The 287,411-nt window shown below is 40.0% G+C and overlaps 1 protein-coding gene across 5 annotated transcripts; it reads right to left on the reverse strand.

The window, feature by feature from the left end:
* Window positions 1-58,716: 58,716 nt before the first annotated feature.
* On the reverse strand, window positions 58,717-221,279 carry LOC149225604 (uncharacterized). 5 transcript variants are annotated; one of them, XM_089377194.1, is made up of 7 exons: window positions 220,916-221,277; window positions 220,045-220,828; window positions 217,747-218,408; window positions 178,060-178,256; window positions 122,353-122,419; window positions 121,978-122,104; window positions 58,717-59,149 (listed from the first exon to the last, which is right to left on the reverse strand). In XM_089377194.1, the coding sequence occupies exons 1-6, from the start codon at window positions 220,937-220,939 to the stop codon at window positions 122,045-122,047; spliced, it is 1,794 nt and encodes a 597-aa protein (XP_089233320.1). In that variant the 5' UTR covers window positions 220,940-221,277; the 3' UTR covers window positions 58,717-59,149; window positions 121,978-122,044. The 5 variants fall into 5 exon arrangements, with proteins under 5 accessions (XP_089233320.1, XP_089233322.1, XP_089233321.1 ...); XM_089377196.1 differs by having other exon boundaries at window positions 220,087-221,279; XM_089377195.1 differs by having other exon boundaries at window positions 217,747-218,390; window positions 220,045-221,278.
* Between the last annotated feature and the right edge of the window lie 66,132 nt (window positions 221,280-287,411).

The following is a 287,411-nucleotide window of genomic DNA, read 5'->3' on the forward strand; positions in this document are numbered from 1 at the left end:
AAGGATAAGATCATCAACATAAAGAACAAGAATGATAAGAGACTTGCCCACTTTCTTGGTGTAGACAGCATTGCCAGAATGACACCTAGAAAATCCAGTTTCTAAACGAAAGCTATACATCTTGGCATACCAAGTTCGAGGGGCTTGCTTCAGACCATAAAGGGATTTTTTAAGCCGACATACAAGGCTAGAGTCTGTTTGTATAAAGCCAGTAGGTTGTTCCATATAGTTTTCTTCATACAAGTCCCCTTGCAAGAAGGCATATTTAACATCCATATGATGGACTTCCCATTTGAAAGAGGCAACAAGGGAAAGAACAAGGTGGATAGAGTTCATTTTGGCAACAGGGGAGAAGGTTTCAGTATAGTCAATGCCTTCAACTTGTGAAAAACCCTTAGCAACAAGACGAGCTTTATGTTTCTCAACTTTTCCATCTGGTCCATACTTGGTTCTGTAAACCCATTTGCATCTAACAAGTTTTCGTCCCTTGGAAGGGGAATAAGATCCCATGTATCATTTTCCAATAATGAACGATATTCTTCATTCATAGCTGTGTCCCAATCTGGATGGCCTGAAGCTTTTGCAAAGGTGTCAGGATCATAATTAGCTGAAGCTTGAGCTAGTAAAGAAGAGGCTCTATCGAACTGAGAACGTGTACGTCACTGATTTGTAGGATCACCAGCAAGAGCACCTGCTGCATCCCGAGTAGCACGGACCCATTTTGGAAGCTGAGGAGCTGAAGGAGGATCCTGAGAAGGTGGGGAGGATTGTCATCCTCGCTGTCATCATCTGAAGAAGAAATATTTTCAGAAGTAGAAAGGATAGAGAGAGGTGGCACATCCACCAAACTAGGCTCATAGGCCGATATATTTTCTGCAAACTTTACATCTCTTCTAATGATAACATTTTTGGACTTAAGTGGAATAAATATTTATCCTTTGACATCTTCAGAATATCCAAAAAAAAAACATTTTTCACTCTTAGGTTCTAAAGCTTTATGTTTCTCATCTGGAATATGGGCCCATGCTTCACTTCCAAAAACATGAAAGTGACTTACATCTGGTTTAATTGAGCTCCATGCTTCTTCTGGAGTGATATTCTTTAAAACCTTAGTAGGAGTGCGATTTATTATGTAATTTGCATAGTTAATTGCTTCTGCCCAAAAATGAAGACTAAGTCCTTTATATTGAAGCATACAATTAGCCATTTCCTTTAAGGTGCGATTCTTCCTTTCAGCTACACCATTTTGTTGTGGAGTATATGGAACAATATGTTGCATTTGAATTCCATTCTCAGTGCAAAAGTTGATGAACTTGTTGTTAACATATTCTCCACCATTATCAGATCTTAGCTTAAGAATTTAATGTCAAGATTGTTTTTCAACAAAGGCCGTAAAGGCCAAGAACATGTTAAATACTTCACTCTTGAGTTTTAAGAAGTATACCCAAGTGCGTCTAGAGAAATCATCAATGAAAGTTAAGAAATACTTGTAGCCAGAGAATGAAACAACTGGACGTGGACCACATAAATTACTATGTACACGCTGTAAAGGGGCTGAGGCGTGCCAAGAGGCACATTTTTCAAAACTATCCCGATGATGTTTTTCGAGTACACATCCGGAACAAACACCATCTTTGCGAGATACCATTAGAAGACCTGTCACCATATTTTCTTTACATAGATTCTGAATGGAGCAATAGTTTAAGTGACCAAATCGCTCATGCCAAAGTTTTCTCACTTCATCATTATGAGCAACAAATACTGACGGAAGATTTGATGACCCAAAGTTGTTAAACTTATACAACCTTGTAGAATCATCAGGAATGCCAGTAGCTAAAATCTATCTAGGATCTCTTAGGTCCTTAATTACAACATCGTGAGGTGAAAATTCAACGATTTTACCTTCACCTGAATGAGTTATTTGATACACAGATAGAAGGTTGCAGGATAAGGTTAGAACACATAATACATCATTAAATTGACCATTGTCTATATGAACAGTTCCAGTCCCTACAACACTAAGAGATCTATCATCACCAACATATATATTTTTGGTGTTACAATCATTTAAAGAAGAAAACATGGCTTTGTTTTTTGCCATGTGATAAGAAGCTCCAAAATAAATGAGCCACTTATGAGAATGAGAAGAAGAAGATACATTTAGTGCATATCCAGATTGAGATGCTTGACAACCACATGCAGAAAGTGTTATCCCTAAAGATGAAGTTGAAGTTGTTGAGTGCTCCAAATGGATGTTATGCTTCTTCATTGCTGCTTCCAAGGCTTCCATCTTCTTAAAGCATTTGGATTCTAAGTGGCCATCTCGATTACAAAAGTGGCAATGTCTATCAGTCTTCTTCCCTTTGTTTTTATTTGCCTTATCATTTTGTTGAAATGCTTTTTCATTTTGATACTGAAATGGCTTAGGACCCTTGTTTGGTTTAGGACCATTCTTTTTAGGATACCGCTTCTTAGGATTCTTTGAATTTGGTTGCTACTGGGCGGCTAAGGCTTTCTTAGAAGAGTTTCCAAGATTAAGAAGACCAAGATGTAAGATATTTTCTTGTTTTCTTATTAAAGAATCACAAAAGGCATCAAAGGAAGGGGACTTGTAGTCTTGTCTTTGAGAAATGAAGGCTTCTATTGTAGAATGGAAGGTGGAAACAAACACAGAGTAGGCTAGTCCCAACTTAGTATGAATGGAATAGATAAGGTTACTTAACCTTAACACCTTCCAAGAGAAGTCTAAGGGTCTTGAACTTGGACAAAAAATCTTCAATGGAAGAAAAATTATTGGGGTCCAATGTAAGCAACTCATTTTCGAGTTGATGCGCTCTAAGTTCATTTTTAATTCCAAAAACTTTAGTGATCTGTTTCATTGCTTCATTAGGAGTCTCAAGTTCTACAGTATGGAATCTAAGGTCTGGAGAAATAGACATCTCTATCAACCCATGTGCTTGATCTTGCCTATTTTCCCATTTGGCTGCCTTATCTTCATCTTTCGGTTTGGTTTCTTGGCCTGAAGCTATTCTATAAAGATCTTTATTTCTAAGTAAATCCACAATGTAGGACCACCATTGGAAGCAGTTGGTGCTATCAAGAATAACTTGGCATGGAATTTTCATTTTAACAGAAACTGAAGCCATAGATGTTGAAACTAAGTGTTCCAATGGAAAGATCTTGAAAAATTAGGCTAATTCAAAAAAAGGTTTTGAAAATGGCTTATGGATGAAGAAATTATGGATTTTTGAAGAAAAGTTGTTGAAGATGCCGACGAAGTGCGGGAATGTGCGAAAATGAATGATAATGTTATATTTAAAAAAAAAATCTGCCCCTCTTTCCAAACTTAATCTAATTAGCTCAACAAAAGAAAGGCTTGAACTCAAGACCTCTATTCTCATAAAGTAGCTTTGGACCAAGTGAGCTCTATTAAAAGGTTAGTAATTTTTGGAAAAGAGGAAGGTTTTTTTTTTAGCCACTGAAGCTTTGGGGTGCGTGCTTACTTGAGAAATTCTTTTTTTTCCTATAAAACAAAAAACACAAAACCCAACACAGACATAGAAAAAAAACAAACCTTACTGCTTGAAGTTAGCTTTAGCTAGAAACTAAATATTTTCCTCAATGTTTCTGATTTTCCGAGATCACATTAAGGCGCGGCGGAAAAGAGCATACGCATGAGAAAAATCCTTCCTTTCTGTTTCTGATTTGCTTAGATCGCACAGAGTCACGGGGCAAAGAGCATGCGCAGAAATGAAAGGTATAGATCCGGTAATAAAAAAACAAAGAGCTAAATAAGCCGAAATAAACAGAGAGAAAATAACTAAAAACTGCAAATAAACACTGTATACCTCCAGATCTTAAAAATGATGTAGTTATGGCTACCAGAAACCTTTTCGCGTCAAACGAAAGGGTTTCCTCACTGGAACAGATGCTCCTAACACAATAGAGCAATCCTCTCAGCCCGAAAGTAGTCAGTAACAGTAGATCTAGGAAACGACAGTCGGATGCAGTTCCACCGACTTCAGATTTGGATCACCAACGGATGCGGCCCTCAAATATCTCTGATACCATGTAGGAATTTACAGGGTAAGTTCCTCAGACAGAACACCAAAGGACACCGCTCACAAACAGATCACAAATCAATACACCAACATTGTTGACGTGGTTAAAATCCTCAAAGAGGGAAACAGTCCACGGCCTGAGCCAACGTGGCCACTTCAGGCAATTTATTAATAAAAGAATGAAAATTTACATAAGCTTCTCTCATGAACGGTTACCCTACAAATGAACCTCCATTCTATTTAAATAGAGATCATGGACTAATCGGGTGTTAAGCCACGGATCAAGTGTCGGTAATCCCGAGGAGAGAATGAACCGTCGGATCACTACATATCGCGATCGTCAGATTGTAAGTTACAAAAGTACATAGTAAAGAAACACACTTTACCTAACTCTACACTAGACCAAGTTATACTTAACTATTTCCTGTGTGTCGAAATATCCTAAAAAGTCCGCAGAGGTGAGCATTTTGTTCTTATATACCATAACCATTCGTGCAGGTGAAACAGTCGAATGCTTCCTTCAAGCACTCCAATTCATCTCTGCTGCGAATTTTTTCCTTGGTTTCTTGTTAGAGATTCATCCGCAAGATTTTCCCTTTTTCAATTACCAACTCCTTTGTGCGTTCATTCAATATCGCAGCTACCAATCCATGCATTCTTTAAATCTCTGTACTTCCTTATCAGAGTGATTCCATATCGCAACAATTCTATATGGTGCAATGTTCTGAAATCCTAATTCTTTGATTTCCGAGCTCCTTCTACTTAGCCCTATGAGCATTTACTGTCTCATATGACCGGGCCCATGACCTGTCGCTTAGTTTTATGGTGCTAAGCCTTCACACTCCTGTCGGGGTCCATTCTCCCTTTGTTAACATCTTTGCACCCTTGGTTCGTTGAGCTCTAGCGACCATGTGCCCGCCCCATTTTGGAAGCCCTCCATATCAGAACTTTTCAAAACTTCAACTGCATTAGAGTTTCAATATCTCACCCTCTGATTGCCGATCTCCGCTATGATGTCATCACCTCCATGTGGTGACTCCTTAGAGGTGACACATGTCACCTATTTTTGGCCCATTAGTCTACCCAATATGGTTAAATATGCCTACCACGTGTCCTACCATACCGCCACATCATGCTGACGTTAGCTACCACTGCAGCTTATCAAAGCCAATCATATGATGCCATGTGTCCATTCGTACTACCACATCATGCTGACGTCATCTACCACTGTAACTTATCAGAGCTGATAATATGATGCCATGTGTTTGACTAGAGGACAGAGAAGAGGACCCATCAACCTTGGTTTCAAACAGAAATCCTTTGTTATTCTACTTTTGGAATTTCTCGACGTTCTTAAAGGCTTATCAACACTTACCAATATTGCAACTTTATGTGCTGCACTCACTTGAAGAAGTTATAATTCTATGATCTTCGGGGTTCTGATTTCCTCCAACCTTTGATACAACCGTCTCCGATGTACTGCACATTTGATTTTCGATGTCGCTGATGTGTCGATATTCAATCACTGATACACCGATGTACCAATATCCGATTGCTGACCGATATGCCAATCTCTCATCATCGATATGCTTCCTTCCTAAGGCTTCAAATCCCTAAAGTTCCACAGGCCATAACTTTTGATCATGGTGTCCATTTTTGGACTTCCACATATCCTTGGAAAGCTTGTTCAGAGAAATTTCCAATGGAGAGGGTACGATGTAGGCTTTGAGTCCTTCTATTGCGTAAGAAATGGCCACAAAATCTCTTCCACTCTTTACTCCTTGACACTTCTTCTTGTGTCTGGAATCCTGGACTTCCAGTCACCATAGTCATCATTTTATGGCTTCTCCAGTAAGCCTGCTACTATGATGATTATCTACATGAAACCTGCAGTTACCATGGGATTCAATCCTGACCAACACAATAGTCATCATTTTATGGCTTCTCCGGTAAGCTTGCTACTATGATGATTCTCGACAGAGCACTGTAGCAACCATGGGTTTTTCCTAAACACCCAATCATCCATGATGATCATTTTATGGCTTCTTCAGTAAGCCTGCTACTGTGATGATTTTCTACAAGAAGCCTGTAGCTACCATGGAAAACACCCAATCATCATGCTAACCCTTATTTGACATCACCTTAGTTCTATGAAATTAAAAATAGTAAATATTAATGATAATTAATTTTAATCAAATTAATATACAACAATTTTAATTAACTTTTATACCAACCTAGTATTTAATTTATTATTCCTAACCGATTATTATTATTTTAATTAAGCTTTATAAATATATAAGTTTTATTAAAAAACTAACCGTTAATTCATATTTACTTGGTTATAAATAATAATAATATTATTAAAATAATGAAATAATTTAACCTGGGTTCTAGAGTCAGAAATTAACCGTTAATCCTTTGTAGCTGTTGGAGTCTCTGCTTGGACTATTTAACTTGCTGGACTGGATCTGTTTCTTCAACTTGTCTTGACGATGAACCACACTAGTTGGTTCGAAACGCGTCGACAAATGAGTTTCCATGTGATTTTCGCCGAAGAATCTTCTCTAAAACCGATATGGATCACAGAAGCCTTAACTCTATCAACGACAATACTTACACATCCACCCCTACACCATCAAATGTCCAACAATCTCCCCCTTTGTCGTTGCTCGCAACACTACAAGCTCCCCCTTAGGCTAGGCATGGTCTACTCTAATGCCGATCTTCTCCCCCTTTGACATCAGTGGCAAATAAAACTTCTTGAGCACTCCCCCTGAACCTTTTAAGTCTACTCTCCCATGAGTTTCACATGCTGAGTAGCTGCCACCACCTTCCAAAATGAAGTCATTTGGAGGGGGGAGTCAAAATTCCTATATGTTGCATAAGATATTCAAATGGTTCCCTTGCTAGTGGCTTGGTAAAGATATCCGCCAGTTGCTCCTTAGTGGGCACATATTCAAGTCTGACAGTGTGGGTGGTAACATGTTCCCTCAAGAAATGATACTTGATAGGAATATGCTTAGTCTTTGAATACATGACTGGATTTTTGGAGATGTTGATGGCACTTGTGTTGTCACACGTTATTGGAATAGGATCAATCATCTCTACCTGTATATATTTCAAGTTCTTATTCATCCATAGAATACGTGTACAACAAGTAGAAGCAATGATATACTCTTCTTCAATAGTCAACAGAGAGATAGAGCCCTATTTCTTGTTGACACGCGACACCAAGCATTTACCCATGAAGAAAGTTGCAAGATAAGTACTATTCTTGTCATCGAGACTTCCAGCCCAATCTGCATCTATGTAGGCTTTCAGCTTGAAATATTCACTCTTAGCAAACCATAATCCATATTATGTTGTACCATGAAGATATTTGAAGATCCTATTGACAACAACAACGTGACTTTCACATGGAAAAGCCTGAAATCTGTCCACAATCCCCACTGCTTGCATGATGTTTGGCCTTGAAGCTATCAAACACAGTAAGCATTGACCTGAAATCAGTTCGATTTACCGGTGGTGTTCCAACTTCTTTGCATAATTTGTAGCTTGTAGTCATGGGTGTGCTGACAGGTTTGCAATCTTCCATTCCAAATTTCTACAAGTTTTCCTCGAGATATTTGGATTGGGAAATAAACACTCCCTGTGGAGACTGAGTAATTTACATACCCATAAAGAAGGACAGTTCTCCAATCATGGACATTTCAAATTATGTTTGCATACATTTTGCAAATCGCTGTCAAATATTATATCATCCACATACATAACTACTATCAGTAGATGGTCGCCTTCAGATTTTACATAAAGGTTATTGTCAACTGTGACTTTCTTAAACCCTTGTTGCTGAAGATACATGTCTAGCCTTTCATACCAAGCTTTGTGGGCCTGTTTTAATCCCTATAGGGCCTTCTTTAGTTTGCATATGAACCTTTCATCAGAGGAGAGTAGAAATCCTTCTAGCTACTCAATGTAAACCTCCTCTTCTAAATCTCCATTGAGAAAGGCAGACTTCACATCCATATGATATACCTTGATATTCTTATGGATGGCAAGAGCAAGAAATATTATTATAGCTTCCAGTCGAGCTACTGGTGCAAATGTTTCTTCGAAATCTACCCCTTCTATTTGGGCATACCCTTTGCAAACCAATCAAGATTTGTTTCTAATTTCTTGACCTTCTTCATTCAGTTCGTTTTTGAAAACTCATTTGGTTCCAATAACATTTTTCTCTCTTGGCCTTGGAACAAGCTCCCATGTATCATTATTTTCAATCTAGTCTAGTTCTTCATTCATGGATTTCACCTAGAACTTATCTTCACTTGCTTGACAGAGGTTCTTGGGTTCTATCTATGATAGTAGAGCCAAATTTACACATCTTTTACTCCCCACAAGTTTCCTTCTAGTCTGGACACCCTGTCTTTGATCTCCAAGAATCTAACTCTCAGGATGTTCCTTCTGTACATACCTGGAGGGTGTCTTTGGCCTTGAAGACGTGCATGCTTCCTCACCTTCACCGTCTGAATCTGTTTCATTCAGATTGGCAGACCTAAATTCTGATCATTCTTCATCATTTGAGTTCATATCACTTTTAGAGGATTCAGGTTGTGAATGTACTTCATCTACTAGTACATCAATTCAGTCCTCAATCTTCCTTGTCCACTTGTTGTAACACGTGTATCCTTTTCTTCCAATACAGTATCTGAGCAATATTCCTTCGTTAGCGTGTGAGTCAAACTTCCCAAGGTTATTTTCATTCCTTTTAATGAAGCACAACTCCCAAACACCTTGAGGTGTTTAACTGATGCATGTCTTCCTTTCCATAACTCATAGGGAGTTCTATCACTATTAGGCCCGAGTTGAGTTATGTTTGACATATATACTGCCGCCTAGGCTGCTTCTCCCTAGAATTTGTGAGACACTCCTGCTTCATCTAACATTGCTCTGGACATTTCTTGGATTTTTTTGTTCTTCCTCTCTACTACTATATTTCGTTGAGGAGTTCTATCCACTGAGTGCTACCTCCTAATGTTGTGCTCTTCACAGAATTCCTCAAAATCTCTTGAGGTGTACTCTCCTGCTTTGTCTGATCTTAAGCATTTTATCTTTAAATCTTTCTCATTTTCTATTTGAGCTTTAAACTTCTTGAAATGCTTCAAGGCTTCCGATTTTTCTTTTAAGAGTACAATCTAGGTAGCCCTGGTGAAATCATCAATGAGAAACAGGAAATACCTTTCTCCTTTTGAGGTTTTTTTCTCTAGTTGGACCACAAATATGTGTGAATGAGCTCCAAAGGTTTGGATGAGGAGAACTCTTTTGATTTGAAATGAGTACTAGTCTACTTGCCAAACTGACACGAATTGCAGATTGTGTTATCAGGGTTTGACAGTCTTAGTAATCCTCTCATTGCTCCCATATTGCTTATCTTTATCAACTGCCCAAATTCATGTGCCCAAGCCTCTTGTGCCACAATTGTGCTTCACTCTGTTTGCTCAAATAGCAGTTGACCCTGGAATCCTCAAACATGTATACATTATTGTGGGTTCTGATTGCTTTTCCCACTAGTTTCCCATCCTTTATGTTGCGGATCTTACAGTATTCAGATCGAAAGGTCACATCATAGCCATTATCACACATCTGCCTAACACTGAGCAGATTGTGCTTGAGACCTTCTACATATAACAAATTCCGTGCTTCTGTTTTTTATCAAGACTGACTACTCCTTTTCCCTTGATTCGTGCTGGAGCATTGTTTCCAAAAGTGACATTTCTTCCTCTGCCCTTTTCCTTTAGCAAAAAATATTTTCTTTTGTCCCCAGTCATATGTTTGGAACAACAACTATCCACATACCATTTGTTTTCTTGATTATGAACTGATAAGGCAAGTCCACATTGCATGATCTTTTTGGTCTTTAGTTTCTAGCTTTCTTTATCCTTTTGGATAGGTGTCTGTCTGACATTTTGGGACTTAGACAGGTATTCAAACCTGCTTCTACACTCACTGGCTTTGTGCCCAAAATTATTACATTTGAAGCATTCTACTTCACTTAGCAAGGGAGAGAAGACATTCCGATTTTGGAGAGAAACGTTTTGAGACTTAGAAATCTGATCCGTATTATATCTGGGCTTTTCATCTCTTTCTACTTTGGTCCTTCTACAATCAATGGCTTTATGTCCAAAGATATGACACTTATAACAGTGACCATAAAACAAATAGGCATGCCTATTGTTGGAAGCATTATGAGATTGTGCATGAAAATTCCTTGGTTGTCTGGTTGATTGGTTTGTTCTATGTTGACGATTTCCTCTTTGCACCACTGATCTTTTGTCTTCATTAGCTCTTTCATGATGCTTCTTCTCATGGTTCTGTGATTCTTCAGCTCTTGCAGACCTGAAGTTTATCTTCCCAATAGAATATTCTTGTGCCTTATAGTATCTCAGACCGGGTTTGATTCTTGAGGGCCATTGACTATTCAAGATCTGATCTAGTCTCCTTGTCCCTTCAACAAATTTTTCATTTAGGCCCTTCCCGGTCTTTTTTTTCAAGATCGGTTCTCAGAGAGAACCTCTGCTTCAAGAATCTAACAATTTTCATCCCATACTTGAATCAGGTCTTGAAGAACCTCTTCTTTTCATTTGGCCTCCTCTAGCTCAACTTTTAAAGACAAAATATCATCTTTGCATATATGTGAGATCGTTTCCCTTTTTAACTTGAGAAGCTCATGTTTCAACTACTTGTTGTCCTCTTCCAGTCTCTCACAATTTCCTTGTTTTTCTTTCAGTATAAGGGCTATACTATTCTTTCTCTTGATAGCTTCTTCAAGATTTTCCTTTTGATAGGCAAACTCCTCATTATCAAAGTTATACATGCCTTCCTTTGCATGTTGTAACTGTTCCTTCAACTGCTTATTTTTCCTCCTTGCTTTCTTCAACTCGTCGAGGGCACTGATGAGTTCCCCTTCAAGGTCTACTACACATTTTTCTTCATCCTCTTTAGAGTCCATCATACCCTATTTTTTGGAGTCTGTCTCAAAGGCCATAAGAAGATACTTATTTTCGAATTGAGGCTTCTGTGATCCATATCAATTTATGAGAGATTCTTCAACGTAAATAACATAGAATATCATTTGTCGACGCGTTTCGAACCAACTAGTGTGGTTCATCGTCAGGACAAGTTGAAGAAAAAGATCTAGCTATGCAATTTAAATAGTATGAGCAGAGATCCCCAACGACTATCTTCTCCAACGGCTAATTTTGACTATGGGACGAGAGTTAAAAAGTCAAAATAATATAATTCGATGACCATTCTTTTAAAATATATAAAATATTTCTATATAAATAAAATAATTAAATAGGTGTTAATGTTATTAGTTAGTCAAATGTTTAATAAAAATATAAGTTATAAGAAATATTATAATACAACATACATAGGGTATAGAATATTAGTTAGTGAGAATAAAATAAAAAGGAAAAAATAATAGAAATATAAATGAACCAAGCTAGTAAGGGTAAAAGTTAGTTGAAAAGACAAATTAATAATAAATCAAAATAAAAGAGGAAAAACAAATACATCAAAAATAAAAATAAAAACAATAAAATAAAGCTAATAAAGGTACAAGTTAATTTAAAAATTAAAAATAAATAAATAAATACATAAATAAAACTAAAACTTAGGAAAAACTAGGTTAGTCAAGGTTAAAAAAATAAAAATAAATAATAATAATAATAATAATAATAATAATAAATAAATAAAAATAATAATAATAAAAAAGAATAAAATAAAAAAAAAAAAAAAAAATAAAAAAAATCAAAATATATAAAAGAGAACAGAACTAACGTAAAAGATAGTTGAAAAAGGAATAAAAATAATAAATAGATCATTATACTGGAAAAAAAATAAAATAAAATAAATTAATTAATTAATTAAAATAAAATAAATAAATTAAAATAAAATAAATTAAAAATAAAATCAAATAAAAATAAAATAAATAAATAAATAAAATAAAAATAAAATAAATAAATAAATTAATTAATTAAAATAAAGTAAATTAAAAAATAAAGTAAAATAAAAATAAAATAAATAAGCTAATTAATTAAGAATAAATAAATAAATAAATAATATTAATATTAATAATAATAAGTATATATAAATAAGGCATATGAATAAGAAATAAAAATAAAACAGAGAGAACGACAAAAAATAAAAAGGGGGAGGGACAGAGCAAAATGGTTCAACCCTAGGAGGAAGGAAGGCTTCAGGGGGAACACAGAAAGTGAGCACAAAGCTATAAGGTGGGGAAAGGAGAAAGACTAAGACGACAGGGCAGGGATCCAACAACTACTGATTTTCCAGCCGTCATCTCTATTGAGATTATTAGGCCTTCTTTCAATCTCAATAGCTTCCCTGAAGGGTAAGCGAACATGCAGCTGACCTAAGACATGGGAGAACCAAGTCTTCAGCATTAGCAGAGCATGTGGAAAAGACCAAGCATCATGTTTGTATTGAGGAGGCCAAGGTTGTTGCTAAGGTTGCTCATTTCCATCATCGTAAATTCAGGGAAGCTATTGAGATTGAAAGAAGGCCTAATAATCTCAATAGAGATGACGGCTGGAAAATCAGTAGCTGTTGGATCCCTGCCCTGTCGTCTTAGTCTTTCTCCTTCCCCCACCTTATAGCTTTGTGCTCGCTTTCTGTGTTCCCCCTGAAGCCTTCCTTCCTCCTAGGATTGATCCGTTTTGATCTGTCCCTCCCCCTTTTTATTTTTTGTCGTTCTCTCTGTTTTATTTTTATTTCTTATTCATATGCCTTATTTATATATACTTATTATTAATTTTTTTTTTTTTGTAAATTTGACTACTGCTATTATATTATATAAAAATTGTTACAAAGGAGTACATCCGCCATGCTAAGATGGCCGCCACTGAACATTTGAGCGCGCTATGACTGAACATAAACCTGAAAACTGTGGAGCTAAGGAGTTGTCCACTGACTCTAGACCCGGACACATGACAAACTAGTTACACGCAGATAACAAACTAGTTACACGCAGATTGCTTTCTGTCCCTGCCAAAACGACACGGAACTTCCCAACGATCCAAAGACAAGACACGTAACAGACATTGAGCTATGCTACCCGCTCCCATTACAGACTCAGAGCTACCATTCATACCCGTCCCAAGACACTTGACCGACATTACATACGATGATAAGTATCGTGCAAAAACCATGGAGCCGCCATTCTGGAATTGAAAGCGCAGCCAAGCAGAGGACTTACTCATCCATGGAGGTGGACGGTTGTTCCTCCACCACTCGGCAGGCGTAGGGATCAGAGGCGCTCGTATCCGTGTGGGGAGGTTCATTGCGTGCAGGCTCGCTTGTTCCAGCCGTTGCTCCCGCAGCCGCACCCGAGGCCTCCGTAGGTTGCAGTCGAGAGCTTTGAACAGGCGAGGGTGGTCGTGGCTGCTGGAGCTGCTGGTAGGTCGGTGTGCTCGCATTTCTCGAGCCGAACAGTAACATAAAAGGTGGCGTTATCCAGAACACAGGGGAACCGGAACCGCGTGGAAGGGTGAGAGCCGAGCGAGCACATCGCTGTGCCACCCCGCCCTCGTCCTCTGCCGCGGCCCCTCCGAGCACCTGGAGAGTTAATTTCTTCGGAAGGAGAACCGAGTGAGGCTGAGGACCGCGGAGGAGAAGCTCGTCCACGAGCGCCACCTCTTGAGCCTCCCCGTCGGCAAGGTTGCCGCATTCGTTCTCGCGGCATTCTGGTATCGTGCTGCCTGGTGTACAAAGGAGCCTTTCGCCACACAAAAGCCGACCAGGTGAGGAAATATCAATTGAAATGACAGACAGGGAAAAACCAGAGCTTACCACCCCCGAATGCTGACCGGAGTGAACCAGGGCGACGCTGAGAGTATGGCACAGAACCCAGAAACTTTGGAGCCAACGAGACCGCACAGGTGCCAAATTCTTTTGAAGCAGATAAACCAGAGAGCCAGAGCGAGCCAGGATGAAGACCAAGGCCTTCTGCACAGAGGGCCGAGGTCTAAAGCCTGGCACACTCGGCCAAAACAATCTCATCCACAACCTGAGCAAGTTGCAGGCTAAACCCCGAGACCAGTAACAGACCATACCCACCATTACCACCCTTGCATAATGCATCGTCGAGCCGATGGAGCCGAATGAAATAGAATGCCGCGTGACCATTCTCCCATGCGGAGTAATGGCTGCATTTAACTGAGCCGGACGAAGGAGGTGGTTTCGAGACGCTTCCGTCCACACGTCTGGAGCGGGCTGCCACTTGCCTTTTAATGAGGCGGCCCGTTCATTTATGGGCAGACTAATCACCCGCAGCCGGGGTATATACTTATTATTATTATTATTAATATTATTATTTATTTATTTATTCTTAATTAATTAGTTTATTTATTTTATTTTTATTTTACTTTATTTTTTAATTTACTTTATTTTAATTAATTAATTAGTTTATTTATTTATTTATTTTATTTTTATTTGATTTGATTTTTTAATTTATTTTATTTTAATTAATTAATTTTATTTTAATTAATTAATTAATTATTTATTATTATTATTTTTTCTTCAGTATAATGATCTATTTATTATTTTTATTCCTTTTTCAACTATATTTTACCTTAGTTCTGTTCTCTTTTATATATTTTGATTTTTATTATTATTATTTTTATTTATTTATTTTATTATTATTATTATTTTTATTTTTTTAACCTTGACTAACCTCCTTCTGAGTTTTTCCTAAGTTTTAATTTTATTTATGTATTTATTTATTTATTTTTAATTTTTAAATTAACTTGTACCTTTATTAGCTTTATTTTATTGTTTTTATTTTTATTTTTGATGTATTTGTTTTTCCTCTTTTATTTTGATTTATTATTAATTTGTCTTTTCAACTAACTTTTACCCTTACTAGCTTGGTTCATTTATATTTCTATTATTTTTTCCTTTTTATTTTATTCTCACTAACTATTATTCTATACCCTATGTATGTTGTATTATAATATTTCTTATAACTTATATTTTTATTAAACTTTTGACTAACTAATAACATTAACACCTATTTAATTATTTTATTTATATAAAAATATTTTATATATTTTAAAAGAATGGTCATCGAATTATATTGTTTTGACTTTTTAACTCTGGTCCCATAGTCAAAATTAGCCGTTGGAGAAGATAGCCGTTGGGGGTCTCTGCTCATACTATTTAAATTGCATAGCTAGATCTTTTTCTTCAACTTGTCCTGACGATGAACCACACTAGTTGGTTCGAAACGCGTCGACAAATGATATTCTATGTGATTTACGTTGAAGAATCTCTCATAAAAAAGATACTTATTTTGAATCATTTTCCGATGAGTCTTCACATCCTGACTCTGGTGCTGAGCTATCCTCTTTGGAGTAGAACCCCTTCTTCTTATAGGGAATTTTCTTTTGATGTGTCTGAGACTTGTTTCCAAATTTCAAATCCTCTTCCCTTTCAACATTTCTCTTCCTCTTTGGAAGAGAAATGTCCCACTCTTCCACAATCAAAAAGTTTAAAGGGAAACTTCCCTTTATATTTTCCCGAGCCACGCTTCAGTTTCCCGGTTAGTTGAGCCACCTCCTGATCAGATTCACAACTGGAGTTGTCCTGATGATATTTGTGCTCCTTACCCTTTCTGGATACTTTGAATGCCACTTACTTTGGTTCAGATTTCTCTATTCGTACTCTAATTACATAGGCTGTGAGAGTACCATGCATCTGATCCATTTTGAGATGCTTTAAGTTATCTATTTCCTCAATAGCTGATATTTTGGCATTGAATCTCATGGGTACAGATCTTAATATTTTTTGAACAATCATCTCTTCCTTGACTTCTTCACCAAGTCCTCTAATCATATTAATAGCTTCATCAACTTTGAGGAAGTATTCTGCTATGCTTTCATTTTCATTCGTTCTCATGCTTTCAAACCTCATTCTAAAAGTCTGAAGTTTTGCTTGCTTAAATTTGTCATCTCCTTCATGACTCTGGTTAAGCTTCACCCACACTTCCTTAGCAGATTTACAATGAATAACTTTTACAAGTTTTGATTGACTAAGACCAAAGAGAATCACATTCTTGGCTTTAGCATTGTTCCCATATAATTTTTTACGATCCTTATCAGTGGGGGGAATATCAGGGACATTCTAGTCTACTAGTATTGAATTCCAAACATCTACTCCCAGGGTGATAAGATATGTGTCCATTTTCACTTTCCAAAAATCATAGTTGGACCCATCAAAGACTGGTATTCTACTTGAGTAAGCTTCTTCACTCTCTTGTCTAAAAATAATTCCTTATATATCTACCTTCCATTGTTTAAATTGTTGCTTAAGGAACTTGTCTTTGATACCAATTGTTGGAATAAGGAATTGTTGGGGGGGTGGGAGCGGGGGGGGGGGGGGGGGGGGGAAGGGGTTGAATCAGTAATTGAGAAACTCTTTTCGTTTTATTATTATGCTTTTAGTCCCTTCTTATATTATTTAACTTTTGAGAGCATTCATTCACAAATACAGTGAGTCAACAATATTTTAGACACACATGTTCAAACAACAATCACAAGAGCAACACACATTTGACACAATGTTTTTCATGTGGAAACCCAGAGTGAAAAAACTACAAATTTTGTTGTTTGTTTATGATGTAAATTAAGCACCCACTCACAGGAGGCACCGGCCCCCTTTGCTTAGCAAGCACCAACTTTCCTAGAGGCACCAACCTCTTTAGTATGCAGGCACCAACCTGCCCTTGCCACTGTTCTACTATTTCATACAATTTTCAAACTGAAAACGAAGGCATACAATAATACAAGTAAAATACCAACAATGGATACTTGTATATTTGACTTCCGCACTCTGCCTTTTGTGCTCTCTTGCAACAAATCTCCTCTTTCTTCCCACAACAACACTTTCTTTGTGCTCTTCCTTCACTGTCAAGGGTCCTTCATTGACTTCTCCTCAACACTACCCTTGCAACTCTCCACCCAATCCTAACATTGCTCTTTCTGTTCTATTATACTATGTCTTCTTTGGTGCTTCAGCCTCTTCGCTACGATGCACACTCTCACAACACTACACACTCACACATATTGTCACTTCCCCATCTTTTCCATTGTTGGTGATGGTTTTGTTCCACTAAGCCACACTGCACATGGGAGTCTCTCTGCATTGTCATGTATCCTCCAATCTGTACTTAGGCATGGTTTCGCTTGCTCCTCTTGTGTCTCCTGATAGTTTCTTGTCACAACGCCCAAAAACAAAGATGGTCCTCTCAGTTCTCCGTAGTCTTCCTGCACAAAGTTCTGTACTGAGAAAAAAATTCTCAGATGACCTGCACACTCCTCCAAGAGTCCCATGCTTATTTATCATTTCACAGATCTTGACAGTCTGCAAAGGTGACCATTTTGTTCTTATCTACCATAACCATTCGTGCACCCGAAGCAATGGATTGCTTCCTTCAAGCAATCCAATTCATCTCTTCTACTAATTTTGTCCTTGGTTTCTTGTTACAGAGTCATCCGCAAGATTTTCCCCTTTTCAATTACCAACTCCTTTGTGCCTTCATTCAATATTGCAGCTACCAACCCATGCATTCTTTAAATATTTGTACTTCCTTATCAGAGTGATTCCATATCGCAACAATTCTATATCGCTATCTTAACAATGGTGCAGTGTTCCAAAATCCTAATTCTTCGATTGTCGAGCTCCTTTTGCTTAGCTCTTTGAGCATTTACTGTCTCATATGACCGAGCCCATGACCTGCCACTTAGTTTTATGGTGCTAAGCCTTCACACTCCTGCTAGGGGCCATTCTCCCTTTGTTAACTGCTTTGCGCCCTTGCTTCGTTGAGCTCTATTGACCATGTGCTAGCCCCATATCGGAAGCCCTCCATATCAGAACTTTTCAAAACTTCAACTGCACTACAGTTCTGATATCTCAATACTCCAATTTTCAATCTCCGATATGACGTCATCACCTCCATGTGGCAACTCCTTAGAGGTGACACATGTCACCTGGTTCTCGCCCATTAGTCTACCCAATATGGTTAAATATCCCTACCACGTGTCCTGTCATACTACCACATCATGCTGACATAAACTGCCACTGCAGCTTATCGGAGCCAATCATATGTTGCCATGTGTCTAGTCGAACTGCCACATCACGCTGACGTCAACTGTCACTATAACTTTATTGGAGTTGATCATATGCTACCATGTGTCCGATTAGAGGAGAGAGAAGATGACCCATCAACCTTGGTTTCGCACATAAATCCTTTGTTATTCTACTTTTTGTGTTTCTGGTGCTCTTAAAGGCTTATCGACACTTACCGATATCGCAATTTTATGCCCTGCACTCACTTGAAGAAGTTTCGATTTTCCGATCTCTAGGGTTCCGATTTCCTCCAACCTTCGATACAACCCTCTCCGATGTACCGCACCTTTGATTTCCGATATCGTCGATGTGTCAATCTCCAATCATCGATACGTTGATGTGCCAATCTCTGATCGTCGATACACTGATATGTCGATCTCTGATCGCTGATACACTGATATCGTTGGACTTCCGCATATCGTTGGAAAGTTTGTTCAGAGAACTTCCCAATGGAGAGAGTCTTATGTAGGCTTTGAGTCCTTATGTTGTGTATAAAACGACCACAAAATCTCTGCCACTCTTTTCTCCTTGACACTTCTTCTTGTGTCTGGAATCCTGAACTTCTAATCACCATAGTCATCATTTTATGGCTTCTCCAATAAACCTGCGACTATTATGATTCTCTACATGAAACCTGTCGTTACCATGGGATTCAATCCTGACCAACACAATACTCATCATTTTATGGCTTCTTCGGTAAGCCTGCTACTATGATGATTCTTGATAGAGCACTGTAGCAACTATGGGTTTTGTCCCAAACACCCAATCATCCATGATGATCATTTTATGGCTTCTTCAATAAGCCTGCTACTATGATGATTTTCTACAAAAATCCTATAGCTACCATGGAAAACACCCAATCATCATGCTGACCATTGTTTGATATCAATGCCAATACTTACACAGCCACCCACACACCATCAAATGTCCAACATTGGTCTCTAGTCTAGTTTTGAGTCAAGTGTTTCCAAGTTATTATAGTGTCACCAATATATTCAAGAGAAGTTCAACCTCAGCTAAAACTATTTTACAGTCTTTAAAGTCTTTTATTATGTCGGCCATCCTTGAGTAAATCTTCAATCACTGTTCTATTTTTCTTCAAATCTTGATACTTACCATAGGCCCTCCTGCAACGGATAGCATCCTATTGACTTCAGCACATCATCTAGGAAGTTGATCTAGAAACCATTTTTTGTACATTGGAGATTGCATGCCTCAATGGCAGGTTTCCTCTCTTTCGACGAAAAGTTTTCATCATTGGTCTTCAATTGAATGATTATATTGGTGTTCGATTTCAGATCATTTATACACGCCCCATAGATTATATTAGAGTACCTTGAGGGCCATTGTCATCACTGGTGGTTTCTCTCACATATATTAACGATTTTCATCATTAACTGTTAATCGATGGTTTTTGACATGTTCGACTTCAAGACATTTATTCACATGGTTACATTCGTACCACAGATAGATAGAGATGAAGACCCTGGATTTTGTATGATACATCCATGTTTCTTGGAGTTTTGAGTATTCATGATTGTGACATAGTTTGACAATGTATTTATGGTGGCTATGTTCATACTGAGCTTTTTGAGCATGGATCCATGATGTATATCTGATGGCCATGAATTCATTTTATTGACATGGACCTTTCTACATTTCCATACTTATGCTTAGATTTATTTGTATTATGAGTATGGGAATTCCTACCTCATAGATGATCATACGATGATATTGTATTGTAATCTCTTAATTTTTGACTTGCAAGTTTCCAACTTGTTATGCAACCAACTCACAAAAAGGAAGAAAATATAGATCAACAACATAAAAATTATCTTCTTCAAGGGGGAAACCTCCTTTACATTACATAAATGAACAATTATTGGATGATTCAAATGATAAGAACTCCTTGGTATAAATAGGAATCTAAGGGGTCACAATATAATGAAAGACTAAATTACAGTAATAATGTAAGGGCACAACAATAACAATAGTGGGCTTTTATGCGGCACAACAATAACAACATGGGGGATACATGGGCACAATAATAATAACAGGGGGCTACACTAACAATAAAAATAAGGGAGATACACTAGTATTATTATAGGAGCCTAACATGCCCCTCTCCTTCAAAAAAGTGTTCTCCTCAATGCTTGAGTAGTTCTGGATGCTTCTATATAAAATTCCCATCCTCCCATGTGGAATCTTCAACAGGTAAGTTCATCCACTTAATGAGATACTCTGAAATTAATTGATTATGTAGTTGTTGAGTTCTTGTTTCCATGACAGCTTCAGGCTCAAATATGGTTTTGCCTTCTTTGTCAAGTTCAGGAAGCACTGTTTGAACAAGGAGCTTGTCATCGATAACCTTATTTAAGCACAAAACATGGAAAGTTGGGTGTACTCGGGAAGATGCAGGAAGCTCCAATTTGTATGTCATAATACCAATATTTTGCAACACCTTGTAAGGACCATAATAATTTGGTGATAATTTATTATCCTTCTTAGCTTGCTTGAGAGACATTTGTTTGTAAGGTTGTAGTCGTGAAAATACCCAGTGGCCTACATCAAAACTTCTTTCACTGTGATACTGATATGCTTGTTGTTTCATTCGATTCTACACTAGAGTGAGGTTATCCTTTAAGAGTTGGAGAACTTATTGTTGATGCTCGATGTGATCTTCCACTGCTTGAACCTTAGAATTTTCTCTTAAAAATGATGTGATAGATGGTGGATTCTATTCATAAAGTGCCATAAATGGGGTCATTTTTGTTGTAGTATGGAAGGAAGTGTTATACCACCATTCAGATAGTGGTAACCACTTAACCCATTGTGATTGTTTATCAGATACAAAGCAAAAAATATATCCTTCCAAACATTTGTTCACTATCTCAGTTTGCCCTTCAAATTGAGGATGATAAGATGAACTATGAACTAATTGAGTACCAAGGCAAGAAAATAATTCTGTCCAAAAATTTCCAGTGAAAATGGGATCTCTGTCACTTACAATAATCTTTGAGTTTTCATGTAGCTTTTGAATTGTTTCCATAAATTCAGTAGCACCTGTATTGGCTTTAAAAGGATGAGATAATGCACAATAGTGTGCATACATGGTAATTCTATCAACTACCACCATCATGACACTCTTTCCTTCAGACTTGGGTAAACCTGTGATAAAATCCATTGAGACCTCCTCCCAATGTTGACTTGGAAGGGCTAAATGTTGTAACATACCCGACGTCTTAATTGTCTCAACTTTATTTTGTTGGCAAACTAAACATTATGCCACAAACTTTTGAACATAAAATTTAAGGCCATCCCAAAAAAATCCTTCTTGACCCTGTGGTAAATTTTTAAAAATTCTGAGTGCCCTCCTAAGGGGTAGGTGTGTAATTCCAAAAGAATCATAATGAATCATTTGTAACATAATTAATCATTTTTCCAGCTAAATGTATCAGATGTACTGGGATCTTCTTGCAACTTTTGAATGAGTGTCCACACCTCTTCGTCATTTTTCCATTCATCTTTTGCTTCAGTTATCCAATCAGGTTGAATAATAGAAATGGCACAAAGCAATGATTCCACATCCTAATCCTTTCTTGAGAGTGCATCTGCAACAACATTTTCCTTCCCTCTTTTGTAGATGATTTCAAAGTCATAACCCAACATCTTTGTGACCCATTATAGTCGCTCTCATATGCGAAATAATGCATGTCAATATATTGTTGTTCTCATATGTGAAAAGACACATCCTTTTAGTGATCCGACTTGACATCCAGGAGAGCCGACTTGGCTTCTTGAGGTGAATTGACCAAAATTACATTTCTAAAAATTATTTTTCTTTTTTCTTACAAGAAGACCAAATAGGACTTTGATTTAATGAATCCTAGAAGCATGAAGAACATGCTTGACTAATGAATAATAATAATAATAATAATAATAATATAGCTTTTATTTTTCTTATTTTTCTTTTACATAAAATAAAAATTGATACATCTACAAAAATAATTATGAAATTGAACCTAGTTACACTTTTCAACATTAGTTACATTAGAAACACAGATCGACGCTATGAAATCACCTTTCATGCTAGAGAATAATATCATACCAAAGTCATATATCATTTTCATACATCATTGACAAATGATATAGTTGAGTTATCTCTTCATAATATGTTGTAAAATGGGCAAGGTTGCCACCATCCATAAATTCCAAAGTGTGATTTATAAATTAAAAATCATAGAAAACACAGATTTCAAGGAAAAGTTGTTGGAAACACTAAGAGGGGTTGAATCTGTATTTCTTTTCAATTGTTATTATTTACCAGTTAGATCACTTATAATTAGAACACAAAGAATGAACAATAAGAATAAATACTTTTATTAAGCAATGATGAGGACTCCAATCCTCTTTACAATAAATTCAATACAATAATGTGTAGGGCTCCAACCCTATATGAAGACTCCAATCTTCAATCTCGCAAGCTCCAACTTGTATTTTGCCAAGCTCCGACTTGGACTTTCCAAGGCTTCAACCATGTCAATTTTGAGGCTCCAACCTCTAGGGCTTCAACACTATCTCTGGTACAAGCTCTGACTTGATCTTTTGAGGACTTCGATCCTCTAGTGCTCCAACCCTCTCTTCGGTGTAGGCTCCAACCTGATATATTGAGGACTCCTATCCTCTAGGGCTTCAACCCTCTATTTGGTGCAGGCTCCAACATGACATAATGAGGACCCCTATCCTCTATCTGGTGCATGCTCCAATCTGATATAATGAGGACTCTTATCCTCTGCCTTCCAAGGCAACAAACTTGTCAATATGAGGCTCCAACCTCCTGCGTCAATTTGTCAAGATGGGTTTAGTAATAGTTAACATCTCCCAATATCTTCTTCAACGAGCCATGTCAATCTTCAACAATGCCTCCACTTAATCTCCACGTTAATTCATTAATGACAACCTTGTCTTCACATGAAGGAGTCTACACAACTCTTCATATTACCCAAACAGAGACTACAAAGTTATCTCATGATGATTTCAACAATGCATCATGGTCTCCAATGATGAATCCAAGATCTGCTGAAGCTTTTCAACAAGATATCTTCAATATGATGCGCTAAGCCTCAATGTCTACACCATACAATTCTTTGTTTCGAGCCTCTGTTCACAACGCCAAGATAACTGCTTCATGAGTGACTGCTTCAAGAGTTTGGGCTATTCTTACTTCCAAGGAAGACTCACAAAACACTTCAATGTTGGTGTCGTCTTCTCCTTCCTTCAAACGGTGACAAATGAAACCTTACAGATCCGAGGTCATATTGATTTGAGAATTAATCTTTCCACAAATCCAAGACAGAGGTACATAACTGAACTGAGCTGCTAAGCGAACCTTCACAGAAGTGTTGTTCAAGTTGCGGTCTGTACTTCTTTTATAGATTAATTCATCACAGGTCCGAGCCTTTCAAAGATTAACCCAATCAAAGAATTTCCTCCCTGCTCGACCTTTGGCTTCCTTTCCTCTGTTCCTTTAAGTTCACGAGTTGTGAAATGTCTCACCTTCTCTATGATGGATGATTGATATAGATACTTGAGGTGAAGCATTTGACTTGTATTTATACGAGTTTCACCAATAACTGAAAAGACACGTTCATTGGAAGAGAGGTCGACTTGTGCATGAGGTGGCACATTAAAAAATATATCGGAGGGGCCTTTTGTTAATAGTCAACCAATTATAACACAGACTTGTTATTTATGGAAACCACATGGTAACATAGGAGTGGCTATACTCACATTGGAGGTCCCACATGCCACGGCATTGCTTTAATCCCGCAATCGCAAATTCATGAAAATAGGAGGTTTTTCAACTAGTGTACATGCTCTATCTTCCGATATCAACATTGTCGATATTCACATATCACCCCTACTTCCAACGTAGCAGATGCGATATTCAATAAACTATTTTTGATAAATCAATTAGGTCCACAACTCTATCGCAATCAGAGGTTTTAACGTGATATCCATTCAAAGCTTGCGATACGAAGGTTCTAATACGACATATGCGATATTATATTAGGGCGTGTTATATTGGAGTGATCGGGTCTGCACCTTATATCGTAATCATAGATTTTAATGTGACAAGCCTTCAAAACTTGCGACGCAACGGATGCGATATTTCATTGAGGCGTGTTATAATGGAACAATCGGGTCCATAACCCATATCGCAATCGGAGATTTTAATGTGACAAGGCTTTAAACTTGCGATGCAACGGATGCAATATTTCATTAGAGCCATTGTAATAAAATCAATCAGGTATGCATATCGAAGGTCCCATTCAAATCGGAGATTGGAAATTAGAAGTTTTGAGCGGTGACACATAATAAAAGATGTCGATATTATATACCGCCGATTTGATTTCTCTGATTTGGTTTTATTACATGCCTTGTGGACTTTTGTTAAAGGTTTCCACGATTTAATACTCCGATTGGGTTCTTTTGTTGGATATTTTGTCAATATCACTGTTGGGTTCTTTGCACCTCTGATATCATTGTTTTCTTCCTTTGGCTCTTTCTCTTTAACACATGAAGTTCTTCTCTTAGATCTGCTCCTCTTTGGCTTGTCGCTCATGTGGCTTCTCGCTCCTGTGATTTCCGATATCTTTTCCTTTGTCTCCTGATGACTTCTAATGAATTTCCGATGGCTTCCGATGGCTTTCCTCCTTGGGACTACTCCTTGGGTCCACTACTTCTATTATGTGTGTGTGTATATATATATATATATATATATTCAATCCATATGTTGTATTCAATCCTTATGGTCCTCCATCTCACCATATCGTCATATATCATCTTCTTGATATGGCATCATAAGAACTTTCATCACTATGGGCATTATGATCAATGGGAAACATCACATACCACAAGAATTTTCCATCACAAATAATTCCATATTGACATCAATGACAACTTTGACTAATAGTCTCCCCCTTTGTCATTCATGGAAATATTCTTGCCCTCCCAAGATTCTCTCCCCCTTTGACATCAATGGAAAATGGGGTGCCCAAGTACTCCACCTATCATGTTGCTTCTTGTCATGTTGCTTCTTTTGTTGTTGCTTGTACAACTCCCCTAAACCTGTGCTCCTTTTTATGCCATCATCATGCTGCTCAGTCACCTCTGCCATTATGTTCTATAGTTCTTCAATGCTACTACACTGAGTTGGGTCTGTTTTACTTCATCCCTTAATTATTATAACCTTTGGTTGTATATTCTGTTAGTGTCGGTCTTGAAAGCCCTCCATCAGTGATCAAAAAGCTCTTTGCATTTGCATTAGTAGGTGTCTCATCAGTGTCAAATCTTGCATTCCGTTAGGCATGCCATAAACCTGATGGAGGAGTTGGTCCATTATACCCCTCTTGGCTTTGCTGGATCAGGTCATATCAATTGTTAAGTTTTTTCAAGCTTGTCTTGTTTTGTCTTAAGGTCAAAGGTCCTAGGTCTAGGGTTTTGGTCATTTATCCTTGCAAGGTCATGTCTTTGAAAGTCCTTGAGTGCCCAGCAAGCCAGAGGGAGGATTGTAAACATGTTTCTTTGATATTTTCATCATGTACAATTCATTTTTAACCTTGGATTTAAAAACTCTGTTTTTAAAGCCAAGGTCATGTTAAATTTGTGTAAAAAGAATGAAATTCCAAAAAGTCTTCAAAAAGACAGCAGTAACCCTGGTCCCCTTGCCAAAGTCCCTCAGATGATCTACCTGCAAAAAGAATCAAGTCAAAGCACTCAATGAGTCGAAATCAGGATAAAGGAAACCAAAAATCAGTGTTATAAAGTGTCAAAAGAAAAAACATTAGAAAGTGGGTTTGTAAATGAAATTTTTTCAAATGAGACTTATAAAAGCCCAAATTCCCTCCTTTCACTCTCATTGTGCATTTTAGAGCTTGCAAGAGAGAATGAGAGAGTGATTGGAGAAAGGAGCAAAATTACAGTGATTTCGGGCAGCAGAGTGGTGCGCGACCCGTCAAAGGAGGTGCGCAACCTGTTGGGCGGTGCGCGACTCGTCCAGAACTCCTCCGCAGTTCAGAATTACTACGGGCGCGACCCGTTGGGAGGCCTGCGCGACCCGTTGAACCGCTTGCCTGCAAACTTCAACAAAATTCCTCAATCTCCCTTCAAATCATCTAAATTGGTCGAGGTAGGCTCTTTACACATGGTTTTTGGAGGATGGTGATGAATATAAGGCTTTATACTATGATTTTAATCTCAAATCATGCAAATGGAAAGACTTATATGGCTGCAATATTCATGTGCAAACTGTGCTAGGGTTTATGGTGTTTCAAGCTGTTTTTCCTTTGGTTTGTTTCCCTCCCTTCCCTCTTGCTCACATTCATATGTACATTTCATTTTCCATGTCATTTTATAAATGAAATGAAAATCTTTCCCCATCCCTAATCACTAAAAATAAAAAGAATGAAAACCCTACCCCTTTCCCAAAGCATCAAAAACAAAAAACGAAAACCCTGATTCCCCTCTACCATATGCATGTGCAAAATAACAAAAACTGTTGGTAAAATGTCAGCATGTTTTGTGCATGGTTTCCCTTTTTCCCTTATTGAACATGAATACATATATTCCCATGTTTACTTTCATGCATGTTTTTCCCATATGCAATAATCTTTGCAAATGATTTCCCTATTACAAATATGTGTTCCTATATGCATATGATTTGCAAAATTTCCCTTTAAATTCCCTGTAATATTTATATATTCCCATTCCTTGTTAAAAGATCCCTCCCCTAACATTTCCCTCATGTTTTGTTCCCCTTGAAACAACATAGATTTCAGCACTTTTTGCAGGCAGAGACAACAATTTTATTTGTCCACTTTGCTCGTAAACCATGTCAGAAACCGAAACTTATGAGCAAAGTGATGACCATTCATCATCTACAGAGGTTGAGGAATAGAGGAGGCCTCGTAAGGGTGGTAAGGGTGGACATCATAAGCGAGAGGAGCCCACCTCTCTGGCAGAATTACAGGCTTGCCCCATGGCAGTGAGTTGTTTTCAGTATATGTCTTGTTATGATTTCTGTGAGAGAATTTCTCAGATTCAGCATCATCGAGAGTTGGCCCGCTTGTTTGTCTTGCACCTCCGTGATGGGATCTCACAGGCTACAGGGATACCAAATGTGGGTGAGGTGTGGCCTAAGCGCAGATTGCTAGATTTTGTTCACTTTGAGCCCTATGTCCGGCCACCATTCGTGAGACTTTTGACAGGTGTTTTTCCATTCAGATTTCTCCGGAGCGAGTATGCTCCCATCATGAGGCTTATTATGCATTATTTTACCTGTGAGGGCAGATTTTCACAGGTGTACTCATATCACATTCGCCTTTTGATGCATTTCACCCGAGTGAGGATGATGAACATCCCGGTCTTCTTGTTTCATAACATTCAGAGGATGGTGCCCATGTTGCAGAAGAAGACCCCGGCCCAACAGTACAGGAGCTTATGCCATTATGGTTTGATTCAGCTCATAGTCTCACATCAGTTGACTCAGTAGGGCATCTCATGGGAGGAGTTCATCTCCCGTGAGTTTTTCACAGTGCCACCTCAGCCACATCAGGAGGTCATTCATGAGGAGGGAGGACCATCTCAGCAGCCTGATGCTCCCGTCACCCGACATGTTAGCTCCACTCCTTTGGTCACTTATCAGAAAGGCCCAAGGGCCTTATTTGCAGCAGCTAGGCGAGTACTATCTCCACAGCAGGTGGAAGGGGTCTCGCCTTCATCTTCAGCTCAGCGAGTGTTATCTCCACATCAGGTGGAAGGGGCCTCGCTTTCTTCACCAGCACAGGTACTACAGAGGGGCAAAGAGCCCATGATTCATGAGGATCCGGTGATTGATCTTGAGGCCAGTTCTCCTAGCCAAGAGGCGAAGGAGATCATTCAGCATCTCAGGGCTGAAAATGATGTTTTACAGAGGAGATTTGAGGGTGCCCAATGGACTATTACTTACCTGGAGCAGCGGAACAAACAATTGGAGGAGGAGAAAGCACTTGATGAGCTATGGAGGATTCGTAGCGACCGAGTCTTGAACCGTAGAAGACCCGGTGATCCGTTGCCTGCTGACCGAGAGTCAATGCTCATTCAGGAGAATGCCCACTTGGAGAGGCTGTTGGCTAAGGCCAACCAAGAGAAACAGCTGCTGAGAAACATGAAGAATCACTATTGGGCAAGGATGCATGTATGCAAGGCCAAAATGAAAATGTTCCAAAGGAGGTTGTCCGAGGCTCTTAGGCGGAGGAAGAAAACCAATCCACTCCGTATCTTGGCTGAGGCATCCCTCAAAGATCATGGCACTCACTAGCATCAGCTACAGCACAAATCCCAATTTTTTTTGAGAATTTTGGGTAATTTTGGAATTTTTTGGAAATTTACAGGTTTTGGCTCCTCAACGAGTCTCACCCCCGGTGAGACCCTTTGTCATCGTAGCTCCGTTTTGCAAAAACTCAGCATTTTTAGATTTGTTATGCAAAATTACATATGCCCATGGGTGGACTTGAGTTTTTATGGGGTTTTGGGCCTCCAAAAGGTCAAAATACATGCAAAATTTGACTTTCTGCCCATTTTTTGAGTTGCAGAAGCAATCTTGGGAGAATTGAGTTTTGACTGGGCAAATGAACTCCAAATTCAAAAATTCCAGTTGGGTTGGAAAGTAGACTCGCAGACCTTCCCAACGAGCTATCCTGCACCCAATTCTGACACTGAGAAGTGCCCCAAACAGAGCTCCAAAGTGTGCGACCCGTTGAGAAAAGGGGCGCGACCCGTTGAGGAAATTTTGCCAGATTTGACCAGTTCAGCCCAGAAATTGCAGATTTGACCCTTTTCGACTCTCTGAGGTTAATGATGATCTTCATGGATGTAATTGTGACACTTTTTGGATACTTTTACTCTTGTTTAACATTTCTAGAAGATTTATGCATGTAAAGGGTAAAAATTGAATGTATGAACTGGTTTCCAAGTTTATAGAGGCAAGTTGTTTTGACTGCCTATTTTGTAGTGCTTAGTTTAGAAGTGGTTCAAATAGCTCCTAGGATAGTGAGCTCGACCCATGGAGGCAGGGAAAGAGGTTAGATAATCTATATTATGTACTTTCTTTCTCATTTTCATGGTTGGACTCTTGAGGGAGAAGCTATCATTGTATATTTTCACTGTATCTCTGCAATTTTTGGCTAAGGAAGACCAGGGTTTTGCAGTCATCTTTGGGATTCTTGTGGACTCATGTGTTGATGGTGTGTTTTCTCAATGTTCTTGTAAGCTTTGTTATGTGATTCATTTCCTTTATTTACTGTTGCACATTAAACAAATGAAGTGTTAAAGTATGAATTCATGCTAGCCATGCTCTGCTTTTAAATTTGTTTAATTTCAATGTTTTCTTCTGTCTAAAGAGAATTCAAAGTGATTGTTTGCTCTCTTTAGCTCCTCATCTTTCATTCCTAACCATTCATTTCAGTTAAAGGCATCAACGCTGTCTCCTACCTCGCCCTAAGGAACCCCCTGCAGAAACTGTGTCCAATCCCCGCACCCAAAATTGCAATTCCTCAATTTGCCACCAAAAACCCCAAAAACCCCAAATCAACCTTTTAAATCAGTTTACTAGCCTAATATCAGTGTTACCTTGTTGGTCATCTCATCCCATTGAAGATCTGCTGAGATTGACCGGAGAGAGCCTTCTCCTGCCCCGTAGGGCTAGCTACGAGGCTAAATGGTTTGATGTAGCCTTGAGGTTTACCTTTCTCAGCCTGAGGTGAAATTTCAAGCGCTAACATATTCTTTTTTGCAGAGACTCAAAGACTAGTTCGAATATTATGTAGTTTTTTGTATGTCCTTCTGATTCAACTGCATTCTGCTTCTATAAATGTCACTTCCAGACTTCAGCTTTGTTCAATAGCTTCATTTTTCTGTCTTTACCAAGCATTCACTGCCTTCTGCTATCAGTCTGATCTCAGCAACATTAATTTTTCAACGCTAGAGACTGTCTACAATTTAATTGTAGATGATTAATCAGCTCCCCCTATCTGCATAAACTCCTCTAGCTCTTATGTTTGCTTTAGACAAGAAAGATTGCTACAAGTGATAAATGGATGATTTTCTTCAATGGAATTACTTCCAGGAGATATGCCTCATAGCACGATTATCCATAGGTAGCTCATCAAGTGTCTTGTAGGGTTTTTCACAGTTGGTTATTGCAAGTTCAAAAACACAAGCTCCTCCTAACAGTATGGATGATCTCTTCTTGGCCGAATCACATCATCAAAATATGTCAAAGATGTATTCATCAGATCAACAACATTTGTTGTTGGCTTGAGTGTTCTAAAGGATTTCTGATCCAATCTTCTTCTTGCTCCAGGGTTGTGTGAATTTCTTTTCTGGCTAGGCAGTGGTTCTTTGAGATTTTTTAGGAACCCAAGATAAGTTACAATCACGAGCCATATGTCCAATGTTATGACATTTGAAGCATTTAGTCATAAACATGAAAGATGTGACATAGTTTCTTCCTGAAAATCCTTTTCTGGAGAATTGATAGGAATCTTCATATGCTTTGCAGTCCTTACCCATGTGTCCAAAATTTGAGCAGGAATAGCAGTGAACATGAAATAAATTTTGGTACTTGGGAAATGATGATTGCCTTGATGTACTTCTAAAATTATTTTGCTTCGGAATTCTTTTATGATATCCATATCATCTTGTATCCTTGACACTTTCTACATAGTTTTGTCTAGATGTACTTTAAAATTATTCTGTCTTAGAAGCCTTTGATTAGATTTATCACCTCTTGAAGTATTGACCCCATCCTCGCAACTTCTTATGGCAGGGTTTCTTCGAATGTCATCTTGAGTCTTCTCTTTTCCTTTGTTCAAACTGAGTACATCAATGTTTCTTCCAGGTTTCTCCCCATCTCTGTTGTTTGAAGCAATATGAGTTACTTCACTTACATTTGAGGATTCCCCTGTATAACTGAGACTTGTCTTATCAAATGGAGATCTCTGATGGTTGAGAAAGTTATCTAAGTCTTGATAACTTTTCAAGATTTTGTTCAACTTCTTTCCTTAGTGAAACAATATCTTCTTCCAATTTTCCATAGTCATCATTTTTCTTAGCTAGTTGTTTCTCAATTTCTTCCTTGACTCGTGTTGCTTCATTAGGAGTCTACTTTAAGGGAGATGATATCTAATTTCATCCTAAAGATTTCTTCATTCTCCTTTGCTAAACTATTCTCTATTTCTTCCTTCATCCTTGTTGCTTCACATGTTTCGGCCTTGAGCAAGTTGATATCTAATTTCAGTTTGAAGATCTCTTCATCTTTTTCTTCTAGTTGGCATATCATGGTGTTTCTTTCCTTTTCTGCATCATCAACTTGTCCTTCTATGAGAGCCAAATGTTCCATCACCTTCTTATCTCCTTGTGCTTGTCTCTTTGTTTCTTCTAGTTGAGATCTAAGGGAGGAGACCTCTTCCTTGTATTGACCAATTTCTGCTTCAAGTTTATTCAAGATCTCGTGTCTTTGTTCAAGGTGGCTGGACAAAGTTTCTTCTCTTTTCTTTTCCTTATCCAATTTATTTTTCATGGATATGACTTCTTCATTATGCTTCCTCTTGTTTTGATGAAATTCCTCCTTAAGCTTGGTGAGATCCTCATCTCTTTCTTGAACTCAAAGCTTGAATAGGTTAACTTCCTTACTTGTCTTATCAAGATCATGGTCATTATCTTGTGATTGCTTCTTGAGCTCCTCATTCTCCTTTTTCAAGTTTCTTATCTCTTCAAAGTCATCTTTACTCTCTTCATCTTCTAGGTCTTCCTTGGCCTTGAAGTCTTCACTCATGTTTTCAACTTCCTTAATGGATTCTGGATTTCCTTCTTGCATCCATCATCTTCTTGACTAACTATCATGGTCAATGCTTCTTTTGAGTGAAGATCACGAAGTTTGTCCCACATACCTTTTGTTGATGAACATTTCTCCACTTTGATCTTTATAGCATCTAGTAGCCCATTCAAGATTGCCTTCATCGCTTTTGTATTATATTCCTTGGATTCTTATTTCATCATGCTATCGATAATCACTCATCCCCATACTTCAACGCCTTGAGCCATTAAGAAATTTCTCATTCTTACCTTCCATACATCAAAGTTCCATTGAATAATGGAACTTTCCCAATATGATTATCTTCGGTTTTCATAGTTCAGGTAGAGACATTTGTAGAAGGATTGGAGGTTTTCTTCCTTTTCCATTTGTGTTCTAAATATCAACCTTCAAGTTGTTAGGCTTTGAAAGAAGGTATTGGCTCTGATTCCAATTGTTGGAAACACTGAGAGGGGGGTGAATTGATATTTCTTTTCAATTGTTATTATTTACCAGTTAGATCACTTATAATTACAACACAAAGAATGAACAATAAGAATAAATAATTTTATTAATCAATGATGAGGACTCCAATCCTATTTACAATAAATTCAATACAATAATGTGTAGGGCTCCAACCCTAGATTAAGAATCAAATCTTCAATCTCCCAGGCTCCAACCTGTATTTTGCCAAGCTCCGACTTGGATTTTCCAAGGCTTCCAATTTTGAGGCTCCAACCTCTAGGGTTTCAACCCTATCTCTAGTACAAGCTCCAACCTGATCTTTTGAGGACTTCGATCCTATAGGGCTCCAACCCTCTCTTCGATGTAGGCTCCAACCTGATATATTGAGGACTTCTATCCTCTAGGGCTCCAACCTGATATAACAAGGACTCCTATCTTCTGTCTGGTGTAGGCTCCAACCTCATATAATGAAGACTCCTATCCTCTGTCTTCCAAGGCACCAACCATGTCAGTATCATGCTCCAACCACCTGCGTCAATTTGTCAGGATGGGTTTAGTAATAGTTCACAACTCCCAATATCTTCTTCAACAATTCCTCCACTTAATCTCCACGTTACTCATCAATGAAAGCCTTGTCTTCACATGAAGGAGTCTCCACAACTCTTCATATTACCCAAAGAGAGTCTACAAAGTCACCTCATATGATTTCAACAATGCATCATGGTCTCCAATGATGACTCCAAGATCTGTTGAGGCTTTTCAACAAGATATCTTCAATAGGTTGTGCTAAGCCTCAATGTCTGCACCATACAATTCTCTGTTTCGACCCTCTATTCACAATGTCAAGATAATTGCTTCCTGAGTTTGGGATATTCTTACTTCCAAGGAAGACTCACAAAACACTTCAATGTTGGTGTCTTCTTTTGCTTCCTTCAAACGATGATAGATGAAACCTTACAGATCTGAGGTCATATCGATCTAAGAATTAATCTTTCCACAAATCTGAGACGGAGGTACAAAACCGAACTGAGCTGCTAAGCGAACCTTCATAAAATTGTTCTTTAGGTTGAGTCTGTAGTTATTTTATAGATTAATTCATCACAGGTTCGAGCCTTTCAAAGATTAACCCAATCAAAGAATTTCTTTCCTGCTCGACCTTCGATGTCCTTTCCTCTGTTCCTTTAAGTTCATGAGTTGTGAATTGTCTCACCTTCTCTACGATGGATGATCGAGATAGATACTTGAGGTGATGCATTTGACTTGTATTTATACGAGTTTCACCAATAACTGAAAAGAAACGTTCATTAGAGAAGAGGTCGACTTGTGCATGAGGTGGCTCATTAAAAAATATATCGGAGGGGCCTTTTGTTATTATTCAACCTGTTAGCGCTTGAAATTTCACCTCAGGCTGAGAAAGGTAAACCTCAAGGCTACATCAAACCATTTAGCCTCGTAGCTAGCCATACGGGGCAGGAGAAGGCTCTCTCCGGTCAATCTCGGCAGATCTTCAATGGGATGAGATGACCAACAAGGTAACACTGATTTTAGGCTAGTAAACTGATTTAAAAGGTTGATTTGGGGTTTTTCGGGTTTTTGGTGGCAAATTGAGAAGAGGGCAATTTTGGGTGCGGGGATTGGACACAGTTTTTGCAGGGGGTTCTTTGGGGCGAGGTAGGAGACAGTATTGATGCCTTAAACTGATGTGAATGGATGAGAAAGACAGGTGAGGAGCTAAGGAGGAAAACAATAACTTTGAATCCTCCTTAAACAGTAGAAAACATTGAAATTAAACAAACTTAAAAGCAGAGCATGGCAAACATGAATTCTTACTTTAACACTTCATTTGTTTAATATGCAGAAGTAAAGAAAGGAAATGAATCACATAACAAAGCTTACAAGAACATTGAGAAACACACCATCAACACATGAGTCCACAAGAATCCCAAAGAGGACTGCAAAACCCTGGTCTTCCTTAGCCAAAAATTGCAGAGATACAAGTGAAATAATACAATGATAGCTTCTCCCTCAAGAGTCCAACCATGAAAATGAGCAAGAAAGTACATAATATAGATGATCTAACCTCTTTCCCTGCCTCCATGGGTCGAGCTCACTATCCTAGGAGCTGTTTCAACCACTTCTAAACTAAGCACTACAAACTAGGCAGTCAAAACAACTTGCCTCTATAAACTTGGAAACCAATTCATTCATTTAATATTTACCCTTTTCATAAATGAATCTTCTAGAAGTGTTAAACAAGAGTAAAAGTGTCTTAGAGTTACAAAAATTACATCAAAGATAATCATCTTCAACCCCAAAAAGTCAAACTGAGTCAAATCTGCGTTTTCTGGGCTGTACAGTGCAATCTGGCAAAAAACTGCCTGACAGGTCGCGCCCCCCTGCCTGACGGGTCGCGCCCCTTTGGAGCTTTGTTTGGGGTACTTGCAGGTGGCCAAATTGAGCAAAAGTGGGCTTGTTGGAAAGGTCTGTGAGTCTACTTTCCAACCCAACTGGAATTTTTGAATTTGTAGTTCATTTGCCCTATCAAAAACCAATTCTCCCAAGACAGCTTTCTGCAGTTCAAAAAAGTGGCAGAAAGTCAAAATTTTCATGTATTTTGACCTTCTGGAGGCCCAAAACTCCATAAAAACTCAAGTCCATCCATGGGCATATGTAACTTTGCATAACAAATCAGGAAATGCTGAGTTTTTGTGAAAAGGAGTTGCCATGACAAAGGGTCTCATCGGGGGTGAGACCCGTTAAAGAGCCAAAACCTGTAAATTACCAAAAAATGCCAAAATTACCCAAAATTCTCAAATTTTTTTGGGATTTGAGCAAAGTGGGCAAAATTCTAACATGTTTGAGGAGCAGAGTGGGCAAAATGTACTGCTGTTTCTGCTTGTAAAAGTGCTGAACTCTATGCTGTTTCAAGGGGACAATGACATGAGGGAAATGTTAGGGGAGGGACCTCTTGCACAAGGAATTGGGAATATATGAATAACAGGGAATTTAGGGAATACATTGCAAACAAATATTTGCATACATACAGGCATACATGTACATAACAAGGATATAGGGAATCATTTACAAAATCACTGCATATAGGAATACATGTATAAACAGTGAACATAAGGGAATACATGTATGTAACAAGGGGACATTTAGAAACTTATTTACAAAACCTTTCACATATTCGCCAATTTTTTTTTATGTTTATAGCATGCATATGGTGAAGCAAGAGTAGGGTTTGAGTTTTTGATACTTTGGGAGGGGGAAAGGGTTTGCAATTATTTACAACATAGCATGGGGAAAATAGATATGAATGCAAATATGAGTAAAAAGGGAAGGAGGGAAACAATTTACCAAGGGGAATACCTTGAAACAACACAAACCCTAGCACATTTACACATTAACAATGCAGCCATATAGTGTCTTTTCACTTGCATGATTTGAGGTTAAAACACATTCATAACCAACCACCAAAATGATGTGTAGAGAGCCTACCTTGAACAAATTTAACAACTTGTGGTTCCTTGGTAGCTCACTGGCAAATTTCTGTGGAGAAATCCCCAACGGGTCGCGCGCCCCTGACGGGTCGCGCCAGTGTAATTTTTGCACTGGCAGAGGGTGCCTGACGGGTCGCGCGCCTTTCAGGAGGCTTTTGGAGGCCTTCCCAGTGTCAGAATCAGGTGCAGGATAGCTCGTTGGAAAGGTCTTTGAGTCTACTTTCCAACCCAACTGGAATTTTTCAATTTGGAGTTGATTTGACCTATCAAAAATCAAATCTCCCAAGACTGGTCAAAAAGTGCCAAATGAGGCTGCCTGAAGGAAGAGTGCTGTTGCAGTCAACTTTTGAATGCCTTCCTCAACCCCAAATTGAGCTCATGATAGCTCATTGGAAAGCTCTTTGTGTCTAGTTATCATTTTACCCATCAAGAAAATCATTTGGCCAACCAAGCTAGGAGAAAACTTGATTTTCCCAAGGTCACTTCAGAGGTGTCTTTGATTCTCCTGAGGCAACGATATTCTTGACATTTCTCTCAAACCATGACACCTGTGTAAAAAGTGAAGGAGGTTTTTCTTCCTTGGCATGTTTTGAGCAAAAACCTCTCTCAGTTTTGCAAAATTCATCTCTGATTGCTCTGAAACATTGTTTGAGTGAAACTTATCCCGATGTGTGGAACAAGGAATTTTGTCGAAATGGAGCGAAATGAAGGGGATAGGGGGCTTCTAAATTCTTGGGGAAATTTTTGGGAGTGGGGAGGGATGTTAGGAAGCAGGGGAAAGTGGAATCTCAGAGATTGAGCGAGGGGAAGGGGTCCAAAAGGGCAAAACACAGGCCAAACCTAGAAAATTGCCAGGTTGTAGCTAGAAACTAGGGTTTGTGCAAAAATGAGGATTTTAGCGGATCTAAGGGATGGGAAGTGTTTTATAAGGTACTTTAAGGATAGGGGAAGGTGTATGAACATCAGGAAACAAGTTTTGCCGGTGATTTGGCCGCCCAAGAGAAATTACCTCCAAAACCCTAGGAGAGGGAAATGACCCTACCTAGGCGCAACTGAAGCATGAACAAGGTGTAAAATGACTCATTAGACACTGAGATGATAATGAAAACCCTATGAATGATGATAGACTCAGCTGAATGATGACATGGACCGCCATTTGGACAACTTTGAGAAGAGTGAAAGCAAACCCTAGACCTAATGCCTAGTGACCAAATTTTGCTTGAAAATTCTTTGAAATGACAAAATTTGACCTTGACACTTCAAAATCACTTTATAAGAGCATATTTGATCACGGGAGGAAGGCTGGAAAGACTAACACTAACACAACCAAATATACTTTTTTATTTATAGAAACCACATGGTAACATATGAGAGGCTATACCCACATTGGAGGTCCCACATGCCACGCCATTTCTTTAATCCCGCAATCGCAACTTCATGAGAATCAGAGGTTTTCAAGTTTTGCACATGCTTTGTCTCTGATATCAACATCGCCGATATTCACATATCGCCCTTAGTTCCAACGTAGTGGATGCGATATTCAATACACTGTTTTTGATAAATCAATCGGGTCTACAACTCTATCACAATCGCAGGTTTTAACGTGACATCCCTTCAAGACTTGCGATAGGAAAGTTCCGATACGACGGATGTGATATTATATTAGGTGTGTTATATTGGAGTGATCAGGTCTGCACCTTATATCACAATCAGAGTTTTTAATGTGACAAGCCTTCATTGAAACTTGCGACGCAACGGATTCGATATTGCATTGAGGCGTGTTATAATGGAACAATCGGGCTTGCAACCCATATCACAATTAGAGATTTTAATGTGACAAGGCTTTAGAACTTGCAATGCAGTGGATGTGATATCACATTAGAGTCGTTATAATAAAATCAATTGGGTCCGCATATTGGAGGTCCAATTGAAATCGAAGATTAGAGATCGGGTTGCACATAATATCACATATCAGAGGTTTTAAGCAGTGACACATAATAAAAAGTGTCAATGTTATATACTGCCGATATGATTTCTCCGATTTGGTTTTGTTACATGCATTGTGAACTTTTGTTAAGGGTTTCCATGGTTTATTACTCCGATTGGGTTCTTTTGCTAGATATTCCGTCGATATCACTATTGGGTTCTTTGCTCCTCTGATATCACTATTTTCTTCATTTGGCTCTTTCTCTTGAGCATATGCGGTTCTTCTCTTGGATCTTCTCCTCTTTGGCTTATCACTCCTGTGGCTTCTCACTCCTGTGATTTCCGATATCCTTTCCTTTGGCTCCCAATGACTTCAGATGACTTTCCGATGGATTTCCTCCTTGGGTCCACTACTTCTATTCTGTCTGTCTATATATATATATATATATTCAATCCATATGCTGTATTCAATCTTTATCGACCTCAATCTCACCATATCATCATATATCATCTTCTTATCATCTTCTTGATATGGCATCATAAGAACTTTCATCACTATGAGCATTATGATCAAGTGACATCTTTATAAACATTATGATCAATGGGAAACATCACGTACCACAAGAATTTGCCATCACAAACAATGTCGTATTGACATCAATGACAACCTTGACTAACAAAAGTCATTCGAGAATTCCTAAAACCACTTAATGCTAAATCTTGTATGCCTTTGCTAAATGAAAATACATTTAAAACCAATCCAACAATGATAATATACAAGATCAAATCATATCTACATTTGAAATTATCATTAGACAACAAAATACTTTTTTGACCATATATATGTTGTATTTTATTGTAGTTTTTATATTTTATATAACATAAAAGAAAACTTGTTGGAATTTTAGGGTTTTTTTAATTGGTTGCTAGAAGTAAGCTTAATGTCTTATCTCCATTTAGGACTTGTGGGATTTGAAATTATCATTAACTTGTATGACTAGGTGTTGAATCACCCTAAAGTTTCATCATATATTTGTTATAGTTTTCATATTTTATTTATTTTTACCATATATTTGTTATAGTTTCCATATTTTATATAACATAAAAGAAAACGATTTGATTTTTAGGGTTTTTTAGTTGGTTGTTAGAAGTTAGCTTAATGTAACGAACAAGGTTCATATAAGCAGTGAAATATTTAGAATATCTAGAACATGTAAATATCCATAATATGACAACTATCATATTTATATTGTTAGAAAATTATATATTACAAAGCAATGGAACACATAAAATATTGCAGAAATATAAACACAGAAAACACATAAAACAAGAGAGACATAGATATACGTGGTTCACCCAATTTGGGCTACGTCCACGGAGAAACAACCATTTCATCTTTTTATATTATCTAGCGAAATGAAGAGATACAACCTACAATAGATTTGCTATAATTTCCTCTTCGCTCTCACACAATCTCTTCTCTCTTTCTCGCTCAAAATACACATCTACAAAGCTGCAATACAATTCCTTCATATATAGCGAGGGGTTGCCTTCTACGGCAAAAAAACCTAAATTCTATCGTTAGATTTCTGCTTAATGGACAACCCAGATTGACTACGAAATTACAACATTTTACAAGGCAATTTTACATGTATTTTTAGCTTCGGGGGTGCTGCCCCTGATCCCCCTCCAGGGGGGCTCTAAAGAATTGTTGTCGCCCCCCCCCGGACCCCCCTGGCGGCGCACAAAAACAGGCGACACATTATGAAATGGGGTCCAATGCCACGATACCTCTGAATCAAGAAGATATTCAGGCTCCACACCCAACATATATAAGAGTATTGAATATACAAGAGATATGATATTATTACAAATGAGGGCCCTTCTTATATATACTAGGCAAGGTGCCCCTTCACTGATAATCATGTCCTTTAGGACATGTCCCTTCAATAACACTTTATTATTTATTAATTATATATTATGTTCATAACAAAACCTGAAATCAATCCACAATATGTTAAATAAAGCGTTCAAACACAAATCTATAGGGTCATTTTTCCCAATTAGAGTTACAAATCAACTATTTACAATAAACCATTAGACAAAAATATCTAAATATATTTATTATCATCCTTTAACTTTGCACTAGACAACAAAATAGTTTTTTGACCATATATCTATTATATTTTGTGGTAGTTTTTATATTTCATATAACATAAAAGAAAACTATTTGAATTTTAGGGTTTTTTTAATTGGTTGTTGGGAGTAACCTTAATGTTTTATCTCCATTTAGGAATTGTGGGATCAAATAAGATGTGTCTCTGAGATTTGGTTATTCTATGTAAGAGTTATTATGTTTATGGATTAGAATTAGAGATTGGAGCCTACAAACCAAATAATACCTTGTCTAATCAAGACAAGTCATGAAAACCAAGATCCTACAAAGAGTTCCCTCAAAGGAATAGCCTTCATCAACAAAATCAATAATGGAATGAAAAAAAATAATTAAAATTGGTATCAATGTGCATAAAACTAAATAAAAGAAAAGACTAAGCACTTACCACACCAAGGAGAATATGGGAGAAACAAACCCTAGATATCTTCTTTCCAAGTGACAAAAGTTTGCCCTTCGATGGATTGATCTTGCTAGCTAATAGAAGTCCTAAATCATTCACAACAATATAATCAATGAACCAAATAAAATAACCAAACAAGAGAGAGCCCAAGAAGAGAATAAGCACTTACCACACCAAGGAGAATATGGGAGAAATAAACCCTAGATATCTTCTTTCCAAGTGACAAAATTTTGCCCTCCGATGGATTGATCTTGCAAGCTAATAAAAGTCCTAAATCATTCACAACAATATATTCATGAACCAAGTAAAATAACTAAACAAGAGAGAGCCCAAAAGAGTTGACACCAAAACACCAAGAAAATATCTTCTATTCATGGCTTAAACAAATGTTCCCAACAATTCTCAAAGATTTGAAATGAAAGGATGGCCTTTATTTATAGATGAGAGTCACAACTCATTCTTTATTCCTCAATTTTAGTCTAAGGTATCACACATAAATTACTTGTCATCCACACATCTTGGAAACAAAGTCAAAATACAATTAAAAATTGCTTTTGCATGCTTAAAACCCTCTCAAAGAGGTGACGTCAACCATAAGAGGACCGATTTGTCTTAGAAGCACAACATTTCATCTAAAATGCATTTGGGGGGCTTCAAAACATGGCAATGAATGATTCTTACCCAATTAATCTCCAACATCTCGCTTGAACAAGTACAACAACCCCTCAAAGAACCAAATAGAAGCCCCTTCAAGTGGACGACACGTTTCTTTGGGCTATAGTCTTCAAATTATGATTATAAGTCATCTCCACATCATCCAAAATGCCTCAAGTGAGTGTGATGTGATATACTTAAGCTAACACATCATTTAAGTGACATCCACATAATCAATACAAGCTCCAAATAACCACCCATTGTCATAAAAGGGACACACGTGGGTCAACCTTTTAGAGAATACAAATTAGCTCAAAAATGCCAAGAAAAAAAGAGAGGGCTCTAACATTTTCAGCGTGGCATGTGTAGATGCTATCCATGTGGATGCAAATAGCCCATTTGTACCTCGAAGAAAGTGTCAATGCCTCAATATATGTGATATGCCTTGAACAACTATGAAACTACCTTGAGAATCGTTAAACTAAATAAACATGAGTGGAATCACCTCTAAAGGCTCATGGCCAAAGTGCAATACAGATATAATCAAAAGAGGATCCATGTGGGGCAAAATTGGTGTGTTACTTAGAGAGCACAATCACCTTTACATGGAAAACATAATAGGTGAGTAGTTAAGGCTCCCATATGTGTCCTAGTATATTCATCTCAAGATGTTCAAATGCCCTACTTTATGATGGGAGTTACCACCATTAAGTGATAGTCGCCCTACTTTATGATGGGAGTTACCACCATTGAGTGATAGTCAACCAAAGAATAAAGACTAAACAACATGAAAATGGGGACTAAAAGGACCAACGATAATCATCCACCTAAGAGAGTTTGTCTTACCAACCAACATATGCATGTCAATCATCCCATTATAACCACATACAACAAAATCATTATACTTTTGATTCATCATAAAGAATGCATCTTGTAATAAAAATTTTGGACTGTAGTGCACGCTCTCCCTGTAAGCCCCTCCCTAGTGCACCCTGAGGGCCTCCCCAGTCTTGAGTATCGACCTGATCAGAGCAACCTCCTGCTGCGATCATGTAACCACCGGATCCATCGGAGGATGGAGATCCTCCTCCAGAAAAACTGATCTTTGAGCAAGATGAAAATGCAGATGCCTTTGCATCTTTGATCTATGCCATTGGCCCCCCAAGAAACAAACCTTCGATATCCAAGTTTGTGAGGAAACTCAAAGACATCCGTGAGATCTCTCTACCTCCATCTCTATCAGAAAGGGGCTTGGTCGGCCAGTTTACAGGACTCTTGCCTTCACCTCATTCGGTTCAAAAATGGGTTGAAAGGAACTGGTCCTCTTCAATAAACGAGAAAATCTCCATAAGGTTTTGTGGAAGAGTGTATTACACCTTTCATTTCGAACCAAAGGAAGAACGAGACTTAATCTTTAGAAATGACCCATACTTCATGGACACGCGAGGCCTGTACTTAAACAAATGGACCCCCGACTTCGACCCTGAAATGGATGTACCTAGCGCAGCGCTGGTTTGGGTAAGACTCCCTCATCTCCCTCTATACTGTTGGGGTGATGAATCTGTTAGGGCCATCGGGAATGCAATAAGGAAGTATATTGATAGATGTGAACCAAAAGAGAATATGCATGCTTGTGTGAGGATGTGTCGAAGTGGATTAGGGAGGGCTTACCGGAGGCAGTAAAGATCAAAGTAGATCAATGGACGCACATACAACAACTGGACTATGAGCAAATACCGTTTAAATGCAAGGTATGTCATGAATATGGTCATTTTGCAAATAGATGTCCAAAAAAACAAGAAAGTGAAAATTTAGAAGAGTTTGAAGCAAAATGGGAACAAGTTAAAAATAAAAAACGACAAACAAACAACTCCTCTCCTCCTCAAGCCAACACCAGGCTCCCCACCCCCCTCTCTGATCCTTCTCCCCCAAACCAATCCTCCCCTAATCTCCTCATCTTTCATCAATCCCAACCCCTTTGGACCTCTTGATGATCCTTCCATCCCTTCCACATCCCACCCCTCCTCCCCTCATCTCTCTCCTTCCCATATCCTCACCCCCTCTGTTCTTATTATCCCTTGCAGCCCTCCTCCCCCCTCAGTTGATAGAATTTTGACAAGAAACCAATCAAAGGAATCACTTCAAACCTTAGATCACCAAAAGAAAATAGGAAGAAAATCTAACAAAGAACTTAGAGATGAAGTGACAACAAAAGAAATGCTTTTGGAACGCAGCAGTGCATCGACTCCTTTTTTGGGGAAATATTTGGGAATAATGAGAAAAACCAAAATCACCAGAGAGGGAAAGGACCCTCTGCGCATCAACTAAATAAATAATGATTGTAGTCTCCTGGAACTGACATGGTTTGTGGACGCCTTTTAAAGTAAATAAGCTATAGGGAATCTAGTAAAGAAAATCCCAGATATTCCAATGCTTCAGGACACCAAAACTAGTTGCCAAGACTCGGAAAAAATGATCAAAAATCTAAAAAATTACGCGGGAACAACTCAACAAGCTATAGGGGCCTCAAGGGGAATATGCATCTTATGGAGGAAAGGAAAATGGGAGTTGCTTCAGCAAAAAAGGGAACAACACTGGATTAGAACAGACCTAAAAGAGACAACCACCAATGAGCAATTTTGCATTGTCAACATATATGCTCCCAATCACTTCAGAGAAAAAGAACAATGCTGGAATACGGTTCAAGAGACCTTAAATGATAAAACAGAAAAATAATTTTGGGAGGGGACCTCAATCTTGTCCTTAATGCGGAGGAGAAATTTGGGGAATTTGGGGGGGTTTACCATTTAGACTCTTCAAGGGATGCCATCGAAAACATAATGGAAAAAAACAATCTAATAAACATTCCTCCCAACAATGGTAAGCATACGTGGAGCAACAAAAGGGTAGGAAGCAACAATATAAAGGAAATATTAGATTGCATTTTGGTTCAGGACAACATCATCTCCAACTACAACTCAACAAGATCAAGAATCATTCATACAACAACATCAGATCACAAGCCATTGGTAATTTCTATGGGGCTGATGGAAAATCAAGGCCCAATACCTTTCAGATACTGCCCAACATGGAACAACAATGAAGATTTCAAAAATCTAATTGCGGATTTGTAGTCTCAAAAATTCACGGGGTCCCCCTATTATGTGTGGGAAACCAAGTTAAAAAACTTGAGAAAAGAACTAAAAAAGTGGGCCATAGAAAACGGAAAACAAACAAATAAAAGAAAGGTTGAGTTATTAAAAAAAATGGAGAAACTTGAAAAGAGGCAAAAGAAAACGAGGAGGAGACCAAAGATGACCATCTTCAGGAAAATGCCCTCTTTTGGAAAATATACAGAGAAAACCGGAAAGAAGTGGAAGTGGTAAGAATAAAGTCAAGAAGCCTATGGTTAAAAGCAAGGGATAAAAACACAAATGAAAATCAAAAGGGCCATAAATCATATCGACAAAATCCAAATAGAGGGACAGAAAATTAGAGGAGCTATTGAATTGAAAAAAGAAGCACATAAACATTTAAGAAACCTCCTAAAAGCAAATGGAGAAAGAGTAGAATTCGAAACCTTTTTGCAGCATGTGCCAAACATGATAAGTGTTGTTCAAAATTTAGAAATTACGCAAGAAATCGGAGAAGAAGAAATCGAGGTAGCTGTTTGGGGCCTCCATCCGGATAAAGCACTGGGTTCGGACAAATTCACAATTGCTTTTATAGCCAGCATTGGCATATAATAAAAAAAGGATTTAATAAGAATGATAAGGAATGTGTTTATTAAAAAAAAAAGGGAGGTTTTACTAAATCCTCCTATCTGGCTTTAATTCCAAAGGATACAAGGCCTTCAACATTTAGTAGATTTTGGCCTAATTCATTGTGCAACTCTTCTTACAAAATAATAACAAAGATCATAGCCAATCGAATTAAGAAAGTTCTCCCTGAGATTATCTCGGAAAACCAAGGAGGCTTTGTTCCAAATAGACAGATTATTGACAATGTTCTGGTTGTCTAGGAAGCTCTACACTCAAGCATGCTGAAAAAAGAACATGGAATCATCATAAAACTGGATATGGCCAATGCCTTTGACCGTGTAAGTCTTCCTTACCTCACTGCTGTCTTAAAGAAATTTGGTTTCTCAAACAACATCATTGAGGTAATCAGCGCCTGCATTATGGGACCATGGATAGCCCTGTTGATAAACAGAAGACAGAGTGATTTCTTTCAAAGTTCTAGAGGGTTGGGGAAGCGCTGTCCTCTTTAACCTTTCTTATATATAATAATGGCAGATTCGTTAAGTAGAGCTTTGGAAAAAACTAGGAGAGAAAGAACACTAACTGGTTTGCACATTTCATATGGTGTAAGAAGCATTAATCACTCCTTGTTCGCAGATGACACATTGTTGATGGGTGGAGCCTCATGCATTATTGCCCAAAGATTCATAAAAGTTCTAGATAAATTCATGAAGGTTTCAGGTGGTCTCCTAAACAACGCAAAATGTAGAATATACAGTTGGAATGCTTCCCCCCGCACCATGCAAAGAATATCACAGATCCTTGAGATTCCCATATAGGCAAATTGGAATCACTTCTTCTACCTAGGACTACCCATATCAAAAGAAAACCAAAAGGCTGAGTTGAAAAGATGAAGAAAAAAACCAAAGTTGGGGCACGCTGTGGTTGAACATAGCAGGCAGGGTGACCCTAATCAAAGCCATGCTCACTGCGCTGCCAATTTACCAATATGCCACTATTCTGGCTTCGGCCAGCATCCACAAACAAATGGAATTAATAATCAGGGGTTTTCTATGGCAGGTAAGAAAAAACGAGACTAAAATGTTTAGCTTGGTAAAATGGGAACAAATAATTTTGCCTTATGAGAAGGGAGGTTTATCCATAAGGCTGCCAGGAATTATGAATGCTGCCCTAGGGACCAAAATTATATGGAGAATGATAACCAGAAATGACCACTGGTGGAAACAAACTTTGGCTTTAAAATATATTAATCATCAAAGAACTCACTTACTAGATGAAAATGTCCCAATAAGGCCATGCTCGCAAGTATGGAAGCTAGTCAAAAAAATGTTACCTACTATCACCAAGTACACTTCGAAGATGCCCGGAAATGGAAAAAGTATCAAGGTATGGGGAGACAGAATCATGGGGAAAGAGCCTTTATCATCCTACCCAGGTTTCAATAAGAGAAGAGAATGGATGCAAGATAAGGGGCTAACTTCCTTGCACTCTATATCTCGATGGAAAAACAGAAATTGGTATGACTGATACATTCCAAATCTGACTCAAAATTTAAAAAGCCAATGGGATCTCTTAGTCTTCCATCTCAAAGGATCAACCCCAACAAATATGAAAGATGAAGACACAGTTATCTGGGATCCTAGTGGGGTGCTTACTCAGTTAAGTCCGGATATATCACTCTCCAGGCATAACAAGATGAACAAGATTAGGCCCAATGGAACTCTGTATGGAAGACAGAAAGCCTCCCCAAAGTTAAGATTTTCAGTTGGACTCTCCTAAAAGGCAGAATTCTTACAATTGATAACCTTAAAAGAAAGGGATTCTCCGACCCGTCAAGGTGCTCAATGTGCCTAAATGAAGAAGAATCCATCCAACACCTCTTCTTGGATTTCCCCTTTACTAGAGAGTGTTGGAAGCAGCTTACTAGTCCTTTGGAAATGGAGCTCAACTTCTCCATAACCTTTAATGACTTCTTCACTGAATGGAAAAAAATTACCCTTATTCATTGAAGAACAAGCAAACCATCAAAAGGTTCTGGGAAAGTCTCCCGTCATTTCTTTGTTGGCAAATTTGGCTCTCAAGAAATCAAAGCATCTTCAAAGACCAAACCCCAAAGATTGTAAGTGTTCTATCAAAAACTTGGGGACTCACTTCAGAATTTCTAAACATGAAAGATTTAAAAGCAATAAACAGTAGCAACCTCCAGCGAGAAGAAAGGAATTGGATCAACCAAGCAACTATCAGAAGTAACTGGAATATCGGTCACAATGTTAGATCTCCAACTCAAAACTGGAATTAAAGCATCTTCAAAGACCAAACCCCAAAGATTGGAAGAGTTCTGTCAAAAACTTGGGGACTCACTTCAGAATTTCTAAACATGAAAGGTTTAAAAGCAATAGACAATAGCAACCTCTCGCAAGAAGAAAGGAATTGGAACAGCCAAGCAACTATTAGAAGTAACTGGAATATCAGTCCCAATGTTAGACCTCAACTCAAAACTGGAAAATTAGATTAAATAAGGAAGAATTTTCAACATGGAAAGGAAATTTGAACAGGCATTGTCTTTTCTTTGACTGTGCCTCCAAAAACAATCCGGGGAGAGCTGGAGCAAGAGGGATCCTCCTCGAACCAGGGGTAAATAATCTAGTCACTTATGAGTGGGGGTTGAGGGAAGCCTCTAACAATAGGGCAGAGGCTTATGGCCTGCTAATGGGCACCAAGATACTAAAAAAAGGGAATCAAAGATCCTATTATAATGGGAGATTCAACAATCATCATTGAAGCCATGATCAGTAGAAAAAACCCTCCAAATGTTTCCATGCACCAAATCCTCAAGGCAAAATATGGAAGACCTGGGAAATGTCACTTTTAAACATATCTTGTGGGAAAATAACAGCTTCGCTGACCACCATGCAAATTTGGCAGTAGCCAGGTCTGAAGGGGAAACAAGAGTAGCTTAGGATGTGTTCCTCACACCTATTCCTTAGTCCTATCATCCCTATAGGAAAACCATGTCAAAAATCTCTTCCATCGATTATATTTTGTGTTTCAATGCAAATGTGATCTGTTGTACCCATACTTATCCCCGCAGTGAATCCTTTTCAGTTGACAGAGCATGGAGGTCTCGTGACTCCACACGCATCACACTGCGCAATTTCTGCCATTCTATCCGCTCTAAGATATGCAATATGTCTCTAATCGAGCTCTCCCAGGTCATCATTTCTTCCCAGCTGATTTGGCCTACTTCCGCTCCCCCCTCTCCTTTAAATTTTAGGCCTCCCTCTCTTCTCTTCACTCCCCGATCATCCTTTGTTCTTCATGTTGATCTCTCTCCCCAACGAGCTCCCTGTTTCTCTACTGTCCCCTCCTTTCTTCTCAGCCCACGTTCCATCCTTCTTCGCCTTCCCTCGACCCTTCTCACTCCCCCTCTCTACGATCCCAAGCCTCCTGCAAGATCACTGCCTTTGGATTGCTGCTCCCCTCATGCTCGCAATCCTTTCGTGAGCTTCTTTCTATCATCGCTCTGCTCTCCCTTTGGCTTTTCACCCAATTTTGCTCTCATCTCTGGCATCTATCTTATCTTCCCCATTTTCGCTTTCTTTGCTGTAAAGCTTGATCCCTTTTGCTTCCTGTTTCAAATCAAGCTAGCAGACTAATGCATTAATCAAGGGAAGTTGGATTTTCGTCCATCCAGCAAGAAGGAACATAGGCATCACTCTATCAAGCTCAAGGGATCAACAACAGGGCCTTCACCTAGCAGAGACACCAGGAAGAACCAACACACCACAGAGGATCATATCTTAGATCACAAGACAACAGAAGACCGCTCAACAATGGACTTAAATCCAGTAGACCGAGCTTCACAAATTGAGAAATGCACTACATGACGAGCTAACAAAGTCATGATCGTCAAGATAAGAGAGACAATCCAAGACTTGAAGATTCAAATGAGGGTAAGTAAACTCATATTTTAAGAGACAATTGGAGAGTCAGAAAGTTGAAATAAACTCTCTCACCAACAAGTGCACTCACCTTGAGGACATAGTCAGCTACCTAGAAAACATTACTCTGAATCAGGAGGGAGAAAACTCCAACTATCAGAGTAGTAAACAGAGATCTCAACGAAATCAATCTGTAAACAAATATTAAAAAGCCTCATAAGTGTTTTGAAGTTTCTTAGTTTCTGAAAGTTATGTTATGTAAATGTATTTTCTTGCTTTCTCAATTTGTACGACAACATGTGAGAAATGTAGTTTAAATCTCTGGAATTTTTGGATTCATGTCTAAAGGAACCCATGATTGCGTTCCCGATATACTCCTTCAGCACAACTCTTTTCAACCCCATATGTATCAGGAGCTTGCTCCTCTCTCTTTATTGGAATATATAAAACCATAACTGATCTTGTAAAAAAATAAATAAAGAACACATCTTGTGAAAAAATGTAAAGCAAAATACTAGATTTACCAACAGCTCTAATGGTTGTCTCTACAAATTGGCAGTTCTCAAGCATAATAATAATAATACTTGTTGTTTTCTGACTTGCCATTCTATCCTTCTTCTATTATCTTGTTGTCTTCTTCATCTTATTGGCATGAAACCAACCCCACACAATTCTATCGTGTCATGTAAATTGCTTTGTAGACCTCAAACTAATGTCAATTTCAATTTTATTTGCAATCTCTAATTCACCTCCCTTTTATGTATTTTTGAAGGTGGTTAGCCTAACTTTCCTTTTCGCCAAAACTGAACAAATTTCAACCTTTTTTTTCCTAAAACCCCCAAAAGACCATTAAAATGTTATGTGGGCACATACACTTGATTCAAAATTTCAGACAAGCATTATCTGCTTACACAAGATGATCATACTGTTACTTATTTTATCTTAAAAGATATTGTTACACAAAGGAAATTAGGATCTGTAATATGATAGACGTAAAGTGTAATGGAATTCATCACCATTAAATAAGATGCAAAAACAAAATTCGGAAATAAAATGCAGAAAAAAAGTTCGGAAGCTGACTTACCAAGAAATATCACCCCACATGTAATCCCATAGCCAATACAAAGTTTTTGAAATTTTAGAGACACAGATACAACAAGAAGACGACCAGATACTAAAAGAAATCACAAAAGCTAAGCGGAGGATTGAAAGAGAGAACAAGTTGTTAAAAGAACAGGTAAGAAGCCTACAAAACAAAATGGAGAAAGGGCAACAAGAGCTAATCAACTTAAAGCAAGAAATGGAACAGACAAAAGCAACAGAAAAAATCAATTAGAGCCAATGGGAGCGGCTAGCACAAATCAGATGGAAAAGTTCCAGTTAGTAATTGTAGATATAGAAATAAGATAAAACAAGCTAATGGAGCAAATTAAAGACGCTAAATCCTGGGCCCAGGTGGTAAAAGAACCAACAAGTAAACAAAAGGAAATTATAGAAAAACAAATCAAGAGACAAATGAGAGAAGAAAGGGACAGAGAAGAAAAAGCGACAAATATCATCATCAAAGGTTTGAAAGACTCTAGGGAAAAAGAGAGAACAAATATTGTACCAAGGGATTTTCTCAAGAAGACGCTGCATTGGACATGTGGGATTCAACAGGCAAACAGAATATGAAAGATTATGGGAGTAGGAAGGGACAAACACGTGAGAGTTACTTTGAGATGCATGGAGGACAAGGTGAGGATCTTAAAAAATAGAGGGTTTCTTAAAGGCACTTGTATCTACTTAGATGAAGACTTAACACTCGTCCAACAAGAAGAAAGGAGGAAAGAATGGGAGAAAGTAAAATCAGCAAGAGAGGCAAGAAAGTGGGCATGGTTGAAAAATGGGAAAGCCCAAGTCATTGATAGAGTAACACACAAGAAATAGGGATTCGGGGCCCCACGGGAGTACCTAAACATGGTAAGTTGGAATTGTAGAGGCTATCCATGGAGAAGGGGACTGGGGATGGGGCCCATAGTTGAGGGTAAAGACATTATTTGCCTTATGGAAACACATGAACACAATGGATGTAGAATTCCAGACTTCGAAGGATACACTAAAATATTTGTTTGGAATGAAGAAACAAAATCAGGTAAAGGGCATGGAGGAATAACAATCCTAATAAAAGAAATATGGACCAGGATTATAAAACTGGAGAAAGAAGACCCAAATAAACAATTTATATGGCTGAAAATAACAGATATGGATGCAACAATATGGCTGGCTGCTTGCTATTTTGCCCCAAAAAGCTCAAAATTCTCCAAAGAAAGGAACCTAGATAGCAAAGATCCATATACAACATTAAAAAAAAATATTTCAAGCTTTAGTACTAAGGGAGAAATATTCCTAATTGGTGATTTTAATTCGAGAACAACAAACAATCAATCTATTCAGTTGGGCAACGGTATGGGAGAGGATAACAATCTATTATGGCCTAGAGAAAATGAAGAGCACCCCTGGAGGAGGATATCGCAAAATGGGAAAGGGAAGGTTTCGCACTTTGGACCAAAACTATTAGGCCTTTGTAGCCTAAATGACATGGTTATATGTAATGGCATGAACAAATGGTCTAAGTCCAATAGTGTTACTTGTAAAACATACAATGGGAAAAGCACAATAGACTATGTTATATGCTCTCAAAGGTCTATTTCCAAGTTGTTGAACTTTCATATTGAGTTTTGCCCTATAGAGCTAGACTCTGACCATTTGCCTCTTCTTATTAAGCTTGGTATAAGTACAAAAGATCGAAAGGGGGAACCCCCCATCATTCGCCCAAGAAAGTTTCAGAGCATGGGAAAATTATCTTAAACCAAGAAAATCAGGAGCTCTTTAGCGCTGCTTTTAAAGAACACCTCCAGTTGGCAAAACACAACAAAAGGGTTGCAAGAATAGCAGAAGACATAAAAGTTATGTTTGCAGTAGTATGTCGATCCCCTTAATACACAAAGCTTTAAAGGCATGTAAGAGATCTAGGCCTATGAAGAGGATCACAAATACCATCCCAGCCAATACCTGGTATGATAAAGAATGCAAGGATGCGAAAAGATTTCTCAAAGATAAGTCAAGCAAAGAAAACAAAATTATATATAAACAATTGATAAAATCAAAGAAAGAAAGTTATGTGATTTCAAGAAGGAATTAATTTCTTTGGGAAAACATAATCCCAAAGGTTTATGGAAGGAACTACATTAAAAGAAAAAGCAAATAGAAAACACTATCACAGAGGCTCAATGGTTAGACTATGCAAAACTTCTTTATGAGTAGACAAATGAGAAAAGTAAGCCTCACATTATTGTATCCTCAACAGAGCTATTTTTGGTCGCTGATATTGAACAAGGTATAAAGAAATTGGCAAATGGCAAAGCGCAGGACCTTGACAGTTTGCAGGCAAAATTTTTAAAATGGGGAATGAAGCTTCTAGCCCCACACATCAAGGAGATATTTAAAAAAGCCTTCGATAGCGTTCCTTGAGATAAACTATGGCACAAAATGGAAGAACTAAAGGTCCCAAAGGAATATAGGGCAGTTGTTCACAAGCTTTATGAGAGGGTTAGAACCTGAATTAGAACAAATGAAGGCATGTCTAAATGCTTTGACAACGACATAGGAGTCAAACAGGGGTGTCCTCTTTCTCCCACATTATTTGGTTTAATATTGATAAGCCTGAAGAGCGGGTAAACAACACCAAAGGAGAAGGCATCCAGCTGGCAAGATATGTGGTGAAACTAATTTTATATGCAGATGACCTTATTCTTATCGCTAAATCGACGCAAGGTTTAAGATAACACTTGAAATCTTTAGAACTCTTTTGTCAAGAGGTGGGAATGCAAGTAAATCCTAGCAAAACTAAAGTCATGATTTTTTCTTTGAAAAGAAAGAAACATCAGGGGACTTTTCTCTTTGAGGGCAGCGCCTTGGAGGTGGTAGATGAGTACAAGTATTTAGGAATTGACTTTCACTATAGGCTTAGCTGGGAGACATGTAGATCAAAGAGAATCCAAGGAGGGTGGAAAGCTTCTTACCTCCTTTAGAATAGGTGTAGACAGATAGAACTATGGGATTGGAAGACTAAGAAAACCCTCTTTGGTATTATGTAAGAATTTCTGAATCTACATATCAGAAATCCTACTGCAATCACTGGTTTGCATCTCCTACTTTTTCTTTACATTCAACAAGTTATTTAATTATTTAAACAACAATGAAAACACTCTTGCAGAATACACATACATATAGATCATGAACTGAAATAAACTGAGACAATCACACAAGGGACACCATTATTTTTGGACAATCATCCGTGGAAAAACCCAATTTAGGAAAACCGGTGTAGCATATAGAGGGTTTGTATTATTAAGCAGATTTCTGAATACAACTAGGGTGCCAAATCTGGCTTACCCAACAAAGAATAAACCTGGTAGAAATACCTCCATTCGGAGAAAGATATTCGGCAATTCCAGCAACTGGATGATCAAACCCCACAGATGACAATGTTGTTCCCAATGTTGGGCGGCGATGTCTACTCCAAGCTCTGTGTTGGAATTGCGTCACCTCCTCTAGGAGCTGCGTCACCCTTCCAGTGAGCCTCCCTTGCTCAGAATTTGATATGTTGAACTGCTGTTCTCTCTGCCCCGCAGAAAAACCCTAGCGTTGCCTCTAAGGGATTGTGTCAACCCCTCTATCTTCTGCGTCACCCTCTTTGGAGCTGCGCTGTCTCTCTTGTTGCTGCTCTGCCTCTCTGCTATGTATTCTTGGCCTTGGATTGAAGTCCCTCTGCCGAACTGCCCCTCTCTCACTCCAACTCAGATCACTCAGCTCGACTTTCTCAACAAACCATGCCCCAGAAAAATCAAACTCTTTGATCTCTTGGTGTATCTCCAACTGACCCTCAAGCCTCCTCTTATACTTCTCCTGTTGATGAATCAACGACTGTGATCTAATCTCTAATCAACGGCTAAGATTAAAACAGACTTGATCCTCGTAATTAGAAGCTTCTCACCAATATTCTTATTAATACCCATTAATATTTTTATTTTCCCAAGTTTAGACTTAGGAACTCATTAAAAATATTAATTATTTTAATAACTCCTCATTTGGGTGTAATTTCTCCAAACGATTTCTGGGTTCTGGAGATCTCATGTGTTCTAGCCGCTCCACAAAATTTCGGAGCTAGAGCACATTAGATGGTACCCAAAATCAACACTCACTCTTAGCGAGGAATGTGCTCTAGTAATACTTCTCAACAGAAGTACTACATTGGTCTATAGCATCAGTCCTCTGTGCTACTGATGCTTAGCTTGCTACCCTTTATCCAATGCACCACAACTTCTTGTACTGTTGCCCATGACTCTGCCACTGCCATTGCCACTGCTGCATCTGTACTACAGCTCCCTCACAAAACGCTGCCTCATGTTGCCATAGCGCTGCCACTGCTAACTGCTACACTGCAACTCAGTTGCTGATAAGTAAGCAACTGAAACTTCACCCAAACACTTACATGTTGGTCAGTATGGATGCCTCGTGATGCTGAAGCTACCTTTGCTGCTGATCTGTCTTGACCCTTTGCTGCCACTGCGTTGCTGCAACCTACTCTGTGCCTCTCGCACTGCTACAACATCCACTGCGCTGCCTTAGACTTTGGGACTCTAGCTCAGCCACTGTCGTTCCATCACACCTTGCTCCAACCGACACCCGTCATTTTGCTACTTTCGTTAAGCACTCCTGTAGCCGTATGTGATCCAAGAGTTTGGGCACCTCAAGGATCCTACCCTTCATGTAGTTCTCCCGACTACAACTCCATGTCACCCCACCTCTTCTCCAGAGGCGCATGAGCACTCATGGCCCAATCGTCATCCTCGCCCTCCTTGTTAGCGTTCGCTGGAGCAACCTTTGAATCAGAAGCCTCCCCCTTACCCTTCATCCGGAGGCACTAAGTGTCATAATGTCCTAGTTCCCCACAGTTGAAGCATCTGACCTTGGTTATGTCCTTTCTCTTCTGCTTCCCTTCTTGTTCTGACGATGCAAGAGTTGCATCCTCCTCTTCCTTCTTGACCTGGACTCCCTTGCCGCTACTCCTTGTCTTTGTCATCCTCCTGAGCTCTTTTTGTCGAAGAGCTGCCCACATCTCCTCCCAACTGAAGAGAGTCGCTCTACCTAAGATTCTTTGGACAAAAGTCTCCCAGTGATCGATGATTGCATTTAGGGCAGTCCTGACCATGAACTCAGGATCTAGTGTAGACCCCACGATAGTCAACTAGTCGTGAATCCCTTGCAACTTGAGAAGGAAGGGATCAATCTCTTCTCCCTTCTACATTTGGTAATGTCTCAACTGATTTTCTACTAGCATCTTCCATTGAACAGAAGATCCCTGATACAAGGTGATCAGCACCTCTCACATCTCCCTTCTGTTCTTCTCAACAATGTGTGGTACTACATGATCTTTGACCCTGTCTAGGATCATGCACTTGGCCTTAGCCTGGGCCTCCTCGTACTTCTTTAACGGATCAACGTCGACCGACTCAACAACTACCTTCAAGGCATAGTCCTTGATGCGATGTTTGTCTAGGATTGCCAGGATCCTGGCCTTCCAGATGACAAAATTGGATGCTCCATCCAATCTGTCCTGATCCCTCAACCCATTCATTGCCATCTCTGCTAAAAAATAGGATTGGTTCTCTTCTCCCTCTCCTGCTGTCAATCTAGCAAGACTTGGATCTGGATTTCTTTGGCGCTAGAAATCCTCTAAGGAGCAAGATCCTCTAGACTTCCTCTGAATCCTGATTTCCTTCACGAAAATCGTCCTAGAAACTGTCGAATCATTTCCTCTCCAATCCTCTTCCTGCTGCAACTCGGATCTAGATTTCTTTGGCTAGAAATTTCTCAAGGCAGTGACGCCCTCTACCTCGACTCTGTCTCCACAGACACTGTTATGCACCAACAGAAACAGCGTCCCTCGAGCTCCTCAAATTGAATCTACACTGCTTCTCTAGCCCCGACAACTAGCTGATTCGAACCTTTCAGGCTCTGCGCTGGCCCAAAGAGCTAATGCAGTTATTGCGTGGGATCCTCTCTGGCTCTGCATCACCCTTTGTAGGCTCGAAATGATGACGGAGGCACTGTGTGAGCCTCTGCGTCACTCCTCTAGCTCTGCGTAACTCCTGCAGCTGCTCCTCTGCCTCTGAAACAACGCTGTCACTCAAGACAGCTGCTTTTTTGCAGCAAATTCTCTGGATCTCTCGACTAGTGTCTTCATTCCCCTATGATCTGCAATGCTCTGATACAATGTGAGAATTTCTGAATCTACACATCAGAAATCCTACTGCAATCACTGGTTTTCCATCTCCTACTTGTTCTTTACATTCAACAAGTTATTTAATTATTTAAACAATGATGAAAACACTCTTGCAGACTACACATACATACAAATCATGAAAAATAAATCGAGACAATCACACAAGGGACATCGTTGTTTTTGGACAATCATCCCCGGAAAAACCCAATTCGGGAAGACCAATGCAACATATAGAGGGTTTGTATTATTAAGCAGATTTCTAAATACAACTAGGGTGCCAAATTCGGCTCACCCAACAAAGAATAAACCTGGCAGAAATACCTCTATTCGGAGACGACAGATATTTGGCAATTCCAGCAACTGGACGATCAAACCCCACAGATGACAATGTTGTTCCCAGTGTTGGGCAACAATGGTTGCTCCAAGCTCTGCGCTAGAACTGCGTCACCTCCTCTAGGAGCTGCGTCACCCTTCCAGTTAGCCTCCCTTGCTCAGAAGTCGCTATGTTGAACTATTGCTCTCTCTGCCCCTCAGAAAAATCGCAGCGCTGCCTCTAAGTGACTGCGTCAACCCCTCTATCTTCTGCGTCAACCTCTCTGGAGTTGTGTTGTCTCTCCTGTTGCTTCTTTGCCTCTCTGCTATGTATTCTCGGCCTTGGATTGAATTCCCTCTGCCGAACTGCCCCTTTCACTGCAACTCAAATCACTCAGCTCGACTTTCTCAGCAAACCATGCCCCAGGAAAATCGAACTCTTTAATCTCTTGGTGTATCTCCAACTGACCCTCAAGCCTTCTCTTATACTTTATCTGTTAATGAATCAACAATTGTGATCTAATCTCTAATCAATGGCTAAGATTAAAACAGACCTGATCCTCGTCACTTAGAACTTTCTCACCCATATTCTTATTAATACCCATTAATATTTTTATTTTCCTAAGTTTAGACTTGGGAACTCATTAAAAATATTAATTATTTTAATAACTCCTCATCCGGGTGGAATTTCTCCAAACAATTTCTGGGTTTTGGAGATCTTACGTGTTCTAGCCCCTCCACAAAATTCGGGATCTAGAGCACATCCGATGCTACCCAAAATCAACATATTAGTGGTGTCAGTTATCCTCTATGGTTGCAAAATATGGGGGAGCAACATGTCAAGCCACAAATGGCGACAAATAGAAAGAATTCAAAAGCACCTGATCACAAGTAGCCTCAAAGTTAAATCAACGATCCCATATGATATCCTTTTAGCTGAGGCTGGTATGTTTCCAATTGAGGCATCAGCGATCATTCATTTGCTAAGTTACCTAAAGAAGGTTGAAAATATGGATAAGCACCAGTGGCCCAAATTGGTTGTTGAAGAAGAGCTAAACTGCCGGAAAAAGACATGGATGAAACAAAACAAAAAGTGGTTAGGCAAATGGGACATAAATCTGCATGATTTCCCTCACGCTAAGGAGGAGATAAAAAGGTGGGTGTTAGAAAAATTTAGGACTGCCATGTGGACAAAGCAGGTAGGCAAAAAGAAAGCATATTATGTCAAAGAATTTAACCCAACATGGAAGCATGATGATAAAGAGTATTTGAGTTCCTCAATCAAGGGAACAGCTAAAATTTTAATTGCTCGGCTGAGGACTAGCTCACATCATTTAAGATGTGAAACTGGTAGATGGGCGGTCCCTAAAGAAGATTGGGAAGAACAAACTTGCATTTTTTGCAACAAAGGGGTGGTAGAAACAGAATGGCATTTTATCAAAGAGTGTGCAGCGTATGAAGTTATCTGTCATCAGTTTGTTAGCAGCCTAAAGGTGAACAGTCTTAGTGAGCTTTTTGAGGAGACAAGACTTCACAAAACAGCAAATTTCTTACTCAAGATCCATAACAGCATAATCAGCCTAGAAAAAGATCTGAATATGGTTTAAGCAATAGTGGATGGTCCCTGAGACTGAGAGGTCTCGTGGACATCGTTAAAACCATTTCATTTCATTTCAATACTTCATCAAACCCAAGGTTAGAGCAACACACTAACTACATATTTCAATAATTAATCAAACACCATGACTGAAGTCCTCCCCATGAAATTATCACTCCACCTATAAAAATACAGTAGTTAATACAAAGTTTTCAATACATTGTCAAAACCGAGATTAGAGCATGTGACAATGAACATATTTCAATACCGAATCAAATACCCCAATTCAATCGCACATAACAAAAAAATATGCTGTTAAATTCCCTTATACAGGTAAAGGTTTTGTGTAGAATATATGGGAATTTCTTAAATTATTCAAATTATCAAAACAACATACTAAGGTTTACAGAAGAAATTAATTAATCACTCAAACAAAATTGTACCTCAGTATCGGCATTTCACTATTACATATTTGACAAAAATTGTGTCTATACTACCTATACAGTTTTCACATGTGCAATAAACTGTACACTCCCCTTTGCAGCACCACCTCTATAAATGGTGGGTAATTAAACAGTAGTTACTCGCTATACCTTAGAGACTTTGTCCAAGAGCAACACTAACATTTGAGTCATCTACTGCAGTTTTTGAGGGAAACACATTGAAAACAAGCTTTTGATGGGGCAGTTGACCATTAGCAAATGCAGTCATTTCTGTATCCACAAGAACCGTATCCTCTTCCTTGACATCACCCCTGAGGATTTCCTTCGCTAGTTCATTTTCTACATTCTGCTGAATTACTCTTTTCACTGGCCTTGCACCATAATTTGGATCATAACCCATACTACCAAATAGTTCCACTCAACAATCAGTCACTTTAAGGGTCATTTTCCTGTCTCTTAACCTTTGTTGAACACGATCCAGCTGCAATTTATGCAATATGCATGCAAGTTAGAAAAAGAAGAAATGCAAACGACAAATGCAAAAATCTGAAAGGAATTAAACTGCAGCAGTACTAAAAACATACACAAATCACATCCATGCAATTAGATGATATTATTCTAAAGTCTCAAAAAAAAGAGAAATTATTCTGAAACTTGTTACTTGTCTTTAAGAGAGACAGACAAAACTAAACATCATTTACATGTGCACAAAAAAGTAAACAAAATGATCTCAACCTCGCCAGAAAATAAGTTTATTTAACACATACTTCAAATACCAAATACCAACCACTCCAAAATGTTATTTTGAACTTTCTAATGCAAAGTATATATCAATAAAACATCATTTATTATATCCCAACCCCAGCGCCTTTCAAAAATATAATAAGAGAAAGAAGTAGACCAGACAATCCAACCTGAAAAAATGCTTTTAGTGTATTGACTCTCGCTCTCTGTTGTGTCCAACTATTACCCAAAATTGTTTTGGAGCCACCTTTGACAATTATGGATTTGGTTTTATTTACTTTATAGTGGCATATCGACAAAGATGAAATCTAACCCATGCATGGACTGAAAGGATATTATAATTTATGGTCTACTGATAAATGCAGCCTTACAATCGAGAGCAGCAAGCTATTCAACAAACTGTTGACAGGAGGTTCCTAAAAGAGCATGCTCTGTGTACGAGGCAAGGGAGACATTGTTAAACATAAGTGTGTTTACTAACCCTTGTATATCGTAGCAACCCCAAGGGAATGCATATTTTAGCACCCCTGAGGGAATGGCTAAGGGAACGCTGGTTAGTAGGTTTGTGCTAAAATTTTGGTGCTCTGAGAACTCAATGGCTCCAATCTCAGTGGGTAAACCATTCAGACCAGGAAGACAAATGTTCAATCCATGTGCGTCATTCAAATGATATACATGACAATCTCAGGGGCTGCCCATGAAGTTTTGGAATAGTCCACCTTGGTTATATATATATATATATATCGAAAAATGTATATGATCGAACCTCATACAAACTTCATAGAAAACTTAGAATTTGAATCGAACTTAATGGTTGTCAAACTTGAATTTGAACACGAACCATGTGACATAGGGTAAAACTGAGATAGAATTTCTCAGTTCCACGATAGCAAAAGGACACAATTCTTCAGGACCACATGCTAAAATATTTTGAAGATTTCCCTGAAGTGCTGTCTGATAAAACACAGTTGCAGTGGTTCTTAGGCAGATAGTACATGTTTGACCTAATCTCCCTACACACTCACCCATCCCTCACAAACCACATACTTCAGATAAAGCCATATTTCAGTTCATACTTCAGAATGCTACATGACATCTAGGATGAAAAAAAGACACAGGAGGAAGAGAGAAGAAAATAGAATCAAAAAGGATTTGAAGAAACTTTTCAATCTAACAGAGCATAGAGCACAGGTCCACTTCCCAAATAACTGAATTCAAGTTTGTAAATATCCTGTGTTTCCCCGTTTCCATCCAAACATGAATCCCATCATCATCAAACGTGTTATGCAAAACATGTTTGATGTGAAAATTCCTAAACCGGAATCCCTACTGCAGCAACTGATGGTATTTCTCCTACTTGTTAGATTTACATGAACAAGTTATTTGCAGTTTCCTACAGAAAATATTGAAATACATACACTGCAGCCTTCACTTAATTAATTTATATGCGAAAACAAAGACACTGAGCAAGAAAGAAAATACAACACAATAACACCGTTATTTTTGGACAAACGTCCCCAGAAAAACCCAATGCGGGAAAACCGGTGCAGCAGATCTGAGGATTTATCGCAAATTCTGAATACATCTTTGAATACCTCAAGGGTGATTAGGTTACAGAGTGAGAAACACTGGCAGAAAGATTTGTGAGATTACCTCACACAATCACTGAGAAAAATCCCGACTGATCCGGTCACTGGATGAGGTGCCTCTGGCAGGCCCAGCGATGCCTCTACACAGTCCTCATGAAGTCCCTGCGTCAGCCCCCCTAGACACTGCGTCACCAAGCCAGCCAATCGATTTGTTGCCTAGAGTCATTGCTCTTAGCCTCCCGGTCTCACACCTCGTCTCCCGGCTTCTGAAACTGACTTTGCTACAAAATTTCGGACTCTCTCTCACACTCTGCGTGAGAGGTGTTGGATCACTCTCTGCTGATGATTCTTCGGCTGAGAAAATCTCTCTATCCGGATGCTATCTATGCCCCTCAACTGCAAGAAATCTACTCGATCATAATTTCCTCTTGAGAACTTCTCACTTCAGAAATTCGATCTTTTGATCTCTTGGTGTGTCCTCCAAATGACCCTCAAGCTTCCTTAAATAATCTTCTCGTTGACATTCAACGACCCAGATTAAAAGCTAATCAATGGCTAAGATCATTTTAGCTTGATTGTCATCTTCTTCTAGAAGTTACACCCACAATTAGATTAATACCCATTAATAATTTTAATTTCCTAAGTTTAGACTTAGCGGCCCATTAAAAAATATTAATCATTTTAATAAAATTGTTTCTAGGTGGAATTTCCCAAAACGCTTTCTGGGTTCTTTGGAATACATGTGCCCAAGCCTCCTTGCAAAATTTGAGGCCTAGAGCACATCCAATGCTACCCAAATCAATACTCCCTCTTAGCGAGTAATGTGCTCTAGCAATATACGCTGTTGCGAATTGCTTTGACTTTGAAGCATCGTCCTATGCGTTGCTGATGTCTGACACGCTGTCCACCAACTACTGCGTTGCTGCTGACACTGCCACTGTCAACACTGCATTTGTACTACAACTCCCTCTCAAGTGTTGCATCTGTGTTGTTGCTAGTACTGCCACTGCCAATGCACTGCAAACTGTTGCTGCTACTCAATCAACAATGGAAATACATCCAAAATTATTGAACTAACTGTGTTCAGTATGATACCACGTGAATGTTGGAGCTTGACTGTTGCTAGTCTCTGCACAGACCCTCTGAATCTACTGCGCTACAACTGACCTCTATTCTGTACCATCTGCACTACGCTACTCAGTCTTTGGCGCTCCTAGCCACTGCAACTGTCATCCCGACACTCCTCGATACCATCCGACACTAGTCCATCTTGCTACTTCTGATCTGGGCTCCAGTAGCAAGGAAATGATCCTAGAGGTGGGCTCCTCAAGGATCATGCCCATTTATAGCTCTTTCGAACTACAGTTCCAAATAGCCCACCCCCCTCCTGGAGGTATCTCGGTTGTTATGGCGAACTTCTCCTCTTCGATCTTTGTAGGCGCAACCTTCGGATCGTGCTTCTCATCCTTGTCCTTCTTTTTGAGAGAACACTGAGTAGCGTAGTGACCCATTTTACCACACCTGAAACACTTGATCTTCGAGATGTCCTTCTTACGTCTCTGGTGCTCCTGTTGTCCCTTCGATGCAAGAGCTACATCATCCTCCTCCTTGGGCTTCGACCCACTGTTGTTGCGTCCGTCAAGTTTAACCTTGACTAAGTCTCTCCTCAGTTCCTCTTGTTTTAGAGCTACCCACATCTCATCCCAATTCGATAAGGCTACTTTGCCCGGGATACTCTGGACAAAGACTTGCCACTCATCTGAGACAAAATTGAGGGTCGGTCTAACCAACTCTAAATCTTAAGGTGTAGGCCGCACAGCAAATAATTCATCACGGGTCTCCTAAAGCTTCGTGAGAAATGGATCCACACGCTCCCCCTTCTGCATATGAGCAGATCTTAGCTTATGTTCAAGGTACATCTTCCGTTGCTCGGAAGCTCCCTGATACAATGTAGATAAAGTGTCCCACATCTCCTTAGCAGTCCCTCTGCTAGCGATGTGACAGCCCACATGATCCTTCACTTCGTCTAGGATCATTCTTTTCGCCTTCGCCGTCTCGATGTATGTCTTGAGGGCATGCTCATCTAGAAGGAACAACATTCTTGCCTTCCAGATTACGTAGCTAGATGCCCCATCCAACCTGTCATGATCCCTCAAGCCACTGGTTTCCATTTCTGCCACAAATGTCGAAAATCTCCTCTTCCCTTTGATATTGTTTACTCCTATTCTAAAATTCAAAAATAATGCAAAAGGGGCAGAATAGACCACTATAAAGATCAAAATGCATAGTATATGCAGGTGGAAGGTCAAAACAAAACCCATTGGACGAAAATCTATACTATATGCAATTGGGCCTCAACCTCGCCTCTAGAGGTATCTCAGTGATCATGCCAAACTCTTCCTCCAATCTGGAGGACAGCGTGTCGATCTTTGCAGATGCAGCCTGCTGATCTTGCTTCTCCTCTTTGTCCTTTCTAAAAGCACATTGAGTTGTAGTGGCCAAGCTCACCACATCTGAAGCACCTGATTTTGGAAACGTCCTTCCTTCGACATTGCTCCTGCTGCCCCTGTGATGTGAGGGCCTCATTCTCCTCTTCCTTAACTTGGTTCGACCCACTGCTGCTGCCGCTACCACTGATGGTGCTCTTCACCAAGTCTCGCCTCATCTCCTCCTATTGCAGATCAGGCCACATATGATCCCAATATGGCAGTTTTTCTCTGCCCATGATACTCTGGACGAAAACTTGCCATTCTTCGGAAACGTTATTCAGAGCTCACTGCACCAATTTTGTGGGTTGAGGCATTGACCCTACTGTAGACGGCTGGTCCTGGACATCTTGAAGCCTAGTAAGGAAGGGGTCTATATGCTCCCCTTTCTGCATCCTCGTGCATTTGGGCTTCTCCTCAAGATACATCTTTCGTTGCTTAGAAAATCCTTGGTACAACGTAGCTAGTGCTTTCCATATCTGTTGTGCAGTATCCTTGCCAGCTATGTGAGATACCACATGATCTCGAACTCCATCGAGGATCAACCTCTTAGCTTTCGCCATCTCCCTCTTGTATTTTTTAAGTGGATCTACATTTGCAGGTTTAGCTACCACACTATTGTAGTAAGTCTTGAGTTCATGTTCATCCAGAAGGCAGGAAATTTTGGCCTTCCAGACCACATAATTGGAGGCTCCCTCCAACCGATCTTGATCTCTCAACCTAGCGGATGCCATCTCTCTAAAAATGTCGAACTCCTCTTCTCCTTTGCGTAGTTTTTGCCCAGTTATTCGCACTACCTTATGGAGTGAGAAATTATGCACACAACTACTGCTGCTCTGGTAGAAAAATTCGAACTTCTTGGCCAAAAGTCCCCCGAGGAAAGAAATTCCTCAGTGTGTGCTCTTCCTTCCTCCTGGCGCTATTTGCAGTAGCAAACTGCGGCAAAATTTGCGTCCTAGCTAAAGATCTGCTCTGCAAGAAAAATATTGTTGCTCCCTTCTGCCTCTGGTATGCTTTGATCTAGAAAATTTAATTTCTCTGTCGACTCACTCAGAGAAATAGATCTTTCCTCAAAACTCAATCCTCTTGGCACAAGGACTGCGCTGCCTCTGGGGTTTCTAATTGCTACCTACACAGAAATTCGAACCTCTTTCTCCTCTTCTACGTTGAGCTCTACCTACGCTCTAATACCATGTGAAAATTTGGTGACCTAAATCCCTACTATAGCAAATGATTAAATTTCTCCTACTTGTTAATTTCTAAATCAAGTTATTTACAGTGTTACATAGTAAAGATCGAAATAAAATCTACTGCGGCCTTCACAACATAAAACACTGCGTGTAGGAAACAAGTAAACACACACAAGTACACCATTATTTTTGGACAAATGTCCTTGGAAAAGCCCAATGTGGGAAAACCGGTGCAACAGCCGAGGGTTTGATTATTATGCAGTAGTAAATTTGAGTACAAATCTTTGGATGCCCAAACTGGCTATCCGATACAAAGAATAAATTGGCAAAGAGGCAGTGAGAAAATATCTCACACTGTCACTAGAGATCCGACACTGATTCGGGCTTTGGGTGAGTTTCCCTACGCTATCATTGCACAGTCTCTGTGTGGGCTCACGCTGTCACTGCGTCAGAGCTCAAGGGACTGCATCACCTCCTCCTTCTGATCTTCTGCTTCTGGAAACTCGACGATCTAGCACTCCAGACTCGCAACATAGCTTCTGGCACTGGATCTCGACTGCTCCTAAGCAAAATTGCGGATTCCCTCTGAAGGACTGCGTTGCCTCTTTGGACCTCTCAATGCCTTCTCTGCCTTGCACTCACCGGAACTGGAAAAATCCCCTCGGTTTACTATCCCTGCCCCTCACTGCAAGAATATCACTCGATCTCTCTCCGGCAACTCATCACTGCTTCTCTTGAGAATTCGATATCTAGATCTCAATATCTCGTTGTGTTCTCGAAGTGCCCATCAAGCTCCTTCTTATAGTCTCTTGTTGGAGCGCCAACGACCAAGATTAAAACATAATCAAAGGCTAAGATTAACTGGGAGTTGATCCTTGTCTTTATCTAGAAGATTCACACCAGATTTAATTAATACCCTTTAATTAATCACATTTCCTAATTTAGACTTAGGAATACATTAAAAATGATTAATTATTTAATTAAACCATCTCTAGGTGGAATTTTCCCAAACGATTTATGGGTTTTGGAGAACACGTCTTAGCTTCTCTGCAAAATCTCAAGGCTAGAGCACATCTGATGCTACAGAAATCAACAGATTATACATCTATATCACAATTCATTATTAGAACTTTATGGAGCAATCGTGGTGAAATAATTCTGGGTTCACCCTGGATGAAAACATTGGAGTCCTTCATCCTAAATATGAAGAAGTTTTTGAATTTTTCCCATAACAAGAAAAAAATAACACTACAACAGGTTATATTGGAGCTAGATTTAATGACACCAAAATACATTAAAGATATCTCAAGGTAATCCTTCAAGAATATCAATATGTGGAAAGAAGTTGGCAAAATTGTCACATACAAGAATGGAGAAATTTTTCACCTCAAGAATCATGATGAAAAATTACTTATGCAAATTAAGAAGCTCAAGAATAATAAAGAGTTGTTGGATAACAAAGTAAAACAATTAATTGAAAGGGAAGCATCAAAATCTTCAAATGTGAAAATTCAAGTTGAAGAAAAGGGAACAAATACAGATCCCATTAATCTCACAGCTCAGAAAAGTCTCAATTCAATTGAAGTGAAGAGATAGTAGGATGTCGTAGTACAAAAGACAAAAAAACCAAGTGAAGATCCAGTGTGTGAAGAAAATCATTTACCTAAACTAAGCCAAAAAAATATTACAAACAGGGTAAGGGAAAATCATATTACAAGAACTCCTTATCAACATCCACATCATAAGAGCAACTACATTAAACAATCAATATATCAACCCATCTTCAGAGGAATATTAACCCATCTGTAGAAGAATGTTAATAGTCAAAGGAAACAATTAACCCATCTTCAGAAGAATATTGACACCAGTAACATCAAGTCTCATGATAATAATTCATCTTGGAAATGCTATAAGTGCAATGTTCCACAAAAGATCGAATTGGAATGGTTAAATCATTTCTCAAATCAACAAATGTGTTCATCATTCAGAGGTTCATATCATTTTGTATCATCAAAGATGACAACCCCAAGAATTTGGAAAGATGCAAAGAGATTACAAAACAAAGAAAATATATCACACCTTTTTATAAATATGCTTTGAGAACAAAGCATTTCTAAGGGGAAGGCAATGTTATGAACATAAATATATATAAAATAAATATCAACAATAATGATAATAATAATTAATACAATATTCCCCAACGGGGGTGACGAACATCGAGGCATCCCAGACGCATGTGCAATGAATGTCTACATTCGGAGGATGGGAAGGAGGACAGATAACATGTTCTCCCATTGTGTAAGGTGTAAGGTGAGTTTAACGATGTTGCATGCGAAATCTCATTCACTCTTTACAGGAATGTGCGCTGGAATGGTAAGTTGGTTTATGGTGATCGTCGGGGTTTTGAATTGTCATATATAGTTGCAGCGATATGATGGCTGGCGGCTTGTGGTCTGAGGAATGGTAATTTGTTTCGTTTCTTTGGCCCTTGGGTAGTCTGGGAGTGGTGGAGAAAACGTTGTTGTCGCCTCATACACTGTCAACGGTTAGCAAAAGCGATGACTCTCTCTCCCATTGTCTGGTTCCTCACTTATGTCAGTAGTTTGAGGGAATTCTGCATGGTAATTTGGTCAGCCTTTGTGTCTATTTCTGCTTTGCTTGCTAGCTTTTTCCCTGAGTGTTATCAATGTTTGGGGTGGGGTCTGTGTCTTCTCTTCGTCGACTATTGTTTGGGTCTTCTACTCGCGGTGTTCTTACCCTAGAATCTTGAGACACTCCGCTGGGTGAGCAACAATTGGGTTCGGTGGTGGAAGGGAGGTTTGGAGGTGATTGTGGTGATTGGCAATTGGTTTGGGTTCATTTCTCATGTCTTTGTGCTTTGGTGTCTAATCCTTCTGTCGGTGTCTTTGTGCCTAGGTGCTTCCCCTGTTAGTAGAGAAGAAGAGGCTTCAGTCTAGCTGGGGCGTTTATTACCTATAGGATTGCTTGCAACTCTCTTCACTGGTGTGTGGTGGTTGATAGCTCTGAGGAGTAGGCTTCTGCTGGATAATTTGGGGCTAGCTTTTGGCCCTCCTTGGCTCAAGTTCTATGTGGAGGTGTTGCAAATTGGTCTTTGTCCTGTTTTGGGGGCGTCTCCCTGGGCAATCACCATGCATCCTGTGTCGCGTAATTCTTGCTCCCAACCCCACCAAAGGGGAGCTTTGACCAGTCAAGGTGGTCCCAACATCGAGATGAAAGTGGCGCAGGAGGTATGGGCTGCTGAGCGTCCAAAGCGAGGTGGCCGTGCTACTGGTGGTGTGATCCGATCGGCGTCGAGACCCTGTGGCGGTAGAGGTAGTGTGGCGGGGATCATGTGGCGGTAGAGGTAGTGAGGGGGGGATCATGTAGCTAGTGGTGTCAAGAGAGGTAGTGTGGCGCATGGGGGTCGAGCAGGTGTGCAGGGTCAGAGTCGTTGGAAGGGGTGTGCAAGAGGTGTTGGTCGGCAGCTACGCTCTGATGCCTGTCGTGACTTGCTCCAGACTATTCTAGATCGCCTAGAACTTTGCGATAGGACCAAGAAGGAAGACCATTAGGTTGTCATCGCCATGCTAAATCAATTGCATTACTTTCAATGCCATGTCAGAGAAAGGATTGTGGTGGTTTGGCGCGGACAAATTTGCTAGTTGAAAAGGTTGAGAAGTTGGAAATGTGGATGGCTCACTTCGAGCAACATGTTCAGTGTTCATATCGTCCCCCTCCCCCTCTAGGGACCGGGCCAGACAATCCAGCATCCATTACTTCTGATGATTAAGCATGGTCTCAGGTGTTCTTCTGGTTCTATTTCTCTTTTGGTGTTTTTGACCTGTTAAGCGTTGGACTTCTCTCTTAGTTTTGCTGTTGTTTCTTTGTTATATGGTGATAGCTGTAGTCAACAAACTCGGTCGGGGTGAGACTACTTGCATTTTGATAACTATGTACTTTCCTTTTGATGAATGAATAGAACTTCGATTTGCAAAAAAAATTAATACAATATAATTAATAATTATGAAAGGAATTTTCCCAAAGGACATGATTATTAATGAAAGTGCACTCTGTTGCAGTATATATACGGGTCCTATTATACTATCAAATTCATCATATTTCCTACTATCAAATTCTTATATACATTTTATATATTGTCCACATGGATTTCTTTATATTCCAAACATTTTGAGTACTTTGTTCAGTGTTGCAGGAACCGTCCCCCCCCCGCCCCCTCACCCAAGGATCCGGAGGCAGATCCACGTCCTGTACGGATCCGTCACTGTTAAATTCTTAAAGTAAAAGTGACATTCTCCTTTATCTTTCATTTCCATCCTTTTACTTGAATTTTTAACATTACCATGAAATGACTCAAGATGTTTGAGAGTGGTTCCAACCAGTGTTGCACTAATTGCGAAAATATCGCGATTTAAAAAAAAAACGATAAAATCGCACGATAAAAACAATTTTTATTTTTTTTGCCGATTTTTATGAAAAAATCATGGCTATGTTGGGTAGCGCAATTTATAACTAGAAAAACACGATTTTTTTTCATTTGGACAGCAAACAGGTGCGCAACGGGGGTTTGGAGTCTTGGAGTGAGCTCTTGGTAATTTTGGAGCTGAATCCGCTAACTAGAGGAGAAAAACGAAGTGTGAGCTAAGGAGGAGACGAATTTTCTCCATAAAACCGGTATGGGCACCAACACTTTGTGTTTTGTAACTTTGTTTTGGTTTTTTCTATGTTTTTGGTTGGGTTTGGAATGGGGTTTCTTAAATTGTATGTAATTTTTTTTAGTTTTTGTACAATGTAAATTGTAAGTTTGTAACTTGTAAATTGTAATCCTTATTTTGCCATAGGTTCACCGAATCACCATTCAAGTTTTCAACTTCAAAGTTCAAAGTCAAACATGCCAAGGAAATTGGAACCTCTATGGGAATTTGGTGAACCTGATAGAGGGAATGATAGAATAAACTTGTCTTGCAAGTTGTGTGGGCACCATATGTTCGAGGGGGTGTAGAGATTGAAGTATCACCTTGCACAAATCCCTGGATTTGATGTAGGGCCTTGCACAAATACAAATCCTGAAATCATCCGAAAAGCCATGAGATCATTGGAAAATTTAGACCACACTAGAGAGGCCAAAGCAGAAATGAAGAGGCAACTAACAAAGTCAGCTGAACAAGGAAGTGGCAGTGGTTCTACTGCAGCATCAACCAACCCGGTAGCTGCCTCATCATTTTTTGTTCCTCGAACTACACCTGGTTCACAACCATCTATCACTTCAATGCTAAAAAAAACTGACAAAGAATAAGCTGACAAGTCGCTGGCCAAATTTCTCCTTTGGAGTGATATTCCTTTCAGCATTGTAATGTATAATCCATTTTTCCAGCTTGCTGTTGATGCTATTGCAACTATTGCCCAGGGTACAAAATCCCTTCTTATCATGACATTAGAGGCTGGATTCTTCAAAATGAAAAGCTTGACTGCACCAAAAGATTGGAGGATTTAAGGGAATCATGGGCACAAACAAGATACACTGTGATCTCAGATGGTTGGACTGACCAAAAGGGGAGAACCCATATAAACTTCATGGTTAATCTGCACAAATCAAAGATGCAAAAACTTTATGTGATTTGTTGGATGTGTTTATTTTGGAGGTGGGTGCAGAAAATGTTGTCCAAGTCATAACGGAAAATGCTGCAAATTATGTTATTGCTGGCAGGATGCTTATGGACAGGCATCCTACTTTATTTTGGACACCTTGTGCTGCACATTGTATTGATTTGATGTTGGAGGACATAGGGAAAATTTCCTTTGTCAAAGATATTGTTGAGTCATCCAAAAGCATTACAAAATTTATATATAATCATACATCTGTGCTTAGCTTGATGACAAAATTCACCAACAACAAAAAGTTGGCGCGCCCCGCCATTACACGGTTTGCCACCAGTTTCATATCTCTTCAATCCCTCTTGAATTCTACGTGGGATGTGAAGAGAATGTTTCTTTCAGAGGAGTGGCGTGCTTTGACAATGAGTCGCAGAACAGAGGGAGAGGCCATATGCAGACTAGTTTCATACCAGGAAGACTTCTGGGTGGGAGTGCAGGAGGTGTGCTCTGTTACTGAACCTTTGGTAAAGGTTCTTCGATTAGTTGAGAGTGAGAAGCCCGCAATGGGCTATTTGTATGAGACCATGGACAGGGCGAAAGAATCCATTCAGGCCTACTATGATGATAAGGGAGATGAGGGGTTTCAAAGACAACTCCTCCTATGGGGAGTGATTGATGAACGATGGAACAACACACTCCATCGTCCCATTCACACTGCAGGGATCTATCTGAACCCCGCATTTTCTTACGCATGTGGGTTAGTATTTGATGCTGAGATCATGGATGGATTCTTAACCTGTGTCCAGAGGATGGTGTGATCTCCAGCAGAATGTACAGAAATCTCTAAAGAAATTGAGACATATAGGATGGCAGGTGGCACATTTGGCTTTGATATGGCTGTGATTGATAGGACGATTAAAATGTTTATCCTTCAAATTCCATTTTTTTCTTATGTTTATTTAAAATTTTATTTGTAATTTTGTTGTAGATGCATGGTGGAGAATGTATGGTGCCAAGGTACCCCTTCTGCAAAAGCTTGCCATTCGAATCCTCAGCCAAACGTGTAGCTCCTCAGGTGTGAGCGCAACTGGAGTGTATTTGAAAAAATACACAACAAGAAGCGTAACAGGTTAAAACTTAAAAATTTAAAATATTGCAAATTTCCAAATAATTTTTTGAATTCATTAAACAATATTTTTTTTATAATTATTATTTCATGATCTTTGTACAGGTTGGAATCCCAGCGACTTAATGATATGGTCTACGTCTACTACAATCTTCAATTGTGGGTGAGGCAACTTGAGAGGACACCTGATATGGAGACCATCTCATTGGATGGGATTGACACCACTGCTGCATGGAAGGTTGGGGCCGAGAGGCCTCTCATGGAGTCCGCTGATGATTGGTTAGTGCAGGATGTAGTGGAGGGGGAGGAGGAGGAGGAGGAGGAGCGGGAGGAGGAGGACGGGGAGGAGGAGGTGACACCACCTGCTCGGGCTACCTCTGCCACCAGTGGAGGACGTGGTCTACCTCCTATAGCTCCTACTCCTAGTTCTTCAGCTTCTAGAGCACAACAGAGTCCACTGCCAACTCCACCAACATCTACATCTAGAGGGAAAGGGAAAGCTATGGCATTTTCTCGCAAGAGGGGCAGAGGAAATCAATAGTATTAGACTTTAGTTATTTTGTTCATTTCATTGTATATGACATTATGACTCATGAGATACATTATTATATTTTTTGTTGATATTTTGAGGCTGAGTTGGGACTCAGGAGTCAGGACTTACTATTCAGGACATGATTCACTATTATGTGTGATGTAGCACTAGAAATGATATTAAACATCTTATATATTAGTTCTTTTATCATATTTATGTGTCAATGTATTTATTTTATGTTGTAGATGGTTTAAATATTAAAAAAATTGAAAAAAATGAATATTTTTGTATGTTACGATTTTTTCTCAATTATTAACAATTTTTTCCCGATTTCTATGATTTTTTCCAATTTTTTCCTCGCGCTGAAATTATCCCAATAACGATTAGTGCAACATTGGTTCCAACCGCATCAGACTTCATATGGAGAAAATAGAATTTCATATCCCATTCAAAATTCAACAGACTTAATAGCTTTCGGGATCAATGGGATTGTGGTGTTGTTGGAAATAATACTGAGAGGGGGGGTGAATCAGTATTATTAAACTCTTTTTCAATTTATACAAAGATTTGCAGATCTGACTAATGAAACTTGCGTATACCTCCCAGACTTATAATTTAATTTATTCTGCAGATGTTGATCATTAATATGTGTGTCAGAATCATATAACAGTAAGCAGGAACAGAAAAGTAGAGCAGACAGTCACACAAAAGAACTCAAGATGTAAGATGGAAACCCAATATGGGTGAAAACCACCTGCTGCAATATGTCTCTATCTTCTTTCAATTAGAAACTTCTTTTTACAATGATTCTGTACTGGTGCAGTCTTATACTAATACGCAGGCTTCAACTTGCAGAAGGCTACAACCTTCTCTCGTTCTCCAGATTCTTCTGGAAGGGAGCTACAACCCCCTTAGCTCTTGTACTAGCTGAGGTACTAGTACGTAGGTGCCAACCTACAAAAGACTTCTCTTTTCTTCCAGGGACCACGTTTCATAAATTTTCAAACTGGATCCATGAATATCAATCAAACATCAAATAGATCTGTAATCAACCAACTTCCTTGTACAAATACTAAATCAATAACTTCTCAGAACACAGTACCAGTAACCAGACGCCAATTCAGAACCCTGAACACTGCAGTAATAGACAAAAACAGCTAAAACATATTTCAAGAAAAAGTCCACAACTTCACCAATAGAAACCTGTGTATGTCCACAGTATTCACTTCTTTAACTTGCGGGCATCCACACCTCCGCTGTGTCGAACCTGCGGGTATCCGCACCTGCGCTCTATAAAAACTGCGGGTATCCGCGCCTGCGTTGTGTGAAGCCTGCGGGTATACGCGCCTGCGCTGTGTCGAGCCTGAGAGTATCCGCGCCCGCGCTGTGTCGAACCTGCGGGTATCCGCGCCCGCGCTGTGTCGAGCCTGCGGGTATCCGCGCCCGCACTGTGTCGAGCCTGCGAGTATTCGCGCTTGCGCTGTGTCAAACCTGCGGGTATAGATAATTTATCAGACTTCAATTATACCCCAGATTATCAGATTTACAGATCTAATCATGCGCCAAAGATATCTCGACCCATCACTAGATCCGTCTTGTAATGCTCAGGTTTCTCCTTGATTCAGGTCCAGCTATAACCATAGTTTTAAAAACCGCTCAGAAAAACCGGTAACTGGTCAAACCGGCCGGTTAGCTAGCTGGCCGGTCCGAACCGGCCTAAAAACCCGGTCAGACCCTTCATTTGCCCGATTTTTGGCCCTAACCGGTGAAAACCGGCCGGTTTATGGCATGCCCACCGAATCTTGGAAAAAGGCGTTGGTGGTTTGTGGTTTAGGGGTTTTGGGGGGAGGTAAAGGTATTTTCCCTCCAAAAACACCCTCTCCAAGCTATAAGAGACCCCTCTCACTCTCATTTGTCTCACACAACTGATTTGGAGTGTTTGTGAGTTTGTTTGTGAGCTTGGAGAGTGTGGAGTTTTTGCTGAAGTAGTCATCTTGGAGTTGGAGTTGGAGCTATTTTGGAGATAGTGTGTAGCTGTCAGTGGAGTTGCCATCTTCAAGAGGAGGCTAAGGGAGCTAGTTTGCATTTCCAGGTAAGGATTTGCACTTGATAATTCCTCATTTGAGTCTGCTGTCCATGAATTTTTTTTTAATGTGTTATACTTATAAACTTCTCACTTCTATGATCTATCATGTATGCTATAAACTCTCTAGCTCTATGCTATCAAATTTTGTAGCTTGAGCCTTGCATGTGCATTTGTTTTCCTACATTTATCTTTGGTTTTCCATTTTGCTTAGCTGCAATTTTTTTTTTAAATGGCAGATTTCTTTGCAAATTGTTATTATTTCAAGCAAACATGGCTCCAAAAGGAAAGGACAGTGCATGGGCTCATTGTGATGTAATTGATGGAAAAATGATATGCAAATTATGCCATAAATCTATTGGAGGTGGGGGTATTCTTAGGTTGAAACAACACTTGGCTGGGATAAGAGGCCAAGTAAAGCCATGTGATGCACCAAATGCTCTGTTAGGTCCTATTAGGGCAAAATACATTGCCAAGCTTGAAAAATTTTATGAGGATAAGGCTAGGGAGAAGGCCATCCAAGATGAAATTGCAAGGAAGAGGGAATTATTAGAAGCCATGAAAGAGAGTGGGTATGATGATTATGAGATTCAAGACTCCACTTCTATCCCTTCCACCAATGACCCCTTTCACTATGTTCATCCTTCTGTTGGACTTGGCCAACCATCAAAAGGAACAAAGAGAGCAAACATCCAAAGTTATTTCTCATCTTCTGCCAACATTGCCTCTTCTAAATCTAATCCCACTTCCTCCTAGCCAAGTTCTCAACCCACTTTGGATCAACATTGGAAAAAACAATGCAAAGAAACTTCTCACCAATACATTGCTAGATGGTGGTATGATTCAGATATCCCATTTAATGCTACTCGCTCACCTTATTACCAAGCTATGTGGGACTCTGTTATAGCTGCAGGAAAGGGCTTCAAAGGCCCTAGTATGCATGACTTGAGGGGAGCTCTTTTGCAAAAAGAGATATCTTCCATTGATGAGTATTTGGTTGAGTTTAAAGAGTCATGGCTCAAAACAGGTTGTTCCATTATGTCAGATGGATGGACCGATGGAAAGAACCGCACTATCATTAATTTCCTTGTTTCTTGCCCTCAAGGAACCATGTTTTTGAAATCAGTTGATGCATCTGATAAGGTAAAGGATGCAATCCTTCTATTTGAGCTTTTGGATAACGTTATTCAGGAAGTTGGGGAGCAGCGTGTTGTGCAGGTCATCACTGATAATGCCTCAAACTATGTTCTTGCTGGAAAGATGCTTGAGGCCAAATATAAGACCATATTTTGGACTCCATGTGCTGCACATTGCATAGACCTCATGCTTGAGGATATAGGCAAAGTGGAGTGGGTAAAAAACACTGTAGAGCATGCCAACTGCATTACAAAATACATTTACAACCACTCATGGGTATTGAACCTAATGAGGAAACACACTGGAGGCAAAGAGCTTGTTAGCCTGCAATTACGAGATTTGCAACTCACTTCCTCACGTTGCAATGTCTCAATGGTCAACATAAAAACTTGCAGAAAATGTTTTCCTCTGAAGAATGGTCTGAATCTCGGTGGGCTCGTAGACCAGATGGAAAAGACACCAAAAAGAAAGTGTTAGACACTTATTTTTGGAAAAGGTCTGTAGAGCTTGTGAAAATTACCGAGCCCCTTGTTAAGGTGCTAAGGTTGGTGGATGGGGAAAGATTGGCCATGGGCTACATTTATGAAGCTATGGATCAGGCAAAGGAGCAGATACGGGCAGCTTACAAGGACAGGTTAGCTAAATATGGCCGTATATGGGAGATCATTGATAACAGATGGAACAATCAACTCCATCGTCCTATACATGCAGCCGGGTATTTTTTGAACCCAAGGTATCACTATAAAAATCGGCTAGGAGATCAGCATGATGGGGAGGTTAGAGCTGGATTGATTGATTGCTTGGAGCGCATGGTCCCTAACCATGTAGACCAGTTGGAAATACATAGACAGCTTACTATTTTCAATATGGCAAGTGGTACTTTTGGCAAAAACTTGGCAAAGATGGCAAGAGATGTGGACCAACCAGGTAAGCAATTCCAATTTCCATTTTGTTTTTCATTTCAAGTTAAAATTGTTTACGTTCTTTACAATTCAAATTATAAACTAAGTTACTAATTATTGTCTTTTTCTTTGCAGCACATTGGTGGGAGTCATTTGGTGGCTAGTGTCCTCAATTGCAAAGGTTTGCAATTAGAGTCCTCAGTCAAACTTGCAGTGCTTCAGGTTGTGAGCGCAATTGGTCTGTTTTTGAGCGCATACACACGAAGAAGAGAAACCGTTTGGAACAAAAACGGTTAAATGATCTTGTTTTTGTGCAATACAAACTTCGACTGAGGAGGAACCAAATGATGAGCAAATCACCTGATCTAGATCCCATTGTGTTGGACGATCTTGATCCAACATCAGAATGGGTGGAGGAGACTGAAGATCCTGTGTTTGAGGCTGATTTTGATATCGACATGGCTTTAGCGGGGGATGAGGCAGATTATGTGGCGGCATCAGAACCAGGATCAGTAGCGGCATCAAGGAAAGGCAAGGAACCAATGGAAGGCACTAGTCGTGCAGGTTGACAAACTCGTGCTTCCATTAGGTCCACTTCTATTGTCATTGGTGGCATTGATACTGATGTTGCAGATCAGGCTGAGGCATCCTCAGACTCTGAACCAGATGATGTCTATGTAGCTCCTGATGATGATCCTGTGTCTAGTAGTGGTGATGGACTTGATGATTGATCATGTGTACACTGTAGACTTGTAGTAGGCCAATGGCCTCATAGCTTGCAACATTGTTTTTGGACTTTATAGGCCATTTAGAGCCTCATTTCTTATGTATTTTGCTATTTTGTCGATGATATGTATTGCACTCGGTGCCATTTTGATATATTCACCTTTGCATGGTATATAAATGAGCAAACTTTGCATATTTTGTCTCTATTGGCTTGGAATCATGGTTTTACATCTTAAAAATAGTTTTGTTTCATTAAAAATTAATTATTTAATGTATTTTTTTAAAATCGGTTCGTTTAGACCAAACCAGTCCCGGTTAGACCAGTTCCGGTCGATAAACCGGTTCATTAGGTGGACCGGTCCGGTCACCAGTTCCGGTTTTAAAAACATTGGCTATAACTCACCAACCAATCACCAGTATTTCAGATCTTGTTCATCTCAAGATATTCAACACATTAGTTGCTCAGCCAAATGATCTCCTCTCCTTTTTATAGTCTAGGCCTTACTCAAACCATGGTCCAAAACCATAGAGATCCAATACTAGGGACCCAAAACCTGGGTTCAATACTTTAGATGCAAAACCACGGACCAAAACCATAGGATCAAAAATGTCGGACTAAATACCATGGACCAACCATAAGATTTCCCACATGCGCGCTTTTCTCTGCATGAAAGTGCGTGTACTTTACGTCCGCACTTTTTGTTCGGAGAACCTGCGTACATGTCCGCAGCTTTTGTTCGGCACACCTGCGTATGTCCGCGGCTTTGTGAACAGGAACCTGCGGGTATCTCATTTTCTACTATTTTGAGAGCCTGAACTTGTGATCTGCACTTTGAGTGAGTTGCCATCAAGAACAACACTTATCTCATCGAGCCAAACCTGTGTCATAATGCCAACAATCTCCCGCTATGGACTTGATGGCAACCCAAAGTCACTCAAAGTCTTTACTCCCCCTTTGACATCAAGGGCAAAGGGTTATGCTCCCCCTGAGTACACGCTGAAATCTCTGCTCTGCTGTGCTGTCCAAGCTCCCCCTGACATATAGGCAAGATCTGCAAAAAGATGTTCTACAAAAGAAATGACTTTATACATCATAACTGACCTTCCTATCACCAAAGACTCATACATACGACTCCCAACCAAGTGGGGATACATGATAGAATAAGTATATTACATTATCCATCCCAGGCATAGTGGGGCAACCAAGATAGGCCGTTACATGACCTTGAAAAAAGAAATATAGAGACAAAATATTAGCAACATTTGTCAATTATTATTCAGATTAGTATCCATGTTCTCCTTCTGCACTTGCTTCTCCTGATAATGCCAACAATTCATTATTGGAAGAATATATGCTCCCCCTGAACCTGTGCCAGATGGTCTCTGACAAACCCATATCGGACTCTTCTCATCCTTGCTTTTCTTCAAGTCGACTGCACCCACATAAACCAGCGTATGTATGCGTATACCCCATATGAAACTCGCGTACAGCCAACAATCTCTGAAACGGACAAGATTCAACAACAGGATGGTGCATCAACTACCCCCAGCTTTTGTCTGAGGTATTCAAATGTCTCCCTGGGCAGTGGTTTGGTGAGAATATTAGCGACTTGTTCCTTAGAGGGAACATACTCCAATTTGACCTTTTGTTCAAGCACTTGTTCTCGGAGAAAGTGATACTTGATCGGTATGTGCTTAGTCTTTGAATGCATGACAAGATTCTTTGAAATACTGATTGCACTTATATTGTCACAGAAGATGGAGATAGGTGGAGTACAAGTGATTTGAAGATCTTGCAAAGTTTGCATCGTCCAAAGGAGTTGTGTGCAGCAAGATGCAATAGCTACATATTCTGCTTCAGCTGTAGATAATGCAATAGAGCTTTGTTTCTTGCTGAACCACGATACTAATCTAGGACCCATGAAGAATGCACCACCACTAGTGCTTTTCCTGTCATCCACGCTTCCTGCCTAATCCACATTAGTGTATGCATGAAGTGTGAGATCTGTACCTCTAGGATACCATAAACCATAGTTTTGAGTTCCTTGAAGATACTTGAAGATTCTCTTAACTGCCTGTAGATGAGTTTCCTTTGGATTTGCCTGAAACCTTCCAACTATTCCCATTGCATGCATAATGTCTGGTCGGGTACCTGTTAGATAGAGCAGACTACCAATCATGGATCTATAGGTTGGTTGATGTACAGCGGCCGATTCATCATTTGCGCTAAGGCTGCATCCTGTCACCATAGGGGTACATACCAGTTTCGAATCCTCCATCCCATATTTCTTCAAGATTTGCTTGAGATATTTGGTTTGTGATAGAAAAATGCCATCTTTGTTTTGTTGGACTTGTAAACCAAGAAAATATGTGAGCTCACCAAGCATGGACATTTCAAACTCTTGCTGCATCACCAAGGCAAATGCTTGGACATTTCAAACTCTTGCTGCATCACCAAGGCAAAATTTTGACTCATGTCTTCTTCATTGCTACCAAAGATGATATCATCAACATACAAAACAAGTATCAGCAACTTATCATTGTCAATTTTTATATATAGATTGCTATCAGTTGATCCTTTTATAAAACCTTGTTGATGGAGGTACTTATCCAACTGATAATACCACGCCCTTGGAGACTGTTTAAGGCCATAGAGAGCCTTTTTGAGTCTGCATACAAGTTTTCGATCATTTACAAGAATAAACCCATTTGGTTGTTCAATATATACTTCTTCATTTAAGTCTCCATTCAGAAAGATAGAATTTACGTCCATCTGAAATACTTTGAACTTCTGAAAGCTAGAGAGAGCAAGGAACATTCTTATGGCATCAAGTCTGGCAACTGGAGCAAAAGTTTCTTCAAAGTCTATTCTTTCTTGTTGCGCATATCCTTTACAAACAAGTCTTGCCTTGTTTCTAACCACATCCCCATTTTCATTCAGCTTATTTTTGAAAATCCATTTTGTCCCTATCACATTCTTATCTTTTGGTCTAGGAACCAACTCCCAAGTGTTATTCTTTTCAATCTGCTCGAGTTCTTCTTCCATTGCCTTGACCCAACATTCATCTTTGCAAGCCTCTCTTACATTTTGTGGTTCAGTGGAGGAGAGCAATGCTAGATAGCTTGAAGCTTCTGAAATGGTTCTTCTTGTTTGTACACTTGCCTCTTTCTGCCCCAAAATTTGAGATTCTGGATGATTCTTCTGAACGTATCTGGATGGAGTCTTTTCTTCTATCCTTATCTGTTCTTCTGGTGCCTCATGGGTTTCTTCTTCATCATGAATCTCACTTGATGTTGACGGATAGTCTTCGCCATCTTCGAGATCTTTAGATTTTACGTGCCTAGGAGTGTTTCCTTCTTCATCAACCACTACATCAAGTCTTTTATTGTAACATTTGTAAGCTTTGCTGTGGGAGAGTAGCCAAGTAAAATGCCTTCATCTGCTCTAGGTTCAAACTTGCCAAGATTTTCATCAGTCCTTTTAATGTAGCATTTGCTTCCAAAAATTTTGAAGTATTTTACCGTGGGAGTCTTACCGTACCAAAGTTCATGAGGAGTCTGAGTGCTGTTTACCCGGACGTTTGTCTTGTTGAGAATAGTAACAACAGCAAATGCGGCTTCACCCCAGAAAGTTGCGGGAGTTCTAGACTCATCAAGCATAGCACGAGCCATTTGTTGAACCGTTCTGTTCATCCTTTCCACTACTCCATTTTGCTGAGGAGTCCTTGCAGTAGAAAATTCCCTTCTTATTCCATGTTCTTCACAAAAATCAAAAAATTCATCTGAGGTAAATTCCCCTCCTCGATCAGATCTGAGGCATTTGATTCTGCGATCTGATTCATTTTCAACCAAGGCTTTGAATGACTTGAACTTTTCGAAAGCTTCATCTTTATACTTCATGAGTCCTATCCAACACATCCTTGAAAAGTCGTCAATGAACAATATGAAATACTCTTCTCCTCGAGGTGACCTCTTCCTAGTTGGACCACATATATCGGTGTGAACAAGTTCAAGTGGCCTGCTAGCTGATCCTTCCTTCTCAGGGAAATTAGTTCTGGTTTGCTTACCAAATTGACATGATTTGCATATTGTATTGTCTGGAATTCTGATGTCAGGAAGATCACGAACTGCCTGATATTTGCATGCTTTCCTTATCCGAGAGAAGCTATGATGCCCCAGTGTTCTGTGCCATAGCCAGTGTTCATCATTCTTGCTTAAATAGCATTATTGTTGTTCTCCCTTGAGTACGTATAAGTTATTTGGATTTCTTATGCCTCTGATCATTGTCTTTTCGATATCAAGCTCACGAACAATACATCCATTTGATCGAAATATTACCTCAGTGCCTTGATCACACATCTGACTGACACTTAATAGATTATGCTTTAAGCCATCAACATACATAACATTACCAGCCTTGACCTTTTCTTTCAAACGAACAGAGCCTTTACCTTTTATGAATGCAGGGGTGTCATTTCCAAATGAGACCTTTTCCTTTTCTAAGGCACTATATGACTGAAGTTTTTCTTTATTACCTGTCATATGTTTCGAGCATCCACTGTCGATGTACCATTGATTTTCATGTCCTTCCACATATAAGGCTATCCCACATCTTTCCAGTTGCGTTTCTTTCTTTTTCCATGTTTTGGAACTCAATGAAGCTTGCTCCTTCTGAGTTGTTTGCCGAAACCTGCTTCTGCATTCAGAATCCTCATGACCGAAGTTGTTACAGATAGAACATTCTATTTCATTTTCAAGAGTAGAGAAGTTATTGTAGGTTCTTTTCATGATTCCTGTCATACTCCTTTGTTTTCGAGCTTCCCTAGTCATAATGGTCTTGTAGGCAACACATTGAGCAGCGTTATGACCAAAGTTATGACAAGAGAAACATTGGCCACTGAAGAAATTCCTGTGATTATCAAATCTACCAACCATATGATTGTAGTTTCCATCCATTCTTGAGCCAAATTGAGAATGATTTACCTGTGGTCGGTTGAGGCTTCTGTTCATCCTTGACGTAGATTGCCCCCGATTTACTTGATAATCTTCGATCATTCTTGAAGCAAATTGTCCCTGATTTACTTGGTGATCTTCATTATGCTTTCGCTGTCGATTGTCAATTTGTTCACTACTCCTTGCTGCATCAAGATAACTTTTGGAGCTGGATGGCTTCTGCGCTTGCTTCTGAGCTTGAGATGCTTCTTCGGAATATCCGAGATCAGTCTTGATTAGAGAAGAACGTTGCACTTTGATAATCTCATCTAGAGTTTCAGATCCTTTAGCAAATCTAAGATTAAGGGCTTTTGTTTTCTCAATTTCTTTTCTAAGTCCCACAATTTCACATTCTAACTCTTCATTGTGTTTATCCTTTTCAGCATTGCTTCTAAGCTTGAGATGCTTCTTCGGAATATCCGAGATCAGTCTTGATTAGAGAAGAACGTTGCACTTTGATAATCTCATCTAGAGTTTCAGATCCTTTAGCAAATCTAAGATTAAGGGCTTTTGTTTTCTCAATTTCTTTTCTAAGTCCCACAATTTCACATTCTAACTCTTCATTGTGTTTATCCTTTTCAGCAAGTTGGAATGTTAGAGTATCTATAATCATATTCTTTTCCTCTAAACAAATTTTAAGTTTAGAAATTTCTTCATAAAGACCTTCTTCATTTATAGCATCCAAGAAATCATCATCTTCAAAAGCCATCAAAAGTCTATCATCATTACCTTGTTCATCCCCATCACTATTTGATAGTCCATCACTGTCTTCATGCGTGTAATAGCTCTTCTTATTTACATTCTGTTTTCTGTTCCATCTAACAGGTTCCTTACCTTTGTCTAGTTTATCTTTATGAGGACATTTTGCAACATAATGACTGACTTTTCCACAAACAAAGCATTTGAAAGGCAGCTTACCTCTGAATCTTCCAGTTCCCCTTTGAAGGTTCTTGACAAAATTTGATTCTTCATCTACTTCTGACATAAGTCCTGACTCATAGTAATCTCCTTTTCCTGAAGCCTTGAATGCAGCTTCTCTCCTGTCTGATGGTCCTCCTTTTCTCATTTCGTAAGCAGTTAGAATTCCGTGCAGCTGTGACATGGTAAGGCTCTGTAGATTCTGCTTTTCTTCTATGGCAGAAACTTTTGAATCAAACTTAGGAGACAAAGATCTTAGAACCTTTTCAACCAAAACAACTTCTTTTATTTCTTCACCCAAGTTTTTCATACAATTTACGATCTCATCTATACGTAGGAAATAGCTAGCCACACTTTCATCATTATGCATTCTGAGACTTTCATATTGAATTCTAAGAGTTTGTAATTTTGCTCGTTTTACTTGTTCATCTCCTTCATAGCTCAGAATGATCTTGTCCCATATTTCTTTTGTGCTTTTGAGTTGCATAACCTTGACGAATTCTGATTGAGATAGACTTCCTAATATAGTATTGACAACTTTTGCATTTGTTTCATACTGCTTCTTACCAGCTGCATCTGTAGGAGTTGCTGATGGAAATGTGTATCCTGTTTCCACAATATCCCAAACTTCTGTACCAAGAGATTGAAGATAGGCAGTGATTCTTACCTTCCAATAGACGAAGTTGCTCCCATAAAAAATTGGTGGCCTGATAGATGCTTCCTTTTTGTAGTTGCTCATGATGATAGATCTTCCTTCAAGCGATCAAGCTTTTCCTAAAGGACCCGCTCTGATACTAATTGTTGGAAATAATACTGAGAGGGGGGGTGAATCAGTATTATTAAACTCTTTTTCAATTTATACAAAGATTTGCAGATCTGACTAATGAAACTTGCGTATACCTCCTAGACTTATAATTTAATTTATTCTTCAGATGTTGATCATTAATCTGTGTGTCAGAATCATATAACAGTAAGCAGGAACAGAAAAGTAGAGCAGACAGTCACACAAAAGAACTCAAGATGTAAGGTGGAAACCCAATGTGGGTGAAAACCACCTGCTGCAATATGTCTCTATCTTCTTTCAATTAGAAACTTCCTTTTACAATGATTCTGTACTGGTGCAGTCTTATACTAGTACGCAGGGTTCAACTTGCAGAAGGCTACAAGTTCTCTCGTTCTCCAGATTCTTCTGGAAGGGAGCTACAACCCCCTTAGCTCTTGTACTAGCTGAGGTACTAGTACGTAGGTGCCGACCTACAGAAGACTTCTCTTTTCTTCCAGGGACCACATTTCATAAATTTTCAAACTGGATCCATGAATATCAATCAAACATCAAATAGATCTACAATCAACCAACTTCCTTGTACAAATACTGAATCAATAACTTCTCAGAACACAGTACCAGTAACCAGACACTAATTCAAACCCTGAACACTGCAGTAATAGACAAAAACAGCTAAAACATATTTCAAGAAAAAGTCCGCAACTTCACCAATAGAAATCTACGTACGTCTGTAGTATTCACTTCTTTAACTTGCGGGCATCCGCACCTTCGCTGTGTCGAACCTGCGGGTATCCACACCTGCGCTCTGTCAAAACTGCGGGTATCCGCACCTGCGTTGTGTCAAGCCTGCGGGTATACGCGCCTGCACTGTGTTGAGCCTGCGGGTATCCACGCCTGCGCTGTGTTGAGCCTGCGGGTATCCGCGCCTGCGCTGTGTCAAACATGCGGGTATAGATAATTTATCAGACTTCAATTATACCCCAGATTATCATATTTACAATCTGATCATGCGCCAAAGGGATTTCGACCCATCAGTAGATTTGTCTTGTAATGCTCAGGTTTCTCCTTGATTCAGGTCCAGCCATAACTCACCAACCGATCACCAGTATTTCAGATCTTGTTCATCTCAAGATATTCAACACATTAGTTGCTCAGCCAAATGATCTCCTTTCCTTTTTATAGTCTAGGCCTTACTCAAACCATGGTCCAAAACCATAGAGATCCAATATTAGGGACCCAAAACCTGGGTTCAATACTTTAGATGCAAAACCACGGACCAAAACCATAGGATCAAAAATGTCGGACTAAATACCATGGACCAACCATAAGATTTCCCACGTGCGCGCTTTTCTCTGCATGAAAGTGCGTGTACTTTATGTCCGCACTTTTTGTTCGGAGAATCTGCATACATGTCCGCAACTTTTGTTCAGCGCACCTGCATATGTCCACGACTTTGTGAACAGGAACCTGCGAGTATCTCATTTTCTACTATTTTGAGAGCCTGAACTTGTGATCTGCACTTTCAGTGAGTTGCCATCAAGAACAACACTTATGTCATCGAGCCAAACCTGTGTCATAATGCCAACAGGTGTTTCATTGGATTATATCATGTGTGAGGCTAAGTCACCGGATTCGTCCAAAACCCTCTGCGAATCCCGAATCCGGCGAATCCGACACGATTCGGTCCGGATTCGTGTCCAAATCACGGGACACGTCGTGTCCGAGGGCGTGTCTCGATTTTCAGGGGCGTGTCACGATTTTAGGACACGTGTCCGGTTTCCAGGACACGCTAAGCTCAGCGCCGGAATAAAAAAAGGTCTGTTTGTTCATAAAAATTGTCATTTGGGAAATGATTTGTGCTGTTGGCGACTTGGCAAGTGATTTGCGCTGTTGGAGAAAGGAGTAAAGGCTTAAAGCATTCAGCAAGCTGCAAGGAGAATCGACCAGGTAAGTTGAAAGTTCTATCTCACTGTTTGTTTATGGTATTGGTTCATTGGTTTACGTTTAGCAGATGGACCCTAGGTCCCTATCACACTATGTAAAGAGGCAAAAAGGGGAGCGCTGCGTGGTCCTTCTCTCAGACAGTGTTTAAACTTTAACCAACCATGACGTTGCTAGAGCCTTGATGTGGAAAAGCCCCGTGAAGGTTCTCTGTTCCCCTCCCGTAGGAGGCCAACCACAAAAAACAGTACGCCAATGGCTACAACGAGCCACTGTAAGAAATTGAGGCACTGGTTATCTTGCTTGCCCGATAACCATATTCCTGTACCGATTATGGGGATTGACAATAGCAGCGCAATGCCATTTATAGCTCCAGTTACCTTGTCTTTCACCATTTTCTCAACTTTTCACTCTACAACCGTCATAGACATGGGACACCTCACTGATTTTACACAGTATTCCAGAAACTCTCAACATCAACCTTCATAAACATCGGACACCTCACTAATTCACACTGCACAGATAACATTTCCCTTGGCTAAGATATTTTAATTTATGTTGTTGCTCGACGGCTCGTCCTTAAGATTATGAAAGAATATTCAACTGAAGCTGAAATCGTGACCAACCCATACCTTGATCTCACCTGTAAAATACACCTACCATCTCACCTGTAAAATACAGCTACCAGTACCATCTCATATTGATATAAATTATAAATTTATAATGATAATTTACAGTGCTGTTCAGTGTTGGATTGATGGAACATTGGAAACCTTGCATTGTAAACATTTTGATCACAGCGCTGAGAGAATCGATGTTTCAAATGAATCAAATCTTGAATGTTGTGAGCCTGTGGCCGTGACACTTAAAAATTTAAAATTGATTAATGCACAGTCAGTGACCAGATTAACATTCTGTTAGGTGGTGTAATGTCCTGACTCCTGAGGGGATTTTTTTTCCTTAAGGTTTAAGAAAATAAGAGAATATTACACCAAAATTCCAGCACTTTTTCAACTATCTTTAATGACCATAAAGATACAGTAATAGGCAGATAAATAACATCAACAGTCCCTTTATTTACAAATTTACAAATAGGCAGATTTTCATTTTTTATTTACAAATTTGTGCATACTTTGTAATTGTAAGTTTGTTCATTTTTTTTACAGGTCTGAGGTAACAGTGTTCATGGCTGAATCAAAGGCAGCAGCAGTTAGGGGGCAAAGGAAGGGCAAGAATGTCATGGGTAGAGATGCCCTTCCTCCCCCAATATCATCAGAGTCTGCTGCAAGTAATGTTCAGGGAAGAGAACTTAAAGACAATGATAAATATCCATTGTGGAAATATGTCACAAGAGAGGATGGGCCAGACAGCAAGGGAAAGGGAGGAGGGAATGTGCAATGGAAATGCAATTTTTGTAACATTTCTTTCAAAAGCACATATTACCGTGTGAAAGCACATTTGTTGGCTTTACCTGGTTGTGGGATTGGATTTTGTAAAGCTATTAATTCACAAAAGAGAAAAGAATTGCAAAAGGAGGCCAATGTTGGTATGGAACATGTGGCACTGGCTTCAAAATCAAAAATAGCCAAGAATGAAGACCCCCTTCCATTTTTGAGGAAAGCCAACACCAAATTTCCATTTGAGAGTTCTACTTCTACTGGGGGACAAGCATCAAAAAGAAGATCACTTGGTCCAATGGACAAGATTTTCCAAAAAGAGAGACGAGAAGAGCTTGATCTCACCATTGCCTTCTTCTTATATCAAAACTTCATATCATTTAATGTTGCACGTTCACCTTTATTTGTTGAGATGTGCCGAGCTCTAACTCAAGGGGCTCCAGCAGGGTATGTGCCTCCTGGGTCAGAGAAGCTGAGAACCACATTGTTGATGAAGGCAAAAAAACAGGTGCAAAAAATGCTTGAGCCTATTGTGGCAACATGGCCAAAATCTGGGGTTAGCATTGTTTCTAATGGATGGACAGATCCAGCACGACACCCAATCATCAACTTCATGGTGTCTTCCTTGAATGGTCGAGTTTTCATGAAAGCAGTGGATACACTTGGCGAATACAAGGATGCACAATTTATGGGTGAGTTATTTATTAAAGTTGTTGAAGATGTAGGTGTTGAATCTTGTGTGAAAATCATTACAGATAATGCACCTGTTTGCAAGGTTGTTGGCATGATTGTGGAAGCTAAATATCCACAAGTGTTTTGGACACCTTGCATTGTCCATTCATTGAACTTAGCATTGAAATCCATTGCTTCTGATGTGCTTTGGATTGGAAGCATTATTGAGGATGCAAGACATATCCGTAACTTTGTGCAAAATCATACAAATGCCCTCACTATCTACAAGGAGTACAACAATCTATCATTGTTGAAGATTGCTGATACACGGTTTGCATCTTCATTCATGATGTTGAAGAGGTTGAGGGGGGTCAAGACCGCTCTTGGGTCCATGGTTATTTCTGAGTTTTGGTCTTTTTGGAGAAAGACAGATCAGGCAGCCTCTAAAAGAGTGAAGGACACAGTGCTAGATGATGCTTGGTGGGAGAGGGTAGATCTAATTATTCGGATCATGGACCCTATCATTTCTTTGCTTCGAGTTGCAGATACAGACAAACCCATCCTAGGAGAGGTTTATGAGGGATGGGATTCCATGATTGAGTCTGTGAGGAGCATTATTCTACAGAGTGAGTGCCCCGAGTATGAGACATCAGCCTCTGCCTTCTGTGATACCATACAGGATATTCTTGTCAGCAGATGGGACAAGAATTGTACACCTTTACATTGTTTGGCTCACTCATTGAACCCCAAATACTACAGCCATGAGTGGTTGAATGGTGGACCTTCCCGCAGATTCCCTCCTCACATGGATGGTGAAATCTCACAGGGGAGGAAAGAGGCATTCAGGCGGATTTATCAGGATAGTGCATTGCTTGCTGAGGTGGAGGATGCCTTTGCAGAGTTTTCCACTGGCAGTGGTCGATTTGGAGGTTATGATGTGATTAGAGACAGGGGGCTTAAGAAGCCCTATTCTTGGTGGGCAAATCATGGGGCAACAAGCCCTCCTCTTCAGCAGTTAGCCATGAGGCTCCTCTCTCAGGTGACTTCATCCTCTTGTTGCGAGAGGAATTGGAGCACATATGGGAATTTGCATAATGTGAAGAAGAGCAGGCTTGAGCAGTCTAGGGCAGAGACAATGGTGTATGTGCACACCAACCTTCGTCTTATTTACAGGTAGAGGGAAGAGTGGTTGAGGGGAAAGACAAAGATGTGGGATGTCTTTCCTGATGATATGGGTTTGGACACCACTATTGAGTTGGCATTGGCCAACATGGATCTCAGTGATCCAACGCTAGACCCTGTTAGTTTTGATGACTTAGAGGGGTCAACCTCCATACCAGCAGATGCAGAGGCGACTATGGATACAGGGGAGGAGGAGGATGCACAGGAGAGCAGTGGGGACCATGATGATGGGGACAGTGATGCTGATTCTGATACTATTGCTGATTGATGCCTTGAGGCTTGTATACCTGTAGTTGTTTTATATTTTCTATTTCTATTTGCCATTGGCATTGCACCAACACTACCTATGTAACACATTTTGATTTGATGACTTAATGAGAAAACTACAGTTGTCAGTGTGTTTATCTTACTATCTTGTAGTTGTAAGTTGTCTTTCGGTTATGAATTATGAATCATGATTTAAATTTTTAATAGATTTATCATTTATGTGATCAGTACCACTGACATTTATTTGAATTTTGTATGTACTATGCATGCTAATAGCTATAGATGAAGATCTATGTTTGAAATCAATAAATTTGTATCATTAACTAAAATTTGTGTAAGAAACATGATAATATCTAATTTTTAATATATATATATATATATATATATATTTAATAAAATAATATATAACGTGTCTTGTTCCGGGGGTCAGCATGTCCGAATCCGACACCACGAATCCTGAATCCTACGTGTCCTGAATCCCCGTGTCAGGTGACTTAGGTGTGAGGGCATGTGATTGCCATTTAATCAAGAGCACCAAGCCCTATATGTACCTCAATGTTGGTGTTATTGATTGTTGAATCTCTTTGTCATGGCCTTAGCAATTACGTACCCTCCACTCAAGTCAAAATCATTGATCAGGCATGTTAAGCTTTTTCTACCATATTATAAGGCTTGGATTAAGTTGTTTGATCAAAATTAGGCAATGTTGACTAAAATCCCTATTGAATTGAAGTAGAGGCAAAGACTAGACAAGAGAAGAGTAATCTAGATTGCAGATGGTTGATGCTGGAATAATTAATCATTGATGTACAATGGATGCCATATCTATCTTGATTTATGTAAAAATATGCATGTTTTCCTGTCTTCTACAACTAATTTGGTATTTTTGATGTTTTTTTAATATAAATGCAAAAAAATATAAAATATATATATATAGTAGACGCTTCGCTTCCTAGATTTTTGGAAAATGACGCTTCAGCGTCCCCGCTTCGTCCCTGCTTTGTGCAACGTTGATTTTGTTTGAGAATGAAATTTGTTCTCTCAAACTCCTCCTTCACCAAGAATGTAATCGTATTCAAAATAGTTTTGATACCACGTATAAATTCCCATATATGTTTTCTATTGCAAATTCAGAAATTTCACCTCTTGTGAGAGATTTCTTGCATCTAATCCTTGAGAATTTTTAGACTTAGGGTTGATCTGAAATATATAATTACCCCATCGAATAGCAACAAATATTTCACTTCACCCGATCAGGGTGCAGACCGGTGATTGGGACAGCCTAGGTATGGTAATGATATGTACCTTTGAGTGCATGCAAGGGTGGTGGGAAAGGTGGCAGGGCAAGAGGCGAGGTAAGGCGTAAAGGTAAGCACGGCAGGCAAGACAGCTGCAGACGAACGGGAAGTCGACGACTCTTTCAACCCCAAGGTTGGAGACGACCTGCAACTATATTAGGGTATGTTTTTTGGGGTTTTGCTGGTGGGAGAGGGGGGAAATAAGGAAGATTACCTGGGGGGTTGAGAATCGCTGGTGGCAATGGGCTAGGCAATTAGTGGCAATTACCTCGTTTTGCGTCTATATCTTGTGCCAGTCGGGTATTGCCTATGGCTGCTATTGGGATGACCATATGTTGTCTGGTTTGGGGAACCCTAGTTCTGTAAACCGAGTTTGGTGTGGCGCTGACTGTAGAAGGAAAATGGGTGAGGGTAATGAGATGGAAGATGGGGGAAGTGGGGAGCAATCAACGGAGTGCATAGGAGGCAAACCTTACAGTCGCAGCCAAAACAATTACCAGACTAACGGGAATTCCCACTGGGGCTTTGGCAATGCAAGGGACCGAGAATGGAAAGCTGATACAAGAAAGCGAGTGGCAACGCTAAAACTTCCTGGGCAGAGGGGGAAGGGTTTCCAACTTCTGCTTGGAATTATGCTAGGATGAGGGATGCTTACCCAACTGTGACTAGAAGGTGTTGGGTATGGAGGAGGGGAGTGACAGTGGGAGGCTGGAGTCAGACCCAATTTGGGGACCGGTCTTCCGACCATCCTAGCTCTGGGTCCGATAGTGTAAGGGTCGAGGAGAAGCATGGTGTGGCTCACTTCGCCGGCAATACAATATAGGAAAGGAACCAAATTACAGTGATTTGTTTTGGATTAACAAATTGTTGTTGTCAACAGGTCTCAGGAAATTCTGATATGGCTTGGCCTGCGAGAGGACGTGGACGAGGAAGGCGTGGACAGGCCCCTAGGAAGGATAAAGAGCCAAGTACGTTGGAGCCCCGCAGGGGAAGAAAGTTAGTAGAACACCTTATCACCGAAGCTGTTGAGGCTTACCGTGAGGGGACTAATGAAGGAATCCAGAAACTGTTAGAAGAGTGGGAGGAGGAAATAAAACAGGGCAGTGAGACAAAGGAGGATATGGACAACTAGAGGACCTTAGTCCCAAAACTAGGCAACACCAGAGGAAGAATTACGCAGTTCAAACAGACCCTATACCTCTATTGGTTGATGAAGAGTCTGTTGGGCAAAGCAATGGAACAAATCTCGATAGGAATGGTAGTGACACTCCAAGGTATGCCGAGCTACAAGCAAGACTTGCAGAAAATTCAATTCCAGCTTCATAAGCAAGACATCAGGTTGGACATAATTGATCATCACATTCCATGCAACCTCGAACTGGATGAGATGCCTAGATCAATAGCTAAGGCCCCGGCACCCGTGGAATCAGCCTCGGAGCAGTAGAAGGGCTAGTCACTTCCCCATGTTTACTTTTGTTTTATGCGGATAGCTTTTAATTTTCGTCATGCAAGTAGAAGTTTACATAGATATCTAGTATATGGACATGAAACAGAGACATATATAACTTAGCTAGAGAGATTAAGACTCTATTGTTTTTAGATGGCTTACAATGCGGATAGGTGGCCAACAAACTTGGTTTCCCTCGGGGGCAAGTTGAGGCCACCTAGCCAATCTATGTGGTGTAAATTTGCCTTTGATTAATAGAAAATTAAATGGTCTTGCCAAGCTTAACAAAAAAAATAATATTTCACTTCAATCCAAAACACTAAGCAACTCGAGAAAAGACACAAAATAAGTGTACAACAATTAAAACAAGTTACAACCCTTAGTGCATACTTTTCTATGCATATAACATATCTAAAATTAACTTTATTACAATAGAGTTTACAGAAGCATCTTCAAGATATAGGTTAAATCACATAACAATCTCAACTATATGTGATGTCAAATGAACATAAACATGTGCTAGAATTTATTCCTTCAAAAAGGTAACATAAGTTGAAAATCAAATATATGGAAGTCTACAATAATTAGATAGTTGAAACACTTCATTAATATATAAAATCCTAACTCTAGAAAAACCCTTGAACTTCTCAAACCTAGTCCTCCAAGACAAAGAGTGGTAATACAATGCAGAGAATATGGGAGAGAAACTATTGCACTACACTCCTCACATCACTAATACAATTTAGTGATGAATGAATCCACAAGTATATAAAAATGACCCTCTCTGTAATGCCCTCTTCTAATTAAATTGTGTAAGGGAGGACGAATTAGCCTATCCAACCCTGTAGGCTATAGTCATTTGTAAATGGGGAAACCCATTATTTGATGTTATTGGGGTAATATTGGATAATTTGAGATAATTGGAGAAAAATTTGTGATAAAAGCCAAATTTGGGATAAAACGGAGGGTCCCCTAAAATTAAAAGTAGGAGACCCCAAAGGGAATCTATAAATAGGTGAGTGGAGATTCATTTTAATCATCATAGATTGTGGATCTTTCTGATTTTTGAGTTGAGGCTCTTGGAGGGTTTTAAGGCCCCTTTTCTCTGATTAGTTTTGGTGGTGAAATATTCCACCCTAAACAATCCTTTCTCTTGAATTTCTTTAGCATAATTTATGTGTTTAGAACTCAATAGGGCAATGAATATGTTAATTCTCTTAACTTGATAACTGTTTGTGTTACCTTTTACTTATTTGCTTTGTTCATTGCTATTCCAATGTGCAATACATCAAACAACTACCAAAACAACAAGAACAGTGACACAGTATATATGTTGCAAACCAGGGCCAAAATTCCTCCTCTTGAGGGGAAAACCCGTAAATCTATTCTTATCTTTCAGAGCTTTCAATTGACGAATACCATGACCTAGACTCAAACAAAAACCCTCCAAGATCAAGTTTCCCACGAGATTCTTCTACAATATCTTCGACCTCCCAGTGTATCTGAAATTCTGCTCCCCAGTAACCGCTGCAATTGTTGTCGTTGTTCTGGGAGACTTCGATCTCCCTCTAATAGCCTTGCTCTTGCCTTCGCTTGCCTTGACTTGAGTCTTAGGGCTAGTAAGATGCCCTAAGAGACCTTCGCTTGCCTTCCTCTCTTCTGCTTCCAAAATCGAACCCCAGAAGATTCCAACGCAAAAACCCTAACTTTGATCTTCCCAGAAGAATAGATAATACCCAAACACTTCGACTTCCACTTCTTCGCACTTCCTTCTTCGACTTCTCCTTCTTCTACTTCTTCACATAAGAGATGAGAGAGTGAGTGATCCAAATGGAGGACCAGTTCCACTTATATATAGGCTTCCTCAAGGGTGGGCGTGGCTCTTCATGTAGGCTAACTTGACAAATCCTTAGGCCGACTTGATTTTGGAGGTATTTTGACACTTTCAAGACAAAATAAATTTTCTTTTACAATTTACAATGTGCCCATAGGGTCTTCCATATATGACAATGACTCTTATACGTAGCTCAAACCATAAAATCACTATATGGGTGCTTGACCTATAAAATAAAAGAACTTGAGCATGAAACCCGTGCTCCAATAATAATAATAATTTCTTTTCCATTTTATATTTACAAGAATACATTTCATACTTATGAAGACCGAACCTAGTTACCAATTTTCACCACTCCCTCTTAACTAGGGAGGTATTCATAAGAGCTACATGGTTATTCTCAATCCGAAGAGATATCATAAGAAGAGTCAAATTGGTAACCCATCCGTCTAGCATCATATTAACCAACATTGTCACATATCAAGGCCTTGACTAACAATAGGGCAATGAATATGTTAATTATCTTAACTTGATAACTGTTTGTGTTACCTTTTACTTATTAGCTTTGTTCGTTATTATTCCAATGTGCAATACATCAAACAACTACCAAAAAGATAGGAATAGTGACACACTATATAGGTTGCAAGCCAGGGCCAAAACCCCTCCTCTTGAGGGGAAAACCCGTAAATCTCTTCTTATCTTTCAGATTTATCAATTGACGAATACCATGACCTAGAATCAGAAAAATAACCTCCAAGATCAAGTTTCCCGCGATCTTCTACTGCAATATATTCAACCTCCCAGTAGATCCGAAATTTTGCTCCCCAGTAACTGTTGTTGTTGTTCTAGGAGACTTCGATCTCCCTCTAATAGCCTTTCTCTTGCATTTGCTTTCCTTAACTTGAGTCCTAGGGTTAGTAAGATGCCCTAAGAGACCTTTGCTTGCCTTCCTTTCTCTTTTGCTTCCAAAATCCAACCCCAAGAGATTCCGGCACAGAAACCATAACTTCGATCTTCCCAGAAGAATAGATAATACCCAAACACTTTGAATTCCTCTTCTTCGCACTTCCTTTTCGACTTCTCCTTCTTTTACTTCTTCGCATAAGAGATGAGAGAGTGAGTTATCCAAATGGAGGACGAGTTCCTCTTATATATAGGCTTCCTCAAGGGTGGACATGGCTCTTCATGTAGGTCGACTTGACAGCTCCTTAGGTCGACTTGATCTTGGACGTATTTTGACACTTTCAACACTTTTTTTTTTACAATTTACAATGTGCCCATAGGCTCTTCCATATATGACAATGACTCTTATACCTAGGACAAACCCTAGAAGCACTCAATGGGTGCTTGACCTATAAAATAAAAGAACTTGAGCATGAAACCCATGCTCCAATAATAATAATAATTTCTTTTTCATTTTATATTTACAACAATACATTTCATACTTATGAAGATCGAACCTAGTTACACGTTTTTCAACATTATGAGGCTACATTCAACTATTATGTAACAATAAGGGTTTCTGAGAGAGTAACTAAGACAGGGCTTAGAGGGCAGAGTTTTGTGGCAGCATGGACATTTGAGCCCTTTTTGTGGGCAGCAATGGTCTTTGAGGCCACTCTTCTAGAAAATGAGGGTTTGAGAAAATCATCATGTGGTTGTGGGCCACTCCTGAAGGCCTCTTTAGGGCAACAACTCCTCTTTAAGGTTATATCTGGGGAAGCAAAGTGAATTTGGGCAACAGAGGCTTATGATAGCGTAGGTCTGTGGCAGCAAGGTTTTCTGGCATGTTGAAATATGAAACTAGGTTCGGTCTTCATAATGACATGTAATCATGATTTCATATATTTGATGTAATGAGAAAAAATAAATTATTATTCATCTTAAGGAATGGGTTTCATGCTCAAGAAAATTTATTTTTATAGATTAAGCTGCCATTGTGAGCTTCTAGGACTTGTCATTGAGTCTACAAGTCCAGGGAGTCATTGTCATGTATAAAAGACCCATTTGGGCGTGTTACATATTGTAAGAAGAATTTATTTGAGTCAAAGTCTAGTCAAAGAACTTTCCAAGACCCATCATAAATGCAAAGTACAAGTCGTCCTTCTCAAACATCAACTCGGCCTAAAATCATCGACGAGGAAGTCTATATATAGGAGGATTCTAGCCTCATTCTAGGAATATCAATGAACATCACAAAAGTTTGTTCATCAAGGCAAGAAAGGGTCTCACATCAAGCAAAGAAGAAGAGGATTAAAGTAGGGATAAAATCGTCGTCTTACAGATCTGTTTCGGGCTCATTTCCTCACACATGTGGACTGTAACTAGGGCACAATCTCAGCTACATAAAGACGAAATTACAGTGAATCCAAATAGATGAATCAAGGGTGAAAGAATTCTAAAATAGTAAGCTAAATAGTCAAAGAAAGGAAGCCTACCCAAGCAAATGAAGAATGAAGTCTCTAACATCCTCAATCTGCCACACATGCAAAAAAGTACAGTATATTACAGGATGTCGAGAGTTGCTATCAAGGAGGCCGAGAATTTCATAAAAGTATTGTAGGGTTGAAGATTGAAGTTGTAAGAAGAGATTGCAATCGAATCAAGAAGAGGTTGTCTTTGACTTAAGGCAAGTTTGACTTAGTCTTGGAGACGTTCATTGTCAAGTGTCTAGGTCTTGGAATTCATCAATTGAAGATTCTATAAGAAGCAGAATTTGTGTGGGTTTTCCTAGAGTTGCAGTAAGGGAGGTCGAGAATTCCAGACAAGTATTGTAGGGTTGAAGATTGAAGTTGAAGAAGATCTTGAAGTGTGGAAATTTCTAAATTTTCCATCGAAAATCCCTACTGCATTATCTGGTTTATTATCTCCTACAGGTTCCTTCCATTAACAAGTTATTTATTAATATAAATACCGAAATAAACACAAATGCAACCTTCACACATATACAGATTAGAAATTGAAATAACTGAGACAATCACACAAGGGACACCGTTATTTTTGGGCAATCGTCCACGGAAAAACCGAATGCGGGAAAATCGGTGCAGCAAATATGAGGGCTTTATTATTATGGAGTTTTTGAATACAACTAGGGTGCCAAAAATGGCTCACTCTTCAGAGAGTTTCCTTGGCAGAAATACCTCTCCTCGGAGACAAATATTCTGAATGATCAGCAACTGGATGATTGATCCCACAACAACTTCGACAATTCCTCAGTTGGACAACGAAAGCCGATCCAAGCTTCTCTCTCGAACTGTGTCACCCTTTTCTGCTCTGCATCTGCCTCTCAGCGCCCAGTCTGCCCCACGAAAATCCCTCAGCGTTGCCTCTTCAACCCAGTGTCAGCTCTGATATGTATTCTTGGCGTTCTGCCGAACTGCCCCTCGCTGCAATAGATCACTAACTCGATTTCTCAGCCAACCCTGCCCCAGAAAATCGAATTGTTGATCAACTTGGTGCATCTCCAACTGACCCTCAAGCCTCTTATACTTTTCCTATTGACGATTCAACGGTCGAGATTAAGTCCCTAATCAACGGCTAAGATTAGATTTGGCTTGATCCTCGTCATTTCAAATTTTCTCGCCCATTTTATATTAATACACATTAATGTTTTAATTTTCCCAAGTTTAGACTTAGGAACCCCATTAAAAATATTAATTATTTTAATCTCTCTCCATTCAGGTGGAACTTCCCCAATTGATTTCTAGGTTTTGGAGATCTTATGTGCCTTGGCCTCTCCACCAATTTTCATGGCTACAACAGATTCGATGCTACCACAAATCAACACTCCCTCTTAGCGAAGAATGTGCTCTAATAATGCTCCACCACTAAAACATCACACTGATCCTTTGCAGCGGTACTTGTGCTGATGCTTGGCCTGCTGCCTCACATCCTCTGCACTGTTGCCCATGACACTTCCACCGCCACTGCTACATCTATACTGCAGCTCCCTCTCAATATGCTTCCCATGTTGCCCCTAGCCCTGCCACTACTAACTGTTGCACTACAACTTAGTTATCGAGAAGTAGGTAACAAACTTCCCCAAACACTGACATCCCAGTCAGTCTGGAAGCTTTGTGATGTTGAAATTGCCTTTGCAGCTAACCCATGCTCCCTTTGTCGCCACTACGTTGCTACAAACACCTTTGTGCCTCTCACACTACTGCAACCTCTGTTGTGTTGCTACAGACTTCTACACTCTAGCCTTGCCTTGTTGCTCCATCACACTTTGCTCCACCTGACATCTGTCATCATGCTAATGTCGTTAAGGGCTCCCGTAGCCGGATGTGATCCAAGAGTTTGCGCACCTCAAGGATCCTGCCCCTTGTATGTAGTCCTCCTTACTACAACTCGATGTCACCCCACCTCTTCTCTAGAGGTGCATGAGCACTCATGGCACAATCGTCATCAGGCTCGACCTCTCTCTCTACCTTAGTTGGAGCTGCCTTTGAATCAAAAGCTCTCCCTTGTTTTTCTTCCTGGGACACTGGGATGCATAATGTCCCAGCTCCCCACAATGGAAGCACTTAACCTTGGAGATGTTCTTCTTCTTCCTTTTCCCTTCCTGTCCCGCAGATGTTAGAGCTGCATACTCCTCCTCTTTCTTGATTCGACCTCCCTTGCAACTACTCCCCGCCTTGGTCATCCTCCTGATCTCTTCCTGGCGAAGAGCTGCCCACATCACCTCCCAACTAGGAAGAGTAGCCCCGCCAAAAATACTTTGGACAAATGTCTCCCATTCCTTGGGGACTTCATTCAGGGCAGTCCTGACCATAAATTCTGGATCCGGTGTAGACCCCATGGAAGTATGTTGGTCGTGAATCTCCTGTAACCTGAGAAGTAATGGATCTATTTGCTCTCCCTTTTGCATCTGATATGACCGCCGCTGATTCTCCAATAGCTTCTTCCGCTACACGGAAGAGCCACGGTATAAGGTGGTCAAGGTGTCCCACATCTCCTTTGATGTGTTCCTCTCAGCGATGTGGTATGACATGATCTTTGACCCCGTCTAGGATCATGCACTTCGCCCTTGCCATTGCATCCTCATACTTCTCGTTCTCAACTGGGTCAACTGGGATAGCCAAGGTTTTCAAAGCAAAGTCCTTGATGCAATGTCGATCTAGGACTGCCAGGATCCTGGCCTTCCAGACGACAAGGTTGGAAGCCCTGTCCAACCTATCCTGATCCCTTAGTCCGTTCACTGCTATTTTAGCTCCTCTTATGCACTGCCTCTGAGTCTCGACTCTGTTGAATTTTCTAAGTCTAGCCATTACAAAATTAATCTATATTCTGCTAGTTTATTTCTTCTACTTGTGCCTCTGAGTCTCGACTCTGTTGAATTTTCTAAGTCTAGCCATTAAAAAATTAATCTATATTCTGCTAGTTTATTTCTTCTACATGTTTAAATTCAAACAAGTTATTTAATACATTTAAATACCGAAATAAACACGATATAGTCACAACATCTACAAATCATCAATTGAAAGAAAACAAGCACACAAGTGACATCGTTATTTTTGGACTAATGTCCCTGGAAAAACCCAATGCGGGTAAACCGATGCAGCTATTCAGCGGGTTAAATTATTATGCAGTCTATCTGAGTACAACCGGGTGCCTAACTGGCTCACTGACAGAGAAAAATGCACGGCAACAATACCTCTATATCCGGAAACAAGTATTCAGAAAACCTGTCCCATGAAACCCTCTCCGGCACAACTGAAGCTCAACGCTGGCCCTTCTGGCCTCTGCGTCAACCTCCTGCAAACCTGTGTCAGCACCAACACCCTCTGTGTCAGCCCTCTGAGGCACTGCGTAGCCTCAGGGACCCTCTGCTTCACTCCAGCAACCTCTGCGTGGATGACACAGTCCCTCTGGCCTCTACACTGTCTTTGTTGGGCTTTGTGTAGCCTAGACTTGTTGTCGCTCTCGCTCTCTTTGCTTCTGCGCTGGTCTCTCATTATTGTCTCTGCCCCTGGTCTCTCAGTATTGTCTCTGCCCCTCTACCTCGTACTCACTTCCCCTCGCTGTTGATCACTGATTCAACTTTGCTTAGCAACACCGCTCTAGCAAAATGAATGACTGATCACTCTGGTGTGTTCTCCAACTGACCCTCAAGCCTCTTCTTATACTTTTCTCGTTGGTCCTCAATGACCAAGATTAAATCTCTAATCAATGGTTAAGATTAGATTTGGCTTGATCCATGACTTTTGGAACCTTCTAACCCAGTTTTATATTAATACCCATTAATATTTTATTTTTCTTAAGTTTAGACTTAGGAACTCCATTAAAAATATTAATTATTTTAATATCTCCCAAAATGGGTACAATCTGTCCAAATCATTTCTCGGTCTTGGAGATCTCATGTGTTTAGCCTCTCCACCAATTTTCATGGCTAGAGCACATCCGATGCTACCCAAATCAACACTCCCTCTTAGCGAGTATTGTGCTCTAGTAATACTCCACATTGAGCATCACACTAATTATTCGGCACCGGTACCTGTGCTGATGATATGCCTCCCCACCCAACATCCTCTACACTGCTGCATCCTGTACTGCTGCCCATGGCTCTACCACTGCCACTGCTGCCTTCGTACGACAGTGCCCTCTACATCTGTGCTGCTGCTACCACTACACTGCATACTACCACTACACAGCAACTCAATTACTGAGAAGTAAGTAATTGATCCACCCAACTTTTGACATCCCTGTCAGGCTAAAAACACTCCCAATGTTGAAGCTCCCTTTGCTGCTCACAAGTGCTCCCTCCACTAACCTCTACGTTGTTGCAACAACTCCCTGCATCTCGCATCGTTGCACAACTCTCTATGCCATCCTGCACTGGTACAACACTCTCGTGCCTCTCGCACTGTTGCAGCCTGCTAGCCTCGCGCTGCCTGGGGGCTCCTGCACTGTAGCACTCTCTGCCGCTTCATCCCCATCCGTTTCTACCTACATCTGTCAGTCCTGCTACTCCTCTTTGGGGCTCTTGTAGCAAGGTATAATCCAAGAGGTTGGGTACCTCAAGGATCCTTCCCCTCATCGCCTATAGTCCTTCTGACTACAGCTCGATGTCTCCCCACTTCTTCTCAAGTGGCACATGAGCACTCATGGCACAATCGTCATCCTCCTCGACTTCTTTCTCTGCCCTCGCTGGCGCTGCCTTTGAGTCAGAAGCCTCTCCCTTACTCTTCTTCCTCGGACACTGCTTCGCATGGTGACCCAGTTCCCCACAATGGAACCACTTGACCTTGGAGATGTGCTTCTTCTTCCTCTTCTCCTGCTTTCCTGCAAGATGCTAGAATCGCATCCTCTTCCTCTTCCTTCTTGATCCTGATCCCTTTGCCACTAGTTCCCGCCTTGGTCAGCCGTCTTATCTCTTCTTGACAAAGAGCCGCCCACAGTTCTTCCCAATCCGGAAGACTCGTCCTGCCCACTATGCTCTAAACAAATGTCTCCCAATCCTCGGAGACTGCATTGAGTGTGGTCCTTACCATCAACTTCTGGTCCGGCGTGGGCCTATGGAAGTCAGTTGGTCATGGATATCCTTCAACTGATAGAGGAAGACATCGATCCGCTCTCCCTACCGCATCTGGTATGATCTCTGATTCTCCAGGAGCATCTTCCTCTGCACGGAAGTATGCTAGTACAATGTCTTCAAAGTGTCCCACATCTCCTTTGTCGTTTCCTTCTCGACAATGTGTGGGACCACATGATCCTTGACCCCATCAAGAGTGATACACTTTGCCTTAGCCATTGCCTCCTCATACCTTTCATTAGCTACCGGGTCAACGGAGATGGCCATCACTCTCAAGGCGAAGCCCTTGATACGATGTCTATCTAGAATGGACAAGATCCTGGCCTTCCAAACTACAAAGTTAGACACTCCGTCCAGCCCGTCCTGATCTCTCAACCCATTCACGACCATCTTGTTGCTCTTCTCTGTTGACTCCTCCGAGTCTCTCTACTTCCCGCCTAGAAGTTCTTGGTTCGACTCCTGCTAAGTCTCTCTACTGCCCGTCTGGAAGTTCTCGGTTCGACTCCTGCTGAGTCTCTCTACTTCCCGTCTGGAAGTTCTCGGTTCAACTCCTCCGAGTCTCTCTACTTCTCGTCTAGAAGTTCTCTTCTGCACTCCCTCTGAGTCCCGATTCCCTCCTGGAAATCCTTTTGCCAACCGTCAAGTTGCCCCTCTCCCATCGTCTGTGCAACTGTAACACTGATCCGTATTCCTTGGCTAGAAATCCGCCTCAGCAACAACTCCCTCTACCTTGGTCTTGCCCTGTTAGGTATTGTTCTAACCACAAAGTACCCCACTAGCTTCACTCCCGCAAAGTACCCACAACTTCCTTCACCCCAACAACTGAAGGCTTGAGCCACTTGGCTCTACGCAATCCCTACACTAACAAAGCAGCTCTCTCAACCAACTGCGTCAGCCCTCCTGACCTCTGCGTGAGCCTTTTTCTGCCCTCCTCAGCGTCTGTGTTGCCTCTCTAGCCCAAACTGATGACGCAGCCCCTCTGCGTCAACCCTTCCTCTGCCGCTTCTGCAAGGATCAACTATTGTCACTCGGGATAGTTGATTCTGCTACAAATGCTCTGCTCAGCTAATCCTTCAGTTTTCTTATGATTTGCAACCACGCTCTGAAGACTGATACCATGTTGAATTTTCTAAGTCTAGACGTTAGAAAATTAATCTGTATTCTGCTGGTTTATTTCTTCTACTTGTTTAAATTCAAACAAGTTATTTAATACATTTAAATACCGAAATAAACACAATACAGTCACAAAATCTATAGATCATCAACTGAAAGAAAACAAGCACACAAGTGACACCGTTATTTTTGGACAAATGTACCTAAAAAAACCCAATGCGGGAAAATCGGTGCAACTATTCAGAGGGTTATATTATTATGCAATCTATCTGAGTACAACTGCATGCCTAACCGGCTCACCGGACAGAGAAAAATACACGACACCAATACCTCTATATTCGGAAACAAGTATTCAGAAAACTTGTCCCACGAAACCCTCTTCGACACAATTGAAGCTCAGCATTGGCCCTTCTGGCGTTTGCATCAGCCCCAGGACCCTCTACGTCAACTCTTTGAGGCACTGCGTAGCCTCTAGGACCCCCTGCATCATTCCAACAACCTCTACGTGGATGATAGAGTCCCTCTGGCCTCTGTGCTCTCTGTTGGGCTCCGTGTACCCTGGATTCGTTGCTGCTCTCACTCTCTCTGCTTCTGCGCTGGTCTCTCAATAATATCTCTGCCTCTCTCCCTCGTACTCACTGCCCCTCGTTGTTGATCACTGATTCAACTTTGCGTAGCAACGCTGCTCTAGCAAAATGAATGACTGATCACTTTGGTGTGTTCTCCAACTGACCCTCAAGCCTCTTCTTATACTTTTATAATTGGTCCTTCAACGGCCGATGTTAAATCTCTAATCAACGACTAAAATTAGATTTGGCTTGATCCATGACTTTTGGAACCCTCTAACTGAATTTTATATTAATACCCATTAATATATTAATGAAGATATCAAAAGAAGAAGGAATAGCCGGATACTTTATGAGGGTGTTGTTGATTTCTGATGTACCTTGGACAAGTGGTTTCCCATGGGTTAGTCTCTACCCAGGGAAAAGTGTCCAGAATAATTATTTTCTTAAGTGTGACTTTATAAAGTGAAAGTGACTTTATAAGTGGTGAAGTTAATGTTAAATTATAAAGTGAAAAGTGACTTTAGACAAAGTACAATGTGGGTACTTTATTTAATGGGTGAGATAAAAAATAGAAAGTAATAATTAAATGAGCATTTATTCTCATCCCTTGATCAAAATGAATCTGAGCCATTAGATCTTAGGGTTGCCCAAAAGTCATTTAGGGAAACAAAAGGGGGAAATGAAAAGAGAGATTGAATTCATTCTTCATGAGCAAATTGGAGAAAAGAGGTTGCCAGCTAGAGAAAAGTTCTAAAGGAGAAATTTGTTGCAACAAGCTAAAGGAGTGATTTCTGTGCAAAGTTGGGCACGAAAATCGAGGCATAGAAGACAACAGGATGACAAAGGCTGAAAAAGTAGTTCATTATCTTGGCAGGGTCAAACAGGTACGTGATGATTTCACTGCTATTGGTGAGGCAGTTGCACCCACAGAGTTAGTCAAGATAGTTGCAGCGAGACTTACTAAGCCTTGGGAGGTCTTTCGAGATGTTGTTACCTCTAGGGAGAATCTTCCCAATTGGGACAGATTTTAGGATGATTGTGTGCAGCATGAGATACGAAACACTGGCAGTGGTGGAGCGAAGATAGCACATGAGGAGGATGTAGCCTTGACAGCGAGGGGGAAGAACAAAGGGAAGGCCACGAAAGGGGCCTCATTAGATGGGGCTAACAGAAAGGAGAAGAAGAAGAAGAAAGATACGAATATGTCCAAAGTCAAATGTTGGGCATGTCAGAAGATGGGACACTATGTTGCTACGTGTCCTGAGAGGAAGAAAAAGGGGAAGAAGGGTATAGCATCTTCAGCAGAGGTGGAGCAATTTGCTTCATAGTTTGACCAAGACTTTGCATTTATTACTTCTACATCTAGTAGGAGTACATCATCTAATCTGTGGTACATACACAGCGGGGCTTCCTGCCATATGACAGGTGCACAGGAGTTCTTTTCAAAGCTTGCAGAGAGGGCACTTGATATTGAGATTGTACTAGGAGATGACCACACTGTGAGAGTTGTTGGTGTGGGGAATGTGACCTTTGAGAGGGAGTCTTTGCCTCCTTTGAAGGCCATGAATGTTTTGTATGTTTCGGGGATGAAGAAGAACTTGATTTCAATGTCTGCTATGGCGGAGAAGGGGTTTGACATCACATTCTCAGGAGGGCAGGTATTGATGCAGCCCAGAGGAGCTTCCACCACTTCAGCGAAAGTGATTGGAGTCCACTCTAGGAAACTATACAGGTTTAGTTTTCAGTGGGCATCTAGAAGCACTCACACTAGTACCACTAGCAGTAGAGACTTGTGCGAGTTATGGCACTGGAGGATGGCGCATATGCATCATGAAGCTTTGAGAGTATTGAAGGAGATCACTACTGGAGTTCCTGATTTCAGTGTCGAGCATTATGAGGTCTACAGAGGGTGGGCTTTGGCCAAGTACACCAAGTTACCATTCCCAGCGAGCGACAGTAGATCTACAGGTATACTAGACTTGCTTCATACTGATGTTAGTGGTCGTATGTCTCATGTGTCTTTGGGTGGTTATGAGTATTATGTTATATTCATTGATGACTACTCTAAGAGGACTTGGATATATTTCCTGAAGACCAAGGGTGAGCTCTTTAGTCGCTTTAAAGAGTTCAAAGCTCTTGTGGAAAAACAGACAGGTAGGAAGATTCGGGTCTTGAGGTCAGACAATGGTGGTGAGTACACCGATGGTGGGTTTTCCGACTTCCGTGCACAGGAAGGCATTAGAAGGGAGTTCACGGTTCCTTACAACCCCCATCAGAATGGGGTGTCTGAAAGGAAGAACAGAGCTATTGTTGGGGCTGCTAGAGCGATGATTCATGATCAGGGGTTGCCTTTGTTTTTGTGGGTTGAGGCCTGCAATACTGTTGTTTATCTTCAGAATAGGAGTCCTCACAGAGTATTGGGGAATATGACTCCGGAGGAGGCTTTCACTGGAGAGAAGCCTCATGTGGGACATCTTTGTATCTTTGGATGTCTCACATATTCTTATATCCCCAAGGAGTAGAGGACGAAGTTGGAACCCATGGCAGAGAAGGGTATCTTTATGGGTTACAGCGAGACTTCGAAGGCCTATCGAATCTTCATTCCTTCTAAACGGAGAGTGGTGATTAGGAGGGATGTGAAGTTCGAGGAGGAGAGGGCCTATCAGAGATCACAGGAGTATGATGAGAGAGAGTCACAGACTTCTCCTCAGCAGGGAGGTCAGGTACAAGGAGCAGGACCTCAGGGTTCTAGATCGACTGGTACAGAAGGTACTTTAGTGTCAGTGACATCTGGGGCACCAATGGCGAGTTCACATAGCACTTCTTTAGGGAGTCCACTGGTACAGAGTTCACTTGGCACTTCAGATGACACAGGTATAGGTGCTAGTACAGGTTCTTCAAGGAGAGGTGCTAGTACAGGCACACTAGGGTCAGTTGGCAGATCTTCAGGGTCACTAGATTGGGGCGCAGAGGATGAGGTTCCCTATGGGCAAGCTTCTTCAAGGAAGAGGAGAGCCAAGTGGCTTCAAGACACCTTGAAGGAAGCAGAGTTCGTTGGTCCCCCGAAGAGGGTGAACAGGGAGAGTATGCCACTTGAGCGATTTTGCAGTTATGTAGCCAAGGCTACCAGCATTGTTGACTCTGGGCCTACTAGCTATGAGGAGGTTGCCAGCCAGGGGGTATGGAGAGAGGCTATGGTGGAGGAGTATGCCTCTATCATTAAGAACAATGTCTGGTAAGTGATGCCTAGGCCTGAGAGCAAATCAATTGTGATTTCCAAGTGGCTCTACAAGATCAAGCATGTTGCGGATGGCAGCATTGAGAAGTTCAAGGCGAGGTTTGTGGCTAGAGGGTTCTCACACATAAAGGGAGCTGACTATCATGAGACCTTTGCACCCTTAGCTCGGTACACTTCTATCCGGTCCCTTATTTCTATTGCTGCAAAATGGGTTGGCAAATCCATCAGATGGATGTGAAGACAACATTTTTGAACAAAGTCATAGAGGAGGAGGTGTATGTTGAGCAGCCACATGGCTTTGAGGTACTTGGGCGGGAGACCCATGTATGTCGGTTGAAGCGAGCACTCTACGGACTTAAGCAAGCTCTGAGAGCTTGGTATTGGAGGATTGATACTTACTTGCAGCATATGGGTTTCACGAAGAGTGATACAGATCCGAACCTAAACTACATTGTTGTAGGGGATGATCTGCTCATTCTTGCGTTGTATGTTGATGACTTGTTCATTACTAGGGAAAAGAGACTAATTAGTGGTTGCAAGGAGGATCTTGCTATGGTGTTCGAGATGAAGGACATTGGGTTGATACATTACTTTTTGGGGCTTGAGGTGTGGCAGTAGGAGAGGCATATCTTTCTGGGGCAGAGACAGTATGTTGTGGATCTGTTGAGCAGATTTCACATGGCAAACTGTAGACCCATGTCTACACCTATGATCACCAACTCGAAGAAGCTTCATGTTTCAGATTCTAGTTTGGTGGATCCCACATTGTATAGGCAGCTTGTTGGGTCCTTGATGTATCTGGTCAACACTAGGTCAGATATATGCTTTGCAGTGAACATACTTAGCCACTTCATGGTTGAGCCCAGGAGGGTGCACTGGGTAGCTGCAAAGCACATTCTTCGCTACGTGCAGGGGACTGTTGATTATGCTCTGGACTATAGGCGGGGAGATGGAGTGAGGTTGGCATGTTACACATATGCAAATTGGGCAGGTTGTGCTTCTAACAAGAAAAGCACTTCAGGGTGTTGCTTCGGATTGGGTTTGGCAATTGTGTCGTGGTTCAGTAGAAAGCAAAAGTCAATTGCTTTGAGCTCTTCTGAGGTTGAGTATATGGTTGCTAGCCAGGCTAGTTGTGAGGCCATTTGGCTTCGCAAGTTGTTGTATGTCCTATTTGAGCAAGAATGGAGACCGATGGTAATTCACTGTGATAATCAAAGTTGCATTAAACTCACGGAGAATCCAGTGTTTCATGACAGGTCAAAACACATTGACATCAGATATCATTTCATCAGGGACTATGTTCAGAAGGGGGCAATAAAGTTGGAGTATATATCAACAGATGAGCAGGTGGCCGATGTTCTCACGAAGTTCTTGCCAAGAGGCAAGCATGTCCATTTCAGGGACAAGATGGGTGTGGTGAGAAACACTTTCCTCGGTAAGAGGGAATGCTGATTTTTAAAGTACCTCGGACAAGCGATTTCCCATGGGTTAGTCTCTACCTAGGGAAAAGTGTCCAATATAATTCTTTTCCTAAGTGTGACTTTATAAAGTGAAACTGACTTTAAACATAAAGTACAATGTGGGTACTTTGTTTAATGGGTGAGTTAAAAAATAGAAAGTGAGAATTAAATGCACATTTATTCTCATCCCTTGATCTAAATAAATATGAGCCATTAGATCTTAGGGTTGCCCAAAAGTCATTTAGGGAAACAAAAGGGGGAAAAGAAAAGAGAGACTGAATTCATTCTTCATCAGCAGATTGGAGAAAGGAGGTTGAGAGCTAAAGATAAGTTATGAAGGAGAAATTTGTTGCAGCAAGCTGAAGGAGTGATTTCTTCGCAAAGCTGGGCATGGAAATCAAGGCATAGAAGACAGAAAAAGGTACAGTACGAACATTTAATGTTGTGAGTTGCACGTTGTTCGGGAGAAGTTTTTGAGAAAAAGATTGAAAAAAATATGTACAGTATAGTCGATTCGGTCCGTATCCATACAATACATATTTTCAGCTTCAAGTGGGCACGAAAATCGAGGCAAAGTGGGCACGATTTTCAAGGAGTTTTGGCCTGAAGAGATAAGTTGTATTTTGTTGTTATGATTTTGTCTGCAAATGTATTTTTCCTGAACTGAAAGATAAATATATTTGAAGAGCTCTCTAACATGTTTTCCCCGAAGAAGATTGAAGGGGTTTTGCCTCGGTCCAAGTTGACCAAAAATTTGAGTATTTTTATGTGTGTTGCTAGCTTGTTTATGTCCATATTTATTTTCAGCATGTGTTGACAGTTCCATGTGTTTTAATCTGAAAATTTCATTTCCAGAATTCTATATGTTGAATGTATGTTTGTGGGAAAGGGCATTTAATTGAATGGGAGTGACAAGGTGAAATTAAAATCGGGCTAGGAATGTAGGAAACTTTTTAGTCATCAAATTTCAACAAGTGTTAGAGATAAGAGACCAACTACAAGAATCGGGAGAGATAGTGTCTGATAAGGAAATGACCACCATAGTGCTCAATGCACTATCAGAGGAATGGGGCAACCTCACATCAAGCATCTACGGGAAGAAGGAAGCTACTCCATTCAATGAACTGTGGTTATTAAGCAAAATCGAGGAAACCAGGCTACAAGCAAAAATTGATGTAGGATCAAACGAGCAAGCTCAAGCATTTGCTGCCATGGCTGAGAGAAAAGGGAAGTTTGGTCCTTTAAAAAAGAAGAAGAATATGTCGAAGATCTAATGCTATGGTTGTCATGAATATGGGCACTACAAGAGAGATTGTCCTAAACTCAAGAAGGACAACAACAAAAGAGGAAGGGAAGACGCCCATATCACTGAAGAAGTGGAAGACATTGAAAACAAGAAATACAAGGAGTAAGTAAAATATCTCTACTATGATTAAGATAATCTTCTTCACCTAGTCCATTTCAAGTCTTTGTTTCAAATTTTTGTGAAGTATAGCTATCATGGTAGAAAAACATTAGAAGCATGATAGGATGCATCATGTTAGGGGATGGCATCATAAAAGCATACCTTTGAAACAAGAGCTTGTGACATTATCATAAGAAACTTGAATGATAACTGAATCAGAAGTCTATGGCAGTCATCAATAGAAGGAAGTAGCTCTTGGTAACCTCATTAGAAGCGTAAGTAGTACTTATGGATAGAAGAAAGTTATATGGTATAACTCATCATACCTCATTTAAAAGGAGCATTTGCAAGATGAGGATGCTCAAGATCATTCGTTGAAAACTTCATTGGAAGATTCACCTATTGGAAGAAGCAAGTGTCTCACAGAGAATTCCACCTTGTATGGGATTCATAGGATGATGGTATGATGAAAAGGAAGTAAAGTCGGTCAAGATGATCGATGAACTTTCAATCAAGGAAGTTGTCGAAGGAAGTCTAGATGACCAAAAAGAAGAAATGAGGTATGTATGCATGTATTGATAAAATTGTGTCATGTCATATAGTTGCAGATAGCATGGATAAATGTCCATGATCAAAAGAAAGGGATTTCTTCCTTTGGAAGGATGCATGAAGGCATGCTTCACATATTGACTAGATGAAATCAACATAACATGTCCTCATATGGAACATGAGGTGGTTGACAAACTGAAGGAACTATGGATGGAAGTTCTTGAGGAGCAATATGTGAAGAAAGTAAGGAGAGATGGTGAAAGATGTAACTATGGTCACATGGAGAAGGAAATCAATATCTGATAACTAGAAGAATTGACCATGACATCTCCATGGAAAAGGTATGAAGACTCTGATGGAGTCTAGAAAAGAAGGAGACCCTTGACATTGTATATCTTAGAGATGTGTAAATATGTATGCAGGATGTTGATGTTGCAACAAGAAGATGTCATGGTGTAAGGCCATCACAAAGGTAATGTTAATTTGACGTTCATTTTTAATTTTTGAACAATATCTGGATGGGCTAATATAGGGCTTCTGAAGGAAGAGCTGTGGATCTCACCTACAACTAGTAATCATGCGTTGGGATGAAAGGTCCTGAAGGAAACATGATGTGGAGAAGGTAGTTGAATGAAGAAAAGCCAGATATGGACAAATGGATCACTTTCCAATGAAGGAAAGGATGACATAATTGACATGATTCATGAATGAAAGTGATGGATGGTCAAAGCCTTAAAAAGAAGTCCCAAAAGATGAAGGCTCCATATCAAAGAAGATGAAATTCATGACATCGAAAGAGGGAGCCCTACAAGCAGTTGAATGTCCCATGATCTCCACCTAGAGAGCTACTAGAAGCAAGTCCCTAGTTAAGAGGGAGCTTGGACAAGTCCCTGGTTAAGAGGGAGCTTGGGTACATTCCTTTTATGGAATGAGTTGGTCATCCCTACTTAAGAGGGAGTGACAGATATGGTTCTCAACCTCATGTGTCATGCACTAGACCAAGAATAACAGTTGTAAGTCTTAGTGAAGGCCATGAGGAGAGATGAACACATCATTCTTGTCTTCACTTTGGAAGAAAGAATGGAGCATTGGGTAAACATATTGCATCTAATACTCTTTGAAGATGTGGTAGAGCATCCAAGATAAGAGTAGTCGTAGAGGAATGATATTCTTTGAGGACTGGGAATCCAAGAAAATAATAGTCCTGGAAGGACATATCCTGAGAGAACCCAGGTAGGGTATGTTCCTTGAGAGACAATGATGATGATATCTATAAATCATTCGTCTCGCCAGCATTGTGCTCTGATCTTGTGGAGAGATAGAGTTGTTAGTCAAGGCCTTGCTTTGTGACAATGCTGGATGATATGATGATAAACAGATGGGTTACCAATCCAACTCTTCTTATGAGAATTCTTCAGATTGAGAATGTCCAAGTACCCTGTATGGGTTATGAATACATCTCTAGTTAAGAGGGAGTGTTTAAATGTGTAACTAGGTTCGGTTTTTATAATGACATATGTAATCATGATTTCATATATTTGATGAAATGAGAAAAAAAATAAATTATTATTGATCTTGAGGCAAGGGTTTCATGCTCAAAAGAATTTATTTTTATAGATTAAGCTCCCATTGTGAACTTCTAGGGTTTGCCATTGAGTCTACAAGTCTAGGGAGTCATTGTCATGTATAAAAGACCCATCTAGGCATGTTACATATTGTAAGAAGTATTTATTTGAGTCAAAATCTTTACAAAGAACTCTCCAAGACCGAGTCATACATGCAAAGTAGAAGTCAGCCTTCTCAAACATCAAGTCGACCTAGAGACAGCTTCAAGTCGGCAACCTAAAATCATGGATGAGGAAGTCTATATATAGGAGGACTCAGCCTCATTCTAGTCTTCAATGAACATCACAGAAGTTCGTTCATCAAGGCAAGAAAGGATCTCACATCACGTGAAGAAGAAGAGGATTAAAATAGGGATAAAATTGCTGTCTTTCAGATCTGTTTGGGCTCATTTCCTCACACGTGTGGACTGTAACTAGGGTACATTCTCAGCTACAGAAAGACAAAATTACAGTCAGTCCAAATAGATGAATCAAGGGTGAAAGAAGTCTGAAATAGCAAACCGAATAGTCAAAGAAAGGAGTCCTGCCCAAGAGAAGGAAAGAAGAAGTCTCTAACATCCTCAATCTCTCACACATGCGAAAAGTACAGTCCATTACAGGAGGACGAGAGTTGCAGTCAAGGAGGCCGAGAGTTTCAGACAAGTATTGCAGGGTCGAAATTGAAGTTGAAGAATAGGTTGCAGTTGAATCAAGAAGAGGTTATCTTTGACTTGAGGCAAGTTTGACTTGGTCTTGGAGAGGTTCATTGTCAAGGGTCTAGGTCTTGGAGTTCGTCAATTGAATATTATATAAGAAGAAGAATTCGTGTGGGTTTTCCTCTCAGAGTTTGGAGAGGTTTCGGCCCTAGCTGATAGCCTATATCTTGTGTCCTTTGTCTTATAGTTCTTTATGGTTTGGTAGCTGTTTGATGAAGACGAACACTAATAATAAATCAAGAAGCTAATGAAGTAAAGTAAAAAACACATCACAAAAAGTTATCAAGTAAGAGAAATCACCTACACTTGCTGCCCCTAGATTTCTCAACATGGCATACCTGGGCAGTGAAGGATGGCATAGGTCTGTTACAAGACCTGAAACTGTGGCATCAAAATTCTAAGGCATTTCTGTGCAGTGGATCGCCTCTGTGCCATTAATAGAGGTATATTGAGGCAGCAGATATTTTCTGAGGGTCAATTGTGGCAGCAAAAATCCTTTATGAAGCTTGTCTTGAGCAGTGAGGCCTATTAGGGCTTCTCTAGGCAGCAGCGAAGGTTTCTTCAGCCAATCTGAGAGGTGTAATTTTAGCAGAAAGAAGGATTGAGTTTCCTGAGGCAGCAAGGAAACTGATGAACTTGTAAGTAGGTTGTATGTGTGTTAAATCAGCCCAATATCCAGTACTGCTGATAGGACTAACTAATGTTGTGTATATTGCTGGTACATTCAATAAAAGTTTTGCTACTGTTTTATAAATTGGTAAGTACTGTACAGCAAGATTTGCTGGTATAACAGCACTATGAGTGAGATTGAGAAATTGTAACCTGCTATATACTGTTGGTATTTTTGGTAAAATCAACTACTTGTTTAGACTGTTGTGCATTCAATATTATCTCTGTTTGAAATTAGAAGAAATACTATGATACTGGTGCAATTTGTCATGTGCTTTTTTCAACCCTAAGGGCAATTTCCCCCAAGGGATATTACACTATCCCCCATTTATATAGAAGGTGAGGGAGGCTAACAATACATAAAGGACCTAGCCCATTGCAAGCAACCTATCTATGAGATGATAGGCTGACGTAGTACTCCAAATACATGTGACACAATTCAAGCTCGAAAATGAAGATGTTCAACAAGCAAGGCTCTAAAGCATGAACGCTCAAGAATGTACAATGCTCCACATCCACAAGCCTCTAAAGCTCCAACACTGCCATGTGCTTCTTTGGGTCCACCCCATCAACCTAATCAATCCCTCAATTCAAGTGTTCTCAGGTCAAGAACAAGACTCCATGTAAGCAACCAAAGTGTGCTCCTCCAATGCAACCATCCTCCCAAGAAAGCAACCTCCATGTGGCCATCACGAAGAACTCATCAAGCTCCATTGCATCTCCAAAATAAGTACCCAGATGAGGTCTAGCAATCAATGAGGAAGCAACCTCATAGGTGTATGTACATCATGGCACATCCAAGGTTCATACATACACCATGCACCTCACATCACATGAAGCACCCATAACAATGATGTCAACACTCTTGAAGTAACCCCAAAAGCTAACAGTTTCTTCTAAACAATTTAGTTTGAATATTTTTAATCCTATTATAAACTTAGTTTGTAAGGCAGTATTCCTGTGCCTATGCAAGAAAAAGAAAGTCAACAAGAAAGAAACTGTTAAATTTGGCAACTAGGGCCAAACTCCACCTTGGACAGCTCATATGATGCAGTTGATATTTTTATTGGATTCCTCTTTCTGAGAGGTGTAGGATTCATCTAAAGATCATCTCATTTTGACATGACATGTATAGATGGAATTATGAATTTATTTCTTCTATGGACAAATTATCAAGGTCGGCCAGCAATCTAATGTAGGCTCAGAAGCCCAAAAAACACGTCTCTTCACCCTCAACGTTGCATATAAATAGAAGGAGCATCTAATTCATTTGGACATCATTCATCACACACATTTCTCTCTCTCTCCTCATCTGATTGGGTGTATGGATTTCTGGGCAGCCTCTCTCCTCCACACATGCGAAGGACAAGTTTGTAATTTTCTGTTTTCTAGGTTGACCAAATTGTACCAGCGTTGACCGGGCAGCAGTTGACATTGTTTGACTGCGTTTTTCCTCAGAAATTCTGTTTGGGCAGGCCACATTTCGGGGCACAGAAATCAAGGCAACCTGAGCTGTTTGACCAGCATTGACCATAGAAAAGTTGACTGTGGGTTTGACCCGCAGGTTTGACTCTGCATTGACCAGGTTTGACTGATATTTTCAGGACTATTTTGGGCTGATTTGGACTGCTGTTGGAGACCAATTTGACTGGGTTTGACTGAGCTGATTTGGAGGTGTAATTCTGTTGATTTGACCAGCGTTGACTTTCTGGTTAGGGCATCCTGTTGACTGCAGTTTGATTGGACATATTTGACTGTGATTGGGCAAGTGAATTTTGTATATTGTACTCTCTCTCTCTGCTGAACTTTTGAAGAATCATAAGAAGAATTGATCAAAGGGTTTCCCCACATTGGGGTTTGTCCCCGGCATGCACCACATCTTGTGTCCTCTTGTCTTGGCTTGCCTTCTACTGTTTTTATTTATGTTCTATCTGCATTTACTGTCATCTTAATGTGATTGCTAATCTGGAAATTGATATTGGGGTAATAAGAAAATTGAAGTAAATTGCTCTTAAGCATAAAACATACCATTGTTATCTAAAATTAACATGGTATCAGAGTTGAGGTGAAGACAAAGCCCAAGCAAGAGTGAAAAGAGCAACCAATGATCTGTTGGACAAGGACAAGAATCAATGGCCTCCGCATCTTACTTCAAACCTGATGACAAGCTCAATGATAGGTCTGATTATCATGCATGGAAGATGTCTCTTGATTTGACTTTGGAAGAGCAGGATGTTATGGATTATGTGCACGGAAAGATCATTGAACCTCCTTCAAATGCACCGGCTGCCGCTAAGACAAAGTACAACAAAGGTGAAGTTAAAGCTAAGAAGATCATCATGGATTCTAGTAACAAGCATTTGGTTGCATACATCTCTTATTTGAACACATCCAAGGAGATGTATGACAGGTTGGTTGGCATGTTCAAAGTTAGCAATGCAAACCAAGTTCTCTTCCTCAAGAACAACTTGAAGGACATTAAAAAGGGAAGAGGTGAAGATATCCAATCCTACTTCATGAGGATTACCGAGATCAAAAATGATCTTCTTTCAATTGGAGAAGTTATTACTGATAGGGAGCTCACACTCATTGCCCTTGGAGGTCTCCCTCATGAATGGCATGAGTTCAGCACTACTATCCTCAACAATGACAGGATTCCAAGTTTTGATGAATTGTTGACTAGATGTACTCAAGAAGAAACAAGGATGGTGGAGAGAGACATGCCTTCAAATAGGAATGAACCTACTACATTGTCCGCTCATGCTAAAAAGAAGAACAATGCAAGTTCACAAAAGCAATGTCAAGTAAGACCGGGATTCAAAGATGGAAGGAAGGGAAGATGCCGCATTCGTAATAGGTTTGGCCACTCTGCTAGGGAGTGTCCTAATAAAAGGGATACAACTTAGGATGATGACAACAACAACCACAACAATTTCAGGGGCAACAACAATCAAAGGAATGGTAGATTCAACAACAAAGGAAAAAGGAATGCTCCCGCTACTCAACATGGAAATGGTCGACCTCCCAAAAGATTAAAAAACTCCAACTATGATAAATCTAATGTTGTAGATAACAAGTACAAAGAATTTTATCTTATATCTACCCTCTACTGCCTCTCCACCGGATACCTTGGGAAATTGCTTGATTGATAGTGGTGCCTCAAGGCACTTTACTGGGTATAAGGAAGCTCTTTCAAATCCGTAGAAAATGATATAAATTTGGACATATTCTTGGAGACAATGCCACCTATCCCGTGAAGGGAGTTGGGAATGTTACTCTTCAATCGAATCAAGGTAACACCATTCATCTACAAGAAGTACTATATGTACCTGATCTAAAGAAGAACCTGGTATCTATTTCGGCAATGGAAGACAAAGGATTCAAGGTGGCATTCATTGATGGAAAGGTACGTGTTTGGAATAGAAAGTTCAAAGAAGCATTTACTCTTAGATTCAGGGTCGATAGCCTATATCAAGTTAAAGGAAACCCATTGGGAGTTATGTCTTGCGACACATCACTTCAATCCGAATTATGTTGTCCGTGACATCATTGGGAGGATATTTATATTATGCTATCTTTGTGGATGATTTCTCTCGCAAAACTTGGATATATTTCTTGAAGAAGAACGAAGTATTCTCATGGTTCCGTTCTTTCAAAGCTTTGGTCGAAAATCAAATAGGGAAGAAGATCAAAATATTGAGGACCGATAATGGAATCGAATGTGAATCAAATGAGTTCAATGACTATTATAGAGAAGTTGACATTAAGAGGGAGACTACCACTGCATATACTCCTGAACAAAATGGTGTTGCTGAAAGGAAGAATTGTTCTATTATAGAAGCCACTCGTGCCATGCTTCATGATCAAAGCCTTATGAAGTTCTTATGGGCGGAAGTTGCCAACGCTGTCGTGTATGTTCAAAATAGATGCCATCCTCAAGCGTTGGACTCCAAAACTCTCGAAGAAGTTTTCACCGGTAAGAAACCTGATGTTTCTCACTTTAGAATTTTTGGTAGCCCCGTATATTTTCATGTTCCGTAAGAAAAGAGTAGCAAATTGCATGCATCTGCGAAGAAAGGAACATTTGTGGGCTACAGTGAAACTTCTAAGGCATATAGAATCTATGTGCCTAATCAAAGAGAAGCAGAGATAAGTCATGATGTCACCTTCAATGAAGATGTTGCCCTTGGGAAGATTAGCAACCTTTATATTCCAAGGAAGATCAAAGAAGCGGATACAGGAAATCAGGGAGAACCGCAGGATGAGTCGATGCCTGATGTTGAGGGACCAATGGATCCCATTGATCCACCTCCTCATGAGCCCTCCTCCTCAAAAAGGAGACCCTCATGGCTTAGGGAAACTCTCGAAGATGCCGAGACACATATTGCACCAAGGGGGACATTTCGTGAAAGAAGGAAGCCGAATACGTACCAAGGGTACTTAGCTGCCATGAGCACCATTTTTCAAATTGAGCCTTGCACATTCGAAGTTGTGAAGCACCAAGTTTGGAAGGATGCTATGAACGAAGAGTATGAGTCAATTATGAAGAATGATGTCTGGGATGTTGTCCCTAGACCCAAGGACAAATCCGTTGTCAGCTTGAAATGGATCTACAAGATCAAGCATGGAGCTAATGGAAGTGTTGGAAAGTTCAAGGCCAGGTTTGTTGCTCGAGGCTTCTCCCAAAAGGAAGGTGTGGAGTACGATGAGATATTTGCACCAATTGCCCGATATAGCACCATTCATTCGATTATAGCCCTTGTTGCCTCGTAAGAATGGAACCTACACCAGAGGGATGCCAAAATCGCCTTCTTGCATGGTTCAATTAAGGAGGAAGTCTATGTAGAACAACCCTAGGGGTTTGAAGTTCAAGATCGTCAGACACATGTATGCAGGTTAAAGAAATCCCTCTATGGGTTGAAGCAAGCTCCCCTAGCTTGTTATGAGAGGATCGACAGCTATCTAATGAAGTTGGGTTTTACAAGAAGTGACGCTAATCTGAACCTTCACTTTAAGGTTGAAAATGACAGACCTCTCATCTTGGTACTTTATGTGGACGATCTCTTTCTGACAGGCGCAGACCCTCTTATTCATCAATGTCAAAGGGATTTGGCTTCAAAGTTTGAAATGAAGGACCTAGGAATGATGCATTATTTACTAGGGTTGGAGGTTTAGCAAAATCCAGGTGAAATTTTCCTTTCTCAAGTAAAATACATTGTAAACTACTTGAAAGATTTGGGATGGTGGATTGCAAGTCCGTGAGTACTCCGATAGAACTTAACTTCAAAAAGTTATGCGGAAGTGTTGTTGGGCCCGATTTGGGAAATCCTTTTGAGTATCGTCAACTCGTGGGGACCCTGATGTTCTTGGTGAACTCCCGGCCAAAAATATGTTTTGCAGTGAATACATTGAGTCAGTTTATGGTTGAGCCTCATCATATTCATTGGATTTCTACCAAGAATCTCTTGAGATATCTTCAAGCCACAATCACCTATGGACTGAGATACACTGCCGAGAATGTGAGGGTCCATGGTTATTCTGATGTTGAATGCGATGGGAGTGTGGTGGATCGTAAAAGCACATTGGGATGTTGCTTCTCTCTAGGTTCTGCTTTGATATCCTGGATGAGCAGGAAGGAGAAGTTGGTTGCTTTGAGCACCACTGAGACTCAATATATTGTTGCTAGTATGGCCTCCTCCTGTGAAGATATTTGGTTGAGGAAGCTCTTTAGTGAGCTGTTCGGACATGTGTTGGATACCACCGTGATCTATTGCGACAACCAAAGTAGGACTCGTCTTTCTGAGAATCCCGTGTTTCATGATCGCTCCAAGCATATTGATATCAGGCACCACTTTATCGGGATATTGTACGATGGGGAGCAATAAGCCTCCATCACATCGGGACTGATGATCAAGTCACAGATATTCTTACGAAGCCCCCTGGGGAAGGTCAAATTTTTAACCTTACATGAACGACTTGGAGTCGTGGAGAGGCCCTCTTATGAGGGTCCCGTTTGATTTGGATATTAAGTTCTGAGAGCTCTGGGGACTTGGGGTACTTCTTGGATTGATGAGCGACCATAGGGTGAGTGGTTCACCTTCCCCTAGTGGTGTGCGATGTACAGGATGAGTGGTTCACCTTCCCCTATGATACCCCATGATGGTTGAGATATGCATAGGATGAGTGGTTCACCTTCTCCTATGGCATATGAGAAGGATTAGTGGTTCACCTTCTCCTGTCGATACATCCTACCCATGTAGTCCAGGACTCATGGGAAGTACCTCTCATCTGGCCAATGAGTAGAGAAATGAGGATAGGGACCATGGTACTACCGATGGACGCATCATGTACTATTGTACTCCCTATGCTAAAATGTTTGATATTGATTTGGGATCAATGGACACTGACTTCGGGCCAGTGGAAAGTAATATGATACACTCTTGATTATTGGACACTGACTTCGGGCCAGTGGAGAATGGTATGACACGTTCTCGATCATTTCTTCTTCATTATTTCTTCTTGGTTCAGTAGAGCAAAGCACAATAAAAGTTAAAACAGAGCAGGGATGTCAGAGATGGTACAGATATTCAGATGGTTTGGCAGGTGGATTTCTCCCTAGTTGAGAGGGAGTGTTAAATTTGGCAACTAGGGCCAAACTCCACCTTGGACAGCTCATATGATGCAGCTGATATTATTATTGGATTCCTCTTTCTGAGAGGTGTAGGATTCATCTAAAGATCATCTCATTTTGACATGTATAAATGGAATTATGAATTTATTTCTTCTATGAACAAATTGTCAAGGTTGGCCAGCAATCTAATCTAGGCTCAGAAGCCCAAAATACACGTCTCTTCACCCTCAACGTTGCATATAAATAGAAGGAGCATCTAACTCATTTGGACATCATTCATCACACACATTTCTCTCTCTCTCCTCATCTGATTGGGTGTATGGATTTCTGGCAGCCTCTCTCCTCCACACGTGCGAACAAGTCTGTAAAATTCTGTTTTCTGGGTTGACCAAATTGTACCAGCGTTGACATTGTTTAACTGTGTTTTTCCTTGGAGAAATTCTGTTTGGCCAGGCTGCATTTCTGGGCACAAAAATCGAGGCAATCTGAGCTGTTTGACTCACATTGACCGCAGGTTTGACTCTGCGTTGACAAAATTTGACTGATATTTTCGGGACTATTTTGCACTGATTTGGACTACTGTTGGAGACCGATTTGACTGGGTTTGACCAAGCTTATTTGGAGGTGTAATTCTGTTGATTTGAGCAGCGTTGACTTTCTGGTTAGAGCATCCTGTTGACTGCAGTTTGACTGGACAGATTTGACTGTGATTGGACAAGTGAATTTTTTATATTGTACTCTCTCTCTCTGCTGAACTTTTGAAGAATAATAAGAAGAATTGATCAAAGGGTTTCCCCACATTGGGGTTGGTCCCTGGCATGCGCCACATCTTGTGTCCTCTTGTCTTGGCTTGTCTTCTACTGTTTTTATTTATGTTCTATCTGCATTTACTGTCATGTTAATGTGATTGTTAATCTGGAAATTGATATTGGGCTGATGAGAAAAATAGAAGTAAATTGCTCTTAAGCATAGAACATACCATTGTTATCTAAAATTAACAGAAACACTACAAGAGGCTAGTCCTTCCCAATATATTTATAGTCCTCAATGGAAAAATCAACGTAACCATTTTTATAAAAAAAATGTCATTTCATGCTGTAGCAAATGTTGTTAGACACCCATAAAACTCTTATTATTTCTCAGTATGCCGGCCATGATTTCCAGGATTAAGATTCCTTTCTGCTATAATTAAATGAATGTTATCTCATTAGAAGGTATCATTAGACAATTGTCTCTCTTATCTTTCAACGATTTTTAGGCTTAAGGTATTGGTATCTAGTTTGGGCGGCAAACAGCCCCTTTAGACAGTGTGCAATCCATCACTTTGAAAGCAACGTGGTTTCTTTTATGTTTTCTATCTTCGTGATAATTCATCATATTTGGGTCATCTTTTGAGCATGGTTTTAAAACTTGGACTCGGAAATGAACTCAGTCACCTATCAACTCGGGCTTCAACTCAAACTCAGATCGAGTCAGATTCAATTACTCAATTTTCAACTCATAAGACTCAGACTTGAGCTGGTTTCGTACCAAAACAGCCCCTTGTACCGAGTTGAATCAATGGCCTATCAACTCGGCCAGTTTTACTGGTTCCATGTCAAACAAGTCCGAGTTTTAAAACTATGCTCTTCAGTATTAATATTGCAAATATTTTCTGAATATTTCATGACATTTCTGTTGTAATCTCGATTTTTGGTGAACTTAGAGCAAATAAAGTGATATTAAAGCCACAACTGATTTTTGTTATCTCAGGGTTTATTCTACTATATTCTTTAAACTCAGTCAACTATCAACTCGGGCTTCAACTCAAACTCAGATCGAGTCAGATTCAATGACTCAATTTTCATCCCATAAAACTCAGACTTGAGCTGGTTTCATACCAAAACGGCCCCCTGTACTGAGTTGACTCGATGGCCTATCAACTCGGCCAGTTTTACTGGTTCCAAGTCAAACCAGTCCGAGTTTTAAAACTATGCTCTTCAGTATTAGTATTGCAAATATTTTCTGAATATTTCATGACACTTCTGTTGTAATCTCAATTTTTGTTGAACTTAGAGCAAATAAAGTGATACTAAAACCACAGCAGATTTTTGTTATCTCGGGGTTTATTCTACTATATTCTTTACTTTTGTTTAATTTTGGGCACTGCAGTTATTGCAACCATTTTATAATGGTTATCCTTAGAAGGCAATTATCTTTGTCAAACTCAACTTTCTAGCGTTGTTTTGCAACCAAGCTTACTAAAGCAGGTTCTTCTTCAATCCTGTGACACAAAACATCATGATTTCTTTGATTCCAAGTCATGATCAACTCCGCTTGTGTGGCTCCAGTTCTTGGCCTGCCAGCAAATTCTAATGTGAGGCTCAGCCCGTGGCTCACTCCTGCTCACATAGACTCCAAGATGGATATCAATCTTTTAAAACCAAAACTCCTATCCCAAAAGCAACCTTATATAATAGATGGATTCATTATAATTTCAAGGTGCATTTTTCTTCTTTAGAACAAATTTTTATTAGCTTCTTTTATGATAGACTTTATCTATTTTATGCCTCTGCTTTTCTCCTCAAAGACAGCACTGAACTATATATATTATAAAGGAATCATGTCAAGTTTAACTAATTCGTGCCCCACCATGATTTCAATAAAGTCTGGCTCCTAATAGGATCAGCTCAAATATCAACCTTATCCAGCAGCAAATAAATGATTATGGCCTTGTAAACAACATATGATAAAATATTTCATATTCAGAAGACAATTTACTGATAAAAAATAAGCTACTAAACAAAGATTTACTACTTGTGGAAAACAACATAATAAATCATATCAAAGTGAAAAAATTTCACACCTTTCATTGGATCATAAACTAGACGTTTTACTGACACAAAATGAGCTACTAAACAAAGGTTAACTAGTTGTGGAAAACAACATAATAAATCATGTCAAAGTGAAAAAAATTCACACCTTTCATTGGATTAGACACTAGAACAGGAAAATTTTAAAATTGGACGCAGCATCAGAACGAATTACTTTAAGCAGCATGGAGTCCTTCACGCCTTGCAATATTTCGCCACTTGTCCTTCAGATCCACCTTGAAAGACATATGGTATCATGTTACGGAATAATTATACCTAAAACATGAGTTACTATAGCTGTCTACAAAAGCCTAGCCATAGCCTTATCTAAGAAGAATCAAATCACTTCAAATCTTTTCCAACACTGCTCTTACTGTTTCTGTTCCACGTTCAGTTTTATAATTTCCATCTATCTGGGCTGAAATATGTACTATGACAACCAGCTAAGAAATATTTTTACAAACAAATTGCCTTTTCTTTTTACCTCAGTTCTCTCTTCAAAAATATCACGGTTTTTCTCAAGAATGAATTTCCAATGCCCTTTACCATACCTGCAGAGATAATACAAATCTCAGAAAAGCTAAAAACCTTCTTGACCTTAAAATCATATCCATCTTGATTTAGTCTGAGAACTCCAAATAATTTTCTACCATAATGTGCTTTATTGCACAGCAGACAATTCTTATGTTACTTGTCATTTAATTCATGAACAACATTTGCAGCTTTCAATAGTACTACAAATATGTTCCATGGATGTCCCCGCATGAATAGTCCTGCAGGCATTTACAAATATATAGCCCTACAGGCTTTGACTCAAAACATGTAAAACACACTTACCAAATAGTCACATCTCCAATATCGAAAAGAAACCTTCCATGAATCACAGATACCATGTCCAATAAATATCGAACCTCTTAGCCTGTGTGATTCAGGAAACCCATTTATTCATGCAATCTCATCTCATTCAGAGGCCAGCATGGGTTTTATAAAACTAGTATTAATGAACAATAGCCCAGGAAATTGTTGAAATGTGTAATTAGGTTTGGTCTTCATAAAACTTTATGTACTATCGATTTTTAAGTATTTGATGTCAAAAAATGGAAAAATTATTAGTCATTTTATAAAGCATGGGATTTCATGCTCTAAGTTAAATTGTTCTAGGTCAAAGCACACATTGTATGCTTCTTGCTGAAATATATAACTAGGTTCAGTCTTCATATGTACTCTTGATTCTCGTATATTGTAAAAAGAAAAGAAAATTATTATTATTATTTCTATATAGCATGGGTTTCATGCTCAAGGTCGATTTATTTTAGGTCAAGCACCCATTGTATGCTTCTAGGGCTTGTCATAGAGTCAAGAAGTCAATGGAGTCATTGTCATATGTAAAATACCTCATTGAGCATCTGGTAACATGTCAAAAGAATTATTTTGGAGTTAAACGTGTAAAATTACTCTTCCAAGACCAAGTCGGCCTGGCAGTGAAAAAGTTGGGCTAATTAGCGCAATTCGTCCTCCTACAAAGGCTATATATAGAAGAGACCATTCGACCTCATTTGGAGCATCACTCACTCATTCATCAAGGAAGCAAGAACAAGAAGCAAAAAGGCAAGCGAAGGACTAGAAGGAAGAAGGAAGTCGGAATTTCTGATTTTTACACTCTCTCTCTCTCTCATGTGTGACGAAAGGCTAGGGTTTCTGCAGCGTTAAGGCGCAAAGTTTCAAGTCATCCAGGATGGGTCAAAATTGGAAGAGAAGAAGCTGATTTGGTCACCCAGAAGCCTTTGAACAGGAAGCAGCCCAAGCGAAAGGAGGAGGAAGCTTTAGGAGCCCTAATTCACCCACACGTGTGAAGTTGCAGCTAGTTGAAGGGGGACAAACATTTCAGACCTGCACTAAGAGGGGAAATCTGCAGCTAAGGGTCGAAGTTCTGCGATTAGAAGAGATTTGATTTGGTAAGAAGCTCATCCTCCAGAAGGTTTGACTTGGTCTTGGTCTAGAGGTCTTGTTATTCGGCATTTGAAGAATCTATAAGAGGATATTTTTGTGGGTTTTCCTCTCTAGGAGAGGTTTTGGCCCTGGTTAGCAGCCTACATCTTGTGTCTTGACTCCTTGTGTACTATTGATCTTCATGTTTTGGTAGTTCTTTGATGATAAGAACAACATAATAATAAGAGAAGAAGAAGCTAATAATCAAGAAAAGTAAAAGATCACAAGCAGTTATAAAGTCTAAGAGAAATCACTTCAATTGTAGCTCTATTGATTTCTCAACATGGAATCAGAGCTAAGGTTGACAAAGGGCATGATGAAGATCACTACATCCTTGAACAAGTTCTCATTAAAGCAGTTCTCCATGATGACAACACATCTCAAGCAAGGCATCAAAGCATTTTCGAATCTCTTATTTGTGAAAATTCCTTAAACCCGAGAATCCCTACTGTAGCAACTGATGGTATTTCTCCTACTTGGTAGATTTTACATGAACAAGTTATTTGCAGCTTCCTACAGAAAACATCGAAATACATACACTGCAGCCTACATCAATTAAATAATATGTCGAAACAAGAAAATGAACAATAGAGAAAGATACAACACAAATGACACAGTTGTTTTTGGACAAATGTCCCCAGAAAAAAGCCAATGCTGCAAAACCGGTGCAACAGATCTGAGGGTTTTTATTGTTAAGCTGAAGTATTTCTTAATACAACTTTTGGATACCTTCCCGGCAATCCAGTTACAGAGATGTCACTCAGAAGGAAAAATTAGTGAGATTACCTCACTCTACATTGCAAGTCTCGGCTGATCTGACAGGTGAACCAACGAGTTCCCCGACTACTTCTACGTTGCCCCCGCGTCGGCCTCTAAGGCACTGTGTCACCTCTGTTGGGAATTGATTTTCCCTTTGGAGCTGATTCTAGCCCTCCCGGCTCAGAATATCCAGCACCCCAACAAATTTCGGACTTCTGCGTATGAGGCTCCGCATTACTCTGCATGGGCCCTGTGTGAGCCCTTCCTGGCTCTGTGTCACCCTCTCTGGCCTCTGCGTTGCCTCCTCTGTGTGTCTCTCTGCCTTTCTACTAAGTATCCTTAGCTCCGGAGAAGACCCTCCAGCCAAAACTCCCTCTGCTTCTCACTGCATGATCACTACAAATCACGGTGCTGCCTCTAGCTTCAGCGATTCGATCTGATTGATCAACTATCTATGTGTCTTCCAAATGACCCTCAAGCCTCTCCTTAAATAATCTCCTCGTTAACATTCAACGGCCCAGAATAGACGTTAATCAATGGCTAAGATCATTTCTGCTTGATCCTCGTCTTCTTCTAGGAGTTACACCCACAGTTAGATTAATACCCATTAATTATTTTAATTTGCTAAGTTTAGACTTAGGGTCCCATTAAAAATAATTAATTTTTTTAATAAAACTGTCTCTGTGTGGAATTTCCCAAAACGCTTTCTGGGTTCTTTGGAATACATGTGCCCAAGCCTCCCTACAAAATTTGAGACTTAGAGCACATCCGATGCTACCAGAAATCAACACTCCCTCTTAGCGAGGAATGTGCTCTAGCAATTCCTCCCACTGAAGCATCACACTGACTTCATAGCATCGTCCTCTGCGTTGTTGATGTTTGGCATGTTGTCCACCAACTACTGCGTTCCTGCTGCAACTATACTGTCGCTGACACTGCCACTGCCACTGTCAACACTGCATCCGTACTACAACTCCCTCTGAATTTTTGCATCTGTGTTGTTGTTGGCACTGCACTGTCTGTTGATTTTGGGTAGCATTGAATGTGCTCTAGCTTCGAAATTTTGTGGAGGGGCTAGAACACATGAAATCTCCAAAACCCAGAAATCGTTTGGAGAAATTCCACTCGAATGAGGAGTTATTAAAATAATTAATATTTTTAATAAGTTCCTAAGTCTAAACTTAGGAAAACAAAAATATTAATGGGTATTAATAAAAATATGGGTGAGAAACTTCTAAGTGACATGGATCAAGTTTGTTTTAACTCTTAGTCGTTGATTAGAGATTATACCACGGCCGTTGATTCATCAACAGGAAAAGTATAAGAGCAGTCTTGAGGGCCAATTGGAGATACACCAACAGATAAAAGAGTTTGATTTTTATGCGGCGTGGTTTGCTGAAAAATTCAAGCTGAGTGATCTAAGTTGCAGTGAGAGAGGAGCAGCTCGGCAGAAGGAATACATAGCAGAGAGGCAAAGCAGCAGCAAGAGAGACAATGCAGCTCCAAAGAGGGTGACACAAAAGCTAGAGGGGCTGATGCAGTCCCTTAGAGACAACATTGGGGTTTTTTTGTGGGGCAGAGAAACCAGTCATTTAGCATATCGAATAGTGAGCAAGGGAGGCTCACTAGAAGGGTGACGTAGCTCCTAGAGGAGGTGACAAAGTTCCAGCGCAGAGCTTGGGGCACCCATCGCTGCCTAGCACTAGGAACAACATTGTCATCTGTGGGGTTTGATCATCCAGTGGTTGGAATTGCCAAATATCTGTCTACGAATAGAGGTACTTCTGCCAGGTTTATTCTCTGTTGGGTGAGTCGGATTTGGAACCCTAGGTGTATTCAGAAATCTGCTTAATAATACAAACCCTTTATATGTTGCACCGGTTTTCCTGAAGTGGGTTTTTCCGGGGACGATTGTCCAAAAATAACAGTGTCCCTTGTGTGATTGTCTCAGTTTATTTCAGTTCATGATCTGTATGTATGTGTCAGTGTTACTTGGGAGCAAGAGCGAAAGCGAGGTGCGGGAGCGACATTTTCAAAAGCTCCCGATTTGGGAGCGAATCCTGGAAATATTTTTATATAATATATATATTTTTTATATTTTGATACATATATGTCAACAAAAACATGTAGAATGATGAATTAGATATAAAAAACATAAAAAAACATAGATTGATCATTGAACCATATAACATTAATCATCTAGAAATTATAATCTTCATCAACCACATCCACAAGTTAGTAACATACAACATATTAAGTCTCGTGAATCACGATTCATCAATCTTAAAGTTTCAACTTCAAGCTTTCAAAATTGAAAATTCAATATATAACATTTATCATCATTGATCACCAAAGTTGTACTTGTAAGCTAAGTTTAACCATTACAAGAAATAATATCTAACATGAAATGAAATGTTATAATTCATAAAATGAATTATGAAATGAAATGAAACAACTTTCACGAAGCATCATATTCATAATTCAAAATCATTACCAATGAGTTATAATTGCCAACTTCAAACATCTAACTTAAATTGTCATATATTGTTTACAAAAAATATCATAATAAATCAGTTATGAAAACTAATAGAAAGTAGAAACGACAAGTAAACTGTAAATCTATTATCTACTACTTCATGTGGCCCTTGCCACGAGAAGTGTCTAATGTATGAGCAGGTCGTGGTGTTCTTCTAAGAATCTCCTCCCGCACAGACCGACGACCAGAACTAGAAGGCACACACCCTCCACGTGAAGGTGTAGATGGAGGCGGCGACAACAAAGGAACAAGACTCAGAACTCGAGCACTACTACTGGATGGTGGAGGTGGCATGGTTTTTGCTTCATCTTCCTCTCTCATAAGTTCTACTTCCAGTTCTTCAAGATGTATAGTGCCATCCTCCAAATTATCATCCTTTGGGTGGTTGTCCCAAATCTTATATGTTGGATCCTCATAAGCCCGATCACAGTAATGACTCAACAACCTCAAGTTGTAGTGCACATAAACCAAGCTTTCTGCCTGGTTTTCATTGAGTTTGTTTCTTTTCACATTATGTATGAAGTTGTAGGTGCTCCAACACCTCCCTGCAGAAGAAGTATTTACAACCTATGAGAGAACTTGTTTTGCCAATTTTGGCAGAAGTCCCTAGCCGCCATATGATTCCCACCATGTGAGAGCATCAAATCTGTCTCTATCTTCCATTGCATGAAAGGTTCCCAACAAACCAGTGCAACTGAAGTATCTACCTAATTCAAGACGCACACTAGCACATTCCTCGCTGTCAGGTATCAACTTTTCTAATGCTTGCAAATATCCTGTAGATACCTCTTCATCTATATGGAGTTTGACCCTAACCCAAACCCCTGGTGCAGGTCGGCCCAACCAAGATGCAGAGTAGTATTTTGGCGCAAGGAGATATGCCAAGCAATGTAGTGGAACATTAAGTTTATCCCACCATATTCACACACAATCGTGAATCAGTTTATACAAGTTGGGATCATTTTTATGAACAATATCTTTTATTTGCCCCAACATGGTATCCATCTGCTCATACACCTCGCCAATCACTGGTTTATCTGTATCTGCAAACCAAATCATGTGATAAATGAGCTTGATGAAATCCAATACTTGCCTCACACATGCCCAAAACATACCATCAAAAGCGATCTCCTCCACTTGTTCAAAACGTTGCATGTTAGTTGCATTTGTAGCCCTTTCCTTTAATACCTCCCAGTGTGGACTCCATACCATGCTAGCCAATGACTCTCTTACCTTAAAAAGGCGCCTGAAGGTGAGGTAATAGCTAACAAATCTAGTCCTTGCAATCTTCAACAACTCCAATCTTGAGTGACTGCGGAAAAGGCCATGGGTATTGCTATGATTTGTAATAAATTTTATCATTTCTTTGCCTCTCTTGTACAAATCACCAATCCATTTGTATTGTTTGTTTTTGTTCTTAACGATATCATGCATCAAAAGGTTCATTGTGTGAATCAAACACCCAGACCAAAATATGTTGGGGTATTTATCCTCAATAATTGTTCCCGCTGCCTTACAATTAGGAGCATTATCAGTGATGACTTGGATGACATTGTATGGCCCAATACGCTCAATTGTTTCAAGTAATGGTTCTGCAACGTTGATGCCGGTCTTGAACTTGTCTGAGTAATCATATGCTGAAAGAAAGATGGCACCACTAACAGACACAACAAGAACACTTATCAATGGCTTGCCTTTTACATTTGTCCATCCATCAAATACAATGGACACCCCGTGGTCAGTCCAAGAACTTGTCATTCTATTCAAAGAATGTGATAATTTTTGCTTTTTCATGATCAGGTCCAACGGTTCTAGCCTTGTCATACCCAGGGCACTTGTATCCTTTAGGGGCATCATTTATGGCAGAAACCATTTCGTGCCAATAAGGTGAGCGAAGAACATTGAATGGTATCCCACATGCATAGAGAAACCTGTAAACTTTTGAATCCACATCATTCCTACACCCTTCATCAAGGAAATCTGATATGCTTCTACGCCTTAAACTTGGTGACCTTGTGCCTCCATATCCACTGCCTTGGGAGGATGCTGAAGGAGTTCTTTGTGCATGTGATTGTGAGCTTGGTTCAAAGAAACCATTTGATTTTTTAGATTTGTATTGGGCTTCCTCCTCTTCCCTTCTATATTTGGCTCTATTTGCTGCTAACACACCTGGACAAGTTTTGATTCCTATTTGTTTATCTCCATCCCATGGCCTTTTCCCACAGAGGTCCTTTCTGGCACGAGTGTATGAACCTATGTAATTATTGTTGCAATGGGGGCAATGAAATTTAGTGGTTCCACCCCCTTTCCCTGCTTCAGACCTATTAACATATTTCCACAATGGAGATTGGTCTTGTTTATTTTTTTGAGACTCATGTTCACTCTCCTCCAGCTCCTCCTCTCTGGGGTTTTCATCAAATCCACTATGACCCACTTCTTCATCCCCTTCTTCATTTTCAACCCTCCTTTTTCTACTCTCCAACACCATAATAACCAAGAAAGGAACCAAGAAGAAGAAAATGCCAAGAAATATAACCATGATGTTTGAAATTTGAAATTTTGAATATGCAAAAAACTGGAATGGGAATAGGAATGGGAATGGGTCCATGGGAGAAAAAAACTTATTTATTTATTTAGTAATGAACATTAAAAATAAATTGCTAGAATAGAGCCTACCTCTTTGGCCTCCAATCTCTCCTTGCCCCTTGCTCCTTGGCACTTGCTCTCTCCTTGCTCTTGCTCTCACTCTCACTTGCCCCTCACTCTCTCTTGCTCCTCACTCTCTCTTACTCTCTCTTGCTCTCACTCTCACTCTCACTCAATTTCTAAAATAATGAATTCATTGGAGGGAGGGTTTATTTATATTCCCTCCCTCCCTCCCTTCCCTCCCTTTCTTTTTCCCAAAGGCCGCTTTTTTTTCCAGGCGAATTATTTTTTTCCCGCTCGTTTTTTTTCTGCCTATTTTTTTGGCCGCCAGGAGCGTTTTTTATAGGTTGGGAGCGATCACTCCCCGACAGCTCCCGGGCTATAAAAATTGCTCCGGGAGCGACGCTCCCGATTTCGATCCGCAAAATGGCAGGGAGCGAAAAAAAATTATGGGATTGCGCTCCCGAGTCGCTCCCGCTCGAAGCGCAGATTGGGAGCGGGATCGGGGGGGCGCTCCCAAGTAACACTGGTATGTGTAGTCTACAATAGTGTTTTCATCGTTGTTTAAAGAATTAAATAACTTGTTGAATGTAAAGAACAAGTAGGAGGTGACAAACTAGTGATTGCAGTAGGATTTCTGGTGTGTAGATTCATAAATTCTCACACTGCCCATTGCCCCTGCACTGTCGCTGCCACTGCATCAGCAACGGAAAAACATCCAAAATTACTAAACAAGTGTTCAGCATAGATGCATCTCGATGCTGCAGGTCTTACTGCTGCTAGTCTCTACGTCGACCATCTGAAGCTTCTGCGCTATTGTAGACGTCTACTCTATGTCATCTACATTGCTGCCATCTCTGCTCTGCACTACTCTGGCGCTACTAGCCACTGCAACTCACTCCAGCACTCCTCTGCACTATCTGACACTGAGTCTGTCATGCTACTACTGATTTGGGCTCCTGTAGCAAGGAATTGATCCGAGAGGTGGGCTCATCAAGGATCTTGCCCATCTGTAGCTCTTTTGAACTACAGCGCTAAATTAGCCCACCTCCCTCCTGGAGATATCTCAGCTGTCATGTCGAACTCTTCATCCTCGATCTTCGCGAGTGTAACCTTCGTATCGTGCTTCTCATATTGTCCTTCTTCCTGAGAGGACACTATGTTGCGTAGTGAGCCATTTCACCACACCTGAAGCATTTTATCTTCGAGAGGTCCTTCTTCTACCTCCGTTGCTCCTGTTGCCCCTTGGATGCAAGGGTTGCACTCTCATCCTCCTCCTTGGGCTTCAACCCACTGTTGTTGCTTCCGTCAAGCTTACACTTGACCAAGTCTCTCCTCGAGTCATCTTGCTTAAGAGTTGCCCACATCTCATCCCAATTTGGCAAAGTCACCCTGCCCAAGATACTCTGGACAAAGACTTGCCACTCATCTGAGACTAAATTGAGGGCTAGTCTAACCAACTTGGACCCTTAAGGTGTAGACCCCACAGCTGCTAACTCATCTTGGGTCTGTTGAAGCTCCGTGAGGAACGAATCTATGCACTCCCCCTTCTGCATCTATGCAGATCTCAGTTTCTTCTCTAAGTACATCTTTCATTGCTCGGAAGATCCTTGATACAGTGTTGCCAAGGCATCCCACATCTCCTTAGCAATCCCCCTGCTAGCGATGTGACAAACCACATGATCCTTTACTCCATCCAGGATCATCCTCTTGGCCTTTGTCAATTTGCTCTATACTTCTTCAGCGGATCTTGATCTGCAACACAGCCACCACGCTGTCGAAATAGGTCTTGAGAGAATGCTCATCTAGAAGGAATGACATTCTTGCCTTCCAGATGACATAGTTGGATGCCCCATCCAACCTGTCCTGATCTCTCAGCCCACTAGATGAAATCTCTACCACGAAAATCTCGAACTGCTCCTCTCTGCTTCTTATTGTTGTTGCAATAAGAAGACGAATTTCTTGGCGGGAAGTCTACTAAGGAAAAATTCCCTCACTATGCTTCTCTTCTCTCTTCTGACATCTTTCTGCCGAGCAAAACGACTTGTAGAAAAACTGTGTCCCACCAGCTCTCCCTCACGCTAAGGCTTAGCATTGCTTCCTCTGCCACGGCAAAATTTCGATCTGGAAGCCCTTCCTCTCTGTCGACTCACTCAGAGAGAGACTACCTCGGAAATTCAGCCCTCCTGGCTTGGACTACGCAAACCCCTCTGGAAATTTGAACTGTTGCCTCCTACAGTTATTTCGATCTACTTTTCTGCTCAGCATTGGGTTCTCTGGCACTGTTTTTCTTGCTTCACCTGCACTGCTCTGATACCATGTGAAAATTCCTTAAACTCGGGAATCCCTACTGCAGCAACTGACGGTATTTCTCCTAATTGGTAGATTTACATGAACAAGTTATTTGCAGTTTCCTACAACAAACATCAAAATACATACACTGCAGGCTACACCAATTAAATAATATGTTGAAACAAGAAAATGAACAATAGAGAAAGATACAACACAAATGACACAGTTGTTTTTGGACAAATGTGCCCGAAAAAACCCAATGTGGGAAAACCGGTGCAGCAAATCTGAGGGTTTTTATTATTAAGTTGAACTATTTCTAAATACAATCTCTGGATGCCTTCCCGAAAATCCAGTTACAGAGAATGTCACTCGGCAGATGAAATTAGTGAGATTACCTCACTCTACACTGGAGGTCCCAACTAATCCAACAGTTAAACCAACGAGTTCCTCGTCTACTTCTGCCCTACCCCTGCGTCAGCGTCTAAGGCACTGCATCACCTCTGTTGGGAATCGATTTGCCCTCTGGATCTGATTCCAATGCTCCTGGCTCAGAATATCCAACTCCCCAGCAAATTTCGAACTGCGTAGGAGGCTCTGCGTGAGCCCTTCTTGGCTCTATGTCACCCTCTCTAGCCTCTATGCTGCCTCCTCTATGTGTCTCTCTGCCTCTCTGCTGAGTATCCTTGGCTCCGGGGGTTTTTATTATTAAGTTGAACTATTTCTAAATACAATCTCTGGATGCCTTCCCGAAAATCCAGTTACAGAGAATGTCACTCGGCAGATGAAATTAGTGAGATTACCTCACTCTACACTGGAGGTCCCAACTAATCCAACAGCTAAACCAACGAGTTCCTCGTCTACTTCTGCCCTGCCCCTGCGTCAGCGTCTAAGGCACTGCATCACCTCTGTTGGGAATCGATTTGCCCTCTGGATCTGATTCCAATGCTCCTGGCTCAGAATATCCAACTCCCCAGCAAATTTCGAACTGCGTAGGAGGCTCTGCGTTGCTCTGCGTGAGCCCTTCTTGGCTCTATGTCACCCTCTCTAGCCTCTATGCTGCCTCCTCTATGTGTCTCTCTGCCTCTCTGCTGAGTATCCTTGGCTCCGGAAAAGATCCTCTAGCCAAAACTCCCTCTACCCCTCACTACGTGATCACTACAAATCAATGCACTGCCTCTAGCTTCAGCAATTCGATTTGACTGATCAACTCTTTGTGTGTCTTCCAAATGACCCTCAAGCCTCCTTAAATAATCTCCCCATTGACATTCAACGGCCCAAATTAGAAGCTAATCAATGGCTAAGATCGTTTCTGCTTGATCCTCATCTTCTTCTACAAATTACACCCACGGTTAGATTAATACCCATTAATTATTTTAATTTCCTAAATTTAGATTTAGGGTCCCACTAAAAATAATGAATTATTTTAATAAAACCGTCTTTGGGTGGAATTTCCCAAAACGCTTGTTGGTTTCTTTAGAATACATGTGGTCAAGCCTCCCTGCAAAATTTGAGACTTAGAGCACATCTGATACTACCAAAAATCAACATTATTATCTATCAAGAATTACATGACCAAGACCTCCTTTATAAAGAACAAAGGATTATTCTCAACACTTGCAGGTACTTTTGAAGATGACAACATATGGGTAATTAACAGTGGAGCTTATAGACATATGACAGAGGAACATGGACAACTAAAAAGACTATCAAAACGAATATCTTCTGATTTAGTCGACCTTGGAGACAAGAAGAACTATGCAGTCAAAGCAATTGGATCAACCACGTTGCAGCTAGACGATGGAGGAAACATACATCTCAACAACATATCATATGTCCTCGGTTTGAAGAAAAATTTACTTTCAATTTCTTGTTTAGAAGATAAAGGGGATAGAATTGTTTTTGTAGATGGAAAAGTTATGGTATGGAGTAAGGGTTCTAGCATTGATAATGCAAAAATCATTGGGATTTGTGAGGGAAGGCTTTATAGATTACTTACACCTCTCTCTCAAGCCTTGGCTCACCTTGAAATCAATCCATGTGAACTTTGGCATAGAAGGTTTGGACACCTTCATTACAAATTCTTACCATCCTTGAACTCTATGGTAAATGGCATTCCTGAACTTAAGGAAGAGCATGAAGGAATTGGTAAGGGATGTGCACTAGGTAAAAAAGTAAAGAAACCCTTTGGAAGCAGTGCTTCGAGATCTAAGGAAATCTTGGATCTCATTCACTTTGATGTTTGTCGTCCTATGGCCACAAAATCTCTTGGAGTTCATCTATACTATTTGACTTTCATTGATAACCACTCAAGAAAGACTTGGATTTATTTACTTAAGTCCAAGGATGAAGAACTTGATAAAGAATTCAAAGCAGAATTGGAGAATCTTACGAAAAGGGAGATAAAAGTGCTAAGATCTGACATTAGAGGGGAAGACACATAAAAAACTCGTAGTTTTTTGTAAGGAGGTTGGAATTAAGAGGAAGTTGATAGTTCCATATAATCCAGAACAAAATGGAGTAGCAGAAAGCAAGAATTGTACAATTGTTGACTTTCATTGATAACCACTCAAGAAAGACTTGGATTTATTTACTTAAGTCCAAGGATGAAGAACTTGATAAAGAATTCAAAGCAGAATTGGAGAATCTTACGGAAAGGGAGATAAAAGTGCTAAGATCTGACATTAGAGGGGAAGACACATAAAAAACTCGTAGTTTTTTGTAAGGAGTTTGGAATTAAGAGGAAGTTGATAGTTCCATATAATCCAGAACAAAATGGAGTAGCAGAAAGCAAGAATTGTACAATTGAAGAATGCATTAGAGCTATGTTACATGATCAAGACTTACCTCAATTCCTGTGGGGTGAAGCATCCAAAACAACAGTCTATATTCAAAATCGAAGTACTCATAAGATACTTGACAACATGACTCATGAAGAAGTGTTTACCGGAAGAAAACCGAGCGTAGATCATCTTCGAATATTTGGTTGACCTGTCTACATACACATTCTAAAAGATAAAAGAAAGAAATTGAATCCTACAAGCATGAAGGGCACATTTTTTTGGCTATAGTACCTCGTCTAAGGCATATAGGATCTACAACAAGGAAGTTCATCAAATTGAAGTAAGCAAAGATGTGAATTTTGATGAAAACATTGCCTAGAAGAAGTCTAAAGATCTCCCAATTGATTCTGATGATGAAGAGCTACTTATATTTGAAGAATGTCCAAGGGAAGAAGAAGATACTATACCTAATCATGAAGAAGAAGGTCGCAATGAAAATGTGCAACAAGTCATAATCCCTGAAACTCGTAAGAGACCCACTTGGTTAACATTAACTCTTCAAGAAGCAGAAGGACATGCTACGGCTAAAGTAACATTCACAGAAAGCAAAAAGCCTAAAAGATATTCAAAGTATGCAGCCTATATAACAAAATTGATTGAAACGGAACCATCCTCTTTTGAAGAAATTGTCAAACATCAAGAATGGAAAGATGCCATTAAAGAAGAATATCAGTCTATAATGAAAAATGGAGTTTGGGAAATTGTTCCTAATGGCAAATCTGTTGTGACTTCCAAAATGCTTTACAAGATTAAGTATGCAGCAGATGGAAGCATTGACAAGTACAAAGCAAGGTTTGTGGCTAGGGGTTTCTCTCAACAAGAAGGCATCAATTATGAAGAAACATTTGCACCTATAGCTAGATACACAACTATAAGATCGTTGGTCTCCTTGGCAACAACTATGGGATGGAACATCCATCAAATGGATGTGAAGACAACTTTCTTGAATGGCACCATTGATGAAGAAGTATATATTGAACAACCCTTGGGATTTGAAGTACATAATAGAGAAACTCATGTTTGCAGGCTAAAGAAGGCACTTTATGGCCTTAAGCAAGCCCCAAGGGCTTGGTATGCTAGGATGGATACATATCTACAAAGAATGGGTTTTTCAAAGAGTTTTGCAAATCGAAATCTTTATATCAAAGTAGTGAAGGGTGAACCAGTGATCATTCTTCTATATGTGGATGACCTTCTCATAACAAGTGTGGAAAGTCGTATACAAGAATGCAAGAAACAATTGGCAGCAGAATTCGATATGAAGGATCTAGGGCTTATGCACTATTACTTGGGGTTGGAAGTTTGGCAAAAACCTGGTGAAGTATATCTAGGTCAAGGAAAGTATGTAATTAAGATGCTACAAAAGTTTGGCATGATGGATAACAAACCGATGACAACTCCCATGGTCACAAATTTGAAGAGGTTGAGAAGTTCAGAATCAAGCCTTGTGGATCCTACAAGTTATAGACAATTGGTTGGCTCTCTGATGTATCTTGTGAACACACATCCAAATATTTGTTTTGCAGTGAATATTCTCAGTCAATTTCAGATGGAGCCTAGACATGACCACTGGATAGCAACCAAGCATATATTGAGATATCTACAAGGGACAATACATTACTGCTTGAAGTATGATGGAAAGAACAATATCCAACTAATGGGATATGTTGATTTAGATTGGGGAGGCAGTGAATCAGATGGAAGAAGCACTACCAGAGGATGTTTTGACCACTGGATAGCAGCCAAGCATATATTGAGATATCTATGAGGGACAATACATTACTGCTTGAAGTATGATGGAAAGAAAAATATCCAACTAATGGGATATGTTGATTTAGATTGGGGAGGCAGTGAATCAGATGTTAGAAGCACTACCAGAGGATGTTTTAGCTTGGGATCCTCTATGATCTCATGGATGAGCAGAAAAAAAGAATCGATTGCATTAAGTACTGTTGAAACTAAATACATTGCAGCATGTGAAGTTAGTAGAGAGGTTGTCTGGTTAAGGAAGTTGTTATCCGATTTGTTTGAAGGACCGATGGACCCTACAGTTATACATTGTGACAACACCAATTGCATAAGTTTTTCTCAAGATCCCATATTCCATGCAAAGACGAAGCACATAAACAACAAGTATCATTTCATACGAAAATTGGTGCAAGATGGGGTGGTGCAGCTATAGTATATCTCCATCGATGAGCAGGTAGTTGATATTTTGACAAAATCTCTTCCTAATAAGAAGCTTTTGTATCTGAGAAACAACCTTGCACTGGTTGGTGTCTCCTCCCTAGTTGAGGAGAGATAGACACATCATTCTTGTCTTCACATTATGAAAAATGAATCAAGGATTGGGTATACATCTACATTCTGAAACCCTTTGAGAATGAGGTAGGGCATCCAATAGGTAAGAGTAATCGAAGAGGAAATTCCTTAAGGATGTGTTAATCCAAGACAGGAATGGTCCTAAAAGGAGATACCCTGTGAACAATCGGATGAGGTATGTGCCTTGAGAGATAGTGATGATGGTGTCTATAGGTCATTGTCTCCCCAACGTTGTGTTATAATCTTGTGGTGAGATAGAGTTGTTAGTCAAGGCCTCACTATATGACAATGCTAGTAGATATGATGAGATGCATTGATACAAGATGCAAAGATAGCTTATGAGATGGCTTACCAATCTGACTCTTCTTATGAGATCTCTTCAATATGAGAATGTTTGTGTATCATTATGAATACCTCCCTAATTAAGAGGGAGTGTTGAAATATGTAACTAGGTTCAGTGTTCATATGTACTCTTGATTTTTGTATATTATAAAAAGAAAAGAAAATTATTATTATTATTTTTTATATTGCATTAGTTCCACGCTCAAGGTCAATTTATTTTAGGTCAAGCACCCATTGTGTGCTTCTAGGGTTTGTCATAGAGTCAAAAAGTCAATAGTGTACTTGTCATATGTAAAAGACCCCACTGGGCATCTTGTAACATGTCAAAAGATTTACTTTTGAGTCAAATGTGTCAAATTATGCCTCCAACACCAAGTTGGCCTGGGAGTGGAGAAGTTGGCCTAATTAGGGTAATTTGTCATGTTGCACTCATTTTTGTCAAAGTTCAAAGGAAGGAGATGAACCAATTTTTTCAAAGGATCGAGATCATCAGCGTTCAGCGTACTGTGTCATTGTAAACCCATTCTGCAAGTTTGTAATGTAAAAGATGCTTGTACGAAAATTTAAGTATGTAACAACCTAAGTAAGCCTGTTATTTTGGCGAAAATTTCATCCTAGAAGATTTTTCGTCTCACTAACTCATCTATGTTTCTAAACAAGGATGGTCGGTAGAGTTTTTCCCTCCGACCACACCCCAAAGCTATGGTGGAATTTGTCGTCAAAGTCTTAGGTGAGTCCTAGTGTTTTACTCGAGTCTTATGTAAAGTGATTTGGGAATAATTTAAGCTAATTGGCTAAATCATTTTATTACAAAGCACACGGTCTATTAGATCATGTTGTGTCACAAAATTGGGTGTGTGATTTGAGAGTCTATACCGAACAAGTGTTCCCCCTTTAAGGGTTAAAATGTAATCATCTTATGTAAAACATATTTCACTGTATGGTCCCTCATACTTAGACACCATGGCTAAAATATTAGAGGGTGGAAAAAATATTTAATCCCCTCAAGTGTCAATTAATTAATTTTTCTGGCAAAACTTAAATTAATGCGATGCCAGAAAATTAATTAATTAGAGTCAAATTTAGAGTCTTAGAAAATTAAATTCTAAGTGGGAAAACTCGTGGGTATCAAAGAAATTAATTTTTGGAGGTCCCCCACCAAAGGAATATTGGAAATTTCAAGAAAAATTACACCCATGGGCCTTGGTGGTTAAGTCAAAGTCAAAGTCAATTTTTTGAGGAAATTAGCTCAAAATAATTAATTTTGAACTAATAAAAAATGGGTTAAATGAGAAATTCGAAAATTCCTCAAAAATAAATATTTTTAACGGTGGACATTAAAAAATGATCAAATATTTTTCGATGCTGAGATAATTTTGGCTGAGAACAAGCGAATTAGCCATTATTTTTCCACTTGGAAGATTTATGTATAAATTGAGTCATTTGTGTCCCAAGCCATCTAGTTTTGGCTTATGTTACTCTGAAAAGATGATGTAAATTATTGTCCTGCTGGAAATGTTGGAACAATCATAATAAAGACTTTGGGGTGCAGTTCATGGTGTCTCTGTTTTGATGATTTGTGGTACGTGTTGGGTACAACCATTCCTATACTGCGCTTTATAAATATTTTAATCATTATTTAATTGTAGGTGATAGGAACATTCTATTGGTAAGTTGATGGCTTATCTTAGGTGATCTGATTCACTAGGTGCTCTAACAATCTGTTCTTCAGAAATATATTGTGTTTGGAGGTTCCCCAACCCTTCGACTCCAAGTTCACGAACTTTGGATAGAGGCTGACTATGTTTGGACTTTAATTATTTTTATGGTGTTCTAACTTCGCTAAGGTTGTGAATTATTATTTATCTTTCGAAATACATTTAGCCACAACTAAAGATTTAAAAAATTTCAAAAAAATTCAAGCATTTTAGACACATATTTTGTATATATAATTTGTATAGTACACTTGTCAATTATTTTATTTTTCTAATCTTGGTTTTGCAACTGGGGGTTTTGGGGTTTGAATTAATTTTGAATTATTGTATATATTGGGGCTTTGGGTATTTTTATTTTCATTTGTGCAAGGTGAGATCGAGCGAGAAGAGCTATCCATCATCCCTGAGAAGAGCCTTGGTCTAGATCTTGCAATTTGTCATTTGAAGAATCTATAAGAAGAGGAGATTTTTGTGGGTTTTCCTCTCTAAGAGAGGTTTTGTCCCTGGCTAGCAGCGTACATGTTGTGTCCTTGTGTGTTATTGATCTTCATGTTTTGGTAGTTGTTTGATGATAAGAACATAATAATAAGAGAAGAAAAGGCAAATGAAAATTATACTCAAGATGTCTTCAATAGATTTCTTAGATTTCTCCAGTATGGTCAGAGAAAGGCTTGACATTCAGAAGGCAACAAATTTGTCATCTAGATTGGAGGACGAATTTGCTCAGATAGCTTGCCTGTCTAGCTCAACTTCACAGGGAGTCTGGTATATAGACAGTGGAGTGTGAGCTCATATGATAGGAGTTAGAGAGTACTTCTCCAACTACGAAGAGCAAATGGACTTCCACATTCAGATGGGAAACAAGAGTAAATGTAATCCAGTTGGAGTTGGTACCATCGAGATTCAGAGGGAGTCAGGAGCAAGCACCAATGTAACAGATGTGTTGCATGTGCCTGGCTATGTATGAACCTTATTTCAGTATCTCAGCTACATGATAAGAGATATGATGTCCACTTTGTAGGGAAGAAAGTGTTCATTAAACACCATAGTTGGAAGATGGGGAGGCAAATTAGAGTTCGTAGCAACAAATTGTACAAGTTGAAGCTTGATTCTCCAAAGGCACTAATCAGTAGCAACAGCAGTGACTATAGTAGCAGAGGGAGGGACTTGAACAGATTATGGCATAGGAGAATGGGGCATCTACACCATGGAGCACTTAGGACGCTCAGGGAGACAGTGATACACGGAACATAGTGAAGTGTGCAAGGGGTGTGTACTTGGGAAGAATGCTAAGGTAGTCTTCCCCAGAAGTGATGGTAAATCAGATGGTGTGTTACAACTTATACATTCAGACATTTGTGGCCCTATGTCCACTAGATCTCTCGAAGGGTACGAGTACTTTGTCACTTTCATCGATGACCATTCTAGGAAAACCTGGATATATTTCTTGAAGACCAAGGATGAGATCTTCAGTCGCTTCAAGGAGTTTAAGGCTCTCGTAGAGAATGCGACAAGGAAGAAGATCAAGGTGCTTTACTCGGATAACATAGGTGAGTACACAGATAGTGACTTGACGAGTTTTTGCTCGAAGGAAGGCATCAAGAGGGAGTGGAGCAGAAGAATAGGTATATAGTTGGGGTCCAAAGGTTATGTTATATGAACAGGATTTGCCCAAGTTTCTACGGGCAGAGGCATGCAATACGACTATGTATATAAAAAACAGGGTTCCTCACAGGGCATTGGAGAAGATAACACCAGAAGACGTCTTCTCAAGGAAAAAGCCAAGAGTTATCACTTCAACATCTTTGGCAACATAGCTTATTGCCATGTGCCATATGAGAAGCGCACTAAGTTGGATCAAACTGTAGAGAGGGGGTACTTCGTTGGGTATAGCCAAACCTCAAAGGCATACAAGATCTACATTCCTACCAGTACGAAGATTATTGTGAGACGAGACTATTACCAACCACTAGTGGGTGACCCCTATAGGAGGAATTTTTCTCCTAGATTTGTCTTCAACAGGTAGCTAGCAACCCCTTGCACCCACCAGATAGCTCAATGTGCCACCATTCTCCACCACCTGAGCGAGCCATTATGGGCGCTTGCTCATCTGTTATGATCGTATGTTTGAAGGTGGGCATTCCGAGCCCGAACGTATGGCTTTTCATTATGTAAATGTGTATTTTTGCTTGCTTTCCTTAGACATCTTTGGACATGTATTAGAGGGGGGATTTGACGAAAACAATGGGCTTACTCTGTACTCTTATCCCCTTGTCCCAACTTGGTGGTTAGTCCTGTATCTAGTCCCGTGGGATCTCCTCTACTGCCTCCTAGCTTCAGGACTGGCACTACATGGGAAACCTCGATTTTGGTTACGTGGTCTCGCTTTCTGACACCATATACATCACTCCCTTCCGCTCATTATAACCCTCTTCCACACTTTTCCCATCCGAGTCCACATCTATCCATTGGATCCACAAGGACTTAGCCTCCCCTTGCCCATGTCCACACTTTGGGTCGGGCCTAGAACGATGCCCCGGAGGTTGATTTGACGGAAACAATGGGCTTACTCTGTACTCTTATCCCCTTGTCCCAACTTGGTGGCTAGTCCTGTATCTAGTCCCGTGGGATCTCCTCTATTGCTTCCTAGCTTCAGGACTGGCCTACATGGGAAACCTCGATTTTGGTTACGTAGTCTCGCTTTCTGACACCATATACATCACTCCCTTCCGCTCATTATAACCCCCTTCCACACTTTTCCCATCCGAGTCCACATCTATCCATTGGATCCACAAGGACTTAGCCTCCCCTTGCCCTTGTCCACACTTTGGGTCGGGCCTAGAACGATGCCTCGGAGGTTGATGCAGCTAAAAAGAAAGTTAAAAGCATAATTTGGCCACTTAAAAGTGGAAATGTACCATGAAATGCAAAAGATGGTCGAGACATAAAAATTTAGCGCGTGGGCAAAGGCCATACATGAGCTCTACCCCCTATCATTATGACCATCAACGTGGTTCTTAGGGACCGTATGTGAGCCCCATGCATCATTAAGGAACCCATGATTGTCCCAACCCCTGGTGGGCGATAAACTGCCAAACCTTAAAGGGGTAGTCACTATTAGATCTTACGCATCATGCTCTCATTCCCTGAAGCCCCGAGCAATTAAAAGAAAGAAAAACAATAAAAAGTGAAAGTCATATGAAGAAGGATGGAAGAACAAAGGCCAAAGTAACTCATGTACCACGATTGCTCCCTCCTACATCTATACACCCATGTGTGGGCTTCCCTCATTATAGCTACCCTTGTACCATGGCATGTGGCTCAGAGCCTTCCTGCCCCACTCGGTTCCATCATTATTTCACATGACACCTACCATTCATGGAGCTGTCAATCCCTTAGAGGTTGAAACCACCTAATAGGGTCCTTCATTAACCTCCCTCTTGAGCTTGGGGACACTTGTACATTCTAAAGCCCACATGGAAGGTCATGCCACTATGAAGTGTCCACTTTTTCCACTGGTTTGCAAGCTTATTTACTCAATTACGCTAATGAATTGTTGTATTGGAAGGTGAGGAGACACATGGATCTTATACAAGATTGCAAGTGGATCTTCATCTTGGCTTAGCCTCCCTATACGGGATCCAAGCCCTCCAGAGGGTCATGATAGCACTTGTATTATGAGCGTTGAGAGCCATGGGCATCCACCACAACAAAGCAATGATTAACCACGCAATGGCCTTCTTTAGCACCACATATTACTTCTTCATGCCCCAGCTATACAGATATGAGGATGCACTTGGACCACGTTGCCCAATTGGCCACATACCTGCACCATACACTTGCCAGTTGATCAAGAGCCCAGACAAGGTTTTGTCTCACCCAAGGAGACATGGGAGGGCTTGCATCATCATTCTAGCCCTTATTGATGGAGCATCGACTTGTTTCATCGAGTTGGAGACACATGAGACAATTCATTGTGCCCCTCAACCACTTGGGAGCAGCACAAATGTTTTATTTGGAAACCAAGGGGCCAACCCCTTGGTCATCACTATGTGAACCCTCCTATACATCTTGGCACATGGAGGACTTATCTAGGCCTTACAACGGCCCTTTTGCACTATTATTCTACCATTTCGGCCTCATTAGGAAGGCTTGTTGAGTACTTTTGAGCTATTTGGTGGGTTTGTCACCAATTAGATTGTCATTTTGAACATTAAAGTAGTTTTTAGGGGCTTATTAGGCTAATTAGACTAAATCGAACCCCTTGAGGCTCATATAAATAAAGGTAAGCCTCATTTGTAATCATCATCACGTAGATTACTCATTGACAAGTTGACAACAATGAATGAATGTTCCTAGAGGTCTATTTGCATATTGCATTGCCTTGAAACTCCATCAATCATTGATAGCGAAGTGTAAATATCTATAGTAGCTATGTAGCTGCCTCATTAGGGCTAGCGAAGTTGCTTAGGTCTCCTTGGTAGAGAAAAAATTCTTGAATCAAAGTAACTCTAGACTCCATTTCTCTGGAATACTTGGTGGTCATTCTCTTATTGAAAATCATTATTTCTCACCTTTCTTTCCCTTCTAATTTCTTCGTCCCTTCAAGAATAGGTAGCCCCTCTATGGCTTGGTGCAAAATTCTGTAACAGTAAGATCTCGCAAAACTAATCCGATATTCTTCTGCATTGGTGTTTCTTCTAGGTATCCTCTAGTTTTGGGGTCATTCTCACAGTTGAAATTCAAGATATTTGATGCCCTAGCCTTCGTACCAACTGGGAAGGTTTGGGGATTTCTTAAAGGTTTATGCTTAACTACTTGTTGAAGTCATACAAAACATTTTCTCTTAATTACCCTGACTTTGGATGAACCCATACCTTGGCATATAATCAACCCTAGGTCTCGCGTAATTATCGATTACAAGGGGTTTTTCATGGAAAGCCTTTCTAGCTTCTCCCAAAGCTTGCATCTTTATTGAGCCTTTCCATTGAATGAGCCATCTTGCCTCACTTCAAGCTTATCCTAGGAATATCTATCACAAGTGAGGGATATTAGGACTCCTCCCATCACTGAAAATCTGAGAAGAGAAGGGGGCATGAGTTGTGGTGACAATGGGCCTTTGTCCCAAATTTTTGTTGTGCCCTAGTAGTTGTCCCTTTAGGTTTCCCTTTAGGGCCCCTGCTAGTTTGTGTTGTAACAGGGACGTAAAGTTTATGGAGGACAGAGCCTTCAAGAAATCTCGTGAGTTGCCAGCAGTTGATCAGAATGGACCAGCAAAAGCTCCATTAGTCCAGCAGCAAGGGCAACCACGGTGACAGCCGCAAGGAGAGTCACGAGGTTCTAGTACAAATACGAGTACCAACACATCCCCAGATACACGAGATCCAGTGAATTCGCAGTAGACGGAGCAGCAAAGGTAGGATGAGGAGTTGGATGACCCTCCCACCACTAGCGATTGAACCAACAGGGAAGTTCGTAAGACATTGAGGAATGCAAAGGAGTTCATAGAACGAACAAGAGAGAACAAAGACAGCCATACAGGTAACAAGCATTGGTGGCGTAGGTTGTTGAACCTTCCAACTATCAGGACGTTGCACTACATCAGGTGTGGATAGATGCCATGGTAGAAGAGTACAACTCCATCATGACAAAGGATGTCTGGGAGGTAGTGTCGAGGCTTGTGGACAAGTCAATTGTGGGCTTTCGGTGGATTTATAAGATCAAGGCTCATAAAGCACTGCAAGGGGAACCTAGCAGCAAAGTTTGACATGAATGATTTGAAGTTGATGCATTACTTCCTAGGCTTATAAGTATGGGAAAAGGACGGGGAGATATTCCTTGGGCAAGGGAGATATGCTACAAAGATTCTGAAGGGATTCAGAATGCAGGACTATAGACCTATGTCTACGCCAATGATTACGAATGGAGGAAGATCGATGCATCGAAGGATCAAGAAGTTGACCCAACCTTGTATAGACAACTTATTGGTTCCCTCATGTATCTCATCAACATCAGGCCAGATATTTGCTTCACGGTCAACACTTGCAGCCAATTCATGGTGGGACTGAAGAGAGTGCATTTGACAACAGCGAGGCACATTCTGAGGTATTTGCACGGCACTGTCAAGTATGAATTGAGGTATACTCAAGGTGATGGTGTCAGACTATGTGGATTCACAGACGCAAATTGCGCAAGCTGTTCATTGTACAAAAAGAGCACATCAGGGCGTCGCTTCAGCATTGGATTAGGGGTTGTATGTTGGTGCAGTAGGAAACAGAAGTCAGTAGCGCTGAGGTTTGCAGAAGCAAAGTATATGGCAACAAGCACAGCCACGTGCGAAGCTATATGGCTTCAAAAGCTGCTAGTGACTTTGTTTGGTGAGAAGTTGGAGGTGACTAGTATCTACTGTGATAATCATATTTGCATCAGGGTCTCTGAAAATCCAGTGTTTCATGATAGGCCGAAACACATAGACATTCGATACCACTTCATCAGAGATTGGGTGCAGAGTGGAGCAATCCAACTACAACATGTTCCCAAAGAAGAGCCAGTTGCAAATATACTCACAAAAGCTTTAGGGAGAGTTAAGTTCGTCTATTTCAGAGAAGATGTGGGTATAGTAGAGAACCCTTTTTCAGTAGCAGGAGGATCACTGTCAGAAGGCACAGTCAATTCTTGAGAGACAATTGCAGAGACTAGTTGCAATTAGTTATCGAGGGGAGCGGAAACCAGTTAGGGCGTAGACAGCGCAAATGCTAGTTGCAGCCAGAGATTCAAGAGAATTGCAAAGCCAGTATGGGGACACAGTAGAACCGTAAATCATTTCTTAGTTACAGGAGCAGCAACAGCAGCATGAGACTAGATGCAGCGTAGAGCAGAGTTGGGAGTAATGCAGGGTAGCATAGTGTAGCGTCAACAGCAGCGTAGATGCAGAGTGGTTCAGCTACGGGTTTAGTAGATGACTCAAAGTATGCATAGTGGCTTGATAGACAGTGACAGGTTGTTACAGATTTCAAACATTAGCAGCATGAGGGAAGATGTTATGGGAGAAGACAAAACACCTTCCTCGCTAAGAGGGAGTGTTAGCTTTCATAGCATCAGACAGGTTTTCTAGTCTCTAAGAGACTAAGGAATGCGAGATTTTCAAAACCCAGAAAATGTTTCACAATATAATCTTGTGAAATGCCTTAATTAAATTAATTAGCCATCATTTCAAATTTTCCTAAGTCCAACATAGGAAAACTAGTTAATTAATAGCAATTAATTAAGGAAAGGTGAGAAAGCTCTAGAAACTCACATGAACTAAGTTTGAGATGATCTTAGTTGTTGATGAGGATGTAATCATGGTCATTGGTGAGCCAACAAGAGATTATAAGATCAAGTTGATGGGGATGAAGAGAACACACTTGAGCAGTAGCAATGAGACATAGGGAGAGCGAAATTCCTTGGCGGGTCGAGCTATCCAGTTGCAGAGTTCGAGCCAAAAGGAAGCAGAAGCAAGAGGAAGCAGAACCAGTGATTTCCAGTGAAGTTTCAATGCCAAAGAGTCAGCAGCATGAGGGCTACATTATTCCTCAGTGAGGTTGTCGAGGACTTGGGCAGAAGGCTTCAGAGGACAGTTCGATTTAGCTAGAGTGGAGGTTGATTCAGGTGCTAGTGGTCGGAAGAGGTTCGAAAAGGCCAAGCGAGTCATCTCCAGTGGCTAAGTTGGGCAGAACAACAGGATCAAAGCAGCTCTATAGGCAGTGCGAGTAGAGCCTGTGCAGAGGTGTTGAAATATGTAACTAGCTTGGGTCTTTATAATGACATATGTAATCATGATTTTATGTAATTTATGAAAATACAAAATTAAATGTATTATTGTTGTTTTTGAGGCATGGGTTTCATGCTCAAGAGAAATTTGTTTTTAGGTCAAGCACCCATTGAGTGTTTCTAGGGCTTATTATTTAGTCTACAAGTCAATTGAGTCATTGTCATGTATTGAAGACCCATTTGGGCATGTTAGAGATTGTGAAAAGAATTTATTTGAATCATGATGCAAAGATCACGTCGGCCTACATGAAGGGACAAGTCGACCTAAAGATAGCAATTTGTACTCGTCACAAGCCTATAAATAAGAAGGAACTCGACCTCATTTGGAGAATCAATGAAGCAAGATCGATCTTCTCAAGATAGAAACTAGAAAAGGACAAAAAAGAACTAGATCGAAGTTTTTGGGCCTCTCTCTCTCTTGTATTAGGGTTTCTACATTTGTTGGGCAGAAGAAATTGTTGGACAAAACAATTTACTAGGTGGGTTGAAGTTGCAGAAGAATTTGCTGGGCAGGTCGAAGTTCCAGAAAAATCTGCTAGGTAAGTTGAAATTGCATAATTTGTTAGGAGCAAGGTTTGACTTGGTCTTGGAGGGTCATGGTCAAGGTTTGACTTAGTTCATTGAACGAGGTAGCAACTTTACATCAAGCATCTATGGAAAGAAGGAGGCTACCTCGTTCAATGAACTATGGTCATTGTACAAAATTGAAGAAACCAGGCTAAAGGAAAAAAGTGATGTAGGATCAAATGAGCAAGCGCAAGCGTTTGTTGCCATGGCGAAGAGAAAAAGGAAAGTTTGGAAAATATGGTCCTCGGAAAATGAAGAAGAATATGGTTAATGTTCAATGCTGTGGATGTCAAGAATATGGGCACTACAAGAAAGATGGTACCAAATTCAAGAAGGGCAACAACAAAAGAGAAAGGGAAGAAGCCCATATCACTGAAGAAGTGGAAGAAGTTGAAAAGAAGAAATCAAAGGAGGAGGAAGTAAAAGATCTCTACTATGATTGAGATAATCTTCTTCACCTAGTTCTTTTCAAGTTTTGTAAAGTATAGCTTTCATAGTAGAAAGCATTAGAAGCATGATAGGATGCATTGTTTTAGGAGATGGCATCATAGCATACGAAGGAAGCAAGAGATTATGACATCAAAAGAAGCTTGAAAGATCGTTGAAGGAGAAGACTATGGCAGTCATCATTAGAAGGGAGTAGCTCTTAGTAACCTCACTAGAAGCATAAGTAGTACTTATGGATAAAGTCATCTAGTATAGAACTCATTATACATCATTGGAAAGGAGAATTTGCAGGATGAAGGATAATCAAGATCCTCTGCTGGAAATTTCATTAGAATGTTCATCTCTTGGAAGAAGCAAGTGGATCACTAAGAATACCACCATGGATGGGATTCACTATTTAGAAGAATGATGGTATGATGACAAAGGAATGTAGCATGTCGAGATGGTTGAAATACTCTCAATCAAGGAAAGGAAGTTGTTGAAGGAAGTCTAGATGACCAAAAGAAGAAAAAAGTTAACTCATGTCATCATATAGTCGTAGATAACTAGGATCGATACTCTACCTCATGAGTATGATCAAAAGAAAGGGTTATCTTCTGTTGGAAAGATGCATTGAAGGCATGGTTCACATATTGACTAGATGAAATCAACATAATATGTCCTCATATGAAATATGAGGTGGTTGACAAAGATAAAGGAACTATGATTGGAAGTTCCTGAGAAGCAATATGTGAATAAAGAAAAGAAGAGATCGTGAAAGATGCAATTATGGTCACCTAGAAAAAGGCAATCAACATCCAATGACTAGAAGAATTGGCCATGATATCTCCATGGAAAATATATGAGGAAATTGGGAAAGTCTGAAAAGAAAGAAGACCCTTGACAATTAAATTTCTTGGAGATGTGTCAATATTTATGCAAGATTGTTGATGTTGCAACAAGCAGATGTCATGATCAAGGGCCATCACAAAAGATAGTTTCTAATGTTCATTTTTTATTTTGAACAATATCTGGATGGGCTAATTCAGAGCTACCGAAAGAGGGTTGTCGACGTCACCTACAACTAGGCACTCATGTGGTTGCATGAAAGATCCAAAAGGAAACATGACTTGGAAGAAGTAGCAGTATGAAGAAAAGCCAAATGCGGACTAGAATATCACCTTCCGATGAAGAGACGGATGACAAGATAAAGACAAAATTCATGATATCGAATGGAGAAGCTATACAAGCAGCTGAAGGTCCCATGATCTCCACCGAAAAAAAGATATTTGTTGCTGGAAACAGGTCCCTAGGTAAGAGGGAGCCTCGAAGCAAGTTTCTGGTTAAGAAGGAACTTGAAAGAAAGTCCCTAGCTAAGGAGCTTGAACAAGTCCCTCGTTGAGAGGGAGCTTGGGTACATTCCTTCATAGGAATGGGTATATCCTGCCTCGTTGAGAGGGAGAGATAGGCACATCATTCTTGTCTTCACTTGGGAAGAAAGAATGGAGGATTAGGTAAGCATCTAGCATCTAATACTCTTTGAGGATGTGGTAGGGCATCCAAGATAAGAGTAGTCATAGAGGACCGATATTCATTTAAGGTTGAGAATCCAAGATAAGAATAGTCCTGGAAGGACATACCCTGTGAGCACCTGGGTGTGTATGCTCCTTCAGAGAAAATGATGATGGTATCTATAAATTAATGGTCTCACCAGCATTGTGCTTTGATCTTGTGGACAAATAGAGTTGTTAGTCGAGGCCTTGCTATGTGACAATGCTGGATGTTATGATGTTATACAGATGGGTTACCAATCCGACTCTTCTTATGAGAATTCTTCAAATTGAAAATGCCCAAGTACCTTGTATAGATTATGAATACCTCCCTAGTTAAGAGGGAGTGCTGAAATATGTAACGATGTTCGGTCTTCATAATGACATATGTAATCATGATTTTATGTATTTAATGAAAAGAGAAAAATAGTTTTATTATTGTTGTTCTTTAGGCATGGGTTTCATGCTCAAGAGAAATTTATTTTTAGGTCAAACACCCATTGAGTGCTCCTAGGGCTTGTTATTTAGTCTACAAGTCAATTGAGTCATTGTCATGTATTGAAGACCCATTTGGGCATGTTACATACTATAAAAAGAATTTATTTGAGTCAAAAGACCCTCCAAGACATCGTTGTGATGCAAAGATCAAGTCGGCCTACGTGAAGGGACAAGTCGGCCTAAAGATAGCAATTTGTACCCCTCAAAAACCTATAAATCAAGGTTGTAGGCATAGTTTTAAAACTCTGACTCTGACTCCGACTTGGCCGGCTCAATTTCAATGACTCGGTCGTTGTAAAAAATACATTAAATATTTATTTTTTATAAAAACACATAATTTTAAAGATTTTCATTCATGTTTCCAAACACACAGCATTAGAATATAGATAGAAGACAACATGTGATCAAAGTAGGCTCATGAATATATCCATTATATCAAAATGGCACCCAGTGCATTGTCCAATACATACACGATGATGATATAGAGATCAAAACAAAAACACATAACCAAGGAGGCTATAAATGGCCTCTACAACAAAAGTCTGTGACCAGTACTACTGGCTAGTGGCTACTGCTAGAGTTGCCAACATCATTTGGCTCAATGTTACTTGGGAGCAGGAGCGAAAGTGGGGAGCGAGAGCGAAAACGGGAGCGGGAGCGACATTTTCAGAAGCTCCTGGTTTGGGAGCGAATCCTAGTGGAGTTCGACAACCAATGTCACTAACATCAAGGTACATAGAGGGATTGGTGCTCTTGATTAAATACGAGTTCCACACCCTAATACATGACAAAATTCAATGGAAACATTGCAATCCTCCAATTCTGAAATCCTGAAAAACTGATAAGTCTGTTGGATTTTGAATGAAATCTAAAATTCTACTTTCTCCATATGAAATCCAATGAGGCCGAAACCACTCTTAAACACCCTGAGTCATTTCATGGTAATGTTAAAAATTTAAGTAAAAGGATGAAAATTAAAGATAAAGGAGAATGTCACTTTTACTTTAAGAATTTAACATTACCATGACATGCATAACAACACTAGGCCAAATTCGTGTTTCTAATCTTCATAGCTCTCTCTATCACTCTTAAATTCGCAGGGAGTGATTTCTTTCCAGGGAGTGTGCTCCTGGGGTCACTCTTGATGCATCTCGCTAGAGCGTGCTTTAGGAGCAGGGTCCGAGGGGGGGGTGCTCCCCTGCAACCAGAGTTTTAAAATTCGGCCGTTTCAAAACCGAAACGACCGAGTTGATCCGTTTCGTTGCCCTTAGGAGTGACCCGGTAGAAGAAACGACTCGTTTGGCTGAGTCAGCCATGACTCGACCGAGTCATTGAATGACTCGGCCGAGTCATGGCTGACTCGGCCAACTCCCCCTCCCAAACCCTATTTAACACACTCAAATGCTCTGTACTATTGATATGCTATTCAAATTTCATGGTAATGTTTAATCTTCATTTTCATCCTTTTACTTAAATTTTTAACATTACCATGAAATGACTCAGGATGTTTGAGAGTAGTTCCGACCTCATTGGATTTCATATGCAGAAAGTAGAATTTTAGATCTCACTCAAAATACAGAAGATTTGCCATTTTTTCAGGATTTCGAGATTGGGAGATTGCAATGTCTCCATTGGATTTTGTCATGTACTAGGGTATAGAACTTGTATTTAATCAAGAACACCAAGCCCTCTATGTGGAGGAGAGTCTAAATAATCAAGAGCACCTAGTGTACTAGAGTATGGAATTTGTCGTTAATTAGGAGCACCAAGGTCGTTCAACTATGCAACAGGAGACTCTCAATAAAGCATGAGACAAGAAATTAGAAATTTCTCGTGGCAAGAGAGTCAAGCAATAGATAATATATTTACATGTCTTTTCTAATTTCTAGTATTTTTTATAACTATCGACTCTTTCATATTTATTATGGTATTTTCTATAAACAATATATGGCAATTTAAGTTTGAAGTTTGAAGTTGGAATTTACAACTCATTTGTAATGAATTATGAATATGATGCTTCGTGAAAGTTGAAAGTTGAAACATTTCATTTCATGTTAGATATTCTTTGTTATAGTTTGGTTACTTGGTAATGGTAATGGTTACAAGTACAAGTTACAACTTTCGTGATCAATGATGATAAATGTTATATATCAAATTTTGAAAGCTTGAAACTTTGAGATTGATGAATCATGAGACTCGATATGTTGTATGTTACTAACTTGTGGACGTGGTTGATGAAGAATGATTGATGTTATATGTTTCAATCCATGTTTTTATGCTTTTTATATCTAATTCACCATTCTATGTGCTTTTGTTGACATATATGCATCAAAATATATAAAAATATATATTATATAAAAATTTGCTCCCAATTCGCTCCCAAACCGGGAGCTTTTGAAAATGTCGCTCCCTGCATCTGGTCCCAAGAAACCTTACTATAAATAAGAAGGAACTCAACCTCATTTGGAGAATCAATCAAGCAAGTTTGATCTTCTCAAGATAGAAGCTGGAAAAGGGCAAAAAAAGGAGAAGCACTAGATCAAAGTTTTTGGGCCTCTCTGTCTCTCTCGTGTTAGGGTTTCTACATTTGCTGGGCAGAAGAATTTGTTGGGCAGGTCGAAGTTGTAGAAGAATTTGTTGGGCAGGTCAAGGTTGCAAAAGAATTTGTTGGGCAATTCGAAGTTGCATAAGAGTTTGTTGGGCAAGTCGAAGTTGCAGAAGAATTTGTTGGGTAGGACGAAGTTCCAGAAGAATCTGTTGGGTAAGTTGAAATTGCAAAAGTTGTTGGAAGCAAGGTTTGACTTCGTCTTGGAGGGTCTTGGTCAAGGGTCATAGGCTTTGGAATTCGTCAATCGAAGTTCTATAAAAAGAGAAGAAATTTTGTGGGTTTTCATCTCAGTTGGAGAGGTTTTGGCCCTGGTTGATCGCCTACATCTTGTGTCCTCTTGTCTCACTGATTTTATTGTTTGATAGTTGTTTGATGATAAAGAACACTAATTATAATCAAATGTAAGAAGAAGTTAATCAAGTTAAGTTAAAATACATCACAAGCAGTTGCCCCTAGAATTCTCAACAAGAGGCAACGCACAGGCTGATGCAAGGGTTTCGAGTAGCCCTGACAGAGCCAATTTCGAAGTTGACATCAGTTGTCTCACTAATATTTTGGCCAGATTATTTTGTTGGGGATTACCAGTTTGGGCATCCAGATATTGTAATCAGATTTTGCTATTGCATATAATAAAATAAACCCTCATCTGTTGCACTGGTTTTCCCAGTTGTGTTTTTCCGAGACCTTTTGTCCAAAAATATGTGTTATTTTTATTATGTGTGCATCCATTTTCTCTGTTCCAGTGTATCTTCCGCAGCATAATTTCATTGCAAAGAATTGCAGTGTGATTTATTCATTGTTTGTCGTAGCAAATAAATTACATAAATTAATCAGTTAGAAGAATAAATTTCTAGTTGCTGCATTTCAAGGAATTTTCACATGGTATTAGAGTAGTTTTGAAGATCAGATCAGGCGGTCAGTAGCGAAGAGAAAAATTTCTAGTTTCAGAGGGAGTTACGAGTAAAATTTCTCAGATTAGTGCAAGCCACCAAGAACTGTGAATTGCAGAGGTAGGGGATTGATATTTAGTTTGCATACGGCAAGAAAATTCGATCAGCCTCAGTAGCAAAGATTTCCAGGTGTGGACTTTTTGGATATAAGGTTCCAGTAAGCAGATCAATGAATTCATCAAGCATATTTGGGCGCAGTTGATTTGCAGCAAGTTTTGCCGCAGCAGATTAGTGTTGGGTGGAAGAGAAAAGGCACATGAGAACTATACTTAGGATGTCTTCAGTAGATTTTTCAGATTTCTCCAGTATGGTCAGAGAAAGGCTTGACATTTAGGAGGCAACAGATTTGTCTTCTAGATTGGAGAATGAATTTGCTCAAATAGCCTACCTCTCTAGCTCAACTTCACAGGGAGACTAGTATATAGACAGTGGAGTGTTAGCTCATAGGACAAGAGTTATAGAGTACTTATCTAACTACAAGGAGGAGCATATGGGCTTCCAAATTCAGAGGGGAAACAATGGTAAGTGTACTCTAGTTGGAGTAGGTAACATCGAGATTCAGAGGGAGTCAGGAGCAAGCACCAATGTTATAGATGTGTTGCATGTACCCAGCTTAGGTATGAACCTTATTTCAGTATCTTAGCTACAGGATAAGGGATACGATGTCCACTTTATAATGAAGAAACTATTTATTAAACACCATAATTGGATGAAGGTGGGGCAAATTGGAGTTCGTAGCAACAGATTGTACAAGTTGCAGCTCGATTCTCCAAAGGCACTAGTCAACAGCAACAGCGGTGATTGCAATAGCAGTGAGGGGGACCTGAACGAATTATGGCATAGGAGAATGGGACATCTACAACATGGAGCACTGAGGATGCTCAAGGAAGCAGTGATTGGTGTTCTAGAATAAGGCACAAAACACGAGGACATGTGCAAAGGGTGCGTACTTGGGAAGTATGCTAAGTCAACTTTTCCAACAAGTGACAAGAAATCAGATGGTGTTACAGCTTATACACTCGGACATTTGTGGCCCTATGTCCACTAGATCTCTCGGAGGGTACAAGTACTTCGTCACTTTCATCGATGACCATTCCAAGAAAACTTAGATCAATTTCTTGAAGATGAAGGATGAGATCTTCAATCAGCTCAAGGAGTTTAAGGCTCTCGTAGATCAAGGTGCTTCGCTCGGATAACAGAGGTGAGTACATAGATAGCGACTTCACAAGTTTTTGTGTGAAAGAAGGCATCAGGAGGGAGTGGACAATTCCATATAATCCACAACAATTTGGGGTAGCAGAGCAAAAGAACAGGTCTATAATTGGGGTTGCAAAGGCAATGTTATATGACTAGGATTTGCCCAAGTTTCTATGGGCAGAGGCATGTAACACAGTTGTGTATATACAAAACAAGGTTCCTCACAGGGCATTAGGGAAGATAACACCAAAAGAAGTCTTCTCAGGGAAGAAGCCAAGAGTCAGTCACTTCAGGATCTTTGGCAGCATAACTCATTGCCATGTACCAAATGAGAAGCGCACTAAGTTGGATCAAACTACAGAGAGGGGGTTATTCATTGAGTATAGCGAAACCTCGAAGGCATACAAGATCTACATTCCTAGCAATAGGAATATTATCGTGAGGCGAGACATAAAGTTTATGGAGGACAAAGCCTTGAAGAAATCTCGCTAGTTGCTAGCAAGTCATCAGAATGGGCCAGCAAAAGCTCCATTAGTCTAGTAGCAAGGGCAGTCGCAAGGACAATCACAGGGTTCTACTACAATTACAAGTACTAGCACATCCTTGGGTGCACGAGACGGAGCAACAGAGGAAGGATGAGAAGTTGGACAACCCTACCACCACTAGTGGTTGGGCCGACAGGGAAGTTTGTCAGACATTGAGGGATGCGGAGGAGTCCGTTGAAGCTCCTAGGACGAACAAGAGAGAGTGCAGACAGTCAAACAAGTACCAAGCATTGTTGGCGCTGGTTGTTGAACCTTCTAGCAATTAGGAAGTCGCACAGCATCAAGTGCGGATAGATGCCATGGTAAAAGAGTATAGCTCTATCATGACATATGATCTCTGGGAGGTAGTATCAAGACTTGTGGACAGGTGAATTGTGGGCTCTCGGTGAGAAGTACAATGCTAGGTTCGTGGCAAAGGGGTATGCGCAAAAGGAAGGCATGGATTATGAGGAGACCTTCACTCCAGTTGCCAAATATACTTCTATCTGGTCGAATGTATCTCTAGCAACACGAATGGGTTGGTAGATTCACCAGACGGATGTCAATACAACATTCTTGAACCGGGTGATAGAGGAGGAGGTATACATCAAACAACCAGAGGTCTTCGAGACACATGAGAGGGTCACACGTGTGCAGACTGAAGAAATCTCTCTACGACCTCAAACAGGCTCCCTCGACGTGCTATGGTTGGATTGACAGCTACTTGCAATAGATGGGATTTGTCAAGACTGATACAGATCCCAACCTTCACTAACTCATTGTATAGGGTGAGCCACTCATCCTAGTATTGTATGTGGATGAGCTCTTTCTAACTGGGTCATCACGGCTCATAAAGGATAACAAGAGGAACCTGGCAGCTGAGTTTGACATGAAGGATTTAGGGTTGATGCATTACTTCCTAGGCTTGGAAGTATGGCAAAAGGACGAGGAGATATTCCTTGGGCACAGGATATATGCTACAGAGATTCTGAAGAGATTCGAAATGCAGGACTATCAACCTATGTCTATGCCTATGATTACAAACTTAAGGAATATCGATGCATCAGAGGATGAGGCAGTTGACCCAACCTTGTATAGCCAGTGTATCGATTCTCTCATGTATCTGGTCAACACCAGGCCAGATATCTGCTTCGTGGTCAACACTCTCTGTCAATTCATGGTGGGACCGAAGAGAGTGCATTGGACAGCGATGAGGCACATTCTAAGCTATTTGAGCGGCATTGCCGAGTATGGATTGAGGTATACTTGAGGTGATAGTGTCTAATTATGTGGGTTCACAGATGCAGATTGGGTATGCAGTTCAGTGGACAAAAAGAGCACATCAAGGTGTTGCTTCAGCATTGGATCAAGATTGTATCTTGGTGCAACAAGAAACAGAAGTCAATAGCACTGAGCTCTGCAGAAGTAGAGTTTATGGCAGCCAGTACAACCGCATGCAAAGCTATATGGCTTCGAAAGTTGCTAGGGAGCTTGTTCAATCATAAGTTTCACGCGACCAGTATTTACTGTGATAATCAGAGTTGCATCAAGCTCTCTGAAAATCCAATGTTTCATGATAGGTCAAAACACAGACATTTGATACCACTTCATCAGAGATTGTCTGCAACGTGGAGCAGTCCAGCTACAACATGTTCCCACAGAAGAGTAGGCTGCAAATATACTCACAAAAGCTCTAGGAAGAGAGCTAAGTTCATCTATTTCAGAGAACATATGGGTATTGTGGAGAAACCTTTTTAGTAGAAGGAGGATCAATGTCAGAAAGCGTAGTCAGTTCTTGAGAGACAGTTGCAAAGACTTGTTGCAATCAGTTACTAAGGGACGCAGAAATCAGTCAGGGCAAAAACAGTTACTCAGTACACAGTGCAGATGCTAGTTGCAGTCAGAGACTCAGGAGACAGTTGTAGAGCCAATATGGGGGTAGATCCATAGATTATTTCTCAGTTTCAGGAGTTGCAGCAGTCGCAACATGAGATCAAATGCAGCGCAGAGCAGAGTTGGCAATAGTGCAATGTAGTATAGTGCACTGTCAACAGCAGTGCATATGCAGAGTGGTTCAGCTACAAGATTAGCAAATGAATCAGAGTATGTGCAGTGGCTTGATGGACAGTGATAGGATGTTACAGATGTCAGACATCAGCAACGTGAGGGAAGATGTTATGGGAGAACACAAAACACCTTTCTCGCTAAAAGGGAGTGTTAGTTTTTGTAGCACTGAACGATTGTTCTAGTCTCGATTTGTGTCTAAGAGACTAAGGAACACAAAATCTTCAAATCCCATAAAAAGTTTCACGAGATAAGCTTGTGAAACGCCTTAATTAAATTAATTAGTCATCATTTAAATTTTTCCTAAGTTTAACTTAGGAAAACTAGTTAATTAATAGCAATTAATTAAGGAAAGGTGAGAAAGCTCTAGAAACTCACACGGATTGAGTTTGAGATGATCTTAGCTATTGACGAGGATTTAATCATGGTTGTTGCTGAACCAACAAGAGATATAAGAGCAAGTTGATGGGAACGAAGAGAACACACTTGAGCAGTAGCAGTGAGACACAGGGAGAGCGAAATTCCTTGTCAGATCAAGCTATTAAGTCGAAGAGTTCTAGCCAGAAGGAAGCAAAAGCAAGGAGCATAAGCAGTTATTTCCGGTGACGTTTCAATGTCGTAGACTCAGCAACAGGAGGACCGCATTATTCGTCAGTGAGGTTGCGCAAGGCCTACACAGAAGGATTCAGAGGGCAATTCGATTTAACTAGAGTGGAGGTCGATTCATGTGCTAGTGGTCGGAAGAGGTTCCGAGAGACCAAGTGCTTCATCTCCAGTGGTTGAGTTGGGCAAAACGATAGGATCAAAGCAGCTCCACAGGTAGTGGGAGTAGAGGCTAACGTCTGGGTTTCAAGTAGCCCAAACAGAGCCAGTTTTAGAGCTAAGATCAGTTGTCCAGTGAGACAAATTGTCTCGTCAATATTATTTTGGCTAGATTATTTTGTTTGGGATTACCAGTTTGGGCATCCAAATATTGTACTTAGATTTTGTTGTTGCATATAATAAAATGAACTCTCATCTATTGTATCGGTTTTCCGATATGGGTTTTTCCAGCGGCTTTTGTAAAAAATACATGTCATTTGTATTGTGTGTGTGCATCCATTTTCTTTGTTCCAATTTATTTTCTGCAGCGTAATTTTATTGTGAAGAATTGCAGTGTGATTTATTTGTTGCTTGTCGTAGCAAATAAATTGCATAAATTAATCAGTTAGAAGAATAAATTTCTATTTGTTGCATTTCAAGGAATTTTCACATGTAGCAGATGGTTTTCGAGAAGAGTGATATAGATCCGAACCTATATTTCATCATGGTCGGTGACGATCCACTCATTTTGGCTTTGTGTGTGGATGACTTGTTTATTACAGGAGAGGAGAGACTCATCTAGCATTGCAAAAGGGACCTTGTTTCTAAGTTTAACATGACCAATATGGGACTCATGCATTACCTTTTGGGGTTGGAGGTTTGGCAGGAGGATGGGCATATCTTTAGGGTCCAGAGTAAATATGACAAATATAGACTGAGGAGATTTCGTATGGACGATTGCAAGCTTATGGCTACTCCTATGATCACCAACTAGAAGAAGTTGCATGCTTTAGATTCTGAGTTAGTGAACCCCAATTTGTATTGTCAGTTGATTGGTTCGATGATCTATTTGATCAACACTAGACCAGATATATATTTCGCAATCAACACATTAGGTCAATTTAGGATGGATCCTAGAACAATGCACTAGGTGGCTGCAAAACATGTGTTGCAATATCTACAAGGCACAGTGGACGTTTGAACTAAATCCAGGGAGATGGAGTCAGGGTGATAGGTTGTATAGACTCAGATTGGGCAAGCAATGCTAATGACTAGAAGAGTGCTTCCAAACATTGTTTCATGTTGGGTTTTGTAGTTGTGGCGTGGTTCAGTATGAAGCAGAGATCAATGGCACTGAGCTCAATAAATGCTAAGTATATTGGAGCTAGTCAGGCCAAGTACGAGGCTATTTAGCTTCGCAAGATGATATGTAGCTTATTTGGTCAAAAATTGAGACCAACTATAATATATTGTGATATAATCAGAGTTGCATTAAACTCGCAGAGAATCCAGTATTTCATGACCGGTCAAAGCACATAGAGATCAAATACCACTTCATCGAGGATTGGGTTCAAAGAGGAGCAGTGAAGCTTCAGTATATATCCATTGATGAACAAGATGCAGATATTTTCACGAAGTCATTGCCCAAGGGAAAGCATGTGTATTTCAGAGACAGGATGGGAGTGGTGATAAACACCTTCCTCAGTAAGAATGAGTGTTGAAGAAAGGGGTATCAAGGAGGTGTTTCCTAGTGCATTTTCTTTTTTTCCTAAGAAAACACTCTATAAAACCTTTTTAGCATGTGACTATATGAGTATATTAAAGTCATGAAAAGTCACTTTATAAAGTACTATGTACTTTCTAATATTAAAGTCACTTTATAATTTTAAGTTGACTTTATGTGGAGAAAAAGTACAAGGTACAAATATAAAGTTATAAAGTGACTAGGAGTCATTAATGAGGGGGACCACATGAAAAAGGGGTCAAGTGAGAGAATGATCTCCACAATTGATCTAGAGGGTTGAGATCTAATCTCAGCCCTTGATCAAAAGGGTTAGGGTTCTCTTAACTTAATGAAGCTAAAGAAGGAGAAAAACGTAGAAGTTATCTCATTCTCATGTGCATTTTTTAGGAGGAAGAGATGAGAGCTGGAGAGGAGAACGATTTTGCAGGAGGAAATCGACCTACAACAAGAGGAAATGGCATGAATTCTAAGGTCTTGTAGGTTAGCTGGCACGAAAACCAGGGAAACGCAGCCACCATTAGCATAGGTTTCGAGAAGTGCACAAATTTTGAGGGGTTCTGACTAATTCAGCAAAAATCTAACCAATCGCATTTTGAGGCTAAGAAATAGGGTTAGAGCCACAGAAAACAAGGCAGCTTCAACATATAAAATGAGGCTACTACAACAGGCTGTCAAACATACAATTCGAGGCTGGGAAGAGTAGACGGTGATATTTATGATTGGGAATTACTGGGGGGTGAATCAGTAATTCAAATTCTTATTTTTGCTCAAGTTAATTTTCTTCTTATGCAGCTAATGGTTCATGTTTGTGCTCAATCATTATTGAATTCCTTTTGCAGGTGCCAAAGAGAAAAATTTGCATATTTGCTTATCAAGAATTCAAAACATTCACACAACATTCAAGAATAAACACATGAAGACACCAAATATAAGTAGAAACCCCGAAGGGAGAAAACCACGAATTTTAGACTGAAAGTGATGTGAAGGCAAGTTGCTATTCTTTTTCAAGCTGCAACATAGAAAAGGAAAAAAATTTCTCAATCACAACATCAAGTCACAAATGCTGGTTACCTCATATACAATTCTGCTATCAAATTTTCTGCTTAACTGCTTCTTCTTTTACTCTTTTTCTTTTCTGCTACTTCTCATCACCTCTCTGATGTAGACTCCTTCCACTCAAAAAGAAGATCATTTTTTCATTCCACATTGTGTATTTTATAAGCAAGACATCTTGGTTGTTTGTATTCTTTGCAGGAATATGAGATGAAGCATAGTCTCTTGGACTTCCAAAAACTACTCACAAGCTTGTATTTTCACTTTCAGTTCTTTTGGGAAGAATTCTAGGCGAGTGGCATGTTATTCAAGGAATTTATTGCTGAACTTGTGGCTCGGTTTTCAAGGAGTTGAGCAGAAACTAAAATGGAGGTACCATCTACGAACTAATTTGTTGTGTATTAAATTTCGTTAGAAAGCAAATAAAATCTCCTTGGTACTAGTTTTCCCCTTGTGGGTTTTTTCCGGGCTCAAGTTAGACCAAAAATACTATGTAAAAATCTGTGTATTCTTGTGTCTTCATTTTCTTATCTGGAAAAGTAAAACTAGTAGAGTGGTCCTATAATGTTTCTATAAATTGGCATCAAAGTTTTACATATCAGCTAACATCTAGAGGGTTGTGGGCATTAAACGAAATGCAAAACCATTGAAACAAGGGAGGGTTACAGATCTGAAAATTTCTACATCAAGCATCATGTGAAAGCCTTCAAATAGAGCAAAGCTTTGCTTTGGGTAGCAACACTGCAACATCAAAGTAAATCTCTTTCTCTTTGTACTGGATAGTATGGCTTCTACCGCTCTACTAAGGAGGTGATGCAATCACCTCAAGAAGCCTCTGCAGCTGTGATGTGCACCTCCTGACAAAACCTTCTCAAGATCAAGCGTAAATCAATCAACCATTAGGTAACCTAAACCATAGATGCATCACAATTGAATTTACTTAAAGTTAGGGGCACAACCAACACTTCACACAAAGAACACCATCGACCAAGTCTCGTATAGGTGTTCCCTCTCTTATGTTAAGGATGGCTAGAAGAATAATCCTATTAGGTGTTTCTAACCTCCAAGGGAAAGTGACAGGTCCTAGGTCAACCCATCAATCCATAAGTGCGAGTGTCAATGGTGGTAATGGAGTTGACAAGACTTTAGGGTCAAGTACCATAGCCAAGTGACCAGCTAATGGTGGTCCAACATTGTGGGTGTGGAGATGTGTGGAGGGAGCAATCGTGGAGGTCCCCATCCAGGGTGTATAAACATATGGAGGAGCAATAATGGAGGTATGAGTTACCCTTTTCCTCGACCTACTTTTTCCACCCCTCTAGTGCGCCTTTTACTTCTTTATGATAATCCTTTGATATGGATGCATAACTCAAGGCACCAAGCTTGCATTTGAGAGATTTAGCATTTATTACCCCTTAAGATTAGGTGTTTTATTGCTCATTAGGTTTGGGACAATACAATGGTTCATTTTTATGTGTGGAGCATCATGTATTCTAGGAATCGAGTGATGACTAATGAGGGAGCTAGAGCTCATGCTAGGCTTTTGCCCATGCGCTAATTTTTGCCCCAACCATCTTTTGCATTTTTCCTTTTTCTTTCAATGGGGCTTTCTTTGCTTTTATCTTTCTTTTAGTTGCATCAACATCCAGAGCATTGTTTTTTGGCCAAGACCATAGAATGGGGATGAAAAACTGCCAATTCCAAAGACCAAAGAATGGATATGGAATAAAGAGCCTCCACAGTATTGTCCTATAACCCTAAGGCCTTAGAGGAGGTCCCACTAGACTAGGATCAAAGACTAGCCACCCAAGTGAAGTGAGGGAACATGAATACAGTCAAGATCGGTCAATCATCAGGATCACTCCTTGATTCAAATTTCATATTAATATGCCCCAAAACAATAAGTAAAAGCACATGATTGCAAAATGGTAAAATTACATGTCGATGGTTGACCTAGCTTCCTTTAAGGAGGAATGTTAGAAGGGAGAAAGAAATTTGATCTAAGCATATGGAGGGTCCATGGCATCATCTCAAGTGTTGATTGATAGGTCATGTTGGCTAGTTGGTTTTCCAAGGAGGAAAAAAAATTCTCATATAGGCCACCCACTTTTTGGTGGGTAATAGTCCCCAAGGCCGCCAAAACAATGGGAGGAGGTGGGGTCATCATTATGCATAAGTATGGGTCCTCCTCCATTGTGTGATGACTCATCAACATGCACATTGATGGTTCATCGAAGCTCAACTAACAACAACGTACATTCCTTCCCACAAATGGCAAGCAAGACAATTGGGAATTTATCACCATGTGGGGGAAGGCTTATCATCTTGCCTCTGTTGTGGTTAGATGTATCATCTATATTAGTGGTTTCTATTGTTGGATTTGAAGGTTACCAGTGGTGGCAAATCATGATTTCACGTGTCTGTGAGATGGCAAGATCAATAGAAATAAAAGAGTGACACTCATATATACAAGTGTCCAATCAATTTGTGTTCGAGGAATTGAAATTGACAGAATGGATAATCAATAGTCGACATGACTCAATCAACTAGTTGATGTACGCTCATTGTTGGTAATTCAACTATTAACCATGTGATAATTATTCCATACATAAATACATGGCACAATCCAAGTAGGGGGTAGAAAAAGAAAGAAAGAAAGAAATGATATTATTGTCCTTGTACAAAATTAGGTCAATGGGACTCCAAATTACATTCAATCAAATAGAGATGGACTATGGCAAGGAAAATCCTAGGGACTAAAACAAGAATAGCCAAACCAAATATACTAAAATGCTAAAGCAATGTGTATAAAATGAACATGGTAAACATGGTGAAATGGGATTCAAAAATGGGTAAAGCTAATATGACGTATGTACATGTACAAGATGCCTTAAGGAAATATGAAGACCATAGTTCGAAACCAAGTCAAGAGATCGATGTTGTTACATGTTTGTGTCAAAGCTTTGAATTGATGCAAAGGAAAGGAGTGTGTCATCATCCACCAATCTAGAATCTAATAATATCCATGGAATAATGCTCAAAGGTGGTGGGGTCAGGTTGGTCAAGTAAATCCTCAAAGGTGGGAGGGTGCCTCCCCTAGAAACATTGCTAACATCCAAAGATAGTGAACCTTTTATCAGTAAAAAGGAACCTAGTAATGCATGTGTTTATCTGTATCCTGAGCAATAGATATATATTATCTTTCCACAGTTTTAATATTAATTATTTTTCTTTCAGGCACACCGTAACTCCTAATGAACACGACTTCTTTTCCAGCAATTGTCCTTGCAGTGCAATACTTGTTATTTGTGCAAATTAGACCATTTGACCCGAATCACATATTTTGATTTAATCACTACTTTTCTTTGTTTTCAAGATGCTTGTGTTGTGAACAACTTTTTCCCTCTCAATACAATAATGATTAATAAGGCAATAGATCAATTTCACCTAATGTTTCAACGTTTCCATAAGCACAAACTGATGGGCCATAGCTATTGTGGTCAACCACAACGGTTGCAATTAATATAATATATATATATAGATATATATTGGGTATTGATCTAGCGGTAACTTTCATATATAGATTCTATAGTGCTTTGATCTACTAGCAATTTTCTGTCGTGATCACTGTTGCCTCAAAATCTAGCAGATCTCGTGAGAGGCCTCACAATACAAAAGCCGGACTAAGAAACAACAATGAGGCGGATGCTACGTCAGCTCATCACTCCACCTCCTGCACTTTAGTGAAATTTCACCACATGGGAGGCTTTCCAATATAGGTCACCCGAATAGTATTCTAGGTCAAAGGATCAAAGGTGGCACTTTCATAGGAGCAAGGAGCAAGCCTTGATTCTTTGTGATTAAGAATAACGCACCTATGAAGAGGCCTATAAGGTGAGACTTGTAGCTTGGGGTTTTCAAGATAAGATCCAAAAATAGCACAATTAGGCATACAAGACAAAGGAAAAGGTTTGCTTGAAAAGTAAGATCAACAAATAGAACAACAAACTTTCAAATGACACTAAGTTGAAGCCTCAACGCAAAAGTAGGACTTTTCAAACCTGGAAGTGCCTAAGGTTGATGGTGTCAACCAATGTTATTAGAACCGAACCAGTGATCGAACTGATAAACCCCCCAAACCGAGAACCAGTAAAAAAAAATTGTCAAACAAAAACACATGAAATATTCAAATTTTAAAGAAAAACATATATATTCACCTACATCCACATGAACCCAAACCAATTATACAAAAATAAGCAAAATTTCTCATTTATATAGCATGTAAGGATGCAGATAACCAAAATAACATTCAATGCAATCCATCTCCGAACTGAATATACATGAAAAAACAAGCCCTAGATGGCCTCCAGCATCCAAAAAAAACATGCTATAACTAAGAAACAACAATGAGATGGATGTTATTGTCAGCTCAGCACTCCACCTCCTACTCTTTAGTGGAATTTCACCACATGGGAGGCTTTCTAGTATAGGTCACCTGAATGGTATTCTAAGTCAAAGGATCAAAGGTGACACTTTCATAGGCTTGATCAAGGTACTCAAACTAGGAGCGAGGCTCGATTCTTTGTGATAAAGAATAACGCACCTATGAAGAGGCCTATAAGGTGAGACTTGTAGCCTAGGGTTTTCAAGATATGATCCAAAAATAGCACAATTAGGCATACAAGAGGAAGGAAAAGGTTTGCTTAAAAAGTATGATCAACAAATAGAACAACAAACCTTCACATGACACTAAGTTGAAGCCTCAATGCAGAAGTAGGGTTTTTCAACCTTGGAAGTGCCTAGGGTTGATGGCATCAACCAATGTTATCAGAACCAGACTGGTTAACGAACCGAATAACCCCCCAAAACCGAGAACTGGTAAAAAAACGGTCAACCAAAAACACATGAAATATTCAAATTTTAAAGAAAAACATATATATTCGCGTACGTCCACATGAATCCAAACCAATTATACACAAATAAGCAAAATTTCTCATTTATATAGCATGTAAGGATGCACATAACCAAAATAATATTGAATACAATCCATCTTTGAACTGAAAATACATCAAAAAAACAAGCCTTAGACGGCCTCTAGAATCCAAAAAAAATCATGATATAACAAATACTACATATCATCAAAATCTTCGCCTATATTGGTATCTTCGTCATCAAGTTCACTCTCTAAAGCATTAAAATAAGATGGAAAATGCTTCAACATGTCAATTCAAGATTTTGTTTGAGTGATGTGTACATTTTTAGTAGGATCGTGATAGAGGAGTTTGATAACCAATGTCACTAACATCAAGGTACATAGAGGACTTAGTGTTCTCGATTAAATACTAGTTCCATACCCTCATACATGACAAAATCTAATAGAAATGTTGCAATCCCTGCAATCCTGAAACCCCAAAAATATGTGAAGTCTGATGGATTTTGAGTGGGATCTCAAATTCCACATTCTCTATATGAAATCCAATGCATTTGGTTATGATATCTTTGGCATCACCCCTAGAGAAGCACTTTCAACCATGTAAATTGCTAGATTTTGAAGTTTTGAGGCTCAACAAGGAGAAAAAATATTCAAATTAGCTCAACATTCAAGTCCTAGTTGAATTAGGCCAAAAACCCTAACCGTAGCAGCTTTCCTTGAAGGGCCAAAATTTTAAGAGAGAGAGAAAAAGATAAAATGTTATGATTTATGATATGGATGTAAGTGCCTTCTATCTACTTGGGTGATGGAGTCTTAGGGATTTTGACCATGGAAATATCAAACCCTTGAAGGGAGTAAGGGGGAAAACCCTAAGTTTTCACTTGCTAACCCTAACTATCACTTTATGAAGGGATAAATTTACTAGAGAAAAGCTCTCTAGGAGGTTCTCTAGGGAGTCCAAGGATACAAAATTAAAGCATGCAAAGTTTACCAAGCATTTCATATAAATATAAGCATTTAGACATGGAACATAGAAACCGTAACAATATTCATTACATGCAATAATCATGAAAGATATTCAACAAAAAATACTCACAAGATATCTAAGAACAAGCCTTTTTTATCCCAAAATGACATCTCCACAACAAGCACTAGTCTCCAATATCCAAAAATCCACAAAAGATGACATCTACACAAACTAGCGGAGTACAAATCGCAAGGAAGAGTTCTCTAAGGGAGTTTGAGTTCTCAACAAATGATGATGAACAAAATGTAAGGGGTGATTCTTTGTTTATATGAGGTCTACTTCTTCTAATTTCTAACTAAAAGTCCCTACAGAAGTTTGATTTTTGAGTGGACAAAAAGTAAAATTGGCTTACAAACCAATGTAGAAATTAATGTGTAGATTCGAAATTGCTCGGGAAATTTACTAAATCATGAGACTCGAAGCTACTCTACTGATCTGCGAAAGTTAATTCACCATCTAGAACACAAATCATAGACATGCAAAAGGAGACATCACACGTGCACAAAAATTCATCTAGGGGAAAGTAACTACTCAAAACCCCTTACTATTTGTGTTGCATTAATCCGAGAATAGAGAAGAAATACAATGCTTGCTCAAGCCTGAGCACACCCTACAACTGTATAGACTATCACTTTGCCTGACTGACTGAACCTGGCCCAACACTTTGCCAATTTCAAGCCTTCCCAAGCTCCTATTTCCTTGTGTTATTCCCTTGGGAAATTGCCCCTATTATTTAGGAATTTCACAACAAGGAATTGCGAAATTACCATAGGCCAATGCTCTAGCTACATGCACCACCTATACAACTTGGAATAATTTACAACTGATAATACATTGCCCTTGAACTCCAATCTCAACTGGGTAATTCGAATTTTCTGAATGCAACAATATTTTGCATTGATTGATTAGCTAACTAGTTGATCACTCAGTGTGGTTGAAGTTACACATCCACAACTTGACCTTCACTAGTTCTTCTGATAGTTAGAACTAGTTAAACTGATAATGACTCAAATTAACTGAAATAGACTACTACAAATTAGCAACCAATCATGTAGAACTGAACTCAAGTGTCTCCAACTTGAATTTATTGAGTTAACTGAGTGACAAGAGCCATGTAACTTCAGTTAACGACCTCCAAGTATTCTACTGAAATTGAAATTCGAATTTTAATCTAGTTTGACTAAGGAAAAGTCGAAACTATATTTTTTTGCTACATTTTGAACAACCAACCCACTAGCTTTACAACAAAATATGCCAAGATAAGCCCACACGTGTGAACAGTAGACCTAAAAAGGTGATGACATCACGCTCTTTAGAGCTCCAATTGCTCCATCAAGGCAAAGTCAAGGCTAAAAATGTCTCCAAGCATTACGATCATCCTCCATTTGAGGAAAATCACAAAAAATTGCATCAAAGCAACTCCAAGGGTCCAAAATCCAACGGTGGGTGCCACACATCATCTCCATGGTTGTCAAGTGAGCAACGTGGTGCCTCCTTTGTCTAGTATTATGGCTTCATTAGGTGCAACAAACCCTCCTTGATCATCCTAAGGATAACCATCCTCATCTGGGCCCTATATCATAGCATGGCCATCAAGTAGTGTCAAGGGAAGCCTAGGTGCATGTTTGGTCCACTAGTACATCATCAAGAATCGTCCATGCTAGGTACCAAACGTTCTAGCTTCTAAGGGTGCTCTAGGATTTATATCAACTACTCAAGTCATCAAAAGACCCAATGCTCTGCCAAAAGTGGGCAACGTCACATCTACTAAGTCATTATGCTCTCTAGAACATAGTGTATGGCTAAGGCATCAAGTGGAATGGAGTGCCCTCAAGGCCTCTAGACCACCTGGCAAAACCAACTCAAACTCAAGTGAAAGCAACCATTCATTACAGACTAAGATCATAAATGCATCTAAGTGGACCATACTTAAGTATTAAGGGCATATGAATACTTCAAACCAGGATGACCTCCAAATATCTAACTAGACCAAGTCTCGTAAAGGTGTTCCCTAACTTTGTATGAGTGTCTAAGAACTCAACCCCATTAGTTGCTTTCAACCCCCAAGGGAGGTGGCATTTCCAAGGTCAACTCTTCAACCAATAGGTGTTGGTGTAAATGGAAATGGAAGAAAGTAACTTCACAACCAAGTGCCATGATCAGGGGGACAGCTAATGGGAGTCCACATCCCGAGTGTGTAGAGGTAATGGAGTGAGCAATTGTGGATTCATGAGTTACCTTGCTTGGCCTACCATTTGCAGCCTTTAGTGCACCTTTTACTTATTTTTTATAATGCTTTGTATTTTGGTGCATAGCTCAAGGATCAAAGCTTGCTCTTTATGATATAGCATTTAATTTACCTTCTAAGATGAGAAAGTTTATCGCTCATCAACATTAGGAGATGCACGGGTTCCTTTTTATGAGATGGATCATCAAGGGCTCAAGAACTAGGTGATGGCTAATGAGGAGGGCAGAGCTCATGCTAGGATTTTGTTCATGCGCTAACTTATGTCCCGACCATCTTTTGCATTTTTTCTTTTTCTTTCATTGTGGCCATGTTATGCTATTCCATTCTTTTACTTACATCAACCTCTAGGGCAATGTTTTCCGGACCTACTCAAGCATGTGGATAAGAGAATGCCAAACCCCAATGAACCAATGACAGTTCAAAACTGAAAAATGGAGATTTTATCAAGGGCTAATAATGTGATATGGAAAGTGTTAAGTATGGTAAAGGGAGAATGAACACGCTATTTCAATCCAGGTCTTTCAAGTAGTGCCCCTCCTATAACCCTAAGGCCTTTAGGAGGTCCGACTAGACTAGGGCTAAAGATTAATCCCGCTAGTAAGGTGAGAGAACAAATTCAAGGTCAAGATGAGTCAATCATCCAAATAGCCCCTTTATCCATACTAAATTCCCAAAACATTAAGTAAAAGCTCCCTATGGCAAAATGATCAAAATACCTAATGAGTGGTAGCCCACCTTCATTCAAGAGGAATGTCGAATGGTGAGAGGTGTAATGATTAGTGAAGATGGTGGAGAAGCTTGCATATCATCATCATCAAGCCAATGTGTAGGGTTGTTGGCCAGCTGGCTATCCAAAATAGGAGAATAAATTTCTCCTCTCTGGTTACCCATTTTTGTGGGTAACAACGATAGTGTTCAAACTAGTCGGTTCGAATCGGAAACCGGTCAAACTAGCCCGTTCATTAGCTGGTGAGGATGAACCGGTTGAAAATCCATGTTAAGTCTCTTGGCAGGCTAGGGTTTTCTATAGACCGGCCATAAACTGCCTGGTTCCATCATAAATTGGTCGATTCATTACTAGTTTGGTCGCAGACCCCTTGCAACTTGTTTTTTGGCGTTCATGAGTGGTTTTGAGGGAAACTAGGGGTTGTTTCCCTCCAAAAACAGCCCCTCCAAGCCTTTAAAAGCCTGCCTCCCCTCTCATTGCCTCACACATTTCAAGTTTCAACCTTAGCAATATTGGCAATCAATGGTAATGTTAAATTCTTAAAGTAAAACTGACATTTCCTTTATCTTTCACTTTCATCCTTTTACTTAAATTTTTAATATTACCATGAAATGATTCGGGATGTTTGAGAGTGGTTTCAATTTCATTGGATTTCATATGGAGAAACTAGAATTTTAGTTCTCACTCAAAATCCAGTAGACTTAAATAGAATTTCAGGATTTGGGGGATTGCAATGTTTCCATTTGATTTTGCCATGTGTGACGGTAAGAGATTAACATTTGATCAAGAGCATGAAGCCCTTTAAGTACCTTGATGTTGGTGGCATTGATTGTTGAACTTCATTGATGTTGGTGTTATTGATCATTGAACTCCTCTACCATGGTCTTAACAAAACTTCACCCTTCACTAAATGAAAATAATTGGTGAGGCATGCTAAGCTTTTTCTACCATATTATAAGGTTGAGGAGATGAACCCTTCACTCAAACACAAAATCATTGGTTAGGCATGTTAAACTTTTTCAATTTCCACCATATTATAAGGTTGAGATATCAAAGTCTGAAGACTTTGAGTTAGATGATGTTTATGTAGCCCTTGTTGATGATCCCATTTCTAATGGTCCAGAATCAATAAGATGAGTTGTCTGAGTGATCATGTTGATCAATGATTCGTAGTTTTGATGTCTACTTTTGTTGCTGCTACGACTACTACCGAGGTTGCAAAGGAGTTTGAGGAGTCCTCAGACTCCGAGCCAGATGATGTTTATATAGCTCATGTTGATGATCGCATGTCTAGTAGTGGTGATGAGTTTGATCAAGATGAGCAGTGATCATGTTGATCATTGATATGTAGACTTGTAGTAGCCTACTTGCCCTATTATTAGCTTGTAGCATTTTTTTGGACTCTAGAAGTCATTTAGAGCCTCATTAATTGTGTATTTTGTTGTTGATATGTATCACACTTAGTGCCATTTTGATATATTCACCTTTACATGGTATATAGATGAGAAAACTTTGCATATTTTGTCTCTATTGGTTTGGAATCATGGTTTTAAATATTTAAAATAGTTTTTTCATTAAATGATTATTTCATGTATTTTTTAAAGAATGATTCATTAATCTCTGACCAATTTGGTTTTTCCGGTTCCGTTTCAAAAACTGGTTTGATAGGTGGATTGGTCCAATAACTGGTTCCGGTTTTGAATACTATGGTAATAATCATCACAATAATAAGTTTAAATCCTAACAGGCACACACCATACTTTTGTGGTCTTTGTTGTGTTGAGAAATCTAGGGTAGTGCTTCATTAGGGTTTTATTAACAGATTTCTCATTCACTTGACAAGTTCTTGTGATGTTTATTATATTACTTCTCTAATTTTAAGTTATGTTCATCATCACCCCCGATCGGGGTGCGGCAGGGAAGACGGGGAGACACCAGAAGAGGTGGGCCAGAGGGGATGGGAGGTAGAGGTGTCAGAAGCCAACCACCTGGGCCCAAGGACAGATGGGACATTGGGATGTGGGAGGATGAGATGGCAGGAGGGGCAACAAGCAGGGCAGGGCAGGACAGAGTGTGGTCGAGGATGGAAGAGAGCGACGAAGGTTTGGGGGCAAGCGAGAGGGCGGGTAGAATAGAGATGGCAAGTGGCACGATGGCAGAAAGAAACCCACGGCAAGAGCAGCCGGAGGCACGAGGGAAGTTATGAGAGATAGTAATGGAAGAGTCAGGGGAACCTCATTCCGAGGAAATGGAATGAAAGAATGGGCGGCGGGAGGAAGAAGAGGGCACATGGGGGGCTAGACGGAAGTAAGGTGGGGCAATTGGACAAAACAACAAGACGCAAAGGCAGACAGGAGAGGAGGTAGCTGCATGCAAAGGGAGAAGGCGAAAGAACGAGAAGCAGAAGGTGGTGGACACAGGCTGGAGGACGTTGGGAGGATAACAGGCATCGACGCAAAACAATGGTATGTTACCCCGGTTGCCTTAGTCGATAGAATTGCAGAAATGATTAATTCAGAGGAATTCAGGGAGGGGGCTGAGGGAAGTCAAGACTCAAAACGAGTCGAGACCTGGGAAACCTGGGATTCTAACCTGGCCGAATGGAGAGTCTATGCCTATAATGTTAATGGAGTGAGGGGGTACGGTAAATTTATAGTGTATCTCTGGGTAGACGAGAAGAGAGGGAATGAGGTAAGATGGGATGACAATTGGGATTTCTTTAATGGAGAGCGTAGGAAGACTGCAGTTCCAGCCAGGTGGTACCTGAGGCATGGAAAGGAAGAAACATTATCAGAGATAGGGAGGCTGGAATCACAATGGCCAAAGCAGCAAGGCTATGGCTAGCCTGGCTCGATACGAACCCAAACTGGACTGTCGGAAGCGGGACTCAAGGGATAACCAGGGGAAAAATTTGAGCGAGGATACCTGAGAGGAGAGAGTCTTGGATGGGAAACTCAATTGTGACCCTGAATACTGATAAGGGAACCCAAATAAGGGATTCCTGCAGAATCACAAAGGCTGACCTGCATGCTCTGGTTTGCTGGGGAGGGATTAAACAGAGAGGAGAGGAACCGGGAGGCCGAAGCCTGTTATTTCAAGTGCAGGCTGGGGGAAACTGAGGGAGAAGGAAGGCAAACCCAAGTTGTCACGACCAGAGCGAGTGGCCAAGTCCGATGCAAAGAAAATTATGATCACTCTGTGTAAATGTATCCAGACTGATAATGAAATTTCTTTTGTTACTGTTTTAGGTATTAAAATAACCAGGGTGCAGCACACCCTGGAGGATTGACCACACATCGCGCTTCAGCAAGAAAGCCAACTTTGGAGTGCTATTCAGTGGAAGCAAAACAAAGTCGGGACAAAGCTAGCATGGCAAAAGAGGGAAAAGAGGCGGCGAAAAGAGGAACCAGAGGAACTAGGAAGGCAAGGAAAAGGACCACGAGGGGGAAGCAACCTCTAGCAGAGGTCCTAGCAAAAGAGGCAGAAAGTCTGGAAAGGAGCACATGCAGACTCTCATTAGCACATACATGGCCGACAATCCGCCGGAGGTAAGAGCTCAAATAACAGGGTGGGAGAGGGAACTTAATGACAGCATAACCAATCAAGACATAGAGACAAAAGAGTGGGAAGCTATGGTGAAAGACCCGGGGAACACCAGAGGCCGACATACACTATTCCGGCAAACAATCCAGCAATACTAGGTTATGAAGAACATAATAGCCCGAGCAATGACATTAAACAAGGAACAGAAGGTACAAGAGGAGGCCAAAACAAAGGAGCCCAGCATGAAGGATCTCCACAGAGAGATTGTTGCAGTTCAGATACAAGTGTACAGAAATAATCTAGCACTGAGCAGGATAGAGCAAAGCCTACAGGATATGAAGAGAAGCGAGATTTTGGGGTCCAGTGCGAAGGCCCCAGCCTCAATGGATTCCTCGGACGAGTAAAACAGGTTTCTAGTCAGAATTTTGTTATATGTCGATTAGCCTTTACATTTCTAAGTTGAAGTTAATAATAGATAGAACAGCAAATGTTGCCTAGATGGTGGAGAAAGACTTATTTTAATTTTGGACATCATTTAACGCAAACAGGTGGCCAACCTAGTTTCCTACGGGCAAGTAGAGGCCACTTGTTCTTATTGTTAAAAATATGTTAGTGGTTTGATAATATTAATAGAGAAAGTACTACCAAGTTTACAAAAAAAAAGTTATGTTCATCATCAAGATAAACGTCAAACACCAGAGATAGGCTCCAAGCCAAGGCAAAATCCCTCAACAGGGGAAAATCGAAAGAGCTTTCTTCTTAATCAATTCAAGGAGACTCCCAATATCATAGACCATAGACAACTCACCAAGATCAGACCAAACAACTCAGCAAGACCATAGACCATATACAACTCACCAAGATCAGACCAAACAACCCAACCACCCAAGACAATGAACTGCTTCTTCAAACAAGATTGTTGCTTCTTACTGCACAACTTCAGACCTGCGAAAACCCTAGTTTTTCCACAAAAAAATTTGGCTTCCAAGAGAGAGAAGAATAGACCAAAACCAAACAGAGAGAGAGAGAGATACTTCGCTGCCTTCTTCAAAACTTCACTCTTCCTATGTTGCCTCAGATCTGCCCAAGATGTTCGATGCTCAAGTGTGTCTTGTGGAGGACAAATGTTCCTCTTTATATAGCTTTCCATGTGGGTGCATGGGCCTCATCTAGGCCGACTTTAGGGGTTGGCCGACTTGACTCTTGGTAGCTTCTAATTTTACATCAATAATAATTTTCTTTTCTTGATACATGAACCCTTAAAGGGTCTTTACATCATGACTTTGACTTGAGTAAAACTCAACTCCTAGAGAACTAAATGGGTGCCTTAACCTACTGACTATTGACCCAAGCATGAAATCCATGCTTTAATTAGTCAATTTTTTTAAATAAAATTATTTTTCTTTCTTTTGACAAGTACAATAATAATTACATCAAGTCATGATCCAAATACAATTATGAAGACCGACACTAGTTACATTTTCAACATGTTGTGGTTGGATGTAGTTACATCGCTGCATTAATAATGTAGTGACATGACCAACTTTGTTGTATTAGCCTTGAGGTTAACAATGGTTTACTCTCCTCGGCGACATAATAGATGACAAGAATTACAATATATATATATATATATATATAAGTTGCACGAAACGCCGAAACAAATGGATACGTTTAGAAACGTCACCTCCCAAAAATGGAAACATCGGTCGAAATGTCATATATATATATATATATAAGTTGCACGAAACGCCGAAACAAATGGGTACGTTTAGAAACGTCACCTCCCAAAAATGGAAACATCGGTCGAAATGTCATATATATATATATATATAGTGAATAACACATTATCTTTGCAAGAAAAAAGGGAATAAGACCCATAGATGACAATTTAGAAGGAAAAACAAGTCTATATTAACTCTCATAGATGATTACATGATGGTCGAGTTTCGGCCAAGTTTCGGAGTTTCGGATACGGGTACAGCCCAAAACGCCGAGTTCCTAGAAGTTCCCTGCAACATAATTATATATATATATATATATAATGGAAAATTATTGTGTTGTCTCTGGGAGGAATTGCCTTTAGCTAACAAGAAAGGCAACATATGCGAGATGTAGTAAAACAAAGCATTCACAATGTTTAATAGTCTGTCTCTTTCTGTCTGTATATATATATATATATATATGTTGTCTTTGTTGTTAGGTAAAGACAATTCCTCCCAGACATAACAACACAATAATTTTCTAACCACCAAGTTTCTCTCTGCATTGGAAGTTGAACTACTATTTTTTCCATTGCGTATTATTTTCCTTTCTGGTTGATTCCTAATGGTTTTTATTATTATTTTCTGCAAGATTTTGTTACAATATGTCAAAATGAATCGCGGTTCTTCAGACCTGTTTCTTTCTTCTTGTTTCCTTTTTTGTGTGTTTTCATTGTCATTGGTCAATAATTGTTATAGGATGGGCCACCAACCAAAACCTTTGTTGCCACTGGCAGCGTATTTGACAATATACCAGGCAGGATCAAACTCACTTGGATACCACCTGTAATCAACCAAACTGATCCAGACTCCAGATAACATTAACGAAGATTCAACCTAAGCTGATGACCTTAATAAATCATGAGCCATGACAGTATGTATTCATAAGAATATAGTTTAATGATTTTTGGATTCTAGAGACCATTCACAGTCTCAATGTTCATGTATTATGTCTCAGAATTTTAATTTTTATGTATCTCAGGACTAATTTAGTTATATCAATGTAATTTTCCCTATTTGCACCCATAAATGCAGTATAAATCAGCAAACTAGCATATTTTGATTCCAACTGTTTATATTTACATCGAAGTACATATATATCTTTTAATTAAATTTTGAATTTTTTTATATATTATATAGTCAACTGAGTTGTTTGCCAAGTCAACTCCCAGTCAAAGACTGGCACTGATATTAAAGAAATTTAAATACTAATATACCATACATTTCTACATAAAGGTCCAACTTATTTACAATACATTTCTAAGAACAGAAAGCTGTTTGTTTTTTTTGAGAAATACATCTCTTAGAATCCCATTGGCTAATAGGCTGCCACTCTACAAGGGACATATTATAACACCAAAGTCGCACAGGACCACTGTTTTAAAAACCAGCCGTTTCGACTCCAATTCGGCCGAGTTGGTCCGAGTCATAGCCCAACCAGATCGACTCAGCCTTTGAACCGGACTCGGCCGGCTCGGTAACAACCTGGCCGGCTCGGCCGAATCCAAGCCAGCTCGGCCGGCTCAGTAACAGCGGCCGGTCAAGTCACTTCGGCGGCATTTTTTTTTTAAATTTCATTTTTGGGGACTCCCTGGGCTTCCCTGTCTAACTCATGGATTTCCCTGTCTGACTCTGATCCCTGGGGCTGGTATTGATATACTATTCATGGTAATGTTAAATTCTTAAAGTAAAAGGATGAAAATGAAGATTAAGGACAATGTCCTTAATCTTCATTTTCATCTTTTTACTTAAATTTTTAACATTACCATGAAATGACTCGGGATGTTTGAGAGTGGTTCCGGCCTCATTGGATTTCATATGGAGAAAGTAGAATTTTAGATTTCATTCAAAATCCAGCAGACTTATCAGTTTTTCAGGATTTCAAGATTGGGGGATTGCAATGTTTCCATTGAATTTTGTCATGTATTAGGGTATGGAACTCGTATTTAATCAAGAGCACCAATCCCTCTATGTACCTTGATGTTAGTGACATTGGTTGTCGAACTCCTCCGGGATTCGCTCCCAAACCGGGAGCTTCTGAAAATGTCGCTCCCGCTCCCGTTTTCGCTCCCGCTCCCAAGTAACACTGAGCCAGATGATGTTGGCAACTCTAGCAGTAGCCAGTAGTACTGGTCACAGACTTTTGTTGTAGAGGCCATTTCTAGCCTCCTTGGTTATGTGTTTTTGTTTTGATCTCTATATCATCATCGTGTATGTATTGGACAGTGCACTGGGTGCCATTTTGATATAATGGATATATTCATGAGCCTACTTTGATCATATGTTGTCTTCTATCTATATTCTAATGCTGTGTGTTTGGAAACATGAATGAAAATCTTTAAAATTATGTGTTTTTATAAAAAATAAATATTTAATGTATTTTTTACAACGACCGAGTCATTGAAATCAAGCTGGCCGAGTCGATACCGAGTCGGAGTCGTAGTCGGAGTCGACCATCGGCCGAGTCGGAGTCGGAGTTGGAGTTTTAAAACATTGCACAGGGCTCACATCTGACCTCCTCCACACCCACTCGGAGAGTTTTGAACTACGGTGTCTGCATTAAACAAACCCAAATGCCTGGCTACTTGCTGCTAGATCACACTCCCATGGGCTGAGAAAGCTGTTTATTATGTATTAAGAACTATATTTATCTCCGTATTTACACATTGATTCTGACTGGTTGATTATATGCTTTATGAATGTATGTGAACTATTACTGTTGTTAAATAATTATAACAAATTTAATGTACTTAACCAAATTTTCAAATAGTTTGGGCATTTCTTTTCCAAGTTGAGTTTGCAAGCTCAAACTAGATTTAAAAGATACTGAGGCAGGAAAATACTCAACATGACTTGAACATATAACAATAAAATCCTGCTTCTAACTTCAAAATATTCGGTCGAAAACAATATAATGAAAGTGGAAAGGTTCCATACTTGGCAACTTCCTTTTTCAAAGTTTCTTCTTCAATGACACTCCATTTGGTAGGCTTTCTCCTACAAGCAATATCAGCTGCAACCCGTGGATGCTTCAGTGGTGAAAAGCGCCTTGTAGCGGGAGTAGGCAGACGACCTTTCCTTGAAGCTGATGGAGATATTTCCTCTTGATTGTGAATTGAATCATCTCCATCCCACTGTGATACAACAAAGTGTAACACAATTAAATTAGCAGTAGTGCTGGTTAAATCCCTGTATTCATCCAGTATGGAAACCAAAAGAGCAAGAATAAAAACACATGTATAAGGAAAATAATAAATGAAACTACGAGTAAATTGATCTGTGATAGGTTGCATCATTTTTAAGACTCCATCATAATTTGCTTAAAGAAAAACCCTCATCTATGGCTAAAATTTTAATATATTTAAACAGATCTTCCAAATATCAGCATGAACTGAACTTTACCATATGATCATCAAGCACAAAGCCAACATAGCTTTCAACCGAATAAAATGAAATAAATGAAATGAAGTGATATTAATATCTATTAATGACCATAATCAGTGGAGTCAGCAAGTACATGTTCAAATTTCAAACAAGTTCTTCCTGGCAAAAAGTTGAACATTTTGGAAGAAAACTGTAAAGTCATGAGGATTTTGAATAAATCTTGAGTCTGCCAATTGTTTCTTTATTTTTTCGAAATTAAACTGAGCAGAGGCTTTTTTCTCATTTTAAACTTAGTTTTTCGGACTCCTTTTTTGGCCCATTTTCACTTGCAATACATGTTTGGATGACGGAGAACTTTTTGGTTCAACAGGCCAATAATGGGGAAAAGGGAAAAGCAAATATCTAACGTTCTTTTAAGTTGAAAATTTGATTTTGTTGAAAAAGAAACTAAATTTTATGTATTTTTTATTATTTGCCAATTTTACCAATGTTTTGTTAAGTTTCTTCTGAGACAACAAATTAGGACCCTGGTTGAGACATTGTCAAGCCTGAGTTCTATACCACTAACTAAAACAGGTCAATGGGATTCAAAAGTACAATGAATAACAATAACAAAATCAAGAATGCCTAGGGAATCTCCTCTCTAAAGGAAACAGAAAATACATGGCATAGGAACAAATAAAAGTGGAGTTAAACTAAGAAAGGGTAAACCCTCAACAATGAACTAAAGTACATCTGTAGGGAGTGAAACAAAAAATTTCAGAAGCCATGCCACAATAGCCAGAGAAAGTCAACCAAACCACAAGCAGAAAGCTAAAGACAAAGAAATCTCTAAACAGTGTATGAATTAGAGGAGGAATCCATGTTCCCATCAATCGCTATGAAGTTATGAATAATGATCCCAATAACATCATTTAGAGAGTGGATTGGACTAAGAGGAGCCAGCTGGAAGATGGAACTAATTTGCACAACCCAAGAAAGGATAATTTCAGCCAAAATTATATCTTTCAGAAATGATATAAACTTCCATGCTGTTGAGGCTAAGGCAAATAGGCTGGAATTATTTGCTTATTTAAGAAATGTACTTTGTAACTTTGTATCACTGTTGCAAATATTGGCATCGGTAAATTACCAGCGCGATCATAAACTCGATATATCAGAAAAATCAGCAAAATATCAGGAAGCATTAAATATATATATAATAAGAAAAAATAAGTAAAATTAGATTTTCACCTTCTATAGGCTTCTTTGCATGCATCAATTATATCAATTTTTGACAACATTATCCCACTGCAATATTTTGGCTGTGCCCACCAAATTTATCGAAAATCTCACAGTATTTCTGATAAAATGACTGTATTTGCAACACTGATCTATATAACCACAGCCTAACTGTTGATATGTACACTATGATGTATACTCCAATTTATTCTTCTATGTATTAATATACTGAAAGGTGCACTTTCAAAAATGAAAAAAGAAAGGGCCCTGTTACCCACCATTTTGTGGGTAACATCCCTTGGAGAAATCCAAGATGGTCCTCAGCTGGCATCCAGCAGCCCCTTGCAGCCACCAGCTAGCTCACTGTGCCATTTCTCCGCCACCTGAGCCAGCCATGTGATCCCTTGCCCATCTTCCATGATCATATGTTTGAAGGTGGGCCTCCTGAACCTAAAGGTATGCCTTGTCATTTGGAAATTGAGTATTGTAGTTTGCTTATCATGGACACCTCTGGGCATGGATTAATGGGGGGATTCAGCGGAAAGAATGGGCTAGGTTTGTGCTCTTGTCCCCTAGGATCTCTTTTACTAACCATTTGGCTGTAGGGATGGTATTTAATGGGAAACCCCGATTTCGGTTGCGTGGTCCCGCTCCCTTATCCGCTTATATTACCCTCTTTCCATTCATTATTACCCCATTCATCATTTCTCCCACCTGGGTCCACATTCCTCCATTGGGTCCACATAGGGTTAGCATGCCCCTTCCCCTTGCCCACACCTTGGGTCATGGCCTGGAATGAAGCCTGGAGGTTGATGCAGCTAAAAAGAAAGATAAAAGCATATATGGCCACATTCAACAGGAAAATGTACCACAAAATGCAAAAGATGGTCAGGACAAACACATTTAGCACGTGGGAAAAAGCCAATACATGAGCTCTACCCCATCATCATGGCCATCACCCTGGTTCCTACAGATTGTATGAACCTCCATCATATAGGAACCCATGATTGTCCCAACCCCTGTTGGGCAATGAACCGCCCCACCTTAAAAGGGGTATTCACTGCTATATCTTGTACATCATGCTCTTACCCCTTGAGCCCCGAGCAGTTAATCAAAGAAAATCATAAAAGGCAAAAGGTAGAAGGCATATAAAGAAGGGTGGAAAAATCAAGGGCGGGACACCTCACGTACCATGATTGCTCCCTCCTACACATCATAAACCCAAGTGTGGGCTTCCCTCTTATTAGCTACCCTTGTACCCCAACATGTGACCCAGGGCTGCCCCTTCTCATCGCCTACTTCATTCACCCATCTGTCACATGCCACCAACTTTTGAGGGATTTACCTTGGCTATATTATCCCATTTAGAAGTAGAAACCACCTAAGAGGATTATTGGTTAACCCCATTTGCAGTTCAGGAGACATTGGCACATCTCAAAGCCCATTATGGAAGGGCAGGCCATTATGAAGTCCCCATTTGTAGTCCATGATTGGTAAGCATATTTACTCAATTTATCTAATGACTTGTTGTACTAGAAGGCTAAGGGACGCATTTGATCTTATGCAGGATTGCAAATGGTCTCCATTTTGGGTTTGGTCTCCCTATACGAGGTCCTAATCCTCCAAAGGAAAATATTGGCACATGTAGGGTGTGCTTTGAGAGCCATGGGCCTCCACAGCAGCAGACAACATTCCATGGATCCCCACAGCCATTCAAAGATTGCTCATGGTTCACTTATTGGACGAGGAAGATGCACCTGATCCATCATGCCCAATTGGCCCCAAATTTGCACCATACACTTGGCAGATGATCTAGGACTTGCACGATGATGTGGCATCACCTACACCATCATCCTAGCCCTTGTTGGCAATCTACAGGCATCTTCGATTTGTTTGGAGACCCATGAGGACACTTGTGTGCCCCCACATGTCATTTGGAGCACCATAGGTTATTACAAAAGGCCAACCCCTTGTCCACTGCTTTTGAGGGTCCTATTCTTCATTGTGGCATCCATGCATCTCATTAGGCCTCTTAGAGGGCCCTACGACATGCATAGATTATTATTTGACCTCTTGAGAGGCTTATTCTTTCATTTATGAGCTAGTTTGGTGGGCTTGTCACCAAAAGTTGAATTATTAGAACATTATTTTATTTTGGGGCTTATGTAGGCCAAGGAGGCTAATTCGAACTCCTCATTAGTGTATAAATACAAGTGAAATGAGTTCATTATCTCATCATCACTTTGGATTGGATCTCTTCTCTCTCTTGAGAATTTCACACTTTTTCTACAGGATGAATTGGAGCTTTATGGATGAATTTTGATGTGTGGATATTGGTCTATCTTATCTTGGAGCTTCTCTTTTGTCAATTTTGGATGGTTGGATATACTTTGTTACATGAAAGTACATGCTTTTAATGTTATTCTTGTTTTACTTTGTCATATACATTGGGCTGGGATTTTCGCTGTTTCTGGGGCTAATTGCTGCATGCATTTACTGCTTAAAATTGTGGAATTTTGTCTCTATTATAGCATCTCCCAATGTATGGGCCATGTAATGTGAATGAAATCTCCTAGGGGTAATTCTATCAAATAATTTGACCTTGATAAGCCATCTCCTTTGTACATCTAAGTATAAAAGCTGCAAGATTGCTTCTCTTGACCTATAAGGCTAGCGAAGTAGTCTTGAGGCCTCCTTGACCAAGATCCAAAGGTCCTCACTCATATTCATCATAGACTCCATTCTCCCAAGACAAAGGCACTGATCTACCAAGAGGTGGTCACCTAAAATCACATCTTTTTCACCTTTTCCCAGGTCTAGCCAAGTTGGGTCACCTAGGGCATCATTTTCCTGGCAAACTATCCCTCCAAAAAGTTCGATCTCATAGGGTCTCCTACACTGGTGTCTCCTCAAGGCCTCCTCCAATTTTGAAGCCATTCCAGCGGTGGAGTTATGAGAAAAGCCAAGCCCTAGCTCTCAAATCAAACTTTGCCCTAGCATCCCCAAGGCTAGTACCTCATAGGATCAATTTAACACCTTCAAGTGAAAATTCTTTCTTTGATCCTTTCCCCCCACCTTGTCTAGGGTAAGAACATCATTGGTTTCCATACTATTTCCCCAACCCTAGACAGGGTCCGCTTGGTCCCATGTGGTCCCGTTCCTTTGAAAAGACAATTCTTCAAGAACCATTTGAGATACCAATTTCAACAAGGATTTTAGGGATTGGGAAAACTCCATCACAAGCCATATCCCCTAAACGTAACCCTCAAATCTTCCCTTTCTTTCCCTAAAATACATTGTACCTTGCTTATAAAGCAAGCAAGCTCCATCCTTCAAGCTCTTCTGGGAAAAGGATTATTTGGTTCACTCATATCCATTCATTAAATTCATCCTTCATCGGTGACTCCATAATATACCGAGACTCCTCCCATCAGTGAAAGTCTGTAAATAGAAGGGAGCCTTAGTTGAGGTGACAATGGGATAAGTCTCCATTTGTTGCCCTTGGTCTAGCATTTGCCCTTTAGGGATCCACTTTAGGTCCCCTGCTAGTTTGAGCAGTAACAAGCCCCAAATTGAAATTCGATAGTAACATATGCAAAAAAACAAGAAGCTCAAAATGTTTCAAATGTGAACCCAGATCATGTTTGTTAACTATTTCACTGGGATGGGTTTCAACCTAAGCAAGACAAAACATCCCACATTGAACAATGTTTATTTTAGCCCTAAACACTTTTAGAGTCACAACAATGATGATCTTGCTAAATTCCCTTAACCCCAGCAACCTAGCCAAATAATACCTAGCAGATTCATTGCAGTATTATTTAATTATTATGCAGATCTACTGAATAAAATACTCAACTGGGATTTTATCATAACATTGATAGCAGCGTTTAAATACATCATACAGGAAGGATCTATTCAGTTACTACCAATGACACGAGAAAGGGTTCATTCGATGGATTCTAAAGTGAAAACACTTAACTCTGCAAATTAAGAGATAATATATATATATATATATAATTGAATGATCAATAAAATGGCAGGGAAGTCCAAGCTTAAATACAGCATTGGTGCCCTTACATTAGGGGGCATGATCTTTTGATCATGCCCCTTCCTAAACAAAACAATAACACATTAATTTTATACATAACATTGCCTTCCTCTCAAAAAAAAGTTTTGTCCCAAGGGTGTTGTTGACAGAATGCTTCGGTCTCCCAAGAGGCTTCTTCTTCTGGTAGGTTCTTCCACTTAATCAATTATTCTTTGATTACTCGTCATTGCAACTTCTTTTCCCTGGTGGTGATGATTCCTTCTAGTTCTAAAATGATCTACCCTTCGTCATCTAATATTGGAAGCATTTTCTGTGCCGCATGGTGTTTGCCAAGTGCTTTTTTAAGGCAGGATACATGAGGATGTTGTAAACATGGATTTTATCAAGAAGGCTTAAGCTATATGCTACTTCGTTGATCCTTTTGTTAATCTAGTACAGTCTATAGAACTTGGTGCCAATTTGTTTTTTCCCTTCTATTTTGAGGACAATTGCTTGTAGGCCTTAAGTCTAACAAATACCCATTCTCCAACCTCAAATTCTCGTTATGTTCTGTTTCAGCCGGCCTGTTGCTTCATATGATTTCTTGCGATATTTAGGTTTTTCTTTATGCTTGGAAGACTTTTTGGGTTTCTTCTAATTGATCTTTAACTGCTGGAAATTTTGTCTCGATAATGGCAAAGTCCTTCCATTAAGGAGGCTCATTGTTGTACAGTGCTTGAAATGGGGTCATTTTTGCTTAAGTGTGATAAGTGGAATTGTACCACCATTCGGCGAGGTGTAAGCATTTAGCATGTTTGTTTTGCTTGTTTGTTGCATAACAACAAAGGTAAGCTTCTAAACATTTATTCACAACTTCCATTTGACCTTCAATTTGAGAATGGTATGTTTGTCTCTATCACTAACAATGAACTTGAGAAACCCATGTAGTTTGTAGACATTCTTACAAAATATCTCAACGATTTGTTTTGTTGAGTCTAATTTCTCCATTCCTATTAAGTGTGCATACTTGATGAGTCTGTCGACTACTACAAGATTTTTTTCTTTTCCATTCAACACAGGTAACCCTTCAATAAAGTCCATCGATATTTCTTCCCACTTTCTGTTTGGAATATTTAAGGGATGGAGCAGTTTGAGTGTCATAATGTTCTCATTCTTATTTCTCTAGCATTGATCACACTCTGCTACATATTTTTTAATATCATTATTCATTCCTTTCCAAAAAAATGATCGGCATGCATTATAGTAGATTTTAAAAAACCTAAATGTCCTGTTGATAGTGAATCATGGGACTCCTTAAGAACTTTAGACTTAAATTTGGAATTTGGGCTTAGGTAAATCCTTCCTTTATACCAAAGAAGATCGTCTTTTCCATTCGAATTTTGAATTCTAAGTTGGATTATTGATTATAGCACATGTTTCTAGATCTTTTGCATATTAACTTCGAATTTTGTTAAGCTATTCTAGAACTACAACAGTGATTGCAAGTGATTATGACTCTTCACCTTTTCTAGATAGAGCATCTGCTACTATGCTATCCTTCCCTTTTTTATGTAATATTTCCACGTCAAAGGCAGCAAATTTTTTCGGTCCATTTTTGTTGTTTTGTAGAAAGTGTTTTTTACTAGAGGATGTCTTGAAGACTGTTATGGTTTATTTGTATTAGAAAATTACTTCCCAAAAGATATTGTCTCCACTTGGTGAGCATTTCCTTGTTGTATGTAGAGTTTCGACATTCCCTTTTATTGAGCCTCCTGCTTTCAAATGCTATTGGATGGCCATCCTACATCAAAACTGCTCCTATTCCAAAACCTGAAGCATCACATTCAATTACAAAGGGCCTTGAAAAGTCTGGAGTTGCTAATACAGATGTATTGGACATCATTTCCTTTGAGGCTTCAAAACACTTTTCTACCTTATCATCCCATTGAAATGATTTTTTCTTTTAGAGTTTGGTAAAGGTGTAGTTACATGAGCATAGTTTGGAATAAACCTTCGATAGTATCCAATTAACGAACCCTCTTAATTTACTGATGTTAGTTGGTGTAGGCCATTCTTTTATAGCCTTCATTTTATTAGGATCTACATTTACTCCATTTGATATAATCTGTCTGAGGTACTCTACTTCTTCCTTCCCGAAAGTGCATTTGGACATCTTTGCATAAAATTGATTATTTTCTAATATACTGAGAACTTGATCTAGATGTTGTAAATGCTCCTTCCATGTTTTACTATAGACTAGAATATCATCAAAGAAGACTAGTACAAACTTCCTTAGATATGGTCGGAATACCTCATTCATGGTAGTTTGGAAGGTTGTTGGAGCATTAGTTAATCCAAAAGGCATTACTTTAAACTCGTAATGACCTTCATGAGTTCGAAAGGCGGTCTTCGCCGAGTCTTCTAACTTTATTCTAATTTGGTAGTATACGAATCGCAAGTCTGATTTTGAAAATAATTGGCTCCATGAAGTTCATCCAACATTTCGTCTATAAAGGGAATAGAGAGCTTGTTCTTAATTGCTATCTTGTTCAATCCTCTATAATCTATGCATAGTCTAAATGATCCATCCTTCTTTCAGACTAGAACTACTGGAGCAGCGTAAGGACTTCTACTTTTTGTGATGATACCACACTTTAAAAGATCCTAGACTAATCTTTCAATTTCAGTTTTTTGATGATGTGGATATTTATATGGCTTGATGTTGACAGGATTTGATCCCAATTTGACTTTGATTATGTGTTCAATTTCTCTTTCAGGTGGCATTTGTAATGGAAGATCTTGGAATACCTTCTTGTGTTTTTGAATTAACTCTTGAACTTCAGGTGGTTCTTTGCTAATCAATTTTGAAGCCAACATTTCCATTTGATGACATTGCACTATGTACATTGGTGCTCCTTTTCGAATCAACTTCATCATCTGGTAGGATGATACAATTTGATTCTGAGGTGGTTGAAAACCATATAGCTTATATTTCTGTCATTCCCATCGAAACTTTATAAATTACTTTTGATGTTTGGCAAAGTATGTGTCTAAGGTTTGCAGCCATTGGATACCTAGGACCACATCCACTCCTCCAAGCAGTGGTGTAAAATGGAGACTCTAAATTGTAGTCCTAAATCTACAATTTGAACTTATGGCATTTTCTTACTTTTTTGATCTTCTTTCCATCTGCCACCATCACTTTCATATCAGGCATTGGATATGTGAAAATGTTGAGTCTTTTCGCAGTATTTGAGTCCAAAAAATTGAGTGCTTCCTGTATCTATTAGAACCATTACATTGCTCTTTTTGATATTTCCTTTTAACTTTAATGTCTGAGGCTGAGATATTCTCGTCATGGCTAATAACAATACTTGCGGAATATTTTTGTTATCTGATTCTGGAGAAAATTGTTGAGAATCCTCAACTTCTATGTCTGATTCTTCACTAAGTCATTGATTGCTTCACATTTATACAAATTCTTGGTATCCTTTCCTTTAACACATGTATGTCTGGAATCCCATTTTTTGCCACAATGTTTGCATTTACCTTCTTTCATTCTTTGCATCTTTATATTAGATTTTCCTCCTTCACGTAGTTGTGGTGGAACATACCTTGTAATTGTTGAAAATGTCTTTTTGCTAAAACAAGAGTCGGTCCTTCTATTAATTTGTCACTCAAAAATATGATACATAAAATACATCGCACCCAAAGAGTAAGAGGGCTAAAAACTCCACCCGTAGGGGAAGGAGTCAGTTACTCGAGAACAAAACAGTCTGGCACCACCACCCGAACCTTGGAACAAAACCATCTTAATCCAACAAACTTTGCATGGACCCGAGGAGGTGAATCGTGACTATAACATAAAGATTTCGGGTCCGCGCTGGAGAACCCGGACCCACAGACCAGCTCGACAAATCCCAGCCTTTGATCTACATCTGCTAGATCCAACGGTCGAGGGAAATATCGGGCGGAGAAGAAGCCGGTGGAATACCCGCCCGATGAAGGCGGTATTCTCTCTCCTCCGGAAGCCACGTGTTGATCGTTGAGTGGCATTGGAGACATTTCTATTAAACCACTTCAGCGTTTGCTAACGCCCAATGACCCGAAAACCGCTTGAGGCCTTATAACCCGGAAACCACTCAACGTCATATGACCGCTCGACGCCAAATAACCGCTCGACACCAAATAACCGCTCGATGCTAGATAGCCGCTCGACGCCTGATGACTTAATTGTTGAAAATGTTACTATGGTCGGTCTTCATAAATGTTATTGTACTTTATCATTATGTATTTATTGTAAAATTGAAAAAGGAAAAAAAAATTGAAGCATGGGTTTCATGCTCCTTTTATTTATTTATTAGGTCTAAGCCTCCACTATAGGCTTCTAGGGTTTTCTTGGGTCATAAGAGTCATTGTCATATTTATTAGACCATTCTTGGGCTTTTTTATCATGTAAAGAAAAATCGTTTTGAGTCAAAATAGTCATATTTCACCTCCTCACCAAGGAGGCCCTACCTTGATAAAGTCGACCCAATTTGGGGCAATTTGACCTTGTGGAAGCAGTGTAAATAGAAGGAGAATTCGACCTATTTGGCATCCATCCATCAACAAGTTCAATATGCAATGCAGGAAGAGAAAAATAAGTGCGAAGTCAAAGACAAGAAGGTCAAATCAAAGGAAGAACGAAAATCGAAGTTTTGGGGCGTCTTCTCCCACACATGTGAGTTTTCTACGGTTTTTGTGCAAGTTGCAGGGGCCAAAATTTCTACAGTAACTGCTGGTCCAATATTTTGAGTTGCGGGGCAAAATTTCAGAATGAAGAAATTTGAAGGAGGTGACTCATGTTGACTTTCGCAGCATTTTATTACTTCAAAGGAGGGTTGACTTAGTGATTGGAGGAGGAATTTGTCTTAGTCAAAAGGTCTTGGATTGTCTCACTTTGACTTGGTTCTATTATAGAAGAAGAGTTTGTAGGTTTTCCCCTAGGAGAAGGGTTTTGCCCTGGATAAGTGCCTACATATTGTGTCTCTTGTTCTTGTGATCTTCATGCATTTCTTTTTGGTAATTCCTTGATGAAAGATAACATAATAAAGAAACAAAGAAGCCAACAAATATCACAAGTAATTATCAAGAAAAAAGGAATCAAAACCCTAATTAATTCATGCAATGATTTCTCAACAATATTCTCCATGTCAGAAGTTTGGGGAAACCTTCATCTCACATATAGTTTTTCAACTTTTGGTAGTTGTATTCTTTCGAACTTTTTTTCTGTGGCTTTTGCTTTTTGTCTTGCTTCTTCTAAAGATGTAATGTCATGAAGCCCAAGCTCATCCTAGAGATATGGTTTAAGTCCAATGATGTGTGATTGAATAAGAAGTTTTTATGATATTCCAAGTTCTCGAGTAGTTAAAGTTTCCCATTTTGTAGTATACTCGTCCACATCTCTTTTTTGTTGTAGCCTGGAGAGTGTTGTGAAGAATTCTTCTTCCTTGACACCTTGGAATCTTTTAAAGAAAGCATCTTTGAACTTCCTCCAACTGATAGCATGTGAGGATTTCTTCCACTGCATATATCAATTATATGCATTACCTTCCATTTGCATGGATGCATGCTTGATTCTTTCATCGTCATTGTCAAGATTGTAAATTTCGAAATACTCCTTTGCCTTATTTAACCAAACTACATTTTGTTTCTCATTACAATCAAATTTGGGCAATTCAACTTTCGCTCTGTGTTGATATGTGGCCACTGGTCGAGTGAAGAAGGGAAACTAGGTTGAGAATTGCATGTGCTGAAAATTTGGGTTACTATTTTGTGGATTGGGAATGGAAGATGTCTGTGGAGATTCAGGGATATGATGTGAGTCTGATGGGTTTGATGTATTTGAAAAATATGGTTGTTAATTAGCTTCATCATCTGGGTATTGTAGATCAGCTGTAATTTTTAATCTTTGACAGATCAAGGTTAGCATCCCCATTTCTTCAATGTGATTCTAATCAACCTTATTAGAACAGGTTGTGTGGTCCCTTCGAAGGTCATCATAATCTTGCTAGAGTTGGTTCTTCATACTTTCTGTTGTATCCTTGAGCTTCTTAATGTTCTCGACATTTCCTTTAACCGTATTCTCAAGTTCTATCAATATTTTACTGAAGTCGTTCATCGACATTGACAACATTAATCAAGTGTGTGGTGGTGTATAGCGATCTAGCTTAACTCTATTCCTTAACTTGAACCTTTTTTTTTAATATTTATTTATTCAAAATAATATATATATGTTTTTAAATATATATTTATTAATTAATTTATATAATTGTAATTATATAATATAATTTATATTTATATTTATTAATTAATAAGAATATAGATATATATATATATATATATATATATATATATTTCAAACTATAGTTTTATTAACTAAATGCTAACGTCCCACGCGAAACCAAACAACGATCCAAAGAGCAATTCGAGGGGTAGGTTTGTCGGGTAAATGATGGTGGGGCCTAGGCATCGCGTTGTTGGGTTGTCAACGGGTAGTATGACAACAAAGCAGCGTTAGATGGGGTGGTAGGTATGGGAAGAACGACTATCGGCGGGAAGAGAAGATGAATGGTCAGGAGGAGCAAGGTCTGCGATGTGTTAAGATAAAGGACGGTGGAGTTCGACACATGCACAGGCACAGTCGACAGTGGACAATCGGGCAATATCTGGCAACAACAGGAGAACGAGACAACAGATCAATTGCAAATGGAGTGAGGAGCAGAATAGGGCACAAAAGGTCACAAGAGGACATGACTCAAATGCTAGTACTTGCAGCAGATGGAACAATGAGCAGTGACAATGGGGGACATAATGCGACTCTGATACCAAATGAATAGAACACACTTAACTCAGCAAATTAAGAGATAATATATATATAATTGAATGATGAACACAATGGCAGGGAGGTCCAAGCTTAAATACAGCCTTGGTGCCCTTACATGAGGGCGCATGATCCTTTGACCGACCCCTTCCTAAACTAAACAATAACACATATTTATTTTATACATAACAAATTATTGCTCAGCCTATTGAGCATGGTTGAGGTAAGGAATATTGGAGGATCCTCAACATGATTTATAACAAGCTGTCTAGCCTCAATGCTCTTACTAGCCTTGGAACTTTCAACAATACTAATACTCTTGAAACCAAGGACCTTCCTGTTTGACTTTTTAAGGTCATAATTTGACAACTTCAATCAAATGGATAAGTACCTATTCCCAAAAAGGAGAGAAATCCATGTGTATCAAGTACTCCTAATCAATTGGAGTAATATGCGTCCCATGCTTTTGCAAAGGCAATACAAGTGAGCTATGAGTGGAATGCATCACAAACTCAACAAAAATGAGGATTAACCTAATCTAAGGCATTATTAAACTCTAAAGGATTCAAAGATTTATTTCCTTGATAGAGTTTTATAAATTCCCTTAGTCTGAAAGTTACTTCTTAGGGGAAAAGACTGTTCATTCCTTCCCAATTGAATTATTTTTCTTTGCATGACCTGTTGACTTTGTATCAATTCTTTCATGGATGCATTCTAGCCTTGCACCAATTCTTTCATGGTCAATTAGAAATCCTTAAATCATTGTGTAATGAGAGAGATTGGATCAATAGAAATATTTCAACTAGATGTAGAGGCTTTATCTTTAGATTCAATATTTTTCGATTGAGACTCAATTTGGATTCGGAAGGCGTCATCATCTCTGGTCTGTGTACTCGAAGAACATCATCAGGATAGTTTTGAAAAACATGCCTCTTAGTACGCCTCAACCCCTTTACAGCTTATGCATAGTGATTTATATGGTCCACTTCTAGTTGTTTCATTCTCTAGCTACAAGTATTTCTTAACTTTCATTGATAATTTTTCTAGGCCATCTTGGGTATACTTCTTAAAACTCAAGAGTGATGTCTTTAACATGTTCTTGGCCTTTAAAGCCTTTCTTGAGAAACAATCTGGACATCAAATTCTTAAGCTAAGATTTGATAATGGCGGAGAATATGTCAACAACAAATTCATCAACTTTTGCACTGAATATAAAATTCAATTGCAACATATTGTTCCATATACTCCACAGCAAAATGATGTAGCTAAAAGGAAGAATCGCACCTTAAAGGAAATGGCTAATTGTATGCTTCAATCTAAAGGACTTAGTCTGAATTTTTGGGCAGAAGCAATTAATTGTGCAAATTACATAGTAAATCGCACTCCTACTAAGTTTTTAAAGAATATCACTCCATAAGAAGCATGGAGCTCAATTAAACCAAATGTAAGTCACCTTCGTGTTTTTGGAAGTGAAGCATGGGCCCATATTCTGGATGAGAAACATAAAGCCTTAGAACCTAAGAGCGAAAAAATGTATTTTTGTTGGATATTCTGAAGATGTCAAAGGATATAGACTTCTTCAACCTAACTCCAAAAATATTATCATTAGAAGAGATGTAAAGTTTGATGAAAATATATCAGCCTACGAGCCTAGTTCAGCAGATGTGCCACCTCTCTCTATCTCTTCTACTTCTGAAAATATTCCTTCTTCAGATGATGATAGTGATGATAACAATCCTTCCCCACCTTCTCAAGATCTTCCTACAACTCCTCGACTTCCAAAATGGGTCTGCGCTACTCAGGATGCAGCAGGTGCTCTTGCAGGTGATACTACAAATTAGCGTCGTACACGTTCTCAGTTCGATAGAAACTCTTCTTTACAGGCTCAAGTTTCAACAAATTAGGATCCTGACACCTTTGCAGAAGCTTCAGGCCATCCAGATTGGGATGCTGCTATGAATGAAGAATATCATTCATTATTAGCAAATGATACATGGGATCTTGTTCCTCTTCCAAAGGGACGAAAACTTGTGAGATGCAAATGGGTTTACAGAACCAAGTATGGACCAGATGGAAAAGTTGATAAACATAAAGCTCGTCTTATTGCTAAGGGTTTTTCACAAGTTGAAGGCATTGCCTATACTGAAACCTTCTCCCCTATTGCCAAAATGAACTCTATCCGCCTTGTTCTTTACCTTGCTGCCTCTTTCAAATGGGAAGTCCATCAGATGGATGAAAAATCTGCCTTCTTGCATGAGGACTTGCATGAAGAAATCTATATGGAACAACCTACTGGCTTTATACAAACAGACTCCAACCTTGTATGTCGGCTTAAGAAATCCCTTTATGGTTTCACCGTTCACGCAAGCCCCTCGGGCCTGGTATGCCAAAATGGATAGCTTTCTTTTAGAAACTGGATTTTCTAGATGTCATTTTGACAATACTGTCTACACCAAGAAAGTGGGCAAGTTTCTTATCATTCTTGATCTTTATGTTGATGATCTTATCCTTACTGGTAGTGATCCCAACCTTATAACCCATGTGAAGTCTAGCCTTAAAAAGAAGTTTGAAATGACAGACTTAGGACACTTGCTTTATTTTCTTGGTCTTCAAGTCTTGCAATCCAAGGAAGGTATTTCCCTTTCCCAGTCCAAGTATGCCTGTGATCTTCTACGCCACTTTCACATGGAAGACTATAAGCCAGCCCCTTCTCCCTTTCAGTCCGGAGTCAAACTTTCAGTCACTTGTACTTCCCCTAAAAGTTGATGCCACCTTATACCATCAGCTTGTTGGAAAAAATTTGTATCTGACCCATACTCGTCCTAACCTTTCCTCTGTTGTTGGCCTTGTTGCTCGGTTTATGCACAAACCACATCAAAGTCATTGGACCCTGATGATCAAAAGTCTACTGCAAGTTATTTCTTCACTTTTGGTTCTGGACCTATTGCATGGGCTTGCAAGAAAAAAAGTGCCATTTCTCTTTCTTCAGCAGAAGCAGAGTATCGTGGCGCCATTGAAGCTAGTAAGGAAGCCTTGTGGCTTCGTCAGATCCTATCAAAGTTTGGTTTTCAGCAGCAGCATCCGACTACACTTTCGGGTGATAATCAAAGTTCCATTCAACTATGCAACGATCTAGTCCAATATGAGCGCAGCAAACACATTGAATTACACATGCACTTCATCATAAAGCTCATTCATGACCATGTTCTTGAAGTGCAATATTGTTCAACTTATGATCAAGTTACAGACATCTTTACAAAGGCTCTCACAGACGCGAAGTTTACTAAACTTCGACTTATGATTGGAGTTCAGGAAGTTGTCATTACGAGGGGATAGGCTCCAATGCCTCCTTCCTTCTCCTATTGTGTCATCTTTGTACATCCTTCAATCTGTTGATTTGGGGTAGCATCGGATGCGCTCTAGCCACGAAAATTGGTGGAGAGGCTAAAGCACATGAGATCTCCAAGACCTAGAAATGGTTTGGGCAAAATCTAACCAGTTTGGGAGATATTAAAATAATTAATATTTTTACTGGAGTTCCTAAGTCTAAACTTAGGAAAAATAAAATATTAATGTGAATAAATATAAAACTGAGTTAGAATGGTCCAAAAGTCATGGATCAAACCAGATCTAATCTTAGCCGTTGATTAGGGACTTAATCTTGGGCGTTGAATCATCAATGAGAAAAGTATAAGAAGAGGCTTGAGGGTCAGTTGAAGAACAGACAAAGTTGATCAAGAATTCGATTTTCTAGGGCAGGGCTTGCTGAGGAAATCGAAAGAGTGATCAGAGTTGCAGCTAAGGGGCAATGAATGTAGTAGCAAAGAGGCAGAGATAATACGGGGAGCATCATCGCAGAAGCCGGGTGAGGGTTGACGCAGAGCTAGCTAGAGGCCACATAGAAGCAACCAGAGGCCATGCAGAAGCATCCAGGAGCTGCGCAGAGCCTGAGGAGGGCCAGCGTGGGAGACGCAGAGGCTCCGAAGGCTAATGCAGAGCCCAGAGAAGCTAATGTTGGGCCAAAGTGGCTGACGCAGACCCTAGAGGTTGACACTGGGAGATTTCGTGGAGCAGATTGGGGCTGATATCTGTCTCCAACTAAGAGGTACTACTGCGACATTCTTTGTTGGGTGAGCCATTTCTAGCACCCAGATTGTATTCTGAAACTGCTTAATAATAAAACCCTCAGATAGCTGCACCGATTTTCCCGCATTGGGTTTTTTTGGGGACATTAGTCCAAGAATAATGGTGTCACTTGTGTGCTTGTTTTTCCTTCAGTTGATGATCTGTATGTGTAAAAATTGTACTTGTATTTATTTTCAGTATTTAGATGGTAAATAACTTGTTAATTAACAAAACAAGTAGGAAGAAATAAATCAGAAAGTACAGGAAGGATTTCTAACAGTTAGACTTAGAAATTCCAACATGGTATCAGAGGGAGGTTGCAGATCACAGGATAACTGAGGGCATCAGCCGAGCAGAGCAGCAGCAGCAGAAATAGCTATCCCGAGTGACAGAAGTTGTTCCTAGCGGAAAAGCAACAAGGAAGGGGTGACGCAGTGCCTGCATCATCAATTTGAGCCAGGAAGAGGATCAGCGCAGTGGCAGAGAGGAGCAAACCTGACCTACGCAGTGCTTGGTCATCTTTCTCAGTGAGGAAGGATTGACGCCCGTGGCCAGGAGGTGAGGATTTTGTTGGTGTCGGGATTGCATAGATCCTCGAGGCTCTAACCTTCAGTTTGTTGGGGCATAGGAGGCTGTGGGTAAGTTGCGGAGTGAAGCTGGTGGGGTACTGTGGTCAGAACAATACCTAACAAGGCAAGACCAAGGAGGAGGGAGTTGCTGCCGAGGATTTCTAGCCAAGAAATCCGGATCAGTGGTGCAGTTGCACTAACGATCGGAGGGGGGTGATCTCGACATTAGCAGAGGGGTTTCCAGGAGCGAAATCGACGCTGAGAGGGAGTCACACCGAGAACTTCCAGGAAGGAAGTAGAGAGACTCGGAAGAGTCGAAAGATAAGCAGCGAAATGGCAGTGAATGGGGTAAGAGATTAGGACAGACTGGACGGTGATCTGAAAATGAGATCTTAGACTAATATTAAGGTATTACAAACTCATGTGAATGGATTTGCCTATATTACTTAGTGCAACGAATCAATAAGATTGTGAATAATATAGACAATGAAGCAGTTAAAGATATGTAATAGACACACACACATAACACAGCAAGATAATCAAGTTCGCCCAAAACTCCTGGGCTACATCTCCTAGTCCAGCCTTCAGTGGTGACCTCTCTATTATGTCTTCAAGAGCAGAGTTTTACAAAAGTGAGCTCAATTTGAGTCTCAACACAACAGATATAAAACAGCAAGAGTTTACTTGAATCCCTCAAGTCTCTCGAGTACACAGACTCTCCCTCTCCTTCTTTGTCTTTGTTTCTCTCTGTCTCAGCGCTGCTTGCCTCTATCTCTGTCATTTTGTGGTTTTTAAGCCAATTGGCACTATCTGTTCGTTTCCTTTTCTGGGCTCTCTGGCTTCTGGGCTCTGTCCGTTCAAACCCCTTCTAAGCGTTAACCAATCATGGTGTAACATCTTCAGTAATGGTGGCCACCTATTCTGCAACGAAAGGAACCATCTGCGCCTTTGAAATCCCCAAAATAGTCGTTCTTTGTCTACACAAAGAAATACACAAAAACACGTGAAAATCCGCCCAAACGCGGTCTATCGGACCTGAAATATCATCAATTCCACCCTATAATCCCTTCCAATCCGTCTTTGGGCGCCATCGCAAGTGATCATGATTCTACGGTTGTTATTGATTTCAGGTGGCTAACGCGCACAGAGATTACCTACCCGAAAAGGGTGGTTTTCTCTCTCAGGCGCCTGGGCACGTGGTGACCAATGTATGGGCTCGAGCGAAGCCCGGCCAATACCACTTACCGCCTAAGGCCCGCCCGAAATCCCGCTCATTTCGAAACTCAAAACACATATCGCTAATATAAAAACCCTTTCGGGTTCGTTTTATCGCCCAATTTGCATTTCCTTTGATTTTCGTTTATTTAACAAAAACGCGAATTTACATTGAAAAACTGCTTTTTTTGGAACTCAAAATATATATATTTCCATCCATAACCCTATCGAGTCCGGCTATCACAAGTCACATTTGTATCGACCCCGCTCTTTTGTATCGCTCCGATGCAATATTGCGATATCGCATATCGCATAGTCCCGGGTCTTTGGTAAGCGCTCCATTGTATTTTGCTTACGCGATATTGCGGGTTAACTTGGGCCATCGATCTACGCGCTTGATCGACAGTCATCGTTGACCCGCGCTGATCGTTGTCGCAACTTTCACATGATAGCCTCTGATAGCCTCGACTTTCCATCTTCGATTGCAATATGCCGATCGGATCTGGACTGTTGATAAGCCAGATCCGACGACTCCTGTGCATCGTTCTTTTGACCTCCAATAGCTCTGTTTTTCACTATTTCTTCATGTTTTCACTCCCGATAGTGTTTTCCGCCATTTTTAAAGGTTCATCTTCTGCGATAGTTTTTGGTTTTTGATTTTTAGGATCCATTTTGGATCACGCCTTCCCACTGAAAAAAGCTTTTGGACCACCAAAAGTTGGTTTTTAACCAACGATCAAGTGAGGATACAGCTTCCTCACTTGTCCAATCTCTATCCATCTTGCACTGCTTGGTTTTGAACCTCCGATTCTCAGGTACTCAACATCCCCAGCATAGTTCTCACCTTCCTGTCCAAAACGGTGTCCTCCTGCAACTCATTGAGATATTCAGGCAACAGATCATCAATAGAAACCAACTGACTTTGCTCTTCGGGATCTTCAACCAATGAAGGTTCATATAGTCTCAAGTTCTCTGCATTAATCACTGAATAGATATGCATATAAGCTGGAAAATCAAGGCGAAAAGCGTTTTCACCAATTTTTTCAAGTATCTTGAAAGGCCCATACCTTATTGGTTTCAGCTTCTTACCTTCACCTTGCATTCTGTCTTCGTTGATGTACAACCAGACTTGATCACCAACTTGGAAGCTATGCTCAATTCGATGCTTGCCATGCCTTGCCTTGTACTTGGCCTGGCTTCTTTCCAGTTGTTCTGCACTGCCTGGTGAATTTCTTGGATCTGTTCAATGAACTTGGTTGCTTTGTCCACATCACTGTGTCCATCAACAGCGATGTCTTTACTAAAGACAAAATCCAAGGGAGACTTTGGTGTAAAACCAAAACAAGTCTCAAAAGGAGATCTCTGTGTAGAAGAGTGCTTGGCACGGTTGTAAGCATGTTGCACATAATACAAATGTTCATCCCAAATCTTGGGATGCTTGCTGCAATAGCTCCTAAGCAACTGGATCACTGTCATGTTGACCACCTCTATTTGGCCATCTATCTATGGATGAATCATGAAATGATGTGTTAGTCTTCACTCTGATGTCCATCAACTCCCATAGACTTGACCAAAACTTCCCAACAAATCGGGAATCTCGATCAGATACAATGGAAGTGGGTAACCCAAAATGAACCCATACATGCTGAAAGAACAACTTCGTTGTTTGTTCAGTTGTAATCTGCTTGTTACAAGGTATTAAAATACACATTTTACTGAACCTATCCATAATAACATATAAATAATCATGACCTTTTATAGATTTTGGCAATCCCCCAACAAAGTCCATGGAAACACTTTCCCAAGGACGAGAAGGAAATGAAAGTGGAGTGTACAAGCCTAATTTTCTATTATTGGGCTTGCTTTTAGCACACATGGTACACCCTTTAATATATCTAGAAATTGTTTCATGCATTCTTGGCCAATAACAAAACCTTTGCAACTGTGCCACTGTTTTACTTACACCAAAATGACCTGATATTAGAGAAGTATGTGCTTCTCGGATTATGTTAACTCGTTCAGTTTAAGGAATGCATAACTTTCCCAAATGATATAAGAGTTGGTCCTTAACTGATAATCCAATTCTTCTACTTGTTTGCCATGACTTAAAGTTGCATATACATCTTTAAAATCTACATCTTGAGCATATTGTTCAATGTAGCTTTCATGCGATACTGAGTTATGCTTTAGTAGATGCATTTATGATTGTTCTAGATAGCATATCTGCAACCTTATTGTGTATGCCCTTCTTATATCTGATGACAAGATGAAACCGTTGTAGAAAACCCATCCACCTATGGTGTCTTGATTGTTGCAATTTAGTTTGTGAGTGCAAATATTGAAATGTTTGATGATTTGTATGTATGATTGTTTCCTTGCCCATTAGTTAATGTTTCCACTTTTTCACACTTTGTACTAATGCATACAATTCTTTATCATATGTGGGATAATTAACTACTGCAGAAGTAAATGTCTCAAAATGATAACATATGGGTTTACCGTGTTGCATCAACACTGCTCCCATGGCATAGTCACTGGCATCTGTTTCAATCTCAAATGGTCATTGAAGATCTGGCAGTGCTAATATTGGTGTTGTACTAATTTTTTTCTTTCAAGGTGTCGAAGGCTTTCTGTTGTTTGCCTCCCCACTGAAACACCTTATTCAATCTTGTTTAAGCATGTAAGGGAGCTGCAATCAAGGAAAAGTTAGCAATAAACTTTCTCCAATATTGTGCTGCTCCTAGGAAACTCCCAACTTCTGTAGCAGATTTGGGTTTAGGTCAGTTCACAATGACTTCAACTTTAGAGGGATCTATCTTCAATTCACTACCCCCTACAATATGACCCAAATAATTTAAAGATGTTTTGCCAAATTCACAATTTGATAACTTCACATAGAGATTTTTTTTTCAAAACATCTAAAGTCTGCTTTACATGCTTCAAAGGTTCTTCCCATGTTTTACCAAAAACAAGAATGTCATCTAAATATACAATTACAAAATCATCAATAAAAGGTCAGAGTACATCATTCATAACTCTCATGAAAGTGGCAGGAGCATTAGTTAAGCCAAAAGGCATAACCATCCATTCATACAGCCCTTGCTTTGTCTTGAACGCAGCCTTCCATGCATCTTGTTCTGCAACTTTGACCTGATGATAGCCACTACGCAAGTCCAACTTGGAAAAGTAAACTGCTTCTTTTAGTTGATCTAATAAATCATCAATGCGAGGAAGAGGATAACGATTCTTGATCGTTATTTTATTCAGTGCTCTGTAATCAATGCACATCCTCCACGAACCATCTTTCTTTCTCACCAACACAATTGGAGATCCACATGGTGATGTGCTTGGTCTTATGAACCCTTTATCGAGCAGCTCTTGTACCTGCTTCTTGATCTCTGCATTCTCTAAAGCGGATAACCTGTACATTCCGATGTTAGGTAATGGAGCATCTTGCTGCAAATGAATATCATGTACTATTTCCCTTTTGGGTGGTAGACCTTTAGGTTCTTGAAATAGGATATCATATTCTGAAACAACTTTATCTAAATCAGCTTTCTGTTTAGCATCACAGCCTTCAAATACATTGGTTTTATCAGGGGTCTTTTCCTTTACAACCATTAGTAAAAATTGCTTGCATGAATTTACAATTCTTTTCATCTGCCCTGAGTTTATGAGAGAATAGTTATTTTTAAGTTTATGAGCTCTTACAATATATTCTATTCCATCTTTAGTGAGTTGATACTTATTTTCAGCTCTATAGAAAATGGCTTTTCTATCATACAAGTAAGGACTTCCTAAAACAATACAACATATGTCCAAGGGAACTATATCTAACTCAACCTCATCTACAAATGTTGACCCAATAGCAAACCTAAGTTTACATTATCTAGTCACTTGTAGCTTTGCCTTATCACATACCCAACCTAATGGATATGTCTTCTTGTGAGGTGTTGTTAGTAAGCCCAACTTCTTTACAATTGTTTCAAAAATCAAGTTTACTAGTGAACCACTATCAAATAAAGTATCAATCTTTTGGTGCTTAGAAATAACTCTAATATGAAAGAGCTCATGTCTTTTCCTCTCATTATCTTCATTATCAATAGATTGAGCAAAATTACTTGTAGATGCTTCAGAATTTTTACCTTTTATATCTGTGGTTGTGACTGTTGTTTCATCACCTAAGTCTGACCCCAAGTCTTTTTGAATAGCAACAGCAGCCTTCTTCTTCTTACCACTGAACTTCTTGGGTTTCAGCTCTGGATGCAAAGACCAGCAGTGTTCATCATCGTGTCCATCCTTCTTGCAGTGAGTGCATGAAGGTTTGTCTTTCTGTACAGCTTTTGCCTTCCTCCCCTTCCATTTCTGCTTCTTCTTTTCCTTGTTCTTGCTTGCAGAGGGTTTTGATGATCCCCCAATCTCTGGGTTTACATTCTTGCCTCTAGCCTCTAGATGTGTAGCCTGCACTGATACATCATCTAGGTTAGCGGGGTTAAACATGAGAATGGTGTGTTTCAAATAGTTATGCAGACCACCTATATACTTCAACAAAGTTTTAGGTGAGTCTGGAGAAATGCTTGGGGTTAAAGCTCTTTTTCTAAATTCCTGGGTATAGCTTTGTACACTTTGGTCCTTTAATTGGCAAAGAGTTTGCCAACTCATCATTGCTTGTTGCATATAAGCTAGTGGATAGAATTGTTTTTTAAAGGCAGAAACAAATTCATTCCAGGTAGAAATAATTTTACCATGCTTCTTCAAATCAGCTTGTGTCTTGCCTTCCCACCACACTAGCGCAGTTCCTCCAAGGCGAAGGCAAGTCAGCTGAATCTTTCTCCTCTCTGAATCAATGTTTTGCACCCTGCAATATACATCAATCTGTCTAATCCAGTTATCTAGCTTTTCTGCATTTAATTCTCCATCATAGATTGGCAAATCAAATTTCACATCTAATTTAATCAAAGATGTTTTCTTCTTTTTCTTTTCAGGGCTAGGAGATGAGGATGATGGAGGTGATGGTGGAGGAGATGATGGAGGAAGCTTTTCCCCTTTCCCTTTGCCCTTTGGGGCATCTAGAGAAGGTTCCTCTACTCCCTTGTCTTGTTTGGGGGTTGAAGTACTTTCACCTCGACCTTTCTTAAATTCTCGATACATCTCTTCCACCATGGCTCTCATGGTCATGAAACTGTCCATGAACTAAGATTTTGATTCCAATGGGGTTTGTTCTGCCATTCTCCTCCTAGGATAGACTCTTCCAATTTCTGGATTAGCCTCAACAAGTTCTCCTTCTCCTAGTTTGAGCTTTGACCTAGTTAGCATTCAACAATCCAGCACAAGCTTGTCTAACCTTAGCAAACCTAAAGCTCTGATACCACTTGATCTGAAAATGAGATCTTAGACTAATATTAAGGTATTACAGACTCATGTGCATGGATTTGCCTATATTACTTAGTGCAACGGATCAATAAGATTGCGAATAATATAGACAATGAAGCAGTTAAAGATACATAACAGACACACACACATAACACAGCAAGATAATCAAGGAGTTCACCCAAAACTCCTGGGCTACATCTCCTGGTCCAGCCTTCAGTGGTGACCTCTCTATTATGTCTTCAAGAGCAGAGTTTTACAAAAGTGAGCTCAATTTGAGTCTCAACACAATAGATATAAAACAACAGGAGTTTACTTGAATCCCTCAAGTCTCTCTGAGTACATAGACTCTCCCTCTCCTTCTCTGTCTCTGTTTCTCTCTGTCTCAGCACTGCTTGCCTTTGTCTCTGTCATTCTGTGGCTTTTAAGCCAATCGGCATTGTCTGTTCGTTTCCTCTTCTGGGCTCTCTGGCTTCCGGCCTCTATCCGTTCAAACCCCCTCTGAGCGTTAACCAATCATGGTGTAATGTCTTCAGGGATGGTGGCCACCTGTTCTGCAACAGAAGGAACCATCGGTGCCTTTGAAATCCCCAAAATAGTCGTTCTCTGTCTACACAGAGAAGTACGCAAAAACACGAGAAAATCCACCCAAACGCGGTCTATCAAACCTGAAATATTATCAATTCCGCCCTATAAACCCTTCGGATCCGTCTTTAGGCGCCATCGCAAGTGATCATGATCCTACGGCTGTTATTGATTTCGGGTGGCTAACGCGCACAGAGATTGCCTACCCGAAAAGGGTGGTTTTCTCTCTCTGGCACTTGGCCACGTGGCAGCCAGTGTATGGGCTCGGGCAAAGCCCGGCCAATACCATTTACCGCCTAAAATCCCGCTCGTTTCAGAACTCAAAAAACATATCGCCGCATATAAAAACCCTTTCGGGTCCATTTTATTGCCCAGTTCGCATTTCCTTTGATTCTCGTTTATTTAACGAAAATGCTAATTTACATTGAAAAACTCCTTTTTTCGGAACTCAAAATATATATATATATATATATATATATATATATATATATATATATATATATATATTTTCCATCCATAACCCCGTCGGGTCCGGCTATCGCAAGTCACATTTGTATCAGCCCCGCTCTTTTGTATCGCTCCAATGCGATATTTTGATATCGCATATCGCATAGTCCCCGGGCCTTTGGTAAGCGCTCCATTGTATTTTGTCGACGCGACATTGCGGGTTAACCTGGGTCGTCGATCTGCACGCTTGATCAACGGTCCTCGTTGACCCGCACTGATCGTTGTCGCAACTTTCACATGATAGCCTCCGATAGCCTCCGCTTGCCATCTCCGATTGTGATATGCCGATCGGATCTGGACCGTTGATAGGCCAGATCTGATAGCTCCTATGCATCGTTCTTTTGACCTCCGATAACTTTGTTTTTCATTGTTTCTTCATGTTTTTCACTCCCGATAGTGTTTTCCGCCATTTTTAAAGGTTCATCTTCTGCGATAGTTTTTGGTTTTTGAAGACTTAAGAAGGTTTTTAGGATCCATTTTGGATCAGACGGAGCCTCAAACTTCGTAGTCTAGAAGGCCAAGATCTTGTCAATTCTAGACAAGAACCGTCTCAAGCACTTTGCCTTGAACACGATAGCGATCCCAGTTGACTCGACTGAGAATGAAAAGTACCAGGAGGCAATGGCGAGGTCCAAGAGCATCATCCTTGATGGGGTCAAGGACCATGTAGTACCACATATTGCCGAAAAGGACATGGCATATGTGATCTGGGAGGCCCTGACGAAATTGTATCAGCATACTTCCGTGCAAAGGAAGATGCTACTAGAAAATCCACTGCAGTCATACCAGATGCAGAAGGGAGAACATATAGACACCTTCCTCGGTCGATTGAAGGAGATCTGGGATCAGCTGACTTCCATAGGGCAAGTCGGATGAGGAAATGATGGTGAGGACTGCATTGAACGCAGACTCGAAGGACTGGGAGGTATTTGTCTAGATCATACTGGGCAGGTCGACCCTTCTAGATTGGGAGGAACTGTGGGCAGCTCTTCGTCAAGAAGAGATCAGAAAACTAACTAAGGCGGGAAGCAGCGGCAAGGGGGTCAGAATCAAGAAGAAGGAAGAAGAGGAAGATATTGCCCTAACATCTAAGGGAAAGCAGGAGAAACGAAAGAAGAAGGACCTCTCCAAGGTCAAATGCTTCCACTGTGGGGAACTAGATCACTATGCGAGCCAGTGTCCGAGGAAGAAGAGCAAGGGAGAGGCTTTTGAGACCAAGGCTGCGCCAGCAAGGGCAAAGAAAGAAGTGGAGACAGATGATGATTGTGCCATGAGTGCTCATACGCCACTTGAGAGGAAGTGGGGAGACATCGAGTTGTAGTCAGACGGACTACAGGTGATGAGAGGCATGATCCTCGAGGTACCCAACCTCTTGGGTTATACCTTGCTATGGGAGCCCCGAAGAGGAGTAGCAGGACTGGCATATGCCGGTAGAGACAGATGCAGATGGAGCGACAGAGGGAGCTACAATGCGGGAGTCCCAGGACAGCGTGAGGCAGCAGTGCGAGATGCAAAAAGTTGTTGCAGCAACACAGAGGTCAGAGAGGGAGGGAGCTTCAGCATCGGGAGTGTTTCTAACCTGACGGAGATGTCAGACTTGGGAGATCAGTTACTTACTTCTCAGTAACTGAATTGCAGTGGAGCAGTTAGCTGTGGCAGTGATATGGGCAACACGATGCAGCATGATGAGAGGGGATGTAGTGCAAATGCAGCAGTGGCAACGGCAGGGCCATGGGCAGCAGCACAGATGCAGAGGGAGTTATCGTACTGATGCATCAGTGGCAGTGGCAGGGCCATGGGTAGCAGTACATGATGCAGCAGTGCAGAGGATGTTGGGCAGCAAGCCTAGCATCAGCACAGGGACCGATGCCGGATGATCATGGTGATACTCAATGAGGAGTATTAGTAGAGCACAGTCCTCACTAAGAGGGAGTGTTGATTTGGGGTAGCATCGAATGTGCTTTAGCCACAAAAATTGGTGGAGAGGCTAAAGCACATGAGATCTCCAAGACCTAGAAATGGTTTGGGTAGAATCTAACTAGTTTGGGATATATTAAAATAATTAATATTTTTAACGGAGTTCTTAGGAAAAATAAAATATGAATGTGAATTAATATAAAACTGAGTTAGAATGGTCCAAAAGTCATGGATCAAGCCAAATCTAATCTTAGCCTTTGATTAGGGACTTAATCTTGAGCATTGTATCGTCAACGAGAAAAGTATAAGAAAAGGCTTGAGGGTCAGTTGGAGAACACACAGAGTTGATCAAGAATTCGATTTTTTGGGGCAAGGCTTGCTGAGGAAATCGAAGGAGTGATCAGAGTTGCAGCTGAGGGGCAGTGAATGCAGTAGCAAAGAGGTAGAGATAATACCGGGAGCATCGATGCAGAAGCCGGGAGAGGGTTGACGCAGAGCCAGCTAGAGGCCATGCAGAAGCAGCCAGAGGCCACACAGAGGTAGCCAGGAGTTGCGCTGAGCCTGAGGAGGGTCGGTGTGGGAGACGCAGAGGCTCCAGAGGCTGACGCAGAGCCCAGAGAAGCTGATGCTGGGCCAAAGAGGCTGACACAGAACCTAGAGGTTGACGCTGATAGATTTCATGGGGCTGATTGGGGCTGATATCTATCTCCGACTGAGAGGTACTACTGTCGAGGGCATTCTCTGTTGGGTGAGCCATTTCTAGCACCCAGATTGTATTCTGAAACTGCTTAATAATAAAACCCTCAAATAGTTGCACCGGTTTTCCCACATTGGGTTTTTTCGGGGACATTAGTTCAAAAATAACGGTGTCACTTGTGTGCTTGTTTTTCCTTCAGTTGATGATCTGTATGTGTTGAGACTGTACTTGTATTTATTCTCTATATTTACATGGTAAATAACTTGTTAATTAACAGAACAAGTAGGAAAAAATAAATCAGAAAGTACAGGAAGGATTTCTAACAGTTAGACTTAGAAATTCCAACACAATCCTATCCCTACTACTGTCGAGGGCATTCTCTGTTGGGTGAACCATTTCTAGCACCCAGATTGTATTCTGAAACTGCTTAATAATAAAACCCTCAAATAGTTGCACCGGTTTTCCCACATTGGGTTTTTTCGGGGACATTAGTTCAAAAATAACGGTGTCACTTGTGTGCTTGTTTTTCCTTCAGTTGATGACCTGTATGTGTTGAGACTGTACTTGTATTTATTCTCTATATTTACATGGTAAATAACTTGTTAATTAACAGAACAAGTAGGAAAAAATAAATCAGAAAGTACAGGAAGGATTTCTAACAGTTAGACTTAGAAATTCCAACACAATCCTATCCCAAGTTGTTCTTGAGGGGGGATGTTAGAATATTCTGACACATAGGAAATAATAAAGTATAACTTGGTATAGTGTATAGTTAGGTAAAGTGTGTTTCTCTAGTATGTACTTTTTGTAACTTAAAATCCAACGGTCACAATATGTTCTTACAATCCGACGGTCACAATATGTTCTAGACATGAAGTGATCCGATAGTTCATTCTCTCCTTGGTATTGCCAATAATTGATCTGTGGCTTAACACCCGATTGATCCATGATCTTTATTTAAAGAGCATGGAGAGTCATTTGTCTGTGACCGTTTATGAGAGAAGCTTCTGTGAATTTTCATTCTTTTTATTAATAATATTGCCTGAAGTGGCCGCGTTGGATCAGGTTGTGGATTGTTTCCCTCTTTGAGGGTTTTAACCGTGTCAAAAATACTAGTGTACTAACCTGTGATCTCTTTGTGAGCATGGAGAGTCATTTGTCTATGACCGTTTATGAGAGAAGCTTCTGTGAATTTTCATTCTTTTTATTAATAATATTGCCTTAAGTGGCCGCATTGGATCAAGTTGTGGATTGTTTCCCTCTTTGAGTGTTTTAACCGTGTCAAGAATACAAGTGTACTGATCTGTGATCTCTTTGTGAGCGGTGTCCTTTGGTGTTCAATTTAAGGAACTTACCCTGTAAATTCCTACACCCCTCACTACAACAACTCACTATTAAAATTCTCCCCGCAGCTCCTTTGTTCTACTTCAGAAAATCGATTCTCTGAACTCTTTGGGTGTGTTTCCAAGTGACCCTCAAGCCTCCTTAAATAATCTCCTCATTGACATTCAACGACCCAGATTAGAAGCTAATCTGGCTAAGATCATTTATGCTTGATCCTGGCCTTCTTCTAGATGTTATACCCATAGTTTATATTAATACCCTTTAATTATTTTTTTTTCCTAAGTTTAGACTTAGGGTCCTTTTAAAAATAATTAATTATTTTAATAAAATTGTTTCTGGGTGGAATTTCCTAAAACACTTTCTAGGTTCTTTGGAATACAGGTGCCTAAGCCTCCTTGCAAAATTTGAGACTTAGAGCACATTCGATGCTACAAGAAATCAACACTCCCTCTTAGCGAGGAATATGCTCTAGCAATGCCTTCAATCTTGAAGCATTACTCTATTCTGTAACATCTCCCACTGCATTGTTGATGTCTGACATGCTGTCCACCAACCACTGCACAAATGTTGCATCTGTACTGTCGCTGACCCTGCCACTGTAAACACTGCAACTTATGTTGCAGGAAACGTGGGGGGGGGGGGGCCCGTTTCCGGCTGGAAACTGGGACGAAACGCGGAAACGCGTTTGGTACGGCCAGGAAACGTGTTTCCGGCCGTACTGCCACGTTTCCCGAAACAGAAACGTGGCAGTACGACCGGAAACGCGTTTCCCGGCCGTACAGCCTGCATTTCCCAATTGAATTGTGTTTTTTTTTTTTTTCAAATTTGTTTTTTAATTTTCCAGATGTGTGTCTAAAGTTATAAAAGTGAATTTTTGCCCTAGTGTTGATATGCAGTTCATGGTAATGTTAAATTCTTAAAGTAAAAGTGATATTCTCCTTTATTTTTCATTTTCATCCTTTTACTTAAATTTTTAACATTACCATGAAATGACTCAGGATGTTTGAGAGTGGTTTCGCCCTCATTGGATTTCATATGGAGAAAGTAGAATTTTAGATCTCACTCAAAATCCAGCAGACTTATTTGTTTTTCAGGATTTCAAGATTGGGGGGATTGCAATGTTTCCATTGGATTTTATCATGTACTAGGGTATGGAACTTGTATTTAATCGAGAGAACCAAGCCCTCTATGCAGGGGAAACTCCCAATAATCAAGATCATGTAGGGTACTAGGGTATGAAACGTGTATTTAATCAAGAGCACTAAGGTCGTTCGACTATGTAGGAGGAGACTCCCAATATAACAGTGGTCCTTCTAAAGAATGGGATGTGGATGCAGAAAATCCTGATTTGGATCTCTCTCAAAATCTTCATATAGTACATGGTATTGCCACATCATCACCTACTTTCTGACATCATCTACCTCCTGTACTTGTTCTTTAATGCCCTAATGGATCTCTGAAATATGGCATCTCGGTTTTGTTAATCTCACTTTGTTGATCACTTATGACGTAATGCACATGTCATTCTACGCTACACTCTCCTTGTTCTACCACTTGGAACTCTATTTGACCTGTTGACCAAGATTGACCAAGTTGTAATTAGCCATTGACACCTCTAATAAAAAAGCTAGAACATGGCATGGACTTTTCTCATCAAGCTAAACAACCTAAGACCAAGTTGAAGTTTTGACCACCGGGACCTCTTTGCACTGAGAACCATGTATTGCCTTGGGAAATGCAAAAGTTGTCAAAAATGAGACTGCATGCGTGAGAGGGGTCAGAGGAATATCGTGTGAAATACAAGGCCACCTACATACTCTATAAACCATAACCATGTTGTAGAGATATAGGTGCACCTTGATGTGGGTTGGACTAGCCCATACACCAGTGATCACTATTGATTTTTTTGTGTGGCATCAGAAGGTATTCCTGCATGTCTACAAGTTGGCCCAGGAAGTAGAAAACTCAGCCTAGAAAGAAGACAAGTCGGCCAATCAGTGAAGGAAAGTGTCCTTTGGGTTGTCACACCCTTTTGATGCGTATAAATAGATAATGTGACGTCTCATTTGATCACCAATGAAAAGCATGCCTGAGAAAAAGGAGAAATCAGTTTGGAGATCATCTTTTCCTCATTTTCTCTCTCGTGGTCGCACGTGTGAAGGGCATTTGACCATACTTCAAGCAAAGTTGACCAAATTGTTTTGACCGAGAGTTGACCACAGGAGGGTTGCACGTGCAAACTGTTAACTACAAGGATTTTATTGCAAATTGCATAGTTAACTGCAGGGCCAAAATTTGATCGCGAGCTAGTTTGACCAGGCTGAGTTGACTGGCATTGAATTTCTGATCTTTGATTGTATTGAGCAGTGTTGACTAGCAGATGTTTTAACCAGGTTTGACTGATATTTGACTTGGATTATTAGCACTACTTTCTAGACAATGTAGGAATTTATAGGGTAAGTTTCTCAGACAGAACACCAAAGGACACCACTCACAAACAGATCGCAAATCGATACACCAGTACTTTTGACGTGGTTAAAACCCTCAAAGAGGGAAACAATCCACGGCCTGAGCCAACGCGGCCACTTCAGGCAATTTATTAATAAAAGAATGAAAATTTACATATGCTTCTCTCATAAACGGATTACCCTACAAATGACCCTCCATGCTCTTTAAATAGAGATCATGGACCAATCGGGTGTTAAGCCACGAATCAAGTGTCGGTAATACCGAGGAGAGAATGAACCGTCGGATCACTACATATCGTGACCGTCGGATTGTAAGTTACAAAATGTACATAGTAAAGAAACACACTTTACCTAACTCTATACTAGACCAAGTTGTACTTAACTATTTCCTATGTGTCGGAATATCCTAACATCCCCCCTTAAGAACAACTTGGGATAGGATTGAAGGATTTACAAATATGACACAATAGGAGAAGGAAGGAGGCACTAGAGCCTATATGACGTGGTTAAAACCCTCAAAGAGGGAAATAGTCCATGGCCTGAGCCAACGCGGCCACTTCAGGCAATTTATTAATAAAAGAATGAAAATTTACATATGCTTCTCTCATAGACGGATTACCCTACAAATGACCCTCCATGCTCTTTAAATAGAGATCATGGACCAATCGGGTGTTAAGCCACGGATCAAGTGTCGGTAATACCAAGGAGAGAATGAACCGTCGGATCACTACATATCGTGACCATCAGATTGTAAGTTACAAAATGTACATAGTAAAGAAACACACTTTACCTAACTCTATACTAGACCAAGTTGTACTTAACTATTTCCTATGTGTCGGAATATCCTAACATCCCCCCTTAAGAACAACTTGGGATAGGATTAAAGGATTTACAAATATGACACAATAGGAGAAGGAAGGAGGCACTAGAGCCTATCCCCCCTTAGTGACAACTTCCTGAACTCCAACCATAAATTGAAGTTTAGTGAACTTCGCCTCTGTGAGAGCCTTTGTAAAGATGTCTGCAACTTGATCATCTGTTGAACAATATTGCACTTCAAGAACATGGTCGTGAATGAGCTTTCTGATGAAGTGCATGTGCAGTTCAATGTGTTTGCTGCGCTGATGTTGGACTGGATCTTTGCATAGTTGAATGGCACTTTGATTATCACACCAAAGTGTAGTCGGATGCTGCTGCTGAAAGCCAAACTCTGACAGGATCTGATGAAGCCACAAGGCTTCCTTACTAGCTTCTACGACACCACGATATTCTGCTTCTGCTGAAGAAAGAGAAATGGCACCTTGTTTCTTGCAAGCCCATGTAATAGGCCCTGAACCAAGAGTGAACACATAACCTGCAGTAGACTTCCGATCATCAGGGTCACGAGTCCAATCGGAATCAGTGAAACCAACCAATAGAGGAGATGCTTTGGCACTGTAATGAATCCCAAACTGAATTGTACCTCGAACATAACGAAGTATTCTTTTAGCTGCTTTCTAATGACTTTCATGTGGGTTTTGAATAAACCGAGCAACAAGGCCAACGGCAAAGGAAAGGTCAGGACGAGTATGGGTTAGATATAAAAGTTTTCCTACAAGTTGACGGTATAAGGTAGCATCAACTTCAGGAGAAGTACAAGTGACTGAAAGTTTGACTCCAGACTGAAAGGGAGAAGGGGCTGGCTTACAGTCTTCCATGTGAAAATGGCGTAGAATATCACAAGCATACTTGGACTGAGAAAGGGAAATACCTTCCTTGGATTGCAAGACTTGAAGACCGAGAAAATAATGTAAGTGTCCTAAGTCTGTCATTTAAAACTTCCTTTTAAGGCTAGACTTCACATGGTTTATAAGGTTGGGATCACTACCAGTCAGGATAAGATCATCAACATAAAGAACAAGAATGATAAGAGACTTGCCCACTTTCTTGGTGTAGACAGTATTGTCAGAATGACACCTAGAGAAGCCAGATTCTAAAAGAAAGTTATCCATTTTGGCATACCAAGCTCGAGGAGCTTGCTTGAGACCATAAAGGGATTTCTTAAGCCGACATACAAGGTTGGAGTCTGTTTGTATAAAGCCAATAGGTTGTTCCATATAGATTTCTTCATGCAAGTCCCCATGCAAGAAGGCGGATTTAACATCCATCTGATGGACTTCCCATTTGAAAGAAGCAGCAAGGGAAAGAACAAGGCGGATAGAGTTCATTTTGGCAACAGGGGAGAAGGTTTCAGTGTAGTCAATGCCTTCAACTTGTGAAAAACCCTTAGCAACAAGACGAGCTTTATGTTTATCAACTTTCCCATCTGGTCCATACTTGGTTCTGTAAACCCATTTGCATCTAACAAGTTTTCGTCCCTTTGGTAGAGGAACAAGATCCCATGTATCATTTGCCAATAATGAATGATATTCTTCATTCATAGCTGCTTCCCAATCTGGATGGCCTGAAGCTTCTGCAAAGGTGTCAGGATCATAATTCACTGAAGCTTGAGCCAGTAAAGAAGAGGCTCTCTCGAACTGAGAACGTGTACGTCGCTGATCTGTAGGATCACCGGCAAGATCACCTGCTGCATCCCGAGTAGCACGGACCCATTTCGGAAGCTGAGGAGCTGAAGGAGGATCCTGAGAAGGTGGGGGAGGATTTTCATCCTCGCTTTCATCATCTGAAGAAGAAATATTTTCATAAGTAGAAGAGATAGGGAGAGGTGGCACATCCGCCGAACTAGGCTCGCAGGCCGATATATTTTCAGCAAACTTTACATCTCTTCTAATGATAACATTTTTGGACTTGAGTGGAATAAGTCTATTCCTTTGACATCTTCAAAATATCCAACAAAAATACATTTTTCACTCTTAGGTTCTAAAACTTTATGTTTCTCATCTGGAATATGGGCCCATGCTTCACTTCCAAAAACACGAAAGTGACTTACATCTGGTTTGATTGAGCTCCATGCTTCTTCTAGAGTGATATTCTTTAAAACCTTCATAGGAGTGCGATTTATTATGTAATTTGCACAGTTAATTGCTTCTACCCAATAATTAATACTAAGTCCTTTAGATTGAAGCATACAATTAGCCATTTCCTTTAAGGTGTGATTCTTCCTTTCAGCTACACCATTTTGTTGTGGAGTATATGGAACAGTATGTTGCATTTGAATTCCATTCTCAGTGCAAAAGTTGATGAATGTGTTTTTAACATATTCTCCGCCATTATCAGATCTTAGCTCAAGAATTTGTTATCCAGATTCTTTTTCAACAAAAGCCTTAAAGGCCAAGAACATGTTAAATACTTCACTCTTGAGTTTTAAGAAGTATACCCAAGTGCGTCTGGAGAAATCATCAATGAAAGTTAAGAAATACTTGTAGCCAGAGAATGAAGCAACTGGAAGTGGACCACATAAATCACTATGCACGAGCTGTAAAGGGGTTGAGGCGTGCCAAGAGGCACGCTTTTCAAAATTGTCCCGATGATGTTTTCCAAGTACACATCCGGAACAAACACCATCTCTGCAAGATACCATTGGAAGACCTGTCACCATATTTTCTTTACATAGATTCTGAAGAGAGCGATAGTTTAAGTGACCAAATCGTTCATGCCAAAGTTTGCTCACTTCATCATTATGAGCAACAAATACTAAGGGAAGATTTGATGACCCAAAGTTGTGAAACTTATACAACCTTGTAGAATCATCAACAATGCCAGTAGCTAAAATCTGTCTAGGATCTCTTAGGTCCTTAATTACAACATTGTGAGGTGAAAATTCAACGATTTTACCTTCACCTGAATGAGTTATCTGATATACAAATAGAAGGTTGCAGGATAAGGTTGGAACACATAATACATCATTAAACTGACCATTGTCTATATGAACGGTTCCAGTCCCTACAACACTAAGAGATCTATCATCACCAACATATATATTTTTGGTGTTACAATCATTTAAAGAAGAAAACATGGCTTTGTTTTTGGCCATGTGATAACAAGCGCCAGAATCAATGAGCCTCTCATGAGAATGAGAAGAAGAAGATACATTTAGTGCATAGCCAGACCGAGATGCTTGACAACCACATGCAGAAAGTGCCATTCCTGAAGACGAAGTTGAAGTTGAAGAGTGCTCCAAATGGATGTTATGCTTCTTCATTGTTGCTTCCAAGGCTTCCATCTTCTTAAAGCATTTGGATTCTAAGTGGCCATCTCGATTACTAAAAGTTGCAATGTCTATCAGTCTTCTTCCCTTTGTTTTTATTTGTCTTATCATTTTGTTGAAATGATTTTTCATTTTGAGGTTGAAATTGCTTAGGACCCTTGTTTGGTTTAGGACCATTCCTTTTAGGATACGACTTCTTAGGATTCTTTGAATTTGGTTGCTGCTGAGCGGCTAACGCTTTCTTAGAAGAGTTTCCAAGATGAAGAAGACCAAGGTGTAAGAGTTTTTCTTGTTCTCTTATTAAAGAATCACAAAAGGAATCAAAGGAAGGAGACTTGTAGGTTTGTCCTTGAGAAATGAAAGCTTCTCTTGTAGAATGGAAGGTGGAAACAAACACAAAATAGGTTGGTCCCAACTTAGTAAGAATAGAGTAGATAAGGCTACTATCTTCTTTCTTAACCTTAACACCTTCCAAGAGAAGTCTAAGGGTCTTGAACTTGGACAAAAAATCTTCAATGCAAGAAAAATTATTGGGGTCCAATGTAAGCAATTCATTTTCAAGTTGATGGGCTTTAAGTTCATTTTTAATTCCAAAGACTTTAGTAATCTGTTTCATTGCTTCATCGGGAGTATCAAGTTCTGCAATATGGAATCTAAGATCTGGAGAAATAGACATCCCTATCAACCCACATGCTTGGTCTTGCCTATTTTCCCATTTAGCTGCCTTGTCTTCATCATTCGGTTTGGTCTCTTGGCCTGTGGCTATTCTGTAAAGACCTTTACTTCTAAGTAAATCCACAATGTAGGACCACCATTGGAAGTAGTTGGTGTTGTCAAGAATAACTTGGCATGGACTTTCCATTTAAAAAAAAAAAACCGAAGCTATAGATGGTGAAACTAAGTGTACCAATGGAAAGATCTCGAAAAATTAGGCTATTTCAAAAAAAACGGTTCTGAAAACGGCTTCCGGATGAAGAAGTTATGGCTTTTTGAAGAAAATTTGATGAAGTCACCGACGAAGTGCGGGAATGTGCGGAAATGAAAAATCCGCCCCCACAAAATGGAGACTTGAACCCAAGACCTCTACTCTCATAAATTAGCTTTGCACCAAGTGAGCTATACAAAAAGTTTGAGAGAGAGGGGGGGGTTGATGCTTTGGGTTGCGTGCTTGCTTTGAGAAAGCTCTTTTTCCCTACAAAACAAAAAACACAAAACCCAACACGGACATACAAAAAAAAACGAACCTTACGGCTCAAAGTTAGCTTTAGCCGGAAACTAAATATTTTCAAAAACGAACCTTGCGGCTCGAAGTTAGCTTTAGCCGGAAACTAAATATTTTTCTCAATGTTTCCGATTTTCCGAGATCACACTAAGGAGCAGCGGAAAAGAGCATACGCATAAGAAAAATCCTTCCTTTCTGTTTCTGATTTGCCCAGATCGCACAGAGTCGCAGGGCAAAGAGCATACGCAGAAATGAAAGGTATAGATCCGGTAATAAAAAAAGGCTAAATAAACCGAAACCGAAATAAACAGAGAGAAAATGATAGTAAACTGCAAATAAACACTGTATACCTCCAGATCTTAAAAATGACGCAGCTAGGGCTACCGGAAACCTTTTCGTGTGAAACGAAAGGGGTTCCTCACTGGAACAGATGCTCCCAACACAACAACGCAGTCCTCTCGGCCCGAAAGCAGTCAGAAATAGTAGATCTAGGAAACGGTTGTCGGATGCAGTTCTACCGGCTTCAGATTTGGATCACCAACGGACGCGGCCCTCAACTTGGCTCTGATACCATGTAAGAATTTACAGGGTAAGTTCCTCAGACAGAACACCAAAGGACACCACTCACAAACAGATCGCAAATCAATACACCAGTACTTTTGACGTGGTTAAAACCCTCAAAGAGGGAAACAGTCCACGGCCTGAGCCAACGCGGCCACTTCAGGCAATTTATTAATAAAAGAATGAAAATTTACATATGCTTCTCTCATAGACAGATTACCCTACAAATGACCCTCCATGCTCTTTAAATAGAGATCATGGACCAATTGGGTGTTAAGCCACGGATCAAGTGTCGATAATACCAAGGAGAGAATGAACCGTCGGATCACTACATATCGTGACCGTCGGATTGTAAGTTACAAAATGTACATAGTAAAGAAACACACTTTACCTAACTCTATACCTAACTCTATACTAGACCAAGTTGTACTTAACTATTTCCTATGTGTCGGAATATCCTAACAGACAAATTGTTGATTTGTAAACCTTGTTGAACAATAAATTCTCCTAAGAAAAGTTGTTGGTTTTTCTCACAAGGTTGTGTTTCCTAGGGTCAAAAATATTCTCTTTTGTTCATGGTTTTCTTTCTGTGATCTTTATTGTTTCCACGGCATTTACTGTTGAGAATTTCTGAAGTGTAATTATTCAATCATAACAGTGGCATATAATACTGGTTGAAAACCATTAGGAAGTAATTACCTGGCAGAAAATTGTATTCTACCACACTAGCCTTAGAATTTCAACATGGTATCAAAACTTTGTTGAAAGATCAGCCATTGAAGTTAGCCTAAGAGACAGTATTCAGCAGCTTGATTGGATTTTTTTTATCTCTTGTCAAAATGGTGCCAAGTCTCACAGTAGAAGACAAGTTTGATGACCTCAAGATCATGTGAAGGGTGTCATTCCAAGGCCAGAGGGAGCTGAGAAAAAAAGCCAACTATATGGTGAAAGGTGTTGGGACAACATTGTTTCATCTAGAGTAGCATGCATAAGTCAACCTTCAGGTAAGGAGGAGTTAGTGGCTCCTTCCAATTCTATCAAGAGACCTAGGTGGTTTGAGTAGACATTGAGGGATGTTCAAGAGCATGTGGGGCCTCTTGGTAGCACATTCAGAGAAAGCAAGCCTCTAAAGAAGTTTTTAAACTACATTGCACTGATGAGTAGCATTATCGAAGAGGTAGTAGACCAAGAGGTTTGGAGGAGAGCCATGGTGAAGGATGATGCATGCAACATTGTGCAAGGTCCAAAAGGACAGCCAATTCTAGGTGGCTCTTCAAGAAGTACCTTCCTTACTAAGAGGGAGAGTTGATAAGAGTAGCTCAAGCAAGTAGTTCCGCACAAGGCTAAGTGTCTAGGTATGTGGAAGTCACCATTGACCCTTAAGCTTAGCAATTACTTTAATTAATAATCTAAATGATTTTTATAAAACAAAGTGAGTTAATTTAATGAAATGCAAAAGTTATTTGCATTAGTGAATTAGATGAATCTTAATCATTAATCTAAAGTGATGTAATCTCAACTGTCAATCACTGAAACTAATAAAAGCAAGGCTAGGCTAAGGGAGAAGACAAATATTGAGCACAACACACAATGAAAGTGAGATCTCAGTGATTGGTTGGAGAAGGGCCTTCATCAAAGCATGCAAGGTTTGGGTAAGAGTGCAAGGGGCAGCAAGGGGAGGATCCAAATCAGCTAGCGCATTGAAGGACAGATCAAAGGTATTTTTCCTCGAAGGGCCATTATCCCAGCAAGGGTTCCCTTGTATGTTGTACAATTTAATTAATGAAACAGCAGAATTGAAAAGCAGAAATCAAATTCTTCCTTGTATTGGTTTTTTTGCTTCCGCTGTAATATTTAAGTGTTAAAATCTCAGCCATGTTTTTTATTTCAGTAGATCTGCTCCTCTAGGAAGTAATTTAACAAGGTTGTTGGGGTTAGAAATAATTTATAAACAAGATCTATGTCAAATATTTCCCTTATGAAGCAAACAAGACATTTCTAGTTGGGGTATCCAAAATAAGTGAACAGAACTCCCCAGTTCCAGAAATACAGAGGACAACATCTTCCTTTATTGTTTTATATCAAAAATATTCATAACAATCGTGTTTTACCAAAAAAACACATTTCCAAAAAAGATCAATTAGATGGACAATACATTTCCAAAAAAGGTCAATTAGAAGGACAATACATTTTCAAGAAAGATCAATTATGCAGCATATAGAATCCCAACTCTTGAAATCGCCTTGAAAATCAAATGAAAAATCCCTGGAGAATGCCAATTTAAGTATTCCCTCAGTTCAATGTAGTGAATTGAAATACAAAAGTGCTTGAAATTATTTTATCGGAAGATATCAGTACGAATACTGCATTGAAAATATGAGAGATTGAAAATTTTACCTCATATGTCCGGGCAGTTGGATTTCTATCCATTAAGCTACATTTCAATCGTTCACTATGACATTTGCCATTTTGATGTCCAACCCCTCTTGCCTCCAAACATTGGGCCTGATTATCCTTATCATTGTGAGTCTTCTGTAATAAATTTATGTCAACTTCATTGGTTGAATTTTCTAATTGTTCATTTCCATCTACTGGAGCAGCAGAAGGAACACTTTCTTTCATGGACACCTGACCTTCAGCAACTCGCAATGCATCAGGCAATGGATCCTCAACCCGTGAATTCAATTCTAAAATACTTTTTCTAAGACAATCTTGTGTTTTGATAAATTCAGGAGTTAATTTATTCTCAGATGGATGTGTTGTCCTTGACGAAAGCATCCTCTGTTCATTCACAACATCAGTTTTTGATCTTCCAGTATCTTGAGCAGCTGTCACTGTCGCTCCCTTTCTGATTATGCCATCTGGACTGGAAATTTCATTTTCTTCTAAATTGATGAAAGTGTGTGGAAAATCTGGAACCTTTCTATCAGATAAGGGTTGACCATTCCAAACATCAACTAATTCTGTTGTTCTAGAGGAACAAACTTGGTTCTTTTTTGCGTTAGACGCCATTTTCCTCCTTTCCTTGTTCATGCCAGCCACTGCACTGGAATGCAAATCTGCAGGATTTAATTAAACAAAAATATAAATACTATCTTTTCAATGCAAACTGCACAACAAAAATTAGACATGTATATGCCCAATAATATTTTAAAATATGACTATTTTAAGTAATACAGACAAAACTTTAGCATGAGTAATTCTGCTCACTATCACGTTCCTAACTTCTTAATGAATTATTGGGAAAGAGAACAAATGTCTGACAAGCACCATAGATGTAGAGAGGCAGAGTTATGGGATTGGAAAACAATTAAAGTGCTTTTTGGGCTCCTAGTTTGTCTAGTGATATTATATGGGTGTGAATTGTGGGCTAGCAACATCCGTGTCTCAAAATGGAAGCAAATTGAGAAAATCCAAAAACGCTTGATCATGACCAAGTTTAAAATAAAATGCTTGGTTTCTTATGAGATAATGCTGAGTGAAACAGGAGCAACTTCAATTGAAGCAATTGCTATGGTGCATCTCATAAAGTATCTTGAGAGAATTGAGCAAATGGGAGAAGGTAGATGGCCTAAAGTTATCTTCAACGAAGGAATGAGTGAAAGAAAGAAATCATGGATGAGACAAAACAACAAATGGAAGCAAAAATGGAATATTTACCTAAATACATGTCCCACAAATAGCAAGGATTTAAAGAGTTATGTTATGGAGAAGTTTTGTATGCATATATGGGGAAAAGAGTTGGGTAGAAAGAAGTACTATGTTCAAGAATTCAACCCGACGTGTGATCTTCATCAAAAAGAGTACATTGGAGCTAGCATTCCATAGAGAGCAAAGATTCTTATTGCTCAATTAAGAACTAACTCACATCAACTACGGTGTGAAACAGGTCGGCGGAAAAGACCTAAAGAAGTTTGGGAAGAGCAGATGTGTAATTTTTGCACTTCTGGGGCAGTGGAATCGGAAAAACATTTCATTTTAGAATGTGATGCTTCAGAGACATCAGAGACAATTACAATTACAGTAGTGCGAAACAGGTCGGTGGAAAAGACCTAAAGAAGTTTGGGAAGAGCAGATGTGTAATTTTTGCACTTCTGGGGCAGTGGAATCGAAAAAACATTTCATTTTAGAATGTGATGCTTTTAGAGACATCAGAGACAGTTACAGCAGTATGTTAACATCAGTTCCTTGGCATTGTCTTTTCAGTAAACGGACTGTTAGAAGGTTGGGTCAGCTCATCATTAATTTGAATAATAAAAAGATTGAATTGCAAAATGCAAAAAGCAGGGAAGCTGGTTCATCGTTAAAATTTCATTCATTCATCTATGCGGTCTGCAATTTACCTCACCTTCCATGTATGATATTACATTTTTCCTGATTAATGATGACATTAAAGGACAAGTTTCCAAAGGTAAATTTCCTCGGGAGTTAACGTAAATGAGAAAGGCAACATATCGCTTTGCTGGGAGATGCATTATGCACTCCTTTTAAAGAAGTCAGTACATGATATACTCTCATGAGTTACCGGTCTCTTTCATTTTCTATTTTAATGTAAATCCCTTTTGTTTTTTACCAGAGTCCGGGAATATTCCCCACCAGGCCGAACATCGGTCTTTTAATTACCACGGTCACTGGCCTAGTTTGGTTATCTGTGTACAACAACAAAACTTCAATATATAAGCATAGAAACCATACCTATCCACGGAGGAGGTGAAAATGTTGGACAGATTTCCTCACCGTCCATTTGTAATTGAGTAGCAGGGCCGCCAGCTTCACAACGAGGGGTCGATAATCCCGCAGCCGTTGCATGTTCGGAACCTTCACCAGATAGGGGATTATACCTTCCCCGTGCAACATCTTCAGCTACAATCTCTAAAAAAGTCGGCCCCGTGCCTTCCCATGCATCCTTTAAAAATACATTCAAAGATTTCAAAACATCTTCTTTTTTATACTTAGCGAGAAGTGTGTGGCACAGTTTAGGATTCGCAGACACGGCTACAAGTTCCTGTTTAAAGCCCTCGGACCTATTGGAAACCCATCCAGCAACATCTACTTCTTCTGTGTCCTCAATACGCTCGGTCCAGAGTTTTCTCAAAGCCTCGTTATAGCCGTCCCAATCAATCTTTTCGGCTCTCAGGTGCTTTACAGTACACTCGACGGCTACGCTCCAGCACAATTCTCGGATACGGATTGCATCATTTGAATTCTTAAATTCTTCCCTGTTGTTTAACTCTTTAAGGGATTCTAGGGTTTCAAGAGTTTGCTCAGAAATCGAGCCCTTTGAAATCTCTGACCGAATTCTCTTCAATAACACCATTTTCTTCAGTGTAACATTCTCATTTGAGGAGGGAAGGACTCTGAACAATTCGGCGACGAGCCAGTCTTCGTCGCAGTGTCTGAGAACGTACTCTAAAATCCACTCTGCGCTCTTCTTGTCCTGGTGGATTTCAGCAGCGGCCATTAATTGTCTGTAAGCTCCCTGTAAAGTGCAAATTGCCCTGAAACGGCTATTTTCCATGATTCAATCCATTAAAACCGATTAAATACATGATAACATAGAACCTACCCTGACGATACTCCATGATAACATCCCATGGCTCTTCCTTCTTCAGTTTCGGCTTATACCAACCACCTCCATTGCAAAAAAATCACATGGGAAAAGAAATCACTCAGAGCAGAGAAAATGCCCATTGATTTATTTGTCAAGCGAACGACCGACGGCAACGTCAAAGGCCCCCCTGCTCAGAGCCGATTCCACAAGCTTGTATTCAGCCTTACTCTTTAACAGTGCATTTCGCCGAAGAACAGCTACTGTATATGACCATAAATTTGAATCCAAAGCTTCCGAGAAATTTAAACGATCGAACTTGAAGGGTGGGGCTCATTTGTCATTATGTCATTTCTTTCTTTCTTTCTTATTATTGTTTTTAATATTTCAGATACACATCATAAGATTTCAAAGGGTGAATCCCCGATGGGGTAGTTACGCCGGCAAAGAGGAATTGTTGGAAACCGCATCGGTAATAGGTGTCACCATTTAGGGGACTCGGGAGGTGTGGCGGTTGCTACCTAGGTTACCACACTACTAGTCTCGTCGTTTTAAATGCTCGTTAACGGTGCTAGGGTGGTCAAAGTACATGAATGAATGAAGGGATTTTAAGGACTTACGACTCCAATCCATCTCAATTTCAAATTTTTTCTCCTCCAAAATAAAATTAACCTATTTTTTTTCCTTTTTAGGGAGAAGATCATGATTGTGGTTTTGCTAACGTTTACTTGCATCCCAACCTCTTCACAAAGAGCTCTAAGGCCTTCAAATGCTCTCTGAGACCATGAGCCGATTTCACAATTAGGGTAAGGTCATCAGCATAAAAGAGAAGTCTCACCACATAATCTCCTAACTATATACCCTCCCCAGTGTTACTCTTTAACCATTCTTCCAACTTATCAATATGTAAGCCAAACCCCGTGGGGGAAAGAGGTCACCTCTGCTTGACCCCAATGTCACTACCAAAGCATTCAGAAAAAACTTTCCTTAGTTCTAATTTTAGCTCTAACTTTCTCGTAGAGCTTATGAACAGTTGCCCTATATTCACTTGGAATTTCAATCTCTTCCATCCTTCTCCAAAGCTTGTCTCTAGGAACAATGTCGAAAGCTTTCATGAAATCAATAAAGAAACAAAAGGCCTCCTCACACTGTATGTCCCATAGTTTTTCTATGAAATGCCTAAGAGTGATACAATGATCAATGGTAGAATGCGGCAACCTAAAACCAGCCTATCCTTTTGCTCTTTTACCTTCCTTTTTTGCCCAACTGTCAATTCTACGATCCATCATGCTTCCAAATAGTTTTCCAAAAAGAGGATTAATCATAATAGTGTGGTAATTGGATGGAATATTAATGTCTCCACTTTTGTATAGGATGATAGCAACACTAGTTGCCCATTCAATTGGAAAATTGCTTTGTGTGACGTTGTTGAAGATCTTTTTAACAATCGGAGCTAAGGTTTCAACTCCCCACTTTAAAAAAAATTCTTGCAATCCATCAATGTCTTGAGCTTTACCATTTGCTAACTTTTATACCACGCTTGACATCTTCTAATGAAAATAACTCAACTAGACTACTGATTATGGGAGGGCTACTTCTCTCTTGTTCTCTCTCGTAAAGAAGCTTCGCATACTCTAACCATTAAATAACTGAGATATTATTATCCATTTGTATTTTCTTTTGTTGTAATCCCCTCCAAAATCTTTTGGGATTATGTTTTCCTGAAGAAATTAATTCATTCCTTCTTGAAGTCACATACTTGTCTTTTTTTGTTTTTATCATATTTTTGTACTTTTTCATGCCTTCATTGTTTACCTCCTTCTCTTTAAGTGATCTTTTTGTCGCCTTACACTCCTCATCAAACCACGGATTGGTTGGAAAAGTGTTTGAAATTCTCTTCATTGGCCGAGATCTTTTGCACACCTTTAAGGCCTTGTGGATTAAAGGGATCACCATACTACTGCCAATGTTCTCTATTATTGCACTGTCCTCTTCACTTTCTAAATTGACTTTTGCCACCTAAAATTGATGTTCCAAAGCAGCACCAAAGAGCTCTTGATTTTCCTGATTCATATTGACTCTACCATTTGCATGAACTTTCTTCTGTCTATGTTGGTTTTGCTCTACCTGCATCCCACTTGTGTGCATGCCCAACTTAATACAGAGAGGCATATGATCTTACTTCAACTCAATAGGACAAGCTCCAATATTGAACTCTAACAAATTAGAAATAAAGCTCTGGGAGCAAATCACATAATCCACCACACTTTTACAATTGTAAGTTTTACATGTAATGTCACCGGATCTAGGCCAAGCTTTCGTGCCATTGCAAATGACCATGTCATAGAGGCTACATAAGCCTAACAAATCAGCACCAAAGTGTGAAACGCTCCCTTTTCCATCTTGAGAAGACCTTTCCCACGTGTGATCCTCACTCTCATCTAGCCAAAGAGGATTGTTGTCCTTATTCTCCTCACTACCTAACTGGATAGATTGATTGTTTGTTAAGTTTGCCTTCTTGTAGAACTCCGAATCTTTTAGAGCAAAGTAACAAGCAACCAACCTAATTGTTGCATCATTGTCTATTATATTAAGCCATATAAATTGCTCATTTGGGTCCTCTTTTCCCACTTTTACAATTCCACTCCAACTTTCTCTTATTAGAACTGTGATCCCTCCATGCCCTTTACATGTTCCAATCTTTTTATTCCATATTGTAACTTTAATGTATCCCTCAAATTTTGGAACCTTGCAACCTTCATGCTCATGAGTTTCCATAAGAAAAATGATGTCTTTCCCTTCTACTATGGGCCCCAAACCTGATCCTCTCCTCCATGGATAACCTCTACAATTCCAACTTACCATGTTTAGATACTCACAAGGGGCCTCGAATCCCTATTTCTAATATGTTAAATGCTCTTTGATTTGAGCTTTCCCATTTTTTAGCCATGCCCATTTTCTTGCCTCCCTTGTTGATTTCACTTTCTCCCATTCCTTCCTTCACTCTTCTTGTTGTTCAAATGTCAAGTCATCATCCAGGTAAATATGAGTACCTCTAAGCATCCCCCTATTCTTTAGAATAGTCATCTTATCCTCTATACTTATCAAAATATAGCCTTCCTTGACTTGCTTGTCTTTTTCTTCTCTTACTCGCCTCTTGATTTCCTTCTCCGTGATTTCCTTTTGCTCAGTTGATGGTTCCTTTACCACTTGTGCCCAAGATTTAGCCTCTTCCATTTGTTGTCTTAGTTTGCTTTCTCTCAACTCCATGCTTGCCAAAGCTGATTGAAACTCTTCTATTTGTTTTGTGCTGCCAATGTTCCCTGCCTCTGAGCCTTTTTTTCAACTACCTTGGTTTTCTCTAGTTCATGTATCAAAGTGATCAATTGTTGCTGCCCTCTTTCCATATTGTTTTGCAAATTTATTATCTGCTCTTTGAGAACCTTGTTTTCCATTTCCAATTTTTGACTGACTATTAGCATTTCTTTTATCTTTGAATCTTCATGTTGTTCCTTTAATTCAATAAGCTCAATTATTATTTTAATGTTCATGAGCGTGCTTACATAAAGCTTCTATGACCACAAAAGCGGAGTGGTTGTGGGGTTGTATTTGTTCTTACTACTTTCTTCTTTGTTTGTTGTTAAGTTTTCAATTTCTGCTTGCTTTAGCCTATACTCCTCTTGCTTAGACTGCACCCCTTTACCTTTTGCATTATCCACCCCTTGACTTCCTTGCTCTTCCTCTAATGAGTTCATTTTGACAATGAAAGTTGCCTTGTTATTGGTTGATTTTGGTAAGATCCATGTGAGTTTTCTTCTTTGTGCCTGTTTCATTTGTTTAGCTTGTCTACGCCTTAAAATCCCTTTGTATTTCTTTGCATTCACAAATATCAGTCTTTCACTTGTACCAAATGTATCAGATGAAACACACCTTGTCCCTCTTACATTCTCTATCAAGATTTTAGGTGTAAGACCTGGAATTTGAAGAGGGTGAATCCTAGGAATGCTCCAACCTTCCTCATAAATCCTCCTTAAAACATAACCCAGTGCTTGATTCTGAATTTTTTTTGATGTTTTACACCCAACTGAGGTAAATTTACCTAACTTTAGGTTACATGGGTGCTTGTTTTTCACCAAACCAAGTTCTTTGTCTTCATTGGACCCTCTTGTCCCCATGCTTAAGATAGATAGACAAGCACAATATATATAAAATAAAGAGAAGAGAGAAAGATGTAGGTCCAACCTATTCCCCACTGCGTGCCTATAGAAATTGGTCTTTGCCCTACTCCTCATTGTTCTTGTTGCTATCCGATGCCTGCTCCATGAGCTATGCCCATCATTGCCTGCCTGCTCCAGGAACTATGCCCGTCGTTGCCTGCCTGTTCCAGGAACTCTATTATCTGTTGCCTCTATCTGCTATGTTGTCCATTGCCTTTGTATGTATGCCTCTGTCTGTGAGATTGGAGGAAGGGAACTATCCTCTTCCTGTGAGATTGGGTTTGTTCGCTGATTTGAGTCCTAGCAATGTGTTGTGTGTCATTGGGTGGTTGCAGGATATGGGTTTTTATTGAGTCCTATACAGGCCTTTAGTAGCGAGTTTGGAGGTAATTCCCTTTACTTCTTTGGTTTTGAATTGTATCCAAGGATGTTATTATGTCTTATGGGAGCTCTCTGTGTGGCCCAGAGTTTTGCTAATTAGGGTAGCTTTGCTCAAACTTAGTTCCTTTGGTAGCATTGGTACTTTGTTATGGTTATCCTTTGACTCTATGAAGTGGAGGCTTTATTTGGTAGTGTCTAGTTTTGCATTTTTAGTGTTGTTGGGTCTTTTAAGTGTTGAATTCCCCCTTACCCTTGGTCGAAGCATTGAGTGTGCTCTTGTCTTTTGTCTAGGTCAATTTCTCTGCCTCGTAAGATATTGGGAATTTTATTGTGTTATGCATTTATGTTAAAGGGAATTTGATAATTTGTTAGAGTTTGGTCCTCTAGGGTGGCAAGTGGGTGATGACCTTTTAATATTTTGGTTAGGGTTACAAGGTGTAGTGCTTCATCCTTCAACTTGTTTTGCTAGTAGAGGGTCACTTGTGGTTGTCCAAATTTTTCTTTTATCATTATGCTCATGTCTTGATCAGGGGCTCAAAATTTGCCAAAAAATCTAAGTGTCGGAATCTTGATAAGCTTAGCTTCAAATCGAAGAGCTCATTATTCTGAATCCAATGGTGCGAATGTCACTCAAATCCGAGCTCGTATGCAGGAGTTAGAGCAAGTCAAAGTTCAGGCTTGACTTGTCCAGGTGGCAGGATTGAATGACATGGCAAAGGTCCGAGTGAATGGGGAAGTGCGAAGTGGCAGGTTTCCATTGGGTCCCACATATCGGGGAAAAAACAGGGTCATGGCTTAAGAAATCGGCCTCGGAGTAGTCAGGGTTGCGATTCGATATATCGCAATCGCAATTGGGTGATGTTAAAGAATCGGCCCCCGAGGAGGCAAGAGTTGTGATGCGATAAATGCAATTACAAATCGCAGGAAAACAAAGTCCCGCATATACAAGGTTCCAGGTTATCCGCTGATTGCGATGAGCGATAAGTCCTGGATGCGATGTGACTTTAGATTCCAGTTTATAACTCTGGTGTGTCCACTGCTATTGCAGTGTATGGACTTTGATATCCGCAGGGGGAGAGTGTCGATTGCGATAGGACTGTCGAATGCGATATGTTATATGTTGTGTTTCATAATCCCGACAAATTCGTGTATCGCAAAGTGCTTGTTGTTTGGGCTTGGGGTTTTCTGCCAATTGTGAGTTACGACAAAGTTGCGGAACCATTGCCTTAATCGCCGCACTGACCACTTTGTATGTGACTACTCGACCCTTAACCATGAGATAGGCGGGAAAGATGGCGAGACCGCCAATTTTAGCGGAACTGCCAGTTTTAACTGCAGATAATGAATTTAACTGGAAGTAAGCCAGATTTGGAGGAGAAAATTGTGGAAAGACTGACATAAGTCATAACTAAGGCAATTTTCGACCAAATGGGATGCAAAAAGAGGCTAGATAGCCATTTTGGGCATTTTGAACTGATTGGAACAGGTTTCAAGATCAAAGGAGCACTTCTAGATAGGCTTTTTATAAAGTGAAGCCTATGGGTGCTCTGGTCAACCTGAGTGTTGATTCAGTTTATGGAGTATGAAGATGGAGATGACCTTGCAGGGATCTTCCATCCTACATATGCTTTCTGCGGCAGCCATTACAGTAGTGTTGTAGCTTTATTTCTTCTTTGCTCTATATGTGTATGGAGAAAGAGACTTGTTTAAGTACTTCAAGTGGATTGTAGTATTGTCTATGCTCTTGGAAGTTGGAGTATGGGGTCTTGATTTGAGAGCCCTTAGCTTGCTGATTGTTTCATGACTAACTATAGGTTGTCATGTGTTTTAGAGTGAGAGTTCTTTGCAAAAGAAAGTTTCCCTGAAGGGGAAACTAGCCACTGTTTTTGTTAGCACACTTATGTACTCTTTATTACTGAAGAATTTTAAGCACAATGAGAAGGGTTCATGCCTTTAGAGTTGATCCAAGGAGATGTAGCCCAGGAGGGGTGAAGTCCTCTATCAATGGTTGGTGTATTATTGATTGATGCATTCTTCCATTTAGTGTTTTGGTTTCATGTTTTAAGTTTTCTTCATGAAACTAACTTAAGTAAACACACATAAAATTCATGTTTTTACTTACTATTTTGGAGTACAAACCTCAAGCACATTTTTATATTCTGAATGGGGAATTAGCACAACATTACTAATCTGCTCCATTTCAGATTAAGTTTGTATCAGATCATAGGTTTGCTTTGTGCAAGGAGGAATTGACTACTGTTTGTAAGTGAATTTGTTTTGAAGCTCATTGAGGAGAAGGTTTTGGAAAGGAGAGCAAGATTGTTACAATCTCTACCACCAAGTTCTACCTCAAATTGTAGTAGAAGCTTCAAGCAAAGCATGTCCCAAGGAGGAGAGCCTGCAAGAATGTTAGAGGATGTGAAGGATTTTAGAAAGGCTTTCTTAGACATGGCAAAAATGGTGAAAGTCCTCTATGAAGAGAGGAATACCAAATTGCAAGGTGAAAGCTCTAGACCTCCAAGAGGAGAATGTTCTCCAAGGGAAGAAGGTAACAAGAATGGTGATAAAGCACCATCTTCTCCACAATCTTCATATTTTTCTACAACTCTTATGCAAGATGCTAGTGTAGAAAGTCCTTCAGAAAAGATAGATGGAAAAGTTTGTACCTTTTGTCCACGTGATGTGGAAGATAAGGTTCTATCGGCACCTAAATTCAAGGAGGTGAAAGAAGAGAGCCAAAGAGTCTAAGGGGACACATCGAGAATCAAAAGGGAGTTTGAAAACATCTTTGTATGTCAATCAAGAGATGAGACAATTGGTAAGAATTTACATGCTTCTTCCTTATGCAAAAGAGTTAACGTAAATTCATTTGTAGCCTTTGAAAAACATAGTAAAGGCATTGGATCCAAGTTCTTGACCAAGATGGGTTACAAGGGAGTAGGCCTTGGAGTAAACCAACAAGGAATTAAAAATCTAATTGAGGCCAAGTAGAGGCCTAAATACGAAGGCTTAGGCTATGTTGCAAAAGAAGAAAGGTCTTCTAGCGACAGCTCATGGGTATCGTGTTCCTTTTGCTGTAAGAAAGGACATGAGGAGGCAAGATGTTGGGAGTTGCATCCAGAATTGGTTCCTGCTTGGTTCCTCAAGCGTAAGGAGGACTCGAAGTGCAAAGCGTCTCCAAAAAGAGATGAAGATGTTGAAGAAGAATGGAAGTTAAATTCTTCTTGCAACGCAAGAAGTGTAAGCCAAAGGACATCAAACAGAGGTATATCCATTCTGTTAATTCGAATGTTGTTCATAATGGAAAACAACATGAAGATTTGAATAACGTATTGAGGAATATGTTTCCATGCACCTTTTGCCTTTCAACTAACCATTGTGTAGATAAGTGTGATAAAAGCAAATCAGTCATCAAGAAGATGTTTATGTCTACTGGAATTGAGACCGAAAAGAGAAAATGTCATCCAAGGTTAAAGGCAAGTGAGCCGAGAGGAGCTCAAAAAAAAATGTGTACTCACTGCAATATGAATGGGCATTGGGTCGAGAAGTGTTGGAAATTGTTTCCACAACTTCATCCTGGTAAGGGCAAGCAAATCATGTCAGCACTATAAGAGGTGTTGAGAAATCTACGGCAGTTAAAAAAAAATGATTTCTCTTAACTATGATACTTCTTGTGATACCTTTTCTTATATTCTGCTTCTTAATATTAACATGTGTTATTATCATCAACCAGCTATCAAAACAAGAAGATCATCAATGCGCAAGTACACAATATATAGGCACCAAGCTAGGGCAAAAACCTCTCCAAATCGTGAGAGGAAAAACCCTTTGAACTCTTTCTTATAAAATCTTTATTGACTTATTCCAAGACCCAAACTTTGACTCAATAACACCTTCAAAGATCAAGATGATAATACCTCCAAAATGTACCCAAACAAGTCTTGATTCCTGCAACTTCAGTCAACACAGTAGGTCTGCAAATTCACTATGATAGGCTACACATGTGAGAGGCTCACCTAGCCCTCCTACACCTTCGCTTTCCTTGGAGATAGATCTCACATACCATGACTCTTCACTTTGATCTTGGCATGAGTCTTCTTGATGCCGAGAGGATGACTATCCTGGAACAGCGAGGACAACTATGCAAACTTCAGTATACATTCCACACATGCGAGGAGGGTTAGGGCTATTCTAGAACTCCTATGACCTCGTTCTCCTTGAAAGCTTCTTCTAGATAACTTCCTCCTTCAAACTGCTTCAAGATCGAATCTTTAACCCAACAAGACAACCATACAAGATGATGCCCTGGCTCGGATCTATTTGCGCAAGTGTGAACAGACTTCTTGAGTATGAAACCCATGACTCAAGCAATAAAAAAAGAAAAAGAAAAAAACTTGATACAAAAATTTCATCATTACGAGATTTTGTCATTATGAAGACCGAACCTAGTTGCACTATTTTCAACACTCCCTCTTAACTAGGGAAGTATTCATGGTACATGGACATTCTCAATACAAGAGTTCTCATAAGCAAAGAGTCGGATTAGTTATCCATATGTTATAGCATCATTTCAACCAAAATTGTTTCCATATAGCAAGGCCTTGACTAACAGCTATATCTCTCAAATAGATCAGAGCACAGTGCTGGTGAGACCAATCACTTATAGACACACTCATCACTGTCTCTCTTAGGGTCATACCCACCCAGGTGTTCTCCGAGTATGCCCTACTAGGACTATTCTCATCTTGGGTTCCCAGCCCTCAATAATATCGGTCCTCTTGCCCACTCTTATCTTGGATGCCCTACCACATCCTCAAAGAGTGTCGGATGCCAGATGATAACTCAATCCTCCATTTCTTCTTCATTCTCAGAAGATAGAAATGTAGTGTCTATCTTTCCCGCTCAAATAGGGATGACATATCAACCAGACCAAGCTTGTCTCTAAAATACACAAAATTCTTGTTCGGAAGCGATTTCGTTAATATGTCGACAATTTGCTCATCAGTGGGACATACTCTAGCTTCAACACACCATCTTGCACCAGCTTCCTAATATAATGATACTCGTTATTTATGTGCTTTGTCTTCCCATGAAACACTGGGTCCTCAGGCAGTCTTATACAACTGGTATTATCACAATAGATAGTTGTAGGGGCCAACAGTCCTGCAAACAAGTCAGATAACAATTTCCTCAACCACACTGCTTCTCGACTAACTTCACATGTTGCTACATACTCGACTTTAGCACTGCTTAAGGCAACTGTCTCTCGCTTCCTGCTCATCCAAGAGACCATCGAGGATCCTAGTTGAAGCATCCTCTAGTAGTGCTTCTTCCATCCTTCTCGCTACCTCCCTAATCAGAATCAGTAAATCTTGTCATAAGTACATATTTTCCTTTCTCATATTTTAGGCAGTGATATATGGTTCCTCACAAGTATCTCAAAATATGCTTGGCAACCACCCAATGATCATGATGAGGCTTCATCTAGAACTGACTGAGAACATTTACTACAAAAAATATATATGGCCGAGTATTTACCAAGTACATTAGGTATCCAATCAATTGCATGTACCTTGTGGGATCCACCAGACTGGATTCAGAGTTTCTTAACAATCTCAGGCTTGTAATCATAGGAGTCGTCATAGGTTTGCACTCCATCATGTCAAACCTCTTCAGAATTTCAATTACATACTTCCCTTGACCCAAGTAAATCTCATTGGGTTCTTGCCATACTTCCAGTCCCAGATAATAGTGCATGGATCCCAAATCCTTCATATCGAATTCTGTAGTCAACTGATTCTTGCATTCCTGAATACGTTCTTCTACACCTATTAGCAGAAGATCATCTACATATAGTAAGATAATGACAGGTTCATCCTTTATGACTTTGATGTATAGGTTGGGATCAACCGAACTTTTGATAAAGTTTAGTCTTTGCATATAAGTATCCATCCTGGCATACCATGCTCTAGGTGCTTACTTGAGGCCATATAAAGCTTTTTTCAACCTGCAAAAATAACCTTCTTTATCCTTGACTTCGAATCCCAAAGGTTGCTTAATGTAGACTTCTTCATTTATGGTGCCACTAAAAATGTTGTCTTTACGTCCTTTTTATGAACTTTCCACTTCATGGATGTTGCCAGAGAAATCAGTGAACGAATGGTTGTATATATTGTTGTAGGAGCAAAGGTTTCTTCATAGTTAATTCCTTCTTCTTGAGAGAAACCTCTAGCCACAAACTTGGCTTTGTATTTGTCTATGCTCCCATCCGCTGCATGCTTGATCTTGTAAATCCACTTCGAGGTTACCACATATTTGTTTTCCGGTCTAGGAACGATTTCCCAAACACCATTCTTCATTATAGATTGGTATTCCTCATTCATGGCAGATTTCCATTCAGAGTGTTTGGAAGCTTCTTCAAATGTGGATGGCTCATCTTCTATCAATTTTGACATGTAGGCTGCATACCCAGAATACCTTTTAGGTTTCTTGCTTTCTCTAAATTTTCCACTTGCCTGGTGTCTTTCAGCATCTTGAAGTGTAGAGGTCAACCAATTAGGTCTCTTCCTCTTTTCAGGGATAGTGATAGGTTCACTTGGACCTTCATCTTCTTGATGAGCATCTTCTTCTTCTTTATTGACTTCTTCCTCAAATATAGGAAGATCCTCTTCATCAAAATCAGATGAAATATCTTTTGACTTCTTGAATGAAATATTCTCACCAAAGATTACATCTCAGCTTACCTATATTTGATGTCCATCCTTGATGTAGATTTTGTAAGCCTTAGAGGAATTACTATAACCCACAAATATTCCCTTCTTGCTCGCAAGATCTAGCTTCTTCCTTTTGTCCTTGGGAATGTGGATATATATCGGACATCCAAATATTCATAGATGGTCCACATTAGGTTTCTTTCCAGTGAAAGCTTATTCAGGAGTTCGATTATTTAGAGACCTATGGGGACTTATATTTTGAATATAAACAACAGCATTCGTTGGTTCTCCCCATAGGAACTTTGGTAGATCTTGGTCATGAAGCATTGCCTTGACACTTTCTTCTATGGCCCTATTCTTCCATTCAGCTACTCCATTTTGCTTGGGATTATATGGAACTATGAGCTCCCTATTAATCCCAACCTCCTTGTAGAAAGCTATAAGTTCTTTAGAAGTGTATTCTCCACCGTTGTCAAATATTAAGATCTTGATCTTTCTTTCTGTGAGATTTTCCACTTCAACTTTGAATTGTTGAAATTTTGAAAAGACTTCATCCTTGGATTTAAGAAGATAAACCCAAGTTTTCCTCGAGTGATCATCTATGAAGGTGACATAGTATATATGTCCTCCAAGAGATTTGGTCATGGGACCACAAACATCAAAGTGTATGAGATAAAGTATCTCTTGAGCATGAGATGTGCTATGTCCAGAAGGTTTCTTTGCAATATTGCCTAAGGCACAACCCTTGCATACATCTTCGTGTTCTTCTTTAATATTCGGGATTCCATTTACTATGGAATTTAGGGTTGGAAGAATTTTGTAATGAAGGTGGCCCAATCTTCTATGCCATAATTCACATGGAATAATTTCAATGTGAATAAGTGATTGATTGATAAGAGAAACCAATCTATATAATCTACTTTCTTGGATACCAATGGTTCTAGCTCTTTCAATGCTTGAATCATTAGCCCAAACAACTACCCTTCCATATATAAAAGCAACTTTATCACCCTTTTCTTCTAAAGATGAAATAGAAATAAGATTTTTCACAAACCTGGAACATATAGGATGTTGTTGAGATGAATGTTACTTCTGTCTTCAAGCTTGATGGAGGTAGATCCAATGCCTTTTACCAGATAATTTTTGTTGTCACCAAGCTCCATAGAATAGGAAGACTTTCCTTTGGAGAGAGTCTTGAGTTGTTGATGGTGTCCCGTCATATGCCTTGAAGCTCCATTATCTATTACCCAAATATTCTCATCTTGAAACATGCCAGATAGTGCAGAGAATAAGCCATCAACTTTTGTAGGTCTATCAATTTTGGAGATAAGATTAACCCATACTTTCTTGATCTTTTGACCGACGAAGCTTGTCACAACTTATCCAATGCTTTCCAATTTCCTCATGAGGGAGGTGATCTTCTCCATGCCCTTTGTAGAACTTATCTCTCATACCATGTTGAGAAATCTAGGGCAGTTTAAAAAAAATGATTTCTCTTAAGTATGATAACTGCTTGTGATATTTTTTCTTATATTCTGCTTCTTATTATTAACATGTGTTATTATCATGTTATCAAAACAAGATCATCAATGCACAAGTACACAAGATATAAGCACCAAGCCAGGGCAAAAACCTCTCTAAATCGTGAGAGGAAAATCCCTTTGAACTCTTTCTTATAGAATCTTTATTGACGAATTCCAAGACCCAAACTTTGGCTCAAGAACACCTTCAAAGATCAAGATTATAATACCTCTAAAAATGTACCCAAACAAGTCTTTCTTCCTGCAATTTTGGTCAGCACAGTAGGTCTGCAACTTCACTATGACAGGTTGCACATGTGAGAGGCTCACCTAGCCCTCCTACACCTTCACTTTCCTTGGAGATAGATCTCACATACCATGACTCTTCACTTTGACCTTGGCACGAGTCTTCTTGATGTCGAGAGGATGATTGTCCTAGAACAACGAGGACAAATCTACAAACTTCAGTATACAGTCCACACGTGTGAGGAGGGTTAGGGCTATTCTAGCCCTCCTATGACCTTGTTCTCCTTGCAAGCTTCTTCTAGATAGCTTTCTCCTTCAAACTACTTCAAGATTGAACCTTTAACCCAACAAGACAACCATACAAGATGATGCCCTAGTTTGGATCTATTTTTCGCATGTGTGAACAAACTTCTAGGTGATTTCAGATGAGGGAACAAACTTCCTCTTGGACTGTGACTCCTTTCTCTGACCTTTTGGCTTCGACTATTCTTCCTTGAGAGAGTGTGTTAGGTGTGTTTTGAAGGAGGTATCTTCGCTGCCTTTGTAAAGGCTTACGTCCTCATCTCTTAGGACGACATGAACCCTTGACAAGGACAACATGATAGGAGACTTCTAGATTGTCCAAATAAATTGCTTCGAGCAGCTTCTTTACATCAATTCAGAGGATACATTTTTGGAGTATTTCATCAATGATATTGAAGGACTTTTGACTTACAAAAAAGTACATTTTACAAGTGTAATAATACATGATTGCCTTCCTTTTAAACAACCTAACCTAAGGCTCTCAATGGGAGACATAACTAGACCAAGAAACTTCTTGAGCATGAAACCCATGACTCAAGCAAAAAAATAAAAATAAATAAATAAATCTTGATACAAAAATTTCATCATTACAAGATTTTGTCATTATGAAGATTAAACCTAGTTACACTATTTTCAACAAGAGGAAGAGACAAAAGAAAAAGTGGCGCAAGATGCGACCATCCCTGAAGCAGCTTCAGAAGAAGAGAAAGTTAAAATAGAGGGTTCATTTACTTGGTTGGGAAAGAAATGGGCAGACTATTTGTCCAACTGAAGTTTGTAAATTTTTATTTTGCACTACTGCATATCCCCATAGTTGGGTCATTTGTAAAAGTGATGTTCATAAATAAAACACTTATATGCAACAGTGTTTCTTTAAGCATTACAATGCTAGTTTGGCTTGTTGATAGTCAATTTGAATGGAAAATTTGGGAGTCAAGTTTATTCCATTTTGTAAAATGCTTTCTCAAACCGTCCATTTTAAAATTGTTGTATGAGTAGTTGCAGCACATTTAATATGTTCCAAATGTGTTTAGCACTCAAGTTATACAATTATGCACTATGTGAGGCTTGTTTTGGTTCATTTGGCAAAGTATTTTAGGATCTTATCCTCAATAAGGATTTTGTAGACGAGCACCTTGGAATTCTTCTTGGGAAGGATGTTTTTGTGGATGGCCATAGTGACATGGACAAGCCGAGAAGAACATCGAACTTGAATTCTTTGGTCAAGTTATATTTTAAGTTTAGCTTGAGAAAAATCCAAGACAAGTACAAGTCAGGGCACTGCAAACATCGATTGGATCAAGTTTGGAAAAAAGAAGGAACTGTACCTTCAAATGTTGAACAATTGAATGTCAACTTTTGGAGACCAAAATTTTTTCAGTGCCAAAAAATCAAAGTGTTAGAATCTTAATAATCTTAGCTTTAGATCGAAGAGCTCGTTATTCTGAATCCAAAGGTGCGAATGACACTCCAATCCGAGCTCGTATGCAAGAGTTAGAGCAAGTCAAAGTTCAGGTTTGACTTGTCCGCTTGACAGGATTGGATGACATAGCAAAGGTCCTGTTAGCGCTTGAAATTTCACCTCAGGCTGAGAAAGGTAAACCTCAAGGCAACATCAAACCACTTAGCCTCGTAGCTAGCCCTATGGGGCAGGAGAGGGCTCTCTCCGGTCTATCTCAGTAAAAATCTTCAATGGGCGAGATGACCAATAGGAAAACACTGATTTTAGGCTAGTAAACTGATCAAGAGGTTTAAACTTGGGATTTTTTAAAGTTTTGGTGGAAAATTGGGGAATGGCAATTTCGGGTGCGGGGATTGGACACAGTTTTCACAGGGAGTTCTTTGGGGCGAGGTAGGAAACAATATTGATGCCTTTGATAGAGATGGATGGATGAGAATGACTGGTGAGGAGTTAAGGAGAGCAAGCAATAACCTTGAATTCCCCTTAAACAGTTGAAAACATTGATATCAAGCAAACTTAAAAGCAGAGCATGACAGTCATGAATTCTACTTTAACACTTCATTTGCCTAATTTGCAGAAGGAAAAGTTAGGAAATGATTCACATAACACACTTACAAGTACAAAGAGAAACACACCATCAATACATGTGACCACAAGAATCCCAAAAAGGACTGCAAAACCCTGGTCTTCCTTTGCCAAAAATTGCAGAGATACAGTGAATAATACAATAAGAGCTTCTCCCTCAAGAGTCCAACCATGAAAATGAGCAAGAGTGTACATAATATAGATCATCTAACATCTTTCCCTGCCTCTAGGGGTCGAGCTCACTATCCTAGGAGTTGTTTCAACCAATTATAAACTAAGCACTGAAAACTAGGCAGTCAAAACAACTTGCCTCTATAAGCTAGGAAACCAATTCATTCATTTAATTTTCACCTATCTCATGAATGAATCTTCTAGAAGAGATACATAAGTGTAAAAGTGTCATAAAATTACATCATTTACAACAAGGAGGATAAAAATCAACTCCAAAAAGTCAAACATAGTCAAAACTGCGTTTTGCTGAGCTGTAGGCTGAAATCCTGAGCAATTTGCCTGATGGGTCGCGCGCCTTTGAGAGCACTTTTGGGGCACTTCCAGGTGTCCAAATGGGGCAAGAGTAGGCTTGTTGGAAAGGTCTGGATGTCTACTTTCCAACCCAAGTGGAATTTCTGAATTTGGTGGTCATTTACCCCTCCAAAATTGCAATCTCCCAAGACTGCTTTCTGTGTGTCAAAAATGTGGCAGAAAGTCATTTTTTGCTTGTTTTTTGACTTTCTGGAGGCCCAAAACTTCATAAAATCTCTTGGCAATGGGTGAGCATGTGTAACTTTTCATGAAAAATCCAGAAATGCTGATTTTTCCCGGAACGGAGTAGCCAAATGAAAGGGTCGCGCGGGGGGTGAGACCCGTTGAGGGGACAAAACCTGTTTTTTGCCTGAAAAAACCAAAAATGACCCAAAATGCTCAAAATTTCTTGGAATTTGTGCTGGGGCTGAGCTATTTAGTGCCATGCTCCTTCAAGGAAGCCTTGGCCAAGATGTGGAGGGGGTCGGACCTTTTTCTTCGTTTTTGTGCTTTGGCCAGCCGCCTTTGGAGCACTTTCATCTTCGCCTTGCACACGTACATCCGTGCCCAATAATGATTCTTCATGTTTCTAAGCAATTTCTTATCTTGGTTGGCCTTGGCCAACAGCCTCTCCAAATGAGCATTGAGCCAGATAAGCATAGACTCTCGCTCAACGGGTACTAAATCACCGGGTCTTCTTCGATTCAAGTTGCGGTCACTACGAATCCTCCACAACTCATCAAGAGTTTGCTTATCCTCCAACTGCTTGTTGCGCTGCTCTAAATAGGTGATCCTCCACTGTGCCATCTCTAACTTCTACTGCAACAAGCGGTTCTCGGCCTCCTTTTGCTGAATGACCTCATGAAGCTCCGTGGTAGGAGAGCGGGTATCAAGATCAGTGATATCAATGTCGGGATCACCGGTCATTCCCTCCTCGATCATGGGCTGCTTGCCCCTCTGGGCTGCCTGTGCTGCTGAAGAAGGCGAGGCCCCTTCCACCTGATGTGGAGATAGCACTCGCTGAGCTAATGAAGAAGGCGAGACCCCTTCCACCTGCTGTGGAGAAAATATTCGTCGAGCTGCTGCAAATAAGGCCCTTTGGCCTCTCTGATAAGTGACCAATGGAGAAGAGCTGACATATCTAGTCACGGGGGTGTCATGCTGCTGTGATGGTCCTCCCTCCTCGTGAACAACCTCAGGATACGGTGGTGGTGGTGCTGTGAAAAGCTCACGAGAGATAAACTCCTCCCATGGGATGCCCTGCTGAGCCAACTGATGTATGACCACAAGTTGAATCAAACCATAATGATAGAGGCTCCTATACTGCTGTGCTGGGCTCTTCCTCTGCATCAAGGGCACCATCCTCTTAATGTTCCAGCACAAGAAAGCAGGGATGTTCATCATCCATACCCGTGTGAAATGCATCAACAGGCGAATATGGTACGAATATACCTGTGAAAATCTGCCCTCACAGGTGAAATAGAGCATGATAAGCCTCATCATGGGGGCATACTCACTCCTCAGAAATCTGAAAGGAAATACACCCGTCAAGTGTCACATGAATGCAGGTCTAATGAAAGACTCATACTGAACACTATCCAACATCTTGCGCTTATTCCACACCTCTCCGACATTAGGTATCCCTGTGGCTTGAGCAATCATCTCGGGTGTCAAGGTAAAATCCACCCCGGCAAGGTTCACATGTCCATCATGCAAATGCAAAACAAATAAGCGAGCCAACTCCCTGTGATGCTGAATCCGAGAGATCCTCTCGCAAAACTCATAGCAAGACATATAACGGAAGCATGATACTGCCATTGGACAAGCCTGCAAATCGGTCAAAGAGGTGGGCTCCTCTCTCCTATGATGACCGCCCTTTCCACCCTTGTGAGGCCTCCTCTGTACCTCAAACTCTGAAGCTGACGCATGGTCATCACTTTGCGCATAATTGGTTTCGGTTTCTGACATTGTTTTAGGAGCAAAGTGGCTGAAATATACTGTTGTTTCTGCTTTGTAAACTGCTGATTAGAATGTTGTTTCAAGGGGACAAGGAGCACGAGGGAAATGTTAGGGGAGGGATACTTTAAAGGGAAAACGGGAATAATAATAAAACAGGGAGTTTAGGGGAAGAATTATTGCATATACATCATTATACAATTTGATTTACAAGGATATTATGAGAGGTAGGGTTAGGGTGTAATTTTTTGATTTCTTGGGAAGAGGGGTAGGGTTTAGGACTCTTCACATATTTGGAAGGGAAATTTACATAGAATGATAAGGAATATGAAATGGGAGTTGGAAAAAAAAATGAGAACAATGGGATACCTCAAAACAGCATATATAACCCTAGCAATTTGACAACTTCAAACCAAAAGCACAATGGAGACTTTCACTTGCAAATGGAGACTTTTACAAATAGAATCATGACCTTCTTGAACTGGCAATAATTTTTTATGATGGAGGGCCTACCTTGCAAAATTTGGCAATTTGTGGTTCCTTGGCAAGTTTGCTGGCGGTTTTGGCAGAGAGAGTGCTGATGGGTCGCGCGCCTTCCCAACTCACACAATTCGCTCAAACTCTCTTGGAAACAATTGCTCTATCACTCGAATGCACAATGAGGCTTGATGGAGGGAGATTAGGGCTTTTATAGCCTTGTTTGAATTAATTTCATGTCATAACCCACTTTATAATGTTTTTTCATGACACTTTATAAACTTGACTTTTTTGGTTTCCTTTTGTCCTGAAATTGATTGATTTGATGCTTTTCTTTGATAATTTTTGCAGGGATAGCATCTGAGGGATCTTGACAAGGGAGCCAGGGTTACATGTTGTCCTTTGAATCATTTTGAATTTTTACAAAATTTTGAGAAATGACCTTGGCAAATTTTGAGAAATGACCTTGGCTTTAAAAACAGGGTTTTTAAATCCAAGGTGAAAATTAACTGTACAAGATGAAATTTTTCGAAGAAACACTTTGAAAATCATCCCTCTGGCTTGCTGGGCACTTATTGACCTTCAGAGACATGACCTTGAAAACAAATTTGACCTCAACCCTAGACCTAAAAATTTTGACCTAAAGACAAAGACAAGTAACCTTGAACAGTTTAATGACTAAAACAACTTGATCCAGTAGTGCCAAGAGGGGGACAAAGACACCGGCTCCTCCATCATGTTTATGGCATGCCTAACGGAATGCAAAGAATGACACTGATGAGACACCTATTTATGCAAATGCAAAGAGTTTTGATCGCTGATGGAGGGCTACTAGACCGACTCTAACAGGTCCCAATGAATGGGGAAGCACCAAGTGGCAGGTTAAAATTGGTCCCCTCATATCGGGGAAAAAAACAGGGTCGCGGCTTAAGAAATCGGTCCCCGGAGCAGTCAGGGTTGCGATTCAATATATCGCAATCGCAAGCGGGTCCTGTTAAAGAATTGGCCCTCCAGCAGGGAAGGGTTGTGAAGCGATGGATCAGATGCGCAACCCGCAAATGGAAATCAACCCCCATGTACCTGGGTTGCGATGCGATAAACACAATCACAAATCGCGGGAAAACAAAGTCCAACATATACGAGGTTCCAGGTTATCCACTGATTGTGATGAGCGATAAGTCCTGGATGCGATGCGACTTTAGATTCCAGTTTATAACCCCGGCAGGTCTGCTGCTATCGTAGTGTATGGAATTTGATATCCACGAAGGGAAAGTGTTGATTTCAATAGGATTGTCGGATGAGATATGTTATATGTTGTGTTTCATAATCACGATAGATCCATGTATTGTTGAGTGCCTGTTGTTTGGGCTTGGGGTTTTCCACCGACTGTGAGTTGCAACAGAGCTGCAAAACTGTTGCCTTAACTGTCGGACTGACCACTTTGTATGTGACCACTCGGCCCTTAACCGTGAGATAGGTGGGAAAGATGGCAGGACCACTGATTTCGGTGGAACTGCCAGTTTTAACTGCGTACAATGAATTTAACTGGTAGTAAGCCAAATTTGGAGGAGGAAATTGTGGAAAGACTGACAAAAGTCATAACTAAGGCAATTTTCGACCAAATGGGATGCAAAAACATGCTAGATAGCCATTTTTGGGCATTCTAAATTGCTTGGAACAAGTTTCAGGATCAAAGGAGCACTTCTGGATAGGCTTTTTTCAAAGTGAAGCCTATGGGTGCTTTGGTCAACCAGAGTGTTGATTTAGTTTATGGAGGAGTATGAAGATGGAGATGACAATGCAGGCATCTTCCAACCTCCATGTGCTTTCTGCAATAGCCATTACAACAGTGTTGTAGCTTTATTTCTTCTTTTCTCTTTATGTGTATGGAGAAAGAGACTTGTTTAAGTACTTTGAGTGGATTGTAGTATTGTTTATGCTCTTGGAAATTGGAGTATGAGGTCTTGATTTGAGAGCCCTTAGCTTGCTGATTGTTTCATGACTAACTGTAGGTTGTCATGTGTTCTAGAGTGAGAGTTATTTACAGAAGAATGTTTCCTTGAAGGGGAAACTAACCACTCTTTTTGTCAACACACTGATGTACTCTTTATTACTAAAGAATTTTGAGCATAATGAGAAGGGGTCATGCCTTTAGAGCTTATCCAAGAAGATGTAGCCCAGGAGGGGTGAACTCCTTTATCAATGGCTGGTGTATTATTTATTGATGCATGCTTCCATTCAATGTTTTGATTTCATGTTTTAAGTTTCCTTCATGAAACTAACTTAAGTAAAAACACATAAAATTCATGTTTTTACTTACTATTTTGGAATACAAACCTCAAGCATATTTTTATATTATGAATGGGGAATTAGCACAACATTACTAATCTGCTCCATTTCAGATCATGCCTCCTCATAAAAGAATGATGAGCAGAAAGGGATGCTTTGGCACTGTTGGGTATAAGTGTATATGTCCTTTTGCTTATTACTCAGTTGGGACTTTTATCGATGTGGTTCCCTTAGAAGTGAGGAAGGAAATCCTCCTGTTGGAACCAAAGGAGTCTGGTGAATGTTTCTATCATTCTGATTCAGATATTGTTGGGAAAGACATTACTAGGTTTCCCTGATCCTGATAGGTTCAGGAAGTGCAAGCTTCATTTATGAAATTCTTTGGCTCTTCACTAGCAGATGGATACCTTGTTGCGATTAATTTTTAAGGACAAGCAAGTCGAAAATTATAATGTATTCTCTTCACTTGAGGATATTAAATGCATGCTCATGAATCAATTATTTTGCTTGGACGATGTGGATTTGAGATTGGCCAGGGCTGAAATTTTTCTAGTGTCAGATTTTGCTTCAGGTGATCTCACTAACCCGCCTAGTGAGCCCACTGACCCCTAGATGGACAGTGCATAGGACTTGATAATCATCTCCTCTGATTAAGAATAGATTTCATCAGTATTTTTCTTTTTGTTTCTATTTTGGTCATCCATCTCTAGGTGTGGTTTCACTTTGGAGGTTTCTACTTTATTCGTTCTATCAGCTCAATATGAAGGTTACTAGTGTGTGCTTGGTGGGTGCACTATTATGGCGAATTTTGAATTACCTTTCTATATATGTAAGCTATCCTCAGGGTTATTTTTGTTGTGATTAGTCATGGATGTTGGTCATGGGCTGGTCTCTCTGGATTTTCTACAGGATTGAGATGCTTAGCATATCCATTATTATGTATGCCCGTGTTTTGGAGAATTTAGTATCTACGGATAAATACTAATTCCCAAGATAAGTAGTTGTATCTAGAACAACAATTTAACATGTTTTAGACTTTTCCTATAAGCAATAGATAAGATGAGAAGATAGAAGGCATACCTATAGTTCCACTTTCCTCTCGTCTCCCTTGTATTGATTCCATCACTCCTTCCCGTACTTAATCTGCTTGAGAAGTACCTTGTAAACACAACATAAGACAAAAACCGATCAAAGCATACAATCTATTGAATATAAGTGAAAGGAATCAGATACAATTCACACACATAAGCATTATGAAACAATACAAACATATGGGAAAAAGGTTCAAACACTTATTAGATAGAAGAAGGAATTACAACCATTGGTGTCTGATTCAAATTCATTCCTCCAACTTGGATCCCATCCACATCACATCAAAAGCATGACAAACTTGTAGCATTACAATACTTGCTTCAAAGCCAAATCTCATAGCAGCATTATCTCCTTATAATTCAACATAATCTAGGCCATGATCACTTAGATGAGTGGTCAATTTATAGGAAGATGAAGGAGGTCTTGTCATTAATGGTGGCATTGAATGGCCTTCCATACTTAGATTTAGTTCCATGGAGGAAGGGATGAGAGGATAGGATGCACCTTAACTCATTCCGCATCCATTTTCGAGCTCATAAGAGTTGATAAGTGAGTGAAACTTCTAGATGACTCCAAAAGATAAGAATATTCCCCAAACCCTATGTGAATTTCGCTCATTCTCGCCCAGTGCAGGTGAAAGCAAGCCTAAATGCTCTGCAGAGCACCCTGGCAGTGGACTTAACTGCTCTACAGCGCACCTTCATAAGGGCTTACCTGCGCTGGTCCCTCTAGAGGCATGTCTTCAAGTCATGAAACTAGCTGGGAAGGAGACATTCAAAGGGGTGACTTGTTTAGGGCATGAAGCAACTAAAATTAGGGTTTGATGAGGCCTAAAACACTGATCTTGATGTTGGGATTTGATGTGCCCAAATGGATCTGTAACAGCCTGTGACTTTTTACTTGCACTATTATGCTAGTGTTATTCTTGAATTTTGTTATGTCAATGTGGCCATTGGGTTCAATATATTTGGTGGTCATTGTGGTATTTGCAATTTTGGATATTAAGTAGATGTTGGTGGTCATGCAATTCTAGAGATTATAGCAGCTAGGGTTTGTACTAGCAATTATGATGCAAAGACATTTTAGTGTGTGCTTCACCAACAATATTCCAAGTATTTGTTGTTATCTGTGCATTGTTGATCCGTTCCTCTCTCGTGTATGGGTTGTGGGGAAATATGGTGTTTATGTCACTTTGAACAAGGGTGGTTTGTTGTACACTTACACGTTGTTTCGATAGTTTTTGTATTTTACGTTTCTTGCTACCTTGGGGAGCTACCTATATGCTCAATCTCCCTATTTGTTGATGTGTTACTACTAGACTCTTTGAGAATCTGAGACTGATCTATATGTAATTTTGATTTATTAATGAAATGAAATTATGGTGTTAAAGTTTATAAAACAAAACAAAAAAAGATTTTGGAATGTTAGAAGGTATATGAAAATTCTATAAAGGTTATTTTTGGGTGGTAAGTTCTCATCGAGAAATCACAAAATTTATAATCATAAAATATTTCTATACATGCGATACCAAATCAACTATAAAAAAACTATGATGTGATAAGAAATAGTTTAAGCATTGAAAAAGAGTTTGTTAGTTTAGAGTGTTTAAAAGTTGTGCCTGGAGTCAGAAAATTGCCAATGTTGAATGAAATGCTTTACGATGTGATGAGGAGGTATCAAAGTGGAAGGTGACCTGCATCAATTACAATACATATATCATGATATTTGAATTTTCATGAATTGCTGAGGGAAGGCATACCCATGCTCAGATTATAAACTTTCATTACATGTACATAAACAATCATCTATAGATATAGACCCATGATCGGAATGACCATCAATGTAAATTCATTGTACATATGATTTAGTACTCATGAAATTGCAGCCCGGATGGATGAAACTAGATCCGGGGTCTTCAATCTCGTTCAACCGTTCGCTCAAGTACGAGTCTATCCATGTGAATATGTGATCTGAAGTCGAACATGGGAAGACACCATCTGATTACCAACCAATGATGTAAGCTGTTAACAGATGCGAGAGAAATCACCGATAATGATAATGATCCTCAAGGTACTGCAATACATTTTGCATGGTGTGAATAGATGATTTGATGTCGAACACCATACAAAGTCTTTTGGTCGAAGGCCATTGATGTATGCTTATCACTGGAAGCGAGAAACTTGCCATTGATGCCTATCGGCTTCTTGGATAATGAGCTGATGTCGACAAGAAGCGACTCAACATGGGAGGGCCTTCATGTATCCCACATCAATGACACGAAACTAGTGTAGTGATTTTAGAGATGGAATTTGACTGACAACACAAGATACAGGAATGGCGATCATGAAAATGAAGGTTTATGGTATTGTAAAGGATGACTTCTCTTGAACATATCGATGACACTGAATGAATTGGCAGCATTGACCCAAAACCAAAGTAATGGATGGTGTGATAGACCATAGGTATGATAACGATCAAGTAAATAACCCAACCCAAATAGTCTAAATGAACTGGCAGCATTGACCCAAAACCAAAAGTGATGGATGGTGTGATAGACCATGAGTATGATAATCGTCAACCAGATAACCCAACCCAAATAGTCACGGAGATGGAGTGAAAGTGTCGTGTTCAAGACCGACCTGCTACCTTAAAGTGGTTTTCCCCTTTTTCCTAGTCATTGTTGACGAGTACCTGTTTATTTTTATCAAGCTTGAGGAGGATAACATATGCTTGTTGTATAATTTCACCCTTCGGACGAATCCATCGCTATTTGATGTTTTAACGAGTCTAGCGAAGGTGAAACTCGGTCTTGTCTAGATGGAAAAGTTTATTGCTATTTGATGTTTTAATGAGTTTAACGACAAAGATAGCTCGGTCCTTTTCATGTTTAGAGAGTTTGAATAGGGACAAAAAGAAAACTCCACAAGTTCTTTTTCGTAAATTAATCTCTTAAGCCTGAAAAAAGCGTAAAATAATATAAGAGAGATATCATTTCCAATCCGTTAACGAGCTAGAAAGGACAAGCGCTCGATAATCTTTTCATATTTAAAGAGTCTGAAAAGAGCTTAAAGAGGACTCAAGTTTGACGAATGAGTGGTGTCTAGGGTAGCAACTAGTTTTGGTGATGTTGGAACTTCTCAAAACATGTTGATTTATGTGAAGAGGCTGGATAATAAGACCACTCATTGCAATTGTTCCTCAAAAAGGGTAAAACAACCAAGTGAAAGCATATGATCGGCCAAAGGGACGGTGGCGATGGGATGAAAACAACCAAGGCTCATCTGATGAAAGAGGCTGATAAAATGGAAATCATAAGGGTTAAAAATGGAAATGGGTTCATTTTTAGAGAAGCTTGAACCATAGGGAACTATGCTTGGATTTAGTTTCATCTTTACACAAGCTTGAAACGAAAAACTATGCTTGAATTCAGTTTCATTTTCACACAAGCTTAAAACGAAGAACTATGCTTGAATTCAGTTTCATTTTTACACAAGGTTGAAATAAAGAACTATGCTTGAGATTGGTTTACATGCCCCAAGCATGATGAAAAGGAGAGTCTCCTGTAACCAGATGGAAGTCGCTACGGTGAAAGAGGATGGTTATCCAACACCTTTTTGGTTTCGTCCAGATAGTGACAAAGGTGAATGGGGTGATTCCCTTCACATAACCTACAGGGAAACGTAACTTTACCAATAGGTGCATGCCCCCCAAGCTTCATTACATTCACCTAAGTAGACTACTCGTGGCTATTAGGTGGATGGAATGAAGGTCTGTTTACGAGATCAAGTGAAAGAATCGACTTGGAACTTTTTTCTTGGTAGATAAGCACCCACGGGGGATTTGAACCAGTGACCTATTCCCTATTTCATTTTTAACGAGCTTGACATAAGACAAGGAACTATGCTCATACTCCTTGTTTCATTTTTTAACAAGGTTGACACAAGACCAGGAACTATCCTCATATTCCTTGGTTTCATTTTTTAACGAGGTTGACACAAGACCAGGAACTATCCTCATATTCCTTGGTTTCATTTTTTAACGAGGTTGACACAAGACAAGGAACTATCCTCATGGAACTGTTTCATTTTTTAATGAGGTTGACACAGTAAAAGAACTATCCTCATGGACTTGTTTCATTTTTTAACGAGGTTGACACAGTAAAAGAACTATCCTCATGGACCTGTTGCATTTTTTAACGAGGTTGACATAGTAAAAGAACTATCCTCATGGACCTTCAATCACAACTCATAAGTGGTCATGAAGGAGAGATCTAGTTCCAATGCCCCTAGTACATAATGTACAACATCATTGAATTGATCGTAAGTTGATGTAGGCATGGAACGGGTTGCCACATAATTAACCCATGGCGAGGATGATACCATTGGTACAAAAGGACCATTTAGGGGAGATATTTGTCTGGAAGCCATATTTGGACCAGGAAATGAAATCTAGTCAACGGTGACGATTCCGCCCTCATGCAGGAAACAAATCACTCGAAAGAGTGTTGAAACAATAGCTCCCATGTCATAAACATAGTCGTGCCCAAGTAGTAATTGTAATCTAAAGGGCCTGGGAATACCATCACATTCAGATAAACGATTTTTCCTCCCAAAGTAATAGGTAACTAAGGGAGGATCCCTAATGGTTGACTGGTTCCTCTATTAAAAGCCAATAGATTCTGGGTAATAGGCACAAGCGGCGGTGAACGGAGCGCTTGCCAAGCAGTTGAGGAAAGGATACTCAGAGATGCACCTTCATCTATAATAGTTCCCAATACAATCATATTACAAACCTGTGCTATGATCTGGAAAGGCACATAAGAAGGAAGACACAATCCTGTGAGTCGATTACAATCAAAGGAAGTGACGAGACTACTTGGAGGGGGTCCCATAGAAACGGGAGAATTAACCCCTTGAGTTACAAGAACAAGAGGATTTTACTCCTGTCTTGATGGAACATGCAAATTTCCCCCAAGCTCATTTGAATCTGAAGAAACAAAAAGAACTTGAGTGGTATCATATTCACTCTCTTCGGGAAAGGTATGATTTATTGAAAGTGAAATCGGGTCAACTGTTACCTCAACCTGTTGATTTGGGTCGGGTATAGACTCATAGGATTCACTTTCAGAGAGAGTGGGTTTGACCGACGGTTGATTTGAGTCAGTCACTTTATCAGTTAGTGAAGGATTAAGGGAGAGTTTCTTGCAACCAGATGGAAGTCGTTGCGGTGAAGCATGATGGTTATCCAACACTTTTTTGGCTTCATCCAGATAGGGACAAAGCTGAATGGGGTGATTCCCTTCACATAACCTACAGGGAAACTTAACTCTACCCTTCTTTCCATGAACTTTACTACCACTAGTTGATGGTGTGTCACCAACATGATCTCCAAAATTTGATGACACAAGATGATGTGAACGAGAAGACCATTCTTCTAAGATCTGAGGAATATCAGGACAATTTCGAAGAAGATGGTCTCCCGCACAAAGTTTGCATGGATATCGAACTTTGTGAGGCTTGATGGATGGTTTCTCATCAGATGTTGCATTCAAATCAATGGTTGCTTGGTTGTCCCTCTGTTGAATTTGCTTCTTCTTCTTCTTCTTCCCTTTCTTCTTCTTCTTAGCCACCTGGTTACTAGTACCAATAATTTCACCAAGCGAAGAGGAAGAAGGGGAGGAAGAAACAACCGAGGAAGAAGGCAAAGGGTCAACTTTAGGATCAACTGGAGGTTGATTTTGTCCAGTTGGAGGAGTACTCGATTGCGGAGAAATCACGACCTTTTGAACCAAGAAGGTTGAAAACAACCATACTGGTAAGCCAATGGTAAATCCCAAAAGGGACAATGTAGCCATAGATGGAGCACCAATATCTCTGAAAGGAGGAAAAGGACTAGGATTCCCATCAAAAGGAATTCCTTGATCAGTGGACTCCAGATTTGTCGCCATATGTTTCAACCTAAGATCAACTAAGGAGCGAGCGTGGAGGATTTTATCCGCGGTCAATTAATTTTATTTAATCAAAGTAACATAACAAAACAAAAGAGGGATAATCTAGGCAAAAGGTTTACCAAGCAACTGTTAACTGCAGAATACCTCCCAACGAACTTAGAAGTACGAGTAGGCAATCTCCCTGAATGCTGTGTTCGGTGTATCATAGTGTACAAGGCGGCCGACTCAGTTACCTAAGGATAGATAGCAGCCTAGTTTTGTCCTCCCATATATACCCGAAAGTACGTGGAGGCCCAATCCGTATAAGCGTTGTCTAATGCAAAACCGCACAGTGAGAGCATTCCCATATACTTTACATACTGTAACACCGCCCTATATACCCGAAGGTACGTGGACGAGCTATGATATACTCACGTACGTGGAATGAGGTATCACACTTGGGATGTATTGCAGACAAGTTAGCGACAGCTGCTTTGTTTTACGACGTTGGAACACGTCTATAGCCTAGACCTCTAAATGTTTTTCATTAGGTGACAATGCTCCATTAGGTAAATTCAGATAAATTTTAAGTTGATCTTCTTTAGAATTTGCCTTTCAAGGTTCACCACGTAATGTATGTTTGCAATTCATAAATGAAACTAATATGATAAGCATTATTCTCATTCAATTTAACAATGAAAATCATTAGCTAGTAGGCATAGAGCAATCAGATTTTTGACAAAGAGCAAAGAGCACATCTAATGCAATTTTCCTAGCTATTCCTTTCAAGCATTCACAGAATACAATATGAATGATGCAAGTTTTTCTTTTCGATTTCCTTAATGTGAATATGAACAAAAGGAAAAATGCACATACAATCAATCAATCTTTAATAAGAATGAAGACTTTGACGACAGTTCTGTTTCGAAGGAAAAGAAGACTTTACGACACTTTCTTTCGAACAAAGATTAATCAACTATATTCTAACTTTGACTATAGAATGATAATGACAAAGAAAACATTAAAGAAACATTAATCAATAAAATCAAAGTAGGGCTGGCAAAGGAGATAAAAACTTGTTCTCTGAGACATAACATTCATTGATCAATCAACAAGCAAACAAATAGAGGAAATTTGGTAAAAAACTCAATCCAAAGGTGGGAATTTGACCTAAGGTGGATTAGCGCAGGTCAAAGAGGGCCTAACTGCACTGCAGAGCATTGTCTCTCACTCAAGGGCGCTTTGTCCCTTGACCAAGCCTGCACTGATTTCTAAGAGGCCACTCAAGAGTCATCTAACCTCAATTTTTGACCAAAATTCAATGCAAAAGGGGTGAAATACAATTAATGAACACAAGTAGGGTCTGCAAGGATGTCTTAGGAGGTGGATAAGGTACTAGGAAAGGTGATCTTTCACGAGTGGAGTCGCCAATTTGTTTTATAGAATTTAGTATCTACGAATAAATACTAATTCTCTAGATAAGTAGTTGTATCTAGAACAACAGTTTAAAGTGTTTTAGACTTTTCCTATAAGAAATAGATATGATGAGAAGATAGAAGGCCTGCCTGTAGTTCCGCTTTCCTCTCGTTTCCCTTGTATCGATTTCGTCGCTCCTTCCCATACTTAATCCTCTTGAGAAGTACCCTGCAAACACAACAGAAGACAAAAACCGATCAAAGCATACGATCTATTGAATATAAGTGAAAGTAATCAGATACAATTCACACACATAAGCTTTATGAAACAATACAAACATGTGGGAAAAAGGTTCAAACACTTTATTAAATAGAAGAAGGAATTACAACCATTGGCGTCTGATTCAAATCCATTCCTCCAGCTTGGATCCCATCCACATCACATCAAAAGCATGACAAACTTGTAGCATTACAATACTTGGTTCAAAGCCAAATCTCATAGGAGTTGATAAGTGAGGGAAACCTCTGGATGACTCCAAAAGATAAGAATATTCCCCAAACCCTATGTGAATTTCGCTCATTCTCACCCAGCGCATGTGAAAGGAAACCTAAGTGCTCTGTAAAGCACCCTGGCAGTGGACTTAACTGCTCTGCAGCGCACCTTCATAAGGGCTCACCTGCGTTGGTCCCTCTAGAGGCTATTTCTGGATGTCTTCAAGTCATGAAATTGTCTGGGAAGGACGCATTCAAAGTGGTGACTTGTTTAGGGCTTGAAGCAACTAAAATTAGGGTTTGATGAACCCTAAAACACTGATCTGGATGTTGGGATTTGATGTGCTCAAATGGATCTGTAACAACCCATGACTTTTTACTTGCACTATTATGCTAGTGTTATTCTTGAATTTTGCTATGTCAATGTGGCCATTTGGTTCAATATCTTTGGTGGTCATTGTGGTATTTGCATTTTTGGATATTAAGCAGATGTTGGTGGTCATGCGATTCTAGAGATTATAACAGCTAGGGTTTGTACTAGCTATTATGATGCAAAGACATTATAGTGTGTGCTTCACCAACAATATTACAAGTATTGGTTGTTATCTGTGCATTGTTGATCCGTTCCTCTCCGGTGTATGGGTTGTGGGGAAATATAGTGTTTATGTCACTTTGAACAAGGGTGGTTTGTTGTACACTTACGTGTTGTTTCGATAGTTTCTATATTTTATGTTTCTTGTTACCTTGGGGAGCTATCTATATGCTCAATCTCCCTATTTGTTGATGTGTTACTACTAGACTCTTTGAGAATCTTAGACTGATCTATATGTAATTTTGCTTTATTAATGAAATGAAATTATGGTGTTAAAGTTTATAAACAAAAGAAACAAAAAAAAGATTTTGAAAGGTTAGAAGGTATATGAAAATTCTATAAAGGTTATTTTTGGGTGGTAAGTTCTCATCGAGAAATCACAAAATTTATAATGATTAAATATTTCTATGCATGGGATACCAAATCAACTATAAAAAAATATGATGTGATAAGAAATAGTTTAAGCATTGAAAAAGAGTTTGTTAGTTTAGAGTGTTTAAAAGTTGTGCCTGGAGTCAGAAAAATGCCAATGTCGAATGAAATGCTTTACGATGTGATGAGGAGGTACCAAAGTGGAAGGTGACTTGCATCAATTACAATACATATATCATGATATTTGATTTTTCATGAATTGCTGAGGGAAGGCATACCCACGCTCAACTTATAAACTTTCATTACATGTACATAAACAATCATCTACAGATATAGACCCATGATCAGAATGACCATCAATGCAAAGCCATTGTACATATGATCTAGTACTCATGAAATCGCAGCCCAGATGGGTGAAACTAGATCCGGGGTCTTCAATCTCATTCAACCGTTCGCTCAAGTAGGAGTCTATCCATGTGAATATGTGATCTGAAGTCTAACATGGGAAAACACCATCTGATTACCAGCCAATGATGTAAGTTGTTAACAGATGCGAGAGAAATCACTGATAATGATAATGATCCTCAAGGTAATGCAGTACATTCTGCATGGTGTGAATGGATGATTTGATGTCGAACACCATACAAAGTCTTTCGGTCGAAGGCCATTGATGTATGCCTATCGCCGGAAATGAGAAACCTGCCATTGATGCCTATCGACTTATTGGATAATGAGCTGATGTCGACAAGAAGCGACTCGATGCAGGAGGGCCTTCATGTATCCCACATCAACGACATGAAACGAGTGTAGTGATTTTAGAGATGGAATTTGACTAACGACACAAGATTCAGGAATGGCGGTCATGAAAATGAAGTTTTATGGTATTGTAAAGGATGAATTCTCTTGAACATATTAGCGACACTGAATGAATTGGCAGCATTGACCCAAAACCAAAGTAATGGATGGTGTGATAGTCCATAGGTACGATAACCATCAAGCAGATAACCCAACCCAAATAGTCTGAATGAACTGGCAGCATTGACCCAAAACCAAAAGTGATGGATGGTGTGATATAACATGAGTATGATAACCGTCAAGCAAATAACCCAACCCAAATAGTCACGGAGATGAAGTGATAGTGTCATGTTCAAGAACAACCTGTTACCATAAAGTGGTTTACCCCTTTTTCCCATTTTCCCCAGTCATTGCTGACTAGTACCTCTTTATTTTTATCAAGCTTCAGGAGGATAACATATGCTTGTTGTATGATTTCACCCTTCAGGCGAATCCATCGCTATTTTATGTTTTAGAGAGTCTAGTGAAGGTGAAACTCGGTCTTGTCTAGATGGACAAGTTTGCCGATATTTGATGTTTTAAAGAGTTTAACGATAAAGATAACTCGATCCTTTTCATGTTTAGAGAGTTTGAAAAGGGACAAAAAGAAAACTCCACAAGTTCTTTTTCGTAAATTAATCTCTTAAGCCCGAAAAAGCGTAAAATAATACAAGAGAGATATCATTTCCAATTCGTTAACGAGCTAAAAAGGACAAGCGCTCGATAATCTTTTGATATTTAAATATGAAGAAACAAAAAGAACCTGAGTGGTATTCACTCTCTTCGGGAAAGGGATGATTTAATGAAGGTGAAATCGGGTCAACTGTTACCTCAACCTGTTGATTTGGGTTGGGTATATACTCATAGGATTCACTTTTAGAGAGAGTGGGTTTGACCGAAAGTTGATTTGAGTCAATCACTTTATCATCTAGTGAAGGATTAAGGGAGAGTTTCCTATAACCAGATGGAAGTCACTGCAGTGAATTAGGACGATTGTCCAACACTTTTCTGGCTTCATCCAGATAGGGACAAAGCTGAATGGGGTGATTCCCTTCACATAACCTATAGGGAAACTTAACTCTACCCTTCTTTCCATGAACTTTACTACCACTAGTTGATGGTGTGTCACCAACATGATCTCTAGAAGTTGATGACACAGGATGATGTGAACGAGAAGACCATTCTTTTAAGATCTGAGGAATATCAAGACAATTTCAAAGAATATGGTCTCCCGCACAAAGTTTGCATGGATATCTAACTTTGTGAGGCTCGATGGATGGTTTCTCATCAGATGTTGCACTCAAAGAAATGGTTGCTTGGTTGCCCCTTTGCTGAATTTGCTTCTTCTTCTTCTTCTTCCCTTTCTTCCTTTTCTTAGCCACCTTGTTACTAGTACCAATACTTTCACCAGGCGAAGAGGAAGAAGGGGAGGAAGAAACAATCGAGGAAGAAGGCAAAGGGTCAACTGGAGGTTGATTTTATCTAGTTGGAGGAGTACTCGATTGTAGAGAAATCACGACATTTTGAACCAAGAAGGTTGAAAACAACCATTCTGGCAAGCCAATGGTAAATCCTGGAAGGGACAATGTAGCCATATATGGAGCACCAATATTTTTGAAAGGAGGAAAAGGACTAGGATTCCCATCAAAAGGAATTCCTTGATCGGTGGACTCCGCATTTGTCACCATATGTTTCAACCTAAGATCAACTAAGGAGCGAGCATGGAGGATTTTATCCACGGTCAATTAATTTTATTCTAATCAAAGTAACATAACAAAACAAAAGAGGGATAATCTAGGCAAAAGGTTTACCAAGCAACTGTGAATTGCAGAATACCTCTCGGCGAACCGAGAAGTACGAGGAGGCAATCTCCCCGAATGCTGTGTTCGGTGTATCGGAATGTACAAGGTGACCGACTCGGTTACCTAAGGATGGATAAAAACCTAGTTTTTTCCTCCCATATATACCCGAAAGTACGTGGAGGCCCAATCCGTAAAAGTGTTGTCTAATGCAAAGCCGCACAGTGAGAGCATTCCCATATACTTTATGTATTGTAACACCGCCCTATAAACCCAAAGGTACGTGGACGAGCTACGATATACTCACGTACATGGAATGAGGTATCACAGTCGGGATGTATTGCAGACAAGTTAGCGACAACTGCTTTGTTTTACGACGCCAAAACACGTCTCTAACCTAGACCTTTAAGTGTTTTTTGTTAGGTGACAATGCTCCATTAGGTAAATTCAGATAAATTTTAAGTTGATCTTCTTTAGAATTTGCCTTTGAAGGTTCACCATGTGATGTATGTTTGCAATTCCTAAAATGAAACTAATATGATAAGCATTATTCTCATTCAATTTAACAATGAAAATCCTTAGCTAGTAGGGATAGAGCAATCAGATTTTTGACAAAGAGCAAAGAGCACATCTAATGCAATTTCCCTAGATATTCCTTTCAAGCATTCACAAACTACAATATGAACGATGCAAGTTTTTCTTTTCGATTTCCTTAATGTGAATATGAATGAAAGGAAAAATGCACATACAAACAATCAATCTTTAATAAGAACGAAGACTTTGTCGACAGTTCCATGTCGAAGGAAAAAGAAGACTTTATGACACTTTCTTTCGAACAAAGATTAATCAACTATATTCTAACTTTGACTATAGACTGATATTGATAAAGAAAACATTTATCAATCAAATCTAATTAGGGTTGGCAAAGGAGATAAAAACTTGTTCTCCGAGACATAACATTCATTGATCAATCAGCAAGCAAACAAAAAGAGGAAATTTGGTAAAAATCTCAATCCAAAGGTGGGAATTTTACCTAAGGTGTATCAGCGCAAGTCAAAGAGGGCCTAACTACACTGCAGAGCACTGTCTCTCACTTAAGGGCGCTCTGCAGAGCACTGCCCCTGACCAAGCCTGCACTTATTTCTGAGAGGCCACTCAAGAGTCATCTAACCTCAATTTTTGACCAAAATTCAATGCAAAAGGGCTGAAATACAATCAATGAACACAAGTAGGGTCTTCGAGGATGTCTTAGGAGGTGGATAAGCTAATAGGAAATGTTATCTTTCCCTAGTGGAGTCGCCAATTTGTTTTGGAGAATTTAGTATCTATTGATAAATACTTGTTAGACACACACATGGCAGCAACTAAATATGAATGATAAATAGGAGAGTACATTTATTATTAACAAATGATATACATTTATAGTACATGGTGTGACCCTTGGATTCATATTCCAAGTGGTCTCTTGGACTCCTTTTGGCTGTTCAGCTTCCACACCAACCCTTAGAGGATTAGGTGTCCAACATTCCCCCCCTTAATCTGAAGGGTTATGTATGAGTCCAAGAAGAGAGTTGTAATACAAAATGTGCAAAAATGCATGGCAGCACTAGGCTGAATGTGCTCTCTAAAATGTTGGTATAAAGGGCAGTGGTTTAAGGATGACCACCAACACTGGAACGCTTAGTGCAGTTCTCAGAACTCTTCCAAGTCTGGCATGAAGCTTAGGTCTTCTGCTAGAGGAAGTGCTCTTGATGTTTTGAAGAGGGAAACCTTCAACCATGAAAGGGAGGTCTCACCCCGCATAAAAGGGAGAATCTCAACATGAAATGGGAGGTCTCAGCCTGTGATGGTTTAAGGATTACCACCAACTTTGGAATGCTTAATGCAATTCCTGGAACTCTTCCAAAATTGGCAAGAAGCTGAAGTCTTCTCCTAGAGGAAGTGTCCCCAATTCTTTGAAGAGGTGTCACAAACTGAAGGCATGCTTAGGGGCATCTTTGTCTCTGGCTAAAACTCTGAATCTGGTATGGCAAGTTGTGGCTCAAGCTCGCTTGATGTGGCTTTGAAGCTTGTAGATGACCATCATCCCCCCCCCCCCTGTCAGATATAAGGTGAGATGATGGAGAAAACTCAACTGCAAGACTATTCAATACTCTAGAACAAGTTCTGACATGTGACTGGAATATCTTCTTGGCTGTTGATGCCCATTGCCAAGACGCGATCCATCCAAGATGAATCTTTGTTCTTGCAGGAGGTTTATTTCTGAAGCATCCGTTTGAAGAATGACTGGTTTTATGACAGTGCTTACATGGATGAAGATCAAACAGTGATCTTTCAGATGGCCAACTCGGTCACAGTGTTGGCATTTCACAATCTGTTGTTGTTGTTGTCGCTATGGAAGAGGGGCAGAATCTGGAACAGCTGGAGGTGCACTATCATGAGGAGCAGGTGAAGATGAACTGTCCTGAAGAAATCTAGCACTTTGAAATTGGATTGGTTTGGAGTAGTCTGGAATATGAAAGGGCACGTCCTTGTCATATCCAAGACCAGTTATGTAGTTTTTGTGGACAAGCTCTTCCCAAGGTTTGACGATGGGCTTGGCAAGTGCAGACTGAATTCTTGCATCTACATGTACAACTGCTGCTTCATTTGGTACTAGATCAACATTATTGATTTGCTGCTGATGGGTGTCATGATGCTTATATTGTTGTAACTCTTCTTCTTGTAGCTTTGTCTCCAACTGCAAAAACTTAATATTCTCTTGTGCATTTTGTAGACATATTTTAATATTGGATAGAGAGGTTTTGTTGATCTTAACCATCTCATCAACAGTGGAATGTATCAGAGTATTTAACAACTCTAATGCATTATCAAGTTTGGTCATTTTCTTCATTATGAAACTTACACTTTAAAGAAACTGATCACAACTATTAACCAATGAGGAAGAAGCAACAATCACTCACAATTCAATGTCACTACAATATCCTCCGTAAATGTGCACCAAATAACTAGTGTGCAATAACTCTATTCAATGTACATACCAGGACTTCAACTCAGAGACTTATCCCCCAACCAACAAAAAACAATGATTATAATGTATTCACAATCCACTACATATGCATAACAGTTCACTTATGACCAGCATATAAAATTAAATAGAGCAACCACCAGACATCCACAAGTGAATCAATAAATGCCTAGACCCTTCTATCTAATGCTTCTTCAGCGCTCATGTGTAGCACAAGAACAAGGAACCAATCCTTTGTGAGAAGACTTGGTCACATCTATTCTAGAACTCAATCTCTTTACACCACATCAAACACAACTTTCATTAACAGTAGCTCGAAATTTGCATACACAAGCTAGGTATTCGAAGTGTGGTATTCGATGCTCTTTTTCCTCTACATGATAACGCTTCTCACCTACAAAGATCCCTCTCCCAATTGCGCACTTCCCTTCGGAATTAAGACTATTAGTGGTGACAGTTGAGTTAAAAAATATGGGAGTATGATAGGAGTCCGGCCAACGATTGACCAGGAGTCGACACCCAATGAATAGCGTATATGGATCAATTTATATCAGAATAGCGTATATGGAACAATGTATATGAAACAATGAAACAATGTATATGAGCAATGTTATACCAGCAGTATTAGAGGTTTAAAAAGGTGTGGCAAGAGTTGCAAGATTTGCAGGCTGAGATGGCTAAATTATTTGAGGCCTGATATTAAGCATGGTGACTTCTTCGAAGAAGAAGACGACATCATTTTCACCCTCTATACCAGCATTGGAAGCAGATGGTCTATCATTGCAGCCCAGTTGCCAGGGCGAACAAAGAACGATATAAAGAACTACTGGAACACGCGGCTGAAGAGAAAATTGCTTGGAAAATGTAGGAAGGACAACGATAATCAGCAAATTCAACACCTACTGGCAAAAGAAGCAGCTAAAGGTGCGGGAATTAGAGGACTTTACAATGTTGATCATAATATTTCTTTAGAAACGGGTGCCATTTCTGCATCAAACACTCAAAGCTCGTCAGAATCTCTGACAGAACCAGCCACTGGCGCAAATGCCATGAATAGCCCTTATAATGCCCTAGAAAAGGGTAAAGTCTCGGGATTGAAGTAAAAAACGGCCGGTTTTAATGCCACTCACAATCGGCTTGGACAAGTCGGCTTTCTATGATTCTGTGGAAGCGGTGTCAAAGGTGGTATAATGTATGGTGGTATCAGGTATTACATTGTATTGGAGCTGCAGAGCATGACATTCGAGGGTAGAGTGGTATTAAATAACCTCGAGGCAACGGTGGTATGGACAATCGCGCCACCGGAGCAGAGCTGAAAACACATGTAACAAAACTGTCAGGCCTATTATTATATGGCAGAGAGGAGCAGCGATTCGACGAACCGATACTACAGAGAATAGAAGCATTTTTGCATGGCAGAATATATAGAGCACATGACTCACAAGCGCTCAAGGAAACCTAAATGATATGTCAGTATTCGCAAGAAAATAATGGCTCAAAATGGAGCAGGACCAGCAATTGCCAGCTCTGATACCATGTTAAACACACACATTGCAGCAATAGAATATGAATAATAAACAAGAGAGTACATTTATTATTAACAAATGATATACATTTATAGTACATAGTGTGACCCTTGGATTCATATTCCAAGTAGCCTCTTGGACTCCTTTTGGCTGTTCAGCTTCCACACCAACCCTTAGAGGATTAGCTGTCCAACAATACTAATTCCCTAGATAAGTAGTTGTATCTAGAACAACAGTTTAAAGTGTTTTAAACTTTTCATATAAGCAATAGATAACATGAGAAGGTAGAAGGCCTACCTGTAGTTCCGCTTTCCTCTCGTCTCCCTTGTATCGATTCCGTCGCTCCTTCTCGTACTTAATCCACTTGAGAAGTACCCTGTAAACACAATAGAAGACAAAAACTGATCAAAGCATACGATCTATTGAATATAAGTGAAAGGAATCAGATACAATTCACACACATAAGCATTATGAAACAATACAAACATATGGGAAAAATGTTCAAACACTTTATTAGATAGAAGAAGGAATTACAACCATTGGTGTCTGATTCAAAGCCATTACTCTAGCTTGGATCCCATCCACATCACATCAAAAGCATGACAAACTTGTAGCATTACAATACTTGCTTCAAAGCCAAATCTCATAGCAGCATTATCTCCTTACATTTCAACATAATCCAGGCCCTGATCACTTACATGAGTGGTCAATTTATAGGAAGATGAAGGAGGTTTTGTCATTAATGGTGGCATTGAATGGCCTTCCATACTTAGAATTAGTTCCATGGAGGAAGGGATGAGAGGATAGGATGCACCTTAACTCATTCCTCATCCATTTTCGAGCTCATAGGAGTTGATAAGTGAGGGAAACTTCTAGATGACTCCAAAAGATAAGAATATTCCCCAAACCCTATGTGAATTTCACTCATTCTTGCCCAACGTAGGTGAAAGGAAGCCCAAGTTCTCTGCAGAGCACCCTGGCAATGGACTTAACTGCTCTACAGCACACCTTCATAAGGGCTTACCTGCACTGGTCCCTCTAGAGGCTATTTCTGGATGTCTTCAAGTCATGAAACTGTCTGGGAAGGAGGCATTCAAAGGGGTGACTTGTTTAGGGCATGAAGCAACTAAAATTAGGGTTTGATGAGCCCTAAAACACTGATTTGGATGTTGGGATTTGATGTGCCCAAATGGATCTGTAACAACTCGTGAATTTTTACTTGCACTATTATGCCAATGTTATTCTTGAATTTTCCTATGTCAATGTGGCCATTTGGTTCAATATCTTTCGTGGTCGTTGTGGTATTTGCATTTTTGGATATTAAGAAGATGTTGGTGGTCATGCAATTCTAGAGATTATAGCGGCTAGGGTTTGTACTAGCAATTATGATGCAAAGATATTTTAGTGTGTGCTTCACCAACAATATTACAAGTATTTGTTGTTATCTGTGCATTGTTGATCCGTTCCTCTCTCGTGTATGGGTTGTGGGGAAATATGGTTTTTATGTCACTTTGAACAAGGGTAGTTCGTTGTACACTTATGTGTTGTTTCGATAGTTTCTGTATTTTATGTTTCTTGTTACCTTGGGGAGCTACCTATATGCTCAATCTCCCTATTTGTTGATGTGTTACTACTAGACTCTTTGAGAATCTCAGATTGATCTATATGTAATTTTGCTTTATTAATGAAATGAAATTATGGTGTTAAAAGAAGAAGAAGAAGAAAGATTTTGAAAGGTTAGAAGGTATATGAAAATTCTATAAAGATTATTTTTGGGTGGTAAGTTCTCATCGAGAAATCACAAAATTTATAATGATAAAATATTTCTACACATGGGATACCAAATCAACTATAAAAAAAACTATGATGTGATAAGTAATAGTTTAAGCATTGAAAAATAGTTTGTTAGTTTAGAGTGTTTAAAAGTTGTGCCTGGAGTCGGACAAATGCCAATGCCGAATGAAATGCTTTACGACGTGATGAGGAGGTATCTAAGTGGAAGGTGACCTGCATCAATTACAATACATATATCATGATATTTGATTTTTCATGAATTGCTAAGGGAAGGCATACCCATGCTTAGCTTATAAACTTTCATTGCATGTACATAAACAATCATCTACAGATATAGACCCATGATCGGAATGACCATCAATGTAAAGCCATTGTACATATGATTTAGTACTCATGTATCCCACATCGACGACACGAAATGAGTGTGGTAATTTTAGAGATGGAATTTGATTGATGACACAAGATTCAGGAATGGGGGTCATGAAAATCAAGTTTATGGTATTGTAAAGGATCACTTCCTTTGAACATATCGGCGACACTGAATGAATTGGCAGCATTGACCCAGAACCAAAGTAATGGATGGTATGATAGAGCATAGGTATGATAACCATCAAGCAGATAACCCAACCCAAATAGTTTGAATGAACTGGCAGCATTGACCCAAAACCAAAAGTGATGGATTGTGTGATAGAACATGAGTATGATAACCGTCAAGGAGATAACCCAACCCGAATAGTCACGGAGAAAAAGTGAAAGTGTCGTGTTCAAGAGCAGCCTGCTACCATAAAGTGGTTTTCTCCTTTTTCCCATTTTCCCCAGTCATTGCTGACCAGTACCTCTTTATTTTTATCAAACTTGAGCAGTATAACATATGCTTGTTGTATAATTTCACCCTTCGGGCGAATCCATCGCTATTTGATGTTTTAACGAGTCTAGCGAAGGTGAAACTCGATCTTGTCTAGATGGACAAGTTTGTCACTATTTGATGTTTTAAAGAGAGATGTAAAAGCTGAAGAAGAAGGAAATTCGAGTTCTTCTTACCACACAAGTTCCTCACACAGGTAGCGTAAGCCAAAGGACAACAATAGAGGTATAACCGTTCTATTAATTCAAATGTTGTTCATGATGGAAAACAACGTGCAGATTTGAATAACATGTTGAGGAAAATGTTTCCATGCACCTTTTGCCTTTCATCTAACCATTGTGTAGATAAGTGCGATAAGAGGAAAGTAATCATCAGGAAGATATTTATGTCTACTGGAATTGAGATCGAAAGGAGAAAATATCATCCAAGGATAAAGGCAAGTGATCTGAGAGGAGCTCAAATGAACTTATGTACTCACTACAATATCAATGGGCATTGGGTCGAGAAGTTTTGGAAATTGTTTCCACAACTTCATCCTAGTAAGGGCAAGCAAATCATGCAAGCACCAGAAGAGGAAGCGACAAAAGAAAAAGTGGCGCAAGATGCGACCATCCCTGAATAGCTTCAAAAGAAGAGAAAGTTCAAATGGAGGGTTCATTTACCTAGTTGGGTAAGAAATGGGTGGACTACTTGTCCAACTGAAGTTTGTAAAATTATGTTTGCACTAGTTGCATATTCCCATAGTTGGGTAATTTGTAAAAGTGATGTTCATAAATAAATCACTTATAGGAAACAATGTTTTCTTTAAGCAATTACAATGCTAGTTTGGCTTGTTGATAGTCAATTTGAATGGAAAATTTGGGAGTTAAGTTTATTCCATTTTGTAAAAAAAAAGGCATTTTAAAACTATTGTATGAGTAGTTGCAGCACATTTAGTATGTTCCAAATGTGTGTAGCACTCAAGTTATACAAGTAGTCACTATGTGAAGCTTGTTTGGGTTCATTTGGAAAAGTCTTTTAGGATCTTATCCTTGATAACTATTTTGCAGGTAAGCAATTCCAAGGTGCTCATCTTCTTGGAATTCTTCTGGGGAAGGTTGTTGTTATGGATGGCCATAGTGACATGGATAGGTGTTGGTCATCGCTTATGGCTCCGAAGAACAAAGTTGAAGGAGAAGGAAGGATAACCTATAGGACACTTGTGGTGCAGACAAAGTACAAAACAGTGGTAGATTATTTAAACTTTTGGAGACCAATTTATTTATTTATTTATTTTAATTAATTAATTAATTTTATTTTATTTTATTATATATATATATATATATATATATATATATATATATATATATATTATTTTTATTTTTTTGCCAGTGGGGAAGAGTGAGCACGAGCTCAAAATTTGCCTAAAAGTCAAAGTGTCAAAATCCTAATAAGCTTAGCTTTAGATCAAAGAGCTCATCATTCTGAATCCAACGGTGTGAATGGCACTCAAATCCGAGCTTGTATACAGATGTTAGAGCAAGTCAAAGTTTAGGGTTCACTGGATGACATGGCAAAGGTCCCAACGAATCAGGAGGCACCAAGTGGCAGGTTGCCATTGGCCCCTACAAATCACATATCGGAGGTGGAAAAGTACTTAAGAATCGGCCCCTGACGCAGAGCAGGTTGTGATGCGATGCGATTGCGATCGCATATCGCATAATGATTAGAATCGGCCGTAAGCGAAGCTCGGTTGTGATGCTCTTTATCGCATATCGCAATCGCAGAAAATTATTGCAATTTGCGATATGGTTCTGATAGTAATCTCCAATAGCGAAATGCAATGAGTTCTGATTGCGACAAGTCCCAGACGTGATATGTTTTCAGAGTTGTAATTTATAACTCGTCAGGTCCACTAAATCGACGATCACAGTTTTTGAAGGAGTGTTGACATCTATCTCTTTGTCGATAATCGATTGCAATTGCGATATCCGACAGGGCTGCAGAATTGTACCCTTAACCACCGAACCACCAATCTGCATGTGACCACTCAGCCCTTAACTGCGAGATAGGTGGGAATGATGGCGGAACCACTGATTTCGGCGGAACTGCAAGTTTTAACTGTGGATATTGAATTTAACTGGCAGTAAGCCAGATTTGGAGGAGAAAATTGTTGAGAGACTGGCAGAAGTCATAACTAAGGCAATTTTCGACCAAATGGGTTGCAAAAAGAGGCTAGATTGCCATTTTTGGGCATTTTGAACTCATTGGAATAGGTTTCAAGAGCAAAGGAGCACTTCTGGATAAGCTTTTTGCAAAGTGAAGCCTATGGGTGCTCTGGTCAAACAGAGTGTTGATTTAGTTTATGGAGGAGTATGACGGTGGAGATGACCTTGCGGGGGTCTTCTAGCCTCCATGTGCTTTCTGCAGCAGCCATTAAAACAAAACTGTAGCTTTATTTATTCTTTGCTCTATATGTGTATGGAGAAAGAGAAATGTTTAAGTACTTCAAGTGCATTGTAGTACTGGTTATGTTCTTGGAAGTTGGAGTATGGGGTCTTGGAAAAGTGTCTATATAGAACTGCTCTATCCCACTAAGGTGTGACAGCTGCCTTAGAAACAAACAGAGAAAAACTACTTTTGTTTTTCCTTTATGAATTATAGATAGAGAGGAACAGAAAGACCAGCCTTTGTCTTGCACTAATCCTTCGATTCGATCCCTCTCTTCTTTGATAGTCCTCAGCTACCTGTTCCCTTGCACACCCAGCTTCACAAAGTACCTGTAAGATCACAAAAGCATAGCACTATACAAAGACATGGATCTATATTCATAAACAACTTAGGATCAGATTTAAATTGACCATACAAATGTAACAAGCATCAATGATACAAAAGCATGGAGGAAAACTCAAATAGCTTTTATTGATAAACAAGAAAAGATCCAGGAGGAGTTACAACCAGTTGTTCTGACCCAGCATCAACCTCCGAGCAAAGAAGCCCCTCTTCACCTCAAACAAGGCATAGATCACCCAAAAATCTAACGTTTGTCTCTAGAAACCAACAGCAATTCTTTACAATATGCAAAATTCTAGCCTCTGGATCTCTGGGATGAGGGATCCATATATAGATATCTGTAAGGGGGATGAGTCAGCTTGTGATTTGATTAGTGTCTTCTCTCTGTCAGTTCTTGCTTCCACTTGGAGACTGAGGGCCTCTTACTCATCCTTGGTCGAATTCAGTGAGGCAAGTGTCACAGGGGAAGATTCTGGAAGCTTCCATTGCCTCTCCACCTCGCGGAATGACACTGCCATTTGTCATTTCTCGCCCATCGCACCCCACAGAAGGGACTTTTGAAATGCAACGCACCCTCACAGTGTATTTAGGTGAGATGCAACGCACTTAGCCAATGGAGCAGCTGCAATGATCCTGTTTTGACCAATTCTGAGCAATTTCTGGTGGAGAACTTCTGGGAGAAGCTGTAATCTGTTGACCTTGTTCTTTTAGGGGTTAGAACAACACTTTTAGGGACTTAGGAGCCCTTGGTTTATGGGCATTTCATGCTTGCGGTTGCAGGGCACAAAAATGTCTATAACAGTTTCCCCCTAAAGTATGAGGCCGTTAACCTTTTGGTGTCGGGTGAAATGCTTTATTATGAGGATCCGAAGTTCTTTCAATGCTGGGAGGAGACCTGTAATAAGATACAATACAATACATTATCTTCATAATATTTTCATGATCTAGCTGAGTCGGGCATTCCCATGCTCAGCTTTATAAATTTATTTTCATGTACATAGGACAGACAATCGTCTGAGTGTAGACTGATGATTCTGATAGAGCCATCATCCTTTTGATAGGATGATTATCTGTGCAGCAATGATGTACATTTAATGTCTTTATTTTCCCTGCATATATATCGCAGCCCGGATGGATGAAACTAGAACCGGGGTCTTCAATCTCGTCCGATCTTCACTCGAAGTACAAGTCGATCCATGTGAGAAATGTTCTGAAGTCGAACATGGAAAGACATTGCTTGATTACTAGTCAATGATGTAAACTGTTAACAAGCGTGAGAGGAATGACCAATAATGATAATGACCCTCAAGGTACTGCAGTACAATTCACGTGGTGTGAATAAAGGACTTGGCGTCGAACACCACGCAAAATCTTTCGGTCGAAGGCCATTGATGTAAACTTGTCGCCGAAAGTGAGAAACTTGCCATTGAGGCATGCAAGCTTCAAAGTACTGAATGGGGTGTTCCTAGATCAAATTCTTGGATAATGAGCTGATGTTGACAAGAAGTGATCCGTCACAGAAGGGCCTTAATGAATCCCACATCAGTGACACGGAACGGAGCAAATGGAGGTGAAAACGATCTGGTGATATAAGGTTCAGGGTGGCGGTCACGAAAGAATGGAGTATAATGTATGGTAGTGGGTGAGACACGGGTGAATTCTCTGAATGACTTCTTTTGAACAAATCAGTGACACTGATGTGATGGATTGGTAGCATTAACCCCAAATGTGGATGGTATGGCGTGACCATGGTGATGTGACCGGTGAATGAAACAACCCAACCCGACTCGGACACGGAGTGGAAGTGTCATGTTCAAGAGCGACTTGCTACCAATAAAGTTTCTTTGAGTTTTCTTCCCAATTTTCCCCAGTCATTGCTGACCAGTACCTCTTTATTTTTGTCAAGCTTGAGGAGGATAACATATGCTTGTTCTATAATTTTCCCTTCAGGCAAACCCATCGCTATGTTTTAACGAGCCTAGCGATAGTGAAACTCGTTCTCGTCTAAAGACAAGTTTGTCGCTATTAATCTTTTTTAACAAGTTTAACGACAAAGATAACTCGGTCCTTTTCAATTTTAGAGAGTCTGAAAAGGAATGTAAAGGTAACTCCAAAATTCCTTTTTCGTCATCTAATCCCTTAAGTCCGAAAAAGTATAAAACAATACAGAAGGGATGAATTTTCGATACTTTTAACGAGCCGAACAAAACAAGCGCTCGATCTTTTTGTGTAATAATCCCTTAGGTCCAAAAAGATTAAAATCTAGAGGAGGAATAACACTTCCTGTCCCTTTAACGAGCTGGAGAGGCCAATGGCTCGACAATCTTTTCATATTTTACGAGTCAGTTGAAAAGAGCTTAAAGGAGACTCGTCTTTTGAGGAACGAGTGATAAAACGGGTAGCAGCTGATTCCGGGTAAGGTTTGGAATTTTCCAATCACGGCAGTGTCACAAGGATGGCTAGTGAAATCACTCTTCGCAGCTGTTCCTCAAAATGGGTAAACAATCAAATGGAGGTGAATGATCGGCCAATGAAAAAGTGGAGGTGACGGTGCAAACACGACCAAGGCTTTAATGGCTGAAGTACTACATTCACGATGGTTATTTACCGGGGAATAGTTCATTTTTTAATGAGCTTAAATGCGGGTGGAAACATTTGCTCATGTCTTATGTTTATTTTTTAACGAGCTTGAACTATGTGCTAAAACTGCTCGATGCGGGTTTATTTTTTTAACAAGCTTGAACCCTGCAGTAACACTGCTCGTGGCGGGTTTGCATGCCCCCAGCATAATAACATAAATCGAGGTGCATGCCCCCCAAGCTTCATTCGATTCAACTTGCCCGTTGGCTTGCGGATAGTATGGAGTAGAGCTGTCGTGAGACAGCCCTAGTTTGGCAGCTAATTCGACCATCATGTGATTGCGAAAATGCGATCCATGATCTGTGACTATAGCCTGCGGCACACCGAATCTGGCGACTACATGATTGAAAAAGAAGAGGGCAGCTGTTTCGCCAGTATTATCTAATGTAGGCATCGCCTCGGCCCATTTGGTAAAATAGTCAACTGCGACTATGATATACCCATGCCCCCCGGTCGACGTGGGGTTACATTTCATGAAATCGATGCCCTATTTGGCGAATCGCCCAACAGCAACTATTGGTTGCAGAGGTGTGGGTGGTCTTTTGGTTTTGCTATCGAAAATTTGACAAGCATGGCATCTTCTGACTGCGGTTATGCAATCTTTGAACATTGTTGGCCAGAAGTATCCTGCTCGTAATATTTTTTGCGCTGTAGCATATCCAGATTGATTCCCCCCACACGCGCCTGAATGGCAATCATTCAAGACTTTTTCAGCCTCCTCATGGGTGAGGCACCTTCTCAGAACTGTATCGATACCACGACGGTAAAGTGTATCACCGACGATCATGTAGTCTTTTGCTTGGTATCAAATACGTTTTTGTTCGGAGTGGGAGGTGTTTGGCCTATATTTTTGGGTTTGGAGATAAATGATTATATCCCCATACCACTCATTGCTTGTAGATATCAGAAACAAATTTTCGTCCACGATTGTTTCTTCGGATGTTTCATCGTTCGACGACGATGGGAGATCGCACAATAATTCTGCGAAAACTAGAGCTTTCTTCGACTTGGATTTTACAAATTCCAGCTCAAACTCTTGTAGGATTGCTATCCATTTTGAATATTTACCCCCCAGCAACTATCGCGACAATATATAAGTCATGGGGTTGCAATCTGACAGAATGGTAGTTTTCTGAAAGAGGACATAGTGTCGAAATCTCTGTATCGCTTGAACAGCTGCAAGTGTTATCTTTTCAACATAAGAATATTTGCTCTCTGTATCATTTAAGTTTTTACTTAAATAATATATAGGATGTTCAATTCCATCGACTTCTTGAACTAAAACCATTGCGATGGTCGTATCTGCTGCAGCCAGATACAGGTTAAAATCTTTTTGATAATCAGGAGCGTACATTAATGATGCTTTCATTAGGGATTCTTTTAAAGCATCAAAGGAAGCTTGCGCAACCTGATCCCAGACAAAGGGTACTTCCTTTTTCAAAAGACGTGTATAACCTTTAGCAAGTTCGGCGTAATTTGGAATGAACCTCCTCAGAAAGTTTGCTTTCCCTTGGAGTTTCTGAATCTGAAGCAAATTCGAAGGTGGAGGCAAATTTATGATTGCCTGGACCTTACATGGGTCGAGACGAATCCCGTCCTTGGAGACTACAAAGCCAAGTAAACGACCAGAACTGACGCAAAATACACATTTGTGTGGATTGAGTCATATCTTGCAGTGTCGGCAACGTTGTAATATCGCTCTTAAATGTTGCGGTTGATCAGTCCGCTTTCGCGAATGAGCCGGAAGGTCGTCGAGGTACGGTTGAACGATGTTTTTGATGTCATGGAAGGCATAATACATTGCCCTATAAAACGTTGCCCTTGCGTTCTTTAACCCAAAGGGTAATTTTCGATATGCGAATGTGCCCCACGGACAAATAAATGCAGTCTTTGACTGGTCCTGTGGGCGGATATTTATTCGATTATACCCGGAGAATCCATCCATGAATGAAAAGATTTCACCTCCGGCGCATTCATCAATTATCTGGTCAATGAAGGGTGTAGGGTAGTTGTCTTTTGGACAAGCTTGATTTACATCCCTATAATCGACGCACACTCTAATTGTTCCTCGTTTTTTCATAACAGGGACAATATTCGATACCCAATCGGTTAGAGGAACCGGGTAGATGAAACCAACATGGAGAAGTTTTTCAACTTCTGCCTTAATGGCAGTGGCTTTCTTGGGGTGCACCTGCCTTAGCCGTTGTCGTACTAGTTTGACATCTGGATACATCTTAATTTCGTGTTCAACGATACTCGAGTCAATGCTTGGCATTTCACTGTATGACCAGGCAAAAACATCTCTGAATTCGCGAAAAAGAGCGTTATATATTTCCAGTTCTGAAGGAGAACAACATTTGCCAACATAAATATTCTCTACAACATCTGTTTTGGTCGAGATATTTATGGCTATAGTCTTTTCAATGTTGGACAAGTTTCGCTCGGAATCCACCGTGTTTACAGTATTTGATAGGAAATCAAAGACTGAAGGATGATAAAGGTCATCTTGAGTATCTTCTCCACAATCTGGGAGAAGGGAACGATGGTGGGAATCATTCCATGGTGCCCCTTCAATTACCATTGATTGGACAATTCCTTTGTCGGTGACATGCACTTGCGACCAAGGATCTGAAGGGGTACCATATTCTTTAGACCTATCTATCCAAACGCTTGATGAGCGTTGATTTGGGTTTGCCTCCCAAGCTAGAAACATTGATTGCTACAATATTTCGGTTGGACTTGGGGGCAAAACCATTGCATGATCCATGTCGATATCGTTTTCTGAGATCTTTTTAGAAGATATCATGTTGCAGGTTCCTATCGACGCTACTTCCGCCAGGTTGATTGGAGGTGGAAGGGTGAAAGTTCCCATTAGTATAGGATCTTTTAATAGGCCTACTCCGTTATTTTGAAGCGAATGAGGGCTTCCATGGATCATGGGAATGCTTCCTATAACTTGAGAACCGTTGGGGAGGAAGTTTTGTTGATCGACGATTGTAATCCCTCCTTGAAAGGGAAATGAAATTTTCCTAAAATAGGTCGACACAACAGCTACCATGGCATATATCCATGGTCTTCCTAGTAGGATGTTGTAATCAAGATTCCCATCGATGACTTCAACATCTATTTCTACCGTTTTCCCTCCTAGTTCAACTTTCAAGTTACTTAGGATACCATATGGGGTATATGTTCTTCCGTGGAATGCTTTTAATGTCGTCGAAGATCGCGACAAGGTTGGGGATCCTAAAGTTTTCCAGCAAGTCATCGATATAATGCATGTAGATGCTCCCTCATCAATAATTGTTCGATGAACAGTTTTGTTGAGGGCTTTCACTTGAACAAGGAAAGCTAGTTGAGCTGGTAATTAAGGATCGTATCCTTTATGGTCGAAGGATACAAGATTGGAATCCTTTGGGTCTATCCCACCAATGGCTGATAATAAAGCCTGCCTTTGGGAGGGCAATTCTGTAGTACTTCAAGAGTCAACATAGCGGATGGCGATTGTGCCAAATCTTCCACTATATTATAATGTTGTGCCGCTCTAGCGCGGGGATTAAACGTCGACTTGTGTACTACTCCCTTTGGTGGTTTTATTGTCAATTCAGGAATGATGGGTGGCGCAACTTCTGTCGAAGTTGTTGTCGAACTACTAGGTTGATCTTTATCCTTGTTGTTCAACAGCTGTGGATTCCCATAATCTTTGTTCCTCGTTGATATCAAAGCACCATTTTGTTGTTTTGAAACCGACAACATCAACACTTGACACCGGGAAGCATCCTCACTTTCAACCAGATTTGTTCCTGGATTTGGAAATGGATCAGTTAACACTGCGGAGGTTTTCGAGTTCTTGAAGAATTTTTTAACCTCAGCTCTGTGTGGACAACTTGCGGTCCAATGATCCTCATCGCATATCAAGCATGGATTTTTTGGTTTCCTATCTCCAGGAGGGTTTGAAGAAGATTTTTCAGGTGATGATTCCTCCTGTTTCTTCTTCTTCCCTTTGCCTTTCTTCTTGCTCCCTGGTTGTTTGGTTTCTTTGCCTTTATCCGTCGATGCGGCATTTACTTCCGAAGCAAGAAGTTCATCTTTTGCATTTTGACTTTAAATCTTACGGGCCTTTTTGGATGTAGCCTTTGTCGATTTCGTGTCTGTTGTGCCAATCACGCCATCACTGGCATGAGAGTTATTGTTCGATTTAGGAGGAGGAGCAATTGAGAATTCCGGTCTAGGGGCGTCAGGTATTTTATCGTAGAGCGTGCCAGACTGAGTGTAAATCAAGTCCAGATATTGTGCACGAGCGATAACTTGCTCTTCTGTTACGACTCCCCCCCTTGCCACATCTTCCGTGATGGAAGGCAGTAATTACTTGATAAACCATTCAGCTAAGAGCTGATCGGGGACATACGTTTTTACCATCCTACGACGACGTCGCCACTCATGTATATGATCAGATATGTGAGTGGCCGTTGTCTGCTTGAAGTTGGTAAGAAGTTTTGTTCCCGTTTCGTACCTTATTGGTAACTGAAAATGGGTTAAAAAGGTTGTGGCTAAGGTATTGAAGTTGTCGAACGACGCTCTAGGCAATTCGATGTACCATTTTGCCGCTGGACCCGTTAATGTCCTCTGAAAGAGGTGAAGTCTTATCGAATCATCATTTAGGGTGTTCGACGAACACCATAGATGAAAGGTCATCACGTGATTCAATGGATCTTCACCCGGATTTCCATTAAATTTAGGAATATCTGATGGAAGTTTATGCGGAATCGCTGGCCACCAAGGGGTGTAAGCGATTGGATCGTTTGTTAACCGATTTAAATCAGGTAACTCTGAAGTTGCCACAAAGGGTAACTGTTGATTCAGGTTAGGTGAAGCATACCCAGGATAAGATGGGATTGCCTGAGCAGTTGGTCTTTGCATACCGGCATAATGCATTTGATGCTGGTATGTTTGGTAAGGTTGGTGGGCATGACCATTGTAAAATGGTTGATTTTGACCGTTTTGAATGTATGGCTGTCCACTATTAGCAAAGATTTGTTGCTGAGAACCTTGGTATACTTGCTGGAATTGCGGTTGTTGGTATTGTACTAGCCATGGTTGTGAAGCCATGTGCTATTGACCGATACTAACAGTTTGACCAAGATGAGGGGTAATTGTACTCGTCTGAACCTGTGTCATTCCACTAGTCGGCGATTGTGGTTGAGTCGTAGGGTCAAGGGGCTGTTGCATTACAACCTGAGAAACCTGAGGTTGGAATACAACAGGCATCGCTTGGACTTGCGACACCGTCACAATAGCTGGCGTGGTTGGGATATTTGACATAGGTAAGCATTGTTGCATCGAGTATACAACTCTTGGTTGTTGAGGTAGTATAGGTACCCAACCGCTTGACGTAATTCCAGTATAACTAGAATGTGGTTGTGAACTCCCGTATGGATATCCTCCCGGAGGGGATAATGAAAGGGTATACTGCCCCCCATACGGTGGTAATCCAGAACTCAAGGGAATTGTTTTCCCTTGGGGGCCGGACTGCCCAAATTGACCTCCAAATGGATCAACTTGTTAAGACTCAACATAAGAGTTTCCGGATATTATTCCGGATGAACAAACAGGAACAGACCATACTGTCGAAATAGCCCCTGAGTGGACTCCTTCTAGCGGTTGAGAGCTAGTTGGGACAGATGGTATACCGGCGAACATTGTCGGAGTGATAGCAGGGAGTTCTGCCGTCGCTGTGTCAGATGACACAGTCCTAGATGTTGACGGTTGTTCAGACATTTGTAGTCTATCCAAAAGATTACCTAGCGATTCTACAGGAGCTTCCGCTAGTGGTAGACTAACTTCTGATGAAGAAGGATATAGAGTGACCCCGACTCCAAATTGCGTTGGAGTACTTGTTTGAGGATCTTCTACAATTTCTTCTATGGCAATCAGACCAGGTGGAAGGGGAAGACCGTCAGGTCCGTAGAATATTTCTGGTGCCGAAGAAGGTGTGAAATCGGCAGCGACAGATGTTTGAAGAGCAAGACTCTCCGAACCGGTTGTAGATGGAACTGGTTCGGTAACACAAGTGTTTACTCTCAGACTAGGATTAGTATCACTGTGCTTCTATGGCTGCTAAACTTCTTCTGTAGAGGCAGGGATTCCAGAAATGTTTGGAGTAGCCAGAGTCTCTGATGTTGTTGGAACACTTGTTCTAACTTTAATAGGAGATTTGGAACCGGTTAAACGAGTTCGCTTTGTCCGTACTGGCTTCGATTCCGGAGATAAAGACGGTTGACTCGTAAGCCTCCGCGAACGATGGGGTTTCAATTGACTTTCTTCCACGATTGCGGATTACTCGATCAACCAAAATAAAGGGGAAGTATGTTTCCGAATTAAATGAATTTTAGATGCTTTGACACAACTTGTTTTTTCAGTTTTTAAGAGTCGAGAAAAAACAAAAGATGACTCTAGTCTCCTTCGATTTTTAATGAGCCTGAAGTGACAAGTGCTCAGATGGACCTTTTTCGTTAAGGAGTCTGAAAAGGAACGAAAGGGACTGCTCTAGAAGTCTAGGTAGAGGGAGTACCAAACCAATCGCAAAACTGCAGAATACTTTTTACGGTACGACAGTCAATCTTCCCGAATGCTGTGTTCAATGCATTGCGATCGATAGGGCGGCAGACATGGCTTCCTATGGATAAAGGATTTAAGCCTATAGGGGTCTCCCAAAATATACTCGACGGTACGTGGGAGCACAAGTCCGTACTGGCACTTATCGTCTCAAAGTGGAGGAATCACCTAACCATCAGTGAGAACCACAGTTACCAGGCTTTACGATGCCGGAATACGTCTCTAGCCTAGACCTCTAAATGTTGTGCGTTAAGTTGCAAAACGTTGTTAGATTCATTGAATTTATTTTAAGTTGATCTTGCTTATGATGTTTGCCTTTCGGGTTCACCACGAGATGTAGATGTAATTCCTAAAATGTAATCTAAAGATGATAAACAAACTTTTTATCTCTTTTGTGCAATGAAAATCCTAGCTACTAGGGAAAAGAAAGACAGAACCTTTTCACAAAGAGCAAAGAGCACACTGTAAATGCACTTTCCTAAATCAAGCCAAACAGACTGTCTATATGCAAATGCACATGCATGTGTTTGTTTTTCGACTTTCTTAATATATAGATGCTTAAAAAGAAAGTTGATGTACAAATCTGAATTTCTTTTCAAGCGACAAATACAAACAAGCTTCTTTTCGAAATCAAAAAATGGAGACGATTACAACACCTTACGATTTTGAAATGAATACTTGTTCTTGACACTAGAAAATTACAAATTCAGACCAAAAGCAATAGTAACAGGATAATCGACCATCAACAGCAATCAAACTCTTTCCTACGATTGAAATCGACACTTGCGACAGATTCAAATCAAAGGACGACAGTACGACTATGCTACTTTTGCAAAGGAGAACTGTAAATGACTAAACAAACACACAAAAACATCTACAGTTCTTTTGCACAAAGGAGGCGGAATAACAGTAAGGAAAAGGAGTTTCAAACAGACATATACTGATCACAGGCAGCAAAATTCAGGAATAGAACTGGAAAGAATGAAGCACAGAAGCCACAGCTACACAGAGCTAGTCTGATCAGCGCACTTGTAACACAGAGAATCTGAAATGCAGCGCAGGTTGTCCCTTCGGGAAGTGTGCTGAATTTCAGAATCTCTGAACAGTACCTGCGCTGGGCCAGAAACGAGACTCTATTCGGGTTCCGGGTCACAGTTTGCAGTTCAGTTCTTGGTTTTTGGCCGAGTAAAAAGCAATCAGTAATGCAACAATCAGGGGTAGATCTAAGGAGGATCTAAGAGCTATCACAAGGGCAATCAGATAGTTTGTGAATCAGTTGTTTAAATCATAAACAGATCCAGTGGATGGATTGAAGCAGCAGTTATCTACTTTGCATTTGTTATGGAAAATGCAGTTCGAATGCTACTTGTAAGTTTATGAAACAAACAACAAAGAATGATAAACAAACAAACTAATTATGTCCCCAGCGGAGTCGCCATTTTGTTACAGGGAAAAGTGTCTATATAGAACTGCTCTATCCCACTAAGGTGTGACAGCTGCCTTAGAAACAAACAGAGAAAAACTACTTTTGTTTTTCCTTTATGAATTATAGATAGAGAGGAACAGAAAGACTAACCTCTGTCTTGCGCTAATCCTTCGATTCGATCCCTCTCTTCTTTGATAGTCCTCAGCTACCTGCTCCCTTGCATGCCCAACTTCACAAAGTACCTGTAAGATCACAGAAGCATAGCACTATACAAAGACATGGATCTATATTCATAAACAACTTAGGATCAGATTTAAATTGACCATACAAATGTAACAAGCATCAATGATACAAAAGCATGGAGGAAAACTCAAATAGCTTTTATTGATAAACAAGAAAAGATCCAGGAGGAGTTACAACCAGTTGTTCTGACCCAACATCAACCTCCCAGCAAAGAAGCCCCTCTTCACCTCAAACAAAGCATAGATCACCCAACAATCTGATGTTTGTCTCTAGAAACCAACAGCAATTCTTTACAATATGCAAAATTCCAGCCTCTGGATCTCTGGGATGAGGGATCCATATATATAGATATCTGTAAGGGGGATGAGTCAGCTTGTGATTTGATTAGTGTCTTCTCTCTGTCAGTTCTTGCTTCCACTTGGAGACTGAGGGCCTCTTACTCATCCTTGGTCGAATTCAGTGAGGCAAGTGTCACAGGGGAAGATTCTGGAAGCTTCCATTGCCTCTCCACCTCGCGGAGTGACACCGCCATTTGTCATTTCTCGCCCATCGCACCCCACAGAAGGGACTTTTGAAATGCAACGCACCCTCACAGTGTATTTAGGTGAGATGCAACGCACTTAGCCAATGGAGCAGTTGCAATGATCCTGTTTTGACCAATTCTGAGCAATTTCTGGTGGAGAACTTCTGGGAGAAGCTGTAATCTGTTGACCTTGTTCTTTTAGGGGTTAGAACAACACTTTTAGGGACTTAGGAGCCCTTGGTTTATGGGCATTTCATGCTTGCGGTTGCAGGGCACAAAAATGTCTATAACAGACATGGCAGGCTGACGGGGCATGGTTGACTGTACAAATGGTTGGGCTCCTCCGTCGAATCAAATGGTGACAAGTGACGTCCATTTTTTGGTGACAAGTGGCACATTTTGATTGGGTTTTAGGTGGCCAATCATAGGCTTCCATGTGGCACGACTAGGAACCGCCACGTGGCAACCCGACGGCCACCAAAAATTGGGTAAGGTCCGAACAATAGTAGGCAGGGGTCGAACCCGCGACCTCTAAGTTTCAAAGTCCAAGCTGTTACCAACACGCCACACGTTAGTTCTTAAAAACTAATGTTGTCAGCTTATATTTAAAGTTGAAATATGCATTATTCGGAAAATGGGCCGACCCACGGAGAGCCAGCCCTTGGGCGCGTGCAAACAATAGCACTATGGGTGGAGCGGAGTGGGGGCCTGACTGACCGAGGTAGGTTGTTGGCCTTAGCCCCAGCCACGTGGCCCCCCATGTGGTCTGATTTTCGGGATTAAGGCCTCATTGGGCATTTAATCGCTTCGGCAATTTCGCCCGTAATTTGGCGAAATCGGCGCCCAGTTAGCAAAAATTGGTGCTTTCGGGAAATTGTAGAGTGAATAGTGCAAGAGCTAGGGGAAACCAATACTTCTTCATTTTTTGACCAATTTGGGAGCAAGAAGGGGCTAGACAAGCATTTTTGAACATTCTTGAGTCATTGGAGTAGGTTTCAAAATTGTTGGAGCATTATAGACTGATGTATTCACAGTTTTGAGCATAATAAAGAGGGCCAAGCCATTGGAAGTTGGACCAAGGAGACATAGCCCAAGAGAGGTGAACTCCTTCATCATGTGTTGTTGTGTTACTATTTATGGTGATGTTTATGTCTGATATATGTTGTTGTTCAGTCATTTGTTTATGTTAATTTTTACATGAAATTTAGGTAAAAACATTCAAAAACTTATGATAAAACTTGCAATTAACCTCATGAATCCTTAAGCACTTTTACATATTCTGAAGAGGAATTTAGCACAAAAAAACTAGTTTTCCCATTCAGATCAAGTTTTGTATCAAAGCTCTTGGTTTTCTTTGTGCATGAAGGGTTTAAATGTTTGGAAGTGAATGTGATGCTTACAAGGTTAAGCTCAAGAGAGGAGAAGGAAACCTGGTTGAAGGTCCTAAAGTTGGGTCAAGGAGAAGGAGAGAAAGTTTGCCACAATCTCCACCACTAGTTCTACCTCAAATTGCAGTTGAAGCTTCAGCAATCATGTCACATGAAGGAGAGCTTGCAAATATGTCAGAGGATGAGAAGGTTTTTAGGAAGGATTTCTTTGACATGACAGAGATGGTGAAAGTCCTTTATGGAGAGAGGAATACAAGATTGCAGGGTGAAATCTCCAAGTCTCCATATAGAGAAGGTTCTTTAGGAGGAAGAGGTAATGGAAATGGAGGTAAAAATCCACCATCTCCACCATCATCTTCATCTTCATCTTCATAGGAATCTTCATCCTCTTCCACTAATACAACATTTGCTCATACTCATTAACATACCTCAAAAAAGAATCGGTAAAACACCCCTGTTAAAACTTTATATTAAATTTGAGCTGCCTATGTATAATGGTGAATTGAATGTAGATAAGCTGGACAATTGGGTTTGTTAGTTGGAGGTCTATTGCAAAATTCAAAACCTTTAAGATGATGACACAAAGATTCAACTAGCTTCCTTGAGACCGGAGGGTGCAACACTAATATGGTGGGAAGCTAAGACACAAGAAGAGATAAAAAAAACATGGTAAGATCTCAATTTCTTGGTTTGATTTCATTGTTGTAATTAAAAGACAGTTTTACCCTCTAGAATATATGCAGAAAGCCATCATGAATTGGTAGAACTTTAGACAACTTAAAGGTCAAAATGTGCAAGATTACACCCAAGAATTTGTTGGGTTGTGTTATATTCTTTCCACGTAGTTAACAAGGGGTTTGAGGGGCACCGGTAACCCCACTTTATGGGGTCCGGGGCTCGGAAAATTTTGGTTTTGGACCCTATGTTAGGTTGGGCGGACCCACCTAAGGTTTTGTGCATGATTTTCGCACATGTTTTTTGGACGCGATGGTTTTCGGTCCATGGTATTGGACGCGATGGTTTTTCGGTCCATGTATTGGATGCTTCGGCATGTATAAATATGTATTATAACATTGAAAGGGACATAATGAAAAATCAAGTTGGTAGTCCCGGTTTTGGGGTCCAGTGGGAAAATCTCTGTGTATATGTGTTTTATGTGTTATGCTCTCGCCTTGTTTATTTTTCTATGTTTTAGAATTCATATGTAGGTAATTTCTGTATGGGGTTAAAACCTACATTTGGTCTGGATTTAAGAGATCTGTGGTTTATATCTTTTGACTCAGTTACCGGAGAATCCACAGTATGAACCATTTTTCTGTCAACGTTTCAAATCCCAACTGGGATCCATCATCAGGACTTATGAATGATGATATAAGAAGAGCTAATTTGAAGGAAATAAATAGTTATGAGGAAATAGATTTAAGGATCAGCTGAATGTCGGCTTGATTTTTAATATTTAATTGTAGATTTTTGAATAAATTATTTTTATTTTTACTACTGAGTTTAATATATTAATTTTTACTGATGAGTTAATATATTAATTTAAATTATTATTAATAAAATCCTTAACCTTAATGCTAATAATAATCATTAAATATTTAATATATGTTAATATAATATTATTTATTTTATTTTGTATGTGAAATGATTATTTATCAGAGCTGTTTTTGGCTTCAAGGGGACGCCTTTGTTGCTAAGGGGTTTCGCTCGGGGCTATGGTAGACCCTGTTCAGTGGGAGATCTGCAAGATCGATTCTAGTGTTGAAAGAAGATGGTGAGCAATGGAAAGATAGAGATCAAGAAATTTAATGGTCAGAGTTTTGAGTTGTGGAAACTCAAGATGGAGGATCTGTTGGTGGATAAAGATTAGTGGATCGCGGTAGATCTGGGTACTAAACCAACAAAAGTGTCCAATGAAGAATGGAAGAAGTCGGATTGGAAGGCAAAGAGCACAATATGATTGTGTGTCTCAGATTCTGTATTGCTGAATGTATCAGGGGAAGCTACAGCAAAGGCTTTGTGGGACAAGTTAGGGACTTTGTACCAATCTAAGTCTCTGGTGAATAAACTGTTCCTCTGGAAAAAGCTTTATAACCTGAGGATGAAAGATGGAGACTCGGTTAGCATCTATTGATTTTAAAATTTCAGATGAAGATAAGTGCATCAGTTTGCTGTGTTCTCTACCAGATTCGTGGGATAGTCTGGCTATTGCAATAGGTAGCGATGCAACTGCCTTACATTTTGATGAAATAGTCTCATCCTTGCTGACGGGGGAGATGAGACAGAAAAATATGGAGAGCCAGAATGGTGATGCCTTATATGTACGAGGACGGTCCCAGAACAGAAATAAAAATAAGTCATCGAGTGGGAGATCTAAATCTAGAGGGAGATCTGAATCTCCAGGAAAACCTGTAAAGGTGGTGTGCTGGAAATGTGGAAAGGAATGCGACTTCAAAAGGGACTGTAAATCTAAAGCTCCTGATAAAGGAAAGGGATCTGATGATGCTCCTTCTACAGAGGTTAAAACCACCTCAGATGAAGGTGGGGATGTGTACTTGGCTTCTTCAAGTACAGATGTAGATCATGAGGCATGGTTGATTGACTCAGGTGCATCCTTTCACTTCACTCCCCGTAGAGAGTGGTTCTGCAAGTGTGAGAAATATGATGGTGGTGATGTCTTCTTGGGGGATGATAGGAAGGCTAGAATCATCGGTCGTGGAAAAGTAAAGTTGAAGTTGCAAGGTGGAAGGGTTAGAACACTTCCGGGCGTTCTACATATTCCTGCATTGGCCAGAAATCTGATTTCTGTAAGCAAGCTGGATGATGCAGGTGTAAAAAAAGTGTTCGAGAAGGATACCTGCAAGATGGTTCGGGGAGCACTGGTATTGATGCGGGGAGTTCGGACTGGAACTCTGTACAAGCTGCAAGGTAGCACTGTTGTTGATGGGTGCAACAGTTCTGTGGTTCCTGAAAGTGGAGCAGAAAATCTAGTCGTCTTTGGAGAGAGGACCATGCTGTGGCATCAAAGGCTTGGACATATTGGAGAGAAGGGCCTTCGAATACTTCATGGTAAAGGTATGGTATAAGGTATGAGTAATAGCTCTCTGGATTTTGATTTTTGTGAAAATTGTGTATATGGGAAGCAGAATCGGGTGAGTTTCCCCTCCGGAAGTAAGAGGGCGAAACAGATATTAGAGCTTGTGCACAGTGATGTGTTTGGACCTGTGAAGGTTCCATCACTGGGTAATTATGTGTACTATGTATCATTTATAGATGACTTCTCAAGGAATACATGGATATATTTCCTTCAAAAGAAATCTGAAGTCTTTGACAGGTTTAAAGAATTCAAGGCTCTAGTGGAAAACCAAACAGAGAAGAAGATAAAGGTGTTGAGGACAGATAATGGTGGAGAGTTTTGCAGTAAGGAATTTGAAGAATTCTGCAAGAAGTGCGGTATAGCACGACAGAAGACTACTCCATATACACCTCAGCAAAATGGAATTGCAGAAAGAATGAACAAGACGTTGATGGAATGGGCAAGAAGCATGCTCAGTGGTGCCGGGTTAGGACAGGAATTATGGGCAAAGGCGGTGGATATTGCATGTTACGTGGTCAACAGGTCACCTTCATCAGCGTTGGAGGATAAGACTCCACAAGACGTGTGGACTGGTAAGAAACCCTCTCTTTCACATCTAAGGGTATTTGGATGTGATGCATATGTACATGTTCCAAAGGAGAAAAGAACAAAGTTGGATAGTAAATCTGAAAAGTGCATCTTTATTGGGTATAAGGATGGTTTAAAGAGTTATAAGATTTGGAACCCAGTAACAAGGAAGGTTATGTACAGCCGAGATGTGGTGTTCAGAGAGGTGAAAGATGTTATTAAACATGAAGTCCAACCAAAGGAACTTGAGAAGATAGAGTTTGAGCTAAAGGAGGAAGAATCAGACTCTACAATAGAGGAGGAATCAGAAGATGAAGAGCCACAAACTCCGGCTGTGAGAAGATCAATTCGAGAAAGAAGGCAGCTAAAAAGGTATAGTCCATCTGCTTTCTGTTCAAATTTTGCTTTGTCTATTACTGATGATGATCCCAAAACTGTGAAGGAAGCAGTGGATTCAGAGGATGGAAAACTCTGGAAAGAGGCCATGGTTGATGAAATGGCATCTTTGCACAAAAATGAGGCTTGGGATCTGGTGGAGTTGCCGGCTAAAAGGAAACCCAATGGCAGCAAATGGGTGTTCAAAAAGAAGACAAATGCAGAAGGGAAAGTGGAGAAATACAAAGCTCGGTTGGTAGAAAAAGGTTATTCCCAGGTGCCAGGAATTGATTTTGGTGATATTTTTTCTCCTGTTGCCAAGGTAACTTCTATTAGATTACTTTTATCTGTTGCTGCTGCTTTTGATTTTGAGGTAGAACATATGGATGTGAAGACAACATTTCTTCACGGGGATCTGGAAGAGGAGATCTACATGAAGCAACCTGAAGGCTTTGCGGTGAAGGGTAAGAAAGAACTGGTATGTAAGTTAAAGAAGTCTCTATATGGGTTAAAACAGTCACCAAGGATGTGGTATCAGAAATTTGATACATTTATACGGGGATTTGGCTTCACTAGAAGCAAAGCAGATCACTGTGTGTATTTTAAATTAATTGGTGACTGTGTTGTTTATCTGGTCTTGTATGTGGATAATATGTTGTTGGTTGGAAATGACAAAGAAATTATTCAGGATTTGAAGACCCAATTGTCCTCCAAATTCGACATGAAAGATCTTGGTGCTGCAAACTATATTTTGGGCATGGAAATTAAAAGAGATCAGGCAAAGAGGAAGCTCTAGTTAAACCAGAGGAAGTATGCCGAGACAATATTGCAGAGGTTTAATATGCAGGATAGTAAACCGATGAAGGTTCCTATTCCTGTAGGTGTGAGGTTATCTGCTGAACAGTGTCCCAAGACACAAGAATAGGAAGAGGACATGTCTCGTGTTCCATATGCAAGTGCAATCGGTAGCTTGATGTATGCAATGGTCTGTACTAGACCAGACATCGCACATGCAGTGGGAGTATTGAGCAGGTTTATGTCAAAACCAGGGAAGGGGCACTGGAGAGTAGTGAAGCGGGTTTTGAGGTATTTGCGTGGCACTAGTGGTTATGGTTTGTGCTACCAAGGAAGACCAGGATTGGACAGAGTGTTGGATATTCATGGCTTTCTTGATGCAGACTCGGCTGGAGATCTGGATCAAAGAAGATCTACAAGTGGGTATGTGTTTAACCTATTTGGAGGTGCAGTCAGTTGGATGAGTAAGAAACAATCTGTAGTGGCATTGCCAACTATAGAGGCAGAATACATGGCAGCCATTCATGCAAGCAAGGAAGCAGTTTGGTTGCAGAGATTGTGTTCAAGTATGGGGTTAGTACAAGAAGCTATAAGGATAGACTGTGACAGCCAAAGTGCAATTTTCTTGGCAAAGAACCCCGCATATCATTCAAAGACAAAGCACATTGATGTTCAGTATCACTTTGTGAGGGATATGATAGAAGACAAAAAGGTGTTGCTGGTAAAGGTGGACACTTTGAAGAACACTGCAGATGCATTGACAAAATCTGTGAGCTTTGAGAAGTTCTCTTGGTGTAGAGAGACAATGGGCATTTCAGGGCTGGAAAAATGACTAAGCTCTCTTGTGGCCCCCTGTGGAAATAAAATAACAAGTGGGAGAATGTTGGGTTGTGTTATATTCTTTCCATGTAGTTAACAAGGGGTTTGAGGGGCACCCATAACCCCACTTTATGGGGTCCATCACCCCGGAAAATTTTGGTTTTGGACCCTATGTTAGGTTGGGCGGACCCACCTATGGTTTTGTGCATGATTTTTGCACATGTTTTTTGGACGCGATGGTTTTTCGGTCCATGGTATTGGATGCTTTGACATGTATAAATATGTATTATAACATTGAAAGGAACATAATGAAAAATCAAGCTGGTAGTCCCGATTTTGGGATCCAGTGGGAAAATCTCTGTGTATATGTGTTTTATGTGTTATGCTCTCGCATTGTTTATTTTTTTGTGTTTTAGAATTCATATGCAGGTAATTTTTGTATGGGGTTAAAACCTACAGAATTTAGAAGAAGGTTTCTAATGTTAGGTGTAGATTTGCAATCACAATACACGTTGCTAAAGTATATATGGGGTTTACACAACTACCTAAGCCATGTTATCCTTATCTTTAATCCCACTATTCTAGATGAGGTTTGTGTGCAAGCCACCCATCTAGAAGCAAGAAGGAAAAATATTCTAGAAGAGGGTAGAAAAAATCCATTTAAAGGTAAAGGAAAAGAAAAGGGTTTCAAAGGGAAAGGAAAGAAAAATGCATCGACTAAGAAGGAAGGAGAGAAAATAACATGCAAACATTTTTCCAAAGAGGATCACGATGAAGCTCATTGTTGGAAGCTTCATCCTGAGATGAAACCAAAGAAATTCAACAACAAGGGAAAACAAAATACAACTGCAACCACTCAACACAATTTGGGATCCGATTTGGGGGATGAAACTAAAATTACACCCATGGGTATGAAAGGAAATAAATCCATTGCTAGTTTCATTACAAGCATGGGTATGAAAGGAAATAAATCCATCGCTAGCACTAGTACTTCAAATTTACACAATGAAACTCCAAATGAAAAGAGAGGATATAATTTTTTCACATAAGGGTAATCTCAAAACATAGCAATATTGATACTCTTGTTTACAGTAGCTCTCATTCCAATCTCATCTCTGAAATCATTGTCAAATGTTTAAACTTGGAAACCATTCCACATCATAATCCATATCCATTAGGATGGGTGTGTGACAATGCACAATTTCAAGTAACTAGAAAGTGTAGATTGAAATTCACCATTACTGCAAATTTCATAGATGAAGTGGAACTTGATGTTGTGCCATTAGACATATGTGGTATAGTTTTGGGCAGTCCATATCTCTATGATAGAAAAGCTATATTCCATAGACATGAAAACAAATATCATTTGTTCAAATATGGAGCAAAATACATTGTAAGAGCCCATAACAAGAAACCAAATCTTTCATTTGTAAATGCGGGGCAAATGAAAAGACTAGTGAATTATAGCAAGAATTTTGTGCTTCCAATGATCAAACCCAAGAATGATATTGATAATGAAGCTTTTCAAGGTTGTGACTCAAGATTGAAATATAAATTGGTTGATGTTGTTAAACAATATGATGAGATGTTTCACCCGGATGCGGGTGACACGTTCAGGCATTAATGTTATTACTGAAGAATGGCGGTGAGGGGACGGGCCACTTGTATGAAGCCGCCCCTCCCCATATCACCATGAAACACCTTCATTACTATCTGCAGGCAGCATTCAATACAGGTCTGGATCGGCAAAAAGCTCTTCATTGTTTGGTTATGGAGATACCTCGTTTTAATCCTTCACCGTCTCCCCTGCTCTGCAACATCTGTCTGCCTCAGGCTCTCGAGCCCAGTGTTCGCACTGCAACTGGCTGTCGTTGCTGCATTGTTTGCTGTGCAGATTTTGATAATGGCTTTCATCATTCGCATTCGGCTCTCTGCTTTCTAATCTCTGCCCAGATCAGTCCTGTTTCGCCTCTTATTCCCACTGCTAGTGCTCCCTCTGCCTTCGTCCCTCTGGTCTCTGCTCCGTTTGAGCACCCAGCCAACGAATTCAATATGGTAAGGCACCGTATGCGAAGTCGCAGGGGAGGAACCAGGGGAGGAAGCTCTCGTCCTCTGGTGGAGCACTCCACCTCCTCTCCTTCCCCTGAATTGTATCATCCTCAATCTTTTGGGGAGGGTAGACATCATAATACTAAGCGTGGGAGAGGTCGAGCTCGTTCTTCCATTGTTCCTCTTGACGAATTTGCTGTCCATTCTGACAATTCTCCTCTTCCCCTTCAGCCCACTCCTCACGCTGCCCATTTCAGGTTTTGTATCTCCCTGAACAGGCCCATCATTACCACTTCTATCTCCATCTCTTTCTTTGAAGAAATTGCTCATTCAGCCTCTCAGGTTGACATCTCCAACTTGCCGCAGGAAGGTACACTCAGATGCAACAATTGCAGGGATTCTGGTAAAAATGTGATGGTTGACAGTCTCTTCACCTCCCTTGGACCGAACTTTGGTGGAATTCTGCATGGTGAAGGGGACGCGCCCCTCTGGTGGTTCGTGTCATGATGGTTTAGTAATGCAGGATGCTTCTGGCGACGGGGGAGAGCCTCACGGCGGTGGTGGAGAGTCACACGGCAGAGCCTCCATGGAAGTGGTGAATGAGTGGGCTTGCCCAATCATCGAGGAACCCATCCTGGATGACTACAGCTAAGATGACGTGGCCTCCAGGTAGCAGGAGGTGGCAGACAGAGATTCAGCAGAGGCTGCCTGAGGTTAGAACTTGGCCGGCTATGGCTGCCTTGGTGTCTTCTATCTAGTTTTTTTTTGTTTTTGATAGTCTTTGTGAGAATGCTGGTATCCTTTCTGGACCAAATGTCAAGGTATTATCTTACTGTCTTTTTGTGGAGTCTGGTCTCAAAATTGTTACCATTTTCGAAGGTTATGCTCTCACTGGACTGGTTTCCCCAATGTTGGGGTAGTCCAGATTTTGTTGATATTACGATAAACTTGGTCGAGGCTCTATCCTATTTGTATCTTTTCTGTACATATTAATAGACTACTTTTACTTAGAAAAAAAATATGATGAGATGTTTCAGGAGCCGAAAAAATTGCCTCCCAAGAAAGGAATGCAACATGAAATACAGTTGCAACAAGATTGTCCTCTTCCTAACATTGGCATGTACAGGATGTTAGTGATGGAAAGTGCAGAAATTAAAACTCAAATTCAAGAGTTGTTGGATAAAAGGATAATGAGGCCAAGTTATTCGCCATGTGGTTCACCTATTGTTTTCGTGCCAAATAAGGATGGAACATGGCGCATGTGTGTGCACTTCTGAGCATTGAACAAGATTACGATAAAGAACTGTTACCCACTGTCTAAAATAGATTATTTAATTGATCAATTGAAAGATGCAAAGTATTTTACTAAGTTGGACTAAGGAGTGGCTACCATCAAATTAGAATTGTTGAAGGGGACATTTGGAAGACATCATTCAAGACAAAACAAGGTTTGTTTGAATGACTAGTTATGCCTTTTGGTTTATGTAATGCTCTTGCTACCTTCATGCGTGTGATGAATGATGTGTTGAGGCAATTTCTTGATGAGTTTGTTATAGTCTACTTAGATGACATCTTAATTTTTAGTAAATCTCATGATGAACATGTCATGCATGTGAGAAAATTACTTGATGTCTTAAAGAAAGAACAATTGTATGTAAAGATGTCAAATTGTGAGTTTGGAAAAACTTCTTTAGTTTAATTGGGTCATATTGTTGGAGGAGGTGAGTTGAAAATAGATCCCTCCAAGGTTGATGCCATTTCGAATTGGCCAAGGCCCAAGACAATTACTGAGGTAAGAAGTTTTTTGGGTGCAACTCAATATTGGAGGAAATTCATTGCTAACTTTTTCTTGTATAGCAACTCCATTGCATGCATTGACTAGTGTGAAAAAGGTTTTCAGTGGGGAGGCAAACAACAAAAGGCCTTTGATGCATTGAAGGAAAAGATTAGTTAAGCCCCAGTACTTGCACTTCTAGACTTGAGACAGTCATTTGAGATCCAGACTGATGCTAGTGACTACACCATGGGTGCAGTCATCATGCAACATGGTAAGCCTATCTGTTTTCATTCGGAAACTTTCAATGGTGCAGTGATTAATTATCCTACATATGACAAGGAATTATATGCATTGGTGCAAAGTGTGAAAAAATGGAAACACTACTTGATGGGTAAGGAAACAATCATTCACTCCCGGATGCGGGTGACATCACTGTCCATGCCGCGAGTTAGAACAGTTATGAGGCATGTGGCTTGTCACATGGGCCTCTGTCAGCCCGACAAGCCACGCCAAGCCAAGGAGCAGGCTCCTTAAATTCGCCGGAAGGCGATGCAATCAGCAAATTCGCAATGTTTTGCGTGGAGAGGAATGTAGTTAGGCTGTCTAGTCTGGAGCAGGGGAACGACGGGGGAATGTACAGGAGGTTGCTGGCGCCATTCAATGCGCTGCAACATCCGAGGAGCATGGGAGCTATTAAGGTTGCCTCCCTGACCTCTCTGCCGCATTCCAGGCCGTTTGAGTGGGTTATTGCTTGGAACAAGGTTTCTGGAGGAATTATAGGTGAGGGAAGCCATCGCCAAATGCCAAGGGAGAGGCTCAGGATGAGCAGTCGCAGAGGAATGGCTAGAGGGCATTCTGCCTCTCAGAGGCCTGAGATTTCTCCTACGTCCTCAGTTGAATTTACCTCTGAGCAAAACAGGCCTCCAGGCCGCAATGCTAGAGGCAATTGGGGCATTCCGGAGTGTGGTCACTCGGAACATCCGGCCATTCGATATAGAATTCCCTGTGCTTTTGCTAATAAC

The sequence above is a fragment of the Pinus tabuliformis genome, chromosome J (genome assembly GCF_031772625.1).
Source record: "Pinus tabuliformis cultivar Carrire ecotype Pingquan chromosome J, CPIR1, whole genome shotgun sequence".
Classification (NCBI taxonomy): domain Eukaryota; kingdom Viridiplantae; phylum Streptophyta; class Pinopsida; order Pinales; family Pinaceae; genus Pinus; species Pinus tabuliformis.

Bases quoted from the DNA above. Each gene is read 5' to 3' on its own strand.
- LOC149225604 (XM_089377193.1), bottom strand. From the start codon at position 220,867: ATGGAAAATAGCCGTTTCAGGGCAATTTGCACTTTACAGGGAGCTTAC. The intron at 178,257-217,746 runs GTAAAATTTTCA...GTTGTATCACAG, and splicing joins CAACTGCCCGGACATATGAG to TGGGATGGAGATGATTCAAT. The intron at 122,105-122,352 runs GTAAAAAGAAAA...ATGTCTTTCAAG, and splicing joins TTTTTGAAGAGAGAACTGAG to GTGGATCTGAAGGACAAGTG.